The 268,695-nt window shown below is 39.0% G+C and overlaps 6 protein-coding genes across 6 annotated transcripts; all 6 read left to right on the top strand.

The window, feature by feature from the left end:
- The first annotated feature begins 37,906 nt into the window (after nt 1–37,906).
- On the top strand, nt 37,907–92,483 carry LOC137291267 (tyrosine-protein kinase receptor Tie-1-like). The gene is made up of 5 exons (XM_067822570.1): nt 37,907–37,949; nt 86,455–86,667; nt 87,713–87,940; nt 89,439–89,588; nt 92,308–92,483. The coding sequence occupies exons 2-5, from the start codon at nt 86,493–86,495 to the stop codon at nt 92,481–92,483; spliced, it is 729 nt and encodes a 242-aa protein (XP_067678671.1). The 5' UTR covers nt 37,907–37,949; nt 86,455–86,492.
- Nucleotides 92,484–93,050: 567 nt separating this feature from the next.
- Nucleotides 93,051–239,873, top strand: LOC137290333 (receptor-type tyrosine-protein phosphatase alpha-like). The gene is made up of 25 exons (XM_067821177.1): nt 93,051–93,197; nt 93,766–93,915; nt 95,388–95,537; nt 96,404–96,553; nt 98,640–98,786; nt 225,909–226,055; nt 226,763–226,900; nt 227,706–227,817; nt 229,380–229,462; nt 229,917–230,191; nt 230,323–230,410; nt 230,519–230,595; nt 230,798–230,834; nt 231,369–231,466; nt 231,546–231,671; nt 231,992–232,137; nt 232,901–233,036; nt 233,293–233,439; nt 234,017–234,041; nt 234,702–234,766; nt 235,007–235,126; nt 236,012–236,131; nt 236,561–236,697; nt 236,786–236,924; nt 237,717–239,873. Exons 1-25 carry the CDS (start codon nt 93,110–93,112, stop codon nt 237,795–237,797), a joined length of 2,982 nt encoding a protein of 993 aa, XP_067677278.1. The 5' UTR covers nt 93,051–93,109; the 3' UTR covers nt 237,798–239,873.
- LOC137291069 (receptor-type tyrosine-protein phosphatase epsilon-like) lies at nt 109,641–121,195 on the top strand. Its single transcript, XM_067822345.1, has 18 exons — nt 109,641–109,769; nt 110,716–110,909; nt 111,642–111,724; nt 112,340–112,614; nt 112,806–112,893; nt 113,002–113,078; nt 113,280–113,316; nt 113,845–113,942; nt 114,024–114,149; nt 114,478–114,623; nt 115,338–115,473; nt 115,713–115,884; nt 117,367–117,431; nt 117,695–117,814; nt 118,726–118,845; nt 119,289–119,425; nt 119,515–119,653; nt 120,454–121,195. The coding sequence occupies exons 1-18, from the start codon at nt 109,641–109,643 to the stop codon at nt 120,532–120,534; spliced, it is 2,223 nt and encodes a 740-aa protein (XP_067678446.1). The 3' UTR covers nt 120,535–121,195.
- LOC137291065 (tyrosine-protein kinase receptor Tie-1-like) lies at nt 200,802–221,597 on the top strand. Its single transcript, XM_067822342.1, has 5 exons — nt 200,802–201,011; nt 202,029–202,256; nt 210,508–210,657; nt 211,713–211,853; nt 221,449–221,597. Exons 1-5 carry the CDS (start codon nt 200,834–200,836, stop codon nt 221,595–221,597), a joined length of 846 nt encoding a protein of 281 aa, XP_067678443.1. The 5' UTR covers nt 200,802–200,833.
- A 6,344-nt stretch (nt 239,874–246,217) lies between the features above and the next one.
- Nucleotides 246,218–252,073, top strand: LOC137291266 (receptor-type tyrosine-protein phosphatase T-like). The gene is made up of 9 exons (XM_067822568.1): nt 246,218–246,346; nt 248,864–249,199; nt 249,397–249,484; nt 249,594–249,670; nt 249,812–249,848; nt 250,383–250,480; nt 250,562–250,687; nt 251,009–251,154; nt 251,929–252,073. The coding sequence occupies exons 1-9, from the start codon at nt 246,218–246,220 to the stop codon at nt 252,071–252,073; spliced, it is 1,182 nt and encodes a 393-aa protein (XP_067678669.1).
- Nucleotides 252,074–254,005: 1,932 nt separating this feature from the next.
- On the top strand, nt 254,006–258,062 carry LOC137291265 (uncharacterized). Its single transcript, XM_067822567.1, has 7 exons — nt 254,006–254,030; nt 254,691–254,755; nt 255,019–255,138; nt 256,209–256,328; nt 256,772–256,908; nt 256,998–257,136; nt 257,937–258,062. The coding sequence occupies exons 1-7, from the start codon at nt 254,006–254,008 to the stop codon at nt 258,015–258,017; spliced, it is 687 nt and encodes a 228-aa protein (XP_067678668.1). The 3' UTR covers nt 258,018–258,062.
- Nucleotides 258,063–268,695: the final 10,633 nt, after the last annotated feature.

Raw genomic sequence — 268,695 nt, 5'->3', positions numbered from 1 at the left:
GTCCCAAAACTTTTCTCAGTTTAATTTTTGCTCACCCGATTTTAAACGTAGTGTATTTTGTTCTTTTAAAATCTTGGCTATACATTCGTACAATTGCCATCGGCTGAAGGGATGATGTAAATCCAGCTAGAGTCCATGCAGGTAGCAAAAGTACTGTAAGTCCCCATGGAGCCTGGTATGGTGATCTACCTTCAGTTGATGGCGATCTATAGCCCGTTTTTATATTGTATCGTCCTCTCGAGTTAAACGGTTTTAGATTTAATTACTAGTTTTACATATCTGTCTGTGATAGTCTAGTTTTACTGTCCTTCGTTGACAGGTTTTTAGCATTCTCTATGATGTATATTATTAATTGTTCTCGTCACGATATGGCTGCAATATTGCCGATGTGACGTTAAATATTAACTCACTCACTCCCAGACAATAGATCGTTTGGTCTGTCATTCGATCAGGTGACAGATCGTTTCATGTTACATTAAATGATCTTCTGGCATTTTTAGGTTAACAATGTTAAGTTGTGTAAACTGGATCCTCAAGCTCGGTGATCTTCTTCAACTATTTCTGTAATCATATTGTGAGTGAGCTAACACTTGCCTCCCACCTGACATTACACGAAGACCGGCAGATGTATGGAGATCCTTCTTATCCATCTTAAACTGGAATCTGTAATGCCACACTAGTATGCACTGCCACTGTAATACCTTGGTAGTGATTTATCAGAGAGCTGAGTGTGTTGGTTTCCCAAATGCCCAAATATAGCAATGGTTACATTTCAAATGCAGTCTCAGTTACAACTGCGTAAATGTGTTACATCCGTAAAGAAGGAACAAAGTCTGTGGGTTAGATGGTATCACTTGACTTTCCAAATTTTCAAAGGGACTGTTTAAATCACTAATGACGACACATTGCACCAAATGTATACTGATTCATATGTTCAACTCCAATATACACGAGCTGGAGGCCTCTTGTACATTAAACATCTTTTGACTTGTACTTGACTTTCCTGATGTTTAACCAGTAGACTGTTATTTCAACTGTACGTGAAAACTTATTGAAAGATAACAACCATACTACTCACATATACATCTGCTCATTTTGCTGCGCAGTAGCTTGTGCCACGGTCATTGGATCCAGAACAATCTCTTTTAGAATACCTGATTATACATCTATTTTTACAGCTGAAGCAAACGCAATACTAACGGCTCTTAAATATATTCAAAGATACCCTGCACATAAACAGTATATAATCTTTTCTGACTCTCTTTCTTGTCTTTAGGCTATTAAAAATCTATCTTGTAAACATCCACTTTTAATACAAATTATTGAGTTATATAATGATCTTGCTACTGACCAATATGACATCGTCTTTTGTTGGTTACCCAGTCACGTGTGCATTTCTGGGAACACAATGGCCGATCTTGCTGCTAAGGCAGCACTAAATAAATCTGTGACACCACTCCTTATTCCATACTCAGATTACAAAGCAACCATTAGAACTTACATCCGTGATCTGATGCAAAAGAAGTGGGACACCCAGGTGGGTATCAATAAATTGCATGAAATGAAACCGTATATTGGTTATACCTACTTAGGCTGTCAGTCCAGAGTTGAGGAGGTCGTTATGCGACAATGTCGTATTGGCCATACGCGGTATACACACGAATATTTACTTAAAGGTGAGGATCCTCCGTTTTGTATACCTTGTGATGAAGCAACCACGGTCAAGCATATCTTGCTTGACTGTATTGATTTTGCCATCACAAGGGAGAAATATTTTGCTGTCAAAACAATGAAGGATCTTTTTAATGTTAATTATTATTTAATCATTGAATTTTTAAAGGAAATAGAATTATTAGATAAATTTTGAATAATGTGTTTTGTAAATAGAAAGTTGATATCTTAAACATGGTAGTGTGAATTGTCAACTGCTATTGTTAGTGGCCGTTCCCTAAAAAGGGGGTTAAAGCAGCGTAAAATTATTGTCCCCCTGAAAGGGTGCGTAAGTCCACAAACTTTCAAAGTGAAATTTACACTTATCAGTATTTTAAACGTAGTATTTTTGTCATTTTAAATTTCGGCTTCATTTTCCTACAATCATCAGCAGCTGAGGGGATGGTGTAAATCCAGCTAGGGGCCATGCATTTTGCCAAAGTAACGTAAGTCCCCTTGGTTCCTAGTATGGTGATCTACCTTCAGTTGTTGGTGATCTATAGCCTACTTTTATATTATGTATTGTCCAAGTTGTGCTGTAGTTTTAACTTCATATGCTAGTTTTAGACTCGAATTGTGATACTCTACTTATTTTACCGTACTTTGATGACGGGTTTTATAATATCTACATGTTCTGTAAAATCATGTTTATTCTCGTCACGATATGGCTGAAATATTGCCGATGTGACGTTAAATTATAACACACTCACTCACTCATTTTGCCAGTGGAGAATGGTGACAGATGTTTCACCATCTGACAGCATGTCTCTTCTGTTTCGTCCATGTAAAAAACACCTTTAGTTATAACTTGTAATTTGGAACGCTGTGGTTGAAATCTTTGGTATGTGACTTAAAACGTGTACTCTCTCACTCACGCACATTTACTCCATCCGTCCCAGCTATTTGGGTATTAAGTATTCATTAAGTTAAGTACTCATTCAAACATACCAGTAAGAGTTCACTGGGAAGTTCGAGAAAACGGGTAAGACTGTAAAGCCAATGTGGCAACAGCAAAGAGAAGGTCGTGTGTGACTAGAACTAACAGAATGTATGTCTTGGTTTAACGTCGTTAACTGCAGCATTCGTTTAGTATAAGCAATGACTTCATGAGCATCGACCTGTACAATCATGTCAGCCCGTCGATTTTTATTACGTGTATGGGTTACTAAATACTACCAATAATAAAATATTTAATTATTTACAATTCAGATGACAAATGTAATTCTTTCAAAACGGCAATAATTAGTAAAATGATCCTCCATAGTTCGTGATTTGAAATATTTATCCCTTGTGATGGAATATTGAACACAGTCAAGGAAAACATGCTTGTTGCCTCTCAATAATATGCATATTCTTACTATGACAAGAAATGTTAAAATCAGCAACAAAAAGTGATCCGTCAATCGAATCATTTAAAACTTTGGATAATCTGTTGATTTTAATGCTAAATAAAGTGACAGGCAAAATGCTGCCATGTGGTACACCCTGATCCTGATTATAATGATCAGACAGGGTAGAACCCTCTCGGACTTGAAATTGCCTGTCACCTAAGAAGTTGGATATAAATTGAGGCAATCCGCCTCGCAAGACAAGGTCATGTAAATCTCTTAAAATGCCATATATCCATTGAGTGCCATATGCTTTTTGTAAATAAAAAAAGATAGACACTGCATGTTGTTTATTAATTATAGCGTATTTGACAAAAGATTCGAAATGCACTACGTGATCAATGCTACTCCTGTTTTTACGAAAGCCATACCACCACTATAAAGTGTTTCAACTGTGATAGTGAGTGAGTGAGTTAATATTTAACGTCACATCGGCAATATCGCAGCCATATCGTGACGAGAACATATATGACAAAAAATAATACATATGGATATTATGAAGAACCTGTCTACGAAGGACAGTAAAACCACTAGATTATCACAGTTAGTATTAAAACTAGCGTGGAAACTTAAAAAATGATAGTATCACTATTTGAACAGTACAATATAAAAACAGGCTATAGATCGCCAACAACAAAGGGTAGATCACCATACCAGGGACCATGGGGACTTACAGTACCTCTGCTACCTGCATGATCCCTGGCTGGATTTACACCATCCCCTCAGCTGTTGGCGACTGTATGCAAGATTAGCCACAAATTAAAATGACACATATTCTACGATTAAAAAAAGTGGAAGATTCAATGTGACTTAAACCGTTTGGGGACTTACGTATCCTCTCAGGAGGACAATAATTTTACGGTACTTCAACCCCCTTCGAGGATACAGCCACTAACAATCTTAGCTGCTAATTGAACTTCCAATCATAAAATACTTATTTATTTACATGTCAGTCAATATATTCAATTCTTTTAAAAATGCAATAATTATATGAGAACGTACGTTACTAAAAAGGTCCTTCATAGTTCTTGATTTAAAATAATTGTCCCTTGTGATGGAATATTCAACACAGTCAAGTAAAACATGCTTGACCGTGATGATTTCATCACAAGGGATGCAGAACGGAGGAGCCTCACCTTTCAAAAGATATTCATGCGTATACCTAGTGTGGCCAATACGACATCGTCGTAGTATGACCTCTTCAAATCTGGACCGACAACCCAAGTAGGTGTAACCAATATATGGTTTTATTGCATGTAATTTATTGATACCTACTTGGGTGTCCCACTTCTTCTGCATCAGATCACGGATGTAAGATCTAATTTTAGATTTATAATCAGTATAGGGCATATGAAGTGGTGTCACAGATTTCTTGAGCGCTGCCTTAGCAGCAAGGTCAGCCAAAGTGTTACCAGAGATTCCAACGTGGCTGGGTAACCAACAGAAGACGATGTCGTATTGGCCAGTCGCAAGATAGTTATAAAGTTCAATAATTTCTATTAAAAGTGGATGTTTACATGCTAGATGTTTAATAGCCTGAAGGCATAAAGAGAGTCTGAATAGATTATGTACTGTTTATGTTTAGGATGTCTTTGAATATATTTAAGAGCTGTTAATATGGCGTTAGCTTCTGCTGTAAAAATAGAACTATTATCTGGTAATCTAGAAGATATTGTTCTGGATCCAATGACAGTGGCACAAGCCACTGCGCCACCGTCCTTGGACCCATCTGTAAATAAGGATTTATAATTGCTATATTTATGTTTCAATTGATGATATTCTTGTTTGTATTGTAATTCATTAGTTTCTGATTTTTTAAATGTAGTTAATGTTAGGTCGACTTGTGGCCTAACCATCTGCCAAGGAGGAGAAGAAAGAAGACGGGAAGGAGCTATGTTTTCCAGCTCAATGCCAGCCGATGAAAGAAAGGGTTTAATTCTGTGCCCGAGAGGTGGAACAAGAGAAGACTTTTTGTTGTACAAGTCCTCGTAGAGATGATTGAAAACACAGTTATATGCAGGGTTTGATTCGTTAGAGTATAGCTTTGTTATATATTGTAAAGATAATTTTATACGGCGTTGTGTAAGAGATGGTTCATCGGCTTCAACATACAGACTGTCAACAGGAGAGGTTCTAAAGGACCCAAGACAAAGTCTTAGACCTTGATGATGAACAGAATCTAATAATTTTAAGTTGCTGTTGCAGGCTCCACCATATACGATGGAGCCATAATCAAGTTTAGAACGGACAAGTGATCGATATAGATGGAGGAGGGTAGCTTGATCACCTCCCCATTTAGAATTTGATACCACTTTCAACAAATCAAGTGCTTTCAGGCATTTAGTTTTCAGAGATTTAATATGAGGCAGAAACGTTAGGTGTGAGTCAAAAATTAATCCCAAGAACTTGGCCTCCTTGACAACTTTAATGGGAGTGCCATCTAGAAATAGTTCAGGGTCTTTATGTGGTTTATATTTTCGACAAAAATGTATGCAATTAGTTTTCGATTTGGAAAATTTAAAGCCGTTTTCAAGACACCATTTATCCACTTTGTTTAAGAACAACTGCAACTGCCGCTCTATGGTATTCATATTTTTACCACGACAAGAAATATTAAAATCATCCACAAATAACGATCCATCAATAGAATCATTTAAAACTTTCGATAAACTATTTATCTTTATACTAAAAAGTGTGACAGATAAAATACTGCCTTGTGGAACACCCTGATCCCGATTGTAATGATCAGACAGGGTAGAACCCACTCGGACCTGAAATTGTCTATCATTTAAAAAGTTGGCTATGAATTGCGGCAAACGACCTCGCAAACCGAAGTCATGTAACTCTCTTAAAATACCATGTTTCCAAGTTGTGTCATATGCTTTTTCTAAATCAAAAAAGATAGACACGGCGTGTTGTTTTTTAATTAGTGCGTTTTTAACAAATGACTCCAAACGCACTAGGTGATCGACAGTACTTCTATTTTTACGGAAACCACATTGTATATCAGTGATAAGGTTATTAGTTTCCAAGTACCAAACAAGTCGATTATTTATCATGCGTTCCATGGTCTTGCAAACACAGCTAGTCAGTGAAATAGGTCGATAATTAGACGGATCAGTATGATCACGTCCAGGTTTAGGTATTGGTACTACTATAGCGTCACGCCATGAAGACGGAAATTTACCTGAAGTCCAAATATCGTCAAAAATAGATAAGAGTGCCTCCAAACAGGACTCTGGTAAGTGCTTCAGGAGCTGATAATGGATGTTATCAGCTCCAGTAGCAGTGTCATGAGCTTGATCAAGAGCAGAATGGAGTTCATGAATAGAAAATGTTTCATTATAATCTTCCCCATTATCTGAGTTGAAATTAATACTTCTTTTTTCTTGTTGTCTTTGATACGTTTCGAATTTAGGTACATAATTAGAAGAGGAAGAGTGTTTAGCGAGGGTTTCACCCAGTTTATTAGCAATATCTGATTTATCAGTAAGCAATTGGTTTCCATGTCTAAGATGATGGACACTAGATTTAGTACCTTTACCCTTAATTTTCTGGACCATGTTCCATACCTTGGACATGGGTGTCCGAGAATTTATTTTGGATACATAATTTTGCCAAGATTGGCGTTTGTTCTGTTTAAAAGTACGCCGTGCTTTAGCATTTAAAATTTTAAATTTATTTAAATTATGAACCATAGGATGGCGACGGAAATAATGTTCTGCTTTTTTCCTTGCCTTCCTAGCTTGTTTGCATTCATCACTGAACCATGGTTTTCTTATGTGTGGAACTGCAGAGGAATTTGGTATACATTCATCAGCTATGGAGTTCAGTTCATCAGAAAAGCATTTAATAGCATCTGGAACGTCAATAAAAAGTTCAGGTTTAAGTTTTTCAGCACACAGTGTTTCATATAAAGCCCAGTTAGCCTTTCTAAAATTCCGCCTTGATGATGGAGGAACATCAGATGGAGTTACAGATTTTAATATAGTAGGAAAATGGTCACTTCCACAGAGGTCATCGTGCACTGACCATTCGAATTCATTTAGTAGTTCTGAATTTGTGACTGACAAGTCGAGAGCAGAATAAGTTCCTGTACCAGGATGTAAATATGTATTGGAGCCATCATTATAAATACATAAATCATTATCTGAACAAAATTCCTCCAGTACTTTACCTTTACCATTAATTGTTGCACTACCCCAGAGTGGGTTGTGTCCATTTAAATCTCCCATAATAATGCAGGGTTTTGGGAGTTGATCATATAGAGCTTGAAGATCGAGTTTGTGAAACGTTGAAGACGGAGAAACATACAGAGAACATAATGTAAACGCAACGTGCAAAGTTAATCGCACTGCAACAGCCTGAAGATTAGTAGTAAGTGTAACTGGGCTATGGATGACGTTCTTTTTAACTAGAATGGAAGACCCTCCAGTGGCCCTGTCACCCTTAGGCGAAAAACAATGGTATGCACTGAACGAACGTAGGTTAAGAACATCTGTCTCTTTCAAATATGTCTCCTGCAGACAAAACGCTGAGGGTGCTAAATCTTGGATTAAAAGTTGTAATTCATGGAAATTATTCCTTAGTCCCCTACAGTTCCATTGTATAATAGGATTATGATAATCTATCGTTTGGGAGGATTTATTGGGGATCTTCCCCGTACCTTTTTGGCGGGCGACAAGCTGTGTGCCCTGGAGCGGACGTTTTCAGTCACGTCCATGTCCTCAAGGGATCCATATTTGTTGTATAAATTGATTTTATTGTCTGACCCTTTGGGTGCTCTACCACTAAGTTTTTTCAAAGAATCTGGCTTTGTACCTTTGCCTTTAGAGAGTTGTTTAGACTTTGTAGGCTGAGATGATGCGTTAAGATCAGAGGATGTTTCACATTGGCTTTGAGATGTACTAGGAACTGATTCTGTTGTTTGGGTCGATATTGCAGGTGAGAATATCAGAGGAGATTCCGTTTTAACCCAGGTCAGGTTTGTCTGACAGCATACAGATGACGTTGTTGTTTTAGCGGTTACTGTTTCTGACGATGTTCTGGTGATAGAAGCATAGCTTTCCTTATGCTCTGAGCTTTGAACTAGCTTTTTAGCTTCCGCAAAACTAACGTTTTGAGTGAATTTTATCCTATTTATCTCCATTTGATGTTTCCAAACAGGACAACTTTTAGAGTAGGAGGAGTGGTCACCCGCACAGTTTGTACATTTTTTAACATTACTGTCACAATCTTCTGTTGTATGTGTCTTTTCGCCACAGTGAGCACATACAACAGACAATGTGCAAGTATTGACGCCATGACCGAACTTTTGACATTTAAAACACCGCAAAGGGTTTGGAATGTACATGTCCACATTGATGTTACAATAACCTGCTTTAAGAGATTTTGGAGCAGTTGGTGAGGAAAAGGAGAACAGGTAAGTATTGGTGTTAGTTACAACATCATTCTTCCGGATTGTGAAACGTTTTACATTGAGTACACCCTGATCTTTCATCTCAGAGATGATGTCAAGCTCTGTCATATCCGCAAACAATCGGTCACGATCTCTGATGATTCCCTTGCTCGTATTGAGTGTTTTATGAGCCGTAACCGTGACTGGAACGCCGACAAACAATTCTGTGTTCATAAGGTTTGTGGCTTGTTGCCTTTTCCCACATTCAACCAACAAAGCACCGGAACGCAAACGTCTAATATTCTTGACATCACCTGCAAGGCCCTGTATACCCTTGGATATGGCAAAAGGGTTCAACTGTAATGGAGTCTTGTCAACAGTTTCAATTACAAGAAATCGTGGCCAGTATTCAATTGACGTGGGCAGTCTTTGATCAGTTTCAATTGGATCAGTGTCTAGTTGTCGTTTGGTTTTTTTAGGAGGGTTTTCATAAGCCATGGTTAATTTCCAATAGTTCGTCATCCGAGCTCCCCACCCACCACGGAGTATCACAAGGACAATGCTAAAAACAAGTGGGTCTCCAACTTGCAGCACCAAGGATACTCGGATGATATACTCCAGCAGAAGAGTTATTAATAACACATCTACCAGATTGGCCCATGAGCCACCGCCTTCTGGCATAAGACTCTAGGCAAAGTGCAAAACATAATACATCAAAATCATAAACATGTTTAGAGACCAATTCTGCCAAGACCAAAAGTAACACATTTTCCAAAAAGATTAGTGTATTGACAAAAACTTAAGTCCATACACAGGGCTTGGCGTGACCAGCCGATTGATAGAATCGGGCCGATTCTACCACCCGTCTAGGTGAAGTAAGGGCCAAAGTGGTGTGTTGGGCAAATGGAACGCAGTTTAAAGCCCATCTGCCCTCAACCACCAGGATCCCGTCCTCCACCGACACGGGACGCAACCCACGGCAAACAGGTTGCCCAATTTAGTCGCCTCTTACGACAAGCAATGGGGTGCTGTGGACACATTCTGTCCCGGGTCCACACGGGAAACTGTGATAGTAGCTGTTTGTGGATGCATTACAGGAAAATAAAACACTAGTGTCATGTGAGTCGCATCCTGTCCTGAAATCTGATATGAACGACAGTCTCTTTTGTCTTTTGAATAAGTTTCCAATCTAGATCCTATCCCCTATGTATGCATTACTCACTCACTCATGATGTTACTTCACTGGTTTCGCTTCGTATGTTTATATGAACGTTCAATTTGGATGGGCAGGGTGAGCGTTAACAAACCTTTTACACACAGACATCTTAAAACCACCCCTAAGTACAACGCATGCAATGCACTCGCACAACTCAGTAGAGCCATCTGTATAGGATGTAATTCTTGATTTTCAAGTTTTTTAAGCATAAGTAACAGGTCATTGAAATTTAAATCATTTTGCATCACACAGTTGTTAGTGTTTTCGTTTTGAACCCTGTTTTCATGTGTGTATGTGTGTGTGTGTGTATCTATCTATCTGTCTGTCTATCTATCTATCTATCTATCTATCTGTCTGTCTATATATACATATATATGTATGTGTGTGTGTGAGAGAGAGAGAGAGAGAGAGATTAGTATTACAATTAGATTAACACAAACTAATTAATACTAATCAGAGTTCTGTGTTAAGTGCTTAATCATTTCAAACAATACAATACAGAACCGGGCTCTAGATCGCCTCTAACTGAAAGTAGATTTTCATGCTAGGTAGAGTTCTGTTCCTTTTGCTCTTTGAATGAATCCTAACTGGATGTATATCATCTCCTCAAATGTTGGCGAGGTTTGCCCAATTTAACCATATATGTTAAATTTACTGATTGTCAACGACTAGAGCTCTAGCAATCATCAAATACACTGAATAATATGACTACTGAATAATATGTCCTCTTTAGAGGACAGTTATGTTACTCTTCTACAGCTTTGTCTAAGGATACAGTTACTGTTGATCACAGTATTTGATTTATTCGAACAAATTTCAAAAAAGAACCTTAATTACAGGAGATAATGTAACATTTAGAATAAAAAAGCATTGTCACTAAGGAGGCATTTTCAACACACTTTGACCTTGAGATGAATGTTTTATTGTATGAGTGAGTGAGTGAGTTAATATTTAACGTCACATCGGCAATGTAGCGGCCATATCGTGACGAGAACATACGTGACATAAAGAAATATATATGTACATATTATGGAGAACCTGTCGACGAAGGACAGTAAAACCACTAGACTATCACAGTCAACATTACAACTAACGTATCATTATTTGGACAATACAATAAAAACAACAGGCCATAGATCGCCAACAACAGAGGGTAGATCACCATACTAGGGACAATGGGGACTTACAATACCTCTGCTACCTGTATGGTCCCTAGCTGGATTTACACCATCCCCTCAGCTGCTGGCGACTGTATGCAAGATTAGCCACAAATTAAAATGACACATATTCTACGGCTGAAAACGTGAAAGAATAAACCTGACAGTTTGGGGACTTACGTACCCTCTCGGGAGGACAACAATTTTACGGTGCTTCTACCCTCTTCCAGGATACAGCCACTAACAATCTTAGTTGCTAATTCAACTTCCAATCATGGAATATCTATCTATTTACAAGTCATGTAATAAATCTAATTCTTTTAAAACCACAATGATTAAATGATAACTAAGATTATTAAAAAGATCCTTCATAGTTCCTGATTTAAAATAGTTATCCCTTGTGATGGAATATTCAACACAGTCAAGCAAAACATGCTTTGATCACAAGGGATACAAAAGGGAGGATCTTCAGCTTTCAATAAATATTCGTGAGTATACCTCGTATGACCAATGCCACATCGTCACATAATGACCTCCTCAAAATCTGGACTGACAACCTAAGAATGTATAACCGATGTAGGGCTTCATTTCATGTAATTTGTTTATACCTACCTGAGTGTCCCATCTCTTCTGCATCAGATCACAGATGTAAGATCTAATGCTGGCTTTATAATCAGTGTATGGAATAAGAAGTGGTGTCACAGATTTACTGAGTGCTGCTTTAGCAGCAAGGTCAGCCAGTGTGATACCTGAAATCCCAACGTGACTGAGTAACCAACAAAAGACGGTGTCGCATTGCTTGTAGCAAGATCATTATACAATTCACTAATGTTTATTAAAAGTGGATGTTTTAATTACTTGAAGTCAAGACAGAGATTGTGAATAGATTATGTATGTATTTTGTTCAGGGTCTTTTAATATATTTAAGAGCCGTCAATATGGCGTTAGCGTCCGCAGTAAAAATAGAGCTGTTATCTTGTAATCTAGAAGATATTGTTCTGGATTCAATGACAGTAGCACAAGCCACTGCGCCACCGTCCTTGGACCCATATGTAAACAAGGATTTGTAATTGCTATACCTATTTTTAATTGATTATATTCTTGTTTATATTGTAGTTCATTTGTTTCTGATTTCTTAAAAGTAGTTAAAGTTAAATCGACTTGTGGCCTAACCAGTTGCCAGGAGGGAGAAGAAAGAAGGCGGGAAGGAGCTATGTTTTCCAGCTCAATGATATATTTTCCAAATGAATGCCTTCAACAATAATAAATGGCTTAATCCTGAGCTCAAGAGGAGGAAAAAGAGAAGATTTCTTATTGCACAAATCCTCATCGAGTGAATTGAAGACACAGTCATATGCAGGGTTTGACTCATTGGAACAGAGTTTTGTGGTATACTGTAAAGATAATTTTATACGACGTTGGTCAAGAGATGGCTCATCAGCCTCGACATAAAGGCCGTCAACAGGTGAAGCTCTGAAAGACCCAAGACAAAGTTTTAAGTTGCTTTTGCAGGCTCCACCATATACGATGGAGCCATAATCAAGTTTAAACCGTACCAATGGTCTGTTTAAGTGAAAGAGGGTAGCCTGATCCCCTCCCCACTTTGAATTTGAAACAACCTTCAACAAATCCAGTGCTTTGAGGCATTTAGCTCTAAGAAATTTAATATGAGGCAAGAAGGTTAAGTGAGAATCAAATACTGTACGCAGGAATTTTGCCTCCTTTACGACTTTGATAGGAGTGCCATTTAAATAGAGTTCAGGGTCATTATGCGATTTTTTTTATTTCCTACAAAAGTGTATGCAATTAGTTTTCGACATTGAGAATATAGAACCATTCTCAAGAAAGCATTTATTTATTTTATTTAAACAAAACTGTAGTTGCCGTTCAATAGTATTCATATTTTTACCACGACAGGAAATATCTTAAAAACTCATCCACAAAAAGTGATCCATGAATTGAATCATTTAAAACCTTGGATAAACTGTTGATTTTAATACTAGATAAATTGACGGACAAAATACTGCCTTGAGGGACACCTTGATCCTGATTGTAATGATCAGACAGGGTAGAATCCACTCGGACTTGAAATTGTGTGTCTTTTAAAAACTGTGATATGAAAAGAGGCAAACGGCCTCTCAAACCAAACTCATGTAAATCCTTTAAAATGCTATGCTTCCAGGTCGTATCATAAGCTTTCTTAAGGTCAAAGAAAATAGATACAGCATGGTGTTTATTGATTAGATCATTTTTAACAAAGGATTCCAAACGTACCAAATGATCAATGGTACCGCGATGTTTCCTGAAACCACACTGAATATTTTTTTTTTTTTGTTATTAGGTTTTTGCTTTCAAGATACCAAACTAATCTACTATTCACCATACGTTCAATGGTTTTACAGACACAGCTAGTAAGCGATATTGGTCTGTAATTTGATGGATCTGTATGACCCTTACCAGGTTTTAGTATTGGCACTACAATGGCATTACACCATGAAGGAGGAAATTCCCCAGACGTCCATATTTGATAAATATATCTAAAAGTGTCAATAGACATGGTTCCGGTAAGTGTCGTAAGTGTAAGTGCTGCAGTGTCATGAGCTTGTTCAAGAGCTGTATGCAACTCATGTAAGGAAAACACTCCATTGTAATCTTCACCATTATTTGATTCAACATTAAATATATTTTTTCGTTTCCTGTAACTTCTGATATCTCTGAAAGTCCGGAACATAATTTTCTGATGAAGAATTTTTGGCAAGCGTTTCGCCAAGTTTATTGGCAGTTTGAGATGTGTCAGTAATTAAATTATCACCATCTTTAAGATGGTGAACAGCAGATTTCGAACTTTTGCCTTCTATTCTTTGAATCATGTGCCATACCTTGGACACTGGTGTGCGTCAATTAATCCTGGAGACATAGTTCCTCCAAGACTGCTGTTTGTTTTGTTTGAACGCACGACGTGCCTTTGCATTTAGTACTTTAAACTTACTTAAGTTATGGACAGTTGGATGATGTCGAAAATATTTCTCTGCTCTTTTCCTCGCTTTTCTAGCCTGTTTACATTCTGTATTAAACCACGGCTTCCGTACATGTGGATCTGTAGAGGATTGTGGTATACACTCTGCAGCTATCTCATTTAAAACGTCAGAAAAAGGCTGAATTTTATCACGTATTTGACTGAAACGTGCAGATTGGGGTTTACATGAGCACAGTGTTTCAAATAAGGACCAATCAGCCTTAGAAACATTTCATCTTGTGTAAGATGGAGCCTCAGAGGGGGGAATTTCTGATAAAATAGTTGGAAAGTGGTCACTTCCACAAAGGTCATTGTGGACTGTCCAAACAAATTTATGAAATAGATCAGAGTCTGCAAGAGACAAATCCAGAGAAGAGTAGGTGCCGTTTGCAGGATGCAGATTTGTACTTGAGTCATCATTGTATATACAGAGTTCATTATTGGATATAAAATCTTCCAGTATTTTACCTTTACTGTTAGTATCTGTACCATCCCAGAGTGGGTTGTGGCCATTCAGATCACCCATTATAAGACACGGTTTCGGAAGTTGATCATGGATAGTTGGAGTGCTGAAGAAGGCGAAATATACAGAGAGCATAATGTAAGGGCAACGTGAAGAGTAGGTCTCACTACAACGGCTTGGAGATTAGTTGTAAGAGTTACAGGACAATGAATACCGTCTTGGTTAACAAGGATTGAAGATGCCCCAGTGGCTCTGTCACCCGGAGGTGAAAAAGAATGATATGCATCATATTGACGTAAATTAAAGAGATCTGTCTGTTTCAAATGCGTTTCCAGCAGACAGATTGCTCGTGGTGCAAAAGCTTGGAACAATAACTGCAATTAGTCCTTACCCCTCTACAATTCCACTGTACTATATTGTGTGGATGATTCATTACCTTGGTGTATGTATTGGTGATCTACCCCGCCTTGATCTAGAAGGCGATAAGCTCCCTGTCCGGTGATGGATAAGTTCATGTCTTCGAGGGACCCAAACTTGTTAAAAAGCTGAATTTCATTTTTTGAAAACTTAGCGACTCTATCGCTTTGGTTGATTCTAGTAAGTTTTTGGCTTCCTTTCACAGTTTGTGCAACTTGTTTTCCATGTACAGTTTTTGATTGACACGATTCTGATTTGGATTTGGAATGTACATTTAGACCAGAGGACTTTCTGTTATCTAGTTGAGTCTTTGGTCATTATCAAGCTGACGTTTTTTTTTCTCAGGGGGGTTTCAGGTTCCATGTTAATGTATATAAAATTCATCATCCCAGCTCCCCACCCACCACCGAGTATCATAAAGACAATGCTATCTACAAGTGCATCTCCGACTTGCAGCACCAAAGATACTGGGATGATATACTCCAGCAGAAGGATTAAACAAGTAATCAGTCTACCCACAGGCAAACTGTAGCGCAAGTGGGTTGCGCAGCGTAGAGAATATGGCCAGTCTTCATATATGCGAGCTAAGCGAGCAAAGGTTGGCAACACACTTCCCTCACTTCGGTTCAAAAAGTATTATTTCGTGTCAAAATAAAATATCGCCATCATCAAAGGTACACTCCAAATTCCTGACTAGGTTGTGATCTCAGATTTCCAACGATATATCTAACAACTACTCACGTGTAATATGTTTTATTCAACATTTTAAGCACCACTCGTGATACATCAGACCGTTCTTCGCCTCCTTTACCCCTGCCAGCTTCCGGTTCAAAGTAGTGAAGGAACAAGATATTATTCCGTATGGAATACATAAAGAGTTACTTCCCATGCTTCTTACGCCTACTACGCCAGAAGTGTGTTTATTGTAGGATAAATGTTACAAAAGATCTAACAACAACGCCGACACTCAAGACAAATACATTCCAACAGAATCGTGATAAAATTAGGCAATATGGTATATATTTATAATTTCTGCTTATTCTTGTTCCTTCACTCCGTTGAGCCGGAAGCTGGCAGGGATAATGGAGGCGAAGAACAAACTGAATACCACGAGTGGCGCTTAAAATGTTGAATAAAACATATTTCACGTGAGTAATTATTAAATATGGGGTTGGAAATCGGAGAGCACAACCTACAGTGAGGAAATGGGAGTGTACCTCTGATGATGGCGATATTTTATTTTGACACGAAAAATAATTTTTGAACCGAAGCGAGGGGCGTGTGTTGCCAACCTCTGCTCGCTTCGCTCGCATATATGAAGACTGGTCATTTTCTCAACGCTGCGCAAGTCCATTTGCGCTACAGTTTGCCTGTGGTCTACCAGATTGGCCCATGAGCCATTGCCTTCTGGCACCAGCATCTAGGCAAATTTTATCAAAGGACAAGGTAAAATAAGGGCGGTTTTGGGCCAACTGACAGAATTGGCTGAAAACATGTTATTTGTTAGACACAAGTTAGCTTTGCACAAACAATGTTACCTTTTATATGTTCTGAGGTGTAATTTTACTGCAGGGGGGCCAAAAATGGGTTTTATCAGTTCCATTGAAAAATAACAAGAAGTCTGAAATATCAGTGTGCTATAATGGCTTATTTAGAACTGTCATTTTATTTACATACAAATTACAGCAGTTTTACGACAAGTACTCATGCTGAAAAACATGTCAATGTCAATCATAATGTTTTAACCTCAAGGGGCCTAATTAGGGTTGGAAAAAAATGTTAATTCAATTACTTGCTAATTGTGTCCCCAAAACTCAGTCATTATTCACAGCATTCGTTGCAAATGTAATCCATGTAAACATGTTAGCATGATATCAATCATGGCGTACTAAGAATCACAGGGGCCTGTTTTGGGTAAAGCTACATTTTGGGCACAGCTTCATTCTAACTAGTAAGTGTTACAAGTCAGCATTTACAACCAGTTTTACCGAATATACAGTTATCATCTCAATCATCATATGTTATTACAATAGCCAACCATGTTGCACTAAAAATCACAGGTCTTGACCTCAAAGGGGCCCATTTCGGGTGAAATGTCATTGTCAGCGCAGGTTCATATTAACACCATGCACATGTTAAAGTCAGTATTCAAAATACTTCACAGTATAATTATTCACAACCTATCCACTTTAAAGATATGAAAATCCACTTTTTCTCTTCATTCACACGGTACCCGTGGCGAGCCACCTCCTCGTGGTGGGTGCTGGGTAATGCTAAGAGCTCGCCGACACCCCCGTTGTGGACCCGGGGGGATATTTGGTCCACCAACCCGTTTGCCGTGGGTTGCGGCCCTGTGTCGGTGGAGGAAGGGAATTGGCCCGATTCTATCAATCGGCTGGTCACGCCAAGCCCTGCGCATGGTGAATATACTTACAGAATACATTATCAGTGGGTCTTGTTTTTCTGATCTAGAATGTATTAATTTTTGATCACATGAACTTGCCTAGAGTCCTATGCCAGAAGGCGGTGGCTCATGGGCCAATCTGGTGATATTAGGCCTCTGAAATCTGTGATTCTTGGGAATGATGTCATGGGCCGAACCAGCCTGGCATTTATTCTTTTAGTTTTTCATAACATTTCAAGTCTTTATCTCTGGAGTATAGCACCTCTGTATCCCTGGTGTCGGCATCTCGGAGATCCGGTGCTATTTGACACCGTCCTTGTTGAGACTCCATGGTGGGTGGGGAGCAGAGGTGCTGAATCATTTACTTTCGCCATGGCACTAACACATGCTGGTTCAACTCGTTCAGACAAGAAAAGACGTTTTGAGGATTTGCATCCCTCAGCTGGACAAAATTCTGACAGTGATTCCTGGCCACGATTTCTAGTCATTGAGGCTACTAATTTCCTTCCAATAAAATTAAATCCGTTTGCCATTTCAAAGGTCAACGTCATCCGTCTCCGCAGTGGCTCACTTCTTGTGGAGTGTGCACGGAGACAGCAATCTCTCAATTTGCTATCAATAAAAACATTTGCTAATATTGAGGTTGCTGTGTCTGTGCACAGAACACTAAACTCTTGTCGAGGCATTGTTCGTGACAGGGCTCGTTGCTTGTCCGACATGTCTGAAGAAGAAATTGCTACAGAGTTAAAGGATCAGATGGTAACATCAGGGAAACGTTTCACGATAAGGAAAGATGGTTCAGTTATCAATACAAATACATATCTGATGACATTTGCTTGTTCATCACTTCCGGATTCGATAAAGGCAGGCTATTTCAACATCGGGGTGGACGTGTATGTCCCCACTCCACTTCGATGTTACAAATGTCAAAAGTTTGGGCATGGCTCCAACTCTTCTCGCAACTCTGCAATATGTCATCGTTGTGGTGACAAACATGATGGCACTAACTGTCAGGAGGATTTCAGATGTTGCAACTGTGATGGTAAACATGCTGCATCATCAAAGTCTTGTCCGGTGTGGCAAATGGAATCCCAAATTATGAAAATAAAGTGTCAGAACAATATTTCTTACTTGGAGGCAAAGAAATTGTTAAAAATTCAGGCGACCCCACATCTGACTAAAAGCTACTCTGCTACATTATCTCGATCTGTGATAACTTCATCCGTTTCTTGTCAGACAGACTTGACATGGGTCAAGTCTGAAAAAACTGTTTTGTCATCAATTTCTCCATCCCCAAAACTTACTGCCCCAGTTACTATGTCGACGTCTGGATCTCAGACAGACATTCCAACTGAGCCATCAGAAACGACTTCTTCACAACGTACCATTTCACAGTCATCCAGCGATCTATCCAAAAAGAACAAAGGCAAAAAATTAAATAGAAACTACCATCTACTGTGTCTTCTCCTTCAGAAGTTCCTCTTCAAAATTCATTTGGACCTCTCGATATGGAAATCACTCTGTCCCCGCAGGACAGGCGAAAGTCTAGCTACTCCTCCCATTCACGAGAACGTTCACCCATTGAGGCACCATGACTCAACTGACCAATATAATCCAATGGAATTGCAGTGGATTGAAGAAAAACTTTAATGAGATCCACTTGTTGATACAGGATTTTAAACCGTCAGCATTATGTCTTCAAGAGACATGTATGAAAAATACAGATACGTTCCATCTACAATATAGTGATTATCACTCTTTTTCTCCTCCAGGAGATAAAGCAACTGGAGGTGCTTCTATTTTGGTACGAGAAGGTATAATTCATAGCCCTGTCCCACTTCATACCAATCTTCAAACCGTAGCTGTTCGACTGACCCTACATATTGCATTGACTCTGTGCAGGTTATATATACCTCCATCTTCTGATATCTGTCTCACGGATCTACAGAATCTGTATGACCAGCTACCAAAGCCATGTATCATCATGGGCGATCTGAATGGACACAATCCGCTTTGGGGAAGTATTCATTCTGACAATAGAGGTAAATTCCTCGAGGAATTTACATCAGATAATAATCTCTGCATTTTCAGTGATCATTCAAACACCTATTTACATCCAGCTACGTGAACATATTCTTCCCTGGATTTATCACTCTGTGATTCAACCATATATAATGAATGGCCAGTTCATGGAATCAGAAGTGGATGGTTCATGATGGCCTGTGTGGGAGTGATCACTTCCCCACTATTTTGAAATTAATCAGCCCTGGTGATGATCCACCTGTATCAAGAAGGAACTTCGCCAAGGCTGATTGGTCATTATATAAGACTCTATGTACTGATCACTTAAAACATGATGTTTTAGCGAACAGCGAAGATCCTGTACAGTTATTTTCAGATATACTGAACACCATTGCTGACCAAACTATACCAAAGTCCTCTGCAATTCCACATATTCGTAAGCCATGGTTTAATAATGAATGTAAACAGGCCAGAAAGTGTAGGAAGAAAGCAGAAAAATATTTCCGCAAACATCCTACTGCTCATAATTTAGATAAAGTTAAAATATGAAATGCCAAGGCTCGACGCGCCTTTAACAGAATAAGCGTCAGTCTTGGAGGAATTATATTTCCAAAATAAACTCACGCACACCTATGTCCAAAGTGTGGAACATGGTCCAAAGAATTAAGGGCAAAGGATCAACATCTACTGTTCATCATCTGAAGGATGGTGATAATCTTTTAACTGATAAAACTGACATTACAAATAAACTTGGTGAAACTTTAGCCAAACACTCATCTTCATCATATTATGTTCCTGAGTTTCAAAAGTATCAGAAACAACAGGAAAAGAAAAAAATCAATTTTACCTCAGACAATGGTGAAGATTATAATGAAATATTTTCACTCCATGAGCTCAATACGGTCCTTTAGCAGGCTCATGATACAGCAACAGGAGCTGATGATATCCACTATCAGCTCTTGAAGCATTTGCCCGAGTCGTGTTTGGAAACACTGTTAAGTATATTTGATACCATATGGATTTCGGGGAATTTCCCAACGTCTTGGCGTAATGCCATTGTAGTTCCCATTCCAAAACCTGGCCGGGATCATTCTGATCCGTCTAATTACAGACCAATCTCTTTAACGAGTTGTGTCTGTAAAACCATGGAACGTATGGTGAATAACAGATTAACTTGGTATCTTGAAACCAATAACCTTATATCAAATCTTCAATGTGGTTTCAGGAAAAATCGTAGCATCATTGATCATTTCGTACGTCTAGAATCCTTTGTTAAAAATGCTATAGTCAATAAACAACATGCTGTATCAATTTTCTTTGATCTTGAGAAAGCTTATGATACGACCTGGAAACATGGCATTTTGAAGGATCTCCATGATTCAGGTTTGCGAGGCCGTTTGCCTCTTTTTATATCACAGTTTTTACATGACCGGCAATTTCAAGTCCGAGTGGGTACAACCCTGTCTGACCATTACAATCAGGATCACTGTGTCCCTCAAGGCAGTATTTTGTCTGTCACTTTATTTAGCATTAAACTCAACAGTTTATCCAAGGTTTTAAATGATTCAATTGATGGATCACTTTTTGTGGATGATTTTAATATTTCTTGTCGTGGTAAAAATATGCGTAGTATTGAACGGCAACTACAGTTGTGTTTAAATAAAATAAATAAATGGTGTCTTGAAAACGGGTTCAAAACTAATTGCATACACATTTGTACAAAATATAAGCCGCATTAGGACCCCGAACTATCTTTAAATGGCACACCCATCAAAGTTATAAAGGAGGCCAAGTTCTTGGGTTTAATTTTCGATTCTCATTTAACCTTCTTACCACACATTCAACCCTTAAAGCTAAATGCCTGAAGGCACTAGATTTGTTGAAAGTTGTTTCCAATTCAAAGTGGGGAGGGGATCAAAATACCCTCTTACATCTATATCGATCACTTGTCCGTTCGAAATTTGATTATGGCTCCATCGTATATGGTGGAGCCTGTAAAAGCAACCTTAAAATTCTTGATTCTATCCACCACCAGTCTAAGACTGTGTCCTGGGTCGTTCAGAACCTCACCTGTTGACAGTCTCTATGTTGAGGCCGACGAACCATCTCTTACACAACGCCGTATAAAATTGTCCTTACAATATATTTCCAAATTATACGCTAACAAATTAAACCCTGCCTATAATTGTGTGTTCAATTCCCTTCAGGAGGATTTATACAACAAGAAATCTTCTGTTGTTCCGCCTCTAGGGCATACAATTAAACCCTTTCTTTCTTCGGCCGGCATTGAGCTGGAAAACATAGCTCCTTCCCGTCTTCTTTCTTCTCCCCCTTGGCAGTTGGTTAGGCCACAAGTTGACCTAACATTAACCACATTTAAAAAAATCAGAAACTAATGAACTACAATATAAACAAGAATACAATCAATTAAAAATTAAATATAGCAATTACAAACCCTTATTTACTGATGGGTCAAAGGACGGTTGCGCATTGGCTTGTTCCACTGTCATTGGATCTAGTACAATATCTACTAGAATACCAGATAGCAGCTCAATTTTTACAGCAGAATCTAACGCCATATTAACAGCTCTAAATATATCCAAAAACATCCTAAACATAAACAGTACATAATCTATTCCGACTCTCTTTCTTGCCTTCAGGCTATTAAAAACCTTTCATGTAAACATCCACTTTTAATAGAAATTATCGAGTTATATACGCACCACCTGTAAATTTTGAAATAAGGCAATAGAATCTTTTGGAAATGGAAAATTAATGGTGGGAATTTTGATAATAACACACTAGATCGTAAATAAAGCTCTACAGTAAAAAACGGATCGTTCGAACACATCATCGAACACATCACATGAAAACAACAAAATTCATGCACATCACACACGAAGGGCACAAATTGCATGCAGAAAGCATGCTGTTCAGGGGTATAAATGACCTTCGGCACAAAACCGTTCTCATTTTCGCAGTACTTTTGTAAGTAAAGTTTTTTCGCCATGCCAAGATTGTCACCAGAGGAACGAGAACAGGCCGTGGGTATGTTGCAGGTCGGCGCTTCAAGCAGAAACATTGCACGACGATTTGGGTGTCATCATTCGACCATTCTGAGGCTTGCTAACAGATACCAACAAACAGGAACCAGCAGGGACCGGCAACGCCCAGGTCAGGCACGTGTTACCACCCCTCGTCAAGATCGAGACATTGTATCGAGCATTATGGTGTGGGGAGGGATAAGTTATCACCACAGAACCGCTCTGATTGTTTGTCGTGGCAGAGTGAATGCCGTTTACTACCGTGACAACATTCTTCAGAACAACGTCGTTCCCTTCTTTCACCAGCATCAAGATCTGCACACATTTCAACATAACAATGCACGAGCCCACACTGCACGTGTTTCGATACAGTATCTGGCTAACAACAACATTCCTCTACTTCATTGGCCTGCATTGGCACCAGATTTGTCACCCATCGAACACTTGTGGGATTACATCGGCCAACGCCTCGCACGTCGTCCGCAGATCAACAACCTTGGGGAACTCGACAATGCCTTGCAGCAAGAGTGGAATGCAGTGCCTCAGGACTTTATTCAGAGACTTATCCGTTCAATGAGGAGACGTTGCACAGCTTGTGTTGCTGCTAACGGGGGTCATACACGCTACTGACTTTCCATTTTGACCCCATCTTTATTCCATTGTCAGCTGCATTAAATCTTCACTGTTTTGCTTGATTGTTTTTTGCTTCTTTTCTTTATCAAACATTGGTCTACACAAATATGTAAAATTTACATAGATTGCTCACTTCTGCTCTTAGAAATCCACAATTTTAGGGGTGGTGCGTTTTCAATGATGTTCAGTATATAATGATCTTACGACATCGTCTTTTGTTGTTTACCCAGCCACGTAGGCATTTCCGCTAACGCAATGGCCGATCTTGCTGCCAAGGCAGCACTCAACAAATCTGTGACACCACTTCTTATTCCATACTCTGATTATAAAGCTAGCATTAGAACTTACATCCGTGATCTGATGCAGAAGAAGTGGGACACCCAAGTAGGTATAAATAAATTAAATAAAACCGTATATTGGTTACACCTACTTGGGTTGTCAGTCCAGATTTGAAGAGGTTATTTTAAGACGATGTCGTATTGGCCATACTAGATATACTCATGTGCACCTGTTAAAAGGTGAGAATCCTCCGTTTTGTATCCCTTGTGATGAGAGAGTCACGGTCAAGCATATTTTGCTTGACTGTGTTGAATTCTCCATCACAAGGGATAAGTATTTTACAGTAAAAACAATGAAGGATCTTTTTACCAGCGTTAATTAATATTTAATTATTGTTTTATTTAATTTTTGATGGAATTTTGAATGTTATGTTGTGTAAATGGATGTATTTTAATAATTGGTAGTTTGGATTGGTAACTTGAATTGTTGGTGGCTGTACCCTCAAAGGGGGTTGAAGTATTGTAAAATTATTTTCCTCCTGAGAGGGTACGCAAGTCCACAAACATTTACAGTAAATTTAAATCTACCAGGATTTTAATCGTAGTATTCATGTGATTTTAACTTCGGCTAACTTTTCGTACAATCGCCAGCAGCTGAAGGGATGGTGTAAATCCAACTAAGGTCCATGTAGGTAGCAAAGGTACTGTAAGTCCCCATGGTTCCTAGTGTGGTGATCTACCTTCTGTTGTTGGCGATCTATAGTCTGTTTTTATATTGTATTGTCTAAATAGTGCTATTAGTTTTAACTTTCCATGCTAGTTTTAATTGTAATTGTGATATTCTAGTTGTTTTACTGTCCTTCGTCGACAGGTTTTTAAGATGTACAGTATGGTTCAAAATTATTGAGAATAGCTAAAGCATTTCATATTATTAAACGAGAACAAATCAGATAAAATTGAATGTATTGTAAAAGTGAACTGACCTTTTCATGTTGTGTAGGTAACAATTTAATATTTTATCAAGTCTCCTTGAGCTTCTCGGCACAGTCTAAGACGGGTAGGCATACTTCCTATCAGAGAGGTTAGTGTCTCGTGAGTTATGCTGTCCCAGTATCGGACCACTTCTCTCTTCACGTCTTCAATTTTTGTCAACCCCTTTTGATTCACACATTCCTTCATCATCCCCCAAATGTTCTCAATGGGATTTAAGTCAGGACTATATGCAGGAAATGGTAATGCAGTCACATTTTTCTCCTGAAACCACTGCTTGGCATGTTTTGCGGTGTGTTTAGGATCATTATCTTGCTGCAAAATCCAGCCATTTCCATAAAACACATGTGCACTTGAAAGGGGAAAATTATCTAATATGTTAGTGTAGCATTGACTTGTCAGATTTCCCTCAAACACACACAGCGGGGTCGTTCCTAATAAGGATATCCTTCCCCATACACGAAACTTTGGGCTGTATTTAGGTCGTCGATACAACGGTGCTGACGCAGACTTTGTCAATATTTTCACATTATTGGGATATACCCATATTGAGCTTTCATCAGTAAAAATCACATTTTCCCAGAGTTTTCATGTGCCAAACACCACTCAACACGCCTGTCTTTATGTTCTTGTTTCATGAGAGGAGAAAGAATTCCAGTCTTTTTCTCCCATCCAAGATCAATCAAATTTCTTCTAACTGTAGATTTTGATACAACTGTTGATCCCCTTTCTATCATTTCATACCTGATGTTGGAGATGCTTGCCCTTTGCTTTTTAGACGCTAAAATTCCCAGCCGGACGCGATCTGAGAAGTCCAATTTTCTGGGTCTCCCTGCTCCTTTCTGGTGCCCAAAATCCTTTCCCTCTTTAAAATGCTTCCTAATCCTATACACAGTAGAAAGAGGAGTTCCTGTTCTCTCTGCCAATGTATTTACATCATCAATTCCTTGATTACACAACTCAAAAATTAACCTTCTTTTATCTTCAGCAGACATTGTTGACAGTGCTGAGGAAAGTAACGTCTGCTACAAATTCAGGGGAGGTAACTCTAATTGTACTATACTCAGTAGGCCAAGATGAGTTACCTCCCTTATATCATTACTTAGTTTTAAGTATCAGTGAATCAGTTGAGGTGTTAGGATAGCTCAAAGTAAGAAGAAAAATTCTCAATAATTATGAACCAGACTATATATACACTCTTTTTCATTGTTGAATGTTCTCGTCACGATATGGCTGAGATATTGCCGATTCACACAGTCATCAATCTCAGTATCTGATTCACTCTCAAGAACTACAGTATTCAAAAGTGTATAAACCTAGAGTAGATCAAAATATATAAAATATGAATTTAAAATATTGGGAACAAAGGCAACTAGACCGACCTGAAAAGGTGAATGGTCAGTGTCTCATGAAAAGATTTACATGATGTTAATCAAAGTTTGTTTCACTAGTGTTGTAAGATTGATTACCAAACTTAAGAAAAAAATTACAATATTTGGATTTGATGTGAAACAGTTTACGTAAACATTGTAGACTTGAAACAGACACTTTGAAAAAAAGAAAGTTACATGGATTTGAACCTGCATGTCTGATAACAAAAGAAACCGATAGTCCACCATTACAACTATTAGGCTATATACTCCTTTGCCTCCCAGTGTGAATTTAAGCTTATATATTACACTTTACAACTATGTATGACTTGATGTCTGCTTGTGTTCATCATCTGCTAGACCTTGATACAATGCTCTTAATCTAGCTAAAAAAATCCTTTTCATACAGTTAAGTGTAACCATTTTGGTTAAATGAAATTTAATATGTCATTGGAAACATCAAGGTACATAAGTTCTTGGAAAATGCATATGTTTATACATGGCAATCCTGTTGAATGACAGTGTTACTTTGACAGTGACAGGTGACTCAAAGGTGTTTGATACACAGATGATAGAAAAACTATGATCAAATTCTGACATAATAACAAAGATTTTCACCTTTACAGTACTGCTTGATGATATTTTGAAAATCTTCAGACATCTTCTTAGCAGAAACCAACAACCAACAACCAATGTTTACCTCACATAAATCAGCCTTGTGAGTGCCTTATGATATTGAAATTTTTAATAAAGATATTTGATATATATATATATATATATATTTTAGATCACAAAATCATTCAAAATATAATGTACCATGGCACAGATGTGTACATATGATGGATTGTTTTTAAGTTACTTTTAAATTTATGTTACTTTATGTCAATGATTATAAATTTAGAATTTTTATGGGGCAATTTTATAAACCGAAAAAATGTACTTTTTTAAAGATTTTGATGTGAGCAACAGCGTGACCCACCACAATTTTTTAGGTGTGCATTCTAATTTAGTCTCTTCATGTGTGGTGGAAAAATTGGGATGGGTCACGCTTTTGCAACACTTTTCTATCACTGTGAAAATCAGAAAATGTAGGTTTCTAGAAGAAATTGTGAAATATGTTAACTTTGAGGTCTTCAAAGAGGAAAACTAACAACACTAAAAACATAAAAATGCAATTGGAGGTAACTTCAACAATTAATTTAGCCCCTTTTATGCCAGAATTATCGTGTTGTAAAATTTTGATAATCATGACATGTTGTGGGCACACACACACAAAACCAATTATGACAATATTGTGTCCAGTAAAGCCAAGCCAAAGACTTACTGAGCAATGAAATTTAGTGCTCAGGGCTCGGCATGGCCAGCCTATTGGTTGAACCGGGCCCATTCAACCACCCATCTACGTGAAGTAAGGGTCGAAGGGGTGTGTTGAGCAAAGGAAACACGGTTACAGGCTCCCAGTGCCGTCAAGCCCCAGACTCCCGTCCTCCACCGACACAAGGCCGCAACCCACGGCAAACAGGTTGGTGGACCAAATATGCCATCGGATCCACACGGGGGTGTTGGCAAGCTCTTAACGTTATCCAGCACCCACCACGAGGAGGTGGCTCGCTACGGGTGCCATTATTGTATAAAATATGGAAAAAGTAGTAATAAAGAAATTGCTTATTTAGAAACATTCGAGGGAACTCTTGAAAGTCTACGAAGAAAATCCAGTGATCCGTTCTTGAGATAGCTTACTGACAGTTTAATTAGGTGAAATCTTCAAAGTGTCACCGTGACCTTGAAAAGTATGTGAAGATCACCAAAATTGACTTGACCTTGCACCTTCTCCAGATGAAGCTTGGTGTTGCATATGAAGAAAATCCAGTGAACCGGTAAATCCAGTTAACATGCAGCTTAACTGTCTATAACCTCAAAGTGTCGGTGTGACGTTGGAACGTATGTGAAGGTCACCAAAATCGATGGTTTCTGCGTCATCCCTAGATAAACCTTGATCTTGGATATGAAGAAAATCCAGAGAACGATTCTTGAGATGTCATGCTGAGAAGCACGCAGTTTAACATTCCGAAATCTTCAAAGCTTCGCCATGACCTTGAAAATAATCAATTCCACGCACCTGCTATCGATAGAAGTTGGTGTTGAATATAAAGAAATCCAGTGAACGGTTCTTGAGATATCTCGCTGACAAGAGTAAAACCTTAAAGTCCCCTTGTGACCTTGAAATGAAGCTCAAGTCCACCACACCTCCACACCTTACACTTTCTTGTAGTATGATACACTTAGGTGCCAAATATGAAAAGAATCTAGTCAACGGGTCTTCAGATACTGCAATTCGTGCGTTAGGACGGATCTCTATACTAATTCGCGTTTGGCACAAAGCAAAAAGTAATTAATTTCCTTTAGAAACACAGGATTAAATAAGGACGTGAATTAAAAAAGATCCTTTAAAGATGAATCTGTAAAACATTGATCTGTTTCAATGAAAAATCAATATAGTCAAGCAAGACATGCCTCACCATGATTCTTTCTCCACAAAGGATATATGTATGCAGAGAGGCAGTCGGATACTGTGTGAGTGAGTTAATATTTAATATCAGATCCGCAACATTGCAACAATATCATAACGAGAAGAATTTAATATATATTAAAATCGAAATAATTAAATTTAGAACGCACAAATCTGTCATCGAAGGACAGTAAACATCCTGGACTATCAAAGCTCTTAATTTAAAATTAGTACGCTGTGACAAAAATAAATTACTTTAGACAACGGTACAATTATAATATAAAAAACGGACTCTAGATCACCAACAACTGATCATCTTGCTAGAGACAATGGGGACCTCCAGTACTTATGCTACCTATATGGACCCTAGCTAGATTTATACCAACTCGTCCTGGCTGGCCAGTGTAGTCAAGGTTTGGCAAACTTATTTTACAAAGAGTGAGTGAGTGACTTAAAATTTAACGTAAAATCGGCAATATTTCAGCCATATCGTGACGGGAACGTAACATTAAATTGGAATATATGAGTATTATAAAAACCTGTCGACGAAGGACAGTAAAACAACTATGACATCACAGAAAAGAATGTAAAACTAGTAGCTATGCCTAAAACAATGTATCTATAGAGGACAATACAATATAAAACTGGGCTATAGATTGCTAACAACTATTTTACAGAGACATACTAGCATGGTCATATCACCTGCCGATACTCAAGACTATCGTGACATTCACAGGGTTGGTTACCTTGAATTGTCCTGGTAGATTTACATTACCTGAAGTATGTAAATAACTTCAGCCATGAAATCTCTTCCTGCTGTTAGTATCAGGGTGACAGTGTGAAACGTATGAGAGGAGCTGTATTCCGCCTCCTCTGGGAGTTTAACATAAATCAGTGACAGTGTATATCTAATCATCGCAAAGTACAATCGCCAGTGGCTGAAGGGATGGTGTAAATGCAACTAGGGTCCAAGCAGGTGAACAAAAGTAATGTAAGTCCCGATGGTCCCTAGTACGGTGATCTACTTTTAGTTGTTGACGACCTATTGTTATGTTATGTTTTGCCCAAATTCATCTGTTAGTTTTAACTTCACATGCTGGTTTCATGTTCAAACTGTGATAATCTAGTTGTTTTATTGTCCTTTGACAACAGGTTTACAAATACATATTCTTTGTAATCTTCAAATTTGTTCTCGTCACGACATGGCTGAAATACGGCCTACGTTGACGTTAAAAATAAACTCACTGAAAATACTAAGCACATGCACATGCAACCAAAAAATCAAACATAATTAAAACACATTTATCACTTATTCATGACATATAATATACATTGCTACTTTTAAAGCAATCGCGTACAATCGCAATTCAAAAGTGCAATATGTTGTACTTGGGCTTATTTCCCCCGAAACGAAGCCCTCGGGAGACCGAACCCAGTCGTAGCGGGTGGATCTGCACTCAAGTGTAACGACGGCTTCCGATGGGCTGTTTCATTTGCTTATATGCTGAGGGTTCATTGTGTGTACAGAAAGATGATCTGCTTGAGGGGCATTTTAGAAATATGGCGAGTCACAAGAAAGTAAGATTCTTTATGGATAACAACTTCTTTTTGTGTACTTGATGCGTCATTTCAGTATGGGTTCATATACTGTTGTCAAACAAAAAAAATCATATACACTAAAAGAAGTTGTTATCCATGAAGAATGTATATAGAGATGTTAGGTTTTGAAAATACATGTTCTCTGAATTTGCACTCGATCCCATCAAAAATTATCTCAGTAGAGATGGTAAACTACTGCGTGGCTGGAATCTATCATTCGTCCAAGTACAGAGCAGGACTTGAAACAGGAAAAGAGTTTGCACTCATCCGGAAAAATATGAATGTAGTTTGTTTGCAACCCACAGACATAGTGAGTGAGTGAGTGAGTTAATATTTATCGTCACATCGGCAATCTTGCAGCCATATCGTGACGAGAACAAGTAATACTGACATTGTAGAATGAATGAATATAAGAAAATAAAACCCTGTTGACAACGAACAGTAAAAACACTAGTATATATCACAGATATACATTTAAGACTAGTGACTAGATCTAAAACAGTTTAACTATAGTGAACAAGACAATATAAAAATGGGCTATGGATTGCTAACAACTGAAGGTAGATCACCATACAAGGGACCATGGGGACTTACATTACTTTTGCTACCTGCATGGACCCCAGCTGGATTTACACCATCCCCTCAGTCGCTAGCAATTTAGGCACATATAACCATAGATTTAAAAGAACACATATACTACGATTAAAAGAGCGGAGTGTTTGAATTTACTTTGAACGTTTGTGGACTTACGTACCCTCTCAGGAGGACAATAATTTTACAGTACTTTAACCCCCCTCGAGGATACAGCCACGAACAATCTTAGTTACTAATTCAAAATTCCAATCATAAAATATTTATATATTTACAATTCTTTTAACAAATCTAATTCTTTTAAAAATGCAATAATTAAATGACCACTGTTATTGTTAAAAAGATCCTTCATAGTTCGGGATTTAAAATAGTTATCCCTTGTGATGGAATATTCAACACAGTCAAGCAAAACATGCTTGACCGTGATTATTTCATCACAAGGGATGCAGAACGGAGGATCCTCACCTTTCAATAAGTATTCATGAGTATATCTCGTATGGCCAATACGACATCGTCGCAAGATGACCTCTTCAAACCTGGACTGACAACCCAAGTAGGTATAACCAATATAGGGTTTTATTGCATGTAATTTATTGATACCCACTTGGGTGTCCCACTTCCACTGCATCAGATCACGGATATACGCTCTAATTGCAGCTTTATAATCAGAGTATGGAATATGGAGTGGTATCACAGATTTGTTGAGTGCTGCCTTGGCAGCAAGATCGGCCATTGTGTTGCCAGAAATGCCCACGTGGCTGGGTAACCAACAAAAGACGATGTCGTATTGGCCAGTAGCAAGATCATTATACAATTCAATAATTTCAATTAAAAGTGGATGTTTACAAGAAATAGTTTTAATCGCCTGAAGACAAGAAAGGGAGTCTGAGTAGATTATATATTGTTTATGTTTCGGGTGTCTTCGAATATATTTAAGAGCTGTTAATATGGCGTTAGCTTCAGCTGTAAAAATAGAACTGTTATCTGGTAATCTAGAAGACATTGTTCTGGATCCAATGACAGTGGCACAAGCTACTGCGCCACCGTCCTTGGACCCATCTGTAAATAAGGATGTATAATTGCTATATTTATGCTTCATTTGATTATATTCCTGTTTATATTGTAAGTCATTAGTTTCTGATTTTTTAAATGTAGTTAATGTTAGGTCAACTTGTGGCCTAACCAACTGCCAAGGAGGAGAAGAAAGAAGACGGGAGGGGGCTATGTTTTCCAGCTGAATGCCAGCTGAAGAAAGAAAGGGTTTCACTCTATGCCCTAGAGGTGGAACCAGAGAAGATTTCTTGTTGTATAAATCTTCATAAAGGGGATTGAAGACACAATTAAATGCAGGGTTAGATTCATTAGAGTATAATTTGGTAATGTACTGTAAAGTTAATTTTATACGGCGCTGCTCAAGAGATGGTTCATCAGCCTCAGCGTAGAGACTGTCGATAGGCGATGTTCTAAAAGACCCAAGACAAAGTCTTAGACCCTGGTGATGGACAGAATTAAGAAGTTTAAGGTTGCTTTTGCAAGCTCCACCATATACGATGGAGCCATAATCGAGTTTTGAACGGACAAGTGATCTGTATAAATGTAGGAGAGTTGCTTGATCCCCTCCCCACTTTGAGTTGGATACCACTTTTAATACATCGAGTGCCTTCAAGCATTTTGTTTTTAGTGATTTGATATGCGGCAAAAAGGTTAAGTGGGAATCGAAAATTAGACCCAAGAACTTGGCCTCCTTTACAACTTTGATGGGAGAACCATTTAAAAATAGTTCTGGGTCCTTATGAGGCTTATATTCTCTACAAAAGTGTATACAATTAGTTTTTGATTTAGAAAATTTAAAGCCATTTTCTAGACACCATTTATTTATTTTGTTTAAACACAATTGCAATTGCCGTTCGATAGTATGCATATTTTTACCACGACAAGAAATATTAAAATCATCCACAAATAATGATCCATCAATTGAATCATTTAAAACCTTGGATAAACTGTTTATCTTGATGCTAAAAAGTGTTACAGACAAAATGCTGCCTTGTGGAACACCCTGATCCTGATTATAATGGTCAGACAGGGTTGATCCCACTCGGACTTGAAACTGCCTGTCTTTTAAAAATTGTGAGATAAAAAGAGGCAAACGACCCCTTAAACCGAAGTCATGTAAATCCTTTAAAATGGCATGCTTCCAAGTGGTATCGTATGCTTTCTCCAAATCAAAGAATATCGATACTGCATGTTGTTTATTGACTAAAGCGTTTTTGACAAAGGATTCAAGACGTACCAAATGGTCAATGGTACTACGATTTTTCCTGAAACCACATTGAATATTTGTTATAAAATTATTGGTTTCAAGATACCAAGTCAATCTATTGTTTACCATTCGTTCCATGGTTTTACAGACACAACTCGTTAAAGAGATTGGCCTGTAATTCGAAGGATCAGTATGATCCCGGCCAGGTTTTGGTATGGGAACTACAATGGCATTACACCATGAATCTGGGAAGGTCCCTGTTGTCCATATCGTGTCAAATATATTTAGCAGTGTTTCCAGGCATGATTCAGGTAAATGTTTCAGACGTTGATAATGAATACCATCAGAACCTGTTGCTGTATCATGAGCTTGCTCAAGGGCTGTATATAGTTCATGTAATGAAAATAGTTCATTATAGTCTTCACCATTGTCTGAGTTAAAATTGATCTTTTTCTTCTCCTGCTGTTTCTGGTATTTCTGAAACTCAGGGACGTAATTTGATGAAGACGAATGTTTGGCGAGAGTTACACCAATCTTATTGGCAATATCACCCCTGTCTGTCAATACATCGTCACCATCCTTCAGATGGTGGACAGTTGATTTGCAACCTTTACCCTTTATTCGTTGAATCATATTCCACACTTTTGAAATTGGTGTGCGGGAATTTATCTTGGAAACATAATTTCGCCAAGATTGACGCTTATTCTGCTTGAAGGCGCGTCGAGCCTTAGCATTTAGAATTTTAACTTTGTCTAAATTATGGACTGTAGGATGTCGCCGAAAATACTTCTCGGCCTTCTTCCTGTTCTTTCTGGCCTGTTTACATTCATCATTAAACCATGGTTTACGAACGTGTGGGGTTGCAGAGGACTTAGGTATAGTTTCATTAGCTATATTCTTCAGTTTATCAGAGAATACCTGAATCGGATCCAGACTATTGACAAAAACATCATTATTCAAGTTTTCAGTGCAGCGTGTCCGAAATAATGGCCAGTTGGCCTTACTAAAATTCCACCTAGTTGCAGGTGGGTTATCAGTAGGATTTATAGCTGTGAGAATTGTTGGAAAATGGTCACTTCCACAAAGGTCATCATTGACTGACCATTCAAACTCATTGTATATATCGGGATCTGAGAGTGACAAATCAAGTGCAGAATACGTTCCTGTACCAGGATGTAAATAAGTAGCTGATCCATCATTAAATATGCATACGTTGTTATTAGATATGAAGTCTTCAAGTATTTTCCCTTTATTGTTAGTATTAGTACTTCCCCATAAAGGGTTATGTCCATTAACATCACCCATGATAATACAGGGTTTGGGAAGTTGGTCGTATAGCTCCTGAAGATCAGACGGCTGAACAGTTGAAGATGGTGAAATGTACAGGGAACAAAGCGTGAACGTTATTTGTAAAGAAAGCCGTATAGCAACAGCCTGAAGATTGCTTTTAAGTGGAACAGGGCTATGAAGAACATCTTGCCTCACCAAAATAGAAGCACCACCAGTGGCTTTATCACCTGGAGGTGAAAATGAATGAAATGAGTTATACTGGCGCAAGTCAAATCTATCTGTACTTTTCAGGTACGTCTCTTGTAAACTAAAAGCTGATGGTTTCAAATCTTGTGATAATAGTTGAAGATCATTAAAATTGTTTCTAAGGCCTCTGCAATTCCACTGGATAACATTATGAGAGCAACTCATGGGGGCTCAATAGGAGAGCGTGAACGAGACGAAGTCCCTTTATGCTGGGATGACTGTGAAGGGCTTGTCTCCATATCTAGTGGTTCATAGGTGTTATGAACCTCTACAGGCACTTGTAATGGTAAAGGCACCTCAATATGTTTAAGGGCCCTGGCTTCCTTTCGTCTTAGTTGTTTCTGTTCTTTTCTGGACATTGTTGTTTTCCTTTCAGGTTCATGGTGATTTTTTGGTTCAGGCATCATGTCTGTCTGGGTGGATGTTCCTGTATCCTCATCAGAAATTGCATACAGAATGTTCTGTTTTTCTGAGACCCAGGAAATGGAGGTCTGGCACTCGTGATCAACTTTTGGACGGGAGGTAGATACAACAGCAGAGTAAGTTTTTTGTGAGGAGATTCTATCAGTGACTGGTAACAGTTTCTTTGCCTCAGCAAAAGATATATTATTGGTATGTTTAAGTTTGAGAATTTGAGCTTGTTGTTCAATATATTATTGGTATGTTTAAGTTTGAGAATTTGAGCTTGTTGTTCAAAGACTGGACAGGATCGTGATGAGGACATGTGATCTCCATGACAGTTTGCACATTTGATGGCATTTGTGCAGTCGGCATTCTCATGTTTCTCACCACAACGAGAACATTTTGGGGAGTTTTTGCACGTGTTAGCACCGTGTCCGAACAACTGACATTTAAAGCACCGGAGTGGATTAGGGATGTAGACTTCTACCTCAATATTAAAGTACCCAGCTTTAATTGATTTTGGTACTGTAGCAAGACAAAACGTCAACAGATACGTGTTTGTTTTGACAGTGTTATCGCCATCTTTTCTTGTAAATCTTTTCACAGAGGTGACACCTTGAGACTTAAGTTCTGCTGCGATATCAACTTCCGACATGTCACAGAGACATTTTGCCCGATCACGAACAATGCCTCTACACGAATTCAACGTTCTGTGTGGTGACACAGCAATCCTTGTATTTGCAAACTGACGAGCTTTAAGCAAATTAACAGCCTGTTGTTTTCTGGCACATTCCACCAGCAAGGAACCTGTTCTAAGCCGAGTAACGTTTTTCACTTCGCCGCATATTCCTGCAATTGCTTTTGATATTGCAAAAGGGTTCAGTTTTAATGGTTGTCCTTCAATTCCCTGGACAACCAGGAAACGGGGCCAAGAATCTAAATTTGTTGTTTCTGATTCATCATCAGAAGACGAGACAGTTTCTAGGTCTACATGTTTTCTCTTGGATTTAGATCGAGAACCAGAGAGTTGTTGGGAAGCCATAATGAATGGACGTAGATTCGACATCCCTGCTCCCCACCCACCATGGAGTGTCAACAAGGACGGCGTTAAAGTGGAAACCAACGATGAAACACCAGGGTTACAGGGATGTTATACTCAAGCAATACAGACACAGGTAGCCAATACTGTCAAAAAGAATAAATGTCAGGTTGGTTCCATCCATGACAATTTCTAAAGACAATTAGAACCTGGAGGTCAGTAATGCCAGATTGGCCCATGAGCCACTGCCTTCTGGCATAGTGCTCTAGGCAAAACAATATCATGAATAATTTGAATTTAGAATAGCCAAGACCAGAAAAATAGATGTGTGCAATAATACTAACTATGCACAGGGCCTGGCGTGACCAGCCGACTGATTGAACCGGGCCCATCCAACCACCCGTCCAGGTGAAGTCAGGGTCAAAGTGGTGCGTCGAGCAACAGGAACACGGCCGCAGGCCCCCACCGCCCTCAACCACCAGGATCCCCCCCCCCCCACCGACACAGGGCCGCAACCCACGGCCAACAGGTTGGTGGACCAAATATGCCCCCGGGTCCACAACGGGGGGCCGGCGAGCACTTAGCGCTACCCAGCACCCACCACGAGGAGGTGGCTCGCCACGGGTGCCACCCACAGACATAAGAATAGGTCATGTGTATCACACCTGCCTAATTACATAATATGGCAGAGACGGGACTCGGGTGCACGAGTCATAAATCAATTCATTTTGTTCATGTCGTATAGTCTGATGGGTGTTAAGTTCAAATTGCGCGTGGTCAATGATTGAAGCTGTGTACTGCATGTTGTCTTTAGCAGACAGGCAGACAGACATATAGGTGTAGATAAACCAGACACTGAGCTTTCTCTGAGACAGAGACTGCTTACCACAATCAACAAGTTTTTTTCAAGTAACGAGTAGATTATTTACTTGTTTGTGTACACAACCAAGATTAGACTACTGCTCACAACCTATGTGCATGCATACTGTTTCAAGCTCCGCGAACCTATTCACTGCGCATGCGTTATGGACGCAGCGCAGCACAACTGTTGAAACCAGTTTGCCCCCAGCGCTGGGGGAAATTTAGTGAAACGTTTGAACTCCGATTTCGCGGGCTTGTTTTTCATCGCGTTTTTTTCAACTTTGTAGGTTGAATTTGGGCATTTTTTTATGATTTGTTTCGGTAAGTGCATACCGGAAGGTAAGGTACAAGAATCTGCAAAGTTGTGTTTTACGTTGCATGTGACCTTTAAATATGGACCACGATACAGAAATCGTCCGGCCACGCATGTAATTATCCAAATAATCCACCTTGACCTCCCGATCAGTCGCCACAATTGATCAGAACTTGAATCCCCACTATGATATTTATACATGAACTGTTGGATATAACTTGTCGACTGAGAGGCATTTGTGTAACAGATGTTACCACATTCATCTTCTTTGTAGACAATGTAGCATTGTTGCTTGTCATCGATTTAGTGTTGTGCATTTGTTACAACGAAACAGCATACACTGGCCTTGATAATACGTTCGCGTTTGAAATACACGGATATGATTGAATAGGCCAAAGTGAGTTGATCTTGCTAACTCGAACTACTTGAAACCATCTATGCGTATCATGAACGTTCGACTAATCCGACTCTACTTTAATACCTGTCCTAGCGATGTGAAATCAATCGCTCCACATCGTGCACGCTATGCAAATAGGATACTTTATGCATATTTGGTATATTCATATGAACCGTTCAGTTCGACTTGTCAAGACGACTTAAACATACTTCCAGCTCTTAACTACCGGACATTCAACACATCTGCTTTAACACATTCAGGTTACTGAGAGATACTGACCAGTAGAAGTTTTTTCTTTGGGTTCAATACTGTCTAATAAGATCGATCTTATTAGAGCAAACGAGTTAACCTGTTAAGTCAATGTGGTCATATAAACGAAAGTCGAGTTTGAATAAAACGAACACTATGTACATGTTTGTTGACAATCAAGTGATTGACCTCTTGAGCATCGACCTATACAATCATGTCATCGTGTTGTATGACATGTAGAGGTCACTGAAGATCAGTTCCTCACTGCTCACCGTGCATAAGCACCTTTGGACAAGGAATGTAGGTTGTGTTCTCGTCTGTAGCTACCTGGGTCATGACATGTTCGATGTGCACATTATGACGGATCCTTGCAACGTCTATCCTGGTTTGATATAATTTCCTATGCTTTGCATGCTTGGGTTCACCTTGACACAGGTGTATGAATAGGTTTGTTAACGATAACAGTTGCTACTCGTCATAGCGTTCATTGTTAGAGGCAAATAAAAGACCAATACAGAACGTCAGCATTGTGTGAGAAGCATGTTGTTGTGAACTTTGACCTTGAAAAACCGTCCCGTTGAACAGGTTCGTAATCCAGATCAACTTCCTGGTTTGTGCGTCAGTGTTTGGCAATGGCTGTGAGTGACGGCTTTGTGATTTTACTTGCGAGTTTCAGCCTCGTTTCAGGTATGTATTTTCGTAGTATACATGTTTCTGCGCCAACACAGGGTTTCATGGATCTGTTAGTATTTCTAAACTGTTCAGAACCCTGGCGTGATTTAAGAGTACCTACACAGAACGGAACAGACAACATTGGTGTTGATCAGTCGATACCTGACTGTTACTGCACATCATGTCGGAAGATCATAGCACTAAACTGACCCTTCCACGATTCAGAATTAGAAGACTTCTCACATTTGTCATTGCACAAGTCGTGTCTGTCGTAAGTCATTTGTCACCTGTCGATCATTGTTTAGGCTTGACGCGTGTTACCGGTCGATATTACTTCCCGTCTGAAGTAATCACCAACCTTGTTATTGTGTCGATGGCAGGCATATTAGAACTCCTGGGTATTAGAGAAAGCAAACGGCGATGAAGAGCTGGAAGCATTGCCATGATGTCACTTTGATTTGTCTGCACAATGTGTCCCCATAATGTTGGTTCATAAACCCGAGTGTGGCGGCTACGCTGGTTCATAACTTGGTGGCAAATGTATGCTAATACAAGAAAATATTATACATACATTGTGACGGAAGCACTCAAGACAGCTGGCTTGATGTTTTCTCAGTATCAGGTAATAACTTTGGAGTTATTATTATTCCTGGGAAACAAATCTGGTCACTCTGTCATCACACTATCTCTCTCACATAACGTTAGCAGAGAAGGAGGTAAAGGATAATGGAAATTCAATGCCTTGCTGTTATACCATAATGAATTTGTGTCTCATGTTCAGGGGATCTTATGCGAAACAAAAATTGAACGCGCAGATGATGAACAAATCAACGACAATGTTGGTCCAATGATTTGGACCTTAAAGATCTCTAACGGTTTATTCTTATAGACATTACTTCTGAAAATACAAGGATTTTCATCATTGATAGGAAATGGATAAATGTGACAAAATGTAACAAAATATGAATGAACAAATACTTTGAGACAACTCAAGACTTATACGAGAGTCTGAAAATATGAAAAAGGAAAGTAGGGGACACTTTTTTTTATAGGAACATGACTTATGTGGTATGAAGGAATACAACCATAAAATTAATTTTGCAACTCGAAGAACAGAGATTATACACATAAAATAATCAATAAAGTGATAAATAGTAATAACTCTGGACGGAATACAAAAAAGAAATGAGCTAAACATTTTTTTATCAGACATTAAATGCAAAGCAAACTGAAACTGACCACCAAGTGTCTCAAAACCTACTAGACACTGTTGATTTCTAAATGAAAAATATATATCATTTACATTAACAACATTAACTAACAAAACTTAACAATGACTCGTTTCTAAAGACAGTTAAGAAATTAGTGAAAATTGAAAAAAAAATCATTGCAAATATGAATGTGACAGCCAACATTTCCAGTAAGAAATGACAACCTTTGATAAATATGAATATACCATCTTCCATTAACTGAACTAATGACACATATTCAAAATATTTTCTTCACTAGTATCATTATTACCACTACTACTCAGCGTGTTATTTACCACACTGTGATTTCTGTACAATGTGTTGTGTAAAAGTATTACTTCATGATCTTTCATAAACATTAGTACACTTTCTTCTCTTGCATCAGTTTGTTCATCAGTATAGCTACCTTGTATGAACTGCATGAACTTGTACGTTCTTGTACGAACATGTAACCATATACAGTCCCCGGTATGGTGATATACCTTCAGTTGTTGGTGATCTATGTTGTCGGTGGTTTATATTGTATTGTCTTCTTTAATTCCTTTTTTTTAGTTTTATCTGCTAGTTTTATGTTCATATCCAGTGCTTTTATTGTCCTTCGATGGGACGTTAAATATTAACTCAGTGTAACCATATTTAACATATCGCTGTATCTGTTACTGTAACCCTGGGGTTCTGAAATAAAAAATGAAAAGGCATGGGTCATCGGAGAAATGAAAGGGAAATACGAGAAACTTTCACAGTTAGACATGGCCGATAAACCTCGGAGTTTGCCACGTACTTCATTGAACGGTACAAAATTAGTTTAAAAGTTAGTTTACTACACACTTATGGTGAACTTCAAACCAAACTTGCTTATCTAAATCAATTCACCTAGATTTAGATATGTAAACTAAATGTGCTTACATCGCCAGCCTTGTTATTGTGTGGATGTCATTCATGACAGAAAACGTTGTCTGTGTTAAGAAATGCATACAGAGTTAATGAAAATGAGAGTAACGTCATAAGACCACTTCACTGAAAGGGTGATTGAGTTGCGTTTCATTTATAAATGTGGCAGGTTAAGAAAAAAATCTATGTGTGCAAATATTGACTCACTCACGGTCCCCAAAACCTATGCATACTGGCTGCGACACTTTATCTCAACAACGTATGTTTATAAACCCGTCTGTGAAGGTTGTGACAGTGTGTCCCATAGGGATGGATGATAAACCCGGTTGCGATGCACATGATAATGTGGCCCTATTACATTTAAATAACATGATATTTGACTTATGGGTAGCCTACACAAGCATGGTTCAGCCATAAGTGTTTCCCAAACTGGAAACTGGTTCTCCAATAATTCCTTGTTCAAGTGAAAAGGATAATGATGTGTATCACATAATAGATCTCATCCTATCGAATATGACCTGTCAAGGTCCGGGGTAGAATAGGCCTTCAGCAACCCATCCTTTCCAGAAACGACGACTATGCTTGTCATAAGAAGCGACTAACGGGACCATTTAGTCGGGCTCGCTGATCGATGCTCATGCTGTTCATTACTGGATTGTTTCGTCCAGACTATTTACAGACCACCTCCACATAGCTGGAACATTGCCTCAATGCGGTGTAAAAGTAAACTCACTCACTCACTCCTATCAAATATAATACACGGAGAAAATGTAAGATCAATTTTAGTTTTAATTACCTTATTTGTTAAACGAGTACATTCATAAATACTGGTGATGAGATTTTAGCATGATAACACCCAGCATGCAAGCTTGACAGGAAAATGCACTAATGTCACATAAGAGTAATTAAAATCTCTGTCAACATATTTATGCTTTACATATATCATATGATTACCAGGTTTATAACTTCAGTACATCATCGGCACTTCTGCGTGACTTAAATTGAGCAAAAATAAACATATACCTGGTACAGACCCTTAACTGTCTTACCTGTAGGGAACGATGCTATCAACAACAAGCAGTCACAGCCTAACTTTGATATGTCCGTTTATTGTTTCGTGAATGTTTATCTCCCACTGAGTGAGTGAGTGAGTTAATATTTAACGTCACATCGGCAATATCTCAGCCATATCGTGACGAGAACGTTAAATACTGAAATGAAATATATGGATACTATAAAAACCTGTCAACGACGGACAGTAAAACAACTAGAATATCACAAATGGGATTAAAAGTAGTGTGGAATGTTAAAACTAATATCACTATTCCGACAATACAACATAAAATCAGGCTATCAATCGCCATCAACTGAAGGTAGATCACCATACCAGGGGCCATGGGGACTTACAGTACCTTTGCTGCCTGCATGGACCCTAGTTGGATTTACATCATCCCCTCAGCTGTCAGCAATTTAGTCACATCTAGCCAAAAATTAAAAATACACATATACTACGATTAAGAACAGTGGAAAGTTTAAATTTACTGTGAATGCTTTTGGACTTACGTACCCTCTCAGGAGGAAAATAATTTTACAATACTTCAACCCCCTTCGAGGGTACAACCACCAACAATTCAAGTTACTAATCCAAACTTCCAGTAATTAAAATACATCTATTTACACAACATAACATTCAAAATTCAACCAAAAAATCAATCTCTTTTAAAAAACCAATAATTAAATATGAATTAACGCTAGTAAAAAGATCCTTCATTGTTTTAACTGTAAAATACTTATCCCTTGTGATGGAGAATTCAACACAGTCAAGCAGGATATGCTTGACCGTGGTTCTCTCATCACAAGGGATGCAAAACGGAGGATCCTCACCTTTCAAGAGGTATGAATGGGTATATCTAGTGTGGCCAATACGACATCGTCGTATAATGACCTCTTCAAATCTGGATTGACAACCCAAGTATGTGTAACCAACAAATGGTTTTATTGCATGTAATTTATTGACACCTACTTGGGTGTCCCACTGCTTCTGCATCAGATCACGGATGTAAGATCTAATGGTAGCTTTATAATCAGTATAGGGAATATGAAGTGGTGTCACAGATTTGTTTAGCGCTGCCTTAGCAGCAAGGTCAGCCAAAGTATTACCAGAGATTCCAACATGGCTGGGTAACCAACAGAAGACAATGTCATATTGGCCAGTCGCAAGATAGTTATAAAGTTCAATAATTTCTATTAAAAGTGGATGTTTACATGCTAGGTGGTTAATAGCCTGAAGGCACGAAAGAGAGTCTAAATAGATTATGTACTGTTTGTGTTTAGGATGTCTTTGAATATATTTAAGAGCAGTTAATATGGCGTTTGCTTCTGCAGTAAAAATAGAGCTGTTATCTGGAATTCTAGAAGATATTGTTCTGGATCCAATGACAGTGGCACAAGCTACTGCGCCACCGTTCTTGGAACCATCTGTAAATAATGATTTGTAATTGCTATATTTAGTTTTTAATTGATTATATTCTTGTTTATATTGTAATTCATTAGTTTCTGATTTTTTAAATGAAGTTAATGTTTGGTCAACTAGTGGCCTAACCAACTGCCAAGGAGGAGAAGCAAGAAGACGGGAGGGAGCTATGTTTTCCAGCTCAATGCCGGCCGAAGAAAGAAAGGGTTTAATTCTGTGTCCTAGAGGTGGAACAAGAGAAGACCTCTTGTCGTACAAATTCTCATAAAGCGGACTGAACACACAGTTATAGGCAGGGTTAGATTTATTATAATATAACTTAGTGATGTATTGTAAAGACAGTTTTATACGGCGTTGTGTAAGAGATGGTTCATCAGCCTCAACATAGAGACTGGCAACAGGTGAGGTTCTAAAAGATCCAAGACAAAGTCTTAGACCTTGGTGGTGGACAGAATCTAATAGTTTAAGGTTGCTTTTACAGGCTCCACCATATACAATGGAGCCATAGTCAAGTTTAGATCGTACCAATGATCTGTATAAGTGAAGGAGGGTAACATGATCCCCTCCCCACTTGGAATTTGAAACAACCTTTAACAAATCGAGTGCCTTCAGACATTTAGCTTTAAGGGATTTAATGTGTGGCAAGAAGGTTAAATGAGAATCGAAAATTAAACCCAGGAACTTGGCCTCCTTTACAACCTTGATGGGAGAGCCATTTAAAGATAGTTCAGGGTCCTTATGCGGCTTTTATTTCCTACAAAAATGTATGCAATTAGTTTTGGATTTAGAAAATTTAAAGCCGTTTTCAAGGCACCATTTATTTATTTTATTTAAACAAAGTTGTAGCTGCCGTTCAATAGTACGCACATTTTTACCACGACAAGAAATGTTAAAATCATCCACAAAAAGTGATCCATCAATTGAATCATTTAAAACCTTGGATAAACTGTTGATTTTAATACTAAATAAAGTGACGGACAAAATACTGCCTTGAGGGACACCCTGATCCTGATTGTAATGATCAGACAGGGTTGAACCCACTCGTACTTGAAATTGCCTGTCTTTTAAAAACTCTGATATAAAAAGAGGCAAACGGCCTCTGAACCCAAAATCATGTAAATCCTTCAAAATGCCATGCTTCCAGGTCGTATCATAAGCTTTCTCGAGATCAAAGAAAATCGATACAGCGTGTTGTTTATTTACTATAGCATTTTTAACGAAGGATTCTAAACGTACCAAATGATCAATGGTACTACGATTTTTCCTGAAACCACACTGAATATTTGTGATCAGGTTATTGGTTTCAAGATACCAAGTTAATCTATTATTTACCATACGTTCCATGGTTTTACAGACACAACTGGTTAGAGATATCGGTCTGTAATTCGACGGATCTGTATGATCCCTGCCAGGTTTTGGTATTGGGACTACAATGGCATTACGCCATGAAGGGGGAAATTCCCCCGACGTCCATATTTGATCAAATATATCTAAAAGTGCCATTAGACATGGCTCAGGTAAGTGTTTCAGTAGCTGATAATGTATATTATCATCACCAGTTGCCGTGTCATGAGCTTGCTCAAGTGCAATATGTAGCTCATGTAAAGAAAACACTTCATTGTAGTCTTCACCATTATTTGAAGCGAAATTAAGTTTTGTCTTTTCCTGTTGTTTCTGGTATCTCTGAAACTCAGGAACATAATTTGTCGATGATGAATTTTTGGCAAGTGTTTCTCCAAGTTTATTTGCAATTTTAGGTGTGTCAGTAATTAAATTGTCATCATCTTTAAGATGGTGAACAGCAACTTTTGAACCTTTGCCTTTAATTCTTTGAACCATGTTCCATACCTTAGACATTGGCGTACGTGAGTTAATTTTGGAGACATAGTTCCTCCAAGATTGCCGTTTATTTTGTTTGAAAGTACGACGCGCCTTCGCATTGAGTATCTTAAATTTGTTTAAATTATGGACAGTTGGGTGACGACGGAAAAAATTTTCTGCCTTTTTCCTCGCTTTCCTGGCTTGTCTACAATGTGTATTAAACCATGGTTTCCGTACATGTGGAGTTGTAGAGGACTTTGGTATACGTTCATCAGCAATTTTATTTAAAACGTCAGAAAATAATTGAATAGGATCGGTTATATGACTGAAACATTCGGGTCTTAATTTAGATGCACATATAGTTTGAAATAACGACCAGTCTGCCTTGGCAAAATTCCATCTGGTATATGATGGAGAGTCAGATGGAGTATTTTCTGATAATATAGTTGGAAAGTGGTCACTTCCACAGAGGTCATTGTGGACTGACCAATCAAATTCATTAAGTAGAGTAGAGTCTGCAAGAGACAAATCTAGACAAGAGTAGGTGCCAGTTGCAGGATGCAGATAAGTGCTTGAATCATCATTGTATATACACAAGTCATTATTGGCTATAAAATCTTCCAGTAGTTTACCTTTAGTGTTAGTGTTTGTACCACCCCAAATTGGGTTATGGCCATTGAGATCACCCATTATGATGCAAGGTTTAGGAAGTTGGTCATAGAGACCTTGTAGATCAGACTGCTGGAGTGCTGAAGAAGGCGGAATATACAGAGAGCATAGTGTAAAGGTAACATGAAGAGTTAGTCTCACTGCAACAGCTTGGAGATTTGTTGTGAGTGCTACAGGACTATGGATAACATCCTGCTTTACAAGGATTGAAGACCCTCCTGTGGCCCTGTCACCCGGAGGTGACAAATAATTATATGAAACGAACTGACGTACATCAAAAGCATCTGTCTGCTTCAAATAGGTTTCCTGCAGACAGAAGGCCGATGGTGCAAAATCCTGGATTAGTAGCTGTAACTCATTGAAATTGGTCCTTAACCCTCTACAATTCCACTGTACTACAGTTTTGGAACGGACTATCTTTTAGGGGCATTGATTGGGGATCTGCCCCGCACTTTTTTGGTGGGCGACAAGCTATGTGCCCTTTGATGGGTGTGTTCGGACACTTCCATGTCCTCAAGCGAACCATATTTATTATAAAGTTGAACACGATTTTCTGATCCTTTGGAGACTCTGCCACTCTGAAGTTTTTTAGAAAGATCTGGCCTTGGTTTGGGTTTACTTTTAACAACCTGTTTGACATTTGCACTGGACTGAGATGGTGCTATCTCCTGTGGTGTAGATGTGTCATGATTACTCAAAGACTCAGATTGGATTTGGGCTGAAACTGATGTTTGGGTGGATTGTTCCGGTGAAAACCTCTCGGGAGTATTAGTTTTCACCCATGTCAAGTCTGTTTGACAGGTTATTGATGTAGTTTTGACTTTGGATTGTTTTAGGGTTGAATCTGATAGTGGTCTAGTTACTGATGCATACGTTTCAGTTAGTTCTGGAGATTGTACAAGTTTTTTAGCTTCTGCAAAACTGATGTTTCTAGTAAATTTAATTTTGTTAATCTCCATCTGCTTTTTCCACATCGGGCACTCCTTGGAGGACGACGAGTGTGCTCCAAAGCAGTTGGCACACTTTCTAAAACTGCCCTCACAATCTTCCGTCACATGCGTCTTCTCACTGCAGTGACCGCACGTGACAGACAACGTACAGGTGTTCACACCGTGGCCAAACTTCTGACATTTGAAACACCTGAGAGGGTTGGGAATGTATGTTTCAACCCTGATATTGCAGTAGCCAGCCTTTATGGATTGAGGAGCAGTTGGAGAAGAAAACGAAAAGAGATACGTATTTGTTTGATGGATTTCTGAGTTTTTACGGGTGGTAAATCGTTTGACAAACATGACGCCTTGGTCTTTCATTTCGGTGGCTATATCCAGTTCAGTCATGTCAGAGAACAATCGATCCCGATCTCTTACAATACCTTTACTTGTGTTTAGAGTTCGGTGTGCAGAAACGGACACAGGTGTACCAACAAATGATTCAATGGAAAGGAGGTTGGATGCTTGCTGTCGTTTGCTACATTCAATTAACAAAGCACCTGAACGCAAGCGTCTAATGTTTTTCACGTCTCCTGCAATGCCTTGAATGCCTTTAGAAACCGCAAACGGATTTAATTTCAACGGTGTTTTATCAATAGTTTCAATCACTAGAAACCGTGGCCAGTAATCAATAGATTGTGAAGGTCGCTGTTCATCATCGTTGTCAAGTGGACGTTTAGTTTTTTTTGAGGGAGTTTCGTAAGCCATGGTGAATAAGTCATTTTTCATCATCCGAGCTCCCCACCCACCACGGAGTATCACAAGGACAATGCTAAAAACAAGCGGATCTCCAGCTTGAAGCACCAAGGATACCCGGATGATATACTCCAGCAGAAAAATTAAAGAATTATTCCACCAGATTGGCCCATGAGCCACCGCCTTCTGGGTATAAGCATTAGACTCTAGGCAAAGTTCATAACATCAGTTTTCAAATCTAAAATGTTTTGTTAGTGAAAAGCCAAGACCAAAATTGAAACAAACACAAAATCAAATTTGTGCAATTACATGAATAATCCCCGCACAGGGCTTGGCATGACCAGCCGATTGGTCGAACCGGGCCCATTCGACCACCCGTCTAGGCGAAGTCAGGGCCAAAGTGGTGTATTGAGCAACAGGAACACGATTGCAGGTCCCTATTGCCCTCAACCACCAGGATCCCCTCCTCCGCCGACACAGGGCCGCAACCCACGGCAAACGGGTTGGTGGACAAAATATCCCCCCGGGTCCACTACGGGGGTGTCGGCGAGCTCTTCGCGTTACCCAGCACACCCCACGAGGAGGTGGCTCGCCACGGGTGCCATCTCCCACTGAGAGTTGTTATAAGCATGTTAACCCTTTATCGGTATACACATTGTTGAGTGTATGTGCATCACAGACAACTTCCTGCATGCAGAAAGGCATTTACAACCTCTTAGCCCCTATTTCATTAAGACATACTAGACGTGTTCATATCACCTAACAATACTCAAGACTCAGGTCGTCGTGACATTCACACGGTTGGTTACATTGAAGGGTGCACTGAGATATTATGTGTAAATACCTTACGCCAGTAATACCATTGTGAAATGTTTGAAAAGAGCTGTGGCCTGTCACACCATACTTCTGCTGGGCTCTCCTTTGAGTTTGACATAATTCATTCACATTATATATCTAAACATCACATAGAGTTTATCATGGTCAGCCTGTTTAGATCGTTTTACATGACCATATGACTGAGTGAGTTACTTCAGATTAACATTTCAGCCATATCGTGACGAGAACATGCTTTTGTTCTTTCAAAGGCATTTAGAAGTTGGAGAAATCAAACTAAAAGTGCTTTATGTTCAACTTTTTTATTATGTAAGGTCACAGCGTTTCGAGACAGATTCTAGTCTCTTTTTCAGGTGAAGTGAGGGTAAACTAAAGGGTTGTTGTATATATACACATAACAGTAGACTGGTAACAATCTTTCCAGATGATAATTGACAAATTGAAGTACCTGAAAAATAAAACCAACGAAGTACTCATCAAAGTTGTCAAACATACATTAAATATTACTATTTCCATCTTTTTGAGCGACTGGGTAACATTTCGGCTTCCGTCGCCTCGAACATCGCGCACGGACACGATGTTTCAGGCTAAAATATATGCATGAAGCATTATTGTCATTGGTCACAACCTACATCGATATGTCCACTTAATTCCATGATATACGTACAGGTGGAGTTTTTTTGCGTATCACATTTAGGATAGTGTGATCTCACGCAAGACATTCGCCTAAATCTAAAAGTGTTCGTTTAGGTCGGTATCCGTTGCAGCAATATGGTTGGCTGTCTTAGGTCACGTGTACTATCTTGATAGCAGAATGTGGCAGAAAAGCGTCATTAGAAACCAGTCTTTATCCAATAAAATCGCTTCTTACAACTCTGAACCTACTCTTGGCAAGGGTACAGCGATCATGTAGAAGCCCAGAGCTTTTGAACGATACCCGTCATCAAATACATTGCCTCACATGGCACTCGTAAAAAAATTCCAAATCAGCGGTGTTTCCCGTTATTGCATAACGTTACACAGCCAAAAGCCATTGACATCGGCGACCATGCATATTATTTTTAAATCTTTTTATTATAATCTTCCGATTACGTTAAAATGAAAATATCAGTGGATGAAGGTAAGGGGATACTATGACATGTTACAAACGGAAAAAAAAACGCTGCCTGTTTTGCTCCCTTCGTGGTTTATCTGGCCATTATAAATATGTAAGCTTGACTTTTCATTAAATATTAACATATTTACGTCGTATTATTTGAATAATATAATAAAAATACATTCCATATTCATAAACAGTATGATTATACCTTTCTAATTATGTGTGATATGTAGTAGTAATAATGATTTATGAACTCCTACGGAAACAGTGGAAGAATCTATACCGAAACGTCGGAATATCGTAATAGAGAAGTTGTTTTCCATTAAGTTTGTCAATCTTGTACTCCCAACTTATAAAATGCCACTCAAAGAAGACATCCATCAAAGTTTTAAAGGAGGCCAAGTTCTTGAGTCTTATTTTTGATTCCCATTTGACATTTCTGCCACATATTCCCTGAAGGCGCTCGATTTGTTAAAGGTTGTCTCCAAGTCAAAGTAGGGAGTGGATCGAACTACTACTCCTTCACTTATATAGGTAACTGGTGCGATCTAAAGTTGACTATGGATCGATCGTATACAGCGGAGCTTGCAAAAGCAACCCGAAACTACGTGATTCTGTCCACCACCATTAGGTCTCTCAGAACTTCACCTGTTGACAGTCTTTACGTTGAGGCCACTGAACAATCTCATATAAAACGCGATACAAAATTGTCTTTACAATACATAACCAAATTATGCGCTAATGAATCTAACCGTGTCTATAATTGTGTTTTCAATCCACTTACTGAGGATTTATACAACAGGAAATCGCCTCAAGGGCACGGAATTAAACCATATCTTTCTTCGGCCTGCATTGAACTGGAACATATAGCTCCTTTCCGCCTTCTGTCTTCTCACTTGGTAATTGGTTAGGCCACAGGGTGACCTACTATTAACTACATTTAAAAAATCAGAAACAAATGACTTACAATTTAGACAAGAATATCATCAACTAAAACCCAAATATACCAATTACAAACCCTTATTTACAGACGGATGCAGGGACGTTGACGCCGTAGGTTGTACCACTGTCATTGGATCATTTATATGCAAGATTAGATTCGTTAGAGTATAGTTTTGTGATAGATTGTAAAGATAATTTTATACAACGTTGTGAAAGAGATGGTTCATCTGCATCGATGTCGAGAGGTTATAAAAGACAAAGTCTTAGACCTTGATGGTGGACAGAATCTAATCAAGATTAGAACGGACCAATGATCGATATAGATGGAGGAGGGTAGCTTGATCATCTTCCCATTTAGAGTTTTAAATCGCTTTCAGCAATTCAAGTGCCTTCAGGCATTGAGTTTTAAGGGAGTTAATATGAGGCAGAAACGTTAAATGTGAGTGAAAAAGTAATACCAAGAACTTGGCCTCCTTGACTACTTTGATGTAAGAGCCATCTGCAGACAGCTCAGGGTCTTTATGTGCTTTGTATTTACAAAAAAATACGTACGCAATTAGTTTTCGATTTAGAAAATCTAACGCCGTTTTCAAGAAACCACTTATTAATCTTGTTTAAATACAAGTGCAGTTCAATAGTATGCCATATTTGTATCGCGACAGGAAATATTAAAACCATCCTCAAATAAGAATCCATTAACTGAATCATGTAAAACTTTTGGATAAACCGTCTTTATACTTAAAAGTGGGACAGACAAAATACTGCCTTGTGGAACACCCAGATCCTGATTGTAATGATCAAACGGACTTGATATTGTCTGTCTTCTGAAAAGTTGGTTGTAAATTCAGGCAAAGAGCCTTGCAGTCTGAAGTCATGTAAATTTCTTAAAATGCCATATTTCCACGTAGTGTCATATGCCTTTTCAAGATCCAAAAAGATTGACAAGATTGCAAACAAGCTAGGAAGATTGTTGTTTTTGGTATTGTTAGAAATTAGGCACAGAGCTAGAAGAGGAAGCAATATTCGCAATATCTGATTGATCAGTAAGCACTTAATCTCCATGTTTCAAATGATGGACACTAGATTTAGCACCTTTACCTTTGATTTTCTGTACCATGTTCCACACTTGAGACATTGGCGTTTGAGAATGTATTTTGCAGACATATTTTTTTCCGAGAGTAGCGTTTATTCAGTTTTAAGGTTCGCCGCCCTTTGGCATGTAGAATGTTAAGATTGTTTAAATTGGCGCCAAAAATAATGTTCTGCTTTTTCCCTTGCCTTCCTAGTTTGTTTGCTTTCGTTGTTGAACCATGGTTTTCCAATGTGTGGAACAGCAGAGGACATTGGGATACACTCATCAGTAATGTTATGTAGTCCATCAGAAAAGCACTTGATATCACCAGGAACATCAATAAATTGTTCAGGTTTAAGTTTGTCAGCACACTGCATGGCATATAAAGGCCATTTAGCCTTTTAAAATTCTATCTGGATGATGGAAAGGTTGTCACATCGGGTTTTATTTATCTCCATTAGTTGTTTCCATAATGGACAGTCTTTAGAAAAAGATGAATAAGTGCCAGAGCAGTTTGTGTCGATTCTAAAGTTACTATCACAATTTTCAGTTACATGATGTTTTTCACCGCAGTGAGTGCATGTCACGGAATTTGTGCAGCTATTGACACCATTTCCATACTTTGGACACTGGAATCCATCGATTGAATAATTTAAAGCCATGGATCTTGATCTTCATGCTAAATGTGTGACAGATGAAATTCTGTCTTGTGGGACATCCTGATCTTGATTATAGTGATCAGACAAGGCTGAACCCACTCGGACTTGAAACTGTCTGTCCTTTAACAACTGGGATATATAAAGAGGTAAAAGGCATCTCAGACCAGAATCATGTAAATCCTTTAAATACCATGCTTCCATGTGGTATCCTATGCTTTCACAAGATCAAACAATATTGATACGACATGTTATTATAGGATTTTTCTTATTCTAAAAGTAACAAATGATCGATGGTACTACAATTTTTCCTGAAGCCTCATTGATTATTTGTAATACGGTTATTGGTTTCAAGACACCATGTTAATCTATTATTTACCATTAGTTCCATGGTTTTTCAGACACAATAGGTTATATATATTTCAAGGGGTTGCAAAACATGATGGCACCCGTGGCGAGCCACCTCCTCGTGCTGGGTGCTGGGTAACGCCAAGAGACCCGGGGGTATATTTGGTCCACCAACCCGTTAGCCTTGGGTTGCGGCCCTGTGTCGGTGGAGGAGGGGATCCTGGTGGTTGAGGGCAATAGGGGCCTGGAACCGTGTTCCTATTGCTCAACACACCACTTTGGCCCTGACTTCGCCTAGACGGGTGGTCGAATGGGCCCGGTTCTACCAATCGGCTGGTCACGCCAAGCCCTGTGCATGGTGATTATATTTGCACAGTGAATTATCATTTGGGTCTTGGACATTTTTTATTTGCAATGTTTAAATTATTGACAACTTTACGTTTTTGTGTTCTACCCTGTAATATAATTACATTGCCTAGAGTCCCGTGCCAGAAGGCGGTGGTTCATGGACCAATCTGGTGATGTTGACCTCCAGATTCAACATGTGTCCAATTTCTTGTCATGGGCAGAACCACCCTGGCATTTAATATGGTATACAAATGTTGCTATTTGTGTCATACTCACTAGAGTATAACATCCTTGTATCCCTGGTGTTGGCATCTAGGATATCCGATGCTATTTGACACCGTCCTTGTTGACACTTCTTTTCATCATGTCACAACAATAAGCTGGTTCATCTCGTCATGAAAAGAAAAGATGTCTTGACGAAATAGATCCCCCACAGAGCAAATTGAGAAAAATATAGATTCATGGGCTCGGTTTCTTGTGATAGAAGCTGTGGATTTTCTTCCTCTCAAACTCAACCCTTTTGCCGTTTCAAAGGCTATATCTGGTACTTGTGGAGAGGTGAAAAATGTTACTCGTCTCCGTAGTGGCTCACTTTTGGTGGAATGTTTACGGAAACAACAGTCTCTGAATTTGTTATCCATCAAAACATTTGCAAATGTTGAGGTTCGTGTTTCTATACATAAAACATTAAACTCTTGCCGTGGCATTAGCCGTGACAGGGCACGTTGCCTTGCTGATATGTCTGAAGAGGATATTGCTTTAGAGTTACAGGATCAGGGAGTTTCAGCAGTGAAACGGTTCACCTTTAAGAAAGACGGCATTGTTACAAAAAACAACACCTATCTCTAGGACATTTTCCCGCTCTTCACTTCCAACATCTATCAAAGCAGGTTTTTTCAATATCGGGGTGGATGTGTATATTCCAAATCCACTCCGATGTTACAAATGTCAGCATTTTGGACATGGCTCACATTCTTGCCGGAACTCTGTCTTATGTTATCGTTGTGGCGATAGTCATGATGGGTCTGACTGCAAGAAAGATTACAAGTGTGCAAACTGTAATGGTGCACATCCTGCTTCTTCAAAACCCTGCCCTGAAACTTAAATGCGAGAAAAATGTCTCATACATGGATGCCAAAAAATGCTAAATCAAACCTCTACTCCTTCAAACTTTACCTACGCTACGGCTGTGAGCTGCTCTGTGGTAGTGTCCTCTACTGCATCTCAGACTGACTAGTCTTGGGTCAAGACAGCAACACCTATCTCTTCAATTTCAGCCACTATACCTACTGCCGATGTTATTCATTCTACATCTGGTTCTCAGACTGATGAAACTGAATCCAAGTCATCTTCTCAAAAGACTGTTTTGCAACCAGCCATCGATAAATCTAAAAAGAAGAAAGGAAAACGATTAATAGGGATAAACTACCTGTTGTCCTCTCAGTTCTAGAGGTTCCCTTGAAAACTCATTAGCTATGGAGGTAACTCCATCCTCACAGGATAGGCGGAGAAGCTTATCCTCCTCACATTCACGAGAGAGATCCCCAATTGAGGCACGATGACTCAGTTGTCTACATGAATGCAATGGAATTGCAGAGGACTACAAAATAATTTCAGTGAGGTACAATTGCTGATACAAGATTTACAGCGGTCTGCCATATGTCTCCAAGAGACATATTTAAAATCTACAGATAACTTCACTTTAAGACAACACAGTGAGTACCATTCCTTTTCTCCCCCAGGAGATAGAGCAACTGGAGGTGCTTCTATCTTAGTACGACAGGGTATAATACTCAGCCCTGTTCCACTTACTACCAATCTTCAGGCTGTAGCTGTTCGACTGACCCTGCATATTGCATTGACTCTGTGCAACTTGTATATCCCTCCGTCTTCTAATATCAGACAGTCGGGTCTTCAAAATCTGTATGATCAACTTCCAAAGCCATTTATCATCATGGAAGTGCCGACACTAATACTAAGGTAAAATCCTTGAGGAATTTATTTCCGATAATAATTTGTGCATTTTCAACAACGATTCCGCCACTTATCTACATCCAGCTACGGGAACATATTCTTCCCTGGATCTGTCACTTACCGATTCAAACTTAAATACTGAATTTGAATGGATGGTCCATGATGACCTATGTGGCAGTGATCACTTCCCCACCCTTCTGAGAACAAGCAATCCTAGTGATGATCCACCTGTATCTAAAGGGAACTTCGCCAGGGTTGACTGGTCATTATATGAAACACTGTGTGTTGAACACTTGAAGCATGATCTTTTCAGGAACAGTCAAGATCCCATACTGTCGTTTTCAGATCTTCTAAATAACATAGCTGACAGAGCGATTCCACAGTCCTCTGCAACTCCACACATTCGCAAACCATGGTTTAATAACGAGTGTAAACAAGCCAGAAAGAGTAGGAAGAAAGCTGAAAAATATTTTCGCAAACATCCGACAGTCCATAATTTAAACAAAGTTAAAATCTTCAATGCCAAGGCTAGACGTGCGTTTAAACTGAATAAGCATCAGTCTTGGCGGAACTATATTTCCCAAATAAATTCTCGCACACCAATTTCAAAGGTGTGGAACATGATCCAAAGGATAGTGAGTGAGTGAGTGAGTTAATATTTAACGTCATATCGGCAATATTGCAGCCATATCGTGACGAGAACATACATGACAAAAAAGAATATATATGCATATTATGAACACCCTGTCTACGAAGGACAGTAAAAACCACTAGACTATCACAGTTAATATTAAAACTAGTGTGGAAACTTATAAAAATATAACAGTAGCATTATTTGGACAATACAATATAAAAACAGGCCATAGATCGCCAACAACAGAGGGTAGATCACCATACCAGGGACCATGGGGACTTACAGTACCTCTGCTGCCTGCATGGTCCCTGGTTGGATTTACACCATCCCCTCAGCTGTTGGCGACTGTATGCTAGATTAGCCACAAATTAAAATGACACATATTCTACGATTAAAAAAAGTGAAAGATTGAATCTGACTTAAATCGTTTTGGGACTTACGTACCCTCTCCGGAGGACAATAATTTTACGGTACTTCAACCCCCTTCGAGGATACAGCCACTAACAATCTCAGTTGCTAATTCAACTTCCAATCATAACATACTTATTTATTTACATGTCAGTCAATAAATTCAATTCTTTTAAAAATCATAACATACTTATTTATTTACATGTCAGTCAATAAATTCAATTCTTTTAAAAATGCAATAATTAAATGTATTACATTACTAAAAAGGTCCTTCATAGTTCTTGATTTAAAATAATTGTCCCTTGTGATGGAATATTCAACACAGTCAAGCAAGACATGCTTGACCGTGATTATTTCATCACAAGGGACGCAGAACGGAGGATCCTCACCTTTCAAAAGATATTCATGCGTATACCTAGTGTGGCCAATACGACATCGTCGTATAATGACCTCTTCAAATCTGGACCGACATCCCAAGTAGGTGTAACCAACAAATGGTTTTATTGCATGTAATGTATTGATACCTACTTGGGTGTCCCACTTCTTCTGCATGAGATCACGAATGTAAGATCTAATGGTGGCTTTATAATCACTGTAAGGAATAAGAAGTGGTGATACAGATTTGTTGAGCGCTGCTTTAGCAGCAAGGTCAGCCAATGTGTTACCAGAGATTCCAACATGGCTGGGTAACCAACAGAAGACGATGTCGTATTGGCCAGTAGCAAGAGTATTATACAATTCAATAATTTCAATTAAAAGTGGATGTTTACAAGAAAGATTTTTAATCGCCTGAAGGCAAGAAAGAGAGTCTGAATAGATTATATATTGTTTATGTTTAGGATGTCTTTGAATATATTTAAGGGCTGTTAATATGGCGTTAGCTTCAGCTGTAAAAATAGAACTATTGTCTGGTAATCTAGAAGATATTGTTCTGGATCCAATGACAGTAGCACAAGCCACTGCGCCACCGTCCTTAGACCCATCTGTAAATAAGGATTTATAACTGCAATATTTATGTTTCAACTGATTATATTCTTGTTTGTATTGTAGTTCATTAGTTTCTGATGTTTTAAATGTACTTAATGTTAGGTCAACTTGTGGCCTAACCAATTGCCAAGGAGGAGAAGAAAGAAGACGGGAAGGAGCTATGTTTACCAGCTCAATGCCGGCCGAAGAAAGAAAGGGTTTAATTCTGTGTCCGAGAGGTGGAACAAGAGAACACTTTTTGTTGTATAAATCCTCGTAGAGAGGATTGAAAACACAGTTATATGCCGAGTTAGATTTGTTAGAGTATAGTTTTGTAGCATATTGTAAAGATAATTTTATACGTCGCTGAGTGAGAGATGGCTCATCTGCCTCGACATAGAGACTGTCAACGGGAGAAGTTCGAAAAGATCCAAGACATAATCTTAGACCTTGATGATGGATAGAATCTAACATTTTGAGACTGCTTTTACAGGCTCCACCATATACAATGGAACCATAGTCACGTTTGGAGCGAATGAGTGATCTGTATAAGTGAAGTAGGGTGGCTTGATCGCCTCCCCATTTTGAATTGGAAACAACTTTTAACAAGTCGAGTGCCTTCAAACATTTAACTTTAAGGGATTTAATATGTGGCAAGAACGTCAAGTGGGAGTCAAATATAAGACCCAGAAACTTGGCCTCTTTAACAACTTTAATAGGTGTCCCGTTTAGATACAGTTCTGGGTCCTTATGTGGTTTGTATTTACGGCAGAAATGTATACAGTTAGTTTTAGAGTGAGAAAATTTAAAGCCGTTTTCCAAAGACCATTTATTTATCTTGTTTAGACACAACTGCATTTGCCGTTCAATAGTATGCATGTTTTTACCTCGACATGAAATGTTAAAATCATCCACAAAAAGTGATCCATCAATTGAATCGTTTAAAACCTTTGATAAACTGTTTATCTTGATGCTAAAAAGTGTAACAGACAAAATACTGCCTTGTGGTACACCCTGATCCTGACTGTAATGATCAGACAGGGTAGAACCCACACGGACTTGAAATTGTCTATCATTTAAAAAGTTGGCTATAAATTGAGGCAATCGGCCTCGCAATCCAAAGTCATGTAAATCTTTTAAAATCCCATGTTTCCAAGTGGTGTCATATGCTTTTTCTGGATCAAAAAAGATCGACACTGCATGCTGTTTATTAATTATGGCATTCTTAACAAAAGATTCTAAACGCACTAAGTGATCGACTGTACTTCTGTTTTTGCGGAAACCACACTGAATATCTGTTATTAGGTTATTTGTTTCCAAGTACCAGACAAGTCGATTATTTATCATGCGTTCCATGGTCTTGCAAACACAGCTAGTAAGTGAAATTGGCCTATAATTGGAAGGATCCGTATGATCACGTCCAGGTTTAGGTAGGGGAACAACGATAGCATCACGCCACGACGAAGGAAATTGTCCAGATGTCCAAATATTATCAAAAATATGTAACAGCGTCTCTAAGCATGTAGCTGGCAAGTGCTTCAGGAGTTGATAATGTATGTTATCAGCTCCTGAAGCAGTATCATGAGCCTGATCAAGAGCAGTGTGAAGCTCATGTAACGAAAAAGTATCATTATAGTCTTCCCCATTATCTGAATTAAAGTTAATAGTTTTCTTTTCTTGCTGTTTTTGATGTGTTTGGAACTTAGGTTCATAATTTGACGAGGAAGAATGTTTTGCCAAAGTTTCACCAAGTTTATTAGCAATATCGGTTTCATTAGTTAATAACTGGTTTCCATCTTTAAGGTGGTGAATACTAGATTTGGAGCCCTTACCTTTGATTTTTTGGATCATATTCCAGACTTTAGATATTGGTGTACGTGAATTAATGTTTGATACATATCGTTGCCAAGATTGGCGTTTGCTTTGTTTAAAAGTACGCCGTGCTTTAGCATTTACAATCTTAAATTTATTCAAATTATGCACCATGGGGTGTTGACGGAAATAGTGTTCTGCCTTTTTCCATTCCTTTCTAGCTTGTTTACATTGATCATTGAACCATGGTTTGCGAATATGTGGAACTGCAGAGGACTTTGGTATACACTCATGAGCAATAACATTCATTTCATCACAAAAACGTTGAATAGCATCAGGAACATTATCAAAAAGTTCAGGTTTAAGCCTGTCAACACACAGAGTTTCATATAAACGCCAGTTAGCCTTTTTGAAGTTCCATCTTGATGATGGAGGAACATCAGATGGATTCACAGGTTTTAGTAATGTTGGGAAATGGTCACTCCCACAGAGGTCATCATGAACTGACCATTCAAATTCATTTAGAAGGCTTGAATCACAAACTGATAAATCAAGGGCAGAATATGTTCCTGTGCCAGGATGTAGATATGTGTTCGACCCATCATTGAAAATACATAAATCATTTTCGGAACAGAACTCCTCTAGTATTTTACCTTTAGCATTTGTAGTTGTACCACCCAAGAGTGGGTTGTGGCCATTTACGTCTCCCATAATAACACAGGGTTTCGGGAGTTGGTTATACAAATTTTGAAGTTCGGTCTTCAGAAGTGTTGAAGACGGTGAGATATATAAAGAGCATAGTGTGAGTGCAACGTGTAAAGTGAGTCTCACGGCAACAGCTTGGAGACCAGTATTAAGAATAATAGGGCTCTGAATAATATTCTGGTTTATAAGGATAGAAGCTCCTCCAGTGGCCCTCTCGCCCGGGGGTGAAAAAGAATGGTAAGCATTGAAATGGCGTAGGTCAAAAGTATCCGTCTGCTTTAAATATGTCTCCTGCAGACAGACTGCTGATGGAATAAAGTCCTGGATCAATAGCTGTAAATCATTGAAATTATTTTTTAGCCCTCTGCAGTTCCACTGTATGATGTTATAAGAAGAAACTATCTTTTGGGGGGATTTATTGGGGATCTACCCCGCACCTTTTTGGAGGGCGACAGGCTATGTGCCCTGGGATGGAAGTTTTCTGACACTTCCATGGCCTCAAGCGATCCGTATTTATTAAATAATTTTACAGGATTTTCTGAACCCTTCTGGGGTCTGCCACTCTTTTTTGAAGATTCTGTTCTTGAGTCAGTTTTACTTTGAACAATATTCTTCGAGCTTGTTTTTGATCGTGATTTGTGAGTTGGCTGAGACAAAGATTGTTCTCCAGATACAGATGAAGTCTGACTACAGGACTGTGACCCGGCTTTAGATACCACCTGAATGTTGACAGAAGATGTCAAGGTTTGAGTAGACTGTTCGGGTGCAACGAACTGAGCATTATTTGTTTTAACCCACGTCAAATCTGTCTGGCAATGTATCGACGAGGTAGTTACTTTTGAGGTATATTCAGGAGTTCTTACAACTGATGCAAATGATTCAGTATGTGCTGCAGATTCCACAAGTTTCTTTGCGTCAGAAAAGCTGACGTTCTGGGTGAATTTAATTTTATTGATTTCCATTTGTTTTTTCCAGACTGGACACTCTTTGGCGAAAGACGAATGATTTCCCGAACAATTTGTACACTTTTTATGGTCACTGTTACAGTCTTCTGTGACATGAGTATTCTCACTACAGTGGGCGCATGTAATGGGCTTGGTACAAGTGTTAACACCGTGCCCATGCCTTTGACATCTAAACCATCTCAAAGGATTTGGGATGTACATGTCAACTGAAAGACTACAATAACCTGCTTTAACAGACTTCGGAGGATTTGGCGATGAGAAGGAGAACAAATAAGTATTTGTTTGGACTGTTTCATTGTTTCTGCGGATCGTGAATCTTTTAACATAAATCACTCCCTGATCTTTCATCTCAGAAGCAATATCTAACTCTGACATATCAGCAAACAATCCATCTCTGTCTCTGATTATGCCTTTACTGGTATTCAGAGTCCTGTGGGCAGTGATAGAGACGGGAATTCCAACAAATACTTCTGTTGACATGAGGTTCTTTGCTTGCTGTTTTCTGTTGCATTCAACCAGCAGAGAGCCTGAACGCAAGCGTCTAACGTTTTTAACCTCACCTGCAATGCCATGTATACCCTTGGAAATGGCGAAAGGGTTAAGTTTCAGTGGCGTCTTGTATACAGTTTCTAGAACTAAAACTCGTGGCCAATAGTCGATTGAGTTGGAAGGTCGTTGGTCGTCATCATCGTTGTCAAGTTGACGTTTATTGCGTTTTTGGGGGGTTTGGTATTCCATAGGTAGTATATATGTTTCATCATCCGAGCTCCCCACCCACCACGGAGTATCACAAAGGACAATGCTAAACACAAGCGGGTCTCCAACTTGCAGCACCAAGGATACTCAGATGGTATACTCCAGCAGAAAAACCAAAAGATTAATTCTTCCACCAGATTGGCCCATGAGCCACCGCCTTCTGGGCATAAGACTCTAGGCAGAATTCATGTAAACAAAATTCAAGTCAAATAATATTCTGAACAAAGGGTGCCAAGACTAAAGTTTAAACAATTCCAAATCAAATTTTGTGCAATTACATATTATCTATGCACAGGGCTTGGCATGACCAGCCGATTGGTTGAACCGGGCCCATTCAACCACCCGTCTAGGTGAAGTCAGGGCCAAAGTGGTGTATTGGGCATTAGGAACACTGGTCCTGCTCCCATGCCCTCAACCACCAGGATCCCCTCCTCCACCGACACAGGGCCGCAACCCACGGCAAACGGGTTGGTGGACCAAATATCCCCCTGGGTCCACTACGGGGGTGTTGGCGAGCTCTTGGCGTTACCCAGCACCCACCACGAGGAGGTGGCTCGCCACGGGTGCCTGATCCAAAGGATAAAAGGTAAAGGATATAAATCGACTGTTCAACATCTAAAGGATGGTGACAATGTATTAACTAATAAAGATGACATAGCCAATAAAATTGGCGAAACACTTGCCAAACATTCTTCATCATCTAATTATGCTCCTGAGTTTCAAAAGTATCAGAAAGAACAAGAACAGAAAAGATTTTAACTCAGACAATGGTGAAGATTATAACGAATTATCTTCATTACATGAGCTCCATACTGCCCTTCAGCAAGCTCATGATACGGCAACAGGGGCTGATAACATACATTATCAGCTCCTGAAGCAATTGCCTGAATCGTGTTTAGAAATCCTTTCAGAAATTTTTGATCGAATATGGACTTCAGGTAATTTCCCACCTTCCTGGCGTAATGCAATTGTAGTGCCTATTCCGAAGCCTGGCCTTGATCATACTGATCCGTCTAACTACAGACCAATCTCCTTAACAAGTTGTGTCTGTAAAACCATGGAACGAATGGTAAACAATAGATTAACATAGTACCTTGAAACCAATAATCTTATAACGAATACTCAGTGTGGTTTCAGGAAAAATCGTAGTACCATTGATCATCTGGTACGTTTAGAATCCTTTGTCAAAACTGCTCTGGTAAATAAACAACATGCAGTATCGACCTTCTTTGATCTCAAGAAAGCATGCGATACAACCTGGAAGCATGGCATTTTAATGGACTTACATGACTTCGGTTTAAGGGAGTAGTATAGAGGCCTTTAAAGACCCACATTTGACCTAGCTTTTTTAGAGTCAAAATCTATTTATAGAACAGTCCCCTGGCAACGGGTTATATTGAGATCTATTATATCAACAACTGGTGTGTTTATTTTTAGAAAATGCGTCACTCCTCTCTATTGTATATGGAAATCTATTATGTGAACACCTGGTGTGTGTATTTTTAGAAAACGAGTCACTCCTCTCTATTGTATATGGAGATCTATTATATTAACACCCGGTGTGTTTATTTTTAGACCTTCAGTCATTGTCTCAGGTCTGCATTGCGATCTTTAGTGCCATCGCTTGGTGTGCCTGTATTTAGAACATGATATACCTCCACACATCGGTGCAAACAACATCTAAGGAAGAACAACTTACCTCGTGACATCTATAAGAAATTCCTCAACACAGATATGTCCATGTACAGATCCACACATATATGCATTGTTTCCAGCAGCACAGTTTCACTTAGAATAGTTCCATGAAATATCCAGGTATGTCCATGAATGGATAGATCCAATATTGAGAATATATCCAGCATGTCTAGAAGTTTGGAGGGGTTGGGACAAGTAACCCATTCATGTGAAGAAACAGATTAGGTATGACTGTATTCCAACAATGAATGAATCATTTACCCACCCGTAAGTCCGATCGACAGCCATGTAAAGCTATGTTTACGATCCCCTCTCCTGCCCAAGCATGAAGATTAAGAAAACATGAAAACATTAACTTGTAAATAACTTCACATACATGTTCCCGAGTGTCCGTGTTAATCCTGGTATCTTTCTTTTAATGTGCGACAGCCTCTGCGTGAGGTGCATTCGCCCATAACATTGAATTTCAAGTACCTATGCTCAATGAACCGTGAAGCATAACGGCCCTCGTGCCCAACGTGAAACCAGGTCATAGATCGCGTCCCCCTGCCGCCATGTTGAAACCCAATGACACTTTTCATATTATAAAAATGAAAATTTTGAAAATCATAGTTATTATCGTTATGAATGCAGAATACTGTTTATTAGAATCCCTGTAGAATCGCTATGCATACAGAATATTAGAATCCCTGTAGAATGAGCCACATGTGTTATATCAATCCAACACAATGATGTGAATAAACTTCGGTGTGTCATACAAATGTACATGATATACACTGTTCATGCGAAAATTATGCTCTTTACTAATACTTTTACAATCGTTCTGTGTACTATGTTCAACGTTTGCATTCAAAACAATGACAACAACATGCTTACAATATCTGGATGAATGTATATCACTATTGTGTCCCAGGCTGTCATATTGAAGGTTAAGACTTACACAATAAAATGTTAGTATTTTTTAACACGAATTCGAGCTCAGTACATTGGGAATACTCAATATTTAACTTTACACACACTACCTGTGCAATCTGTCAAAAACAACCTAAACTCAGTACACTGGGAATACACAATAACTTTACACAAACTACCTGTACAATCTGTCACCAAAAAAATCATACACTCACTAATAAACACTAGGCATAGACAAAATACTCATACATACATACAGATGTACATGATATACACTATTCATGCAAAAATGATTCTCTAACTAATACTTTTACAGACGTCCTTGGTGCAATGTAAAAACGTCATTAAAGGCATGCAGACCATGAAAATAACGTGCTTGTAATACTGTTAGACAATGCATAGATCGACTTACCAGTCCATAGTTAAAAAATCCACAATACACCCATCACATTTGTACATTATAATCCATGAAGCCGCACAACCCACGCCTCTGCCCTCTCACTCTCAGGGTAAGTAGACAAAGAACAGTCAAACAAAGACATTTTCGCGCGGTTTTAGGTACACACGTGCCTCAGCCTAAAAACCGGTTCTGTGTCAAAACGGTTCTGTCAAACCTGTGCGCATACGTCCCTTTCAAAACGGACACATAACCAAAACAGCTACCTATCCCAAACAGTTGCCCACATGTCTAAATGATGCGATATTTTAAGTGAATGAATATAATACTTACAGATCACTACAGAGCAAAAATGAACTGAAACAGTAATGACGTTAAGTTTTAACTTTTATGACTGATTATAGTATGAGGTTGTATGAGGAGGTTGAGAACATAGGGTTCACATTGGTATTAAGAAGTGAGTGATTTGTATGCTGCAGTTTTTGTCTGAAGCAGACAATCCAACAGTATGAGCATCGAACTGGAAACTGTCAGCCAAGCCAATAATCCCATGAATCGCCTCTTGTGACAAGCATGCATGGATTCATTCATTCTAACCTTCAAATATAATATTGTATTAGAGCAATACGTTAGGAAACACACAAGATATATAGATTTCATGGTTTATTAGCTCCGTTTTCAAATGAGTAAAACTATGGGATAGGAGCACGCCCAATAGTCTCTCTGTCTCAGATAGGGTGTCTGTATCATCATCATCATCATCATCAGTCAACCCTTCCACCCAAGCCTTGTATTTGTACAATTTGGAAAACACATCATCATACGTATTATTGCTATCTTTTACTTCTGTTAATATTCCTTGTGTCTTTGGACCCCACTGCATATGATACATATAAGTAATAAAGCGAGCATACGTCTCCTTAAACGCGATCCAGGTTATTTTTTTCAGTCTGGTTTGGATCGCGTCCTCACTAAAACCTCTCTTCATGTACAGCTGATGTTTCTCATCCAGTACATCTCTATTCAGCTCACGCGTACGTGAATACATTTGCCGGATACCTTGCTCTTCGAGATCAGCCATCTTACTTTTCCTGTTGTTGACATTGCTTAATGATTCATCATCATCATAATCATCCTGTTCCATTTCAGGACATTGCTTGTCGTGTAAATGTCATTGTAAGTTATGGTTACTGCTAAACACTTGACCACAATAGTCACATTCTGACAGAGGACGTGGTCTCTTCACATCATCGTCCCATTTCCTCTTAAGTTGGGGTATTCCAGGAGGGCCGACTTGGGACTTTTCGGGACACCAGTTTCGCCTGTGTTTTTGCAAATCAGAAGGATCTTGAAACATGAGTCCGCAGTCATCACAAGATGGCATGACTGAGAGCTGTTCTTCACACGTCTGCTCACGATGAACGTCGAAGTCTGACTGAATCGTCCTAGCTTGCAGGTTTCCTTTTAAACTGAACGCATGAAATTGGCGGTGACGGTGGTGGTGGTGGTGGTGGTGGTGGTGGTGGTGGCGATGGATTTTCAAAATCATTAATGTGCTTATGTTTCCTGTGTCTCAGCATAGCATCTTTCCTTGAAAACCGTCTCTGACAATCTGAACATGTTACCTCCATGGTGGTCCGAGTCTAAATGGGTGGCAACCTTCTCTAGCAGCTACTTTCATCTAAAAATCTATTTTCATTTTCTTTCTGGACACTGCCTCCGTGGTAGTTTCCCCTGGCTGGATAGTTATTTCTATCATTTTTTCTTAGGAAACGACGTCTTTCATATCGAGTCATGGGTAATTTTCTTTTTAATAACCTATTGATAATACCATTGACGGCAAGAATCTGTTCTCTGTTCATGTCTAAGATGTCGTGTCGAATTTCCTCAACGTCTTGAAATATTAACATGTCCCTTAAAAATGCGTAATGTTTCAACACGTACCTGGGCATCATTCTTGTCTGATCTCAATGAGTAAACCTCTATGTATACACAGACAATAAATATACTCTCAAATTCATTTATTCTCAGACAGTATTTTATACTGCAAATCGACATGACTACCCCAACGGACCATCTCTGTCCGAGGGACTCCCACCAGGGTCAAATAGGGACAGTCTGGAGACCACTTTTCATGTTCGACCCAGGGATCACCATCGACTTCCCAGTTCTTGAGAATAACACCACACTGAACACACTTGCAAGCGTCTCCTATGAGCAAGTACACAAATCCTGCCTGGGCCATGTGACTAGGACGCTGTTTCATCTGCACTGGCCAAGACTGAAAAGAATTCAGCCGTTCTTGGAACTGAGGTTTGAGAGGGATACTGTCCATACATAGGTACCCATCATCATATTCGGTCTTGTCTGTCTCAAGTCTCAGCAATGTTAGGGCCTGTATCTCCCCGCATTCCTCTAGGGCTTTGCAAAACAGGGTGTATGCTTGAGGCCCTCGTCTAGGTAACATGTTGAGTAACTCTCTGGCACGGTCAAAGGAGGTACGTGGTTTCTCAATAATCTCCGCTTTCATGAGACAGGTAAGGACGTTAAACTGCACGAGTTTGTCGACCACCTCTTCTACATGCTGTATGGCCTGCACGAGGCCAGAATAATTCTTCCTTAGGATCTCCCGGTGAACCGTTTCCATTTTCTGTCTTCAAAGTGAACAGCTACCAGAATCAGTAGAGTCAAGAACAAAGACTGGAGAGGTTACGTTCTCTTTGGCAAGTAAAGTCGGAATGGTCTGGAGGGCTGTTTGGGGGACCTTATATTACCCAGCTGAATCTAAAAATAAGTTTTAGGGAAATCCCCATGCAAAACATGGTCTAAAGATAGGAGTGACTTGTTTTCTGAAAATAGACACACCAGGTGTTGATATAATAGATCTCAATATAACCCGTTGCCAGGGGACTGTTCTAAAAATAGATTTTGACTCTAAAAAAACTAGGTCAAATGTGGGTCTTTAAAGGCCTCTATACTACTTAAGGGGTCGTTTGCCCCTTTTTATATCACAATTTTTACAAGACAGGCAGTTTCAAGTTCGAGTGGGTTCAACCCTGTCTGATCATTACAATCAGGATCAGGGTGTTCCTCAAGGCAGCATTTTGTCTGTAACACGTTTTAGTATCAAGATAAACAGTTTATCCAAGGTTTTAAATGATTCAATTGATGGATCACTTTTTGTGGATGATTTTAACATTTCATGTCGAGGTAAAAACATGCATACTATTGAACGGCAATGCAGCTGTGTCTAAACAAGATAAATAAATGGTCTTTGGAAAACGGCTTTAAATTTTCTCACTCTAAAACTAACTGCATACATTTCTACCGTAAATTCAAACCACATAAGGACCCTGAACTGTATCTAAACGGCTCACCTATTAAAGTTGTAAAGGAGGCCAAGTTTCTGGGTCTTATATTTGACTCCCACTTGACGTTCTTGCTGCATATTAAATCCCTCAAGGTTAAATGTTTGAAGGCACTCGACTTGTTAGAAGTTGTTTCCAATTCAAAATGGGGAGGCGATGAAGCCACCCTACTTCACTTATACAGATCACTCATTCGCTCCAAACTTGACTACGGTTCCATTGTATATGGTGGAGCCTGTAAAAGCAGACTGAAAATGTTAGATTCTATCCATCATCAAGGTCTAAGATTATGTCTTGGATCTTGGTGGGGAGCTCAGATGGTGAACTTTCTATTATTAACCATGGCAGAACCAAAAAAACATAAACGAGCACTAGATGAGTGTTTGTTCTCTGATGAGGAAAATATCACAAACATATAACCAGATACATGGAGTAGATTTTTGGTTGTATCTTCGACTGATGGTGAACCAATAAAGCTACGTCCGTTTGCCTCATCAAAATGGATTTATGGACTTGTTGGTGATGTCCAAGCTGTTAGAAAAATTAGATCAGGGTTTCTCTTCATAGAGTGTAAAACAGCAAAACAATCAGCTACCCTCATAGCCACAAAACAGCTTGCAAATACTGAAGTTTCAGTTTCTCCTCACAAGTCTTTGAACAGTAGCAAAGGCATCTTGAGGGTCAGAGACCGCTGGATTGCCCACATGAGTGAAAAGGAAATAGTTGCTGAACTGCAAAACCAAGGAGTCACTCATGTTAAAAGATTCACGTTTACGAAAAAATTGGGAAACTTTAAATACAAACACATTATTTCTTTTTCTCAACCGACACACCCAAAGTACATTAAGGCTGGATATTGCAACATCGAAGTGGAACAGTGTATTTCAAACCCACTTCGTTGTTACAGTGTCAAACGTTTGGTCACGGTACCCAATCCTGCAGAAATCCTGCAACATGCTATATATGTGGTAAAGATGATTATGATGGTTCTGACTGTTTCAAAATGTGTCAATTGTCTTGGAAACGTGAAATTGTCAAAATCGAAATCCAAAAGAATGTCACATATCATGAGGCAAAACGTTTAGTTAATGTAACCTCCCCTCATTCATTATGTGTACCATATTCAGCATTTCTTGCTCGCCCCAATACTAAGTCTGTTCTGTCAACTGCATGTCAGACACATATCACCTGGGTTAAAGCTGACAAACACACTTTAATTGCATCAGATTCTACTGTTGTTAAACACCAAGCAACATCAGCTTGTCAGGCTGAATCACAAACAATATCTCCTGTTGTGAAAAATCCTTGTCAAAAAATTAGATTACAGACAAAAATCTGATCGAGTTCAGAAAGGGATTACGTGATCCTGTACAAATCTATAACAAGTTTCAACTTTTAGAAGACATGGACGTCTCTCCTCATCCACGTGCGCGAAATAGAAGCAGTTCGCCTCGGAAAGGGAAAAGTCGGTCCCCAGTACTACCACCTGCTATAAATTGAACAATAACTCCTTAATCCAATGGAATTGCAGAGGACTAATGTTAATGAAGTACAATTACTACTACAGGATTTTATACCATCAGGATTTAGTTTTGAAGAAACGTACTTGAAACATACTGATAAGTTCGAACTGCGTAAATACCATTCTTATCATTCTTTTTCACCCCCTGGTGACAAAGCCACTGGTGGATCTTCCATACTGGTGAGACATAGTATTATTCATAGCCCTGTTCCTCTTAAAACCAATCATCAGGTTGTTGCTGTTCGTCTTACCTTACATATAACCCTTACTCTTTGTTCCTTGTATATTCCCCCTTCTTCCATTCTCCATCAGACTGATCTTCAAGATTTGTATGACCACTTACCAAAACCCTGTATCATCATGGGTGATCTCAATGGACATAACCCATTATGGGGAAGTCCTGATACCAACAGTAAAGGGAAAGTTCTTGAAGAGTTATTTATAATCAATGATGGCTCTGACACATATTTACATCCTGCAACGGGAACATATTCTTCCTTAGACCTGTCACTCACTGATTCAAACGTTTATAATGAATTTGGATGGGTAGTCAATAGTGATCTTTGTGGTAGTGACCATTTTCCAACAGTATTTACAGCAATTAACCCTTCCGATGATCCGCCTGTAACAAGATGGAATTTTTCAAAGGCCAATTGGCCATTATTTCAGACCATCTGCCTTAAGGAACTTAAACCAGACCTTTTCATGGATGTACCTGATCCCATTAAAATGTTCTCGGACAAACTAAAACATATAGCTGATGAAACAATTCGTAAGTCCTCTGTAAATCCGCACATCCGCAAATCATGGTTTAATGGTGAATACAAACAGGCTAGGAAAAAGAAAAAGAAAGCAGAGAAATATTTTCGCCTTCATCCCACTGTTCATAACTGAAAAAAATTACTTTTCCAAAATAAATTCCCGTACTCCTGTGTCAAGGGTATGGAATATGATCCAAAACATTAAAGGCAAGGGTTCCAAATCCAGTTGTATTCAACATCTCAAAAATGATAATAACATACTAACTGAAAAATCTGATATTGCAAACAAGTTGGGTGAAACTTTGGCTAACCATTCGTCCTCCTCAAATTAGCATCCCAAATTCCAGACTTGTCAAACACGCCAAGAGAAGAAACCAGTGAATTTTAAATCTGATAATGGTGAAGATTATAATGAGGTATTTTCATTACATGAACTTCATACTGCGCTATAACGGGCTCACAATACTGCAACAGGACCTGATGATATCCACTACCAACTCTCATACAGATCCATCAAATTAGCGACCTAGTTCCTTAACTAGCTGCGTTTGCAAAACCATGGAGTGAATGGAAAAAATCGCTTAGTTCGGTTTTTGGAAACCAACAATCTGATTATTTATATACAATGTGGTTTTCGTAAAACCCGAAGCACAATTGACCACTTGGTTCGTTTGGAATGATTTGTTAAAAATTCTTTCATTAAAAAACAACATGCAGTATCAATCTTTTTTGATGTCGAAAAAGCATATGATACTACTTGAAAGCATGGTATTTTAAAAGATTTACATGCTTTTGGGTTCAGAGGTCGCTTGCCTCAGTTTATGTCTAATTTTTAAATGACAGTTTCAAGTACGTGTGGGATCAACCCTCTCAGACTACTTTCATCAAGATCAGGGTGTTCCACAAGGAAGTTTTTTGTCTGACTTTATTTAGTATTAAAATCAATAGCCTTTCTAAGGTTTTAAGAGATTCAGTAGATGGATCACTATTTGTGGATGATTTTAATGTTTCTTGTAGAGGTACAATAGAAAGGCAATAACAAATTTGTCTCAGTAAAATTGGAAACTGGTCACTTGAAAACGGGTTTTAATTTTCTATAACAAAAACAAACTGCTTGCATTTCTGCAGAACGTATAAACCGCATAAAGATCCGGAATTATCTTTAAATGTTACCCCCATCAAAGTAGTAAAGGAGGCCAAGTTCTTAGGTCTTATTTCATTTTGTTAACTCGAACAATTGGGAAGCTGACAAATAGTATATAATAAACGTTCGACTCATCCGACTCGACCTCAGTACTTGTTATTGTCACCTGAAGGCTTTCTCTCCATTTCATGTCCGTTATGCAAATGCCAACGAGCGCATACGACGACTGGAGAATTAGTTCGGTATTAGATGAGGAGTATGTTGACAAGATGAAGATGAAGGAACCTGTTTAAACTTAGATCACGGAAGATCAGTTCTTCACGCCTCACAAGCACAAGCATCTTCTAACAACGAATTCAGACTATGTTCTCGCTCTGCAACCACTTGGGTCATGACATGCGCTACTTACACATTATCGAGGCTTCTTCCAACATCTATCCTGGTTAGGTATAACTAACCCGTGTTTCTGGCGATGCCTTACCTGTAAATGAAAACATTGATGTGCGTGCTTGGGTTCACCCTAACGTAAGAGTATAAATGAATTCGCTAACGATAATAGCTTCTGCTCGTGGTAACATTCATTACTGTAGGCAAACAAAAGACCAAAACTGAACGTCTGTGTTGTGTTGACATGAAATCTCACACGACCGATATTCCCTTTTGACCCATCCACTGTATGTTTGTTTACACAGTTGAACTGGTTCGTAATCCATATCCCCTTCCTGGTCTGTGCGTCACTGTGTCGCAATGGCTGTGCGCGACGGTGTTGTGATTTTTGCTTGCCAGTTTCACCCTCGCTACAGGTACATATTTTCTTAGTTTGTGTTTCAGCGCCAACTCAGGGTAACATAGACTTGGTATTTCTAAACTGTGTGGAGACGTTATTTACGAGTACCTACACAGAACGGCACAGACAACGTAACCGTTGATGAATATTGGTACCTTATTATACTAGTATCTTTGTATCATGCTATCTACTAAATGATGTCATATTGAATCATGCCACCTGTGTAATGCAGAATAGTACCATTATCTCAATTATAGCTCCCAGTGTAACTATTAAGAATGTGGCATGAACGATAACTGACAAGACGATTAACGAAAACTGACAAGACGAGTATCCACTTAATCAATCATTGCCAGTGACGTCCTGAAAGTAACACTAGTAACCGTATCCGCCATGGAGTGAATAGATCAGGGTGTCCAAGGTACAGGTGTTTACAAACATTTATCACTCGAGTCGTGTTTGTACTCACTCGTCAAAAGTCGGGTTACTTTGTTGACCACCCACTATTACTTCCTGTTTAACAACATTGCCAGTCTTTATCGTGTGTGGATGCATGATGGAATACTTCCTAAATAATCATTTTGTTTTGTATAACGTTATTTTGGATATATCACAACAGTGAATGTGGCAGGCTACGTTATTCTGACCATTTATATTTGTGGAGTATGGAGTGTTATCATTATCTCTACAATCATACACCTTGCCCTAACTGGATGAGTGCCGGTTTAGACAGCTTCCATTGTATGTATACACACATGTTGTGCAGAGAGGCAGTCGGATACTGTGAGAACCTACTTTATTACATTCGGATGTATTATACACATATACAGGCAGATATGTTTATATAGCCGGACAATCCCCCAGGGGCAGGTCACCATGACATTCCATACAGCTGATTCGTTTGAGTGAACCTGATATATATATATATATATATATATATATATATATATATATATATATATATATATATATATATATATATATATATATATATATATATATATATATATATATATATATATGAATGGCATAGGAATGGCTCAAGTAATACTCCCCCTTGTGTAGGGTATCTGGGCAGGGTAGTGAAATAGTTCAAGGGAGCTATGCTTTTGTCACGAAATACTGTGTTTGTCTCTCCCGAGTATTTGACGTTATGTATTTTCTGTGTATATTGCAACACCGTAAATAAATGAAGTGTGCGTTAATATGTGACCAACTAGTGAAGTTACATACGCACATACTGCGTATTTAATTGTATTTACCTGCTTGGAATAGAATGACACATTGCATCGCGTCTACCTATTGAATACCGCATGAATACTAAACAAGTATGCGCATATAATATGAATTTTAAATCCTTTCAAATGAAAGAAATAATTTGTTTATCCATATCTAACCCATGAGTAAAAACCATAATGCTGTTACGGTTTCATTAAGCATGACGTTATGTGAATCTTGGTCGCTGTATTAAAAATGTCACAAGCAAACCAAAACATAAATTACAAGGATTATATGTAAAATACTGAAATGACAGAAGGAATCATAAATTTGTTGGTATAAGCACAAGACCATTGTCAGTCACAGAAACGGTGATAGGTGCCAGTGTGTAAGCCAGAAGGTCATTGTAAATGCAAGCATAACACGGCATTTGCAAGGACATGCCCTACGTAAAATACCTGTGATTTCACAACTGTCACAGCTGACTACATAAAACAGAATGTAACAATGAAACCAGTATCGTCCAAGCCAAGGCAGTTCATGCATCTTCCAGTGTGGTCACTTAAACCTCAATAGAACTGACCATGACAGATTACAAAACACCGTGTTGATTTCAAATTTGACGCAAAAATCTAACCTGTAACATGAACGTAGAAACAACTGAAATCTGTTCGTGATAGCGTGACACTAACAAGCAGCATGGAAATGTGATACAGCTAATTGTTGCAGTTAGAGACAAGTTTTCAAATCGTACCAATCGGTAGAAGGGAATACCAACAGCGGTGCATAGTGGCGAGGCAGAATACATTCACTGACAGTATACAATATAAACTGTTGACTATAACGTCAGTGATGATTATCTTTAAGCCGCTGTGATAGTTTTTCTTCTATTTTTAAAAAATAAAATAGACCTGGGGTGAGAATATAGCGTAATAGGAAATCTAATTTCAGATAACCGAGGCAAGAGTAAGGCGCCATTTACGTACAGAACAAACTGATCTTTATCTACATTTTAACTCACTCACTAGTGAGTCCGAGTGCACATTACTGTAGTTTACTGTAAAATTCACGGATCACATTCCGGACAGATATGAAGTGACGTTTACATCAAAACATAAACAATGGTTTTCCATAGATCACAGTAACAGTTAATTGCTGAGAAACGCTGCCACTTTGGTGGGTTAACTTATAAATATAATGTGGTAGATATAATGTGGTAGAGCACAATCAATCAATCAATCAATCAATCAATCAATCAATCAATCAATCAATCAATCAATCAATCAATCAATCAATCAATCAATCAATCAATCAATCAATCAATCAAATCAATCGGAAGCACAAGTGTAAATAATATCACTGAAAACTGCTGGTATGTATTTTGGACACACGGTTTGGCGATTTGGACAACATACGGCAGTGTGCTATAATCGTATAACGTAAATCCTTAATGGATGTTTGTTTGCTGAGGTAAGTTAACACTTCACTGAAATACACAAGTGAACATCCGGTTAAGAATATGTCATTTACAGACCACTACCATATGGCTGGAATGAAGCCGTGTGTGGCGCTAAACAATAAACATTCACTTCATTGAAATAGCATAAATCTGACTTTAGACGGTTACTGTATCTTATTGCTTGCCTTAGATATAGTCTCACATTTGTCTAAACTACACGGCACGGCATTTGATATACATCGAAATGATGTCGTAAATCATAAGAGCGTTGATCATGTTCGAACTACTGGTAACTACTGGAAACCAGATAAATAACTTATACTGAATGTTCGAAAATTCGACTTGACCTTATTACTGTCCTCACCTTACATCAGGAACGTTATAAAACAATATAGTTTACCCACAGTTTACATTTATATGCACCGATCCGCGAGTTTCAGTTTGTTAAGCACATTTTCAACTCCTGACTACCGAACACTGAACAAAAGCTTTCGACACACTCGGGTTAAAAACTGATATTAGTAAGAGTTTTCTCTGAGTTTGACACTGTCCGTCAGTCGGTATTTCTAAGCTCGAGGAAACGGTTTAGAATGTAATGTCAGTATGGACACAAGAACGAAAGACAATCAAGCGACTGACGTCATGAGCATCGACCTGTACAATCATGTCAGCCCGTCGGCTTTTATGACAAGTATGGGTTTCTGAAGATTCTTCATGGCTCACCGTGCATAAGTATTTGGTCTTTTTTGCGAAAACATGTCCCGTAGCCGCCTGGCTCATGACATATGCATTACCACGACTCCATGCAAAATCTTGTTGAATTACATGTAACTGTCACGTGTTCTAAGCTATGCTTCACCTGTACATTCAAACACTATTGTGAATGGTTGTCCTCAATGGACAAACGCCTATAAACGGTTTCAGCGATAACAGTCATTGGTAGGGTTCAGTATTATAGGCAAATATAAGGCCAACTTCAATGTTGAAAGGAAATGTTGTCATGTGAGTATTAGTTGTGTAGTGAGTTTATGGACTTGAACGACAGTCCCTTTTGAAATTCAGCGTGTCATTGTGAACAAAGTTGAATGTGTGTTAAGCTTGCTCTACCTTCCTGGTCTGTGCCTCAGTATACCGAAATGGCCATGAGAAACGGTGTTTCAGCTTCGTTACAGTTAATTATTTTCTGAGAATAGGTGCTTTAGGGCCAGACGATGGCATCATTAAAGTGGTAGTATTTCTAAACTGTATGGGAACATTACGCTATTTACGAGTACGTATACAGAATAGGTACAGACAACATTGCCCTTGACTAAGCGATACCTGCCATAATCCTAGCGACAGCTTTCAGTATGTAAAGTAGGTAGATCACTCAGCCATATTCCAGCAATGCCATGACTCTCAGTAGTTTGAGTTGAAATATTTGATTTGGGAATGGCATATCATATCTAGCTGACAACAATGCCGATGTCATAATTGTGTCTTCGACTTTTCAGTTAGAATAATATAAATATGCATGTTTGCGTCCGTGCGTGCCTGAGATCGAGATTTTTGTCACTTTGGACATAACACGGGTCGTGCTGGTATGTACTCGTCAAAAGGCGCTTATCTGCGTTGTCCTAAAGCGTCCCACCCATGCTACTTCCTATCATTTCGCTGAATAGGAGGACCTGTTTTTGTTTCGTGTGTTTACATTAAACTGTCAATCTGAACAGCAATTATGAGTGAGTGAGTGATATATATCTCAGCCATATCGTGACGAGAACGTTGAATACTGAAATGAAATATATGGATGCTATAAAAACCTGTCAACGACGGACAGTAAAACAACTAGAATGTCACAACTGGGATTAAAACTAGTGTTGAAAGTTAAAACTAATATCACTATTCGGACAATACAACATAAAATCAGCCTATATATTGCCAACAACTAAAGGTAGATCACCATACTAGGGGCCATGGGGACTTACAGTACCTTTGCTACCTACATGGACCCTAGTTGGATTTACATCATCCCCTCAGCTGTCAGCAATTTAGTCACATCTAGCCAAAAATTAAAAATACACATATACTACAATTAAGAACAGTGGAAAGTTTAAATTTGCTTTTGGACTTACGTACCCTCTCAGGAGGACAATAATTTTACAATACTTCAACCCCCTTTGAGGGTACAGCCACCGACAATTCAAGTTACTAATCCAAACTTCCAATAATTAAAATACATCTATTTACACAGTAAGTTTTCAAAATTCAGCCAAAAAATCAATGTCTTTTAAAAAACCAATAATTAAATGAGACCTAATGCTGGTAAAAAGATCCGTGATTGTTTTGACTGTGTAATATTTATCCCTTGTGATGGAGAATTCAACACAGTCAAGCAGAATATGCTTGACCGTGACTCTCTCATCACAAGGGAAACACAATGGAGGATCCTCACCTTTTAAAAGATATGAATGAGTATATCTAGTATGGCCAATACGACACCGTCTTAAAATAGCCTCTTCAAATCTGGACTGACAACCCAAGTAAGTATAACCAATATACGGTTTTATTTCGTGTAATTTATTTATACCTACTTGGGTGTCCCACTTTTTCTGCATCAGATCACGGATGTAGGTTCTAATGCTAGCTTTGTAATCAGAGTATGGGATAAGAAGTGGTGTCACAGATTTGTTGAGTGCTGCCTTGGCAACAAGATCAGCCAGTGTGTTACCAGAAATGCCTACGTGGCTTGGTAACCAACAGAAGACGATGTCGTATTGGCCAGTAGCCAGATTATTATACAATTCAATACTATCAATTAAAAGTGGATGTTTACATGATAAATTTTTAATCGCCTGAAAGCAAGAAAGAGAGTCGGAATAGATTATATATTGTTTATGTTTAGTGTGTCTTTGAATATATTTAAGAGCTGTTAATATGGCGTTAGCTTCAGCTGTGAAAATAGAACTATTATCTGGTAATCTAGAAGATATTGTTCTGGATCCAATGACAGTGGCACAAGCTACTGCGCCACCATCCTTGGACCCATCTGTAAATAAGGATTTATAATTGCTATATTTATGTTTTAATTGATTAAATACTTGCTTATATTGTAATTCATTAGTTGGCCAGTAGCAAGATCATTATACAATTCAATAAAATCAATTAAAAGTGGATGCTTATAAGAATATTTTTAATATCCTTAAGACAAGAAAGAGAGTCGGAATAGATTATATACTATTTATGTTTAGGGTGTCTTTGAATATATTTAAGAGCTGTTAATATGTAAATAGCTTCAACTGTGAAAATAGAACTGTTGTCTGCTAATCTAGAAGATGTTGTTCTGGATCCAATGACAGTGGCACAAGCCACTGCGCCACCGTCCTTGGACCCATCTGTAAATAAAGATTTATAATTGCTATATTTATGTTTTAATTGATTATATTCTTGTTTATATTGTAGTTCTTTCGTGTCTGATTTTTTAAATGTGGTCAATGTCAGGTCTACTTGGGGCCTGACCAACTGCCAAGGAGGAGAAGAAATAACACGGGAGGGAGCTATGTTTTTCAGCTGAATGCCGGCAGCAGAAAGAAAGGGTTTAATTCTGTGTCCTAGAGGCGGGACAAGAGAAGATTTTTTGTTGTATAAATCCTCATGAAGGTAATTGAAAACACAGTTATATGCAGGGTTAGAATCGTTAGAGTATAATTTAGTAATGTACTGTAAAGCTAACTTTATACGGCGCTGCTCAAGAGATGGTTCATCAGCCTCAACATAGAGACTGTCAATAGGTGAAGTTCTAAAAAATCCAAGACAAAGTCGTAGACCTTGATGATGGACAGAATGAAGAAGTTTAAGATTGCTTTTGCAGGCTCCACCGTAGACGATGGAGCCATAATCGAGTTTGGAACGAACGAGTGATCAATAGAGATGGAGAAGGGTAGCTTGATCCCCTCCCCATTTTGAATTTGAAACCACTTTCAACAAGTCAAGTGCTTTCAGGCATTTAGATGTAAGTGATTTAATATGTGGTAAAAACGTTAAATGTGAATCAAAGATAAGACCCAAGAACTTGGCTTCCTTCACAACTTTAATGGACGTCCCATCTAGAGACAGTTCAGGGTCTTTATGTGGTTTGTGTTTACGACAAAAATGTATGCAGTTAGTTTTTGATTTAGAAAATTTAAAGCCGTTTTCAAGACACCATTTATTTATCTTGTTTAAACACAACTGCAATTCCCGTTCAATGGTATGCATATTTTTACCACGACAAGAAATATTAAAATCATCCACAAATAACGATTCATCAATTGAATCATTTAAAACCTTAGATAAACTGTTGATCTTGATGCTAAAAAGAGTACCAGACAAAATACTGCCTTGTGCAACACCCTGATCTTGATTGTAATGATCAGAAAGGGTAGAACCGACACGGACCTGGAATTGTCTGTTATTTAAAAATTTGGCTATAAATTCAGGCAAACGACCTCGCAAGCCGACGTCTCTTAAAATACCATATTTCCAGGTTGTGTCATATGCTTTTTCGAGATCAAAAAAGATAGACACAGCATGTTGTTTATTAATTAGTGCATTTTTAACAAATGATTCTAAACGCACTAAGTGATCGACAGTACTTCTGTTTTTCCGGAAACCACATTGTATATCAGTTATAAGGTTATTTGTTTCCAAGTACCAAACAAGTGGATTATTTCACATGCGTTCCATGGTCTTGCAAACACAGCTAGTTAACGAAATTGGACGATAATTGGACGGATCCGTATGATCACGTCCAGGTTTAGGTATTGGTACTACTATAGCGTCATGCCACGAAGAAGGAAATTTACCTGAAGTCCAAATATCATCAAAAATGCATAAGAGCGTCTCTAAACAGGATTCTGGTAAGTGCTTCAGGAGTTGATAATGTATGTTATCAGCTCCAGTAGCAGTGTCATGAGCTTGATCAAGAACAGTATGGAGTTCATGAATAGAAAAAGTTTCATTGTAATCTTCCCCATTATCAGAATTGAAATTAATAGTTTTCCTTTCTTGTTGATTTTGATACTGCTGGAATTTAGGTAAATAATTAGAAGAGGAAGAGTGTTTAGCGAGAGTTTCACCCAGTTTATTTGCAATATCTGATTTATCTGTAAGTAACTGATGTCCATGTTTAAGATGATGGACAGCAGATTTAGTACCCTTACCTTTAATTTTCTGGACCATGTTCCATACCTTGGAAATGGGTGTCCGAGAATTTATTTTAGATACATAATTTTGCAAAGATTGGAGTTTGTTCTGTTTAAAAGTACGCCTTGCTTTAGCATTTAAAATTTTAAATTTATTCAAATTATGCACCACAGGATGGCGACGGAAACAATGTTCAGCTTTTTTCCTTGCCTTCCTAGCTTGTTTGCAGTCATCGTTGAACCATGGTTTTCAAATATGTGGAACTGCAGAGAACGTTGGTATACACTCATCAGCTATGGAATTCAGTTCGTCAGAAAAAAACACTTAATAGCATCAGGAACGTCAAGTTTTTCAGCACACAATGTTTCATATAAAGTCCAGTTAGCCTTTTTAAAATTCCTCCTTGATGATGGAGGGACATCAGATGGAGTTACAGCTTTTAATACAGTAGGAAAATGATCACTTCCACAGTGGTCATCGTGGACTGACCATTCGAATTCATTTAGTAGTCCTGAATTTGTAGGTGACAAATCGAGAGCAGAATAGGTCCCTGTACCAGGGTGTAAATATGTGTTGGAACCATCATTATAAATGCATAAATCATTGTCAGAACAAAAGTCCTCCAACAATTTACCTTTAGTGTTTGTAGTTACATTACCCCAGAGTGGGTTGTGTCCATTTAAATCTCCCATTATAATACAGGGCTTCGGGAGCTGGTCATATAGAGCTTGAAGATCAGTTTTGGCAAACGTTGAAGACGGTGAAATATAGAGAGAGCATAGCGTAAACGCTACATGTAAAGTAATTCTCACGGCAACAGCCTGCATATTAGTATTAAGTGGAACAGGGCTTTGAATAACGTTTTGTCTGACTAGAACGGATGACCCGCCAGTGGCTCTATCACCCGGAGGTGCAAAACAATGATATGCATTAAAATGACGAAGGTCAAATGTATCTGTTTGTTTTAAATATGTCTCTTGGAGACATATCGCTGAAGGTGTAAAATCTTGGACTGATAGCTGTAATTCGTGTAAATTAGTCCTCAATCCTCTGCAGTTCCACTGTACAATATTATTGGAATAAACTATCTTTTAGGGGGATTTATTGGGGATCTGCCCCGCACTCTTTTGGAGGGCGACAAGCTATGTGCCCTAGAATGGACGTTTTCAGAAATGTCCATGTCTTCAAGAGACCCATCTTTATTAAAGAACTGAATTTTGTTCTGTGACCCTTTAGCAGCTCTGCCACTTTGTTGTTTTGAAGCATCAGGCTTTGGCTTCGGTTTACTTTTCACCATTTGTTGACCATCAGCTGTAGATTGAGACTTTGAGTGTGACTGAGATGCTGATTTGTGATCAGAAGAAGATTTTGAGGTATTAGGAAGTGATTCCTCAGTCTGTGATGATGTAGCAGTGCACAACTTCTGTGGAGAGTCGCAATTTACCCAAGTCAAGGTAGTTTGACAGCCTGTGGTTGGTGTTGTTTTAGAACTATACCCCAATGATGTTTTTGCTACTGTAGCGTAACTTTCTGAAAATTCAGATCTCTTTACCAGTTTTTTGGCCGCGAGAAAAGGAGCTATTTTGTGTAAATGTTATTTTATTGATCTCCATTTGCTCTTTCCAAATTGGACACTGTTTAGAAAATGAAGAATGGTCGCCTGAGCAATTGGTGCATTTTTTATAATCACTGTCACAATCTTCTGTTATGTGTGTCTTCTCACCACAGTGAGCACACACAACAGACAATGTGCAAGTATTTACACCGTGTCCATATTTCTGACATTTAAAACACCTGAGCGGGTTGGGGATGTAAGTATCAACTGGAATGTTAGAGCAGCCTGCCTTTACTGATTTGGGAGCATTAGGACATGAAAAAGTAAACAGATACGTGTTCGTTTTGATGGTTTCATTGTGTCTCCGCGTTGAAAAGCGCTTGACATAGAGTACACCTTGATACTTCATTTCAGATCCTATATCAGGTTCCGACATATCTTCAAACAATCGGTCTCGATCTCTAACGATACCTTTGCTTGAGTTCAAAGTTTTGTGTGCAGAGACCGTGACCGGAATGCCCACGAAAGATTTGATGTTCAGCAAATTAGTTGCTTGTTGCTTCTTCCCGCACTCTATTAGCAGGGCACCTGAACGTAAGCGTCTTATGTTCTTCACATCCCCTGCAATACCTTCAATACCCTTGGATACAGCAAAGGGGTTCAACTTCAAGTGTGTCTTGTCAGGAGTCTCAATTACAATGAAACGTGGCCAATATTCAATCGATGCAGACGGTCGATGGTCAGTATGAACAGGGTCAGTATCAAGTGGACGTTTTGTCTTTTTTGTTGGGTTTTCATAAGCCATGGTTAGTTTATTTTGGTTCATCATCCGAGCTCCCCACCCACCACGGAGTATCACAGGGACAATGCTAAAGTAAGCGGGCCTCCAACTTACAGCACCAAGGATACCCGGATGATATACTCCAGCAGAAGAATTAAAAGATTAATAATTCTACCAGATTGGCCCATGAGCCACCGCCTTCTGGCATAGGACTCTAGGCAACTTCCAGAACAACATATTTCAAAATCAAAAATGTTTTAGATAATAAATCCAAGTCCAAAGGTACAACAATTCCAAATGACATGTGTGCATTGATAAATATAGAAAATACTCCATGCACAGGGCTTGGCATGACCAGCCGATTGGTCTAACCGGGCCCATTCGACCACCCGTCTAGGAGAAGTCAGGGCCGAAGTGGTGTGTTGAGCAACAGGAACACGGTTGCAGGCTCCCATTGCCCTCAACCACCAGGATCCCCTCCTCCGCCGACACGGGCCGCAACCCACGGTAAACGGGTTGGTGGACCAAATATCCCCCCGGGTCCACTACGGGGGTGTCGGCGAGCTCTTGGCGTTACCCAGCACCCACCACGAGGAGGTGGCTCGCCACGGGTGCCACAGGAATTATGAGTGTTAACAAACTTTTAACAAACTTTTAAAACACAAACATTTTATGAAAGCACCACCATTTGTCTATATAACCCCTAGAGACAACGCAGTAACTCCATGCACGTGCATGGGGTGTAATTCTTAATTTTGATGGTTTCAAAGACGATAAATCACTATTCATCATTAATTTTTACAAAGTGTTTGCTTCTAGCCGTGATTTATTTACATAAAAAAATAAATCATTAGTACATTTATTGAACAAAACGAAGAACAGTATATTGTGTGATAGTTAGATTGTCACAATTTAATTTGTACTAATTTGACTTCAATGTAAAATGCTTAATCATTTCCAAACAATATAATATATAACCGGGCTATAGAGATCGCCAGTTACCTTTACTGCATGCATGGAACCTAACTAGATCTACATCGTCTCTTCAGCTGTTGGCGAAATGTAAGCAATTTAAGTTATTATGAATTAAATTTACATCTGCGTTACTTTACGCTACTTCAGTCGCCTCTAATGGGTACAGCTATGAACAGTCTTGCCGGCGTTGTTATTGACGCATTCGATCGCATTTGAAAAAGAACTTATTAATATAGGACATGATAATAATTTAAGAACCAAATCAATTTCTTTTAAAAACAAAAAAATAAGGACGTGAAATAAAAGATCCTTTAAAGATGAAACTGTGAAATCTCGACCTCTTGGTGTTTAAATATTAATACAGTCAAGCAAGACAAACCTGACTGATTCTATCACAACAAGGGATATATGTATGCAGATAGGCGATCAGACACTATCGGAAAGGACTTCATTTGTGAATGAAGGAGTGTGTGTGTGTACATACATACATACATACATACATACATACATACATACATACATACATACATACATACATACATGTACGGAAACAGATACATGCATACATACATACATACATACATACATACATACATACATGCATACATACATGTACAGAAACAGATACATGCATACATGCATGCATGCATGCATGCGTACATACATACATACATACATACATACATACATACATACATACATACATACATACATACATACATACATACATACATACATACATACATACATACATACATACATACATACATACATACATACATACATACATACATAGGCCTGTCATCGAAGGGCTACTACATTATCAAAGCGCTTTGTTTAAGACTAGTATGATCAAATTAGATTACTTTAGACAACAGTTGAATACGTAAAGCGGGCTATAGATCTCCAGTAACTGAAGGTTGAACACAATAACAGAGACCATAGTTATTTACAGTAATTTTATAATATGCATGGGCCCCAGCTGGATTAATATCAACTCTTCAGCAGCTGGGGATTGTAGCTAAATTTAGCCAAACCTACTTCATTAAGACATGCCAGACCTGTTCCTATCACCTGACAATATTCAAAGAAGCGAGTCATGGTAAAATTCACAAGGTCGGTTCCCTTTAATGGTCCTCGGAGATAAAAATTACCTCAGGAACGTAAATACTCTACTTGTAATGGTGTTGGGTATCAGGGTGGAATTGAGAAATGGTTCAGAAGAGCTGTGCCTTGACACCAGAAACTTGTACACATGTGCTCGCCTCTCCTGGGAGACTGACATAAATCATTGACAATGTATATCTAGTCATTGCAAAGGACTTAACTGGGAGTTTTTCATGACCATCCAGCTCAGCTGGTTTCACATGCTACGATTGGGAATACGTTCTATATTGGCTTACCGACACATTCAGTTACTTCCAAAACACTAAGCTCTTCCACCTCTCTGAATCGTAGATGTTTGTTGTTTTGTAGTGGCTAAATATCAGTGCAATAGCCTATAGCTAAATCCAGTCCATGCAGGTAGCAAGAGTACTGTAAGTCCCCATGGTCTCTAGTGTAGTATCTACCTTCAGTTGTTGGCGATCTATAGCCTATTTTTATGCTATGTTTTGTTCAAATTCTGCTTTTCACATGATAGTTCTAATTAAGTTCGAACTGTGTTCGATCTAGTTGTTTCACTGTCCTTTGACGAGATGCTTTATAATAAATATGTAATCTTCGTAATCGTTAAATTTGCTATCGTCACGATACGGCTGAAATATTGCCGATGTGACGTTAAATATAAATTCATTCGATGTGCTAACCAGTCCCCATTGTACAGTACAGTACTGTACTATAACCTTATGACGTGAATACCTTATGCATGTCTATTTGCTGAGATAAGTTACCCTTCCTTGAAATAGTGAGTGAGTGATTTTAGTTGTATGCCACACAGTAATGTTCTAGTTATGTGTCGGCGGTCTGTAAATAATCGACTCTGAACCATACAATCCAGTGATCAACAGCATGAGCATTGATCTGCGCAATTTGGGAACCGATGACATGTGTGAACCACGCCAGTCTGACTACTTGGTCCCAATTGTCGCCACTTACGACATGCATAGTTTTCTTTTATGGCAAGCATGGGTTGCTGAAGGACTATTCTACCCGGGACCTTCACGGGTCCCTTCACTGAAATAATCAAGTGAAGATCCTGCTTAGAATAAATGGTGTACACACCACCGTCATATGGCTGAAATGTGTGACACTAAACAACACACAATGAATTCATTCAATCCGCATAAATCTGGTTTCAGACTACTACTGTATCATATTGTTTGTCATTGGTTTAGTGTAGTCTCACATTTCACAACCTTACAACATGAAGTGGTCTTGATAATCCTTTCACGAGTTTGGAATACACGGACATGATAGAATATGCCATAAAAACGTTGATCCTGTTTACTCGAACTACTGGGAACCAGATAAATATTTATACTGAACGTTCGACTAATCCGATTCAACCTTAATACTTGTTTTAGCCATCTGAAAGCATTCGCTCTAGATCGTATATGTTGTGCAAATAAGGTATGTTATACATATTTTGTATATTCACGTGAACCGTTGAGTTCGTCTTGTCCAGACGACGTAAGCATACTTCCAACTCTTGACAACCGAATATTCAACACATCTGTTTTAACACATTCAGGTAGCTGATACATACTGACCAGTGAGAGTTCCCATGAGTTCGGCACCATTCAAGATTCGATCTTTCCAAGTGCGTGCAAACGAAAGTCATGTGTGAATAAAACGAACAAAATCAAGAGATTGACCCTATGCATCGACGTGTACAATCATGTTAGCGTCTTTTATGACATGGTTGGGTTATTGAAGATCAAATCTTTACTGCTCACCGTGTATAAACGTCTTATATGCCACATTCTCGCTCTGCAGCCACCTGGGTCATGACATGTGTGATAGTAGAGCTCCTTGTAACATTTATCCTGGTTAGGTATAACTAACCCGTGTGTCTGGCGATGCCTTACCCGTAAATGAAAACATTTGGGTTCACCCTGACATAAGAGTATAATGAATTCGTTAACGATAATAGTTGCTACTCCTGGTAACGTTCATTACTGTAGGAAAACAAAACGCCAGCAGTGAACGTCAGTGTTGTGTTCACTTGAAATCTCACTCGATATTCCCTTTAGTCCCATTCACTCTATGGTTGTTTACACAGATGAACAGGTTTGTAATCTAGATCCCCTTGCTGGTCTCTGCGACACTGTGTCGCAATGGCTGTGCGCGACGGTGTTGTAATTTTGCTTGCCAGTTTCACCCTTGTTACAGATAAGTATTTTCTTTGTGTTTCAGCGCCAACTAAGGGCAGCATAGACCTGTTGGTATTTCTAAACTGTGTGGGAACATGACGTTACTTACGAGTGCCTATACACGGTACAGACAACGGTACAGACAACAATATTGGTACCTTAATATTTCGTTGTATCATGCCGTCTACTAAATGATGTCATACTGAATCATGCCACCTGTGTAATGCAGAATAGTAACATTAACTCAGCAATAGCTCTCAATTTGACGATTTGAAAGGTTTCCTGAAAAGGTGGCCTGAAAGATAAATGACAACAACACACGTACATTTCGTCGTGTGATTTATGTGTGCATGTATGCACTATATATGTACGGACGGACGGATGCATGCATGCGTGCATGCACGTATTCAGTATGGGTAGATACTATGGACATGGCGAAACACAATACACACAGTTATGTTTATGACGAGTATCCATTTTATGTCCCCACAAGACAATCAAGTATTGCCAGTGATGTCCTGAAAGTAACACTAGTAACCGTATCCACCATGGAGTGAATAGATCAGGGTATCAAAGATACAGGTGTTTATACACATCTATTACTCGAGTCGTGTTTGTACTCACTCGTCAAAAGTCGGGTTAGTTTGTTGACTTTAAACGTGTTACCACCCGATATTACTTCCTGTTTAACAACATCGTCAGCCCTTCTCTTGCGTGAATGTATCCATGATGGAATACTTCCTAAATAATAATTTTGTTTTGTATAATGTTATTTGGATATATCACAACAGTGCCTGTGGCAGGCTACATTATTTTGACTATGTATATTTGTGAATGTATAGAGTATCTGGAAAACGTTATACACTGGAAACTGACAAACCAGTATCTCTGCAATCCTGGAAGATGTCAATACCGGCATAAAATCTCAGTCCCGTCTGTGGCTTGTACATTTATCATCACCTCTACCATCATATACGTTCTCCTAACTGGATCATTTCTTCAGTTCCGATGAGTGTTCCGACATGGGGCCGTGAGTGTAAATAATATCATTAAAAACTGGTGATAAGTTTTGGACACATAGTTACGAATGCGAGCTATTCATGATGAACGCATCACAAGCTGTTCTTACTGCATGTGTGGAATTCTATTCTTACTTGCTAGGTACTAGAACAAATGTTGCTGAGGGGAAACAAGCATGGATGAGTTCACAGTATGGCAGTCATCCTGCCAGCAGAGCTGTAGACGGAGAAACAAGTGCAAACACGGATGGAAACATAGTCCACACTGATATAGGTCATTCTAGCGCCTGGTGGAAGGTGGACCTGCAGACGCTTGTACAGTCAGCTCAGGTTATCCTGTACTTCAGAACAGACTGTACGTATAGACTAATAACTTATGATTTCATATGAATCAGAATCACAATATGAAATGCAAACTGGAGATCATATACTGACTTTTTACTGCATCCAATCATGCATTGAAATCCATCTTGATGTCGGACGGTGTGCTAAAGTCAAATGGTGGTTGATTTCCAGTTACAATTCATGCCAATAGCCATACGCATACGATTATGATGTTTACTTTTCCCAAATGCTGATTTTCTTTTGCGGTATATGTATTTCTTAAAAAAACATGACGAGTTTACAACCAAACCTTTCATTCAAGATAATGGAAATATATATCAGCAGACATGCATTCTAAGTTTACAATGACTTTCAAGTTTTGCTATTATTTTGTTCATGGTCTAGTATACGGTAAGTATTAACTCACTCATGCTATAGCCATTAAAATATGTCTGTACCTTAATTAAGTTTGGAGACGGTGGCCAGTGTTCCCAGTCGTCAAAATCAAGGTCACGACATGTCAGATATAGATATCTATATCTATGTATCTATATATATCATTGTTGGCACGCTTCATTATGATCTGGGTGTGGGGAGTAGCCTAATGGTGAAAGCGTTCGCTCCTCCTTGGAAAACAGGTTAATTCCTCACATGGGTACAATGACTGAAGCCCATCTCTGGTGTCTTAAAACACGAAGCCAGTTAATTTCGTTGAGCGTATTACTTTTGTCAAGTGTCATTTAACATCTTCATCAGTGAAAAATATATATCTGGATAAAATGTCTCACAGAACAGATAGAAGTGGCATAAAAACATTTCAAAGGATGTTCGTCAAACAACTCCCTACCCAATGACATACGCCTCTGCAAAACAGTAAAGACATATACTAAAATACTCGGGTAACCGACTGTTAGGAATAGTCAAGGGTACATTAGAGCCAGATGTGTACAATGTGGCATAACGGCACGTCGTAATTACACAATGATTCGTCTATGTCACTGAAAGCTGGTATAAGTGATTATATTTCTTTTATTAGACGCCCTTCGTTAAGTTCTTTGTATCTCTGCATGTTTCAGACAAGTACAGACGTAATGGCGTGCAGCTCTACACATCTGAGACAAGTTCATCTGAGCCAAAAGAAGGGAATCTATGCCACACTGTAACAGGGCGTCCTAACGGAACAGACATCAACGATGTACTGAATGTAACTTGTCCTGGGCCCTGGCGCTACCTGACTGTCTACACAGATACTGACAATGATAGAGCTGGTCCTATATTGGACTTTGCGGAAGTGCAGGTGTGGGGTAAGTATTCTCTTGTACGTGAAGTGATAACTATTTTGACGAAATTTCCCTGCACACCATTTTAGAATATTGTGACATTTCAAAAAAGGGACTTTTAATACATGTTTATATTCTGGAACTATATGGCGTTCTGTTATATACAAACTGTATCACACGGATTGTTTGAACAACATAAGCTAACTCTCCATGAACGTATATAGAAAACAGCCACATTCGTTTGCAATACGAGTTATATAGTATTCAACGTAGTCACCGAGAGTTGTGATGTGGTTATTTCCAATCTCGTCAATATTTTGCTCATAATATTTGAAGTAGACATGAGCAAATTTTAGCACGATGCCTCCCGATCGCCTAGATAAAATTACATTTACTCTTATGAAATACCATGGGCTGGACTTTCAATTTAGGTATCAAAGTGTCTATATCAATGCAAGATATACTGATACTGGCTGAAAGTGGTCCGACGGTTCATCTGTAGTCCACATCTGCGGTAGCGTTTTGTATGCAGCACAACGTGATGATTGAGACACGGGAACAGAAACATCAGAGGATCGAGCTAACTCTAAAATGCATTTGTGCTCTTGTTTCGTATCAGAGGAAATGTCCATCTAAGAAATATTCATAAAGTGTAACGTCTGCCACTCGATTCATCATACAAAATACACAAGCTATTGTTACGGTTAAGAATTTACCGTGACAAACGATGTAAGAAATCCCCCTGTGAACCAGCAAAACAGAACACAGACAAGTCATAAACGTTCAAATTGTATTATTATGCAACGACAACAAGGTATACAAAGTCACAAGTCAATAGTCACAATGCTGATTATAAATTCAATACAAATGAGACAAAATCTAAGTCAATGTGTCACATAATATAATATATCAAACTCACCAAAGTCTCAGTACGAGTTAATCAGCTATGCAGAATGTAAACACAGCGATGGTCTGACAGTGGATAATGTAGGTCAGGCGTTGATGATCAAGCGTGGCAGATCGATTTGACTCAAATAATCATCTGATAAAAAGTAAGATTTCTTGTCTACGAATGCCTTTACAACGCATTCGGTTGTACAGTTGTCAGTATCAGTAGTTAGTACTGCTTTCAAACTGTGGCAAACTGAGATTTACTAGATATAATGTGAGAAAGATGTGTCGAAAGGTGTGTAACGCTTTGAAAAAAATGTGCTTGTGGACTACTTGTCGGAAACCCGAGTGTTATTTTGAAATATATTGTTGTATACAGGCTTGGAATGAGCCAAACCTGCATAACAAATATGGCTTTTGAAAATATTTTCCTCATGATCAAAAGGTAATACGAGAAAGGGTGTTTACTCATGTCATTAACGTAAGACATGATATTTAGCATGTTTTACAAGTGATAAAATTCTGTGCATTGTATTGTATGTACATCATGCATTACCACGGCCTCACTTCTATATGTGTTATCTCCTTTTACACTTGTTATTGCATTACTGTTATCCGATATGTTATTCAGTCTGCACGGTGGGAATGTACGGTCCAGATTGTACCAGAAACTGCAGCTCCAGACATTGCAAGGTATTATCTTCTACGTGTGATCATATCACTGGGACCTGTCCTGCTGATGGATGTCAGGATGGATGGATGGGCGTGGACTGCACCACAGGTAGTGTTGTGTCCTTTCACAGTGCATTATTCAGTAGTCAACAGAGAGTCGACTTGCCTTCAAGCAATGTCGATATATCATAGCAGGTACAGTCCACCAAGAAATGGTGTTGTGGGAATTTTCTGGGTCGATGAGCAGCCTTGTATTTCAATGTCAGGTTCAGTCAACGAGAGAGTCATTTCCGGATGTTACTTTATTGTGCCATGTTGATAGATAGCTAAAACAATTAGTAACAGCAGATGCATACAACTTCATAAAACGCAAACTGGAATTGTGCTTGTGTAGCGATCATAATGACAATGTAAGAAAACATCTGGTAAATATGAATGTACTTGCAAGATGCGAGAGACATGCTTTATGGAATGATTTCGTAAAAAAAGCAGAACAAAGCATACTTACGTGGACCTTTACTGGAGATACAGATACAGGATGGATCCGGTCCCAGCAATCTTTCATAGTTTTTCTTCAAACTTCACCAAATAGTTTTGTAACAAATAGTTGGCACGGCCGCTGTTGTAACCAGGGCGACCTGAGGGTACAGTGTTGTTATTTCACACCTCAGTGTCGATTTTATAGATGCACGCATTTTGAATACGAACACGAGTACATCTGTCAACAATTTCCGCAGTGTCTGGATTGACACATACGTTCAGCTGTCGCGATGTTTCAAAACCAGCTGCTATGTTGTGTCCTGTGTCAGCATACCATTACAATACTTCCAATATCTGATTCGTGCATCCAAAAAGTATGGCGATGTCCACACACACACACACACACACACACACACACACACACACACACACACACACACACACACACACACACACACACACACACACACACACACACACACACACACACACACACACACACACACACACACACACACACACACACACACACACACACACACACACACACACACACACACACACACACACACACACACACACACACACACACACACACACACACACACACACACACACACACACACATACATACATACATACATACATCCCGTGAAGGTTCCGGGGTAGAATAGGCCTTCAGCAACCCGTGCTTGCTATTAAAGGCGACTCAGCTTGTCGTAAGAGGCGACTAACGGGATCGGGTGACACATGTCATCGGTTCCCATGTACGCAGATCGATGCTCATGTTGTTGATCACTGGATTGTCTGGTCCAGACTCGATTATTAAAAGACCGCCGCCATATAGCTGGAATAGTGCTGAGTGCGGCGTAAAACTAAAACTGACTCACTCACATACATACATACATACATGCATACATACATACATACATACATACATACGTACGTACGTACATACATACATACATACATACATACATACATACATACATGTCTGTCTTCCCGTCCGTTTTTCTATCCGTTTATTTATCTTTCTATCTAGCTTTATATTCTGGAACATCCTTGTAGACACCCTGTGGTGGGTGGGGAGTACGAGTGCTGAATACCTTTCCTTTCACCATGTCACACCAACTATTTGGTTCATCTAGAAATGAAAAGAGGCGTTATGAAACAGTTGACGAATCTTCAAAAACTATTACTGCAAATGATGACGCCTGGCCTCGTTTCCTAATAGTTGAGGCTGTTGACTTTCTCCCGATAAAATTAAACCCTTTCGCCATTTCTCAGGCAGTATCCGGGATCTGTGGTGAAGTTAAGAATGTCACCCGTCTCCGCAGTGGTTCACTTCTAGTTGAATGTGCTCGGAAACAGCAATCTATCAATTTGTTATCTGTCAAAACATTTGCCAATAATGAGTTGACTGTGTCCGCGCACAGAACATTGAATTCTTGTCGAGGCATCATCCGTGACAGGTCGTGTTGTCTGTCGGACATTGCAGCAGAGCTCGTAGATCAGGGTGTGACAGGTGTAAAACGTTTCACCGTCAAGGAAGAAGGCATCATCCTAAATACTAACACATATCTCTATTTCGTGTTTGAAGACACCCGGTTCTAAAATTTTCGATCACATATTTTCTAGCCATATTTCTATGGGGAAAATTGAATTCCACCACACGGTAGGTTGCTCCAATCAGAGAAACATCTTCTCCGATCGGCCATCTTTTTTTGAGTAAGGCTAGCATCCGGTTACTAGTGAGTGAGTGAGTTGAGTTTTACGCCGCACTCAGCAATATTCCAGCTATATGGCGGCGGTCTGTAAATAATCGAGTCTGGACCAGACAATCCAGTGATCAACAACATGAGCATCGATCTGCGCAAGTTGGGAACCGATGACATGTGTCAACCAAGTCAGCGAGCCTGACCAACCGATCCCGTTAGTCGCCTCTTACGACAAGCTGAGTCGCCTTCTATGGCAAGCATGGGTTGCTGAAGGCCTATTCTACCCCGGGACCTTCACGGGTCATCCGGTTACTAAGGTTACGTTCGATTATGATGGGTCCGGCTGAAATGGCGCAGTGACGCCAACACATTGTGACATAATGCAAAAAAGTAGACACTATCGTCTCATAAAGTATTGTCGGCGCCTTTGATCTCTCACCGAAGCATCTTAGAAATTTGCTAGAAACAGATGCTGGTAATTCCTTGTGACAATTCCTATATCATTTGATACTGATTTTATGCATATGAACAGGGATGATAATAGACTTTGACCAAGGTTTATTGTTGTAACCTTTATCAGTATATAAACTTTCCCGTAGTGTTATGGCCTTTTTTCCATATCGTATTCAGCATGTGGCTCTGGAACATACGGTGCCAACTGTGCCGGAAACTGCCGTTCCCGCCACTGTAAGATGTCTTCCACCGCATGTAACCACATCAGTGGAGCCTGTTCAGGGGATGGATGTCAGGCCGGATATTTGGGGACAGACTGTACTACAGTTAGTGTGAGGGACATTTATGACTAGTATCAAATAATTGTTACAGTCTACATGGGGATATAAAGTGTTAATTCCAAAACTTCTCGGACTTTTATGGTAATTGCATGTTTTTTGCTGAACAGTTGAATTCAATTCCCAAAAGGTGTTACTTCTTCCCTTGTCATCCTACATTTAACATGGACAAAACCAATTACCGAGCATAATTTCATGAACATGTGACTTAGATATCAGTTTAAGTATTGTATATGCATACATGTGTCTACATGTGTGTGTGTGAGTGTGTGTGTGTGTGTGTGTGTGTGTGTGTGTGTGTGTGTGTGTTAAAAGACAAGTGTTATCATTTCAGGAACTACTTGTTGTCTATCTGTCTGTCTGTCTTTATATTCTTGAACTTAGCAGCATAAATTTGATAATTTCCTAGAAACAGTTGCTGGTAATTCCTTGTGACAACTCCTATGTCGTTTTATATAAATTTTATGATCAGGTATGATATTTCACCTTGACCAAGGTTTATTCTTATAGCCTTTAGTAGTATATAGACATTCATAGAGTGTTATGGTTTGCTGTGTTTTTTTTCCATATCGTACTCAGCATGTGGCTCTGGAACATACGGTGCCAACTGTGCCGGAAACTGCGGTTCCCGCCATTGTAAGATGTCTTCCACCGCATGTAACCACATCAGTGGAGCCTGTTCAGGGGATGGATGTCAGGCCGGATACATGGGGACAGACTGTGCTACAGGTAATGTAAAGGACATTTATGACTTGTATCAAATAATTGTTACAGTCTACATGGGGATATAAAGTGTTAATTCCAAAACTTCTCGGACCTTTATGGCAATTGCATGTTTTTTGCTGAATAGTTGAATTCAATTCCCAAAAGGTGTTACTTCTTCCCCTGTCATTCTACATTTAACATGGACAAAACCTATTACCGAGCATAATTTCATGAATATGTGACTTGGATATCAGTTTAAGTATTGTATATGTATACATGTGTCTATATGTGTGTGTGTGTGTGTGTGTGTGTGTGTGTGTGTGTGTGTGTTACACGACAAGTGTTATCATTTCAGAACCTACTTGTTGTCTATCTGTCTGTCTTTATATTCTTGAACTTAGCAGCACAAATGTGATAATTTCCCTGAAACAGTTGCTAGTTGCTGTTCCTTGTGATAATTCTTATATCGTTTTATATAAATTTTATGATCAGGTATGATAATTGACTTTGACCAAGGTTTATTCTTATAGCCTTTAGTATATAGACATTCATAGAGTGTTATGTTTTGCTGTTTTTTTCCATACGTACTCAGCATGTGGCTCTGGAACATACGGTGCTAAATGTGCCAAGAACTGCAGTTCACGACAGTGTATGACGTCTTCTTCAACATGTGACCGATTCATCGGAGCCTGCCCTGCTCATAGGTGTAAGGATGGATGGACGGGGGTGGACTGTACTGCAGGTAATGTGAGGGACATTTATGACTGGTAGCACATACTTGTTATGGGGATATAAGTGTTAATTCCAGTATTGCTCGGGCCTTTATGGTAATTGCATTTTTATCGTTGAACAGTCGAATGCAATTCCCAAAAGGAGTTACTTCTTCCCTAGTCATTCTACATTCAACATGGACAAAACTTATTACAGTGTCTAGGCTTCGCCCAGCTGTCCTAATGTTTCAACAACAGCTGCTGCCATGGTTTGTCCTTTGTCAGCATGCCAACGTCAGACCCCACACGAACGCAGTTGCACAGAACGTTCCCAATAGACACAGTGTCATGGATTATCATGCCCGACAGCAAACACAGCCTCCATCCATCTTAGAATATCTGGTCCGGGCAGCCGACGTAGTCCAAGTGACGTCATCATACGCCTTAAATTGTTCTGTGCCTTAGAAATTACATTTCTGGACAACAATCCCACTCAACATCTCAGTGCCAACTTAGGAAATATCTTTATAAGTTCGGATTTTGGAACACCAAAGCTACTGGTAATGTGAGACATGTTCTTTGTGATAGATCAGATAATGGGCGAATGAGAAACAGTTATTTACGTACCATGTGTCAAACATGCAAAGAAGGGTTTGAACCTGTCTATCTTGATAAGACTTGGGAGAATACAAGCCATATTGCAGAAACACAATGGGTTAATGACAATGAAGAGACATGTTCCAGAGGACCCGCCTTTAGAGGAAAGGGGTCCGATTCATTGTGTATTTTGTAAATCTGTGTGATTTTTACCTGGATGATCTGTTGTGTTCAAGGCTTTGCTACCAAAGAACTTAATTGTCATAGACAATGATCCGTATCATACTGTCATAAAAGTGACCAGCATCTGAAGTCATGATGTCTCACGTTTGCCTCCTTATCACTGCGATGTGAACACGATTTAAGCAAACTGGGGCATCGTCATGACATTGCCCGGAATAACGCAACGTTTGAATTGACATACGTTTAAAATCTAGTCCACGAATCCATGGCTACGAATTCACAAGATACATGGCAAAAATCAGTTAAAATAATGTAGAGCATCAGTACTGACTTTGAAGTGGTTTACAACAGGCGGCTATCAGTGCTGCCATCATACGAGTGCACTCTGAAGTGAATCAATGTCCGATTCAGAATCAAAATGTGTTTTCATACCATCCCCTACTGAAATGAACAGTGCACGTGCCTCTCGCTTACCTGGGTGTCACATCCTATCGCCACAATTATGTCACAAATCGTCATATAGCTTCTGTAAACAAGTATACTTTAATAAAGTTTTTTGTGCATTTTGGTATGTTTTTCCTATTTACTTTGGCGTTGGTTTGACTCATTTATGATTATTAGTTTTTGCGTTTTTGAATTTTCAATCAAACGGATTGTAACAGGGATGGTAATAGACTTTAATCACTTATTAAATTCTTCTTGTAATAAACTGTATCTTCCCCAGTGTGTGCCTCTGGAACATACGGTGCCAACTGTGCCGAAAACTGCAGTTCTCGACACTGTAAGACGTCTTCCACCGCATGTGACCACATCCGTGGAGCCTGTTCAGATTATGGATGTGTGGACGGATGGATGGGAATAGATTGTACTACAGGTAATGTGTCGACATTTATGACTAGTATTGCAATTGTATTGTCTACATGGGAATATATAATGTTTGTTCGAGTATTTCTCGGATCTTTATGGTAATTACACTTTTTTGCTGAGAAGTCAAATACGATTCCTAAAAGCGATTACTTTTTCCCTTGTCATTCGACCGTTCACGATTTCACTGGTTACACCATCAACGAAATTACCACCGAGGGTAACAGGTATTACACTTTGAGAAACGCAACTGTAATTAATAACTCATTTGGACAGATTTTGGAAACATTACGTTTTACAGAATGGCAGCGAAAAATAACGCCTCTGTTCAACTGATACATTGGCGTTTTAATTAATGGCTGCAATCTCAAGAAATACAGTTTAGTTTTTTGTCTTCCTTCAAATTAAAATAAATGGGTATTTGTATTCTTGGTCTGAGGACATTCTTCATCAAATGACCTAATGGTCATGTCTATATGTGCACACTAATGCTGTCATAAATCATACGAGTGCTCTCCACAGTGAGTCCATGCCCGATTTCAGAATCACAGTGTGATGAGTTTTCATATCATCTCCTACTGACGAAATGAACATTGCACGTGTCTCTCGCTTACCTGGCTGTTACATGACTTATCATAACAACTGTGTCACAAATCGTCATATAGTTTCTGAAAAGAACGATGGTTTGTTAAATATGTTTTTCTCTTTCTTTTAAGAAAAAAAAAAGCTTATGAAGAGTTGGTATGTTTTTTCCTAGTTACTTTGGCGTTGGTTTGAGTCCTGCTCAAATGAACTACTTCAGGGATAATAATAACTACTCCAGACATAAGTTATCCGTGTGCTGATTTCTTTTGGAATGAACTGTGTCCTCTCCAGTGTGTGCCTCTGGAACATACGGTGCCAACTGTACCGGAAACTGCAGTTCTCGACACTGTAAGATGCCGTCCACCTCATGTGACCACATCAGAGGAGCCTGTCCAAATGGTGGATGTGAGGCCGGATGGATGGGGACAGACTGTACAACAGGTAATGTGGTCTGTATTGGATAACATACGTCATTTCCATATTTCTCGCGTCGTTGAACAGTCAGAGGATATGTCTCTTCAAAACTTTATGGATAACAAGTTCTTTATTACGATGGTGCGACGTTTCGGTGCAGATTCTTGCTCCGTTGTCAAGCAGGAATGTAACATACAGTGTTGGCAAAGCATGTGTAATGAGACTTCCAAGACAACAAGTTAACAAGGTAATTAACACAATAGAATGGGGACTGAGGTGATGAAACCAGTGGGTAGACATTGGGGGAGGAAGTAGAAGTCACCGATGTACAAATGTAAGGAATAGTTTAACAAGGCACAGATGTTTATACAGCTGGTTGGGCTGGAGTGCATCATAAGCTGATGGAATGTAATATCCTTCATCTCGGTTGATGGTAGAGTTTTGACGTTTGATATGAATGGCTTTGGCGAGCTTCCATTTTGTAATGTCCTTTTGGTTGTTGGCCAGTCCAGCTAATGAGGTGAATGGGTTAGACTGGATGTGACTGATGTCTGGTGTTCTTTCACACGGGTGTTGGTCATTCGGGATACATAGCTCTGTCCACTACACTACACTACACTACACTACACTACACTACACTACACTACACTACACTACACTACACTACACTACACTACACTACACAACACTACACTACACTACACTACACTACACAACACTACACTACACTACACTACACTACACTGTGGACAGAGCTATATAGGCGAAATGTCCCGACCGATCAACACCCGTGTGAAAGAACATCGGTCACAAAGTCCGACAGCAAATCAGCCATCGCTGATCACATCCAGTTTTGATATCTTTCTTCTCTTGTCATTGTGTCATTCAGGTTCTCACTAGTTATACCATCGACAAAAGTATGCCCAAAGATAAGTCAACAACAATTTCAACAGAGTTTAGAAAATGAAAATGTGACTGGAATTAATAGCACATTGGAACAGATTGGAACAGAGTTCGGAAATATAACACCTCTGCCCAATGGATACATTGCTGGCTCAATTTCAAGAATACAGTTTGTCTTACTTATCGTGGCGACATTGGACTAAATGGGGAAATATTTGCCCTCTAGGTCTATAGACATTCCTTATCAAATGATCCTTGTTGGTTGTGTCTCTATCTGTGCCCTAACTTCATCATAAAATCCGAGGAATGCAACGAGACGTATGTTATGTCACTTAAGGTGTTCACACAATCACAAAACATGTATTTCAAACCTCGCAGATTAATTATTTTGCGAACAAATGGTATTCATTTTATCAAAGACGTATATATTCCTCTTTGATTTTATTATCATACCATGAATACTTGTCGGTATCTGAGTGTTCAGACTCAATGCACAATAACGGTGTATCTGAATAACTCAAATTTCATTGGTATATGATCTGATTCGGACTTTATCACAGCTGCAAAATCGATAACATTATTTTCGATAGAAGAAAGTGATAATTTTCGGACACATACGACCCTGTACATTGAGAGGCACTTACCAAGTATACTTTTCCATTGCATACACCCACAAACATTGGCAGTGCTGTTAGTATTAGATGTTACACATTTTACTGACTTAGAGTCTCTCCATGCAGTGTATCCTTACAATGATCAGGTGATTTTATCAGTCATGACTCACCCATATTCATACATTAAAACTTCGAAACAAGACCGTCAGGATGGCAACAGTTCGTTTTCATGACTTCTGTCCTAAGTTCGGAATCATCCCACTTATACTTACAGCCGATATTAAATATTCCACTTGTACAGCGTATCAATTACCTTGGGATTTCTGTTCTTGACAATCACACAAAACATGTCTAAAACAATTGAAATGATTAAAGTTGTAAAAGGACATTTTTATATACTAGAATGTGCCTCCGGGTATCATGGAGCTAACTGTATCTGCATGGAGACCTCAATCTGTGATAGGATACAAGGGCTGTGTGAAGGCGAATGTGGAGCTGTGTATAACGGAACAGATTGTACTAGTGCTATTTTTGTCACATAAACGAATGTCACGAATGTCTTTTCACACCTTCACCAGCTTCCACTTCCACTTCAGTCTGTTCCGGTATGATGTACGGACCTAACTGTGTCAGATCCTGCAGTGACCGACATTGTAAAACAAAGTCATCTACGTGTGACGGAGTGTCTGGAGAATGTCCTGGTGGCTGTGAATTTGGGTGGACAGAAATAGACTGTTCCAGTAGTAAGTTACCATTGCTTTGTTTTTCCTGATGATTATGTATCTTATTGGTTAAACTGAATTTTAAATTATTCAGAGGACCTACACTGCACTCACCTTTTCAAAATGCAGTGATTGTTGATTGCTGCATGTTAATTTGCAAACATCCCTAAAAGTGTCATAATTATGTCATCTTGGACAGTCTACCTTTACCACTAACATGGTTTGGTGATCAACAATAAATAGCAATGTTTGAGGGGTATATTTTGGAAGCATGCGGGAGGAGGGGGCAGAAGGGAAGGGGGAGGGAGGGATCTGGGACTAGATTTTCGAAGCTCACTTAGCGCTAACATAGTCGTAAGGTAATGTATGAATGTATGGGACTTACGACTGTCTTACTGCTAAGTTTGCTTCGAAAATCCAGCCCGTGTGTGTATGTTGTTGATATAATTGAGACGAATATAATGGTGATTGTGAGGGTTGCACATTTCAGTGTATCTTTGGACATAGAGAAATAATGTTTGAATCTGTAATATATATCACTGGTGCTTTACTGCACCAGCCAGCAATCTGATACTTTGATAGGATTCGTGTTAATGTGTTGAAACTGAACTAATTCTAAACATTGTCATTACAACAGAGTGCCCCAGTGGGACGTATGGCGTCAGTTGTAACAAAACCTGTGGCCAGTGTGCTCAGAAAGAAACTTGTCATCATATTTCGGGGGAATGTCCTGGTGGATGTGAAGCAGGGTGGCAGCACGACCTGTGTCAGGAACGTGAGTAGAACCAGCAGAACCTGCATGAACTATTCCTTCATGTTGGAAGTAACTACTTTAGTCAAAAGCCATGGTATCCAAGATGTGGTACCTCGATACAGTTAATATGGCCTGTCATGGAAGTTGCCTCTGAAGATGTGTTGAGGCATACTCACATTCTTCCTGCTCAATGCAGCGTTTTACGTTACACGTGTAGTCCGTTTGGTTCAAAAGCGGACAGATGAATTGCAGTCGAGCTAGCTCAAAACTTAATAAACGTAATATACTCAATGAAACGCTGGTCATAATCAGAACTTCCTACTCTATAGAATATTTTTCCATGAAATAAAAAAGTTGTTTAACATTAAATCATTAAAATCATTAAAATATTGACACAGTTCACTATTTGTCACGAGGGAGGAGTGCAGAGGAAGGGACAACCAGGTGTGCGAGAAAGCATGAAGACAGAACAACACAGGTTAATTCGTAACTTTCTCGTCACTTCTGCACGTACTTCTCGAATACCTGGCTGTGCCTTTTTCTGCACTCCTCTCTCGAAATAGACAGTGAACTGTGTCAATATTTTAATGATAGTTTGTTAAACAACTTTTTAAATTTAGGACAAAAATTCTGCAAAAACCTAACAGAGTTGTTATGATGTTTTGTTTATGATCAGCGTTTTACTAAGTATGTTATGCTTATTAGTTTTGAGACCCATTGCAATTCATTTGCCTGCGTTAGAGCCAAACGGACTATACTTTATTTCATACCGCTCATAGGAAATGACTTCATGCTTACAGATCACCTGCAGTGTAAGAAATAGAACATACGTCTGAAATACTACAATGACATTATGGCGACTTTGTACCACGTAGGACTATTGCAAGCTTGGGCTTGGAGTATGTAATATGCGTGCACGTGTGACGTGATTTCATTCATCACCAATCTGAATAATGACTAATCATTATAACAGTCAATCTCTGTGACAACCAAGTATGCGTGTTCGTCTGGACTACCCCTGACTAAACTGAAATCTGATAAACGATATTATCCAGCCTTATGTAAGAATTTCGAGTTTTGATTGGTTCACATGACTCTGATAAAATATCATGTACATCCGTCACGATCCGCGAGCAGCGAGTACAAAAGTCTAATCACCCACGTCAGAAAAGCGCGCATAGCCAAGCGTTTAGTAACGTGCTTCATTGAGGCCCGTCGATCAGTTAGTGTCTACATGGCAGCAAAGAAACGTTTTGCCACAACAACTCGATTCGATGCGTATTGTTTTCTTTTCATTCAGTAAAAGTCATTCGGCTAGATAAATTCGTTATCACATCGCGTCCGGGGAAATACGGGATTTTATCAGTCCCGAGCGAGTATGGTTGTATTTCAACATTACGAGGGGCTGATAAAACCTCGTATTTTCCTCGACACGATGGTGATAACTTATAGTTTTAAGAGGTACAAGAAAAATTTTTTTTTATAAATATAATGTGAAAAGTATGTATCATACCAAACAATATTCATATGACTCACCTTCCGGCACCCGTGAACGGCCACCTCCTCGTGGTGGGTGATGGGTAACGCAAAAAGCCGTTCGAACCCCCGTGTGGACCCGGGTCAACTAGGTTCATAGCACCCCATTGCTGGTCGCAAGGGGTGACCAGATTGGGCAACCAGATTTCGCAACCAGATTGGGCAACCTGTTTGACGTGGGTTGCGTCCCGTGTCGGTGGAGGACGTTAGTCTTGTGGTTGATGGCAGTAGGAGCCTGAACTGTGTTCCTGTTGCCCAACACACCACTTCGGCCCTTACTTCACCTAGACGGGTGGTAGAATCGGCCCGATTCTATCAATCGGCTGGTCACGCCGTGCCCTGTGCATGGATATTATTCAAGATAACTGGAAAAGGGTTAGAACAATTTTGACCATTTGGACTTTGTATGTTCTAACGTGTCATAGAATTACATTGCCTAGAGTCCTATGCCAGAAGGCGGTGGCTCATGGACCAATCTAGTAGGATATGTCTTTTTTAGATATGTTTCTACCTGAGTATATCCACCTGGTATCCTTGGTGCCATCTGTTGGAGATCCACAGATGTAAGGCATCGTCCTTTTTGACACTCCGTGGTGGGTGGGGAGTCAGATGGATGAAACATAACTACTATTAACATGGCACCCCCTTACAAAAAACGTACTCATGAACCAGAAGATTCACTCTCTTCCGAAGATGACGATCCTTCAACACAAACAATGAACTCTGATCACTGGTCTAGATTTCTAGTCACGTCTTTCACTGATGGAAATCCTCTAAAGCTGAATCCATTTGCCATTGCAAAGAGTATCGAAGGTTTAGCTGGAGAAGTTAAAGAAGTTAAAATGTTACGTTCTGGCTGTCTTTTGATTGAGTGCAGGAAATACATTCAGTCACAGATTCTCCTTTCCACCAAATCTTTAGCGAATGTTCCTGTGCAAGTTTCTCCTCACAGGACTCTGAACAGCAGCAAGGGGATTGTTCGGGATGCAATACGGTGTCACTCGGACATGACCGAAGCTGAAATTGTCTCAGAACTAAAATCACAAAATGTTATTGACGTAAAACGTTTTACAATGAAGAAAGACAATGAAACGGTCAAGACAAACACATACTTGTTTACATTTGGTCTTCCGGCTCGTCCTGAATCACTTAAGGCTGGATACTGTAACTTAAGGGTAGATGCTTTCATTCCGAATCCCTGAGATGTTACAGCTGTCAGAAGTTTGGCCACGGATCTACGTCATGTCGTAATCCAGCCGCTTGTCATCGATGTGGTGGAACATGCGAGGATGGCAAGTCATAAACAAATCCTCCTTCTTGTGTCAACTGCTCAGGTAGCCATCCGTCCTCGTCAAAGGAATATCCTACATGGAAACTTCAATAACAAATCTCTCGAATAAAGCATGACCGTAATGTAAGTTTTCTGGAAGCACGGAAGATTGCTCTAGCTCAAGAACAGCCAGGATCTATGTATGCCACCACTGTGTCTACACGACTTTCAGACCCAAAGACAAACCATGCATCTCTTCAAACAATTGCTTCCCAGACTGATTACACATGGACAAAGACGTCTGCACCTACTTTGATATCTACAGCAGTTCAAGTGAGGCCTTCTCAACAAAGCTCTTGTTCACAAACCATTCCTTCAAGTCAAACAATCATTCAGTCTCAGGCGTCTTATGATAAGGATTCACCTTTACCTCAGGTACAGTCATTATCACACTCAACTCAATTGTCCAAATCTGCCACAAATGTGAAACAAATTACAAAACTAAATCGAAATCTAAAACTGAATCTGCAAAACAGGACCCTAGTGGAAGAGCCCCAAAAGGGTCAAATAGTCAGGTCCAGCTGTTCAATAAGTTTGGATCACTCGAGGGCATGGATGTGTCTGAAAGCAGCCATTTTCGGACACATAGCTTGTCACCCTCGAGAAGAGATAACTTCGTCACCCGTAGTACAGTGGAACTGCAGAGGACTCAGGACAAATTTGAATGATTTACATCTTTTAGTTCAAGATTTTACACCGTCAGCATTCTGCTTATAAGAGACATATCTAAAGCAGACAGATCACTTTGAAGTGCGTCAATATAGTGCATATCATTGTTTTTCTCCTCCGGGTGATAAAGCCATTGGAGGATCTTCAATCCTCTTTCGGAATGATGTAATTCACAGCCCTGCACTACTTAAAACAAATCTCCAGGCTGTTGCAGTAAGGCTTACTTTGCATGTTGCAGTTACCCTTTGCTCTTTGTACATTTCCCCTTCATCATCTGTTCAGCAAGCTGATCTTCAGGCTCTGTATGATGAACTTACTAAACCCTGTATAATCATGGGTGATTTAAATGGGCACAATCCTCTCTGGGGCAGTAGTAATACCAAAACTAAAGGTAAATTACTTGAGGATTTCATTTCAAATAATGATCTATGCAATTATAATGATGGTTCAAAAACGCATTTACACCCTGGCACAGGAACATATTCATCTCTTGATTTATCTATTACTGATTCCAACCTACTGAGAGAATTTAAATGATCAGTCCATGATGACATTATGGAGAATTCAACACAGTCAAGCAGGATATGCTTGACCGTGGTTCTCTCATCACAAGGGATACCAAACGGAGGATCATCGCCTTTTAGTAAATAACTGTGGGTGTAACGCGTATGGCCAATGCGACATCGTCGCATAATGATCTCTTCAAATCTGGACTGACAGCCCAAGTGAGTGTAACTAATATAAGGTTTTATGGCATGCCATTTATTTATTCCCACTTGGGTGTCCCACTTCTTTTGCATCAGATCACGAATGTAAGTTCTAATGCTAGATTTATAGTCACTGTATGGAATAAGAAGTGGTGTCACAGATTTGTTGAGTGCAGCCTTAGCAGCAAGATCGGCCATTGCATTCCCAGATTTACCTACATGGCTGGGTAACCAACAAAAGACGATGTCGCACTGGCCAGTTGCAAGATCATTATACAATTCAATTATGTCAATTAAAAGTGGATGTTTACAAGACAAATTTTTAATAGCCTGAAGGCAAGAAAGAGAGTCAGAAAAAATTATATACTGTACATGATTAGGATGTCTTTGAATATATTGAAGAGCCGTTAATATTGCGTTTGCTTCTGCAGTGAAAATGGAGCTGTTATCAGGTAATCGAGAAGATATTGTTCTGGATCCAATGACAGTGGCACAAGCAACTGTGCCACCATCTTTGGACCCATCTGTAAATAAGGATTTGTATGTACTATAGTTATTTTTTAATTGCATAAACTCTTGTTTATATTGCAATTCGTTTGTGTCTGATTTTTTTAACTTTGTTAATGTGAGGTCAACTTGTGGCCTCACTAATTGCCAAGGAAGAGAAGAAAGAAGACGAGAAGGCGCTATACTTTTCAGCTCAATGCCGGCAGCAGAAATGAATGGTTTAATTCTGTGCCCAAGAGGCGGAACAAGAGAAGGCTTTTTTGTTGTATAAATGCTCATAAAGAGGATCGAAAACACAGTTAAAAGCAGGGTTGGATTCGTTAGAGTATAGTTTTGTAATATATTGTAAATCTAATTTGATCGGCGCTGTGTAAGAGATGGTTCATCGGCTTCGACATAGAGACTGTTAATAGGAGAAGTTCGGAACGACCCAAGACAAAGTCTCAGACCTTGGTGGTGGATAGAATCAAGGAGTCTTAGATTGCTTTTACAGGCTCCACCATAAATGATGGAGCCATAATCAAGCTTCGAACGGACACGTGAACGGTATAGGTGCAGGAGAGTAGCTTGATTCCCTCCCCATTTTGAGTTTGACACAACTTTCAATAGATCAAGTGCCTTCAGGCATTTGGTTTTCAAGGATTTGATATGCGGAAGAAAAGTTAAATGAGAGTCGAAAATCAAACCTAAGAACTTGGCCTCCTGAACGACTTTGATAGGAGTGCCATTTAAAAATAATTCTGGGTCCTTATGTGGTTTATACTTACGGCAGAAATGGATGCAGTTAGTTTTTGTCTTAGAAAATTTAAAACCATTCTCAAGACCATTTATTTATTTTGTTTAAACATAATTGCATTTGCCGTTCAATAGTATGCATATTCTTACCGCGACAGGAAATATTAAAATCATCCACGAAAAGTGATCCATATATTGAATCGTTTAAAACCTTGGATAAACTGTTGATCTTGATACTAAATAAGGTCACAGACAAAATGCTGCCTTGCGGAACACCCTGATCCTGATTGTAATGATCAGACAGGGTAGAACCTACTCGGACTTGAAATTGCCTGCTGCCTTGTAAAAACTGCGATATAAAAAGAGGTAAACGACTCCTTAAACCGAAACCATGTAAATCCTTTAAAATGCCATGCTTCCAGGTGGTGTCGTATGCTTTCTCGAGATAAAAAAAGATCGATACAGCATGTTGCTTATTGATAAATGCATTTTGTACAAAGGATTCTAAACGTACCAAATGATCAATGGTACTACGATTCTTCCTGAGACCACACTGAATATTTGTGATAAGGTTGTTAGTTTCAAGAAACCATGTTAATCGATTGTTTACCATACGCTCCATGGTTTTACAGACACAACTCGTTAAAGAAATTGGTCTGTAATTCGACGGATCAGTATGATCCCGGCCAGGTTTTGGAATAGGAACTACAATAGCATTACGCCAAGAAGACGGGAAATTTCCCGAAGTCCATATTGAATCAAAAATATTTAGCATTGTTTCCAAACATGATTTGGGCAAATGTTTCAGGAGCTGATAGTGAATACCATCAGCTCCTGACGCTGTATCATGAGCTTGCTCAAGGGCAGTGTGTAGCTCATGTAATGAAAATAATTCATTATAGTCTTCGCCATTGTCTGAGGTAAAATTTATTCTCTTCTTCTCCTGCTGTTTCTGGTAGTGTTGAAATTCAGGTACGTAATTGGACGAAGAAGAATGTTTGGCGAGAGTTTCACCAAGCTCGTTGGCAATATCAGATTTATCAGTTAACAACCGGTCACCATCCTTCAGATGATGAACAGTAGATCAGGAACCTTTGCCCTTAATTCTTTGTATTATATTCCACACCTTAGACATAGGTGTACGGGAATTAATTTTGGAAACATAGTTCCTCCAAGACAGACGCTTACTCTGTTTAAAAGTGCGTCGAGCCTTGGCATTTAAAATTATTACTCTATCTAAATTATGTACTGTAGGGTGGCGGCGAAAATACTTTTCCGCTTTTCTCCTACTCTTTCTGGCCTGTTTACAGTCATTAGTAAACCATGGTTTGCGAATGTGTGCAATTGCAGAGGACTTGGGGATAGTTTGGTCAGCAATGTTATTGATTATATCTGAAAACAGCTGTATAGGATCTTCGCTGTTTACAAAAACATCAGGTTTTAAATGATCAATACAAAGTGTTTTATATAAGGACCAGTCAGCCTTCTTGAACTTCCGTCTGGATAAGGGTGGATCATCCCCAGGGATAATGCCTTTAAGAATAGTTGGGAAGTGATCACTCCCACATAGGTCATCATGCACCTCCCATTCGAATTCATTACATAAATATTGAGTCGGCAAATGATATATCCAGGGAAAAATACGTTCCCGTAGCTGGATGTAGGTAAGTAGCTGAATCGTCATTGAAAATGCATAAATTATTATCGGAAATGAATTCCTCAAGGATTTTACCTTTAGTATTTGTGGTGACACTACCCCAAAGTGGGTTGTGCCCGTTAAGATCGCCCATGATAAGACATGGTTTCGGAAGCTGATCATATAAATTTTGAAAATCTGAATGTTGAATATTTGACGAGGGAGGTATATACAAGCTGCACAATGTCAGTGCCATGTGCAAAGTAAGACGAACAGCAACAGTTTGTAAATGTGTATTCAGAGCGACAGGGCTATGGATGACGCTCTGATGAACCAAAATAGAAGTGCCTCCAGTAGCTTTATCTCCTGCAGGAGAAAAAGAGTGATAATCACTATACTGTCTCAGATTAAAGTTATCTGTATTTTTATGACATGCCTCTTGAAGACATAATGCTGACGGTTTAAGATCTTGTATGAGTAAGTGGATTTCATTTAAGTTATTCTTCAATCCTCTGCACTTCCACTGAATCAAAGGCTGAGAAGTATTCATCTCTTGAGCGGGTTAACAGGAGATCTTGTTCGCCCATTACGTTTCGGCGATAAACTTGTTGTTCTCTGAGGGATGCTCTCTGAGACATCCAACACTTCAAGTGATCCAAACTTATTATAAAGTTTGATGGGATCATCAGAACCTTTTGATACTCTACCCGTTTCATTGTTACGAGAAGAGTCAGGTTTATACCTAGATAACGAATTTTTCCCCTTCCTAGACTGTGAACTGGCTGAATCATTCTGTGCTCCCGTCGGCTGAACTGAAGTTACAGCTGATAATGTAACAGGAACTTGTTTAGCTGAAGAAGGCTCAACAGGCGTTTGTGTACTGGAATCTGGGATTGATAGAATGTGTCCATGTCAGATCTGTTTGACAGCCAATTGAAGATGTTACTACAGCTACTTTTCTAGTTACAGAAGCATATGAACCATTTGGATCACTGGATGGTACGAGTTTCCTAGCCTCATTATAACTAATGCTCTGAGCAGCTTTGATTTTACTAATCTGCATCTCACTTTTCCATATAGGACAATCTTTAGATGAAGATGAATGTTGACCAGAACAGTTAACGCATTTCTTAATGTTGCTGTCGCAATCTTCCGTAACATGTGTTTTCTCTGCACAGTGAGCACAAGTAATAACATTTTTGCATGAATTTACCCCATGACCAAACTTTTGGCATTTAAAACACCTCAGTGGGTTGTGTATATATTGCTCAACTGCAAGGCTGCAATAACCTGCTTTGATACTTCTTGGTGGAGACGGAGACACGAAAGAAAACAAGTAAGTATTGGTTGGAATTACTTCCGAGTTTTTACGCCGAGTAAAGCGTTTCACATTTGTCACGCCTTGATCCTTTAATTCACAAACAATATCAAGCTCAGACATGTCATCTAGGAGGTGATCTCGGTCCTTTACAATGCCTTTGCTTGAATTAAGTGACCTGTGAACTGACACTGAAACAGGGAGTCCCGCCAATGTATCAAGAGAGAGTAAGTTGGTAGCTTGCTGTCGCTTAGCACATTCAACTAGAAGTGATCATACGACTGATGTTCTTTACATCTCCTGCTATACCATATACAGCTTTTGAAATCGCAAATGGATTTAACTTTATAGGTTGCTTGTCCGGAGATTCTATGACAAGAAATCTCGGCCAGTACTCAATTTGTTTAGGAGTTTGACAACCAGCATTGTCATCATGATCATTATCAAGATGACGCTTCTTTTTCAAGGGGGGTTTCAAGAGCCATGTTGAAGTTGTAAAAGTTCATCACCCCCAGCTCCCCACCCACCACGTAGTATCATAAAGACAATGCTATATAGAAGTGGGTCTCCGACTTGCAGCACCAAGGATACTGAGGTGATATACTCCATCAGAAGGATTAAACAAGTAATCAGTCTACCAGATTGGCCCATGAGCCATCGCCTTCTGGGCACAAGACTCTAGGCAAATGAAAGAAGACATATTTCAAAATTGAATGACATTGTACAACCAAAAACACGAGCCAAGACCTAAGTCAAAATATAATTCAGAAGATAAATTGTACAGATACAAGTAATACCACAGGGCTTGGCATGACCAGGTGATGTAAGGGGCGAAGTGGTGTGTTGGACAAAGGAACGCTATTCCTGGAACCAATGTCCCTAACCACCAGACTACCGTCCTCCACCGACACGGGACCCAACCCACGTCAAACAGGTTGCCCAATTCGATCACTCCTTGCGACCAGCAATGGGGTGCTATGGACCAAATTGACCCGGGTCCACACGGGGGTTGGCAAGCTCTTAGCGTTACCCAGCACCCACCACGAGGAGGTAGCTTGCCACGGGTGCCGAGCCATCTCTTGAACAACGCCGTATAAAAAGGATTTGTATAACAATAAGTCTTCCCTTGTTCCGCCTCTTGGACTAAGAGTGAAACCTTTCCTTTCTGCTGCTGGCATAGTGCTAGACAACATAGCTCCCTCCCGTTTGATTTCCTCTCCTCCTTGGCAGTTGGTGAGGCCAACAGTGGACCTTACACTGACTAAATTGAAAAAATCAGAAACTAATAAATTACAATATAGACAAGAATATAATCAACTCAAAAATAAATATTGCAATTACAAATGCTTATTTACAGATGGGCCCAAGTATGGTGCCGCAGTAGCTTGTGCCACTGTCACTGGATCCAAAACAATATCTTCTAGATTACCCGATAACAGTTCAATTTTCCCGGCTGAAGCAAATGCCATATTAACGGCTCCTAAATACATTCAGAGACACTCTAACCATCAACAATATATAATCTATTCCGACTCTCTTTCATGCCTTCAGGCTATTAAAAACGTATCATGTAAACATCCACTTTTAAAAGAAATTATTGAACAATATAATGATCTTGCTACTGGCCAGTACAACATCGTCTTTTGTTGGTTACCCAGCCATGTTGGTATTAGTGGGAACACAATGGCGGATCATGCTGCGAAGGAAGCACTCAACAAATCTGTGACACCACTTCTTATTCCCTACTCTGATTACAAAGCTGTTATCAGGTCATATATTCGTGATATAATGCAGAAGAAGTGGGACACTCAAGTAGGTATCAATAAATTACATGAAATAAAACCGTATATTGGTTACACCTACTTGGGTTGTCAGTCCAGATTTGAGGAGGTCATCATACGACGATGCCGTATTGGCCACACCAGGTATACACATCAGTATCTATTGAAAGGTGAAGATCCTCCGTTTTGTATCCCTTGTGATGAACGACTCACAGTCAAGCATATCTTGCTTGACTGTGTAGAATATTCCATCACAAGGGATAAATATTTTTCATCACGAGCTTTGAAGGATATTTTTTATTGATAATAGTTCTCTTTTAATTATTGCTTCTTTAAAAGAGTTAGATTTGTTATCTGAGCTGTAAATAGATAAATATTTTACGAATGGAAGTTTGAATTACTAACTGAGATCGTTGATGGCAGTATCCTCAATGGGGGGAGCGGTTAAAGTACTGTAAAATTATTGTCCTCCCGAGAGGGTACGTAAGTCCCATAACATTCGAAGTACTTTAAAGCTTTCCACTCTTTTACTTGTAGCATACGTGTAATTTTAATGTATGGCTAGATATGACGAAATTGTTAACGGCTGAAGGGACGGTGTAAATCCAGCTGGGAACCATGCAGGAAGCAAATGTACTGTAAGTCCCCATGGTACCCAGTATGGTGATCTATCTTCAGTTGCTGGCAATCTATAGTCTGATTCTATTTTGTATTGTGCTCAGTAATTTAACTGTTTTAGATATCATAACTAGTTTTTAAATGAATTTATGTGATATACTAGTGGTTTTGCTGTTCTTCGTTAACGGGTTTTAGATTGTTTCAAACATTCCTCATATATATCATTTTTCATTGTTCTTGTCACGATATGGCTGTGATATTGCCGATGTGACGATAAATATTGACTCACTCACTCACTCACTCACCTTCCTTATGACTGCGTCTGCTGCCTGTTTTATGAATTGAATTGTTTGGACCAGGATATTACTTTGGTGAAGGGTAAGACATTATACTGCATGTTGTCACGGAATCTGACGAGATCAATAGTGCACACAACACGTGTTTCGGGTCTTCAAAATGAACCGGGCAAGTTTCAGGTAGCAGCTGCGGGGGGAACAGTCGCAGGTTTACTCATTGCAATACTCCTCATTGTTGCTGTTGTCCTCGTCAGAAGGTAACTGATAAACTCATACACACTAGCTGAACTCAACCTATATGTTACACCATTTTTGATACCATACACCGCTTATATGTGGGCTGTTAGATGATATATCAATAGAGGTTGGACACCAAAGTACACCAATAAACCTCATTAAATATAACCAAGAATCGGCTGTCGGTTCAGATTAAAAGACGTCATGTTTGAGACGATGCAGTAATGGTAACTGGAGATACTTTCATGAGTATGAATTAAAATGTGAATATATCCTCCATTGTGATTGAGATATCATTTTAAACCTTAGTCAGCATAGTTGTCCAGATTTTTTAACAGAATCATGACCATACGTTTAAACATAATCCCCACAATGGAATCCACAAATTACAGTATTGATTGTAACAGAAAACGTCGTGTACTGCAACGCACACAAATGTTCCACAGCAAGGCCACAGCCTGAAAAAAATTATTAAGAATAAGTACACTAACAGTTACATAATGTTGAACGTGTGCCTTATTTATTTTATACGAATGCCTTCCTCGGGATATTTTTCAATGAGGTAGACTATCAGGACTTGGAGGTTTAGGTGTATGTAGGAATCACATTTCAGATCTTTACATCCTTCTTTGGCGTTTCTGACCTTATTCCTACATCGGTATGGTGTCCGGCAATGTCAGATCGTGTGCGAAATAGCTCCTTGCGACTTTGGTTCTTCTGGCCATTTATTTTCTTTTACTTTTTGGATGCAGGAGGAGACGGCGGTTTCACGATAATGAAATAAATAAACAAGTTTCAGAGTTTCACCCTAAAGCACAAAGTAAACCACAACAAGGTATGACAAACATTTTCGTGCCAACATTTTTATCATCAGTTATTGTTTAAATAAAGCTCACTACAATGAAAGATTGTATTCTGTGTAGTGCAGGGCTAAATAGCACTACATGTGTAAATATTTCATAACATCTCTATGAGACAAGATGTGTTTGTGGCAGGGCAAGTAAAACATTATAGGTGACTACTAAAATGTACATATAGTCATATTTCAAGGTCTAATGATATGTTCTTAAGGTTAAGGGGACAGGGATGGGGGTAACACTATCAGAAACATAAGATTGTGGGATCGGATTCCGTTTGGGTGGCAGCGATTATGTTTCTGGGTTTTCTGCAACACTTTCGTGCTCTTGTCATTCATAGAAATTAAATTGTACAAGTACAAAATACAAATTCTGTAGAAGTCGGGATTTCCTCTGCCTTGAGGTCTCCTTGCTACCGTTTAAGTATTATTATTATTATTTTAACGGTGTAAAGCCCATCTCATTTTATTAAATAAGTCCAAAGGGATAGTAATAGTAATACTACATGGATTTTATGAAGGAATAATTTACATGCCCGAAATCCACTAGACTGAAGTCAAGTGATGATAACGGTTCATTTTTCACTTCTGTAGAGAACGGCATTTATGAAAACGTCGCTCTAGAGAGCGCGGCAATTAATCAGAAGCCAGCTATAAAGCCCAAACCAGCCACACAGTCTACAGCAGGTAAGCAGCGGGATTCTAAAGATTATGAGGAGGAAGACGTTGAGGAAGGAGGTCAGTCTCCTGACAGTTGTTACTACAACACAGGAGCCGATGATGCCGTAAGAGACGTCCCTGTGTCAGAACTAGCTGCAACGGTGGCAACACTTAAGGAGAGAAAAGATGGATTTGAGAAAGAATACCACGTGAGCTTTGTCCACTTTACACAAGACATGAAAATTCTCGTTTGTCTTCAAATACTCTGTTAATTTTTGACAGTGAATTTCCATTATTTGTTTTTGGTTTTGTTTTGTTTATTGTTTATTTTGGGGTGGTTTTTTTTGTTGTTGTTTGTGTTTGTTTTTTTAAGTTTGTGTTTGTCATATTGTGCTAACAGAGACTCCCAACTGGGTTTACGTCGACGTATCAAGACTCCCAGAAACCCGAGAACAGCGGCAAGAACAAGTTTAGAGGCTACTACCCCTGTGAGTAAAAAGGACTGGATGAACGGTATTGAACAGCTTAAGATAAAGGTTAAACTTCAACAAACGAATTGATACCAACAGATAATGCAGCTTGAGTCCAATTTTCAGACGATCACAACAGAGTTCGCCTAAAGCCTCTCCCCGACGTCCCCGGGTCTGACTACATCAACGCAAGCTTCATGCACGTCAGTATTTTGCTCATATGTTCACAAAATTTAATAGGATGCTGTATTTTCTGCCGGTTACGGTAATATTTGGGGACACAATAAACATGTGAGATCATCAGGACAACTAGAGTTCTTCCTAGTTAAAAGTGTTGTGTGTAGATACACTGACATACGACAACACACAGTACATGACTTTCTTGTTCTTGTTTTTTGTTTCAGAGCTACAACCAAGGGAAGACATATATTGCATCTCAGGGTGGGTTGTTGGTGCACTTAAGCCGACCTTGTTTTGTTTTGGTTTCACAGTTAGTTTCGGAGAATATTTATGGCATAAGCTGGCACAGCCTATTGATCCCTGGAAATTATATCGTTAAGAATCACCCATTTGTGTAACCATTAAATGTTCATTACTGTAAAAGATCCGTGAAGGTCCGGGGCAGAATATTCTTTCAGCAACCCATGCTTGCCATATAAAGTGAATATGCTTGCCATTAGAGGTGACTAACGGAATCAGGTGGTCAGGCTCGCTGACTTGGTTGACACATCTTACCTGCGCAGGTAGATGCTCATGGAGTTGTCACTAGATTGTCTGCCCAGGACTCGTTTATTTACAGACTGCCGCCATATAGGTGGAATACTGCAGAGTGCGGAGTAAAACTAAAGTCACTCACTCACTCAGTCACTATTGTAATAGATTTTTAGATACTAGGTTTTAAAGTTTGCCATTACTAATATTTGTCAGCTTAACATGTCCGTTTTTGCTTTCATAATTTCATGTATGTAGCTCCCAACAAGAAGACCGTGGGAGACTTCTGGCGGATGATCTGGGAACATTCCTGCAGCCATGTGGTCATGCTGACTGGTCTTGTGGAGGAAAGTAGGGTAAGATTTCACACTTTCATCCAAATTTGGCCAAATCACACTAACAAGGCATAATATGCCAAGACTGAATTCTAATTTTAGGTGAAATGCGAACGATACTGGCCGACAGATGGCGTAATGGAAAGTGGTGTTTTGAAAATAGAGGTGGCGGAAACACAGACCCGTGCGAACTTTACAACAAGACATCTGAAAGTTACGTCTAACACAGTGAGTGCTGACATATCCTTTTGCAATACATGGGTTTGAGTATCCAGTTATAGCAAACAATATTCCTACAGTCGCAGCTTTTTCTTGTTTACAGTTACGTAGCAGAACCTCTTCTAATTTCAGACCTTTCTTGTGATTGACAAGAGGAGGACATTTGCAAATTTGACAGCACAGTGAAAGAAGTATGCCTGATTCAATTCTGATTTGCCCTGAGCCATATGTTTGCTTGTTATTAAGTAGAATGTTTGAGATGCCAAGGATTCCTTTTGGTTTAATCTTTCATCAGTATTAATTTTTTAAAGTGAATCATAACAATGTTCTGTTACAGACTGGAGAGTGTCGATCTGTGATCCAGTTCCACTTCACATCCTGGCCCGACCACGGTGTACCGGACACACTCGCCCTCGTCAACTACATCTGGTTGGTCCGGCGGACAGCTGCGGAAACAGACAGACCGCTGCTTGTCCACTGCAGGTGTGGTCATCTTAAGTGGCACAAGCACTTGGATTACTGTCCGATGACCATTGTGAAGACAGCTAGTCTTCACACTGACGTATGAAGCAACTATGCTCCCTTTGTGTTATTCCTGTGATAGAACCTGAATTCCTCTATACCCTAGAGTGTTCATTCGACGATGATCTCATGTCATTCCAATTGATAGGTTAAACGGCTGCTGTTGTGTCATGGTGAAATAATTATTTGTGGAAAGTACACCTTTTTGCATTTAAATTGCGAAATACGTTATTGTCACCTTCATTACTTCGCATCTTGAAGTTCGCTATTGACAATGATCGCCTTTCTATCAACTGTCATCTGTATTTCTGATTTTACAGGCGCCTCCCGTGCCTCTGTAATTTTCTGATGTGTGTAAAGGGTCAGTGGCCTCATCAAATAACGTCATTCATTCAATCATACTGAAGTATCCATCTTGCCCGTTCGTTAGACATGTGAAAATGAGTGGACAGTATCACTTAACCTGTGCACGTACCTACATGGACTTCAAATGTTTGGATCATGTTAACATTCTACCTTTTTGGACAATACGAGAGACGATTATGGGTAGATTACAGTAGAAACGTCCAGTTCCAGCTGCAATAATTCAGCATATAACAACGGTGATGCTACACACAATCACGGATTCTGAGAAAGTGGTCAGTAATGCCATTGTTTCCCCATGAACACTTTCAGCGCCGGTATTGGACGTACAGGCACATACATCGCCGTTGACTCCCTGATAGACCAGGCCCAAGGGGAAGGGGTGGTGGATGTCCTGACTTATGTGTCAGCCATGAGGGAACAGAGGAAGAACATGATACAGACACCGGTAGGTGCACGTAATTTGTCAAATATTTTCAGAAAGTTATATTTGTGAATGTAGTGAACTCGCACTTAAACCGTATGTCCTTGAACATTCTGCATTTTGTCTTCTGATGGAAAGGCGCGTTAAGAGAACAATACCTGTTGAAACAAAGTTAGACGTTCTCCATCATCATATAAATATGGAGTGGTGATACGATATACCCGGCTATTTTATGAGAGGAATTTGGTCCATCTCAATGACAGGCACAGTATGAGTGTGTCTTCTTGTGCCTACTGGAGATGACGACATATGGCAATACCAGCATGGACGTCTCTAACTACACGAAAAGCTACAGCAGCAGCGGTATGGACACCACCGTGGATGGCAAGACTTTCAGTCAGTTATCAGAGGTCAGTGTTGTGAAAAATCACCGGGGTGGGGTGGGGTGAGTATGTATGCTTTTAAGCAAGGCAGCAGATCCTAGATATTAGCTTCCGACATTGTACCCATGCGGGGAATCGAACACGGATCTTCGGTCAGACTTGCGAACACTTAATACACAAGGCTACCCCACCGCCCCCCTGAAAATATTCAAAGGATATATTTGCAACCTTTACATATCAAAACTACATTAGGAATTACCCTCTCACAAATTCAGTTTGAGAAAAACTTGCAAACAGTGCAATGTTGATACACTCGTGTAAGTTTGTCTTACTAGTCATTATACGAATTTGCAAATAACTTCAGTTAGAAACAAACGACTTATGAGGACAAAAAGAGTTGCTTAAGTACACGTATAGCAACGAATGGAATGGAAATTTCTTACCAATACCCACTGTCAATTATCAGAGGTCAGTGTTCAGAAAATTCCCCGGGGATTGGGGTGGGGGAGTAAGTATGCTTAGTATGTAAGTAAGGTAGCCCATTCCAGATATGGGCTTCCGACACTGTACCCAGGTCGAACACGGATCTTTGGACTGACGTGCGAATACATAATACACAAGACTACCCCACCGCCCCCTGGGCAGTAGAAATTTCTCACCGACACCCACTGTATACGACAAGAGTTTTCCGCAGATTTGTATAATGCGGAAATGTTGTATTTTATATACCTTTCTTGTTCTATTCGTTATGAACTGAACAACCATTATATCCAACTAAATGTTATTCTATCGCATGTGTAGTGTACATATCTGTGTTCACAGATGCTATTGACAGAGGTGCAAGGAGGTGAGTTCATACATTCTGTAACTCAACATTGAAACTAAAGAAAATCATTGGAATCCATCGCCATGCATTTCGAAAGCTCACCTAAGGTTAAGTTCACACGTCACGTTTATATCATCTATTCGATATCCGTGACGGTCCGGGGTAGAACAGGCCTTCAGCAACCGATGATTGCCATAAAAGGCAGCTACGCCTGTCGTAAGAGGCGACTAGCGGGATCAGATGATCAGGCTCGCTGACTTGGTTGAAACATGTCATCGCTTCCCAACTGGGCAGATTCATGCTCATACTGTTGATCTCAGGATTGTGCGGTCTAGACTCGATTATTTACAGACCGCCGCCATGTAACTGGAATATTGCTGAATGTGGCGTAAAACGAAACCCATCTATTGTAAGACTGGCATACCATCTGGTCTACTTTATATTTTGTTTGGAGTCCAAACCCACAGATTCGAAACCATAAACGTGAGCAGTGTGTATTGCAAATGAGAATAATGCCTTCTGTTGAATCAGACCTGATATCTGTATGTTAGTCTATTGACAGCTTCTACAACACAATCTTCTTCTCTCTAAAGAAATACAGGCTATGATTGTAAAATTAGTGAAATGTAGAGTCAGCGTTTTCTCTTAACGGGGAACTGTAGAATATGATAACCCAACTGGTATTATTACAATTTTGATATTTTACAGATCCCCCCGACCGACACAGAATGTGGGTGGATGGTAATCAAGACTTCATTGTCCGTGTAGGACCGGTAGGTGCACAATAAGCGACAGCAATATCTGATGATCTTGGAAATCTTATTTCCAACACGTTTCAAGACACATTTGTAAGACAGAAAATAATGTAAGATTCCGATTCTTGAACCTTATCACACCGTCTTGAAGTTGACACATGCCGACACACAAAGATACACTTCCTTTGTATATGAATGAACAAGAGCGTTTAGGATGTTGGGGTTAAAACGGACATATTTGTGTAGGGATTTCTCCCATCAACATGTATTCGTCGTTTTAGTCCCTGACTTGTCTAAAGGGGTACCTGCAAGCCACTGCACCTTCCCCGGGTTTGGTGAAACTGTTGTGGAAACTGGTAGAAGAGAACAACGTCCAAACCATCGTCGTCGTCACGCCAAATGTATGTAAATTGACGAACATGAAATATGTAAAGAAGGGTGGTCTTCTAACTTTTGTATTACGTTCTACATTGGATGAGTGAGTGAGTGAGTGATTTAATATTTATCGTCACATCGGAAATATCGCAGCCATATCGTGACGAGCACAATGAAAATTACATGATATATATGAAGAATATTTGAAACAATCTAAAGACGAAGAACCGCAAAACCACTAGTATATCACAGACATTCATTTAAAAACTAGTAATGATATCTAAAACAGTTTAATTACTGAGGACAATACTAAATACAAACGAGCTATAGATTTCCAACAGCTGTTGGATGATCAGAATTTCACAGCAAAAACATGTCATTCATTATGATGGTATATTTAAGTGATAACTTAATGACCGCCATGAACGACCTTGCTATATCGTATTATAAGTAAGGTTGTATATCTGTAATATAAATGCAGCATAACATATGTAGACATCAGTTCTATTATCATACACTATAGCCCGTTTGCAGTGAAAACGTACCGATAAATTCACTTTCAACAAAAATGTAAATCAAATAAAGTGAAATTACGACTGCGAATCCTTATAATTTTACTTTGCCAATTGAACACTTAAACATGAGCGTTAACTTAGACCAACTGTACATTTTTGGGTGTTTCATTTAATGTGCATGTGTTTTGTAGTACAATCCAGTGATTTTAATCTATCATCGTTTGTTAAACATTTTGCGTATGTTAAATAAAATTCTGACATTTTAATGTTTTGTTGGTAAGGTAAAATTATGAGGATTCGCAATCTTAATTTCACTTCATTCGATTTACAGTTTTGTTTAAAGTGAAATTCATCGATACAGTTTCACTGCGAACACACTGTAGTCGTCCTATTTCAGGAATTTTAAATATTGTCTATTTAAGGTGGGTTTAGTCCCAGCAGAAGGAAGATCAAAGACGTATGGTGAGATTACGGTGACAACAACGAGTGAATCCAGCCTGTCAACAGACCTCACCATGAACAACTTGCGACTAGCCACAAAAGTAATGAGCCATAATCCTTCATTATTAGTTCTCCTAAAAGACGGCGTCGGTTGTTTCTACTCCGTATTCCACTGTTTTTGTATTCTCATATAAATGATTGCCTAACCGTCCTTAATATTTCACAGAGACCTAGACTACCTTCAATCAAGATTAAATTGTCCACCATAAAATGTAGCCAATTGACCGAGCAGAGAGAAATAATTGTAACCAATCAAGAAGAGCGTAACACATCGCTTGTTCTACTTGATGTCAACTTCTCGTTGCCAGTCGTTTACATGTTGCCGAGTTTAAAATATTCTTTTTATTTGTGTTACTATAATAATGGCAACAAGTATTTTATGGACTCTGATATTAACCTAGATCAGAGACTGGAGTCATTAAACACTATACTGCCTTCGTGAATGGGCAATAAAGAATGCATATTTATTACATCTGTTACACAGACAGACAGGCCTCGTCAGGTGAAGATGATCAGAGTTGATGCCCCCTTGACAACAGAAGTCATGACATCATATTTGCTGAACCACGCCCAACTGCAGGAAATATCAACTCAGCCTCACCCAGTGGTCGTCCTTCATAAGTAAGACTAACCCTAAAGTAATTTTTGACATGAAGGAAATTTATACAATAGAGCCACCAATTTTAGGAAATTTATTGCATATATTCCAGCGACAATGACAGAAAGCTTGCCGTCTCTTTCTGCATTATGGGGAACATCCTTTCCGGTATTCGTGAGGACACTTCCGTTGACGTTATCGGCCATGTAAGAACATTTCTCAGATGTTGTCCTGACCTTCAGTTCAACAAGGTAGGACACCGGTTTTAAATACCCAAGATTAATAATATGATCTAATTCACATTTTACATATTTCAAACTGAGTGTCCAAAGCCATTATTCCTTAACAATTGTGGTTATGAACCTTTTATTCCTTATGACTGTTATGTAGCTGCGATGAAAACATGTAAGAACCAATGGCTCTGGTGTTGACGTAATAACAGTAATATTTGTCAAATACGCTGTACTATCGACTAACCCAGCTTGCATAATTCAAACCATTTTGAAACTAACAAACAGAGTTAGTGAGGTTTTAGTTTTACACCGCTTTTAGAAAAAAACCCAAACAATCAGCAATATACAGAAGGGCATACACGAAATGGGCGTCAGGTCTTGTACCCATGTAGGGAATCGAACCCGGGTTTTCGGGTTGACAAGCAATCATTTTAACCACTAGGCTATCCTAGCACCCGACCAACGTAAAGCAAAGAATGCATGCCGAAAATGACAACATTTTGGGTGCAGTTGACACATCTGTCCATCAAACTTTCATATTCGATTTTCTGTGACCCAGACTGTTCTAAATGTTTAGACAATGATTCGTGTATCCTTGCCATAATTCATGTTGATGTTTTGTGCGGCACTGTGGGTTTCTTCATGAATGTATGGCGTAATGTGATATAGCCTTTGGCATTGTCTCTAGTCGTGCTGAAATGTGATGTTGTCTATTGTTATGAAAACCATCTATGATCTATTATAAAACTTTTCCATCAAAGCTGTCTTTGAGATGAGAACTCTTTCACTGTCTTGGTTTTGTTTTGCTTTGTTTTCAGAATGATGTTCAGATGTTCCATGACTTTGCCCTGCAGTGTATTCTGAGAACAGACCCTTCAAACACCTACGCTAACATCTAAAGTCAGCGCCATACAGTCCCGACGGACTACATTACATCTACAAAAAGAACGACCATATTACCACACTATTCAGTTCGGTATTTTCTACATTACTTGAAATGCCCATAAGCAGTTGTGGGTATGTTAAAATTAATAATTTTGATACCATAACGTTGTTAATATGGACCAAAGTGTAATATTTCTAGTTTATGTTGTCTCACTACACAATATACCACCAATCACCCAGTAAAGTTGACACCATTTACCCTAGAGTTAAGTCAGAACGGATCTCCTTATATTTTCATCGATGAACTTTACGGTCCTTCGGCTACCACGTTTAATGGTTTCAAATGATTATTCTGAAACTTACAGTGGTAGAAATGTATAGGACATTTACATATTGAACGAAATAAATAATGTCTGCTGTGAGGTAAACTAGATTGATTCTCATTTTCTGTTTGTGCCAGATATCAAATCTAAATTTGCTCTACGTCCTCAGAATTTCACATAGTTTCGCATTGGTTCCATAATATTCCACATGGATTCGCCACTAGTTCAACAAAATTTTACATCGATTTGCACTAGATCCACAGATTTTGACAATGATTTGAACCAGATCCATACAATTTTACATCGATTCGTACTAGATCCAAAGAATAGTATACTATTTTGTACTAGTTCCTTAGAATTTGACATTGATTTGTTCTAGAAGTTCGCATTGGTGCGTAGTAGTTCCACAGAATATCGGACTAATTTGCACAAGGTTCACATAATTTCACCTTCATTTGCATTACCTCCACAAAATTTCACGTCGCTTTGCACTAATTCCACAGAATGAACATTGATTTGTACTGGTTGCACAGAATTTCAAATTGATTCGTATTACTTCCACAGAATTTCCCATCGATTCATATTACCTCCACAGAATTTCACCGATATATGTACCACTTTAACCAGATTGCACTAAATTAGTACTGGCCTAACAGAATTTCACATAGACGCGTACTTCATCTGCTGAATGTCACATAGATTTGCACTACTTCACCAAAATTGCAAATTAGTGAGCAGAATTTTACATGGATTTGCATTACTTCCACACAATGTACTAGTTCCACAGAATGTCACATTGATTTGCACTAGATCCACAGGATTTCATATTATTCTGCACTAGTTACACAGAATTTCACATTGATTCGTATTAGTTCCAGAGAATTTCACCCAGACTTGTACCACATTAACAGGATTGCACATATACTAGAACTGGTCGAACAGAATTTAACATAGGTGCGTACTTCATGAGCAGAATGTTATATTGATTCGTACCACTTCACAAATTTTACACTGATTCGCACTAGTGCCACAGATTTTGCATAGCATTGAAGTCGCACCCAGCGCCCCTTGTTTCTTGTTCCTGCACCTCTTCAGCGTAAGGTCATAATATATATGCTTTCAAAGTTAACCAAAAGACCATCCATTGAAGACAGAACTTTACACAGCAGTTTGGTATGGACATTAGCTATAACTGTTAACATATATCCAACGTCTGTAATGTACACTTCATCAACATGAAGTCATCAAATATTTAAAGTTAACCCAACATCAAAATGTGTTTATGGTCATATGTCAGTTAGTATGTTATAAATGTTACTGATAACTGATGCAAGTTGTTAATACATACACTGAACGGTGACAGTGCTGTGTCATTTGTTACAGGAGAATCTCTGCATATGTACACATGTATCTTACGTCTATGGAATGCCAGGTGGCGGGTATGGACATCGTATTTGTACGCGATGCATGTTCAGCCATATTTGTTAAACATGTAAATCTGGGTTATGTATCAACTGGGTGTGAGCATCTCTCCCAATTTTCCTGTCAGATGATATAGTCATTAGTTGATGATGTGTAAAGGTACGCATGTCTGCTTAAACATTTTTGTTACTATCTGTTAACTTGAATAAAATCCTATTTTTGTTTGCATTCTGTCTTTTGTTTGACTAGAAAGTAACGTTTATTTGTCACAATAAAACAAACATAACATCCTTTAAGATTGCCTGTTTTATATTTCAAGATGGCTTTGAAGTCAATTGTATATATATACAAACACAGATTTTCCAAAATTGTATCCATAACTTTTGTCCGTTTGGATAGTGTTTCCTATAAAAGGCAATTATGTTTTTGTCTGAGTATTTCATATTTGAATTGACTGCCAGTAATTACTTATAACACCTCAAAATGCTACTTGTATTCAAAATCGGATTTATGGCCCCAAATTGCACTGTGACAGTAATACTAAAGAAGTTTTTACTTCAAGTAATAAAATATAGTCCAATGTTTCCGTGCCCGTTAAGAGAACCACTATCACATAAGAATGGCAATTTAACAGTTCACACTACAGCACTGACAGTTAACACATTCATAGCAATGTGATGAGCGAACATATCGTCACCCATGTGAGAGTTGAAAGCAAGTGATCGAAATCAAACCCATGTATTCGGTGTGACGAGCAAATGCTTTATCCATCATTCTACCCCATATATTATACAGAGACATGAAAACATAAAGTTAATAAGAAGGGTATACAATTAGAATCACTGTCCTATCGCTGAGTGAGCATGAGATTGCTTCAACATGACTGGGTCTCACGTACATGTTTATGTTTATATGTATAGTCATCACTTTATTGCACACCTACATGCATGGTCTACAATGTAAACACAGGTACACTCCAGCAGCTAGGATAAGTGTCATCGCCACTCCGACAAGCCCACCAACCAATACACCAACACCGGTTATATTTGTAAACGAATGGGCCATTTTGTCAGGAAGTATCTTTTGTGATTCTGAAAATATACAATAGAATAGCTCTGCCAAATGATCCAAACATAATGTTGTTAGTAATACAACATTCAAATGATACTGTCGTTAACAACTATCTGTTTATGTCTCAAAGCATGAGAGAGTGGGTGAATTAAAGTTTATAGTCATATAGGCATTTCAGCCATGTCATAACTGAAACGAGGTAAAAACACATGAAAACTGCAGTTAAATTGTGCCACACAGTTCAACCCGTACTTCCCGTTTGGGAAGGTTAGATATGAAACAATGTTTCACTGACGTTTTGAATATTTTGGAACAACTAAACTGAATGCCAACATTTGTTTCACTCGGTTTTACAAGTTATAGGGGGAGTCGAATATAGTTTCAGAATGTTGCTCTGAAAATGGCTTTCAACCTTCAAAAAGAACTGTTGCCATGAATACAGAAAGAAATTACATTTAGAAAACCCTCAAACATGTTCATGAGATGGAGACGTAGTATATCCAGTTTGGTGAAGATTGATCTGTATGGTTTTAAGGTTATGTTCCAGAAACAAAGGGAACGTCAACACGGACAGAAAGTAAACCAAAACAATATGCCTCAAGACGCTTCAGGGGACAGACATGATTTAAACTGCCAGTTACAGAACATGTATCTGTTTACGCAACGTTTATCAAAATTGTCTGACAAACACCTTTTTTTAAGAATAGAATCATAAGATGTGAATCAACAACAAATATATCCTTCAATTACAGCTTGAACTTAAAACACCTATCCCTTGTGATGGCTCGCCATGACTTACGTGTTACAATGTTAAACATAGTATATTGTACCTATAACGCGGAGACAGCGAGGACCTCCGTATCCATGCGTGCATCCCTGGAGACATCTCCCGTCCACAATGTTACAGCTCCCGTTACAGTGGCCGCATTTTGCCTCACACTTCAATCCGTACTTCCCACTAGGACAGGCTAGACATGAAACGGTTTGAATAAATTGGAACAACTAGACTGCATGGCAACATTTGTTTCACTTCCATGTGCTCATTCTGCAATTTTTGCATGGAATACAATTAAGAGTCGGGTTTTTAGTGCTAAAACGGCTTTTGTTGACACAACCAGAAAAACCGTAGAGAATATTACAATGTCAAATGTGACTATCGTCGAGTGTAGTCTACCACTGACGCCGTAGCAAGGTTCGCTTTACCCATTTTTGTATTCTTGAACACATATCCCCTCACCCATGTTTTAGATTCCGTGACAGTGACCACAGTCAACTACACAATTCAATTCGTATTTCCAGTTTAGACAAGCTGACTATGGAACTCATCTTTATCATTTAAAGCAAAAGTGTGAGTTGTGCATCATGGTAACCCACCTTCATTGCACAGATCCAGTTGCCATCCTGCCTCGCATCCATCTGGACAAATTCCGCTCTCATGGTGACACAAACTGTTGTTACCACATCTACCACAGGCGTTGCTGCAATCGATACCATTGGCGCCACACTGAATAAGTATTTAGTGAGTGAGTGAGTGAGTTAATATTTATCGTCACATCGGCAATATCGCAGCCATATCGTGACGAGAACAATACAAAAAATCCATGATATATATCAATAATACTTGAAACAATCTAAAGACAGTTGATAAAGAACAGCAAAATCACTAGTATATCACAGACATTCATTTAAAACTAGTAATTATATCTAAAACAGTTTCATTACTGAGGACAATACAATATAAAAACAGGCTATAGATTGCCAACAACTGAAGGTAGATCACCAGACTAGGGACCATGGGGACTTACAGTTCTTTCGCTACCTGCATGGACCCTAGCTGGATTTACATCATCCCTTCAGCCGTTAGCAATTTCGTCACATCTAACCATACATTAAAACTACACGTATGCTACGATTAAAACAGTGGAAAGCTTTAATTTACCTAGAATGTTACGGGACTTACGTACCCTCTCGGGAGGACAATAATTTTACGGTACTTTAACCCCCCTTGAGGATACTGCCACTAACAATCTCAGTTGCTAATTGAAACTTCCATTCTTAAAATATTTGTCTATTTACAACTCAGACAACAAATCTAAATCTTTTAAAAAAGCAATAATTAAATTAGAACTATTATTTAAAAAAAGATCCTTCAAAGTTCGTGCATTAAAATATTTATCCCTTGTGATGGAATATTCCACACAGTCAAGCAAGACATGCTTGACTGTGATTCGTTCATCACAAGGGATAAAAACGGAGGATCTTCACCTTTCAATAGATATTGATGTGTATACCTGGTGTGGCCAATACGGCATCGTCTTAAGATGACCTCCTCAAATCTGGACTGACAGCCCAAGTAGGTGTAACCAATATTGGGTGTTATGTCATGTAATTTATTGATACCTACTTGAGTGTCCCACCTCCTCTGCATGATATCCCGGATGTAAGATCTGATAACAGCTTTATAATCGGAATAGGGAATAAGAAGTGGTGTCACAGATTTGTTCAGAGCTGCCTTCGCAGCACGATCGGCCATTGTATTCCCAATAATACCAACGTGGCTGGGTAACCAACAAAAGACGATGTCGCATTTGCCAGTAACAAGATCATTATATAACTCAATAATTTGTATTAAAAGTGGATGTTTACATGATATGTTTTTAATCGTCTGAAGGCAAGAAAGAGAGTCTGAATATATTATATATTGTTGATGCTTAGGGTGTTTTTGAATATATTTTAGAGCCGTTAGTATTGCGTTTCCTTCTGCAGTAGAAATAGAGCTATTGTCGGGTAATCGGGAAGATAGTATTCTGGATCCAATGATGGTGGCACAAGCCACGGCGCCACCATCCTTGGACCCATCTGTAAATAAGGATTTGTAACTGGAGTATTTACTTTTTAATTGATTATATTCTTGTTTATATTGTAAATCATTTGTTTCTGATTTTTTAAATGCTGCCAGTGTTAGGTCAACATCTGGTCTCACTAACTGCCAAGGAGGAGACGAAATCAGACGGGAGGGAGATATATTTTCCAGCTCAATTCCAGCAGCAGAGAGGAAAGGTTTCACTCTTATACCAAGAGGCGGAACAAGAGAAGACTTTTTATTGTATAGAGCCTCATAAAGAGGATTGAAAACACAGATAAATGCAGGGTTGGACTTATTGGAATATAGTTTAGTGAGATACTGTAAAGATAATTTGATACGTCGTTGGTAAAGAGATGGCTCATCGGCCTCGACGTAGAGACTGTCAACTGGGGAAGTTCTGAAAGCTCCAAGACAAAGTCTTAGATCTTGGTGGTGGACAACATCTAATAGTTTCAGATTGCTGTTACATGCTCCACCATATACAATGGAGCCATAATCAAGTTTCGAGCGGACGACAGATCTGTATAAGTGCAAGAGGGTAGTTTGGTCTCCTCCCCACTTAGAATTCGAAACTACTTTCAGTAAGTCAAGTGCCTTCAGGCATTTGTTTTTTAAGTACTTAATGTGTGGTAGGAAAGTCAGATGAGAATCAAAAATAAGTCCCAAGAACTTGGCTTCCTTTACAACTTTAATGGGTGTGCCATTTAAACATAATTCTGGGTCTCTATGCGGTTTATATTTTCTACAGAAATGTATACAGTTTGTTTTGGACTTAGAAAATTTAAAACCGTTTTCAAGACACCATTTATGGATTTTATTTAGGCATAATTGTAACTGCCTCTCTATGGCATGCATATTTTTACCACGACAAGAAACATTAAAATCATCCACAAAAAGTGATCCATTAACTGCATCATTTAAAACTTTAGAAAGACTATTTATTTTAATACTAAATAAAGTAACAGACAAAATACTCCCTTGTGGGACACCCTGATCCTGATCGTAATGGTCAGACAGAGTTGAACCCACTCGGACTTGAAATTGCCTGTCTTTTAAAAATTGTGAGATAAAATGAGGTAAACGACCTCTCAAACCAAAATCATGTAAATCCTTCAAAATGCCATACTTCCAAGTAGTATCATATGCTTTCTCCAGATCGAAGAAAATTGATACAACGTGTTGTTTATTTACAATAGCATTCTTAACATAGGATTCTAATCGTACCAAATGATCAATAGTACTTCGGTTTTTCCGGAAACCACATTGAATATCTGTGATAAGATTATTCGTTTCCAAATACCAGACTAATCTATTGTTTACCATTCGTTCCATGGTTTTACAAACGCAACTGGTTAACGATATAGGGCGGTAATTTGATGGATCTGTATGATCCCGGCCAGGCTTTGGTATGGGGATTACAATGGCATTGTGCCACGACTGAGGAAAGCTTCCTGAAATCCAAATATGGTCAAATATTTCCAAAAGTGTCAAAAGACATGTCTCAGGTAAATGTTTCAGTAATTGGTAATGAATGTTGTCATCACCAGCGGCAGTGTCATGAGCTTGCTCGAGAGCAGTATGTAGCTCATGAAATGAAAATACTTCATTATAATCTTCACCGTTATTAGAGTCAAAATTAATTCTTTGTTTTTCTTGTCGATTTTTATGTTTCTGAAATTCAGGTATATAATTTGATGATGATGAATTTCTGGAAAGAGTTTCACCGATTTTATTAGCAATATCGCCCTTACCAGTTATCAGTGTATCACCTTCTTTAAGATGTTTAACAGAGGATTTGGAACCTTTGCCTTTTATTCTTTGGACCATATTCCATACCTTAGACATGGGTGTGCGCGAATTGATGTTGGAAACGTATTTCCTCCAAGACTGGCGCTTGTTTTGTTTATAAGTTCGTCGTGCCTTAGCACACGTAATTTTGACACTATTTAAGTTATGAACTGTAGGATGTCTGCGGAAGTATTTTTCTGCTTTCTTCCTACACTTTCTTGCTTGTTTACATTCATTGTTGAACCATGGTTTACGAAGGTGAGGAATTGCAGAGGACTTAGGAATTGATTCGTCAGCGATTTCATTCAAAACAGCTGAAAACAACTCTATCGGATCTGATACATTCATAAAGTTTTCCGGTATTATTTTTTCCATACACAGCATTTCATATAAAGACCAATTGGCCTTATTAAAATTCCACCGTGACAAAGGTGAATCATCATCAGGTTTGATAGCTTTTAGGACAGTTGGGAAGTGGTCACTTCCACAAAGGTCGTCATGAACAGACCAGTCAAATTCGTTGTAAATATTCGAATCAGCAAGAGACAGATCAAGTATAGAATAGGTTCCAGTTCCAGGATGTAAATAGGTGTATGATTCGTCATTAAAAACACACAAGCTATTATCAGATATAAAATCCTCAATAATCTGGCCTTTATGGTTTGTACTTGTACTTCCCCATAGAGGGTTGTGCCCGTTCAAATCGCCCATGATGATACAGGGCTTTGGTAATTGATCATAGAGATTTTGGAGATCAGTTTGTCGGAGAACAGATGAAGGTGGAATGTACAAAGAGCACAGAGTAAACGCAATGTGCAGGCTGAGGCGAATAGCTACGGCTTGGAGATTGGTATTTAAATGAATATCGCTGTGAATGATGTTACGTCTAACTAATATAGTTGAACCTCCAGTCGCTTTATCCCCTGGAGGAGAAAAAGAGTGATAACAAGTGTACTGCCGTAAATCGAATGTATCAGTATACTTGAGATAAGTCTCTTGGAGACATAGTGCTGACGGTTTAAAGTCTTGAACTAACAACTGTAGTTCATTAAAGTTATTCTTGAGGCCTCTGCAGTTCCATTGTACTATATTAGGTGAATGACTCATAGTGTTTTAATTATCTAAGGAGCGGTAACAGGAGAGACTGCTCTACCTTTCTTTTTTGGAGAGTGACCACTTGTATGGCCACCAGTGCTCACACGGAGGGATACTTCTGTATCCATGTCTTCAAGCAATCCATATTCATTATGGAACTGCACTGTATTTTTTAATGCTTGTGGCAAACTGTCAGGCTGAATTTGTTTCTTCTTTATATCCACTTTGGTAGCTTTTGACAAATTGATTTGATGTGACTCTGTTTGTGTAGATGTTCCTCTTTGTTTTACTGGTAACTGATCTGGATCTGTGGCCGATTTGGAACTTTCTGTATTTAGTGCAGTTTCTGAAAGGGATTTTGGATGTTCAGATTTTACCCAAGTAAGGTCTGTCTGACAAAGAATAGATGTAGTTACCTTTTCGACCGTTGATGCATATGATGAACGTGCTGAATCAGGTGTAAGAAGTCTGGCTTGTTTCCTGGCATCGGAGTAACTGAGACGTTTCTCACTTTTTAGTTTCTGTACCGTGGCCTCATATTTCCACACAGGACAGTTTATAGAAGATGCCATGTGGTCACCTTTGCAATGTAAACACTTGATGGTGTTTGTACATATTTTCCCATCGTGATCAGGTTCTCCACATCGGAAGCAAGCTAACTTGTTCCTACAGGAATTTTGCCCGTGGCCAAACTTCTGACAGTTAAAACAACGAGTCGGGCGTGGGATAAAGAGATCAACTGTCATGGAAAAACATCCAACCTTAATAGAATGAGGTAAAACCGGGGTGTCAAAAGTCAACAGATATGTGTTTGATGGGAACACACGGTCATCTTTACGATATGTAAATCGTTTGGCCTCAATGACACCTTGACTGCGAAGCTGAGATACAATGTCTTCAACAGATTCATCTGCGAGACTTCGGTCTCTGTCACGGATTAGTCCTTTGGAAAAGTTAAGGGTCTTGTGTGCTGAACATGTAACTGGAATATCAGCTAATTTGGTTGACGTCATAAGGTTAATGGCTTGGGACTTCCTGAAACATTCAACCAAAAGACCACCAGACCGTAACTTGGTAACATTTTTTAACTCACCAGCTTTGCCCTGCAATCCCTTTTCTAACAAAAATGGTGAGTAAGAAGAAAGGGCTCTTTCACCCTTTGCTTCCAGAACAAGAAAGCGTGGCCAAGTATCCCGTTCAGAATATAACAATTTAGTGACAATCTCATCTTCATCAGAGTCAAGCTCAGAATCAGATTCTGAAAGTTGCCGTTTTGGTTTTTTTGGATTTTGCTTACCCATAGTGAATTGTAGATTGGTTCATCAAACCTGTTCCCTGCCCACCACGGAGCGCCAACAAGGGCGATGTCATATGTAAGCGGTATTCCAGCAAACTGACACCTAAGGGTTACAGAAATGATATACTCCAGTTAATCCGGACGATAGACCAGATTGGCCCATGAGCCACCGCCTTCTGGGCATAAGACTCTAGGCAAATTACAAAATTGAAGTCACTCATTCAAAATTCAAATATATAATGATTAGGCCAAGACATCTGATAAACTTCAAAAAGTTTCGGAAATTTATGAAGGAGAATATAGATACTCAGGGCTTGGCATGACCAGCCGATTGGTTGAACCGGGCCCATTCAACCTCCCGTCTAGGCGAAGTCAGGGCCAAAGTGGTGTATTGAGCAACAGGAACACGGTTACAGGCCCCTATTGCTCTCAACCACCAGGATCCCTTTCTCCGCCGACACAGGGCCGCAACCCACGGCAAACGGGTTGGTGGACCAAATATCACCCCGGGTCCACTACGGGGGTGTCGGCGAGCTCTTGGCGTTACCCAGCAGAATAAGTATTTAAGGTCGGGCGGGACAACTTAGGAATGACCAGCGAGTCCTAACTTGACACACAGAACGGAGCAAGCTACAAAGACATTTTTTATATCATTGGAAAGATTTCGAGGAGATGAACACAAAAAGTTTATGTGCCAGTGTGTTCAGGTGTTAATAGGCTCACAAATTGGCTCTGAAAATACATATCTGCAGACATTTCTGGCAGAATTTTTTTTCTACAGAAATTTCTGGCAGAATTTTTTATTTACAGAAATCCTGGCAGAATTTATTTTCTGTCAACGAAAGACTAAGGACTATGGGCATTCGCTTTCTGCATGGACCCTAGCTGGATTTACGTATACATCACCCCCTCAGCCGTCAGCAATTTTGGAAATCTAGCCATACAATAAAACTACACTTAGTTACGAATTGAAAATTCCAATAATAAGACATTTACCTATTTACAATTCAGTTACTAAATCTCATTCTTTCAAAAAATGCAATGATCAAATACGAATTTGTGTTATTAAAAACAGATCCTTCATGGTTCGGGAACTGAAAAGTTTCAATTCGTAACTGAGCATATTTGTGGATGTATCCTCAAAGGGGGTTGAAGTACTCAGTCTGTAAAACTATTGTTATCCTGAGAAGGTAGGTAAGTCCACAAACATTCAAAGCAAATTCACATTTTCCACGTTTGTAATCGTAGAATAAGTTTAGTTGTAAGTGCAATATACATTAACTCACTCACTCGTAACTCAACGTTTGAAACTTCATGGCGACTGTTTGTTGCCTTATAGGCATGACCATGTTTCAGGCATAAATTGTAAACCATGTTCATAGAACTGCAGCCACCAACCTATAACTTAAGTCTCCTGTGAAAACATCTTGCATTAAAGACTTGGCTTTTTCAAATGGCCCAGAATCGAGCACTCACAGACATATAGCTGCCATATAGCTGACATACTACTGTTGTGTAACAACAAACCAGCCAACCAATCTGACTTTTCAACTAGTCAACAGCTACTTTTGGATTTCTCGAAACAACCTTAAATCAAACCTGAACATAAATACGGTTCAAATAACTGTTAATGCTTTCCCCCTAATATAAGAATATCCAGGTCCTTTTTCGATGGTCCAGTGTCCTAAGATCTCTGGTGTCTGAAAATCTGACGTTGTTGACTTTTTCGTACTGGCGTCACCTGAAATGGCTTCACCAGCTGATCAGATAAGCATGATTACACGATGTCATTCAGAAAGTGATCAAATGCAACATCAGAGGGTACACAAAGTACGCAGTCTAGATTACAAAAGTTCTCCGACGTTCATTTTTGTAGAAGTCGCGGTGGCTGAACGGGTTAGGCGGCTGACTTTTTGTGCTGGTGATAAGTTGCCTGACTCTGAGGGTGCCGGATGGGACTGAACCAAAATAGTACTAGAATTTGTACTTTACTGAGAAAGTGAAATCCCAAATATGACATATGTTGGATCAGATAAGTATTATGGTAGCAATATATACTGATTTTGGATGGTGTCATTGAAATAATTCTCTTGTTATTGCATGTAAAATATGCTTTTTCGTCTGAACCTTTCTGTCTAATACCTTAAAGCTTCATCAGTGAGTTCCATGGAAGGAGAGAAAGGCTATCTGAACATACTTACCTGAGACTGCAAACAAGATGTCAAGGGTAGAATATGATCAATATTACACATGGCAATAACGTAGATTGTTTTTTCATCTATTTCTACTGAATAGGTTTGAAGAAAAGCGATTTTCCTCATCCATAAGAAACTTCGACTGAACAACATCATTTGTATCTGTTTAAAAATCACTATCAAAGAGTAATGATAGCAGGTGTTCACAAAAGAACAGCCTGTAATAGACGCCCTACTGGTTGCACCTTACTTAAGCCTCTCAATGCTGCTGTCGACCCATTGGACAGGAGTCAGGATAATGACATCTCCAACTAAAACTTGCAATAAGTATTCAACGAGTCGGATTTACGTGTCATATGAATTATGTATGGAATACTCTAGTTTTCAGCTTTATAAATATATAATCTTCAACATGTACATATCCCTTAAAATGAAATGCCTGCGAATTAAAAATGTGATCGCCAAATGTCTCCGCACGCAGTCAAAAATACCGGCCATTGTTGACTTTCAAGCACACCATGTCGAATGGTACCCAGTTTAATATTTTCTTCATAATGAAATATTTTTATAGTTTAATTGATATTTGTGTTCTTTGACGAAGAGAAACCTCATGAGTTTCCCATTTTCTATAAGCAAACCAGTCTCAATGTTGCATCATCGATTGGACGAACAGGAACGATCATGACAACTGCGGTAAACAAACAACCACATGCATCGCGATGCCGACGAAATGTGCCATCCTTTTGATACATCCAACTAGTTTACCTCGAATTAATTACATGGTGTGAATAGTAAATGTTATTGTCGCTGCACACAAATTATCATATTTATCGAGTTTATTTTGATTTTGTTTGATAATCCTTCCAACAATCACAATGTTGAAAACCGTAGGTGACCCGAAAGGAAGTGGCCAACCTTCGAGAGAAGACACGAAGGATGTTAGAAAATAAGCGTTCATAAGCAGAGTGAGTGAGTGAGTGACTTAATATTTAACGTCACATCGGCAATATCTCAGCCATATCGTGACGAGAACATTCAACAATGAAAAAGAGCATATAAACATTGTGAAAACCCGTCAACGAAGGACAGTAAAACAACTAGAATATCACAAATTCAATTAAAACTAGCACTATTTTATACAATACAATATAAAAACAGACTATAGATCGCCAACAACAGAAGGTAGATCACCACACTAGGAACCATGGGGACTTACAGTACCTTTAGCTACCTGCACGGGCCCCAGATGGATATACACCATCCCCTTAGCCATTGGCGATTATACTGAAAGTTAGCCCTTATTAAAAACAACAAATATACTACAAGTAAAAGTTTGGTCGTACTAAATTTACATAGAATGTTTTGGACTTACGTACCCTCTCAGGAGGACAATAATTTTACAATACTTCAACCCCCCTCAAGGGCACAGCCACCAACAATCTCAGTTATTAATCTAGACAACCAATAATAAAATATTTAACTATTTACAATTCTGATAACAAATGTAATTCTTTTAAAAATACAATAATTAAATGAGAGATGGTATTAGTAAAAAGATCCTTCATAGTTCGTGAATTAAAATACTGATCCCTTGTGATGGAATACTCAACACAGTCAAGCAGGATATGCTTGACTGTGATTCTTTCATCACAAGGGATGCAGAACGGAGAATCCCCACCTTTCAAAAGGTATTCATGAGTATACCGTGTATGGCCAATACGACATCGCCGCAAAATGACCTCTTGAAATCTGGACTGAGAACCCAAGTGCGTATACCCCATATATGGTTTCATTGCATGTAATTTATTTACACCCACTTGGGTGTCCCACTTCTTCTGCATCAGATCACGGACATAAGATCTAATGGTAGCTTTATAATCAGTGAAGGCAATAAGAAGTGGTGTCACAGATTTGTTGAGTGATGCCTTGGCAGCAAGATCGGCCATTGCGTTACCAGAAATGCCTACATGGTTGGGTAACCAACAGCAGACGATGTCGTATTGGCCAGTAGCAAGACTATTATACAATTCAATAATTTCAATTAAAAGTGGATGTTTACAAGAAAAAATTTTAATAGTCTGAAGGCAAGAAAGAGAGTCCGAATAGATTATATACTGTTTATGTTTGTGTCTTTGAATATATTTAAGAGCCGTTCGTATGGCGTTAGCTTCTACTGTAAAAATAGAACTGTTGTCTGGTAATCTAGAAGATATTGTTCTGGATCCAATGACAGTGGCACAAGCCACTGCTCCACCGTCCATGGACCCATCTGGAAATAAGGCTTTATAATTGCTATATTTATTTTTCAATTAATGATATTCTTTTCTGATTTTTCAAATGAAGGTAATGTTAGGTCGACTTGTGGTCTAACCATCTACCAAGTAGGAGAAGAAAGAAGACGGGAGGGAGCTATGTTTTCTAGCTCAATGCCAGCTGAAGAAAGAAATGGTTTAATTCTGTGCCCTAGATGTGGAACAAGAGACGACTTCTTGTCATACAAATCCTCATAAAGTGGATTGAACACACAGTTATATGAAGGGTTAGATTCAATAGAATGTAATCTAGTAATGTATTGTAAGGATAATTTAATACGACGTTGTGTAAGATATGGTTCACCAGCCTCAACGTAGAGACTGTCAATAGGTGAAGTTCTGAAGGAACCAAGACAAAGTCTTAGACCTTGGTGATGGACAGAATCCAACAGCTTCAGATTGCTTTTGGAGGCTCCACCATATACGATGGAGCCATAATCACGTTTTGAGCGGACGAGTGATCTATATAAGTGAAGGAGGGTAGTCTGATCCCCTCCCCACTTTGAATTAGAAACAAACTTTAATAAATCTAGTGCCCTGAAGCATTTGGCTTTTAGGGATTTAATATGGGGAAAAAAGGTCAAATGTGAATCAAAAATAAGTCCTAAGAACTTAGCCTCCTTGACCACTTTGATAGGGGTGCCACTTAGAAATAGTTCTGGGTCTTTATGAGGTCTATATTTACGGCAGAAGCGTATGCAATTGGTTTTTGATTTAGAAAATTTGAAGCCATTTTCAAGACACCATTTATCCATTTTATGTTACGAGTGTGTATTTTCTGTATATTTTTTGTTATTAAGTAAGTAATAATTATCTTTGGCTCACAACATTTAGTGTTTTGAACATTAAACATGATGAGTCACACTTCGTTTTAATAGCTGGTCAACAATTTTAGCATTCTGGTTTTCCAGAATATATCTGCTCCTAGTTTTCGATGTGTCTACTTCCGGGAGACTTATTCTAGGGCATTGTACGGTGTTGACGATGTTCGTTTGTGCCCGAACTTTCGGGAAATGACTTAGTAAATATATATAAAACGGCTGGTTGCCGTGTGGACGGCGACACTCACTCTCACATTCATTCATATTTGCCAGAGTTAGTGCCAACACTTGATATCCCGTCAACACCTGAACCTACATTATCTGCTGTCGCACTGATCGCTGTGTTGACATTTTGCCGTAGCTGTTCTCTCTCACGCCAAAACTTTGGTGAGTTTGCTATATTGTATTTTGTAACCTATAGACTTAGATTTTGTCTCTCTTGAATTGTACCTGAAATCTGCATTGTATATATATATTGACTTGTGACTTTGTATACCATGCTCTCGTTGAATAATAATATATGAATATTTGAAACTTGCCTTTGTTCTGTTTTTTCTGGTTCACAAGGGGAAATCTTACACCGTTGTCTCGGTAAATTCTTAACCATAACATTTGTTTAAACACAGCTGCAGTTGCCTTTCAATAGTATCCATCTTTTTACGACGACAAGAAATATTAAAATCATCCACAATAACGATCCATCAATTGAATAGTTTCAAACTTTTGATAAACTATTTATCTTTATACTAAAAAAAAGGGTGAAAGACAAAATACTGCCTTGTGGAACACCCTGATCCTGATTGTAATAATCAGACAGGGTAGAACCCACGCGGACTTGAAATTGGGTGTTATTTAAGAATTTGGCTATGAATTCAGGCAAACGACCTCGCAAACCGAAATCATATAAATCTCTCAAAATACCATATTTCCAAGTTGTGTTATATGCCTTCTCCAGATCTAAAAAATATAGACACAGCATGTTGTTTATTAATCAGCGCGTTTTTCACAAACACACTAAGTGGTCAACAGTACTTCTGGTTTTACGGAAACCACATTGTATATCTGTTATGAGGTTATTTGTTTCCAAGTACCAAACAAGTCGATTATTTATCATGCGTTCCAGGGTCTTGCAAACACAGTTAGTTAATGACATCGGACGATAATTGGATGGATCCGTATGATCACGGCCGGGTTTAGGTATTGGTACTACTATAGCATCACGCCATGAAGAAGGAAATTACCCGAAAGTCCAAACATCGTCAAAAATTGATAAGATCGTCTCTATACAGGATTCTGGTAAGTGCTTCTGGAGTTGATAATGTATGTTATCAGCTCCTGTAGCCGTATCATGAGCTTCATCAAGAGCAGTATGGAGTTCATGAATTGAAAACGTTTCATTATAATCTTCCCCATTATCAGAATTGAAATTAATAATTTTCTTTTCTTGTTTTTGATATTTCTGAAATTTATGTATATAATTAACTCATTAAGCCCTGGAGCCGCTCCACTGCCCAACACCTGGCACCCCTCGCTGACTGCCTGATTGCTGCGACGAGGCTAATTAATGCTAATCATGCCTGATTTCCCTGGCAGGTCTCGGATATGACAGGAAACTGTCTAGTCTCACAAACAAGTACTGATTATTTAATTGTGTCGTAAAGATGGAAAAGAGGCCGATGTGAATACATATATTACAGCATTTCATGTAATTTATTACATGTGTCCCTTATACCCCTTTGCCAGTGTGTGCTGTATTTTTATCAACACCTACGCGGTCTTTGTACGTACGAGATGAACAAATATACAAACTCCTCCTGTCTCTCTCGTCGTATTCACTGAATTATAATATATTATTTATAATAGAGTTTAAAAAGAGGGGGAACTTGCATTATAATCGTCTACATTTTTTGCCTATACATTGCTCGTGCTTACTGACTATTTCAAGGAAAGTATCAATAGGTATGTAAGTAACGTGGAGCATATAGAAATTTATAGTTTGTCACTTTGTTCATCTTAACTTAACGCTGGAAACATACATCACCATTCATACACATACATACTGCATGATACATTTATCATTACTCGATGCTAAACAAAGCTTCCTGTCATGTGATGGGATAAAATATCACGAATGTAACGCATTATATCTCACTTACTCATTATATTGGCTGATACTTTGACCAATCGTATCGTGAGAACCTGTCACATAGGAAGGGCAAGGTGATGGGGCGTGGCCTAAATTTCTGAAGGGCACGTTTGGTCACTCAGATTGGATACATTGATTTTTTATTGTATTGTTGACCAGTGGATATGTTTTGTTTTGGTTGTATATTCTAACTATCATGTAACAATTTGTGTATTGTCTGATATCGTATCGCTATCAAGGTTCACCAGACTGCACCCATGTGTGCATATACAGTACAGAGAATGAAGCGTACGTAGCACCATCAAGTGGGTTGTCCGACAAAATAACAACACATGTTTTTTTTACGCTTGTCCCGGGACAGTCCGTTCAATAAGGGAGTAGGGGCGTGGCTACGTATAAATTTTACCGGAGACTGTTGTTTCAAGACCAATAGTAGCGCTAAATAATCTTATTACTGTAGTCTGAATGATGATACGCAAGGGTATCAATACCATGCCTAATATGCCATCCTGCTTTTACTGATGATGGATCAACGAAATTAGTTGCTACATGTGATAATTACAGAGAAGTGTCGAGAAACTTTCAATAGCACATAAAGTAAGGATTATGTAAGTGTGTCTTTCTTCACACATGTTTGGAATCTTTGTATGTAAGACATACTTAAACCAAATGATGTCCCACTCATATCATTGTGTGAGATTAAATTGTTCAAAACATCTATGTCAATGGCAGTAAAGACGAATTTACGCACATGCCTAATAATCTATGAAAGAAGCGTTTTCGCTGATACATCGCTAGTGTTTACTGAATATTTTAAGGAAAGTACTAATAAGCTAGTCTATGATTTACATATAAAAGATTCACAGTTTGTCGCTTTGGTTCATCTAGATTTAACGCAGAAAATATACGTTATCGCACGAACATACATGTATGCATATTGTATAATGCTATTCCTTGCACATACATAAGACAAAGGGTCATGGGTTGGGCGTCATCACAGTTCCCTGATAGGTCGTTTTGTATCCTAACAGTTCAATATACTCCCTGATTTGTTATCTATGACCAATCGTATCATGAGATACCTGTCACATTGGAAATGACAGGTGATGGGGCGTGGGCTAAATTTCTGAAGAGTACGTTCGGTCACTAGACAGCTTGGATACAGGTTGACTATTGGTTAGATCATTAACCAATCGATATGCTAGATTTCGGTTTTATCAACTCTAGCTATCATGAAAACGTTTGTGTATCGTGAACAGATATAATCGTAAGGATGCCTGAAATGTGCACGTAGAACTAACAAGCACTTTGACGAGTTTATTTTTCTTTGAAGCGCTCAAAACGCTACAATCCGATTATTTTTACCCCGGATAACCCAATCCAACTATTGAGTAGAGATGGTATATATTTGCATATACTTTTTGCGTACACTACTTGTACATCAAACATAATGGTTCGCTGAACATTTCAATTTAATCTGCACATTGTTACGAATAGATACTTTAATTCAAGTACATGTATTATAGAATTTAAAAAAGAAACACGATACTGATTTATTGTGATGTGTACACTTGAAGGTGAATCTCCCCAAATATTTATGAAGATGGACATACTTATATTTGTTTTGAAAGCAAACGATGTTCAGAAGATTGACAATGGGCGTGACTCCACAAAACAGGTTGTCCAATGGTGTAACAACGCATTAGTTTGTTTTACACTTGTCATGGTACAAAAGTTTAACTGGACATGCCAGAGGGTGTTATTGTGAGATTGAAAGAGGTGTTCACATATCTCATTTAGTGTTGTCTGATTGAATGATTATACGCATCAATTCCGTAACTGATATATTATCTATCCTCCTTTTATTGACGATGGATCTGATACATGTGATCATTACACAGGATAAGATAATTACAGAGATCAAATACAAACGTTTCTTACACAATGCTTATGTAAATTGCATTGCATTTCAAACAAACATGAAACAGCTTGAACAAAATACCCCAGTTACCTTTGTATGGTTTATGTGTACTATATATGTATATTATGAGTAGATGCAAGAGTTCTCACTTCATATTCGATTATGTATTATTGTCAACTTTAAAAATCAATAGTCGCAAATGAGTTTGGCCTAAATTAGTAACTTGGTTTATTTCAAATCTACACGAACATGAGTGTAACACAGTATTGCTATTTATGTCTACGATTCATTATATGGACCATTACAACGAATGAATGAATAATTTAATTTAGAAGAAGGTTTTGTAACCTTGTCACCGTTAATGCAATCAGTGTGCAAACATAGTATCTTAGTATTCACTCCCAATGACGAGGAACAAACACGTACCTCCTGTAACAACATCTCATAATCCCTTTTCTCGCAGACATGTGTTCATTTGCCTGTATAAGCCCCCGACATTGCATTGCAAGCAATTGTTATCAAAACACATTAATAGCTCTTCTGATTAAGACAGAAAGTAACCTCTCTCGTAAGAAAAGCTAATCTTTGATCATTACTGCTAAATTGATTGAAATTATAGGCACAGTACGAATTTAAAATGTAAAACCCCCAATACGCGGCTCTCGCTGAATGAGAGGTGCTTTTCATAACCCCCAATATGCGGCTCTCGCTGAATAAGAGGTGCTTTTTATTACCCCCAATAAGCGACTCTCGCTGTGAGAAGCTAATTAATTTGCCGCATATATGCGGCTCTCGGCCTTAATGAGTTAATCTAGCTAAAAAAATCCTTTTCATACAGTTAAGTGTAACCATTTTGGTTAAAGGAAATTTAATATGTCATTGGAAACATCAAGGTACATAAGTTCTTGGAAAATGCATATGTTTATACATGGCAATCCTGTTGAATGACAGTGTTATGTTGACAGTGACATTGACTCAAAGGTGTTTGATACACAGATGACAGAAAAACTATGATCAAATTCTGACATAATAACAAAGATTCTCACCTTTACAGTACTGCTTGATCTTCAGACATCTTCTTACTTTTCTAGCAGAAACCAACAACCAACAACCAATGTTTACCTCTCATAAATCAGCCTTGAGTGCCATATGACATTTAAATTTTTAATAAAGATATTTGATATATATATTTTTTAGAGCACAAAACCATTCAAAATATAATGTACCATGGCACAGATGTGTACTTATGATGGATTGTTTTTAAGTTACTTTTAAGTTTATGTGACTTTATGTCAATGATTATAAATTTAGATGTTTTATGTGGCAATTTCATAAACCGAAAAAATGTACTTTTGTAAAGATTTTGATGTGAGCAACAGCGTGACCCACCACAATGTTTTAGGTGTGCATTCTATTTTATTCTCTTCATGTGTGGTGGAAAAATTGGGATGGGTCACGCTTTTGCTCACACTTTTCTATTACTCTGAAAATCAGAAAATGTAGCTTTCTAAAAGAAATTGTGAAATATGTTAACTTTGAGGTCTTCAAGGAGGAAAACTAACAACACTAAAGACATAAAAATGCAATTGGGGGTAACTTCAACAATTAATTTAGCCCCTTTTATGCCAAAATTATCGTGTTGTAAAATTTTGATAATCATGACATGTTGTGGGCCAATAAGGGCCTCTATCATACCTTGTCCTTTGAAAATTCATATATGATACAACACACACTCAAAACCAATTAATATGACAATATTGTGTCCAGTAAAGCCAAACCAAAGAGTTACTGAGCAATGAAATTTAGTGCTCAGGGCTCGGCATGGCCAGCCGATTGGTTGAACCGGGCCCATTCAACCACCCATCTACGTGAAGTAAGGGTCGAAGGGGTGTGTTGAGCAAAGGAAACGCGGTTACAGGCTCCCAGTGCCGTCAACCCCCAGACTCCCGTCCTCCACCGACACAGGGCCGCAACCCACGGCAAACAGGTTGGTGGACCAAATTATGCCCCCGGATCCAAACGGGGGTGTTGGCAAGCTCTTAGCGTTACCCAGCACCCACCACGAGGAGGTGGCTCGCCACGGGTGCCTTTATTGTATACAATATGGAAAAAGTAGTAATAAAGAAATTGCTTATTGAGAAACATTCGAGGGAACTCTTGAAAGTCTACGAAGAAAATCCAGTGATCCGTTCTTGAGATAGCTTACTGACAGTTTAATTAGGTGAAATCTTCAAAGTGTCACCGTGACCTTGAAAAGTATGTGAAGATCACCAAAATTGACTTGACCTTGCACCTTCCCCAGATGAAGCTTGGTGTTGCATATGAAGAAAATCCAGTGAACCGGTAAATCCAGTTAACATGCAGCTTAACCGTCTAAAACCTCAAAGTGTCGGTGTGACGTTGGAACATATGTGAAGGTCACCAAAATCGATGGTTTCTGCGTCATCCCTAGATAAACCTTGATCTAGGATATGAAGAAAATCCAGAGAACGATTCTTGAGATGTCATGCTGAGAAGCACGCAGTTTAACATTCCGAAATCTTCAAAGTTTCGCCATGACCTTGAAAATAATCAATTCCACGCACCTGCAATCGATGGAACTCGGTGTTGAATATGAAGAAATCCAGTGAACGGTTCTTGAAATATCTCGCTGACAAGAGTAAAACCTTAAAGTCCCTTTGTGACCTTGAAATGAAGCTCAAGTCCGCCACACCTCCACACCTCACACTTTCTGGTAGTATGATACACTTAGGTGCCAAATATGAAAAGAATCTAGTCAACGGGTCTTCAGATATTGCAATTCGTGCGTTTGGACGGATCCCTATACTAATTCGCGTTTGGCACAAAGCAAAAAGTAATTAATTTCCTTTAGAAACACAGGATTAAATAAGGACGTGAATTAAAAAAGATCCTTTAAAGATGAATCTGTAAAATATTGATCTCTTTCAATGAAAAATCAATATAGTCAAGCAAGACATGCCTCACCATGATTCTTTCTCCACAAAGGATATATGTATGCAGAGAGGCAGTCCGATACTGTGTGAGTTAATATTTAATACCAGATCCGCAACATTGCAACAATATCATAACGAGAAGAATTTAATATATATTAAAATCGAAATAATTAAATTTAGAACGCACAAATCTGTCATCGAAGGACAGTAAACATCCTGGACTATCAAAGCTCTTAATTTAAAATTAGTACGCTGTGACAAAAATAAATTACTTTAGACAACGGTACAATTATAATATCCAAAACGGACTCTAGATAACCAACAACTGATCATCTTACTAGAGACAATGGGGACCTCCAGTACTTATGCTAGCTATATGGACCCTAGCTAGATTTATACCAACTCGTCCTGGCTGGCAAGTGTAGTCAAGGTTAGGCAAACTTATTTTACAAAGAGTGAGTGAGTGAGTTAAAATTTAACGTCACATGGGCAATATTTCAGCCATATCGTGACGGGAAAGTAACATTAAATTGGAATATATGAGTATTATAAAAACCTGTCGACGAAGGACAGTAAAACAACTAGGAGTGAGTGAGTGAGTTAATATTTAACGTCACATCGGCAATATCTCAGCCATATCGTGACGAGAACGTGTAATACTGAAGTGAAATATATGGATACTATAAAAACCTGTCAACGAAGGACAGAAAAACAACTAGAATATCACAAATATGATTAAAACTAGTGTAGAAAGTTAAAAACAATATCACTATTCGGACAATACAACATAAAAGCAGGCTACAGATTGCCAGCAACTGAAGGTAGATCACCATACTAGGGGCCATGGGGACTTACAGTGCCTTTGCTACCTGCATGGACCCTAGTTGGATTTACATCATCCCCTCAGCTGTTAGCAATTTAGTCTCTTCAAGCCAAAAATTAAAAATACACATATCCTACGATTAAAAACATTAGAAGTCTAAACGTACAGGAATGTTTTGGGACTTACGTACCCTCTCAGGAGGACAATAATTTTACGGTACTTCAACCCCCTTTGAGGGTACGGCCACTAACAATTCAAGTTACTAATCTAAACAACCATGAATTAAAATGCAGCTATCAACAGAACATAATAATCAAAATTCACAGATGAAATCAATTTCTTTTAAAAATCCAAGAATTAAATGAGAACTTACGGTATTAAAAAGATCCTTAATTGTTTTTACATTGAAATATTTGTCCCTCCTGATGGAGAATTCAACACAGTCAAGCAAGATATGCTTGACCGTGGTTCTCTCATCACAAGGGATGCAAAACGGAGGATCCTCACCTTTCAATAGGTATGAATGAGTATATCTAGTATGGCCAATACGACATCGCCGCATGACTACCTCTTCAAATCTGGACTGACAACCCAAGTAGGAATAACCGATATAGGCTTTTATTTCATGTAATATATTTATACCTACTTGGGTGTCCCACTTCTTCTGCAGAAGATCACGGATGTAAGTTCTAATGCTAGCTTTACAATCACTGTATGGAATAAAAAGTGGTGTCTCAGATTTGTTGAGTGCTGCCTTGGCAGCAAGATCGGCCATTGCGTTACCGGAAATGCCTACGTAGCTGGGTAACCAACAAAAGACGATGTCGTATTGGCCAGTGGCAAGATTATTATACAATTCAATAATTTCTATTAAAAGTGGATGTTTAATTAAATATTTTTAACAGCCTGAAGGCAAGAAAGAGAGTCTGAATAGATTCTATATTGTTTACGTTTAGGGTGTCTTTGAATATATTTAAGAGCTGTTAGTATGGCGTTAGCTTCTGCTGTAAAAATAGAACTGTTATACGGTAATCTAGACGATATTGTTCTGGATCCAATAACAGTGGCACAAGCAACTGCGCCACCGTCCTTGGACCCATCTGTAAATAAGGATTTATAATTGCCGTATTTATGTTTCAGTTGATTATATTCTTGTTTATACTGTAACTCATTCGTTGCTGATTTTTTAAAAGTCGTTAATGTTAGGTCAACTTGTGGCCTAACCAACTGCCAAGGAGGAGAAGAAAGAAGACGGGAAGGAGCTATGTTTTCCAGCTCAATACTTGCAGCAGAAATAAGTGGTTTTATTCTTAAACCAAGAGGTGGAACAAGAGAAGATTTCTTATTGTATAAATCCTCATACAGGGGATTAAAAACACAGTTATATGCAGGGTTTGACTCATTTGAATATAGTTTTGTTACATACTGTAAAGCTAATTTTATACGTCGCTGCTCAAGAGATGGTTCATCAGCCTCGACATACAGGCTGTCAACAGGTGAAGTTCTGAAGGAGCCAAGACAGAGTCTTAGACCTTGATGATGGACTGAATCTAATAGTTTCAGGCTGCTTTTGCAGGCTCCACCATAGACAATGGAGCCATAATCAAGTTTAGAACGCACGAGAGATCGATATAGATGGAGAAGGGTAGATTGATCCCCTCCCCATTTTGAATTTGAAACCACATTCAACAAGTCAAGTGCTTTCAGGCATTTAGTTTTAAGTGACTTAATATGCAGTAAAAACGTTAAGTGTGAGTCAAAAATGAGACCTAGGAACTTAGCTTCCTTCACAACTTTAATACAGTTAGTTTTCGATTTAGAAAATTTGAAGCCGTTTTCAAGACACCATTTATTAATCTTGTTTAAACACAACTGTAGTTGCCGTTCAATGGTATGCATATTTTTACCACGACAAGAAATATTAAAATCATCCACAAATAACGATCCATCAATTGAATCATTTAAAACTTTTGATAAACTGTTTATCTTTATACTAAAAAGTGTGACTGACAAAATACTGCCTTGTGGAACACCCTGATCCTGATTATAATGATCAAACAGGGTAGAACCCACGCGGACTTGAAATTGTCTGTTATTTAAAAAATTGCCTATGAATTCAGGCAAACGACCTCGCAAACCGAAATCATGTAAATCTCTCAGAATGCCATATTTCCAGGTAGTGTCATATGCCTTCTCAAGGTCAAAAAAGATAGAGACAGCGTGTTGGTTATTACTCAGCGCGTTTTTCTCAAACGATTCTAAACGCACTAAGTGATCAACTGTACTTCTGTTTTTACGGAAACCACATTGTATATATGTTATGAGATTATTTGTTTCCAGTACCAAACAAGTCGATTATTTATCATGCGTTCCATGGTCTTACATACACAGCTAGTTAATGAAATCGGACGATAATTGGATGGATCCGTATGATCACGTCCAGGTTTAGGTATTGGTACTACTATGGCGTCACGCCATGAAGGAGGAAAGGTACCCGATGTCCAAATATCATCAAAAATATTTAGGAGACTTTGCAGACAGGATTCTGGTAAATGTTTCAGGAGTTGATAATGTATGTTATCATCTCCAGTAGCAGTGTCATGAGCTTCATGAAGAGCAGTATGGAGTTCATGAATAGAAAACGTTTCATTATAATCTTCCTCATTATCAGAATTGAAATTAAAAGTTATCTTTTCTTGTTGTTTTTGATATTGCTGAAATTTTGGTACATAATTTGAAGAGGAAGAGTGTTTAGCAAGGGTTTCACCCAGTTTATTAGGATTATCTGATTTATCAGTAAGCAACTGATCTCCATGTTTAAGATGATGGACAGTAGATTTAGTACCTTTACCTTTAATTTTCTGGACCATGTTCCATACCTTGGACATGGGTGTCCGAGAATTTATTTTAGATACATAATTTTGCCAAGATTGGCGTTTGCTCTGTTTAAAAGTACGCCGTGCTTTAGCATTTAAAATCTTAAATTTATTGAAATTATGCACCATAGGATGGCGACGTAAATAATGTTTTGCTTTTTTCCTTGCCTTCCTAGCTTGTTTGCACTAATCGTTGAACCATGGTTTTCCTATGTGTGGAACTGCAGAGGACTTTGGTATACACTCATCAGCTATGGAATTTAGTTCCTCAGAAAAACATGTAATAGCATCAGGAACGTCAATAAAACGTTCAGGTTTAAGTTTCTCAGCACACAGTGTTTCATATAAATCCCTGTTAGCCTTTTTAAAATTCCGCCTTGATGATGGAGAAACATCAGATGGAGTTACAGATTTCAGAATAGTAGGAAAATGGTCACTTCCACAGAGGTCATCGTGGACTGACCATTCGAATTCATTTAGTAGTTCTGAATTTGTCAATGACAAGTCAAGAGCAGAATATTCCCTGTCCCAGGGTGTAAATATGTGTTGGAACCATCATTATAAATACATAAACCATAGTCAGAACAAAAGTCCTCCAACAATTTACCTTTAGTGTTTGTATTTACACTACCCGAGAGTGGGTTGTGTCCATTTAAATCTCCCATTATAATACAGGGCTTTGGGAGCTGATCATATAGAGCTTGAAAATCGGTTTTGGCAAAAGCCGAAGATGGTGAAATATAAAGAGAGCATAGCGTAAACGCTACATGTAAAGTAATTCTCACTACAACAGCCTGCATATTAGTATTAAGTGAAACAGGGCTTTGAATAACGTTTTGTTTGACTAGAATGGATGATCCGCCAGTGGCCCTATCACCCGGAGGTGAAAAACAATGATATGCATTAAAATGACGAAGGTCAAATGTATCTGTTTGTTTTAAATGTGTCTCCTGGAGACATAACGCTGAAGGCGTGAAATCTTGGACTAATAGCTGTAATTCATGTAAATTAGTCCTCAATCCTCTGCAGTTCCACTGTACAATAATATTGGAATAAACTATCTTTTGGGGGGATTGATTGGGGATCTACCCCGCACTCTTTTGGAGGGGGACAAGCTATGTGCCCTAGAATGGACGTTTTCAGAAACGTCCATATCTTCAAGAGACCCATATTTATTAAACAGTTGAATTTTATTTTGTGACCCCTTAGGAGCTCTGCCACTTTGTTGTTTTCAAGCATCAGACTTAGGTTTGGGTTTAGTTTTAACAATTTGTTGTCTATCAGCTGTTGAATGAGACTCAGAGCGTGACTGTGAAGATGACTTATGATCAGAGGACTTTGATGTAGTAGGAAGTGATTCCTCAGTCTGGGATGATATAGCAGGGTATAAAACCTGTGGGGAGTCGGAACTGACCCAAGTCAAGGTAGTTTGGCATCCTGTGGATGATTCTGTTATGTTAGAGCTGGATTCAGATGATGATTTTGCTACTGTAGCATAACTTTCTAGAAGGTCAGATCTCTTCACCAGTTTCTTTGCCTCAGAAAAAGAGATATTTTGGGTGAACTTTATTTTATTAATCGCCATTTGCTCTTTCCATATTGGACACTGTTTTGACGAAGATGAATGGTCGCCTGAGCAGTTAGTGCATTTTTTAAAGTCACTGTCACAATCTTCTGTTGTGTGTGTCTTCTCACCACAGTGAGCACACACAACAGACAATGTGCAGGTAGATACACCGTGTCCATATTTCTGGCATTTAAAACACCTGAGCGGGTTGGGGATGTAGGTTTCAACTTGGATATTGCAGTAACCCGCCTTTACTGATTTGGGAGCATTCGGAGATGAAAACGAAAACAGATAGGTATTCGTTTGGAATGTTTCATTGTTTTTTCGGGTGGAAAAGCGCTTCACATACAGCACGCATTGATCCTTCATTTCGCATGCTATATCAAATTTGGACATATCAGCAAACAACCGATCACGATCGCTGACGATACCTTTACTTGTGTTCAAGGTCTTGTGAGCAGAGATCGTGACCGGAATGCCCACAAAAGATTCAATGCTCATCAGATTGGTTGCTTGCTGTTTCTTGCCACACTCAATTAGCAGTGCGTAAGCGAACGCAAGCGTCTAATGTTCTTAACATCCCCAGCAATACCTTGAATGCCCTTAGATACTGCGAAAGGGTTCAGCTTCAGTGGTGTCTTGGCAGTAGTCTAAATAACGAGGAAACGTGGCCAATACTCAGTCGATAGAGACGGTCTATGAGAAGTATCAACGGGATCAATTTCAAGTGGACGTTTGGTTTTTTTTTTTGTATTTCATAAGCCATGTTTGGTGTCATATGGTTCATCATCCGAGCTCCCTACCCACCACGGAGTATCACAAGGACAATGCTAAAGCAAGCGGGTCTCCAGCTTGCAGCACCAAGGATACTCGGATGATATACTCCAGTAGAAGAATTATAAATAATTAAACTACCAGATTAGCCCATGAGCCATCGCCTTCTGGCATAAGACTCTAGGCAAAGTTCATATTAGAATTCACAATCAAACACTTAAAGATCACAAGTAGTGCCAAAGCCAAAACTCAAAACAATTTCAAATCAAATTTGTACAATGATATACAGTCCATGCACAGGGCTTGGCATGACCAGCCGATTGGTTGAATCGGGCCCATTCAACCACCCGTCTAGGTGAAGTAAGGGCCAAAGTGGTGTGTTGGGCAATGGAACGCAGTTAAAAGTCCAAATGCCCTCAACCACCAGGATCCCGTCCTCCACCGACACGGGACGCAACCCACGGAAAACAGGTTGCCCAATTTAGTCGCCTCTTACGACAAGCAATAGGGTGCTGTGGACACATTCTGCCCCGGATCCACACGGGATTAGAGCACTTAGCGTTACCCAGCACCCACAACGAGGAGGTGGTTCTTCACGGGTGCAAAAACAACTAGGACATCACAGAAAAGAATGTAAAACCAGTAGCTATGCCTAAAACAATTTATCTATAGAGGACAATACAATATAAAACTGGGCTATAGATGGCTAACAACTATTTTACAGAGACATACTAGACATGGTCATATCACCTGCCGATACTCAAGAGTATCGTGACATTCACAGGGTTGGTTACCTTGAATTGTCCTGGTAGATTTACATTACCTGAAGTATGTAAATAACTTCAACCATGAAATCTCTTCCTGCTGTTAGTGTCATGGTGACAGTGTGAAACGTATGAGAAGAGCTGTATTCCGCCTCCTCTGGGAGTTTAACATAAATCAGTGACAGTGTATATCTAATCATCGCAAAGTACAATCGCCAGTGGCTGAAGGGATGGTGTAAATGCAACTAGGGTCCAAGCAGGTGAACAAAAGTAATGTAAGTCCCGATGGTCCCTAGTACGGTGATCTACTTTTAGTTGTTGACGACCTATTGTTATGTTATGTTTTGCCCAAATTCATCTGTTAGTTTTAACTTCACATGCTGGTTTCATGTTCAAACTGTGATAATCTAGTTGTTTTATTGTCCTTTGACAACAGGTTTACAAATACATATTCTTTGTAATCTTCAAATTTGTTCTCGTCACGACATGGCTGAAATACGGCCTACGTTGACGTTAAAAATAAACTCACTGAAAATACTAAGCACATGCACATGCAACCAAAAAATCAAACATAATTAAAACACATTTATCACTTATTCATGACATATAATATACATTGCTACTTTTAAAGCAATCGCGTACAATCGCAATTCAAAAGTGCAATATGTTGTACTTGGGCTTATTTCCCCCGAAACGAAGCCCTCGGGAGACCGAACCCAGTCGTAGCGGCGGCTTCCGATGGGCTGTTTCATTTGCTTATATGCTGAGGGTTCATTGTGTGTACAGAAAGATGATCTGCTTGAGGGGCATTTTAGAAATATGGCGAGTCACAAGAAAGTAAGATTCTTTATGGATAACAACTTCTTTTTGTGTACTTGATGCGTCATTTCAGTATGGGTTCATATACTGTTGTCAAACAAAAAAAATCATATACACTAAAAGAAGTTGTTATCCATGAAGAATGTATATAGAGATGTTAGGTTTTGAAAATACATGTTCTCTGAATTTGCGCTCGATCCCATCAAAAATTATCTCAGTAGAGATGGTAAACTACTGCGTGGCTGGAATCTATCATTCGTCCAAGTACAGAGCAGGACTTGAAACAGGAAAAGAGTTTGCACTCATCCGGAAAAATATTAATGTAGTTTGTTTGCAACCCACAGACATAAGAATAGGTCATGTGTATCACACCTGCCTAATTACATAATATGGCAGAGACGGGACTCGGGTGCACGAGTCATAAATCAATTCATTTTGTTCATGTCGTATAGTCTGATGGGTGTTAAGTTCAAATTGCGCGTGGTCAATGATTGAAGCTGTGTACTGCATGTTGTCTTTAGCAGACAGGCAGACAGACATATAGGTGTAGATAAACCAGACACTGAGCTTCTCTGAGACAGAGACTGCTTACCACAATCAACAAGTTTTTTTCAAGTAACGAGTAGATTATTTACTTGTTTGTGTACACAACCAAGATTAGACTACTGCTCACAACCTATGTGCATGCATACCGTTTCAAGCTCCGCGAACCTATTCACTGCGCATGCGTTATGGACGCAGCGCAGCACAACTGTTGAAACCAGTTTGCCTCCAGGGCTGGGGGAAATTTAGTGAAACGTTTGAACTCCGATTTCGCGGGCTTGTTTTTCATCGCGTTTTTTTCAACTTTGTAGGTTGAATTTGGGCATTTTTTTAATGATTTGTTTCGGTAAGTGCATACCGGAAGGTAAGGTACAAGAATCTGCAAAGTTGTGTTTTACGTTGCATGTGACCTTTAAGTATGGACCACGATACAGAAATCGTCCGGCCACGCATGTAATTATCCAAATAATCCACCTTGACCTCCCGATCAGTCGCCACAATTGATCAGAACTTGAATCCCCACTATGATATTTATACATGAACTGTTGGATATAACTTGTCGACTGAGAGGCATTTGTGTAACAGATGTTACCACATTCATCTTCTTTGTAGACAATGTAGCATTGTTGCTTGTCATCGATTTAGTGTTGTGCATTTGTTACAACGAAACAGCATACACTGGCCTTGATAATACGTTCGCGTTTGAAATACACGGATATGATTGAATAGGCCAAAGTGAGTTAATCTTGCTAACTCGAACTACTTGAAACCATCTATGCGTATCATGAACGTTCGACTAATCCGACTCTACTTTAATACCTGTCCTAGCGATGTGAAATCAATCGCTCCACATCGTGCACGCTATGCAAATAGGATACTTTATGCATATTTGGTATATTCATATGAACCGTTCAGTTCGACTTGTCAAGACGACTTAAACATACTTCCAGCTCTTAACTACCGGACATTCAACACATCTGCTTTAACACATTCATGTTACTGAGAGATACTGACCAGTAGAAGTTTTTTCTTTGGGTTCAATACTGTCTAATAAGATCGATCTTATTAGAGCAAACGAGTTAACCTGTTAAGTCAATGTGGTCATATAAACGAAAGTCGAGTTTGAATAAAACGAACACTATGTACATGTTTGTTGACAATCAAGTGATTGACCTCTTGAGCATCGACCTATACAATCATGTCATCGTGTTGTATGACATGTAGAGGTCACTGAAGATCAGTTCCTCACTGCTCACCGTGCATAAGCACCTTTGGACAAGGAATGTAGGTTGTGTTCTCGTCTGTAGCTACCTGGGTCATGACATGTTCGATGTGCACATTATGACGGCTCCTTGCAACGTCTATCCTGGTTTGATATAATTTCCTATGCTTTGCATGCTTGGGTTCACCTTGACACAGGTGTATGAATAGGTTTGTTAACGATAACAGTTGCTACTCGTCATAGCGTTCATTGTTAGAGGCAAATAAAAGACCAATACAGAACGTCAGCATTGTGTGAGAAGCATGCTGTTGTGAACTTTGACCTTGAAAAACCGTCCCGTTGAACAGGTTCGTAATCCAGATCAACTTCCTGGTTTGTGCGTCAGTGTTTGGCAATGGCTGTGAGTGACGGCTTTGTGATTTTACTTGCGAGTTTCAGCCTCGTTTCAGGTATGTATTTTCGTAGTATACATGTTTCTGCGCCAACACAGGGTTTCATGGATCTGTTAGTATTTCTAAACTGTTCAGAACCCTGGCGTGATTTAAGAGTACCTACACAGAACGGAACAGACAACATTGGTGTTGATCAGTCGATACCTGACTGTTACTGCACATCATGTCGGAAGATTATAGCACTAAACTGACCCTTCCACGATTCAGAATTAGAAGACTTCTCACATTTGTCATTGCACAAGTCGTGTCTGTCGTAAGTCATTTGTCACCTGTCGATCATTGTTTAGGCTTGACGCGTGTTACCGGTCGATATTACTTCCCGTCTGAAGTAATCACTAACCTTGTTATCGTGTCGACGGCAGGCATAATAGAACTCCTGGGTATTAGAGAAAGCAAACGGCGATGAAGAGCTGGAAGCATTGCCATGAAGTCACTTTGATTTGTCTGCACAATGTGTCCCCATAATGTTGGTTCATAAACCCGAGTGTGGCGGCTACGCTGGTTCATAACTTGGTGGCAAATGTATGCTAATACAAGAAAATATTATACATTGTGACGGAAGCACTCAAGACAGCAGGCTCGTCTTGAGTTTTTCTTAGTAGCAGGTAATAACTTTGGAGTTATTATTATTCCTGGGGAACAAATCTGATCACTCTGTCATCGCACTATCTCTCACATAACGTTAACAGAGAAAGAGGTAAAGGATAATGGAAATTCAATGCCTTGCTGTTATATCATAATGAATTTGTGTCTCATGTTCAGGGGATCTCGAAACAAAAATTGAACACGAAGATGATGAACAAATCAACGACAATGTTGGTCCAATGACTTGGACCTTAAAGATCTCTAACGGTTTATTCTTATAGACATTACTTCTGAAGATAGAAGGATGTTCATCATTGGTAGGAAATGGATAAATGTGACAAAATGTAACAAAATATGAATGAACAGATACTTGGAGACAACTCAAGACTTATAAGAGAGTTTGAAAGAGGAAAATAGGGGACACATTTTTATAGGAACATGACTTATTTGGTCTGAAGGAGTACAACCAAAAAATTAATTTTGCAACTTGGAGAACAGAGATTATACACATAAACTAATCAATAAAGTGATAAATAGTAATAACTCTGGACGGAATACAAATAGGAAACCAACTAAACATTTTTTTTATCAGACATTAAATGCAGAGCCAACTGAAACTGACCACCAAGTGTCTCAAAACCTAGTAGACACTGTTGATACTGTGGAAGGGGATTAGTTTGATAAACTCGAAGAATCAATTACACTCAAGGAAACGGCAGCAGCCTTAAAAAGCATGAATAAAATAACTGTCCATGAACCGATAGAGTTCAAGTTGTGTTTTTAATGTTTTTGGAAAGATATAGGAAAATGGATTTTAAGCTTTGTTTCGAAAGCTTTTGTTTTGCCTACCCAAAGCTAATGCAGATAGAAAATACTTTAAAAATTTGGCAGCCCATCTCCCTATTAAACACCCTTTACAAGATCTAAAGTACGTATATCACTAACACATTGAAAATGAAAACACCAAAAAAAACCCACTCAATGTATTACTGATAATATTCGAAACCTGCATGACTTATTGTATGGGTTGAAAAAAGATGATATGCTGGGTCTGGTGATTCTACCAGATATTTAGAAAAACATTTGATACAGTTTTCGAAATTTGGTTTTGGGCCCAAAATTATTAAATGGATTAGAATTCTCACTGACAACGCTTACTCTCGTGTGTAATTCAAGAGGACAATCTGTCCCCGTTTTTTTTCTCAAAACGGACGGGGATGTCGTCAGGGCGATTCTGTGCCCCATATCTCTATCGTTTTGTGTCCGAGGTACATGGAATTATAATCAGAAATAATGTACACAAAAAGGGAACAGAAATACATAATGAATACTACAAATTAGATCAATACACTGATGATGCAAAACATTTCCTCAATGGGCCTGAAAATAGCTTGAAGAGTGCTCTAGATACACTGCACACTATTCACAAAAATTCTGTACTTGAGGTGAATAATGTGAAGATCAAAGCAATATGGCTAGGATGCGAGGCCGATTCTAATGTAACATTATGTGAAGATAAGGATATAAACTGGATACACACTTACTTCGAAGCATTGGAAATTACTTTAAATTCACAGTTGGACAATCTCTGAGTCATAAATATCAGGAAAAGACTAGAAACAATACATAAAGTAGTGGCAAACTGGAGGAGAAGGAAACTGACCTTACTGGGTAAAAGTAAACCATTGATGCTATCCACATTAATTTATATATTTCCAGCTTTACCAAATCCACCAAAATAACTTGTAAACGGTCTTAACAGGATCCTGTTCAACTTTATCTGGGTTGGTAAGAAAATCAAGAGAACATAAAGAGAACTACTTTAATAAGAGACCATAAGGATGGAGGATTAAGGATAGTAGGCATTAATATTTTTTTATCGGCACTAATAATATCATTTTTCGTGATGATGTATATGAAAGAGACAAGACGTCTTATCTTTTCGTTCTCAAATTTATTCTTAGTAGTCCGAATATACAGACAGATTTCTTAACCGTCAATACTTTATGGAAAGATGCTTTTTCAGCTTAAAAACACTATTACTTGCAAAATCAAAGTATTCCATACGATATCCAGAATATCCTCAATGTACCTCTGTTGCGTACCATCAGATAAACCCCAAAATTTTCGATAAAGAGCTGGCTTAGGCAAGGTGTCACAGCTGTAAAGGATGTATGTGGTAATGAAGACTTTTTGTTCATTTGATACCATTAAGAAGACCTACAACTATTACTAGCGTTTCTTAACTTTGAAAGCTTAATCAATAATAATACTGCAGGATGGAGAGAGAAAATAAAAAATAACAACAGACCACTCTATTACCTTAGCCTACCTAAACCTGTAAAGGATTTATTCTCTGACCTTAAAGGGTGCACAATATACAAGGGAGACCTTCAGGAAAACGTCGAGCCACCCCATTCTTGTCTAAAATGGAATAATGAGTTTAGTACTGTTGTTAATTGAAAACTTATATATATTGAAACAGGAACCAGTACCAAAGTAAACAGTGTGATTTTCAATATTTGCTTTTCAAAGCTTTACAAAGATCAGTATATACAAGAAAAGAACCCACAAAAATGAAATTAATAGACAAAAATATATGGTGTTTTTGTGAAGTAGTAAGTGAAGAGAGTCATCATGTTTTTACGAAGTCACACATATGTTAATAGTTTCTGGAAGCGGCTAGCAGAATTCATGAACAGAAGATGCACTTGCAAATGTGGACTATCTAAGGAAGGTCTACCCATACGCAATGTATTGCCAAATCACTTGTTTCTGATTGAAAAAAAAATAGCATTTACATTAACAACATTAGCTAACAAAACTTTCCGATGACTCGTTTCTAAATACAGTTAAGAAATTAGTGAAAATTGAGAAACTTCATTGCGAATATGAATGTGAAAGCCAACACTTCCAGTAAGAAATGGCAACCTTTTATAAATATGGATATACCACCTTCCATTAACTGAACTAATGACACATATTCAAAATGTTTTCTTCACTAATATCATTATTATCACTACTACTCAACGTGTTATTTACCATACTGTGATTTATGTACAATGTGTTGTGTAAAAGTGTTATTTCATTATCTTTCATAAACATTAGTACACTTTCTTCACTTGTATCAGTTTGTTGATGAAAGCTAGCTAATGGTAACTATGTCAACACAAACTCCAACGCGTATATACTGCAGGCCAAATAACTGTTATATGCGGATTTTTGTTTGTGGAGACATATGTGTCGGTGTCTTGAATATTTTGAAAGCCCATCCGATCCCTAAATAGTAGCCGTTGTCTGATTGGTTAAATCAATTTAACCGTCTCGCGTTTGGTTTACTTAGACTGGATATAGATTAAATCGTTCTCGTCACGATATGGCTGGAATATTGACGTTAAATATTAACTCAATGTACCCATATTTGACATATCGCTATATCTATTACTGTAACGATGGGGTACTGTAATAAAACATAAAAAGACATCGGTCGTCGGAGAATGAAAGGGAAATACGAGAAACTTTCACAGTTACGCATGGCAGATAAACCTCACAGTTTGCTCCGTACGTACTTCATTGAACGGTACAAAATTAGTTTAAAAGTTAGTTTGCCATATACATATAGAGACCTTCAAACCAAAGTTGCTTATCTAAATCAATTCACCTAGATTTAGATAGGTAAACTAACTGTGCTCATATTGCCTGCCTTGTTATTGTGTGGATGTTATTCATGACAGAAAACGTTGTCTGTGTTAGGAAATGCATACAGAGTTAACGAAAATGAGAGCAAAGTTATAAGACTACTTCACCGAAAGGGTGATTGGGTTGCGTCTCATATATAAATGTGGCAGGTTAAGAAAAAAAATCTATGTTTGCAAATACTGACTCACTCACGCTCCCCAAAATCTATGCATACTGCCTGCGACTCTTTATCTCCACAACGTATGTTTATAAACCCATCTGTAGAGGTTGTCACCGTGTGTCCCATAGCGGTTGATGATTAACCCGGGTGCGATGCATATGATGATGTGGCCCTGTCAAATTTAAATAACATGATATTTGACTTATGGGTAGCCCACACAAACATGGTTCAGCCACAAGTGTTTCCCAAACTGGAAACTGGTTCTCCAATAATTCCTTGTTCAAGTGAAAGGGATAATGATGTGTATCACATGATAGATCGCATCTTATCGAATATGACCTGTCAAGGTTCGGGTTAGAATAGGCCTTCAGCAACCCATGCTTGCCACAAACGACGACTATGCATAAAAGTCGACTAACGGGACTATTTAGTCGGGCTCGCTGATTGATGCTCATGCTGTTGATTACTGGATTGTTTCGTCCAGACGCGATTATTTACAGACCACCTCCACATAGCTGTAACATGGCTTCAATCCGGCGTAAAGGTAAACTCACTCACTCACTCCTATCGAATGTATAATACACAGGGAAAATTTAAGGGGAATTTTAGTGTTATTTGCCTTATTTATTAAACAAGTACATTAATAAATACTGATGATGAGATTTTAGTATGATAACACACAGCATGCAAGCTTGACGGGAAACTGCAGGAATACCATATACCATATAATCTCCGTCAACATATTTACGCTCTACATATGTGATTACCCGGTTTATAACTTCAGTACATCATCAGCACTTCTGCTTGGCTTACATTGAGCAAAAATAAACATATCTCTGTACAGACCCTTTAACTATCTTACCTGTAGGGAACGATGCTATCAACAACACGCAGTCACAGCTTAAATTTGATCTGCCCGTATATTCTGTTTCATGAATGCTTATCTCCCACTGAGAGTCGTTATAAGCACCTTAACCTTTTATCTGTATAAACATTGTTGAGTGTATGTGCATCACAGACAACTTCCTGCATGCAGAAAGGCATTTAGAACCTTTCAGCCCCTACTTCACATTGCATTAAGACATACTAGACGTGTTCATATCACCTGACGATACTCAAGACTCAGGTCGTCGTGACATTCACACGGTTGTTTACATTGAATGGTACATTGAGATATTATGTGTAAATACCTTAAGCCAGTAATACCATTATGAAATAGATGTGGCCTGTCACACCATACTTCCTCTGGGCTCTCCTTTAAGTTTGGCATAATTCATTCACAGTATATATCTAAACATTGCATAGAACTGAAGTTTTTCATGATCAGCTTGTTTAGTTTGTTTTACATGACCATATGACTGAGTGACTTAAAATTAATATTTCAGCCATACCGTGACGAAAACATGCTTGTTATTGAAATGAAATATGTTACAGTGTATATTATAAAAAACTGTCGTCAAAGGGCAGTAAAACAGGTAAACTATCACAGTTACAATTAAAACTAGTGTGGAAAGTTAAAACTAGTAGCGCTATCATCTCTTCAGCAGCTGACGAGCGTAGTCACATTTAGGCAAACCTATTTCATTAAGACACACTAGACATGTTCATGTCACCTGATGCTACTCAAGACGTAGTTCGTCGTAATATTCATGCGGTTGGTTACCGTGAATGGCCCTCGGAGATATACATCACCAGGGGCACGTAAATAATTTAATCCAGTAATACTCTTCCTGACGTTAGTATCAAGGAGACATTGTGAACAGTTTGAGAAGAGATGTGCCTTGTTTCAAGATACTTGTGCTGGACTCTCCTGGGAGTTCGACATAATTCCTCGACAGTATATATCTAATCACTGCCTGAAACCTAAGTGAGAGTTTTCTCAAGATCAGCGTGTTGGTTCACATGGTTCACATTGTTTATCGACAACCACCTCTTTTGATTAATCCTTTGACAAATTCCCACGAGGGTGTTTACACATCCTCGGGGGGAATGGATTGGTAATAACTTATAGACTCAGAGGTATTTATGAAACCGATGATGTCCCATTGATCTTGTTTGCAGACGACGTAGTATTAGGTAACGACACTGTAACCTGGAGACATTGAGGCCAAAACTACTATTTTAGTTAGAATTTCAAGTTCAAACGGGTTGGTGGAACAAATATCACCCCGGGTCCACAACGGGGGTGTCGGCGCGCTCTTCGCATTACCCAGCACCCACGACGAGGAGGTGGCTCGCCACGGGTGCCCGAATTTCAAGTGTACCTGCTGGGTATTTCAATCTTTTTGCGTATCAAAGTTCCAGTCCTAAGTTGACTATCGGTCCGTCTGACGTTTACATAATTGTTAAAATCCGATTATTTTTGAATCACATACATCGTGTGCATATGAACTACGTATATGGTAGCAACATAATCCATGACATTTGTGATGATGATATCTAACAGTCATATCTAACGAGGGTTTGGCTCGAGGCTCAGGGTGATATTCTTCTTCATCAGAATTTGTGTAGTTGATTCCGAGATTTCATGCTTTTAATTCCACAAAAAATATAAAAGAATATTCCAAAATACTAAAGCAAACACAGTTTTGGATCCTTTGTTAACCCTTCCAACACCGTAGGCCGGTAAACCGACCAAGACGTCATGAGTCCCCTGACATCGTAGGCCGTATTCCGTCGAGGCAGTAGTAGCATCAAAATGATGTATAACTAACATGATGCTTTTATCAACTCTATCACTTTTCACAATGTCTGAAAAAAATATCAAATTTCAAATGACCATATATTATCGACAGGATTAGAATTATAAACTAATATTTTTTTCTTACACTGTGTTCTTATAAAATCACAATTCTCAGACGCATGGTCCGGCAACGGGTCCACTTCAAAGTTGTCAAAGAGTAAAATAACAATGTTTCCAGATGATAATTGACAAATTGAAGAACCTAAAGAATAAAACGAATGAAGTACTCATAAAAGTTATCAAACATACATTATAACTTACTATTTCCATCTTTTTGGAGCGACTGTGTAATGTAATTCAAGTGACATTTCGGCTTCCGTCTCCTCGAACATCGCGCACGGACACGATGTTTCATGCTAAAATATATGCATGAAGCATTTTTGTCATTGGTCACAACCTAGATCGATATTTCCACTTTGTTCCATGATATATGTACAGGTGGTGTTTTTTGCATATCATGTTCACAATAGTGTGATCTCACCCAAGACATTCGCCTAAATCTAAAGGCATTCGTTTAGGTCGGTATCCGTTGCAGGAATATGATTGGCTGTCTTAGGTTACGTGTACGATCTTTATAGCAGAATGTGGCAGAAAAGCGTCATTAGAAACCAATCTTTATCTAATAAAATCGCTTCTTACAACTGTGAACCTACTCTTGGCAAGGGTACAGTGATCATGTACAAGCTCAGCGCTTTCGAACGATACCCGTCATCAAATACATTGCTTCACATGGCACTCGTGCGAACTTTCCAAATCAGATTTGTTTTCCGTTTTTGCATAACGTTACAGAGCCAAAAGCCACTGACATCGGCGACCATACATATTATGTTTAAATCTTTATATTATAATGTCCCAAGTACGTGAAAATGAAAATATGAATAGGAAAAGGTAAGGGGATACTATGACATGTTACAAATGGAAAAAGAAATCGCTGCATGTTTTGCTTCCTTCATGGTTTATCTGGTCATTATAAATATGTAAGCTTGACTTTTCATTAAATATTAATATATTTACGTTGTACTATTTGAATATAAAATAATAAAAATACATTCCACATTCATAAACAGTATGATTATACATGTCTAAAGGTGTGTGATATTTAGTAGTATTAATGATTTATGAACTGAAACGGAAACGGTGGCGGAATCTGTATCGAAACGTCGCACTATCGTAATAAAGAAGTTGTTATCCATTCCTGCTTGACATCGGGGCAAGAATCTGTACCGAAACGTCGCACTATCGTAATAAAGAAGTTGTTATCCATTCCTGCTTGACAACGGGGCAAGAATCTGTACCGAAACGTCGCACTATCGTAATAAAGAAGTTGTTATCCATTCCTGCTTGACATCGGGGCAGGAATCTGTACCGAAACGTCACACTATCGTAATAAAGAAGTTGTTATCCATTAAGTTTGTAAATCTCGTACGCCCCAGCTTCTAAAATGCGACTCAAAGAAGGCATCCATCAAAGTTTACAGGAGGCCAAGTTCTGGATCCTAATTTTTGTTTCTCATTTAACATTTTTGCCACATATTAAATCTCTCGATTTGTTGGAGGTTGTCGATTTATTGGAGGTTGTCTCCAATTCAAAGTGGGGAGCGGATCAAACTGCTACTCCTTCACTTATATAGATAACTGGTGCGATCTAAAGTTGATTATGGATCGATCGTATATAGCGGAGCTTGCAAAAGCAACCCGAAACTACGTGATTCTGTCCACCACCATTGGGTCTCTCAGAAGTTCACCTGTTGGCAGTCTTTACGTTGAGGCCAGTGAACCATCTCATATACAACACGGTACAAAATACATAACCAGATTATATTCTAATGAACCTAACAATGTCTTTAACTGTGTGTTCAATCCACTTTCTGAGGATTTATACAAAAAGAAATCGCCTCTGGGGCACAGAATTAAACCGTATCTTTCTTCGGCCTGCATTGAACTGGAACATTAGCTCCTTTCCGCCGTCTCTCTTCTCACTTGGTAATTGGTTAGGCCACAAGGTGACCTACCATTAACTACATTTAAAAATCAGAAACAAATGACTTACAATATAGACAAGAATATCATCATCTAAAACCCAAATATAACAATCACAAACCCTTATTTACAGACAGGTGCAGGGACGTTGACGCAGTAGCTTGTACCATTGTCATTGGATCATTTATATGCAGGATTAGATTCGTTAGAGTATAGTTTTGTGATAGATTGTAAAGATAATTTTATACATCGTTGTGAAAGAGATGGTTCATCTTCATCGATGTAGAGACTGTCAACAGGAGAGGTTCTAAAAGAACCAATGCAAAGCCTTAGACCTTGATGGTGGACAGAATCTAATCAAGATTAGAACGGACCAATGATCGATATAGATGGAGGAGGGTAGCTTGATCATCTTCCCATTTAGAGCTTGAAATCACTTTCATCAAGTCAAGTGCCTTCAGGCATTTAGTTTTAAGGGAATTAATATGAGGCAGAAACGTTATATGTGAGTCAAAAAGTAATCCCTCCTTGACTACTTTGATGTGAAAGCCATCTAGAGGTAGTTCAGGGTCTTTATGTGTTTTGTGTTTACCACAAATACGTATGCAATTAGTTTTCGATTTAGAAAATGTAAAGCCGTTTTCAAGAAACCACTTATTAATCTTGTTTAAATACAACTGCAGTTCAATAGTATGCATATTTGTATCGTGACAGGAAATATTAAAATCATCCACAAATAAGGATCCATCAATTGAATCTTGTAAAACTTTTGGATAAACTATCTATCTTTATACTTGGGACAGACAACATACTGCCTTGTGGAACACCCTGATCCTGATTGTAATGATCAGACGGATTTGATAGTGTCTGTCTTCTAAAACGTTGGTTGTAAATCCAGGCAAAGAGCCTTGCCGTCTGAAGCCATATAAATCTCTTAAAATGCCATATTTCCATATGCCTTTTCAAGATCAAAAAAGATTGACAAGATTGTAAACAAGCTAGGGAGATTGTTGTTTTGGGTATTGTTAGAAATTAGGCACATAGCTAGAAAAGGAAGCAATATTCGCAATATCTGAATGATCAGTAAGCACTTAATCTCCATGTTTCAGATGATGGACACTAGATTTAGCACCTTTACCTTTGATTTTCTGCACCATGTTCCACACTTGAGACATTGACGTTTGGGAGTGTATTTTGGAGACATATTTTTCCGAGATTGGCGTTTAAGCAGTTTAAGGTTCGCCGCCTTTTGGTATTTAGAATGTTAACATTGTTTAAATTTGCGCCCAAAATAATGTTCTGCTTTTTCCCTTGCCTTCCTAGTTTGTTTGCATTCGTTGTTGAACAATGGTTTTTCAATGTGTGGAATTGCAGAGGACATTGGGATACACTCATCAGTAATGTTATTTAGTTCATCAGAAAAGCACTTGATATCACCAGGAACATCAATAAATTGCTCAGGCCAGGTTTAAGTTTGTCAGCACACTGCATGGTATATAAAGGCCACTTAGCCTTTTAACATTCTATCTTGATGATGAAAAGGGTATCACATCGGGTCACACGTTTAAGGTAGGAAAATAGTCTCTTCCACAAGGGTCATCATGGACTAGCCATATTCGAATTCATTGAGTTAGCTGGAGTTAGTTAATGAGAAGTCAAGGGCTGAATATGTTCTTGTTCCAAGATGTAAATATGTATCTGCATCATCACTATACATACATACAGTTTTCTTTGAAATAGAATCTTAGAGAGATTGAAGATCAGTCAGAATAAGAGTTGATGATGGCGGAATGTACAATAAATATAGAGGAAGTATAATGTTCAACATAAATCGCACTGCAACTGCCTGTGGGTTTGGTTTAGGTTCACATGGTTGTGGATAACGCAATTTCTGACAAGAATGGATGACCCTCCAGTGGCCCTATTACCAGCAGGAGACTAATACTGATCTACCCTGAACGTTTAAACTGTCTGTCTGCCTGAGATGCGTTCCTTGTAAGCAGATTGCTGGGGGTTGAAAATCTTGGTCCAGTAGATATAGCTCATGCAAACTAGTTTTAAGGCCTCTTCAGTTTCACTGTATAATGTTCGAAGAAACTATTTCTCTTGGGGGTTTCTTGGCGATCTACCCCTTGATGTTCGTTACGGTGACATACTATGTGCCCTCTGTGAGATGTTTTCAGACACATCCATGGCTTCAAGAGATCCAAAGTTATTGTATACCTGGACCTTGTCGTCTGCCACTATGATATTTCTCAGAAGAATCATTGTTTGTTTCCACTTTGGCTTTTGAGAGTTTTGGGGTAGACTGTGAGGATGATTTGTCTCTTGACGATGACTGAGATTAATCTTCAACTGTGACTGGTGTTTTTGATTGTGATTCAACGGCTTGCATTGACTTGTGTGGTGAGCATACCTCTGGTGTATCCATGTCAGCCCATGTCAAATAAATCTGGCATGATGTGGAAAAAGTGGACATAGGTACAGTTTCTTTTTGATTCGTTCCAGTGTATGCTCGAGTAACTGAGGCATATCACTCCCTTGGTTCTGGAGGTTTTTTTGCATCGGCAAAACTAATATTTCTTGTGATGTGAATTTTATTTATCTCCATTAGTTGTTTCCATAATGGACAGTTTTTCGAAAAAGATGAATGAGTGCCAGAGCAGTTTGTACAGTTTCAAAAGTTACTATCACAATTTTCAGTCACATGAACTTTTTTCACCGCAGTGAGCGCATGTTACGGAATTTGTGCTGCAATTGACATCATGTCTATACTTTGGACATTGGAATCCATCGATTGAATAATTTAGAACCATGGATCTTGATCTTCATGCTAAATGTTTGACAGATGAAATTCTCTCTTGTGGGACATCTTGATCGTGATTATAGTGATCAGACAAGGCTGAACCCACTCGGACTTGGAAACTGTCTGTCCTTTAACAACTAGGATATGAAAAGAGGTAAACGGCATCTCAGACCAAAATCATGTAAATCCTTTAAAATACCATGCTTCCATGTGGTATCCTATGCTTTGTCAAGATCAAATAATATTGATACGACATGTTGTTATTATAGGATTTTTCTTATTTCAAACGTAACGAATAATCGATGGTACTACAATTTTTCCTGAAGCCGCATTAATTATTTGTAATAATAAGGTTACTGGTTTCAAGACACCATGTTGATCTATTACTTACCATTAGTTCCATGGCTTTTCAGACACAATAGGTTATATATTATATTTAAAGGTGTTTCCAAACATGATTCAGGTAAATACTTCAGTAGCTGACAGTGTATATTATCATGCCCCGTTGCTGTATCATGAGCCTCCTGATGGGCAGTTCGTAGTTCATGTAGTGAAAATAATTAACTGTAGCCTTCTTTACTGTCTGATTTAAAATTAATTTGTTACTTTTCCTCTTGTTTCTGATGCTTCTGAAACTCAGGGAAATAGCTGGATGAAGAGCGAGTTTTACCAAAATTATTGGCAATGTCAGCCTTATCTGCTCATAATTTTACATCATCCTTCAAATGTCGAGGCACCCGTGGCGAGCCACCTCCTCGTGGTGGGTGCTAGGTAACGCCAAGAGCTCGCCAACACCCCAGTAGTGGACCCCGGGGGATATTTGGTCCACCAATCCGTTTGCCGTGGGTTGCGGTCCTGTGTCAGCGGAGGAAGGGATCCTGGTGGTTGAGGGCAATAGGGGCCTCCAACCATGTTCCTGTTGCTCAATAGCCCACTTTGGCCATGACTTCGCCTTGACGGGTGGTCGAATGGGTCCGGTTCGACCAATCGGCTGGTCATGCCAAGCCCTGTGCGTGGATTATGTAAATGCACAAATTTGATTATGTATTGTTTCAATTTTGGTATTGGCTTTTCACTCATATAACACTTGTAGATTTGAAAACTGATGTTATTAACTTTGCCTAGAGTCTTATGCCCAGAAGGTGGTGGCTCATGGGCCAATCTGGTAGATCGATTAATTTTCTATTAATCTTCTGCTGGAGTATACCATTTCAGTATCCTTGGTGCTACCAGTCGGAGACCCATTGGTGTATAGCATTGTCCATGTGATACTCGGTAAAAGGTGGGGAACTGAGATGGTGAACTTTCTGTTATTAACCATGGCCCAACCCAAAAAGACATAAACGAGAACTAGATGAGTGTTTGTCCCCTGATGAGGAAAATATCAAAAACAGATTTCCAGATACATGGAGTAGATTAGTGGTGAACCACTAAAGCTAAATCCCTTTGCCACATCAAAAGCAATTTGAGGACTTGTTGGTTTCTCCTCATAGAGTGTAAAACAGCAAAACAATCAGCTACCCTCATAGTCACAAAACAGCTGGCAAATACTGAAGTTTCAGTTTCTCCTCAGAAGTCTTTGAACAGTAGCAAAGGCATCTTGAGGGACAGAGACCGCTGGTTTGCCCACATGAGTGAAAAGGAAATCGGTACTGAACTGCAAAACGAAGGAGTCACTCATGTTAAAAGATTCACGTGTAAGAAAAATGGTGAAACTTTAAATACAAACACATACTTAGTTTCTTCTTCTCAACCCCAACACCCAAAGTAGACAAAAGCTGGATATTGTAACATCGAAGTGGAACAGTATATTCCAAACCCACTTCGCTGTTACAAGTGTCAAAAGTTTGGTCACGGTGCCCAATCCTGCAGAAATAGTGCAACATGCTATAGATGTGGTAAAGATGATCATGATGGTTCTGACTGTTTGTCTTCTCCAAAATGTGTCAATTGTCTTGGAGATCATATGTCTTCGTCAAAGTCATGCCATGTCTGGAAACGTGAATATGAAATTGTCAAAAATCAAAATCCAAAAGAATGTTACATATCATGAAGCAAAACGTTTAGTTAATGTAGCCTCCCCTCAGTCATCAGGTGTACCATGTTCAGCATTTCTTGCTCGCCCCAATACTAAGTCTGTTCTGTCAGCTGCATGTCAGACAGATATCACCTGGGTTAAAGCTGACTAACACACTTTAATACAGATTACTGCATCAGATTCCACTGTTGATAAACACCATGCAAGATCAGCTTGCCAGACTGAATCACAAACAATATCTCCTGTTGTGAAAAATCCTTGTCAAAAAGTAGATTACAGACAAAAATCTGATAGAGTTCAAAAGTGATCACGTGATCCTGTACAAATCTATAAAGAGTTTCAACTTTTAGAAGACATGGACGTCTCTCCTCATCCTCGTGCGCGAAATAGAAGCAGTTCGCCTCGGCAGGGGAAAAGTCGGTCCCCAGTACTACCACCTGCTATGAAATGTTGCTATTCGTCTTACCTATAACCCTTACTCTTTGTTCCTTGTATATCCGCCCTTCTTCCATTCTCCATCAGAATGATCTTCAAGATTTGTATGACCAATTACCAAAACCCTGTATCATAATGGGTGATTTCGATGGACATTATGGGGAAGTCCTGACACCAACAGTAAAGGGAAAGTTCTTGAAGAGTTTATATCTGATAATAATTTATGTATATTCAATGATGGCTCTGACACATATTTACATCCTGCAACGGGAACATATTCTTCCTTAGGCCTGTCACTCAATGATATAATTGAATGGTCTTTGTGGTAGTGACCATTTTCCAACAGTACTTACGGCAATTAACCCTTCCGATGATCCGCCTGTAACAAGATGAAATTTTTCAAAGGCCAATTGGCCATTATTTCAGGCCAGCTGCCTTAAGGAACTTAAACCAAACCTTTTCATGGATGTCCCTGATCCCATTAAAATGTTCTCAGACAATCTAAAACATATAGCTGATGAAACTATTCCTAAGTCCTCTGTAAATCCGCACATCAACCATGGTTTAATGATGAATGCAAACAGGCCAAGAAAAAGAAGAAGAAAGCAGAGAAATATTTTCGTCTTCATCCCACTGTTCACTACTTAAATAATGTAAAAATCAGTTACGCTAAAGCTCGACGAACGTTTAAGCACATTAAACGTCATACTTGAAAAAAATTACGTTTCCAAAATAAATTCCCGTACTCCTATGTCAAGAGTATGGAATATGATCCAAAAAATTAAAGGCAAGGGTTCCAAATCCAGTAGTATTCAGCATCTCAAAAATGATAACGTACTAACTGAAAAATCTGATATTGCAAACAAGGTGGGTGAAACTTTGGCTAAACATTCGTCCTCCTCAAATTATCATCCAAAATTCCAGACTTATCAAACACACCAAGAGAAGAAACCAGTGAATTTTAAAACTGATAATGGTGAAGATTATAATGAGTTTTTTTCATTACATGAATTTCAAACTGCGCTATCACAGGCTCACGATACTGCAACAGGACCTGATGATATCCACTACCAACTCTTAAAACATTTGCCTGAATCATGTCTCGAGACGTTACTTGGCATTTTTGACCACATTTGGACAACACAACATTTTCCCCCTTCATGGCGAAAAGCCATACTTGTTCCTATTCCAAAGCCTGGGAGGGACCATACAGATCCATCAAATTACCGACCTCTTTCCTTAACTAGGTGCGTTTGCAAAACCATGGAGTGAATGGAAAAACAACCGCTTAGTTTGGTTTTTGGAAATAAACACTCTGATTACTGATATACAATGTGGATTTCGTAAAAACCGAAGCACAATTGACCACTTGGCTCGTTTGGAATCATTTGTTAAATATTCTTTCATTAAAAAGCAAAATGCAGTATCAATCTTTTATTTTGTCTCTTTTGGGTTGAGAGGTCGCTTGCCTCAGTTTATATCTAATTTTTTAAATGACAGACAGTTTCAAGTACGTGCGGGATCAACCCTCTCAGGCTACTTTCATCAAGATCAGGGTGTTCCACAAGGCAGTATTTTGTCTGTGACTTTATTTGGAATTGAATTCAATAGTCTTTCTAAGGTTTTAAGTGATTCAGTAGATGGATCACTATTTGTGGATGATTTTTATGTTTCTTGTAGAGGTATAAATATGCATACAATAGAAAGGCAATTACAAATGTCTCTGAATAATATTGAAAAATGGTCACTTGAAAAAAAACGGGTTTAAATTTTCTATAACAAAAACAAATTGCTTCCATTTCTGCCGAAAGTATAAAGCGCATAAAGTTCCAGAATTATTTTTAAATGGCACCCCATCAAAGTAGTAAAGGAGGCCAAGTTCTCAGGTCTTATTTTATTTTGTTAACTCGAACTACTGGGAAGCAGATAAATAGCATATAATGAACGTTCAACTGATCCGACTCGACCTCAATACTTGTTCTTGTCACCTGAAGGCTTTCTCTCCATTTCATGGCCGTTATGAAAATGTCAACGAGCGTATATGACAACTGGAGAATTAGTTCGGTATGAGATGAGGAGTACGTGGACAAGGTGAAGATGAAGGAATCTGTTTAAACTTCTTTAGTTGGGTCCACAAAACATGACAAACAAGTATGCATGAATGAGGTGAGCGGACTTCCAGCTCAACTCCAGGGCCTTTCTTGCTCGCAGTCGTCCCTTCACAGACAGACGGAATACCGGACTCCACACTCACTCACACAACTTAGTTCACAAAACAATGTACTTTGCGGTAGTGATAAAGATTAAGAATGAAGATTGAAAGATATTTTTTTATGTGGCCTTGTTACATAGTTTTTGGTGTTTAGATATATTTGGACTTGGCTGTCCTGATGTAGAGACTATAACACAAATAAGATATTTTACGCATGTTTATATATTCATGTGAACCGTTCAGTTCCACTTGTCCAGTCGACTTTAGCATGCTTCCAGCTCTTGACTACCGAGAATTCAACATATCTGTTATAACACATTGAGGTTACTGATACATACTGAATAGTGAATGTTCTCCTTTGAGTTCTGCACCGTGCAAGATTCGATCTTTCCAAATGCGTACATGACACAAAGTCATGTGTGAATAAAACGAACAGATTGTTCTATGTTTGCTTACAATAAAGTCATTTACCTCATGAGCATCGACCTGTACAGGTCACATGCACAAGCATCTTCTAACAACGAATGCTGACTATGTTCTCACTCTGCAACCACCTGGGTCATGACATGCGATTTACACATTATCGAGGTTTCTTCCAACATCTATCCTGGTTAGGTATAACTAACCCGTGTTTCTGGCGATGCCTTACCCGCAAATGAAAACATTGATGTGCATGCTTGGAACCCTAACGTAAGAGTATGAATGAATTCGTTAACTATAATAGCTGCTGCTCGTGGTAACAGTCATTACTGTAGGCAAACAAAAGAGCAAAACTGAACGTCTGTGTTGTGTTGACATGAAATCTCTCTCGACCGATATTCCCTTTTGACTCATCCACTATATGGTTGTGTACACAGTTCAACTGGTATGTAATCTATATCCCCTTCCTGGCCTGTGCTTGACTGTGTCGCAATGGCTGTGTGCGACGGAGTTGTGATTTTGCTGGCCAGTTTCACCCTCCTTACAGGTACATGTTTTCTTAGTTTGTGTTTCAACGCCAACTCAGGGTAACATAGACTTGGTATTTCTGAACTGTGTGGGGACATTACTTACGAGTGCCTACACAGAATGGCACAGACAACAAAACCGTTCATGAATATTGGTACCTTAATATTTCGTTGTATCATGCCATCTACTAAATGATGTCATACTGAATCATGCCACCTGTGTAATGGAGAATAGTACCATTATCTCAATTACAGGTCTCAGTTTGACTATTAAGAATGTAGCCTGAACGAAAACTGACAAGACGATTAACGAAAACTGACAAGACGATTATCCACTTAATCAATCATTGCCAGTGACGTCCTGAAAGTAACACTAGTAACCGTATCCGCCATGGAGTGAATAGATCAGGGAATGTTTTCTAAATAATTATTTTGTTTTGTATAATGTTATTTTGGATATATCACAACAGTGGCAGGATACATTATTCTGACCATTCATATTTGTGAAAGTATAGAGTGTCTGGAAAATGTTATCAAAAGCACTAGAATCATACACCTTGCCCTAATAGGATGAGTGCCGGTTTAGACAGCTTCCTTTGTATGTAGGCACCCATGAAGAGCCACCTCCTCGTGGTGGGTGCTGGGTAATGCTAAGTGCTCTTCTTCCGTGTGGACCCGGGGCAGAATGTGTCCACAGCACCCCACTGCTTGTCGTAAGAGGCGACTAAATTGGGCAACCTGTTTGCCGTGGGTTGCGTCCTGTGTCGGTGGATGACGGGATCCTGGTGGTTGAGGGCAGTTGGACTTTTAACTGCGTTCCATTGCCCAACACACCACTTTGGTCCTTACTTCACCTAGACGGGTGGTTGAATTGGCCCGATTCAACCAATCGGCTGGTCATGCCAAGCCCTGTGCATGGACTGTATATGTGTCATTGCACAAATTTGATTTGGAATTGCTTTGAATTTCGGCTTTTGCACTACTTGTGATCTTTAAGTTTTTGATTCTGAATTCTAATATGAACTTTGCCTAGAGTCTTATGCCAGAAGGCGATGGCTCATGGGCCAATCTGGTAGTATAATTATTTATAATTCTTCTACTGGAGTATATCACCCGGGTATCCTTGGTGCTGCACGCTGGAGGCCTGCTTGCTTTAGCATTGTCCTTGCGATACTCCGTGGTGGGTGGGGAGCTCGGATGATGAACCATATGACACCAATCATGGCTTATGAAATACCCCCCAAAAAAACCAAACGTCCACTTGCAATTGATCCCGTTGATACTTCTCATAGACCTATTCTATCGATAGAGTATTGGCCACGTTTCCTCGTTATTGAGACTACTAACAAAGACACAACTGAAGTTTAACCCTTTCGCAGTATCTAAGGGCGTTCAAGGTATTGCTGGGGATATTAAGAACATTAGACGCTTACGTTCGGGTGCACTGCTAATTGAGTGTGGCAAGAAACAGCAAGCAACCAATCTGATGAGCATTGAATCTTTTGTGGGCATTCCGGTCACGGTCTCTGCTCACAAGACCTTGAATACAAGCAAAGGTATCGTTAGAGATCATGATCGGCTGTTTGATGACATGACTGAACTTGATATAGCATGCGGAATGAAAGATCAAGGTGTGCTGTATGTGAAGCGCTTTTCCACCCGAAAAAACAATGAAACATTCCAAACGAATACCTATCTGTTTTCGTTTTCATCGCCGAATGCTCCCAAGTCAGTAAAGGCGGGTTACTGCAATATCCAAGTTGAAACCTACATCCCCAACCCACTCAGGTGTTTTAAATGCCAGAAATATGGACACGGTGTATCTACCTGCACACTGTCTGTTGTGTGTGCTCGCTGTGGTGAGAAGACACACACAACAGAAGATTGTGACAGTGACTTTAAAAAATGCACTAACTGCTAAGGCGACCATTCATCTTCGTCAAAACAGTGTCCAATATGGAAAGAGCAAATGGCGATTAACAAAATAAAGTTCACCCAAAACATCTCTTTTCCTGAGGCAAAGAAACTGATGAAGAGATCTGACCTTCTAGAAAAATATGCTACAGTAGCAAAATCATCATCTGAATCCAGCTGTAAAATAACAAAATCATCCACAGGATGCCAAACTACCTTGACTTGGGTCAGTTCCGACTCCCCACAGGTTTCATACCCTGCTATATCATCCCAGACTGAGGAATCACCTCCTACTACATCAAAGTCCTCTGATCATAAGTCATCTTCACAGTCACGCTCTGAGTCTCATTCAACAGCTGATAGACAACAAATTGTTAAAACTAAACCCAAACCTAAGTCTGATGCTTCAAAACAACAAAGTGGCAGAGCTCCTAAGGGGTCTCAAAATAAAATTCAACTGTTTAATAAATATGGGTCTCTTGAAGATATGGACGTTTCTTAAAACGTTCATTCTAGGGCACATAGCTTGCCGCCCTCCAAAAGAGTGCGGGGTAGATCCCCAATAAATCCCCCCAAAAGATAGTTTATTCCAATAATATTGTACAGTGGAACTGCAGAGGATTGAGGACTAATTTACATGAATTACAGCTATTAGTCCACGATTTCACACCTTCAGCGTTATGTCTCCAGGAGACATATTTAAAACAAACAGATACATTTGACCTTCGTCATTTTAATGCATATCATTCTTTTTCACTTCCGGGTGATAGGGCCACTGGAGGATGATCCATTCTAGTCAAACAAAACGTTATTCAAAGCCCTGTTTCACTTAATACTAATATGCAGGCTGTTGCCGTGAGAATTACTTTACATGTAGCGTTTACACTATGCTCTCTTTATATTTCACCATCTTCGGCTTTTGCCAAAACCGATCTTCAAGCTCTATATGATCAGCTCCCGAAAACCTGTATTATAATGGGAGATTTAAATGGACACAACCCACTCTGGGGCAGTGTAAATACAAACACTAAAGGTAAATTGTTGGAGGACTTTTGTTCTGACAATGCTTTATTTATTTATAATGATGGTTCCAACACATATTTACACCCTTGGACAGGGACCTATTCTGCTCTTGACTTGTCATTGAAAAATTCAGAACTAATAAATGAATTCGAATGGTCAGTCCACGATGACCTGTGTGGAAATGACCATTTTCCTACTGTATGAAAAGCTGTACCTCCATCTGATGTTCCTCCATCATCAAGACGAAATTTTAAAAAGCCTAACAGGGCTCTATATGAAACACTGTGTGCTGAAAAACTTAAACCTGAACGTTTTATTGACATTCCTGATGCTATTAAATGTTTGTCTGATGAACTGAATTCCAAAGCTGATGAGTGTACACCAAAATCCTCTGCAGTTCCACATATTCGAAAACCATGGTTCAGCGATGAGTGCAAACAAGCTAGAAAGGCAAGGAAAAAAGCAGAACATTATTTCCGTCGCCATCCTATGGTGCATAATTTGAATAAATTTAAAATTTTAAATGCTACTTTTCACCAGAACAAACGCCAACCTTGGCAACATTATGTATCCAAAATAAATTCTCGGGCACCTATGTCCAAGGTATGGAACATGGTCCAGAAAATCAAAGGTAAAGGTACTAAATCTACTGTCCATCATCTTAAACATGGAGGTCAATTACTTTCTGATAAGTCAGATATTGCGAATAAACTGGGCGAAACTCTCGCTAAACAGTCTTCCTCTTCGAATTATATACCTAAATTTCAGCAGTATCAAAAACAAGAATAAAAGAAAACTATTAATTTCAATTCTGATAATGGGGAAGATTATAATGAAACGTTTTCTATTCATGAACTCCATACTGCTCTTGATCAAGCTCATGACACTGCTACAGGATCTGATAACATACATTATCAACTCCTGAAACATTTACCAGAATCCTGTCTGGAAACTCTCCTAAGTATTTTTGATGATATTTGGACATCGGGTAACTTTCCACCTTCATGGCGTGATGCCATTGTGGTACCAATACCTAAACCTGGACGTGATCATGCAGATGCTTCCAATTATCGTCCGATTTCATTAACTAGCTGTGTTTGCAAGACCATGGAACGCATGATAAATAATCGACTTGTTTGGTACTTGGAAACAAATAATCTCATAACAGATATACAATGTGGTTTCCGTAAAAACAGAAGTACTGTCGACCACTTAGTGCGACTTGAAGCATTTGTTAAAAACGCACTAATTAATAAACAACATGCTGTGTCTATCTTTTTTGATCTTGAAAAAGCATATGACACAACCTGGAAATATGGCATTTTGAGAGATTTATATGACTTTGGCTTGCGAGGTCGTTTGCCTGAATTTATTGCCAACTTTTTAAATAACAGACAATTCCAGGTCCGTGTGGGTTCTACCCTGTCTGATCATTACAATCAGGTTCAGGGTGTTCCACAAGGCAGTATTCTGTCTGTCACTCTTTTTAGCATCAAGATCAACAGTTTATCAAAAGTTATAAACGATTCAATTGATGGATCGTTATTTGTGGATGATTTTAATATTTCTTGTCGTGGTAAAAATATGCATACCATTGAACGGCAATTGCAGTTGTGTTTAAACAAGATTAATAAATACTGTCTTGAAAACGGCTTTAAATTTTCTAAATCGAAAACTAACTGCATACATTTTTGTCGAAACCACATAAAGACCCTGAACTATCTCTAGATGGGACGGCCATTAAAGTTGTGAAGGAAGCCAAGTTCTTGGGTCTTATCTTTGATTCGCATTTAACCTTTTTACCACATATTAAATCACTTAAAACTAAATGCCTGAAAGCATTTGCCTTGTTGAAAGTGGTTTCAAATTCTAAATGGGGAGGGGATCAAGCTACCCTTCTCCATCTCTATCGATCACTAGTTCGTTCTAAACTTGATTATGACTCCATTGTCTATGGTGGAGCCTGCAAAAGCAATCTTAAACTTCTTGATCCTGTCCATCATCAAGGTCTGAGACTTTGTCTTGGGTCTTTTAGAACTTCACCTATTGACAGTCTCTATGTTGAGGCTGATGAACCTTCTCTTGAGCAGCGCCGTATAAAGTTAGCTTTACAGTAAATTACTAAATTATACTCTAACCATTCTAACCCTGCATATAACTGTGTTTTCAATCCCCTTTATGAGGATTTATACAGTAAAACATCTTCTCTTGTCCCGCCTCTAGGACATAGAATTAAACCCTTTCTTTCTGGTGCTGGCATTCAGTTGGAACACATAGCTCCCTCCCGTCTTCTTTCTTCTCCTCCTTGGCAGTTGGTCAAGCCTCAAGTAGACCTAACATTAACGACTTTTAAAAAATCAGAAACGAATGAATTACAGTATAAACAAGAATATAATCAACTGAAACATAAATATAGCAATTATAAATCCTTATTTACAGATGGGTCCAAGGACGGTGGCGCAGTGGCTTGTGCCACTGTCATTGGATCCAGAACAATATCTTCTCGATTACCAGATAACAGTTCTATTTTTACAGCTGAAGCTAACGCCATACTAACAGCTCTTAAATATATTCAAAGACACCCTAAACGTAAACAATATATAATCTATTCCGACTCTCTTTCTTGCCTTCAGGCTATTGAAAATATATCTTGTAAACATCCACTTTTAATAGAAATTATTGAATTGTATAATAATCTTGCCACTGGCCAATACGACATCGTCTTTTGTTGGTTACCCAGCCACGTAGGTATTTCCGGTAACGCAATGGCCGATCTTGCTGCCAAGGCAGCACTCAACAAATCTGTGACACCACTTCTTATTCCATACTCTGATTATAAAGCCAGCATTAGAACTTACATCCGTGATCTGATGCAGAAGAAGTGGGACACCCAAGTGGGCATAAATAAATTACATGCAATAAAACCGTATATTGGTTACACCTACTTGGTCAGTCCAGATTTGAGGAGGTTGTTATGCGACGATGTCGCATTGGCCATACTAGATACACTCACGAATATATACTTCAAGGTGAAGATCCCTTGTGATGAAGGAATCACGGTCAAGCATATCTTGCTTGACTATTGATTTTGCCATCACAAGGGATAAATATTTTAATGTCAAAACAATGAAGGATCTTTTTAATGTTAATTATCATTTAATCATTGAATTTCTAAAGGAAATATAATTATTCCATAAATTTTGAATAAAATGTTTTGTAAATAGAAAGCTGATATTTTAACCAGGGTGGTAAGAATTGTCAACTGCGATTGTTAGTGGATGTACCCTCAAAGGGGGTTAAAGTAGCCTAAAATTATTGTCCCCCTGAGAGGATACGTAAGTCCCAAAACTTTCAAAGTGAATTCAAAACTGACCAAATTTTTAATCGTAGTATTTTTGTCATTTTAAATTTCGGCTACATTTTCCTACAATCACCAACCGCTGAGGGGATGGTGTAAATCCAGCTAGGGTCCATGCAGGTAGCAAAAGCAATGTAAGTCCCCATGGTCCCTTGTCTGGTGATCTTTGTTCTGTTGTTGGCGATCTATAGTCTGTTTTTTTATATTGTATTGTCTAAATAGTGCTATTAGTTTTAACTTTCCATGCTAGTTTTAATTGAAATTGTGATATCCTAGTTGTTTTACTGTTCTTCGTTGACAGATTTTACCACATGCATATATTTCATGTAAATGTTCTCGTCACGATATGGCTGAGATAATGCCGATGTGACGTAAAATATTAACTCACTCACTCACTCTGCCTCGTTACAGGTAAATATTTTTTTAGCATTGTGTTTCATGACCAACTGTTGGTATTTCTAAACTGTGTGGAGAATTCACGTTACTTATGTGTATGTATACAGAACGATACAGACAACATTGCCGTTCTTTAACCGATGATGAATCGATACCTGACTGCTAGTGTGTGTCATGCTTCGATGGTCAAGACTGAAGTATGCCGTCCATGATAAAGGATGTGATCCAGAGTAGAACATTACAGCTCTCACCAGGTTAAGTCGAAAGGTATGGTTTGGGGAATGTCGCCTGATATGCATGGATGTATGTATGTATGTATGTGTGTGTGTATGTATGTATGTATGTATGTATGTATGTATGTATGTATGTATGTATGTATGTATGTATGTATGTATGTATGTATGTATGTATGTATGTATGTGTGTGTGTGTGTGTGTGTGTGTGTGTGTGTGTGTGTGTGTGTGTATGTATGTATGTGTGTGTATGTATGTATGTATGTATGTACGTATGTATGTGCGTGCATGCGTGCGTGCGTGCGTGCGTGCGTGCGTGCATGCATGTATGTATGTTGGTTTAGGTAGGTAGATAGGGACGGATGGATGCATTTCTGTGTGAGAGAGGCATGAGGAGACATAATCCCCTGCCGGAAACTATCCAATCAAACATAAAATGTAAGGAAAGTGAAAGTCGAAATTTAATATGAAGTTAAATGTTCACAAAACTTGACGAGTCAGCCTCTGCTGATATCTTGCTCTGCAGCTGTTCAACCATACAAATATTTTCAACACACTTTGAACTTGACATGAATGTCTTAGTGTATGAAATATGCAAGAGTAGTAATAAAGAAACTGATTATCGATAAACATTCAAAGGAAGTCTAGAAAGTCTGTGAAGGAAATCCTGTGAACCGTTCTTGGGATAGCTTGCTGACAGTTTTAACATAAAGTTTAATATGTGGAAATCTTCAAAGTGTCACCGTGACCTTGAAAAGTATGTGAAGATCATCAAAACTGGCTTGACCTTGCACCTTCAACAGATGAAACCAGGTGTTACGCATGAAGAAAATCTAGTGAACCGGAAAATCCAGTTAACATGCAGTTTAACATGCTGGAAACTATGTGAGGGTCACCAAAATCGACTGGTTTCTGCGTCTTCCCTAGATAAATCTTGGTGCTGAATATGAAGAAAATCCAGAGAAAGATTCTTGAGATATCTTGCTGAGAATCTTAACACGCAGCTTAACATTCTGAAATCTTCCAAGTGTCGCCATGACCTTGAAAATAATGTGAAGGTTAACAAAATAAACCTGAGGTGAAGTTAAATGTCCAGAAAACATGATCGGTTACCATCTCTGCTCTTGCTCTGCAGTTGTTCAAACTCACAATATTTTACGTGTCATAGATAAAAGTTGGTGTTGAATATAAAGAAATCCAGTGAACGGTTCTTGAGATATCTCTCTGACAAAGGTAAAAGGTTAAAGTCCCCTAGAGACCTTGAAATGAAGCTCAGTCCACCCCACCTGACACTTTCTTGTAGTGTGATAAAGTTAGGTACCAATTATGGAAAGAATCTAGTGAACGGTTCTTCAAATATTCCAATTCGTGCGTTCGGATGGAGCCCTATACTAATTCGCGTTTAGGATAGGATAATTAATTTCCTTTAGAAACACAGAATTAAATAAGGACGTGAATTAAAAGGATCCTTTACAGACAATTCTGTAAAATATAATTTTTAAGTGAAAAATGAATACAGTTAAGCAAGACATGCCTGACTGTGAGTCTTTCTCCACAAGGGATATATGTATGCTGAGAGGCAGTCGGATAGTGAGTGAGTGAGTTAATATTTAGTGTCATATCCGCAATATTGCAGCAATAGAATTTGATATATATTATATTGTCCTCACAAAGATGACATAAAGATCGGTGTGCATTTATACATCTTCATTCCTCTTGTTGACAATGTCATAATACATCACTATGAATAGCGGTGAAAGAACTATGCATATTCATAGCCCTACAAACCCGGGGTATGGTTAACATTGATCATGAACGTGGAGCATACGAACAAGAATTGAGGTAACTCTAAAATAACGTGGAATTAGTGAACTGAACATGAAGTGAATGAAGCGCTCGTAAAGGATAGCAATAAGACCATGAAGGGGAGCTAAAGCCACATCAGAATGGAGTGAGTGAGTGAGTGAGTTAATATTTAACGTCACATCGGCAATATCTCAGCCATATCGTGACGAGAACGTTAAATACTGAAATTAATTATATGGATACTATAAAAACCTGTCAACGACGGACAGTAAAACAACTAGAATATCACAACTGGGATTAAAACTAGTGTGGAATGTTAAAACTAATATCACTATTCCGACAATACAACATAAAATCAGGCTATAGATTGCCAACAACTGAAGGTAGATCACCATACTAGGGGCCATGGGGACTTGCAGTACCTTTGCTGCCTGCATGGACCCTAGTTGGATTTACATCACCCCCTCAGCTGTCAGCAATTTAGTCACATCTAGCCAAAAATTAAAAATACACATATACTACGATTAAGAACAGTGGAAAGTTTAAATTTACTGTGAATGCTTTTGGACTTACGTACCCTCTCAGGAGGACAATAATTTTACAATACTTCAACCCCCTTCGAGGGTACAGCCACCAACAATTCAAGTTACTAATCCAAACTTCCAGTAATTAAAATACATCTATTTACACAACATGACATTCAAAATTCAACCAAAAAATCAATCTCTTTTAAAAAAACAATAATTAAATATGAATTAACGCTAGTAAAAAGATCCTTCATTGTTTTAACTGTAAAATACTTATCCCTTGTGATGGAGAATTCAACACAGTCAAGCAGGATATGCTTGACCGTGGTTCTCTCATCACAAGGGATGCAAAACGGAGGATCCTCACCTTTCAACAGGTATGAATGGGTATATCTAATGTGGCCAATACGACATCGTCTTAAAATAACCTCTTCAAATCTGGACTGACAACCCAAGTGGGTATAACCAATGTAAGGTTTTATCTCATGTAATTTATTTATACCCAATTGGGTGTCCCACTTCTTCTGCATCAGATCACGGATATATAGTCTGGTTCATAATTATTGAGAATTTTTCTTCTTACTTTGAGCTATCCTAACACCTCAACTGATTCACTGATACTTAAAACTAAGTAATGGTATAAGGGAGGTAACTCATCTTGGCCTACTGAGTATAGTACAATTAGAGTTACCTCCCCTGAATTTGTAGCAGACGTCATTTTCCTCAGCACTGTCAACAATGTCTGCTGAAGATAAAAGAAGGTTGATTTTTGAGTTGTGTAATCAAGGAATTGATGATGTAAATACATTGGCAGAGAGAACAGGAACTCCTCTTTCTACTGTGTATAGGATTAGGAAGAATTTTAAAGAGGGAAAGGATTTTGGGCACCAGAAAGGAGAAGGGAGACCCAGAAAATTGGACTTCTCAGATCGCGTCCGGCTGGGAATTTTAGCGTCTAAAAAGCAAAGGGCAAGCATCTCCAACATCAGGTATGAAATGATAGAAAGGGGATCAACAGTTGTATCAAAATCTACAGTTAGAAGAAATTTGATTGATCTTGGATGGGAGAAAAAGGCTGGAATTCTTTCTCCTCTCATGAAACAAGAACATAAAGACAGGCGTGTTGAGTGGTGTTTGGCACATGAAAACTTTGACTGGGAAAATGTGATTTTTACTGATGAAAGCTCAATATGGGTATATCCCAATAATGTGAAAATATGGACAAAGTCTGCGTCAGCACCGTTGTATCGACGACCTAAATACAGCCCAAAGTTTCATGTATGGGGAGGGATATCCTTATTAGGAACGACCCCGCTGTGTGTGTTTGAGGGAAATCTGACAAGTCAACGCTACACTAACATATTAGATAATTTTCTCCTTCCAAGTGCACATGTGTTTTATGGAAATGACTGGATATTGCAGCAAGATAATGATCCTAAACACACCGCAAAACATGCCAAGCAGTGGTTTCAGGAGAAAAATGTGACTGCATTACCATTTCCTGCATAGAGTCCTGACTTAAATCCCATTGAGAACATTTGGGGGATGATGAAGGAATGTGTGAATCAAAAGGGGTTGACAAAAATTGAAGACATGAAGAGAGAAGTGGACCGATACTGGGACAGCATAACTCACGAGACACTAACCTCTCTGATAGGAAGTATGCCTACCCGTCTTAGACTGTGCCGTGAAGCTCAAGGAGACTTGATAAAATATTAAATTGTTACCTACACAACATGAAAAGGTCAGTTCACTTTCACAATACATTCAATTTTATCTGATTTGTGCTCGTTTAATAATATGAAATGCTTTAGCTATTCTCAATAATTTTGAACCATACTGTAAGATCTAACGTTAGCTTTATAATCAGTGTATGGAATAAGAAGTGGTGTCACAGATTTGTTGAGTGCCGCCTTGGCAGCAAGATCGGCCATTACGTTACCAGAAACGCCCACGTGGCTGGGTAACCAACAGAAGACGATGTCGTATTGGCCAGTAGCAAGAGTATTATACAATTCAATAATTTCAATTAAAAGTGGATGTTTACAAGAATTATTTTTAATAGCCTGAAGGCAAGAAAGAGAATCGGAATAGATTATATATTGTTTACGTTTAGGGTGTCTTTGAATATATTTAAGAGCTGTTAATATGGCGTTAGCTTCAGCTGTAAAAATAGAACTATTCTCTGGTAATCTAGAAGATATTGTTCTGGATCCAATGACAGTGGCACAAGCCACTGCGCCACCGTCCTTGGATCCATCTGTAAATAAGGGTTTGTAATTGCTATATTTATGTTTTAATTGATGATATTCTTGTTTATATTGTAAGTCATTAGTTTCTGATTTTTTAAATGTAGTTAATGTTAGGTCAACTTGTGGCCTAACCAATTGCCAAGGAGGAGAAGAAAGAAGACGGGAAGGTGATATACCTTCCAGCTCAATACCGGCAGAAAAAATAAATGGTTTAATTATGTGCCCAAGAGGTGGAACAAGAGAACATTTTTTGTTATACAAATCCTCATAAAGAGGATTGAACACACAGTTAAAGGCAGGGTTAGATTCATTAGAATATAATTTAGTAATATATTGTAAAGACAGTTTCATACGACGTTGAGTAAGAGATGGTTCATCGGCCTCAACGTAGAGACTGTCAATAGGTGACGTTCTGAAAGACCCAAGACAAAGTCTTAAGCCTTGATGGTGGACGGAGTCAAGAACTTCAGGCATTTAGTTTTAAGGGACTTAATATGAGGCAGAAATGTTAAGTGGGAGTCAAAGATTAGGCCCAAGAACTTGGCCTCTTTTACAACTTTGATGGGAGTGCCATCTAGAGATAGTTCTGGGTCTTTATGTGGCTTATATTTTCTGCAAAAATGTATACAATTAGTGTTGGATTTAGAAAATTTAAAGCCGTTTTCAAGACACCATTTATTTATTTTGTTTGAACACAACTGCAGTTGCCGTTCAATAGTATGCATGTTTTTCCCACGACAAGAAATATTGAAATCATCCACAAATAACGATCCATCTATTGAATCGTTTAAAACTTTTGATAAACTATTTATCTTTATGCTAAAAAGTGTGACAGACAGAATACTGCCTTGTGGAACACCCTGATCCTGAGTGTAATGATCAGACAGGGTAGAACCCACTCGAACTTGAAACTGTCTATCATTTAAAAAGTTGGCTATAAATTGAGGTAAACGACCTCGCAAGCCAAAGTCATGTAAATCTCTTAAAATACCATATTTCCAGGTTGTGTCATATGCTTTTTCTAGATCAAAAAAGATAGACACAGCATGTTGTTTATTAATTAGTGCATTTTTAACAAATGATTCTAAACGCACTAAGTGATCGACAGTACTTCTGTTTTTCCGGAAGCCACACTGTATATCAGTTATAAGGTTATTAGTTTCCAAGTACCAAACAAGTCGATTATTTATCAGGCGTTCCATGGTCTTGCAAACACAGCTTGTTAGTGAAATCGGACGATAATTGGATGGATCGGTATGATCACGTCCAGGTTTAGGTATGGGTACTACTATGGCGTCACGCCATGATGAAGGAAAGTTACCCGATGTCCAAATACCATCAAAAATATTTAGGAGAGTTTCCTGACAAGATTCTGGTAAATGTTTCAGGAGTTGATAATGTATGTTATCAGCTCCTGTAGCAGTATCATGAGCTTCATCAAGTGCAGTATGGAGTTCATGAATAGAAAACGTTTCATTATAATCTTCCCCATTATCGGAATTGAAAATAATAGTTTTCTTTTCTTGTTGTTTTTGATATTGCTGGAATTTTGGTACATAATTTGAAGAGGAAGAATGTTTAGCAAGGGTTTCACCCAGTTTATTAGCAATATCTGATTTATCAGTAAGCAATTGATCTCCATGTTTAAGATGATGGACTGTAGATTTAGTACCTTTACCTTTAATTTTCTGGACCATGTTCCACACCTTGGACATGGGTGTCCGAGAATTTATTTTAGATACATAATTTTGCCAAGATTGGCGTTTGTTCTGTTTAAAAGTACGCCGTGCTTTAGCATTTAAAATTTTAAATTTATTTAAATTATGCACCATAGGATGGCGACGGAAATAAAGTTCTGCCTTTTTCCTTGCCTTCCTAGCTTGTTTGCACTCATCGTTGAACCATGGTTTCCGAATATGGGGAACTGCAGAGGAATTTGGTATACACTCATTAGCTATAGAGTTCAGTTCATCAGAAAAGCATTTAATAGCATCAGGAACGTCAATAAAACGTTCGGGTTTATGTTTTTCAGCACACAGTGTTTCATATAAAGCCCAGTTAGCCAGTTATAGCTTTTAATATAGTAGGAAAATGGTCACTTCCACAGAGGTCATCGTGGACTGACCATTCGAATTCATTTAGTAGTTCAGAATTTGTCAATGACAAGTCGAGAGCAGATTAAGTCCCTGTACCAGGATGTAAATATGTGCTGGAACCATCATTATAAATACATAAATCATTGTCAGAACAAAAGTCATCCAACAATTTCCCTTTAGTGTTTATATTTACACTACCCCAGAGTGGGTTGTGCCCATTTAAATCTCCCATTATAATACAGGGTTTTGGGAGTTGGTCATAGAGAGCTTGCAGATCAGTTTTGGCAAACGTCGAAGACGGCGAAATATAGAGCGAGCATAGTGTAAACGCTACATATAAAGTAATTCTCACAGCAGCAGCCTGCATATTAGTATTTAGTGAAACAGGGCTTTGAATAACGTTTTGTCTGACTAGAACGGATGACCCACCAGTGGCTCTATCACCCGGAGGTGAAAAAGAATGATATGCATTAAAATGACGAAGGTCAAATGTATCTGTTTGTTTTAAATATGTCTCCTGGAGACATATGGCTGAAGGTGTGAAATCTTGGACTAATAGCTGTAATTCATGTAAATTAGTCCTCAGTCCTCTGCAGTTCCACTGTACAATATTATTAGAATAAACTATCTTTTGGGGGGATTTATTGGGGATCTACCCCGCACTCTTTTGGAGGGCGACAAGCTATGTGCCCTAGAATGGACGTTTTCAGAAACGTCCATGTCTTCAAGAGACCCATATTTGTTGAACAATTGAATTCTATTTTGTGACCCTTTAGGAGCTCTTTGAGGCATTAGACTTAGGCTTAGATTTACTTTTAACACTTTGCTGACTGTCAGCTGTCGATTTGGACTTCGAGAGTGACTGAGATGATGATGGTTTGTGATCAGAAGACGACTTTGAGGTACTAGGAAGTGATTCCTCAGTCTGAGATGATATAGCAGGGTACAAAAGCTGTGGAGAATCGCAATTCACCCATGTCAAGGTAGTTTGGCAGCCTGTGGATGATTTTGTTCTTTTTGAGCTTGACTCAGATGATGTTTTTGCTACTGTAGCATAACTTTCTGGAAGATCAGATCTCTTTACCAGTTTTTTTGCCTCGGAAAAGGAGATATTTTGAGTAAACTTTATTCTATTTATCTCCATTTGCTCTTTCCAAATTGGACACTGTTTAGAAAATGACGAATGATCGCCTGAGCAGTTGGTGCATTTTTTATTGTCACTGTCACAATCTTCTGTTGTGTGTGTTTTCTCACCACAGTGAGCACACACAACAGACAATGTACAAGTATTTACACCGTGTCCATATTTCTGACACTTAAAACACCTAAGCGGGTTGGGGATGTAAGTGTCAACACTGATATTACAATATCCTGCTCTTACTGATTTTGGAATACTTGGAGAAGAGAAGTGGAAGAGATATGTGTTAGTAGGTTTTGTTTCTGAGTTTATCCGGGTTGTAAATCTTTTAACAAAAGTCACCCCTTGATCTTTCATTTCTGATACGATGTCAAACTCAGTCATATCTGCAAACAATTGATCTCGGTCTCTAACAATGCCTTTGCTCGTGTTCAGAGTCTTGTGTGGAGTAACTGAAACCGGGACTCCAACAAAGAGCTCAGTTGACAACAGGTTGATTGATTGCTGTTTCCTGCTACATTCTACAAGTAGGGAACCTGAACGCAGTCGACTGATATTTCTTACCTCACCTGTTATGCCATGTATACCTTTAGATACCGCAAATGGGTTTAATTTGAAAGGTGATTTGTCAAGAGTCTCGATCACTAGAAATCGTGGCCAGTATTCAACGGACGGAATAGACGGTCGTAGTTCATCATCATCATTGTCCAGTTGACGCTTGTTTCTTTTAATGGGGGTTGTGTAAGCCATAGCTACTTTAATATGGTTCATCATCTGAGCTCCCCACCCACCACGGAGTATCACAAGGACAATGCTAAAAACAAGTGGGCCTCCGACTTGCAGCACCAAGGATACTCAGATGATATACTCCAGCAGAAGAATTATAAATAATTGATCTACCAGATTGGCCCATGAGCCACCGCCTTCGGGCATAAGACTCTAGGCAAAATTCATATTATCATATTTCACAATCCAAAACGTTAGAGATCAGTAGTAGTGCCAAGAAAATTCGAACAATTCAAAATAATATTTGTGCAATGACACATACACAGTCCATGCACAGGGCTTGGCATGACCAGCCGATTGGTCGAACCGGGCCCATTCGACCACCCGTCTAGGCGAAGTCAGGGCCAAAGTGATATATTGAGCAAGAGGAACACGGTTACAGGTCCCTATTGCCCTCAACCACCACGATCCCCTCCTCCGCCGACACAGGGCCGCAACCCACGGCAAACGGGTTGGTGGACCAAATATCCCCCCGGGTCCACAACGGGTGTCGGCGAGCTCTTGGCGTTACCCAGCACCCTCCACGAGGAGGTGACTCGCCACGGGTGCCCATCAGAATGGAAAGAGGATGTAATTAATGGAAACAAATAACTAAATGACCCTAAGTGGGTCATTGAAATAATTATATCTAAAACGCACAAACCTGTCATCGAAGAACAGTAAAAATTCTGAAATTTCTGGACTATCAAAGGCTTTAAAACTAGTACGCTATGCAAAAATATATTCCTTTAGACAACAGTACAACGGATAGATCACCACCACCATGAGGCAGAGAGGAAGTCGGATAGTGTGTGAGTGAGTGAGTGAGTTAATATTTAGTGCCATATCCGCAATATTGCAGCAATAGAATTTGATATGTATCATTATTGAAATAATTAAATTTAAACGCACAAACTTGTCATCGAAGGACAGTAAAAATTCTGAAATTTCTGGACTATCAAAGGTTTTGAAACTAGTACGCTATGTCAAAAATAAATTACTTTAGACAACAGTACAACGGATTGATCACCACCACCATACTAGGGACCATGGGGACCTTCAGTACTTTTGCTACCTTTATGGACTCTAGCTAGGTTGTCAAATTTAGCTAAACCTATTTCATTAAGACATAATAGACGTGTTCATATCACCTGACGATACTCAAGACTTAGGTCGACGTAACATTAACACGCTTGGTTACCTTGAATGGTCCTGGGAGACATACATTACCTGAGGTATGTAAATAACTTAAGTCAGTATTACCCTTCCTGCTGTCAGTATCAGAGTGACATTGTCAAACGTTTGAGAAGAACTGTACCTTGTTACAAGAAACTTGTATTCCGCCTCTCCCGAGAGTTTGACATAAATCAATGACAGTGTATATCTAATCACTGCAAAGAACTGAAGTGAGAGTTTTTGATGATCAGCCTGTTTAGCTGGTTTCACATGACCACATGCCACGATTGAGAATACGTTCTATATTGGGTTACCGACACACTCAGTTACATCCAAAATACTAAGATCTGCCACCTCTATGAATCGTTGAAAATTTGTTGCTTTTTAATGGCTATATATCAGAACAGTGGATAGTGGCTGGATGGATGGTGTAAATCCAGCTAGAATCCATGCAGGTGGCAAACGTAATATAAGTCCCTATGGTCCCCAGTATGGCGATCTATTTTCCTTTGTTGGCTATCTATACCCTATTGTTATGTGTTGTATTGCCCAAATTCAGATACGAGTTCACAAGCTAGTTTCAATTTCAAACTGTGATTATCTAGTTGTTTTATTGCCCTCTGACGACAGGTTTTATATTAAATGCATATCCTCTGTAGTCGTCAAATTTGTTCTCCTCATGACATGACTGAAATATTGTCTACGTTGAAAGTAAAAATAAACTCATTCGAAATACTAAGCAGTTCTATTGATTTATCAAGTGTGGGTCACGATACAGAAATCGTTCGGCCACGCATTTAATCATCCAAATAATCCACCTCGACCTCTCGATTCGTCGCCACATAATTTTCAGATCAGATAGTTTAAAACTAGAATTCCCACTATGACGTCATTACATGAACTGTTTTTTTATAACTTGTCGACCGAGAGGAATTTGTGTAACAGGCGATATCATACTGATCTTGTTTGCGGACAATGTAGCATTAGGTGACTTAGGTATCATGTTGCTTGTCACTGGTTTAGTGTTGTCTCACATTTGTCGCAACGAAACAACATGATCTGGTCTTGATAATCCTTTCGTGAGTTTGAAATACACGGACATGATTAAGCCACAAGAACTACTCGGGACCGGATAAATAGCGTATAATAAACGTTCGACTAATCCGACTCCACCTCAATACTTGTTCTTGTCATCCGAAGTAATTATCTCCAATTTATGGCCGTTATGCAAATAAAATATTTTATGCATATTTTGTATATTCATATGAACCGTTCACTTCCACTTGTCAAGACAACTTAACCGTACTTCCAACTCTTGACTACGGGAAATTCAACACATATGTTTTACACATTCAGGTTACTCTTACATACTGACCAGTAAGATTTAACTTTTTGTAACTAACCCGTGTTTCTGGCGATGCCTTACTTGTAAATGAAAACATTGATGTGCATGCTTGGGTTCACCCTGAAACAATAGTATCACTGCATTCGTTATCGATAATAGTTGCTACTCGTAGTAACATTGAGGTTCGTAATCTAGATCCCCTTCCTGGTCTGTGCGTCACTGTGTCGCACAATGGCTGTGTTGTGATTTTGCTTGCCAGTTTCACGTTCGTTACAGGTACGTATTTTCGTTGTGTTTCCACGCCAACTCAGGGTAGCATAGACTTGGTATTTCTAAACTGTGTGGGGACATGACGTTATTTACGAGTACCTACACAGAACGGTAGACAACCGTTATTTGGCCTATTGGCCATGATATTGGTCGTATGTATGTATGTATGTATGTATGTATGTATGTATGTATGTATGTATGTATGTATGTATGTATGTATGTATGTATGTATGTATGTATGTATGTATGTATGTATGTATGTGTGAGTGAGTAAGTGAGTTAACATTTAACGTCACATCGGCAGTACTGCAGCCATATCGTGACGAGAGCATTCTTTAAAAAGGAATCTATGTTTTTGATAAAAACCTGTCGACGACGGACAGTAAAACAACTAGAATATCACAATAAGAAATAAAACTAGCGTGAAAAGTTAAAACTAATATTCCTATTCAGACAATACAATATAAAAACAGGCTATATTAGATCACCAACAACTGAAGGTAGATCACCATACTAGGGGCCATGGGGACTTGCAGTACTTCTGCTACCTGCATGGTCCCTAGCTTGATTTACATCATCCCCTCAGTTGATGGTGATTGTAAGCAAGATTAGCCACAAATTAAAATGACACATATTCTACGGCTAAGACAAAATGGAAGATCAAATTTGACTTCAAATGTTTTGGGACTTACGTACCCTCTCAGGAGGACAATAATTTTACAGTGCTTTAACCCCCCTCGAGGATACAGCCACTAACACTCTAAGTTACTAATTCAAACTTCCAAGCATAAAATATTTATCTATTTACAATTCATTTAGCAAATCTAATTCTTTTAAAAATGCAATAATTAAATGAGAGCTAACAGAATTAAAAAGATCCTTCAAAGTTCGTGAATTAAAATATTTATCCCTTGTGATGGAGTATTCAACACAGTCAAGCAGGACATGCTTGACTGTGATTCTTTCATCACAAGGGATACAAAACGGAGGATCTTCACCTTTTAATAAATACTCGTGAGTATACCTCGTATGGCCAAGGCGACATCGTCGCATAATGACCTCCTCAAATCTGGACTGACAACCCAAGTAAGTATAACCGATATAAGGTTTTATTTCATGTAATTTATTTATACCCACTTGGGTGTCCCACTTCTTCTGCATCAGATCACGGATATAAGATCTTATTGCAGCTTTATAATCTGAGTATGGAATAAGAAGTGGTGTCACAGATTTGCTGAGTGCTGCTTTAGCAGCAAGATCGGCCATTGTGTTACCAGAAATGCCAACGTGACTAGATAACCAACAACGAACAATGTCGCACTGGCCAGTAGCAAGATTATTGTACAATTCAATAATTTCTATTAAAAGTGGATGTTTACAAGAAATATGTTCAATAGCCTGAAGGCAAGAGAGAGAGTCTGAATAGATTATATGCTGTTTATGTTTAGGGTGTCTTTGAATATATTGAAGGGCAGTTAATATGGCGTTTGCTTCTGCAGTAAAAATAGAGCTGTTATCGTGAAGTCTAGAAGATATTGTTCTCGATCCAATGACAGTGGCACAAGCTACTGCACCACCGTCCTTGGATCCATCTGTACATAAGTGTTTGTAATTGCTATATTTATGTTTTAATTGATTATATTCTTGTTTATATTGTAATTCATTAGTTTCTGATTTTTTAAATGAAGTTAATGTTAGGTCAACTTGTGGCCTAACCAACTGCCAAGGAGGAGAAGAAAGGAGACGGGAGGGAGCTATGTTTTCCAGCTCAATTCTGGCCGAAGAAAGAAAGGGTTTAATTCTGTGTTCTAGAGGTGGAACAAGAGAAGACCTCTTGTCATACAAATTTTCATAAAGCGGATTGAACACACAGTCATAGGCTGGGTTAGATTTATTAGAATATAGTTTAGTAATGTATTGTAAAGACAGTTTTATACGACGTTGTGAAAGAGATGATTCATCAGCCTCAACATAGAGACTGGCAACAGGTGAAGTTCTAAAAGATCCAAGACAAAGTCTTAGACCTTGGTGATGGATAGAATCTAATAGTTTGAGGTTGCTTTTACAGGCTCCACCGTACACAATGGAGCCATAATCAAGTTTAGATCGTACCAATGATCTGTATAAGTGAAGGAGGGTAACATGATCCCCTCCCCACTTTGAATTTGAAACAACCGTTAACAAATCTAGTGCCTTCAGACATTTAGCTTTAAGGGATTTAATGTGTGGCAAGAAGGTTAAATGAGAATCGAAAATTAAACCCAGGAACTTGGCCTCCTTTACAACCTTGATGGGAGTGCCATTTAAAGATAGTTCAGGGTCCTTATGCGGCTTATATTTTCTACAAAAATGTATGCAATTAGTTTTGGATTTAGAAAATTTGAAGCCATTTTCAAGACACCATTTATTTATTTTGTTCAAACATAACTGCAGTTGTCTTTCAATAGTGTGCATATTTTTACCACGGCAAGAAATATTGAAATCATCCACAAATAATGATCCATCAATTGAATCATTTAAAACCTTGGATAAACTGTTGATCTTAATACTAAACAAAGTGACAGACAAAATACTACCTTGAGGGACACCCTGATCCTGATTGTAATGATCAGACAGGGTAGAACCTACTCGGACTTGACATTGCCTGTCTTTTAAAAACTCTGATATAAAAAGAGGCAAACGACCTCTCAATCCAAATTCATGTAAATCCCTCAAAATACCATGCTTCCAGGTCGTATCATAAGCTTTCTCAAGATCAAAGAAAATTGATACAGCATGTTGTGTATTTACGATTGCATTTTTCACGAAGGATTCTAAGCGTACCAAATGATCAATGGTACTGCGATTTTTCCTGAAACCACACTGAATATTTGTAATGAGATTATTGGTTTCAAGATACCAAACTAATCTATTATTCACCATACGTTCCATGGTTTTACAGACACAGCTAGTGAGATATATCGGTCTGTAATTCGACGGATCTGTATGATCCCTGCCAGGTTTTGGTATTGGGACTACAATGGCATTACGCCACGAAGGAGGAAATGCTCCAGACGTCCAAATTTTGTCAAATATATCTAAAAGTGTGACCAGACATGGTTCAGGCAAATGTTTCAGTAGCTGATAATGAATATTGTCATCACCTGCTGCAGTGTCATGAGCTTGGTCAAGAGCTGTATATAACTCATGTAATGAGAAAACTTCATTATAATCTTCACCATTATTTGATTCGAAATTAAGTTTTTTCTTTTCCTGTTGTTTCTGATATCTCTGAAACTCAGGGACATAATTTGCCGATGAAGAATTTTTGGCAAGTGTTTAGCCAATTTTATTTGCAATATGAGACTTGTCAGTAATTAAATTATCACCATCTTTGAGATGGTGAACTGAAGATTTAGAACCTTTACCTTTAATTCTTTGAACCATGTTCCATACCTTGGATATTGGCGTGCGCGAATTAATCCTGGAAACGTAGTTCCTCCAAGATTGCCGTTTGTTTTGTTTGAAGGTACGACGGGCTTTCGCATTGAGGATTTTAAACTTATTCAAGTTGTGGACAGTTGGATGATAGCGGAAATAATTTTCGACCTTTTTCCTCGCTTTTCTGGCTTGCCTACAATCGGAATTGAACCATGGTTTCCGTACATGTGGAGCAGTAGAAGACCTTGGTATACACTCATCAGCTATTTCATTTAAAGTGTCAGAAAAAAGCCGAATAGGATCAGTTACTTCACTGAAACACTGAGGCCGTAGTTTAGATGTGCATAACGTTTTAAATAACGACCAGTCTGCCTTGGAAAAATTCCATCTTGTATAAGATGGAGAATCAGATGGATTAGTTGCTGTTAAGATAGTTGGAAAGTGGTCACTTCCACAGAGGTCATTGTGGACTGACCACTCAAATTCATTTAGTAGAGAAGGGTCTGCAAGAGACAGATCCAGAGAAGAGTAGGTGCCAGTTGCAGGGTGCAGATAAGTGCTTGAATCATCATTGTATATACACAAGTCATTATTGGCTATAAAATCTTCCAGTGATTTACCTTTAGAGTTTGTGTTTGTACCACCCCAAATCGGGTTATGTCCATTGAGATCACCCATTAAAATACAAGGTTTAGGAAGTTGGTCATAGAGAGCTTGAAGATCAGACTGCTGGAGTGCTGAAGAAGGTGAAATATATAAAGAGCACAGTGTAAAGGTAACGTGAAGAGTTAGTCTCACTGCAACAGCTTGGAGACTACTTGTGAGTGTTACAGGACTATGGATAACATCCTGTTTTACAAGAATTGAAGACCCTCCAGTGGCCCTATCACCTGGAGGTGAAAAACAATTATATGAAGTGAACTGACGTAGATCAAAAGCGTCTGTCTCCTTCAGATAGGTTTCCTGGTGACAGAAAGCAGATGGTGCAAAATCCTGGACAAGTAGCTGTAACTCGTTGAAATTGGTCCTTAGGCCTCTACAGTTCCACTGTACAATATTTTTGCAATGGATTATCGTTTGGGCGGGTTGATTGGGGATCTACCCCGTACTTTTTTTGAGGGCGACAAGCTGTGTGCCCTTGATTGGACGTTTTCGGACACGTCCATGTCCTCAAGTGATCCGTATTTATTATAAAGCTTAATTCTGTTTTCAGACCCTTTTGGGGCTCTGCCACTTTGCTTTTTTGAAGAATCAGGCATAGGTTTAGTTTTTCCTTTAGGAATTTGTTGGACATTTGACAAAGATTGAGACCTTGCAGGTGGCTGTGATGATGAATCCAAAGCTGGCCCTGATTGACTTTGCGACATGCGAGGAAGTAGCTCAGCGGTCTGAGTGGAAATAGCGGGTGAAAAAACCTCTGGGGAATCAGTGTGCACCCAAGTCAAGTTTGTTTGAGCAGCTGAAGAAGACGTAGAAGCCTTAGAGGATGGTTCAGATGATGGTTTTGTTTTAGAAGCATATGTTTCTTGTGGATCGCATCTTTGAACAAGTTGTTTCGCTTCGGCAAAGCTGATATTTTGAGTAAATTTTAGTTTGTTTATTTCCATCTGGTACTTCCAAATCGGACACTCTTTTGAGAAAGACGAATGGTCTCCTGAACAATTGGTGCATTTCTTGTAATTACTGTCACAATCTTCTGTTGTGTGGGTCTTCTCACCGCAGTGAGCACACACAACAGACAATGTGCAGGAATTTACACCGTGACCATACTTTTGACACTTGAAACATCTGAGTGGATCAGGAATAAACGTTTCCACTTTGATGTGACAGTAGCTGGCCTTTATTGATTTTGGAGCCGTTGGAGTGGAAAATGAAAATAAATAGGTGTTGGTTTGTTGGATCTGGTTGTTTCTTCGGGTTGTGAAACGTTTCACAAATAACACACCTTGGTCCTTCATCTCTGCAGCAATGTCAATTTCCAGCATATCAGTAAATAGTCTATCACGGTCTCTCACAATACCCTTACTAGTGTTAAGAGTACGGTGAGGAGAGACTGACACTGGAATGCCTACAAATGATTTTGTTGAAAGGAGATTGGTTGCCTGTTGCCTCCTATTACACTCAACAAGCAAAGAACCTGTTCGTAAACGTCTAACGTTTCTAACATCACCTGCAATGCCCTGTATGCCTTTTGATACCGCAAAAGGGTTCAGCTTTAACGGAGTGTTGTCAGTGGTCTCAATTACAATAAACCGTGGCCAGTAGTCAATGGATGTGGACAGTCCTTGGTCTTCAACATCAGGATCAGTAGTATCAAGAGGACGTTTTGTTTTTTTTAGGGGAGTTTCGTAAGCCATGGTAAGTTTATATTGTTTCATCATCCGAGCTCCCCACCCGCCACGGAGTATGACAAGGACAATGCTAAAAGCAGGCGGGTTTCCTGCCTGCAGCACCAAGGATACCCGGATGATATACTCAAGCAGAATAACACAAAAGTATTTATTCCACTTGATTGGCCCATGGGCCACTGCCTTCTGGACATAGGACTCTAGGCAAGTTACGAAATTTGAATTGTACAATCGAAATACAAATGAGTCATCATGAAGCCAAGACAAAAAATTACATATTTTCTCAAATTTGTGAACAACATTTACATGTACAGGGCTTAGCATGACCAGCCGATTGGTTGAACCGAGCCCATTCAACCACCCGTCTAGGTGAAGTCAGGGCCAAAGTGGTGTGTTGAGCAATAGGAGCAATAGTCCTGCTCCCATGCTCTCAACCACCAGGATCCCTTCCTCCACCGACACAGGGCCGCAACCCACGGCAAACGGGTTGGTGGACCAAATATCCCCCCGGGTCCACTACGGGGGTGTCGGCGAGCTCTTGGCGTTACCCAGCACCCACCACGAGGAGGTGGCTCGCCACGGGTGCCTCCATCACAAGGGATACCTATTTTAAATCACGTAGTATGAAGGACCTTTTTACTAATATCAGTTCTCATTTAATTATTGAATTTTTAAAAGAATTAGATTTATTAAATGAATTGTAAATAGATAATTTTTATTATCGGAAGTTTAAATTGGTAACTGTGCTTGTTGGTGGCCGTATCATCAAAGGGGGTTGAAGTACTGTAAAACTATTGTCCTCCTGAGAGGGTACGTAAGTCCACAAACATTCAAAGTAAATTCAAACTTTCCATGTTTTTAATCGTAGAATAAGTGTCTTTTTACTGAATGGCTAGATTTCCCGAATTGCTGACGGCTGAGGGGATGATGTAAATCCATCTAGGGTCCGTGCAGGTAGCCAAGGTACTGTAAGTCCCCATGGTCCCTAGTATGGTGATCTACCTTCAGTTGTTAGCAAATCTATATCCCATTTGTATCTTGTATTGTCCTCTACAGATAAATTGTTTTAGGTATAGTTACTAGTTTTATATTCTACTCTGTGATATTCTAGTTGTTTTACTGTCCTTCGTTGACAGGTTTTATAATAGGCATATATTTCATTTCAGAATTAAATGTTCTAGTCACGATATGGCTGAGATTCTGCCGATGTGACGTTAAATGTTAAATATATTCAAAGACACCCTAAACGTAAACAATATATAATGTATTCCGATTCTGTTTCTTGCCTTCAGGCTATTAAAAATATTGCTTGCAAACATCCACTTTTAATAGAAATTATTGAATTGTATAATAATCTTGCTACTGACCAATACGACATCGTCTTCTGTTGGTTACCAAGCCATGTAGGCATTTCTGGTAACACATTGGCTGATCTTGCTGCTAAAGCAGCACTCAACAAATCTGTGACACCATTTCTTATTCCTGATAGTGATTACAAAGCCACCATTAGATCTTATATCCGTGATCTGATGCAAAAGAAGTGGGACACCCAAGTGGGTATCAATAAATTACATGAGATAAAACCTTACATTGGTTATGCCCACTTGGGTTGTCAGTCCAGATTTGAAGAGGTTATTTTACGACGATGTCGTATTGGCCACACTAGATATACTCATGTGTACCTATTAAAAGGTGAGGATCCTCCATTTTGTATCCCTTGTGATGAGAGAGTCACGGTCAAGCATATTCCGCTTGACTGTGTTGAATTCTCCATCACAAGGGATAAGTATTTTACAGTTAAAACAATTAAGGATCTTTTTACCAGCGTTAATTATCATTTAATTATAGGTTAAAGAAATTTAAAGAAATTGATTTTTTGGTTGAATTTTGAATAATATGTTTCTGTAAATAGATGTATTTTAATGACTGGTAGTTTGAGTTACTAACTTGAATTGCTGGTGGTTGTACCCTCAAAGGGGGTTGAAGTATTGTAAAGTTATTGTGCTCCTGAGAGGGTAGTAAGTCTACAAACATTCAAAGTAAATTCTAAATTTCCAGGTTTTGAATCGTAGTATAAGTGTTTTTTATTGTATGGCTAGATTTTCCAAATTGCTGACTCCTGAGGGGATGATGTAAATCCAGCTAGGATCCATGCAGGTAGCAAAAGTACTGTAAGTCCCCATGGTCCCTAGTATGGTGATCTACCTTCAGTTGTTGGCAATCTATAGCCCATTTTTATATTGTATTGTCCTCTATAGATAAATTGTTTTAGGCATTGCTGCTAGTTTTACATTCTTTTCTGTGATGTTCTAGTTGTTTAACTATTCTTCGTCGACAGATTTTTATAATACTCACATATTCCATTTTAATGTTACGTTCCCGTCACGATATGGCTGAAATATTGCCGATGTGACGTTAAATTTTAACTCATTCACTCACTCCATTCTCCATCAGACTGATCTTCAAGATTTGTATGACCAATTACCAAAACCCTGTATCATCATGGGTGATCTCAGTGGACATAACCCATTATTGGGAAGTCCTGACACCAACAGTAAAGCGAAAGTTCTTGAACAGTTTATATCTGAAAATAATTTATGTATATTCAGTGATGGTTCTGACCCATATTTACATCTTGCAACGAGAACATATTCTTCCTTAGACCTGTCACTCACTGATACAACTGAATGGTCAGTCAATAATGATCTTTGTGGTAGTGACCATTTTCCAACAGTACTTACGGCAATTAACCCTTCCGATGATCCGCCTGTAACAAAGTAGAATTTTTCAAAGGCCAATTGGCCATTATTTCAGCCCACCTGCCTTAAGGAACTTAAACCAGACCTTTTCATGGATGTACCTGATCCAATTAAAATGTTCTCGGACAAACTAAAACATATAGATGATGAAACTATTCCTAAGCCCTCTGTAAATCCGCACATCCGTAAACCATGGTTTAATGATGAATGCAAACAAGCGAGGAAAAAGAAGACGAAAGCAGAGAAATATTTTCGTCTTCATCCCACTGTTCATAACTTAAATAATGTAAAAACCAGTTGCGCTAAAGCTCGACGAGCGTTTAAGCACATTAAACGTCACACTTGGAAAAATTACCTTTCCAACATAAATTCCAGTACTCCTATGTCAAGGGTATGGAATATGATCCAAAAAATTGAAGGCAAGGGTTCCAAATCCAGTAGTATTCAGCATCTCAAAAATGATAATATTATACTAACTGAAACATCTGATATTGCAAACAAGTTGGGTGAAACTGGCTAAACATTTGTCCTCCTCAAATTATCATCCAAAATTCCACACTTATCAAACATACCAAGAGAAGAAACCAGTGAATTTTAAATCTGATAATGGTGAAGATTATGATGAGGTATTTTCATTACATGAACTTCATACTGCGCTAGCACAGGCTCACGATACTGCAACAGGACCTGATGATATCCACTACCAACTCTTAGAACACTTGCCTGAATCATGTCTCGAAACGTTACTTGGTATTTTTTACCATATTTGGATAACACAACGTTTTCCCCCTTCATGGCGAAAAGTCGCAGCTGTTCCTATTCCAAAGCCTGGGAGAGATCATACAGATCCATCAAATTACCGACCTATTTCCTTAACTAGCTGCGTTTGCAAAACCATAGGGCGAATGGGAAAAAATCGCTTAGTTTGGTTTTTGGAAACCAACAATCTGATTACTGATATACAATGTGGTTTGTATATCACAAGCACAGTTGACCACTTGGTTCGTTTGGAATCATTTGTTAATAATTCTTTCCTTAAAAAACAACATGCAGTATCAATCTTTTTTTTTATCCCTTTTGGGTTGAGAGGTCGCTTGCCTCAGTTTATATCTAATTTTTAAATGACAGACAGTTTCAAGTACGTGTGGGATCAACCCTCTCAGACTACTTTCATCAAGATCAGGGTGTTCCTCAAGGCAGTATTTTGTCTGTGACTTTATTTAGTATTAAAATCAATAGTCTTTCTAAGGTTTCAGTAGATGGATCACTATTTGTGGATGATGTTAATGTTTCTTGTAGAGGTAGAAATATGCATACAATAGAAAGGCAATTACAACTTTGTCTCAATACAATTGAAAACGGGTTTAAATTTTCGATAACAAAAACAAATTGCTTGCATTTCAGCAGAAAGTATAAACCGCATAAAGATCCAGAATTATTTTTAAATGGCACCCACATCTAAGCAGTAAAGGAGGCCAAGCTCTTAGGTCTTATTGTATTTTGTTAACTCGAACTACTGGGAAGCAGATAGATAATATATAATATACGTTCGACTAATCCGACTCGACCTCATTACTTGTTCTTGTCACCTGAAGGCATTCTCTCCATTTCATGGCCGTTATGCAAATGTCAACGAGCGTATACGACGACTGGAGAATTAGTTCGGTATGAGATGAGGAGTACGTGTACAAGGTGAAGATGAAGGAATGTGTTTGAACTTCTTTCGTTGGGTCCACAAAACATGACAAACAAGTATGCATGGATGAGGTGAGCGGACTTGCAGCTCAACCCCAGGGCCTTTCCTGCTCGCAGTCGTCCCTTCACAGACAGACGGAATACCGGCCTCCACACTCACTGACACAACTTAGTTGACAAAACAATGTACTTTGCGGTAGTGATAAAGATTAAGAATGCAGACTGAAAGCTATTTTTCAAGTGGCCTTGTTACATAGTTTTTGGTGTTTAGATATATTTGGACTTGGCTGTCCTGAAGTAGAGACTATAACACAAATAAGATTTTTTTACGCATGTTTATATATTCATGTGAACCGTTCAGTTCGACTTGTCAAGGCGACTTAAGCATGCTTCTAACTCTTGACTACCGAGAATTCAACATATCTATTATAACACATTGAGGTTACTGATACATGCTGAGCTGTGAATGTTCTCTTTGAGTTCTGCACCGTACAAGATTCGATCTTTCCAAGTGCGTACAATCGAAAGTCATGTGTGAATAAAACGAACAGATTGTTCTATGTTTGCTGACAATCAAGTCATTTACCTCATGAGCATCGACCTGTACAATCATGTTAGCTTCTCTTCTGACATGTATAAGTCACATGCACAAGCATCTTCTAACAACGAATGCTGACTATGTTCTCGCTCTGCAACCACCAGGGTCACAAATATGCGATTTACACATTATCGAGGCTTCTTGCAACATCTATCCTGGTTAGGTATAACTAACCCGTTGTTCTGGCGATGCCTTGCCTGTAAATACAAACATTGATGTGCATGCTTGGGTTCACCCTAACGTAAGAGTATAAATGAATTCGTTGACGATAATAGTTGCTACTCGTGGTAACATTCATTACTGTAGGCAAACACAAGACCCATACTGAACGTCAGTGTTGTGTTGACATGAAATCTCAGTCGACCGACATTCCCTTTTGTCCCATCCACTATATGGTTGTGTACACAGTTCAACTGGTACGTAATCTATATCCCCTTCCTGGTCTGTGTGTCACTGTGTCGCAATGGCTGTGCGCGACGGTTTTGTGATTTTGCTTGCCAGTTTCACCCTCGCTACAGGTACATGTTTTCTTAGTTTGTGTTTCAGCGGCAACTCAGGGTAACATAGACTTGGTATTTTTAAACTGTGTGGGGACGTTATTTACGAGTACCTACACAGAACGGCACAGACAACATAACCGTTGACGAATAGTGGTACCTTATTTTACTGGTATCTTTGTATCATGCCATCTACTAAATGATGTCATATTGAATCATGTCACCTGTGTAATGCAGAATAGTAACATTATCTCAATTATCCCTCTCAGTTTGACTATTAAGAATGTGGCCTGAACGAAAACTGACAAGACGATTAACGAAAACTTACATGACGAGTATCATTACAATCATTACCAATGACGTCCTGAAAGTACCACTAGTAACCGTATCCGCCATGGAGGGAATAGATCAGGGTGTCCAAGGTACAAGTGTTTACAAACATTTATCACTCGAGTCGTGTTTGTACTCACTCGTCAAAAGTCGGGTTACTTTGTTGACTTTACTACCCGATATTACTTCCTGTTCAACAACATCGCCAGCCTTTCTCTTGCGTGAATGTATCCATGATGAAATACTTTCTAAATTATTATTTTGTTTTGTATAATGTTATTTTGGCTACATCACAACAGTGCATGTGGCAGGCTACATTATTCTGACTATGTATATTTGTGAATGTATAGAGTATCTGGAAAACGTTATACACTGGAATCTGTCAAACCAGTATCTCTGCAATGCTGGAAGTTGTCAATACCGGCATAAAATTCCAGTCCCGTCCGTGGCTTGTACATTTATCATCATCTCTACAATCATATACGTTCTCCTAACTGGATCATTTCTTCAGTTCCGATGAGTGTTGTTGACAAGGGTGAGTGAGGGAGTGTAAATAATTCATTGAAAACTGGTCATAAGTTTTGGACACATAGTTACGAATACCTGGTACTGATGATGTACTCATCACCAGCTGCTCTCACTGAATGCGTGGAATTCTATCCTTTTATTGCTAGGTACTAGGACTAATGTTGCTGAGAGGAAACCAGCATGGATGAGCTCAAACTTGTACGACCGTCATCCTGCCAGCAGAGCTGTAGACGGAGAAATAAGGGCAAACGAGGATAGATTCCTAGCCCACACTGCGATAGGTCAATCTAGTGCGTGGTGGAAGGTGGACCTGCAGACACTTGTACAGTCAGCTCAGGTTATCGTGTACTTCAGAACAAACTGTACGTATAGACAAATTTACGACTTCATATAAATCAGAATCACAATATGAAATGCAAACTGGAGACCACATACTGAACTTTTACTGGATCAATTCATTGAAATCCATCTTGCTAAAGTCAGTGTGTTAAAACCAAATACGAGGTTGATTTCTCGTTTCAATTCATGTCATACGCTATCAGAATACGATTATGATGTTTACTATTCTCAAATGCCGATTGTCTTTTGCGGTATATGTATTTCTCAGAAAAGCATAATGAGTTTACAACCAAACCTTACATTGAAGATAATGTAAATATATATCGACAGACATAAATTGTAAGTTAACAACGTAAACGCTTTGTTATTACTTTATTCATGGCCTAGCATTCAGTGAGAATTAAATCACTCATGCTGAAGCCATTAAAATATGTAAGTAAGGAGACCGTGCCTAGTGTTCGCTAGTCGTCACATCAAGGTCACGACATGTCAGATATCTATATCTATATCTATCTATATATATCATTGTTGGCACGCTTCATTATGATCTGGGTGTGTGGCGTAACATAATGGTGAAAGCATTTGCTCCTCCTTGGAAAACAGGTTCAATTCCTCACATGGGTACAATGACTGAAACCCATTTCTGGAGTCTTAAAACACGAAGCCAGTTAATCTCTTTGGGCATCTTACTTTTGTCAAGTGCCATTTAACATCTTCATCACCGAAAAGTATATATCTGGATAAAATGTCTCAAAGAACCGATAAAAGTGACATAAAACATTTTCAAAGGATGTTCACCAAACAACTCGCTACCAAATGGCATACGTCTCTGCAGAACAGAAAGATATTTACTAAATACTCGGTTAACCGACTGTTAGGAATAGTCAAGGGTACATAGGGGCCAGGTGTGTACAATGTGACATAACGGCATGTTGTAATTACGCAATGGTTTGTTTATGCCACTCAAACCTGGTATACGTGGTTATATTTATTTTGTTAGACGCAATTCATTAAGTTCTGGGTGTAACTGCTTGTTACAGACAAGAAAAGACGCAATGGCGTGCATCTATACACGTCCGGGACAAATTCGTCTAAACCAGAAGAAGGGAATCTATGCCACACCGAAACAGGGCTTCCTAACGGAACAGACATCCCTGATGTACTGAATGTGACCTGTCCTGGGACCTGGCGCTATCTGACTATCTACACAGATACTGATAATGATGGAGCTGGTCCTATGTTGGACTTTGCGGAAGTGCAGGTGTGGAGTAAGTATTCTCTTGCACGTGAAGCGATAAATAAATTGATAAAATGTATCTGCACACCATTTCACAATAATGTGAAAAAAAGAGACTTTCAATACATGTTTATACTCTTAAACTACTAGTATATGGCTTGCCTTATATACAAACAGTATCACACGGATCGCTTGAACAACATAAGCTAACTCTCCATGAACTTATATGGAAAACAATTACATTCGTTGGCAAAAGGAGTTACATAGTATTTTCACGAAGTCACTAAAAGTTGTGATGTGGTTCATTTCCAAACTCATCAATATTTTGCTGACAATATGTGAATAAGACATTAACGAATTTGTCAATATGTCTCCAGATCGCCTTGATAAAATTACAGTTACACTTGTGAAATGCCGTGGACTGGACTTTCAATTTAGGTATCAAAGTGTGCATATTACTGCAAGATATATTGATATTGGCGAAAGTGGCTCGATTGGTCATCTGTAGTCGACATTTGCGTTAGCGTTGTGTATGCAGCATAATACATATTATAGAAAATGTGATGAGTGAGACACGGGAATCGCATCATCAGAGGATCGAATTTCGAAAGGACCTAACTCTAAATGCAGCTATGCTGTTGTTTCATATCAGAGGAAATGTAGCTCTAAGAAATATTCACGAAGTGTAACGTCTGCCACTCGATTCATCATATAAAATACACAGGCTATTCAAACCAAACAGACAACAGTATTGGAGTGAGTGAGTGAGTTAACATTTACCGTCACATCGGCAGTATCTCAGCCATATCGTGACGAGAACATTTAATTCTGAAATCAACTATACGCCTATTATAAAACCTGTCAACGAATTTACTTTGAATGTTTGTGGACTTACGTACCCTCTCAGGAGGACAATAGTTTTACAATACTTTAACCCCCTTTGATGATACAGCCACCAACAAGCACAGTTACCAATTTAAACTTCCCATAATAAAAAGTTATCTATTTACAATTCTTTTAATAAATCTAATTCTTTTTAAAATCCAATAATTAAATGAGAACTGATATTAGTAAAAAGGTCCTTCATACTACGTGATTTAAAATAGGTATCCCTTGTGATGGAATATTCCACGCAGTCAAGCAAGACATGCTTGACCATGATTCTTTCATCACAAGGGATACAAAACGGAGGATCCTCACCTTTCAAAAGGTATTTATGCGTATATCTGGTGTGACCAATACGACATCGTCGCATAATGACCGCTTCAAATCTGGACTGACAGCTCAAGTAGGTGTAACCAATATACGGTTTTATTTCATGTAATTTATTTATACCTACTTGGGTGTCTCACTTCTTTTGCATCAGATCACGTATATAAGTTCTAATATTCGCTTTGTAATCTGAGTATGGAATAAGAAGTGGTGTCAAAGATTTGTTGAGTGCTGCCTTGGCAGCAAGATCGGCCATTCTGTTCCCTGAAATGCCTACATGGCTGGGTAACCAACAGAAGACGATGTCGCATTGGCCAGTAGCAAGATTATTATACAATTCAATAATGTCAATTAAAAGTGGATGTTTACATGATAAATTTTTAATCGCCTGAAGACAAGAAAGAGAGTCTGAATAGATTATATATTGTTTACGTTTAGGGTGCCTTTCAATATATTGAAGAGCTGTTAATATGGCGTTAGCTTCTGCTGTAAAAATAGAACTGTTATTTGGTAATCTAGAAGATATTATTCTGGATCCAGTGACAGTAGCACAAGCAACTGCGCCACCGTCCTTGGACCCATCTGTAAATAAGGATTTATAGTTTTTATATTTATGTTTCAATTGATTATATTCTTGTTTATACTGTAATTCATTCGTTTCTGATTTTTTAAATGTGGTTAATGTTAGGTCAACCTGTGGTCGAACCAATTGCCAAGGAGGAGAAGAAAGAAGACGGGAAGGAGCTATATATTCCAGCTCAATGCCGGCTGAAGAAAGAAATGGTTTAATTCTTAAACCAAGAGGCGGAACAAGAGAAGATTTCTTTTTGTATACATCCTCATACAGAGAACTGAAAACACAGTTATATGCACGGTTTGACTCACTAGAATATAATTTTGTTACATACTGTAAAGCTAGTTCTACACGTCGCTGCTCAAGAGATGGCTCATCAGCCTCAACGTACAGGCTGTCAACAGGTGAAGTTCGAAATGAGCCAAGACAAAGTCTTAGACCTTGGTGATGAACAGAATCTAAAAGTTTTAGGTTGCTGTCACAGGCTCCACCATACACAATGGAGCCATAATCAAGTTTTGACCGGATCAGTGATCGATAGAGCTGCAGGAGGGTAGCTTGATCCCCTCCCCACCTAGAATTTGAAACGACTTTCAACAAGTCAAGTGCCTTCAGGCATTTAGTTTTGAGGGATTTGATATGTGGTAGAAACGTTAAATGCGAGTCAAAAATTATTCCCAAGAACCTGGCTTCCTTTACAACTTTTATTAGAGATCCATTTAGAAACAGTTCAGGATCTTTATGCGGTTTATATTTTCGACAAACGTGTATACAACTAGTTTTGGATTTAGAAAATTTAAAGCCGTTTTCAAGACACCATTTATTTATTTTATTTAAGCACAGCTGCAGTTGCTGTTCAATAGTATGCATATTTTTACCACGACAAGAAATATTAAAATCATCCACAAATAACGATCCATCAATTGAATCGTTTAAAACTTTTGATAAACTATTTATCTTGATGCTAAAAAGTGTGACTGACAAAATAATACTGCCTTGTGGAACACCCTGATCCTGATTGTAATGATCAGACAGGGTAGAACCCACTCTAACTTGAAACTGTCTGTTATTTAAAAAGTTGGCAATAAATTGAGGCAAACGACCTCGCAAGCCGAAGTCATGTAAGTCTCTTAAAATACCATATTTCCAGGTTGTGTCATATGCCTTCTCAAGATAAAAAAAGATAGACACAGCATGTTGTTTATTAATCAGTGCATTTTTAACAAATGATTCCAGTCGCACTAAGTGATCGACAGTACTTCTGTTTTTACGGAAACCACACTGTATATCAGTTATAAGGTTATTTGTTTCCAAGTACCAAACAAGTCGATTATTTATCATGCGTTCCATGGTCTTGCAAACACAGCTAGGTAACGAAATCGGACGATAATTGGATGGATCGGTATGATCACGTCCAGGTTTAGGTATGGGTACTACTATGGCGTCACGCCATGATGAAGGAAAGTTACCCGATGTCCAAATATCATCAAAAATATTTAGGAGAGTTTCTAGGCAGGATTCTGGTAAGTGCCTCAGGAGTTGATAATGGATGTTATCAGCTCCTGTAGCAGTATCATGAGCTTTATCAAGAGCAGTATGGAGCTCATGAATAGAAAAAGTTTCATTATAATCTTCCCCATTATCAGAATTGAAATTAATAGTTTTCTTTTCTTGTTGTTTCTGATACTGCTGAAATTTAGGTACATAATTAGAAGAGGAAGAATGTTTAGCAAGAGTTTCGCCCAGTTTATTTGCGATATCTGATTTATCGGTAAGTACTTGACCTCCATGTTAAAGATGATTGACAGTAGATTTAGTACCCTTACCTTTAATTTTCTGGACCATATTCCATACCTTGGATATGGGTGTCCGAGAATTTATTTTGGATACATAATTTTGCCAAGATTGGCGTTTGTTCTGTTTAAAAGTACGCCGTGCTTTAGCATTTAAAATGTTAAATTTATTCAAATTATGCACCATAGGATGGCGACGGAAATAATGTTCTGCTTTTTTCCTTGCCTTCCTAGCTTGTTTGCAGTCATCGTTGAACCATGGTTTTCTTATGTGTGGAACTGCAGAGGACTTTGGTATACACTCATCAGCTATGGAGTTCAATTCATCAGAAAAACATTTAATAGCATCAGGAACGTCAATAAAACGTTCAGGTTTAAGCTTTTCAGCACACAGTGTTTCATATAAAGTCCAGTTAGCCTTTTTAAAATTCCGTCTTGATGATGGAGGAACATCAGATGGAGTTACAGCTTTTAATATAGTAGGAAAATGGTCACTTCCACAGAGGTCATCGTGGACTGACCATTCGAATTCATTAAGTAGTTCTGAATTTGTGAGTGACAGGTCAAGAGCAGAATAGGTCCCTGTCCCAGGGTGTAAATACGTATTGGAGCCATCATTATAAATACATAAATCGTTGTCAGAACAAAAGTCCTCCAACAACTTACCTTTAGTGTTTATATTTACACTACCCAGAGAGGGTTGTGCCCATTTAAATATCCCATTATAATACAGGGCTTCGGGAGTTGGTCATAGAGAGCTTGAAGATCTGTTTTGGCAAACATCGAAGACGGCGAAATATACAGCGAGCATAGCGTAAACGCTACATGTAAAGTAATTCTCACAGCAACAGCCTGCATATTAGTATTTAGTGAAACAGGGCTTTGAATAACGTTTTGTCTGACTAGAACGGATGACCCACCAGTGGCTCTATCACCCGGAGGTGAAAAAGAATGATATGCATTAAAATGACGAAGGTCAAATGTATCTGTTTGTTTTAAATATGTCTCCTGGAGACATATGGCTGAAGGTGTGAAATCTTGGACTAATAGCTGTAATTCATGTAAATTAGTCCTCAGTCCTCTGCAGTTCCACTGTACAATATTATTAGAATAAACTATCTTTTGGGGGGATTTATTGGGGATCTACCCCGCACTCTTTTGGAGGGCGACAAGCTATGTGCCCTAGAATGGACGTTTTCAGAAACGTCCATGTCTTCAAAAGACCCATATTTATTAAGCAATTGAATTTTATTTTGCGACCCTTTAGGAGCTCTGACACTTTGTTGTTTTGAAGCATCAGGCTTAGGCTTAGATTTACCTTTAGCAGTTTGTTGTCTATCGGCTGAAGATTGAGATTCAGTACGTGACTGCGAAGATGATTTATGATCAGAAGAAGACTTTGAAGTTCCAGGAAGTGATTCCTCAGTCTGGGATGACATAGCTGGGTATAGAAGTTGTGGAGAGTCGCTGTTGACCCAAGTCAAGGTAGTTTGGCAGCTTGTAGATGATTTTGTTATTTCAGGGCTACGCACAGATGCGTTTGCTACTGTAGCATAACTTTCTGTAAGGTCAGACCTCTTCACCAGTTTTTTTGCTTCAGAAAAAGAGATATTTTGTGTATACTTTATTCTGTTTATTTCCATTTGCTCTCTCCAGATTGGACACTGTTTCGATGAAGATGAATGGTCGCCTGAGCAGTTGGTGCACTTTTAAAAATCACTGTCACAATCTTCTGTTGTGTGTGTCTTCTCACCACAGTGAGCACACACAACAGACAATATACAGGTAGATACACCGTGTCCATATTTCTGGCATTTAAAACACCTTAGAGGGTTGGGGATGTATGTCTCAACTTGGATGTTACAGTAACCTGCCTTCACTGACTTGGGAGCATTTGGAGAAGATAAGGAAAACAGATAGGTATTTGTTTGGATTGTTTCATTACTTTTCCGTGTTGAAAAACGCTTTACATAAAGCACACCCTGATCTTTTATTTCGGATGCTATGTCAAATTCTGACATATCAGCAAGCAACCGATCACGATCTCTGACAATACCTTTACTTGTGTTCAGGGTCTTGTGAGCAGAGACCGTGACCGGAATGGTTGGTTGCTTGCTGCTTTTTCCCACACTCAACGAGCAGGGCACCCGAACGTAAGCGTCTAAGATTCTTCACATCTCCAGCAATACCTTGAATACCCTTAGATACTGCAAAAGGGTTCAATTTTAATGGTGTCTTGTCAGGAGTTTCAATTACAAGGAAACGTGGCCAGTACTCAATCGATAAAGACGGTCTATGGTCAGTATCAACAGGATCAATTTCAAGTTGACGTTTTGATTTCTTGGGGGGGATTTCATAAGCCATGGGTAATGTAAATTGGTTCATCATCCGAGCTCCCCACCCACCACGGAGTATCACAAAGGACAATGCTAAAGCAAGCGGGCCTCCAGCTTGCAACACCAAGGATACTCGGATGATATACTCAAGTAGAATAATCATAAAGTAATTACTCTACCAGATTGGCCCATGAGCCACCGCTTTCTGGGCATACGACTCTAGGCAAATTACAAAACAACAAAATTCAAAATCAAAGATGTTTCAGAAGCCAATAAATCCAAGACCAAAATTTCAATTTCAAATCATATTTGTGCAATGATATATTTATAGTCTATGCACAGGGCTTGGCATGACCAGCCGATTGGTTGAACCGGGCCCATTCAACCTCCCGTCTAGGTGAAGTAAGGGTCGAAGGGGTGTGTTGAGCAAAGGGAACGCAGTCACAGGTCCCCAGTGCCCTCAACCCCCAGACTCCCGTCCTCCACCGACACAGGGCCGCAACCCACGGCAAACGGGTTGGTGGACCAAATATCCCCCCGGGTCCACTACGGGGGTGTCGGCGAGCTCTTGGCGTTACCCAGCACCCACCACGAGGAGGTGGCTCGCCACGGGTGCCAACAGTATTGGAAGGCGTATTTGATCAATGATACTGAATTGGTGACCAATTACAAGCTGCTTAGTAGAGCTCTAGCTAGATGAAGTACCTTCTTTCTAGAATCACTGAATCAGAGAAATGTGGACAGAATATGTACACATGCTTAAAAGTCATGTCTTCTTCTGGTGTGCGAATGAAGGAAATTGTGTCCAAAAGTATCACGGCACATCGGTTAGCTTATTTTAAGTAACCTAACTAAAGGTGTGTCAATTAATATCATTACTGGTGTTTCAACATCTTCCCATCAATGTATCTAGTCATATGTGATCGTTTGATTTATCAGATGAGTATACACAATTATATTAACTAGTTATCCTCCATGTCATATATGATAAAGTATGTGAAGTGGTGGAAATACGTGTTCAATTACGTGATATGTGTTTAAATGCTTCGTGACGCAAGTATTATATACGGAATCACCATAGTACATTGAGGTAGGGTAGAAGCCACGATATTTCTTGAGTTTAAATTGACCAATCAGCTTTCGTGAGTGAAGGAGAGAATAGCTCTATCGAATACTACAGTGCCGGTGGTGAATGACGCTCACAAATTATTTTGACAGTGTTCTCAATTAAAATATTGATAAAATATTACAACATTAAATGCTTGCCTCTCGTGCATTCAAGTGGGCGATTAGGATTTGGTAAGTGCAGTCTGCCTTTGCAAAAGAATTCGCAGAAGTACTTCAGAAACTGTGTTAAAAGAAAAAGAGCCTGGGCTTATAATCATATATGAAGTTAACAGTGCAGATAGGTTATAAAAAAAATGGTGTTGGCTAAAAGGATTAGGCGGGTGTTTTTGTCTGCCCCACTGACAGCACCCACCATTTAGACGACTTTTGCAGTACGACATCACAAAGCATCACGACTGGCACATGACGGCAGTATGCAAACTATTCAGAATGACAAAAGATCATTAAACCAGAAAATAAAATTATTAAACTCTCTTAACCCAGCTTTTGAAAAACAACTACAGATCTAAAACGACCCAGAAACGTCTTGGAATGTTCTACCTTTCGATGTTGCAGGATTCGTTGTTATTCCACATGGTTTTACGTGTGTGACTTTGTTGTGTTTAGTAAGCACCATTTGCCAAAAACAAATGATTAAAATAAACATTTATAAACATATATTAAATGCCGTTTTTTCACTGCAATCGACTCCATTTTGGAGAAAGGTGGACTCATTGTGACGGTACAATCCAGACCGATTTGACTCAAATAATCCACTGATACAAATAAGATTTCTTGTCCACGAATGACGTTACAACACATTCGGCTGTACAGCAGTCAGTGTCAGTAGTTAGTACTGCTTTCAAACTGTGACAAACAGAAATTTAGTGAATTAATTGTGACAAAGATGTGTCGAAAGGCGTGTAACGGTTCGTAAAAATGTGCTTGTAGACTACTTGTACCAAACCCCAGCATTATTTAGAAGTATATCGTTATATACAGGCTTGGAGTAAGCATACTGTGGATAACAAACATGGCTTATTAAAATATTTTCCTCATGATCAAAAGGTTATACGAGAAAGGGTATCTACTCATGTCATGAACGTAAGGTATAAGCATAATGTGTAGCATGTTTAACAGCTTATACAATTCTGTACATTGTATTGTATGTACATCATACATTGCCACGGCCTCACTTCCATATGTGTTACCTCCTTTTACACTTATTATTGTATTATTGTTATCCGATATGTTATTCAGTCTGTACGGCGGGAATGTACGGTCCAGATTGTACCAGAAACTGCAGCTCCAGACATTGCAAGGTATTCTCTTCGACGTGTGATGATATCACTGGGACCTGTCCTGCTGGTGGATGTCAGAACGGATGGATAGGGGTGGACTGCTCCACAGGTAATGTAATGTCCTTTCACGGTGCATTATTTAGCAGTCAGCAGATAGTCGACTTGCCTTCAAGCAATGTCGATATATATCCTAGCAGGTACACTCCACCAAGAAATAGTGTTGTGGGAATTTTCTGGGTCGATGAGCAGCCTTGTATTTCAATGTCAGGTTCAGTCAACGAGAGAGTCGTTTCCGGATGTTACTTTATTGTGCCATGTTGATAGATAGCTAAAACAATTAGTAACAGCAGATGCACACAACTTGATAAAACGCAAACTGGAATTGTGCTTGTGTGGCGATCATAATGACAATGTAAGAAAACATCTGGTAAATATGAATGTATTTGCAAGATGCGAGAGACATGCTTTATGGAAAGATTTTGTAAAACAACAGAACAAAGCATGCTTACGTGGATCTTTACTGGAAATACAGATACAGGATGGGTCCGGTCCCAGCAATTTTTCATAGTTTTTCTTCAAACTTCACCAAATAGGTTATGTAACAAATAGTTGCCACGGCCGCTGTTGTAACCAGGGCGACCTGAGAGTACATGGTTTTTATTTCATACCGCAGTGTCGATTTTATAAATGTACGCATTTTGAATACAAACACGACTACCTTTGTCAACAATTTCCGCAGTGTCTAGATAGACCGATGTTTCAAAACCAGCTGCTATGTTGTGTTCTGTGTCAGCACACCATTGTAATACTTACAATATCTGATTCGTGCATCGAAGAAGTATGGCGAGGTAGCCCAAGCGACTTACCTACCTACCTACCTACCTACCTACCTACCTACCTACCTACCTACCTACCTACCTACCTACCTACCTACCTACCTACCTACCTACCTACCTACCTACCTACCTACATACCTACCTACCTACATACATACATGTACAGAAACAGATGCTGGTAGTTCCTTGTGACAATTCTTAGATAGTTTTATGAAGATTTTATGATCAGGTATGATAACTGACTTTGACCAAGGTTTATTCTTATAGCGTTTACGAGTACATAGACTTTGACAGAGTGTTATGTTGCTTTTTTCCATGTCGTACTCAGCATGTGGCTCTGGAAAATACGGAGCTAACTGTGCCAAGGACTGCAGTTCACGACAGTGTATGACGTTTTCGTCAACATGTGACCGATTCAGTGGAGCCTGTCCTGCTGATAGGTGTAAGGATGGATGGACGGGTGTGGACTGTACTACAGATAATGTGAGGGACATTAATGACTTAGTCTGGTATCACATAATATCTATCTACCTGGCGTAATGAATATGCGACTCACATATCACTCTATGTTTAAGAAATACGGCATCCGTGAACGGCCACCTCCTCGTGGTGGGTGCTGGGTCACGACAAGAGCCGTTCAAAGCCCCGTGTGGACCCGGGTCAACTAGGTCCATAGCACCCCATTGCTGGTTGCAAGGAGCAACCGAATTGGGCAACCTGTTTGCCGTGGGTTGCGTCCCGTGTCGGTGGAGGACGGTAGTCTGGTGGTTGAGGGCTGCAGGAGCCTGAACCGTGTTCCTGTTGCTCAACACACCACTTTGGCCCTTACTTCACCTAGACGGGTGGTAGAATCGGCCCGATTCTATCAATCGGCTGGTCACGCCAAGCCCTGTGTGTATGGACTATACTTATTTGTCATCACACAAATTGGATTTATTAATGTTAACCATTGGGTCTTGGTGAAATTGTTCATAAAAGATGTTTAAACTTTTGAACAATGATGTTTTGCACTTTGCCTAGAGTCCTAAGCCAGAAGGCGGTGGCTCATGGACCAATCTGGTGGATTTGTTGTTTGTAACACTTCTGCTGGAGTATATCATCCGAGTCTCGTTGGTGCTGCAAGCTGGAGATCCGCTTGCTCTAGCATTGTCCCTGTGATACTCCATGGTGAGTGGGGAGCTCGGATGATGAAATGAAAAAAACAATAACCATGGCGTATGAAACCCCTACAAAAAAACAAAGCGTCTCCTTGAAGAAGATCATACTGATACTGACCTTAGACTGTCCAATCCTACTGAATACTGGCCACGTTTTCTAGTTGTTGAGACTGAACATAGAACACCCTTGAAATTAAACCCTTTTGCTGTGTCGAAGGGTATCCAAGGCATTGCTTGGGACGTGAAAAACATCAGAAGATTACGTTCTGGTGCACTCTTGATTGAGTGTACCAAAAAGCAACAGTCAACAAACCTGTTAAACACTAAGACATTTGTCGGCATTCCCGTCACCATCACGGCACACAAAACGCTCAACACGAGTAAAGGAATTGTACGGGACCGCGATAGATTACTCGCTGACATGTCAGAATTAGATATTGCCTCTGAAATGAAAGATCAGGGTGTTCTTTATGTGAAACGATTCTCAACTCGTAAAAATAATGAAACTGTCACAACCAACACTTATCTGTTTTCCTTTTCCCTACCTTCTGCTCCAAGATCACTCAAGGCCGGCTATTGCAATCTAAATGTTGACACGTACATTCCGAATCCTGTCAGATGCTTCAAATGCCAAAAATTCGGACATGGTGTAAATTCTTGTACATTATCCGTTGTGTGTGCTTGCTGTAGTGAAAAGACACACACAACAGAGGATTGTGACAGTTCTGTTACAAAATGCACCAACTGCTCAGGGAATCACCCGTCTTATTCTAAAGAGTGTCCTTTGGAAACAGCAAATGGCAATAAATAAACTAAAGTTTACACAAAACATCAGCTTTGCTGATGCAAAGAAACAAGTGTTAAGCTTAGAACAAACAGAAAGCTATGCTTCCATTGCCGGAAGAGCGCCAGAAACAGCATCTAGAGTACCTACAGTATCCACTAGCTGTCAGACAAACTTGACTTGGGTCAAAACGGATTCCCCAAACCTTTTCTCACCCGCTACATCTACTCAAACACGAGAATCACTTACTGGTACGTCCCAAATACAATTAGAAACATCCCCTGATCTAGAAACATCTTCTCTGTCATCGACAAAGTCTCAGCAAAGTCTCAGTAAAATTAAAGGTAAACAGCAAGATTATTCAAAGAAACTGAGTGGGAGAGCCCCGAAAGGGTCACAAAATAAAATTCAGTTATTCAATAAATACGGATCGCTTGAGGATATGGACGTGTGTGAAAACGTCCATTCTAGGGCTCACACCTTGTCGCCCACCAAAAAAGTGCGGGGTAGATCCCCAATAAACCCCCCAAAAAGATAGATTATCAGAATAATCTTTTACAGTGGAATTGTAGAGGTCTAAGGACTAATTTTAATGAGTTGCAGCTCTTAGTCCAGGATTTAACACCATCAGCTTTCTGTCTGCAGGAGACCTATTTAAAACAGACAGATACTTTTGACCTGCGTCATTACAAGGCATATCATTGTTTTTCACCTCCGGGTGACAGGGCCACGGGAGGGTCTTCCATCCTAGTCAAACAGAACATTATCCATAGCCCTGTTTCACTTACTACTGATCTTCAGGCCGTTGCAGTGCGACTAACTTTGCATGTTGCGTTTACATTATGCTCTCTCTATATTTCTCCGTCATCAACGTTTCACAAAACCGATCTTCAAGTGCTGTATGATCAACTCCCGAAGCCCTGTATTATAATGGGAGATCTGAATGGATACAACCCTCTCTGGGGTAGTGTAACTACAAACACTAAAGGTAAATTACTAGAAGAGTTTTGTTCTGATAATGATTTATGTATTTATAATAATGGTTCCAACACATATTTACACCCTGCTACAGGGACGTATTCTTCTCTCGACCTGTCAATCACAAATTCAGAATTACTAAATGAATTTGAATGGTCAGTGCACGATGACCTCTGCGGAAGTGACCATTTTCCTACTATTCTAAAGCCTGTAACTCCATCAGATGTACCTCCATTATCAAGACGGAATTTTAAAAAGGCTAACTGGGCTTTGTTTGAAACACTGTGTGATGAAAAACTTAAACCCGAACGTTTTATTGACACTCCCGATGCTATTAAATGTTTTTCGGATGAACTAAATTCCATAGCTGATGAGTGTATACCAAATTCCTCTGCGGTTCCACACATTCGAAAACCATGGTTCAACGATGAATGCAAACAAGCTAGGAAGGCAAGGAAAAAAGCAGAACATTATTTCCGTCGCCATCCTATGGTGCATAATTTAAATAAATTTAAAATTTTAAATGCTAAAGCGCGGCGTACTTATAAGCAGAACAAACGCCAATCATGGCACAATTATGTATCCAAAATAAATTCTCGGACACCCATGTCCAAGGTATGGAACATGGTCCAGAAAATCAAAGGTAAGGGTACTAAATCTGTTGTCCATCATCTTAAACATGGAGATCAATTACTTACTGATAAATTAGATATTGTGAATAGACTGGGCGAAACTCTCGCTAAACACTCTTCCTCTTCGAATTATACACCTAAATTTCAGCAATATCAAAAACAACAAGAAAAGAAAACTATTAATTTCAATTCTGATAATGGGGAAGATTATAATGAAACTTTCTCTATTCATGAACTCCATACGCTCTTGATCAAGCTCATGACACTGCTACTGGAGCTGATAACATACATTATCAGCTCCTGAAGCACTTACCAGAATCCTGTTTAGAGACGCTCTTGTCAATTTTTGATGATATTTGGACTTCCGGGAAAATTCCTTCTTCATGGCGTGATGCTATAGTATTACCCATACCTATACCTGGACGTGATCATACGGATCCATCCAATTATCGTCCGATTTCATTAACTAGCTGTGTTTGCAAGACCATGGAACGCATGATAAATAATCGACTTGTTTGGTACTTGGAAACAAATAACCTTATCACAGATATACAATGTGGTTTCCGTAAAAACAGAAGTACTGTCGATCATTTAGTGCGTTTAGAATCATTTGTGAAAAAACGCGCTGATTAATAAACAATATGCTGTGTCTATCCTTTTTTATCTTGAGAAGGCATATGACACAACCTGGAAATATGGCATTCTGAGAGATTTACATGATTTCGGTTTGCGAGGTCGTTTGCCTGAATTCATAGGCAAATTTTTAAATAACAGACAATTTCAAGTCCGAGTGGGTTCTACCCTGTCTGATCATTACAATCAGGATCAGGGAGTTCCACAAGGCAGTATTTTGTCAGTCACACTTTTTAGCATTAAGATAAACAGTCTATCAAAAGTTTTAAACGATTCAATTGATGGATCGTTATTTGTGGATGATTTTAATATTTCTTGTCGTGGTAAAAATATGCATACCATTGAACGACAACTACAGTTGTGTTTAAACAAAATTAATAAATGGTGTCTTGAAAACGGCTTCAAATTTTCTAAATCGAAAACTAACTGTATACATTTTTGTCGTAAATATAAACCACATAAAGACCCTGAACTATCTCTAGATGGAACACCAATTAAAAGTGTGAAGGAAGCTAAGTTCTTGGGTCTCATTTTTGACTCACACTCAACGTTTTCACCGCATATTAAATCACTTAAGACTAAATGCCTGAAAGCACTTGACTTGTTGAAAGTGGTCTCAAATTCTAAATGGGGAGGGGATCAAGCTACCCTTCTCCATCTATATCGATCTCTCGTGCGTTCTAAACTTGATTATGGCTCTATTGTCTATGGTGGAGCCTGCAAAAGCAACTTAAAACTATTAGATTCAGTCCATCATCAAGGTTTTAGACTTTGTCTTGGCTCCTTTAGAACTTCACCTGTTGACAGCCTGTATGTCGAGGCTGGTGAACCATCTCTTGAGCAGCGATGTATAAAATTAGGTTTACAGTATGTAACAAAACTATATTCAAATGAGTCCAACCCTGCATATAACTGTGTTTTCAATCCCCTGTATGAGGATTTATACAATAAGAAGTCTTCTCTTGTTCCGCCTCTTGGTTTACGAATAAAACCACTTATTTCTGCTGCCAGCATTGAGCTGGAAAACATAGCTCCTTCCCGTCTTCTTTCTTCTCCTCCTTGGCAGATGGTTAGGCCACAAGTTGACCTAACATTAACGACATTTTAAAAATCAGAAACGAATGAATTACAGTATAAACAAGAATATAATCAACTGAAACATAAATATAGCAATTATAAATCTTATTTACAGATGGGTCCAAGGACGGTGGCGCTGTGGCTTGTGCCACTGTCATTGGATCCAGAACAATATCGTCTAGATTACCAGATAAGAGTTCTATTTTTACAGCAGAAGCTAACGCCATACTAACAGCTCTTAAATATATTCAAAGACACCCTAAACGTAAACAATATATAATATATTCCGACTCTCTTTCTTGTCTTCAGGCCATTAAAATATCTCTTGCAAACATCCACTTTTAATTGAAATTATTGAATTGTATAATAAGCTTGCCACTGGCCAATACGACATCGTCTTCTGTTGGTTACCCAGCCACGTAGGCATTTCTGGTAACGCAATGGCCGATCTTGCTGCCAAGGCAGCACTCAACAAATCTGTGACACCACTTCTTATTCCATACTCTGATTATAAAGCTAGCATTAGAACTTACATCCGTGATCTGATGCAGAAGAAGTGGGACACCCAAGTAGGTATCAATAAATTACATGAAATAAAACCGTATATTGGTTACACCTACTTGGGTTGTCAGTCCAGATTTGAAGAGGTTATTTTAAGACGATGTCGTATTGGCCATACTAGATATACCCATGTGCACCTGTTAAAAGGTGAGGATCCTCCGTTTTGTATCCCTTGTGATGGGAGAGTCACGGTCAAGCATATTCTGCTTGACTGTGTTGAATTCTCCATCACAAGGGATAAATATTTTACAGTTAAAACAATGAAGGATCTTTCTACTAGCGTTAATTCATTTTTAATTATAGGTTTTTTAAAAGAAATTGATTGTTTGATGGAATTTTGAATGTTATGCTGTGTAAATAGATGTATTTTAATGATTGGTAGATTGGATTAGTAACTTGAATTGTTGGTGGCTGTACCTCAAAGGGGGTTGAAGTATTGTAAAATTATTGTCCTCCTGAGAGGGTACGCACGTCCACAACACTCACAGTAAATTTAAGTCTACCACGATTTTAATCGTAGTATTCATGTGATTTTAATTTCGGCTAACTTTTCATACAATCGCCAGCAGCTGAAGGGATAGTGTAAATCCAACTAGGGACCATGTAGGTAGCAAAGGTACTGTAAGTCCCCATGGTTCCTAGTGTGGTGATCTACCTTCTGTTTATGGCGATCCATAGTCTGTTTTTATACTGTATTGTCTAAATAGTGCTATTAGTTTTAACTTTCCATGCTAGTTTTAATTGAAATTGTGATATTCTAGTTGTTTTACTGTCCTTCGTCGACAGGTTTTTATGATGTATATATGCTCTTTTTCATTGTTGAATGTTCTCGTCACGATATGGCTGAGATATTGCCGATGTGACGTTAAATATTAACTCACTCACTTAAGAAATACAGTTCGCTTTACCACCTATATAATAGTTCAGGGCGAAAGTGTGCTTTATTACAATATACTTGGTGGTAGAGCGAACTGTATTTCATTTCTAAGATGCCGTATCAAATACTTACCGACGATCAATACAATTCACAAAAGAAAAAATAAAAGAATGATGTTGTGGAAGGCATAAATGTACCGTGCATGGTCCTCGCTTACTTAGGCTTACTTACAGGCTGTTCTATTGATGTGTCAGACACCCCATGTTAAGACACACTCTTCCGTTGAAACAATCGAGAACACGTTTCAATATTGTTTACGTTCAGGTTAAATATCTTTTCTTTAATATTTCAAATGCATTTGTGATTTTCGTAAACCGAATGGTTGCAATTTTAGTTCTAACATATTTTTAATCAGTACATCTGGATCAAGATGACATGTCACGTGATATACCACGAATGTTGACATGTGACTGTGTCGAGTCAAGTTGAGGCGTACTTTCCGTCGAAAATGTTGATGGATATATTTCCACCGGATAGATTTCGCTGACTGGAGCAACTGTACACAATGAAATGAGTGCTAACCGAGTTAGTAGCACTGTATGAAACTGCAGTTTGCAGTGACAACTGACGCGAATGGTCTGGGGCGAGGTAACCTGACGTGAAGCGACGTGATCATATGAAGAACATGGCGGAGACAGTGCTTAAGCAGGCGTGTTGTTGGACTGTAGAATATTACTGAAAACCATTCGCTGAGCAACTGAGGGTGTTGTTATGTAACCTTTTTAACGACTGTTTGTTCCTGTGACCAGTAACTGACATGATTCCCAGTGCACCAACTTCGGCCTCGGGCAACGTGTAAGTGCTGTAGAGCGGGCACAGTAGTTTGTGTACATTTGTGATAAACACGCTGCTTTGGAGATTGTTGACATCATTGTTTTTAGAGTATTGTCTTCCATGGATTGCTGGGAATACCAACGATCGGCGTAGGCTTTGATAAGGACGCTGAAGGAAAGAAGTATTTGATAGATTTCATTTTTTTATCAAGGTACAGACAGAGGCTTTGTACGGGGCAGTTCGCATCCTTTGTCTCGTACATCCGTGGCTGTTTAGACTTTTTACGGCTGTCAATGCCATGATGAGTCTTGTCGGACTCATTGTATGTCGTGCGGAAATATTTAGCCCCAGTATCATCTTTAGCCAGCACAGAAGAATCCCGAAGACCTTCAACTCTACGACGGCCAAAATGAAGGGTTACTTCGAACCAGACTTTTTCTGACCAGACTAAAGGAGACATCTTAAATGTAAACACTATATCATCTTTTCAGACACTCTGTCTTGCCTTCAGGTTTTGAAAGCTCTTTCTGATAAACATCCACTTTTAATAGAAATTATTAAATTATATATTAACCTTTCTACTGGCCAATACGACATCGTCTTTTGTTGGTTACCCAGCCATGTCGGTATCTCTGGTAACACGATGGCCGATCTTGCTGCTAAGGCAGCACTCAACAAATCTGTGCCTGGACTTCTTCTCCCATACTCTGATTACAAAGCTAGCATTAGAACTTACATCCGTGATCTGATGCAGAAGAAGTGGGACACCCAAGTATTTATAAATAAATTACATGCAATAAAACCTTATATCGGTCACGTCTACTTAGGTTGCCAGTCCAGATTTGAAGAAGTCATCATGTGACGATGTCGTATTGGCCACACTAGATATACACATGAATACCTGTTGAAGGACGACGATCCTCCGTTCTACATCCCTTGTGATGCAAGAATCACCCTCAAGCATGTCTTGCTTAACTGTGTTGAATATTCAATCACAATTAATAACTATTTTAAATCACGAACCAGGAAAGGATCGTTTTAATAATGTTAGTTCTAGTTTAAGTATTGCATTCTCAAAAGATTTAGATTTGGTAAATGGATTGAAATAGATACATATTTTATGATTGGACGTTTGAATTAGTAACTTCGAGTGTTAGTGGCTGTATCCTCGAGGGGTTTAAAGCACTTTAAAATCATTGTCCTCCTGAGAGGGTACATCCAAAACATTCAAAGTACATCAAAACGTTCCACTGTTTTTAATCCTTCCTTTTTAATATATGGCTAGATATGACGAAATTGCTAACGGCTGAAGGGATGATGTAAATCCAGCTAGGGTCCATGCAGGAAGCAAATGTACTGTAAGTCCCAATGGTCCCTAGTATGGTGATCCACCTTCAGTTGTTGGTGATATATAGCTCGTATTTCATATTGTCTTGTCCAAATAGTGATATTAGTTTTAACTTTCCACACTAGTTTTAAATTTCAACTGTGATATTCTAGTTGTGTTACTGTTCTTTAACGACAGGCCTTTATGAAATAGATATATTCCATTATGAATATATATATTCTATGGCTGATATGGTACGATATGGCAGAAATATTGCCGATGTGACGTTAAATACTAACTCACTCACTGTCGGGGGACTGATTCGAGAGTGTGCCTAGCCGATGCGGAAACCCCATCTTTATTTTGAGTAAGGCTAGCATCCGGTTACTAAGGTTACGTTCGAATATGATGGGTCCGGCTGGAATGGCGCAGTGACGACAACACATTGTGACGTAATGCAAACAAGTGGACTCTATCGTCTGATAAAGTATTGTCGGCGCCTTTGATCTCTCACCGAAACATCTTAGAAATTTCCTAGAAACAGATGCTGGTAATTCCTTGTGACAATTCTTACATCGTTTGATACTGATTTTATGAACATGTATGATAATCGACTTTGACCAAGGTTTATTGTTGTAACCTTTATCAGTATATAGACTTTCACATAGTGTTATGGGCTTTTTTCCATATCGTATTCAGCATGTGGTTCTGGAATATACGGTGCCAACTGTGCCGGAAACTGCAGTTCTCGACACTGTAAGATGTCTTCCAATGATTTAAATGATGTCGTTTTCCCTGTTTAAAGCCTATTAGTACCAGTACCTCTATTGGGGTGCATTCTCTAATCCCAGTAAGCGTACATTGTTTTTGTATGCGACATGGGTTGAAGGGGAATAGAGACGAAACCGGACATATACTACATACATACAATAATAACAATGTAAGACGTGTGAGCCATAATTTGAATTCATCAACATGCCCGAAAAGACCAGCGTACCAGATGAGACGATAAACAATACCTATGTGACAATGCATCAGTGTTCAAAGTGACAATACCCGCGAAGATGTAATTGCCTCGTTGAAACAATGATATATGCCGAGGGTGACCACCTCTAGCAGCAATGCACACCCTTACTCGCTGTCTCAACAATGTCGTCAGGTGTCAAATGACATCATTTGGAATCCTGTTCCACTCGTTCCTCAGGGCGTCTGCGCGTTCTTGTCGGTTCGCTGGGGCTCGGGGTCATCTTCTCACCTAGCGATTCAGGTGATCCGACAAGTTCTCTATGGGATTTAAGTCGTGTGAGAGTGCTACGGAAGAGTTCCCTGTTGCTGCTGGCGATGAGATGGTAGTGCCACGTACAGAGAAATGCAATCTCTGTATCTCTGAGCGTTCACGTTTTCACGTATTACTGCCGTTGATTTCCACAAATTCCTCAACATACCATCACACCACCTCCTCCAAAATGATGCACTTATTGGACGCCGTTCGGAGCTAGTCTTTCACCCTTCCAAGAGGATATTTGCAGCCGACCATCATTATGGAGTGAATGACTTATAATTTAAATAAGGTGATGCTTGTGTCTCAGGACATTTCCCGAGTTTGACTTGACCAATCAGCTTTCATTTGCGAAAGAGAAAATAGCTGTATCGACTTTTACAGTGCCGGTTATGAATGGAGCTTACGTCACATCAAAAACATATTTTGACAATGTTCTCAATTAAGACATTAACAAAACATTAAACCAACTATTGATATTGTTTTACTTTCAATGCACTCAAGTAGGAGATTAGTATTTTTTAATTTTAATCTGTCCGTGCAAAAGAATACCCAGAAATACTTTAGAAACTGATTCCATGTGGTGTAAAGAAAACAGCAGGCCTTATAATATTATATGCAGTTACCACTACATATCGGTTACAAAAACAGGTGTTCGCCAAAAAGATTATAGGCGTTTTTGTTTTTTTTCTGCCCCACTGACAGCACCCACCATTTATATGACTTTGTAGAATGACATCACACAACACATGATGGGGACATGTAAATTATCCAGACTACCTAAAGATCACTGAAGGCGAAAATCAAACTGTTAAACTCTCCTTACCCTGCTTCCGACAAACAACCTTTCGCTGATGCACTTTTTATTGTCTCTATAATGTTAAATTGCATAGTTTCAACAACGTTTGACATGTGTGACTTTATTGTTTTCACTCAGTAGCATTCCCCACAGATAGATGACAGACATTTATAAGCATGCAATAAATGCCGTTTATTGACGTCATAATGATGCAGTCGTCGTTTATCGACTTCAGTTTGGAGAAACTAGGACTCACTGGGACTATGCATGCTAGCCCATTTTGACTCGAATAATTCAGTGGAAAAAATCAGATTTCCTACTTATAGAATGTCTTCGCAACACGATTATTTGTACACTTGTAAGTACAAGTACTGTTTTGAAACTGTGACAAACTTAGGTTTTGTAAACATAATGTGATAAGGGTATTCAAGAAGAATGGTGTTGTATCCAGAGTCGATCCAGTGTTAATCATACGGTTGATACTGTTCTATGTCCTGGACGTTTATGTTTTGGAAAATTATCTTCTCCATATCTAAGTACCAACTTTGGAAATTGCTGTATAATTGCAGAGTTTGGTACACCAAAGTAAGACTTGTTCTTGTGTGACAGATCAGATATTGTAGGAACGAGAAACACTTATTTACGCACCATATGTCAAACGTGCAGAGGAGTGTTTGAGTTTGTTATTCTTGATAAGACTTGGATGAATACAATAATATCACTGACGAGTCATGTTCCAGAAGACCGCCTTTAAGGAAAGGAAATCGATTCATTGTGCTTTCTGTAGGTTGTAAATTTTACCTGGGTGATCTGTTGTGTTAAAGGCTAAAGCCTAAGACAACAGAGATGATAATTGGTACCGGCTTTACCAACAAAGAACGTCATTGTCATGGACAATGCTCCGTATGATAATGTCATATAATATTGACTAGTATCTGATAATATTACGATCATGTAATATTGAGTGCGATTTGAACCCGATTGCACTGATCTGGGGTATCATAAAGACATTGCGTGGAATACCGCAACGTTAAAATGGCATATGTCATGTCCAATCTAGTCCACAAATCCATGGCTAAGAATTCACAAAACGCACAGCAAAAATAAGTTTAAAATGTTGTGGAGCATCAGTACTGACTCCGAAGTGGTTTACAGCAGACGGCTGTCAGTCCTGTCATTATACGACTGCATTCCGCAGTGAGTCCATGTCCGATTCAGAAGCACAGTGTGATTGGTTTTCATACCATCCCTCACTGACAAAATCAACATTGCACGTGCCTCTCGCTAACCTGGCTGTTACATGAGCTATCTCCACACCTATGTCACAAATCGTCATATACTTTCTGAAAACAACAATGGTTTGTTAAACATTTTTCTTTTTGTATTTTCGAGACAAAACTTATGAAAAGTTGGCATGTTTTTCCTCTTTAATTTGGCGTTGTTTGAGTCATTTACGATTATTGCTTTTGGGTTAGAGTGCAATTCACCGGGGTTTTTTTGCTCAAACGAACTGTTATAGGGATGATAATAGATTTCAGTCATGAGTTATCCGTGAGTTGACTTCTTTTGGATTATACTATATCCTCCCCAGTGTGTGCTTCTGGAACATACGGTGCCAACTGTACGGGAAACTGCAGTTCTCGACACTGTAAGATGTCTTCCAGCGCATGTGACCACATCAGTGGAGTCTGTCCCGATAGTGAATGTGAGGCCGGATGGATGGGGACAGACTGTACTACAGGTAATATGGTCTGTATTGGAGTACGTAAGTCATTCGGATATTTCCGTGAACAGTCGGAGTCGATTCTTAACAGGATATATTTCTTCTCTTTTCATTCTATCATTCAGGTTTTCACTACTTATACCTTCGACAAATTATGCCCAAAGACAATTCAATAACAGTTTCACAGTGTTAGACTGTGAGAAGTGCGACTGTAATTAATACTACATTGGAACAGATTTCGGAAATATAACACCTCTGGCCAATGGATACATTATTGTCTCAGTTTCAAGATTACAGTTTATTTGGACTAACTTGGTATATATTTGCCCTTTAGGTCTGTAGACATTCCTTATCAAATGATCCGTGTTGGTCGTGTTTATATCTGTGCACTAACTTCGTCATAACATCTGAGGAATGCAAGGAGACTATGTTATGTCACTTACGGTGTTCACACAATCACAAAATATATTTTTTTTACTCTCGCAGATCAAGTAATTTGTGAGCAAATGATATTCGGTAACTGAATGTTCAGACTCAATGCACAATAACGATGTACCTAAATAATTCAAGTGTCATTGGTATATGATCCGATTCGGACCTCACCACAACTGCAAAATCGATAACATTATTTTCGATAGAGGAAAATGGGAACTATGTAGACACAGACGGCCCTGTGCATAGTTTTAAAAGACATTGAAGGGCACTTTCCAAGTGTACTTTTCCATTACATACATCCACAAATATTGGTATTGCTGTTAGTATTAAATGTTACATATTTTACTGACTTGGAGTCTACATGCAGTGTTCCGTTACAATGATCAGATGATTATATCGGTCATGACTCACCCATATTCATACATTAAAACTTCAACGCAAGATCGTCAGGATATCAAGAGTTCGTTTACATGACTTATTTTTCTAAGTTCAGTCTTTTCGGGATCAACCCGCTAAAACTTATAGTAGATATTAAATATTCCACTTGTACAACGTATCTCTTACCTTAGGATCTGGGTTCACGACAACCACACAAAACAAGTCTAAAACAATGAAAATGATTGTAGTTGTGAAAATGGCTATTGCTGAAACATGCCTAATTTGATTTTCAATCCCATAAACTGTCCTGACATAACGTACGTCTGAATAGGACATTATTGTGTACTAGAATGCACCTCCGGGTATTATGGAGCTAACTGCGGAAAAAACTGCACACTTCGTAACTGCAAGGGGGACTCCAACTGTGATAGAATGCAAGGGCTGTGTGAAGGCGGGTGTGCGGCTGGGTATAACGGAACAGACTGTACTGAAGGTATTTGTTCTCACACAGGCAGCAACATTTGTTATTGTATACGTTTATGGCACCACGGGAGTGTGTCTGTTGCCTGAACACATCAAGTTGTGATAAATTTTTATTACAGAGTTTGAAGAATAGCATAAACTACAAATTCGTCACATGACCATGTGTTCTCTCTATGATTCTCGGTTTGTGACATGAAAACAATCCGAACATAGTTGATGTGTATCTTCCATAACGAGTGACCATTCTTTATAAAATGTATTGTAGGCAAAGTATGTTATAATGTCAATCATCTATGTTGAGAAATTGCGTTTTGTTTATATTTGCTTATTTGTTTTTCACCGTCGGGGCAGCTGTTTTCCAGCCATATGTTGGCGGTTTGTAATAATCGAGTTTGCATCACACAATCCGGTGATCAAGACTATGGGCTCTCGCAGTTAGGATGCGATTACATGCGCCACCCAAGTCTGACCACCCAATCGTGTTAGTCGCCTGAACTGGCATCGGTTGATCAATGGCCGGATCGTACACGTGACTTTTCACACTTAAACCAACTCCACTTTTTTCAGCGTGTCCAAGTCTGATGTACGGTCCTGACTGTGTCGGTTCCTGCAGTGCCCGACATTGTAAAACAAACCCATCCATATGTGACAGAACGTCAGGAGAATGTCCTGGTGGCTGCAAAGATGGTTGGACAGAAACAGACTGTTCCAGTAGTAAGTTGCACAGAACCAGTTGTTTATATTTCCAGTTGATTGCGCGACGTATTGGTAACCAAAATAGATAACTGAGCAAAAATTGAATTTGAACTTGTTCAAGGAAATTACATAGTATTTAACTATGCAAAGTGAAAATGCAATATAAACTTTCTTGCTTGTTGATTGATGCATGGTAACATTGCGCATGCTGTTCGGAGTTGTATATCATGATCATGTCATCTTAGTTAGATGTGTACATGTTTAGTGTAATGCTAGCTCTCATACTATTCACACTTGCTTATCACTTGCGTATATCACTGGTGATTAATTAACCAGACTGCAGCCGTATACTAAAGGTAGAGTAGTGTTGATGTGTGTGTGTGTGTGTGTGTGTGTGCGCGTTTGTTAATTTTAATAATGTTCTTGTCAACAGAGTGTCCCAGTGGCAGGTATGGCATCAACTGTAACAAAACCTGTGGCCACTGTACTACCAACGACACATGCCATCATGTAGCTGGGATCTGTGCTGGTGGCTGCGAAGCAGGGTGGCGAGGTGACCTGTGTGAAAAAAGTGAGTGAAACCACAGCGAAACGTATCTGAACTACACTACCGAACACAACTAAAGGAAACCGAAAAATGCCCAGCGAAAACTAATAGAAGGTAGATCAAGATCTCATAGCAGCATTAACAGCCATGCTATCCAAGGTGTTTATCTTCTCTTTAGGTTGCGACAAGGGTACATTCGGGTCAAAGTGTGAGAGCCGTTGTGGCAACTGTAACGGAACATGTAATGCTGTTGATGGAAGATGTCTCTGGGGTTGTACCGAGGGATACAATGGTTCTCAGTGCTTTACGAAGCTTTGTAAGTATACGTCATATAGCTCCTCAAACGTGACTTTAATCTCACAGATCAGCTGTTACTATGAGAAATTGTCTATATTCCCGAACCACTATGGTGCCACATTGGTTTTAGCGTTCCCGAATGTATGTTCACAAACATAATTGCAATCAAACATGAAAGTCAATCGGCGTTTCACCCTTTATTTTCGCCAAATGTTTTACTTCTCTGTGTTGCATAGGACTCTTGCACGTTTGAATATTGTGTTTGGAAGAAGTAATATACGTGGACGTGTATCGTGAGTTTAATCCTAAACTATGAGGGAAACGAATAATTATCACGAATGTATAAAAACCTATTGTACGTTTTCTTTGGACTGTTACGTTTGTAAATATTTGCGGTCAGTTATCGCGTGGCATTAAACCACAGAAAGGCACACATTGAAAACCTTATCCTTCTTTCCCTACTCAACTTACCTCAAGTCAGATAAACAAAAATGTTGTTAGTGACGAAAAGTTGAAAAGAAAAAATTCTTTACTGTGAAATATGTTTTCCCAAAGTGCGAACTTTTATAATATCCAAAGGATTCACCTTCCTTTGAATTGATTATGCTGCCGCTTGCATGAACCTTGAATTGAGGTCTTAAAACAAAGAGGGTCTTTTGTTTATTCAGGGGTTTGTTGTGGTCAAAGATGTTGAAAAATGTTCCCGTTGTTGCTTGAACCAGGGTAGGTCTCCGATGAAACAGAGTGAAACTACTGGAAGGCGTTGTATTACATACTGTAACTGAACTTGTTGAGATTTGTACTGAACAAGGTTCCTATTTCAGCTCTTCGAAATGGATCAGACCAGTCGGAGTTTCCCGTAGCAGCTGTAGCAGGAACAGTCGCAGGTGTACTTGTTGCGATAGTTGTCATTGCTGCTGTTGTCATTGTCAGAAGGTAACTGATAAACTCAGCCACACCATCAAAGCTCAACAGATATGTCACATCATATCTGATACCATACACCGATTACAAGCTGGTTATTAGATGTTACATCAGAGATCTAAAAGCAACAGACGTTGGACAACAAAGTAGGTACTAATAAACTATATGAAATGAAACCAAGAACCGGTTACACCTGTTTTGGCTTTGAGTCCAGATCTGAAAAGGTCATTTCTGAGACGATGCCGTATTGGCAACTGCAGATACTTTCAAGAGTATGTATTATAAGATAAATATGTCGTCCATTTGGGTGTTACGAATCTTGCTTGACTGAGTTGGAGTTTCAATCGGGAGGGATAAATATGTCTGTAAAAATTGTCAATTGTATATTTACTGAGGTTAACTTTCAGTTGAAAATTTAGTTTTCAAAATACACTGAATTGTTTCTAAAATTGTCATTATTATGGGTTGTAAAAGATAATGTGATTTTAGAATGGACAGGTTCATTTAGCAACAGTTGTAATAATGGCTGTATTGCCCAAGGCAGCTGTAAATGTATTGTTCTCCCGAAAGGTTGATACCTCCCAAAACGCTCGACGAACATTAAGACCTACGAGGTTGTCATTCTTAGAATATTTGTTTTTTGATATTTTATACTTATCCTGACCCATGAGGAAAGCCCTCCCAGCCGCCCCTCACCGGCACGCTCAATTCATATATTCTCGTGCTAGGCAATTTTTTAAGGATAGAGTGACAAGCTTGGTCGGTCATGTGACCGATTTGGCGCAAAATGCGAGGCTACTGGTGGGTGAGTGTATTTTACGTCCGCTTCTTTTAGAAGGGAACTTCACGGGACTTCAGATATTCTACTACCTTAGCCAGGGAGGAGGAGATAAGCAATTCAGCATGAGTCAGGATAAGTATAAAATGTCAGTTTTATTCGGAAAATTACATTTTCGGTAAATGGATCGTGACCACATGTCTTAAATTAATTCCCACAATAGAATGCACAAAACCTAGTATTGATTGTAACAGAAGACATGATGTTCTGCAACGTACAGGAGCGTTTCTAACTGGTCCCATATAAATAGGTCACAGCCTAAAAACAAAATAATTAAAGATAAACACATTGACGGTCACATAATGTTAAACGTCTACCTTATTTGTTTCATGCAAATGTTTTACACGGTATCTCTGCGACAAAGCAGTCCAGGATTTTGGAGGGTTAGGTATGCATGCATGTATGAGTTCACATTGCAAGACTTTATATTCTACTTTGGCGTTTCTGACCACATAACAAAATCGGTATCATGTCAGCCTATGTCACATCGTGACAAATATGGCTTTGCGACTTTTGTTCCTCTGGTATGTGGACAATACTGTCTGTTTGCTAATGCTAAGTGTTTCTACATGTGCCTGATATATTTATGTTGTTGTTTGGGGGGAGTATATGTGTCCGTTTCGGATGCTGCAGTAATGAAGTAGTCATGAAAACTTTGTTTGCTGTTATTCCTGAAAAATAAGTTTGTTTCATATTTGGTGTTATCGTTTACCGTGTTTTATTTCTTTTGATGCAGGAGGAGACGGCGGTTTCACGATAGTGAAATGAGTAAACAACTTGCAGAGTTTCACCCCAAAGCACACAGTAAACTACAACAAGGTATGACAAATATTTTCGTGCCAACGTTTTTATAATCAGTCATTGTTTAAATAAAGCTCATTAAAATCAAGGATTGTACGGAATGGACTTCAGGGTTAAACAGTGCTATTGTGGTTATCGGGAGTATGCATATATTAATACTTCAACACGCCTCTTTGAGACAAGATGTATATGAGGCAGGGCTCGTCAAAAACTAAAAGTGAATATTTTAAATGTACGTATGCACATATTTAAATACACTTCGTGTTTTATGATATGTTCTGAACGTTAAGGGGATAGAGGTTTGGGATAACACTATCGTAAGGTTGTAGGTTCGGGTTCCATTTGATTCCCAGCGATTATGTTTCTTGCTTTTCTGCATTACTCTTGTGCTCGTGTGATTCTAAGAAATTGAACTACAAGCCTGCAACACTCCGTCAACTGATGATGACAGTTCATTTTTTCATACCCACAGAGAGCGGCATTTATGAAAACGTCGCTCTAGAGAACGCGGCAATTAATCAGAAGCCAGCAATAAAGCCCAAACCATCAACACAGTCTACAGCAGGTAAGCTGCAGGATTCTAAAGATGAGGAGGAAGAAGACGCTGAGGGTGGGGTTCAGTCTCCTGACAGTTGTTACTACAACGCAGGAGCTGATGACGCTGTAAGAGACGTCGCTGTATCGGAACTAGCTGCAACGGTGGCAACACTTAAGGAGAGAAAAGATGGATTTGAAAATGAATATCACGTGAGCATTGTCCTTTTCACAGTACAAGGCATCACAATTTTCGTTTGTCTTCAAATACTAGGTAAAAAGTACTTTTCTGTCCACGCTATTTTCTTCTTTGCAAGTTAATGTTTGTCATACTTTGCTTAAAGAGACTTCCAACTGGGTTCACGGCGACGTATCAAGACTCCCAGAAACCCGAGAACAGCGGCAAGAACAAGTTCAGAGGCTACTATCCCTGTGAGTGAAAAGGAATGGATTAATGGTATTGAACAGTTTGAAATAAAGGTTAAACTTTGATAAATGATTTTATACCAACAGATAATGCAACTAGAGTCCAATTTTCAGACGACCACAACAGAGTACGCCTAACGCCCCTCCCCGACATCCCCGGGTCTGACTACATCAACGCAAGCTTCATGCTCGTCAGTATTTTGCTCATATGTTCACAAAATGAATAGGATGCTGTATTTTATGCCGGTTACGGTGATATTTGGGGACACAATAAACATGTGAGATCATCAGGACCATCGGAGTTTTTCTTGGCTAAGAGTGCTGTATGTAGATATACTGACATAAGACAACACGCAATACATGACTGCCCTGTTCTTGTTTTTTTTGTTTCAGAGCTACAACCAAGGGAAGACATATATTGCATCTCAGGGTGGGTTGTTGGTGCACATAAGTCGATGCTGTTTTGGTTTGGTATCACAGTTAGTTTCGGAGAATATTTATGGCATAAGCTGGTACAGCCTATTGATTAGCTGAAATTATATCGTTAAGAATCACCCATTTGTGTAACCATTAAATGTTCATTACTGTAAAAGACCCGTGAAAGTCCGGGGTAAAATATTCCTTCAGCAACCCATGCTTGCCATGTAAAGTGAATATGTTTGCCATTAGAGGCGACTAACGGAAACAGGTGGTCAACCTCGCTGACTTGGTTGACACATGTTATCGGTTCTCATCTGCGCAGGTAGATGCTCATGCACGTGATCACTAGATTGTCTGCCCAGGCGTCGTTTATTTACAGACCGCCGCCATATAGGTGGAATACTGCAGAGTGCGGAGTAAAACTAAAGTCACTCACTCATTCAGTCACTAATATATTTTTAGACACTAGGTTTTAAAGTTTGCCATTACTTATATTTGTCAGCTTAATGCGTCTGTTTTTGCTTTCATAATTTCGTGTATGTAGCTCCCAACAAGAAGACCGTGGGAGACTTCTGGCGGATGATCTGGGAACATTCCTGCAGCCATGTGGTCATGCTGACTGGTCTTGTGGAGGAAAGTAGGGTAAGATTTCACTTTCATCCAAATTTGGCCAAAGCACACTAACAAGGCATAAAATGTCAAGACTGAATTCTAATTTTAGGTGAAATGTGAACGATACTGGCCGACAGATGGCGTAATGGAAAGTGGTGTTTTGAAAATAGAGGTGGCGGAAACACAGACCCGTGCGAACTTTACAAGAAGACATCTGAAAGTCACGTCTAACACAGTGAGTGCTGACAAGTCCTTTTGCACTACATGCTATCCAGTAATAGCAAACAATATTCCTACAGCCGCAGCTGTTGATGTTTACAGTTGTGCAGCAGAACCTCTTCTGATTTCACATCTTTCTTGTGATAGACAAAAGGAGGACATTTCCAAATTTCACACCACAGTGAAAAAGGTATGCCTGCTTCAATTCTGGTTTGTCCTTGACCATATGTTTGCTTGTTATTCAGTAGAATGCTTGAGATGCCAAGGATTCCTTTTGGTTTAATCTTTCATCAGTATTAATTTTTTAAAGTGAATCATAACAGTGTTCTGTTTCAGACTGGAGAGTGTCGATCTGTGATCCAGTTCCACTTCACATCCTGGCCAGACCACGGTGTACCGGACACACTCGCCCTCGTCAACTACATCTGGTTGGTCCGGCGGGCAGCTTCGGAAACAGATGGACCGTTGCTTGTCCACTGCAGGTGTGGTCATATATAGTGGCACAGGCAACTAGTCTTCACATTGACGTTTGAAGCGATTATGCCCCCTTTGTTATTCCTGTGATAGAACCTGAATTCTTGTATACCCTAGAGTGTTCATACTACGATGATCTCAGAAATCATGTTATTCCAAATCATATCTGGGAATTTCCAACTCTCGACAGGTTTAAACGACTGCTGTTATGTCATAATGAAATAACAATTATTCTTGGAAAGTACACATTTTTTGCATTGAAATTGCGAAATACGTTCTTGCCACCTTCATGACTTCGCTTCGTGAAGTTCGCTATTACAGGCATCGCCTCTTCTGTTAACTGCCATCTGTATTTTTTCTTATTTAAAGGCGCTTTCCGTGTCTCTGCAATATTGTTGTACTCTGTGTAAAGGGGCCAGTGGCCTCATCAAATAAATTCATTTAGTCATGCTGAAGTCTCCATCTTGGCCATTCGTTAGACATGTAAAATGAGTGGACAGTGTTTCTTAACATATGCATGTGTACCTTACATGAGCTTCAGGGGTATAGATCATGTTAACGTTCTACCATTTTCGACAATACTTTCAGAGGGACGATTGTTGATAGATTTGAGTAGAAACTGTGTTTCCAAGATTATACAAGTTCCAGCTGCAATAATTCAGCATATAACGACATTTTATATTTTATTTATACAACATGATTCTACAAACAATCAAGGATTCTGAGAAAGTGTTCAGTAATTATTCTTTGTTTCCCGATAAACACTTTCAGCGCCGGTATTGGACGTACAGGCACATACATCGCCGTTGACTCCCTGATAGACCAGGCCCGAGGGGAGGGCATTGTGGATGTCCTGACTTATGTGTCAGCTATGAGGGGGCAGAGGAAGAACATGATACAGACGCCGGTAGGTGCACGTAATCTGTCAAATATTTTTAGAAAGTTATATTTGTGAATGTAGTGAACTCTCACATAAACTCTCGATTCTTGAAAATTCTGCATTTTTTCTGCTAATGGAAAGGCGCATTAAGAGAAAAGTACCTGTTGAAACGAAGTTAGACGTTCTCCATTATTAAATAAATATGGAGTGGTGATACAACAAAACTTGCTATTTTATGAGTCGAATATCCATCCATTGTTTATTTGGTCCATCGCAATGACAGGCACAGTATGAGTGTGTCTTCTTGTGCCTACTGGAGATGACGACATATGGCAATACCAGCACGGGCGTCTCCAGCTACACGAACAGCTACAGCAGCACCGGCATGGACACCACCGTGGACAGCAAGACTTTCCGTCAATTATCAGAGGTCAGTGTTGAGAAAATTCACATGGAGGGGACTGTGAGCAAGCATGCTGTTAAAGCACGGCAGCGGATCCCAGATATGGGCTTCCGACATTGTACCCAAGTGGGAAATCAAACCCGGATCTTTGGCCTGATATGCAAACACTTAAAACACAGGGCTACCGCCCCCTGAAAATATTCAAAGGATGTATTTGTCACCTTTACATATACGAAAAACTACTTTAGGAATTACCATCTTAGAAATTCATTTTGAGAAAAATTTGCAAACAGTGCAATGTTGATACACTCGTCTCTGTTTGATTTACAATACATAGTATCTATTTGCAAATACATTCAGTTAGAAACAAATGACAAGTAGGGACAAAAAGAGTTTCTGTTTCTTAAGTACATGTATAGCAAAGAAGGAAAGGGAAATCGCTTATCAACACCAACTTTATACGATATGAGTATGCCACACATTTGTATAATTCCAGAATGTTGTATTTTACACACCTTTCTTACTCTATTTGGTTCTGAAACATCATCATATCCAACTAAATTTTATTCTACCGCATGTGTAGTGTACATATCTGTATTCACAGATGCTGTTGACAGAGGCCCGAGGAGGTGAGTTCATACATTCAGTAATTCAACTTCCAAATTTAAGAAAGCAATTGTAATTCATCGCCATGCATTTCGAAAGCTCAGCTTACGTTAAATTCAAATGCTACGATTGTGTTATCTATTCCATATCCGTGAAGGTCCAGGGTAGAATAGGCTTTCAGCACCCCATGCTTACCTTAAGAGGCGACGAAGGGGATCGGGTGGTGAGACTCGCTGACTTGGTTGTCGTCTGTTCCCAGTTGGGCAGATCTATGCTCATACTACTGATCACAGGATTAGGTGGTCTAGACTTGATTATTTACAGACCGCCGCCATGTAGCTGGAATGCTGAGTGTGGCGTAAAACTAAACTCATCTATTGCAAGACAGGCAAACCATCTTGTCTTGTTTCATATTTTGTTTTGAGTCCAAAACCACGGATTCGAAACCATAAATGTCAGCAGTGTGTATTGCAAATGAGAATAATGCCTTCCACTGAACCAGACCTGATATCTGTATGTTAGTCTACTGACAGCTTCTACACCACGATCTACCCGGATATCCCTAAAGTAATACAGGATATGATTGTAAAATTAGTAAAATGTTGAGTCAGCGTTTTCTCTTAACAGGGAACTGTAGAATATGATAACCCAACTGGTATTATTACTATGTTGATATTTTACAGATCCCCCCGACCGACACAGAATGTGGGTGGATGGTAATCCCGACTTCATTGTCCGTGTAGGACCGGTAGGAGCAGGGATGATCTTGGAAATCTTATTTCCAACACGTTTCAAAACACATTTGTAAGACAGAAAATAATGTAAGATTCCGATTCTTGAACCTTATCACACCGTCTTGAACTTAACACATGCGAACACACAAAGGTACACTTCCCTTGTATCTGAATGAACAAGAGAGTTTAGGATGTTGGGGTTAAAACGGGCATATTTGTGTATTTCTCCCATTAACGTGTATTGATCTTTTCAGTCCCTCACTTGTCTAAAAGGGTACCTGCAAGCCACTGCACCATCCCCGGGTTTGGTGAAACTGTTGTGGAAACTGGTAGAAGAGAACAACGTCCAAACCATCGTCGTCGTCACGCCAAATGTATGTAAATTGACGAACACGAAATATGTAAAGAAGGGTAGTCTTCTAACGTTTGTATTATGTTCTACATTGGATGTGAGTGAGTGAGTGAGTGAGTGAATATTTATCGTCACATCGGAAATATCGCAGCCATATCGTGACGAGCACAATGAAAATTACATGATATATATATGAAGAATATTTGAAACAATTTAAAAACTGTTAAGGAAGAACCGCAAAACCACTAGTATATCACAGACATTCATTTAAAAACTAGTACTAATATCTAAAACAGTTTAATTACTGAAGACAATACAAAATAAAAACGGGCTATAGATTGCCAACAACTGTTGGATGATCAGAATTTCACAGCAATAACATGTCATTCATTATGATGGTATATTTAAGTGACAACTTAATGACTGCCATTAACGACCTTGCTGTATCGTATTATAAGTGAGGTTGTATATCTGTAATATAAATGCAGTTCTGTTATCATACACTGTAGCCTCTTTGCAATGAAAACGTACCGATAAATTCACTTTCAACAAAAAAGTAAAAAAAGAATAAAGTGAAATTACGACTGCGAATCCTTAAAATTTTACTTTGCCAATTATACAATTATACAATTTTTGGTGTTTCATTTAATGTGCATGTCTTTTGTAATACAATCCAGTAATAGCGATTTTAATCTATTATCGTTTGTTAAACAACATTTTGCGTGTGTTAAATAAAATTCTGAGATTTTAATGTTTAGTTGATAAGGTAAAATTATGAGGATTCACAGTCTTACTTTCACTTCATTCGATTTACAGTTTTGTTTAAAGTGAAATTCATCGATACGGTTTCACTGCGAACACACTGTAGTCGTCCTATTTCACGAATTGTAAATATTGTCTATTTAAGGTGGGTTTAGTCCCAGCAGAAGGAAGGTCAAAGACGCATGGTGAGATTACGGTGACAACAACAAGTGAATCCAGCCTGTCAACAGATCTCACCATGAACAACTTGCGGCTGACCACAAAAGTAATGAGCCATGGTCATTCATTATTAGTTCTCCAAAAGACGGCGTCGGTTGTTTCCACTTCGTATTCCATTGTAATTGTATTCTCATATAAATGATTACCTAACCGTCCTTAATATTTCACAGAGACCAACACTACCTTCAATCAAAGATTAAACTGTCCACCATAAAATGTAGCCAATTAACTGAGCAGAGAGCAATAATTGTAACCAATGAAGAAGCTTGTTCTACTTGATGTCAACTTCTCGTTGCCTGTCGTTTACATGTTGCCGAGTTTAAAATATTCTTTTTATTTGTGTTACTATAATAATGGCAACAAGTATTTTATGGACTTTGATATTAACCTAGATCAGAGACTGGGGTCATTAAACACGACACTGCCTTCGTGAATGGGCAATAATGAATGCATATATATTACATCTGTTACACAGACAGACAGGGCTCGCCAGGTGAAGATGATCAGAGTTGATGCCCCCTTGGCTACAGAAGTCATGACATCATATTTGCTGAACCACGCCCAACTGCAGGAAATATCAACTCAACCTCACCCAGTGGTCGTCCTTCACAAGTAAGACTAACCCTAAAGTAATTTTGACAGGAAGGAAATTTATACAATAGAGCCACCAATTTTATGAACTTGTTTGCATATATTCCAGCGACAATGACAGAAAGCTAGCCGTCTCTTTCTGCATTATGGGGAACATCCTTTCCGGTATTCGTGAGGACACTTCTGTTGATGTTATCGGCCATGTAAGAACATTTCTCAGGTGCTGTCCTGACCTTCAGTTCAACAAGGTAGGACACTGGTTTTAAATACCCAATATTAATAATATGATCTAATTCACATTTTACATATTTCAAACTGAGTGTCCAATGCCATTATTCCCTAACAATTGTGGTTATGAACCTTTCGTTCCTTATGGCTGTTATGTATCTGCGATGAAAACGTAAGAACCAGTGGCTGTGGTGTCGACGTAATAACAGTAATATTTGTCAAATACGCTGTACTATCGACTAAACCAGCTTGCATAATTCAAACCATTTTGAAACTGACAAACAGAATGAGTTTTACACCGCTTTTAGAAAAAAAGCAATCAGCAATATACAGAAGGGCATACACGAAATGGGCATCAGGTCTTGTACCCATGTGGGGAATCGAACCCGGGTTTTCGGGTTGACAAGCAATAATTTTAACCACTAGGCTATCTTAGCACCCGACAAACGTACAGAAAAGACTTCATGCCGAAAATGACAAGATTTTGGGCGCAGTTGACACATCTGTCGACATCTGTTGACACAACTTTCATATTCGATTTTCTGTGACCCAGACTGTTCTAAATGTTTGGACAATGATCCGTGTATCCTTGCCATAATTCATGTTGATCACTTGTGCGGCACTATGGGTTTCTTCATGAATGTATGGCGTAATGTGATATAGCCTTTGGCATTGTCTCTAGTCGTGCTGAAATGTGATGTTGTCTATGGTTATGAAAACCATCTATGATCTATTATGAAACTTTTCTATCAAAGCTGTCTTTGGGATCAGAATTCTTTCACTGTCTTGGTTTTGTTTTGATTTGTTTCCAGAATGATGTTCAGATGTTTCATGACTTTGCCCTGCAGTGTATTCTGAGAACAGACCCTTCAAACACCTACGCTAACATCTAAAGTCAGCGCCAGACAGTCCCGACGGACTACATTACATCTACAAAACGAACGACCATATTACCACACTATTCAGTTCGGTATTTTCTACATTACTTAAAATGCCCATAAGCAGTTGTGGGTATGTTAAAATTAATAATTTTGATACCATACCTTAACGTTGTTAATATGGACCAAAGTGTAATATTTCTAGTTTATGTTGTCTCACTACACAATATATTACCAATCACTGAGTGATGTTGATACCAGTTACCCTAGAGTCAAGTCAAAACGGATCTCCTTATATTTTCATCGATGAACTTTACGGTCCTTCGGCTACCACGTTTTATGGTTTCAAATGATTATTCTGAAACTTACAGTGGTAGAAATGTATAGGACATTTACATATTGGACGAAATAAATAATGTCTGCTGTGAGGTCAACTAGGTTGATTCTCATTTTCTGTTTGCGACAGATATCAAATCTAGATTTGCTCTACGTCCTCAGAATTTCACATAGTTTCGCATTGCTTCCGCAATATTCCACGTGGATTCGCCACTAGTTCAACAGAATTTCTCGTCGATTTGCACTAGATCCACAGATTTTGACAATGATTTGTGCCAGATCCATACAATTTTACATCGATTCGTACTAGATCCAAAGAATTGTATACTATTTTGTACTAGTTCCTTAGAATTTGACATGGATTTGTTCTAGAATTTCACATTGGTGTGTAGTAGCTCCACAGAATATCGGATTAATTTGCACAAGGTTCACAGAATTTCACCTTGATTTGCATTACCTCCACAAAATTTCACGTCGCTTTGCTCTAATTCCACAGAATTAACATTGATTTGTACTAGTTGCACAGAATTTCAAATTGATTCGTACTACTTCCACAGAATTCCCCATCGATTCATATTACCTCCACAGAATTTCACCGACATATGTACCACTTTAACCAGATTGCGCTAAATTAGTACTGGTCTAACAGAATTTCACATAGACGCGTAATTCATCTGTCACATAGATTTGCACTACTTCACCAAAATTGCAAATTGGTGAGCAGAATTTTACATGGATTTGCATTACTTCCACACAATTTCCCATCGATTTGCACTAGATCCACGGATTTTCATAGTATATTTTGTACTGATTCCACAGAATTTGACATTGATCTATACCAGTTCCGCAGAATTTCACATTGATTTTTGCTAGTTCCACAGAATGTCACATTGATTCGCACTAGATCCACAGGATTTCATATTATTCTGCACTAGTTACACAGAATTTCACATTGATTCGTATTAGTTCCAGAGAATTTCACCCAGACTTGTACCACATTAACAGGATTGCACATATATTAGAACTGTTCGAACAGAATTTCACATAGGTGCGTACTTCATGAGCAGAATGTTACATTGATTCGTACCACTTCACAAATTTTACACTGATTCGCACTTGTGCCACAGATTTGCATAGCTTTGAAGTCGCATCCAGTGCCCCTTGTTTCTTGTTCCTGCACCCCTTCAACGTGAGGTCATAATATATATGCTTTCAAAGTTAACCAAAAGACCATCCATTCAAGACAGAAATTTACACAGAAGTTTGTGTCGTACCTTTGGTATGGACATTAGCTATAACTGTTAACATATATCCAACGTCTGTGATGTACACGTCATCAACATGAAGTCATCAAACATTTAAAGTTAAACTAACGTCAAAATGTGTTTATGGTCATATGTCAGTCAATATGTTATAAATGTTACTGATAACTGATGCAAGTTGTTAATACATACACTGAACGCTGACAGTGCTGTTTCATTTGTTACAGAAGAATCTCTGCATATGTACAAATGTATCTTACGCCTATGGAATGCCAGGTGGCGGGTATGGACATCGTATTTCTACGCGATGCATGTTCAGCCATATTAGTTAAACATGTAAGTCTGGCTTATGTATCAACTGGGTGTGAGCATCTCTCCCAATTTTCCTGTCAGATGATATAGTCATTAGTTGATGATGTGTAAAGGTACGCATGGCTGCTTAAACATTTTTGTTACTATCTATTAACTTGAATAAAATTCTATTTTGTTTGACTAGAAAGCTACGTTTGTTTGTCACAATAAAACAAACATAACATCCTTTAAGATTGCCTCTTTTATATTTCAAGATGGCTTTGAAATCAATTGTATATTTATACAAACACAGATTTTTCAAAAATGTATCCATAACTTTTGTCCGTTTGGATAGTGTTTCCTATAAAAGATAATTATGTTTTTGTCTGAGTATTTGATATTTGAATTGACTACCAGTAATTACTTATAACACACCAAAATCCTACTTGTATTCACAATAGGATGTATGGCCCAAAATTGCACTGTGACAGTAATACTAAAGAAGTGTTTACATTATAGTCCAATGTTTCCGTGCCCGTTAAGAGAACTACTATCACATAAGAATGTCAATTTAACCGTTCACACTACAGCACTGACAGTTAGCACATTGATAGCAATGTGATGCGCGAACATATCGTCAGCCATGTGAGAGTTGAAAGCAAGTGATCGAAATCAAACCCGTGTATTCGGTGTGACGAGCAAATGCTTTGTCCATCATTCTACCCCATACATTACACAGAGACATGAAAACATAAAGTTAATAAGAACAGTATACAATTAGAATCACTGTCCAATCACTGAGTGAGCATGTGATTGCTTCAACATGACTAGGTCTCCCCATGCTATGGCATCAAAACTAGCACTGTGGTAAAAGAATAAATGACACTTAGTGGTTCCAGTCAGAACAAAAAATACAAAACAACCATTGTGTCTAAATGAAGCATTCACGCAAAACACCGATGATGCAATACCTTCTGATTATAGTGATATCAATCACAGGGCGAAGATATACATTTAAACTTCAAGGTAAAATGTATGAGTTGTCATTTTGAAACGTTTCGTCAGTTCCTGGAGGTTTACCCTTCTGTTTGCAGTTCTAGTGCCTGCCAGTCAGTTCGTCAGTGATGTTCTATACACAGGTCTCGATTCTAGTGTTTATGTTCAGCGAGTTCTGTGTGTCTTTAGTCTCCTCTTCCTTCACAGACCCATGATCATTGTGCATCCTGCGTGTTGAAAAGAGCAAACAAATGTCAATGCTACACTCAATGTATGTTAATTCGCACGTACATGTTTATGTTTATATGTATAGTCATCACTTTATTGCACACCAACATGCATGGTCTACAGTGTAAACACAGATACACTCCAGCAGCTAGGATAAGTGTCATCGCCACTCCGACAAGCCCACCAACCAGAACACCAACACCGGTTATATTTGTAAACGAATGGGCCATTTTGTCAGGAAGTATCTTCTGTGATTCTGAAAATATAAAATAGAATAGCTCTGCCAAATGATTCAAACATAATGTTGTTAGTGATACAACATTCAAATGATACTGCCGTTAACAACTGACTCTCTATGTCTCAAAGCATGAGAGAGTGGGTGAATTAAAGTTTATAGTCATAGCAGCAGCATTTCAGCCATATGATAACTGAAACGAGGTAAAAACACATGAAAACTGCAGTTAAATTGTGCCACACAGTTCAACCCGTACTTCCCGTTTGGGAAGGTTAGATATGAAACAATGTTTCACTGACGTTTTGAAAATTTTGGAACAACTAAACTGAATACCAACATGTGTTTCACTTTGTTTTACAAGTTATAGGGGGAGTCGCATATAGTTTCAGAATGTTGCTCTGAAAATGGCTTTCAACCTTCAAAAAGAACTGTTGCCATGAATACAGAAAGAAAATACATTTAGATGATGTTCATGAGATGGAGACGTAGTATACACAGTTTGGTGAAGATTGATCTAAATGGTTTTAAGGTTATGTTCCAGAAACAATGGGAACGTCAACACGGACAGAAAGTAAACCAAAACAATATGCCTCAAGACGCTTCGGGGACAGACGTGATTTCAACTGCCAGTTACAGAACATGTATCTGTTTACGCAACGTTTATCAAAATTGTCTGACAAACACCTATTTAAGAATAGAATCATAAAATGTCAATCAACAACAAATATATCCTTCAATTATAGCTTGAACTTAAAACACCTATCCCTTGTGATGGCTCGCCATGACTTACGTATTACAATGTTAAACATAGTATATTGTACCTATAACACGGAGACAGCGAGGACCTCCGTATCCATGCGTGCATCCCTGGAGACATCTCCCGTCCACAATGTTACAGCTCCCATTACAGTGACCGCATTTTGCCTCACAGTTCAGTCCGTACTTCCCGCTAGGACAGGCTAGACATGAAACGGTTTGAATAAATTGGAACAACTAGACTGCCTGGCAACATTTGTTTCACTTCCATGTGCTCATTCTTCTACAATTAAGAGTCGTTTTTTTAGTCCTAAAACGGCTATGGTTGACACAACCTGAAAAACCGTAGAGAATATTACAATGTCAAATGTGATTATCGTCGAGTGTAGTCTACCACTGACGCCGCGGCAAGGTTCGCTTTACCCATTTTTGTATTCTTGAACACATATCTCCTCACCCATATTTTAGATTCCATGACAGTGACCACAGTCAATTACACAATTCAATCCGTATTTCCAGTTTGGACAAGCTGACTATGGAACTCATCTTTGTCATTTAAAACAAAAGTATGATTTGTGCATCATCGTAACCCACCTTCATTGCACAGATCCAGTTGCCATCCTGCCTCGCATCCATCTGGACAAATTCCGGTCTCATGGTGACACAAACTGTTGTTACCACATCTACCACAGGCGTTGCTGCAATCGATACCATAGGCACCACCTGGGCAAACTGGGATGTCATGCAGTATGTGAATATGCTTAGCTTCCCAATGTAATCACAAAACTTCAACATCAGAAAACGTACAGATATGGTGAAAGTCACTTCAAGTAAGACAGATGAGTAAAAAATTGTTTTCTGACGCCAGAAGGTAAACCTGTTGGAAACAGGAAAACAAGTAACTACCTGCCCTCGTTATTATTGTAAGTGAGTATGGTTTTACACCACTTTTAGCAATAGTCCTGCAATATCACGACAAGGAACACCACTGTAGTCCTGTTTGGAATCGATCCCGGATCTTAGGCGTAACGAACGAAGGTTTTTACAACTAGGCTATTGGTATTGGTATGGTACATTACTTACTTAACATTACGGTTATAGTTAAAACGTTTTTACATGAAAAAAAACCTGGTATGTTCCATGTATTATTTTATATAGTTTCTGGTGTTCCGGAAACAATTTTATACTTACTTGTGAAATACACTTCATAATTTTCTAAATTTTCCATGAACCATAGCAAACAGTTTTCCTATTTGCAAAAAATCACGAAAGATGTAGTACTGTGAATGATACACATTTGTACCTCGCTGTGTTTCTTTTTCATATTACAAAATCATGTCACATTTTGCTTCACTTCATTGTATTCATTTTTTTGGAGATAGTAATCAAGTAGTTTTACCCTGCGTGCAGTCTGTTCCACGCCAACCAGGCTTGCATCCACCGTCACAAGCGCCTTCTGTTACATCACAAGTAGACATTACCTTGCAGTGACGTGCAGCGCATGACTTCCTACAGTTGGGTCCATACCACAGTCCTTCCGCACAGCCAGGGGTGACTGTCGTTAGCATTGGCTTTGGAACTAAGTACAGCAATAAACATAATTCGTGACTGAATCTCGTATTGTCCACACCAGATATACTCATCAATACATGTATCTATTGAAAGGTGAAGATCCTCTGTTCTGCACCCCTTGTGATGAAAGAATCACACTCAAGCATGTCCTGCTTGACTGTGTAAAACATTTAGTCACACTGAATAAGTATTTTAATTCCCGAAACATGAAGGATCTGTTTTCAATAACACATATTCGCACTTAGTCATTGCATTTTTAAAAGAATGAGATTTAGTAACTGAATTGTAAATAGATAAATATTATCTATTGTCTTATTATTGGAAGTTTAAATTCGTAACTCAGCTTGTTAGTGGCTGTATCCTCAAAGGGTGTTGAAGTATTCAGTCTATAAAACTATTGTTATCCTGAGAAGGTACATATGTCCACAAACATTCAAAGTAAATTCACACTTTCCACGTTTGTAATCGTAGAACAAGTGTATGTTTATTGCATGGCTAGATTTCCCAAATTGCTGACGGCCGAGGGGATGGTGTAAATCCAGCTAGGGTCCATGCAGGAAGCAAATCTCCATGGTCCTTAGTCTTTCGTTGACAGGATATTAGAGTGTGCCATTAATTCATGTGTGTTTTTTTATAATCAATCGTTCTCGTCACGATATGGATGTAATATTGCCGATGTGACGTTATATATTAACTCACTCACTCGTGACTGAACGTTTGAAACTTCATGGCGACTGTTTGCTGCCTCATGTTTCAGGCATAAATTGTAAATCTTGTTCAAAGAACTGCAGCCAGCAACCTATAACTTAAGTCTCCTGTGAAAACATCTTGAATAAAAGACTTGACTTTTTCAAATGGTCCAGATTCGAGCTCTCACAGACATATAGCTGCCATATAGCTGAAATACTAGTGTTGTGTAACAACAAACCAGCCAACCAATCTGGCTTTTCAACTACACAGTCAACAGCTAATTTCTGGAAACAACCTTAAATCAAACCTGAACATAAATACGGTTCAAATAACTGTTAATGCTTTGCCCCTAATATAATAATATCCAGGTCCTATTCTCGATGGCCCAATATCCTAAGATCTCTGGTGTCTGAAAATCTGACGTTGTTGACTTTTTCGTACTGGCGTGACTTGAAATGGCTTCACCAGCTGATAGGATAAGCATGATTACACGATGCCATTTAGAAAGTGGTCAAATGCAACATCAGAGGGTACACAAAGTCGCAGCGGCTGAACGGGCTTGGCGGCTGACTTTGTGTGCTGGCGATCAGGTGCCTGACTCTGAGGGTGCCGGATGGGACTCAGCCGAAAAAGTACTAAAATTTGTACTTTACTGAGAAAGTGAAATCCCAAATATGACATATGCTGGATCAGATAAGTATTATGGTAACAATATTTGCTGATTTTGGATGGTGTCATTGAAAACATTCTCTTGTTTCTGTGTCTGGGGATCCTAATATTAGGCAAACACATGCACATAAAGTATGCTTTTTCATCGTGCGAACCTTTCTGTTGAAGTGTCTAATACCTTAAAGCCTCATCAGTGGGCACCCGTGGCGAGCCACCTCCTCGTGGTGGGTGCTGGGTAACGTTAAGAGCTCGCCGACACCCCCGTAGTGGACCCGGGGGGATATGTGGTCCACCAACCCGTTTGCCGTGGGTTGCGGCCCTGTGTCGGCGGAGGAAGGGATCCTGGTGGTTGAGGGCAATAGGAGCTTGCAACCGTGTTCCTGTTGCTCAATACACCACTTTGGCCCTGACTTCGCCTAGACGGGTGGTCGAATGGGCCCGGTTCGACCAATCGGCTGGTCATGCCAAGCCCTGTGCATGGGGTATTATTATATTTATCAATGCACATAAATCATTTGGAATTGTTGTAAATTTGGTCTTGGCTTTATAATCTAAAACATTTTAGAATTTGAAATATGTTGTTCTGTAATTTGCCTAGAGTCCTATGCCAGAAAGCGGTGGCTCATGGGCCAATCTGGTAGAATTATTAATCTTTTAATTTTTCTGCTGGAGTATATCATCCGGGTATCCTTGGTGCTGCAAGCTGGAGGCCCGCTTGCTTTAGCATTGTCCTTGTGATACTCCGTGGTGCGTGGGGAGCTCGGATGATGAACCATATTACACTAACCATGGCGTACGAAATACCACTTAAAAAAACAAAACGTCCACTTGATATTGACCCTGTTGATCCTGACCAGAGACCATCTGCATCGATTGAATATTGGCCACGTTTCATTGTGATTGAGACACCTGACAAGACACCATTAAAACTGAACCCCTTTGCTGTGTCCAAGGGTGTTCAAGGTATTGCTGGGGAGGTGAAAAACATTAGACGCTTGCGTTCGGGTGCCCTGCTAGTTGAATGCGGGAAAAAACAACAAGCAACGAACCTCATGAACATAAAATCTTTCGTGGGCATTCTGGTCACGGTCTCTGCTCACAAGACCTTGAATACAAGTAAAGGTATTGTGAGAGATCGTGATCGATTGTTGGATAATATGTCGGAACTTGATGAAGCAAACGCCATATTAACGGCTCCTAAATACATTCAGAGACACTCTAACCATCAACAATATATAATCTATTCCGACTCTCTTTCATGCCTTCAGGCTATTAAAAACGTATCATGTAAACATCCACTTTTAAAAGAAATTATTGAATTGCATAATGAACTTGCTACTGGCCAATGCGACATCGTCTTTTGTTGGTTACCCAGCCATGTTGGTATTAGTGGGAACACAATGGCGGATCATGCTGCGAAGGAAGCACTCAACAAATCTGTGACACCACTTCTTATTCCCTACTCTGATTACAAAGCTGTTATCAGGTCATATATTCGTGATATAATGCAGAAGAAGTGGGACACTCAAGTAGGTATCAATAAATTACATGAAATAAAACCCTATATTGGTTACACCTACTTGGGTTGTCAGTCCAGATTTGAGGAGGTCATCATACGACGATGCCGTATTGGCCACACCAGGTATACACATCAGTATCTATGGAAAGGTGAAGATCCTCCGTTTTGTATCCCTTGTGATGAACGACTCACAGTCAAGCATATCTTGCTTGACTGTGTAGAATATTCCATCACAAGGGATAAATATTTTTCATCACGAGCTTTGAAGGATATTTTTATTGATAATAGTTCTCTTTTAATTATTGCTTCTTTAAAAGAGTTAGATTTGTTATCTGAGCTGTAAATAGATAAATATTTTACGAATGGAAGTTTGAATTACTAACTGAGATCGTTGATGGCAGTATCCTCAATGGGGGGAGGGGGGGCGGTTAAAGTACTGTAAAATTATTGTCCTCCCGAGAGGGTACGTAAGTCCCATAACATTCGAAGTACTTTAAAGCTTTCCACTGTTTTACTTGTAGCATACGTGTAATTTTAATGTATGGCTAGATATGACGAAATTGTGAACGGCTGAAGGGACGGTGTAAATCCAGCTGGGAACCATGCAGGAAGCAAATGTACTGTAAGTCCCCATGGTACCCAGTATGGTGATCTATCTTCAGTTGCTGGCAATCTATAGTCTGATTCTATTTTGTATTGTGCTCAGTAATTTAACTGTTTTAGATATCATAACTAGTTTTTAAATGAATTTATGTGATATACTAGTGGTTTTGCTGTTCTTCGTTAACGGGTTTTAGATTGTTTCAAACATTCCTCATATATATCATTTTTCATTGTTCTTGTCACGATATGGCTGTGATATTGCCGATGTGACGATAAATATTGACTTACTCACTCACTCACTCACTCACCTTCCTTATGACTGCGTCTGCTGCCTGTTTTATGAATTGAATTGTTTGGACCAGGATATTACTTTGGTGAAGGGTAAGACATTATACTGCATGTTGTCACGGAATCTGACGAGATCAATAGTGCACACAACACGTGTTTCAGGTCTTCAAAATGAACCGGGCAAGTTTCAGGTAGCAGCTGCGGGGGGAACAGTCGCAGGTTTACTCATTGCAATACTCCTCATTGTTGCTGTTGTCCTCGTCAGAAGGTAACTGATAAACTCATACACACTAGCTGAACTCAACCTATATGTTACACCATTTTTGATACCATACACCGCTTATATGTGGGCTGTTAGATGATATATCAATAGAAGTTGGACACCAAAGTACACCAATAAACCTCATTAAATATAACCAAGAATCGGCTGTCGGTTCAGATTAAAAGACGTCATGTTTGAGACGATGCAGTAATGGTAACTGGAGATACTTTCATGAGTATGAATTAAAATGTGAATATATCCTCCATTGTGATTGAGATATCATTTTAAACCTTAGTCAGCATAGTTGTCCAGATTTTTTAACAGAATCATGACCATACGTTTAAACATAATCCCCACAATGGAATCCACAAATTACAGTATTGATTGTAACAGAAAACGTCGTGTACTGCAACGCACACAAATGTTCCACAGCAAGGCCACAGCCTGAAACAAATTATTAAGAATAAGTACACTAACAGTTACATAATGTTGAACGTGGGCCTTATTTATTTTATACGAATGCCTTCCTCGGGATATTTTTCAATGAGGTAGACTATCAGGACTTGGAGGTTTAGGTGTATGTAGGAATCACATTTCAGATCTTTACATCCTTCTTTGGCGTTTCTGACCTTATTCCTACATCGGTATGGTGTCCGGCAATGTCAGATCGTGTGCGAAATAGCTCCTTGCGACTTTGGTTCTTCTGGCCATTTATTTTCTTTTACTTTTGGATGCAGGAGGAGACGGCGGTTTCACGATAATGAAATAAATAAACAAGTTTCAGAGTTTCACCCTAAAGCGCAAAGTAAACCACAACAAGGTATGACAAACATTTTCGTGCCAACATTTTTATCATCAGTTATTGTTTAAATAAAGCTCACTGCAATGAAAGATTGTATTCTGTGTAGTGCAGGGCTAAATAGCACTACATGTGTAAATATTTCATAACATCTCTATGAGACAAGATGTGTTTGTGGCAGGGCAAGTAAAACATTATAGGTGACTACTAAAATGTACATATAGTCATATTTCAAGGTCTAATGATATGTTCTTAAGGTTAAGGGGACAGGGATGGGGGTAACACTATCAGAAACATAAGATTGTGGGATCGGATTCCGTTTGGGTGGCAGCGATTATGTTTCTGGGTTTTCTGCAACACTTTCGTGCTCTTGTCATTCATAGAAATTAAATTGTACAAGTACAAAATACAAATTCTGTAGAAGTCGGGATTTCCTCTGCCTTGAGGTCTCCTTGCTACCGTTTAAGTATTATTATTATTATTTTAACGGTGTAAAGCCCATCTCATTTTATTAAATAAGTCCAAAGGGATAGTAATAGTAATACTACATGGATTTTATGAAGGAATAATTTACATGCCCGAAATCCACTAGACTGAAGTCAAGTGATGATGACGGTTCATTTTTCACTTCTGTAGAGAACGGCATTTATGAATACGTCGCTCTAGAGAGCGCGGCAATTAATCAGAAGTCAGCTATAAAGCCCAAACCAGCAACACAGTCTACAGCAGGTAAGCAGCGGGATTCTAAAGATGATGAGGAGGAAGACGTTGAGGAAGGAGGTCAGTCTCCTGACAGTTGTTACTACAACGCAGGAGCCGATGATGCCGTAAGAGACGTCCCTGTGTCAGAACTAGCTGCAACGGTGGCAACACTTAAGGAGAGAAAAGATGGATTTGAGAAAGAATACCACGTGAGCTTTGTCCACTTTACACAAGACATGAAAATTCTCGTTTGTCTTCAAATAATCTGTTAATTTTTGACAGTGAATTTCCATTATTTGTTTTTTGTTTTGTTTTGTTTATTGTTTATTTTTGGGTCTTTGTTGTTGTTGTTGTCTTTGTTTGTGTTTGTTTTTTTAAGTTTGTGTTTGTCATACTGTGCTAACAGAGACTCCCAACTGGGTTTACGTCGACGTATCAAGACTCCCAGAAACCCGAGAACAGCGGCAAGAACAAGTTCAGAGGCTACTACCCCTGTGAGTAAAGAGGAATGGATGAAACGGTATTGAACAGCTTAAGATAAAGGTTAAACTTTGACAAACGAATTGATACCAACAGATAATGCAGCTTGAGTCCAATTTTCAGACGACCACAACAGAGTTCGCCTAACTCCTCTCCCCGACGTGCCCGGGTCTGACTACATCAACGCAAGCTTCATGCACGTCAGTATTTTGATCATATGTTCACAAAATAATATGTTCAGGACCAATAGAGTTCTTGTTAGCTAAAAGTGCTGTGTGTAGATACACTGACATAAGACAACACACAGTACATGACTTCCCTGTCCTTGTTTTCTGTTTCAGAGCTACAACCAAGGGAAGACATATATTGCATCTCAGGGTGGGTTGTTGGTGCACATAAGTCGATGTTGTTTTGGTTTCACAGTTAGTTTCGGAAAATATTTATTGCATAAGATGGCACAGCCTATTGATCAGTGGAAATTATATCGTTAAGAATCACCCATTTGTGTAACCATTAATTGTTCATTACCGTAAAAGACCCGTGAATGTCCGGGATAGAATACGCCTTCAGCAACCCATGCTTGCCATATAAAGTGAATATGCTTGCCATTAGAGGCGACTAACGGAATCAGGTGGTCAGGCTCGCTGACTATGCTGACACATGTCATCGGTTCTCAACTGCGCGGACAAATGATCATGCTGTTGATCACTAGATTGTCTGCACATGACTTGATTATTTACAGGTCGCTGCCAGATAGGTGGAATACTGCAGAGTGCGGAGTAAAACTAAAGTCACTCACTCACTCAGTCACTATTGTAATAGGTGTTTAGAAACTAGGTTTTAAAGTGTGTCATTACTAATATTTGTGAGCGTAATATGTCCGTTTTTGCTTTGATAATTCCATGTATATAGCTCCCAACAAGAAGACCTTGGGAGACTTCTGGCGGATGATCTGGGAACATTCCTGCAGCCATGTGGTCATGCTGACTGGTCTCGTGGAGGAAAGTAGGGTAAGATTTTACACTGTCATCCAAATTTGGCCAAAGCACACTAACAAGGCATAATCTGTCAAGACTGAATTTTAATTTTAGGTGAAATGCGAACGATACTGGCCGACAGATGGCGTAATGGAAAGTGGTGTTTTGAAAATAGAGGTGGCGGAAACACAGACCCGTGCGAACTTTACAACAAGACATCTGAAAGTCACCTCTAACACAGTGAGTGCTGACAAGTCCTATTGCACTATGTGGGATCAAGTATCCAGTTATAGCAAACAATAATCCTACAGCTGCAACTGTTGGTGTTTAGAGTTGTGCAGCAGAGCCTCTTCTGATTTTAGACCTTTTTGTGATAGACAAGAGGAGGACATTTCCAAATTTGACAGCACAGTGAAAAACGTATAATTCAATTCTGATTTGCCTGGACCATATGTTTGCTTGTTATTCAGTAGAATGCTTGAGATGCCAAGGATTCCTCTTAGTTCATCTTTTCATCAGTATTAATTTTTCAAAGTGAATCATAACAATGTTCTGTTACAGACTGGAGAGGGTCGATCTGTGATCCAGTTCCACTTCACATCCTGGCCCGACCACGGTGTACCGGACACACTCGCCCTCGTCAACTACATCTGGTTGGTCCGGTGGACAGTTACGGAAACAGATGGACCGCTGCTTGTCCACTGCAGGTGTAGTCATCTTAAGTGGCACAAGCACTTGGATTACTGTCCGATGACTATTGTGAAGACAGCTAGTCTTCACACTGACGTATGAAGCAACTATGCTCCCTTTGTGTTATTCCTGTGATAGAACCTGAATTCCTGTATTCCTGAGTGCTCATACTACGATGATCTCTGTAATCATCTTATTCCAAATCATATCTGGGAATTTCCAACTCTCGATAGGTTTAAATGGCTGCTGTTATGTCATAATGAAATAACAGTTATTCCTGGAAAGTACACATTTTGTGCATTTAAAAAATTGCGAAATACGTTCTTGTCACTTTCATTACTTCGCATCTTGAAGTTCGCTATTTACAGGCATCGCCTCTTCTGTCAGGTGCCATCTGTATTTTACAGGCGCTTCCCGTGGTATATTCTAACATGTTGTACTCTTTGTAAAGGGGCTGGTGGCCTCAAACATTCAATACATTCATTTAATCATGTTGAAGTCTCTATCTTGGCCGTTCGTTAGACATGTAAAATGAGTGGACAGTGTTTCTTAACATGTGTACCTTACATGGGCTTCAGGGGTTTAGATCACGTTAACGTTGTACCATTTTCGACCATATTTTCAGAGGGACGATTATAGATAGATTTTAGTAGAAACTGTGTTTCCAAGATTATACAATAATTCAGCATATAACAACATTTAATATTTTATTTAAACAACATGATTCTACACACAATCAAGGATTCTGAGAAACTGTTCAATAATTCCTTTTTCCCCATGACCACTTTCAGCGCCGGTATTGGACGTACAGGCACATACATCGCCGTTGACTCCCTGATAGACCAGGCCCGAGGGGAGGGCATTGTGGATGTCCTGACTTATGTGTCAGCCATGAGGGGGCAGAGAAAGAACATGATACAGACTTGTCCGTTCTAAACTTGATTATGGCTCCATCGTATATGGTGGAGCCTGCAACAGCAACTTAAAAGTATTAGATTCTGTTCATCATCAAGGTCTAAGACTTTGTCTTGGGTCCTTTAGAACCTCTCCTGTTGACAGTCTATATGTTGAAGCCGATGAACCATCTCTTACACAACGTCGTATAAAATTATCTTTACAATATATCACGAAGCTATACTCTATCGAATCTAACCCTGCATATAACTGTGTTTTCAATCCTCTCTACGAGGACTTGTACAACAAAAAGTCTTCTCTTGTTCCACCTCTCGGGCACAGAATTAAACCCTTTCTTTCTTCGGCTGGCATTGAGCTGGAAAACATAGCTCCTTCCCGTCTTCTTTCTTCTCCTCCTTGGCAGTTGGTTAGGCCACAAGTTGACCTAACATTAAGTACTTTTAAAAAATCAGAAACGAATGAATTACAGTATAAACAAGAATATAATCAACTGAAACATCAATATAGCAATTACAAACCCTTATTTACAGATGGATCCAAGGACGGTGGCGCAGTGGCTTCTGCCACTGTCATTGGATCCAGAACAATATCTTTTAGATTACCAGATAATAGTTCTATTTTTACAGCAGAAGCTAACGCCATATTAACAGCTCTTAAATATATTCAAAGACACCCGAAACGTAAACAGTATATAATCTATTCAGACTCTCTTTCTTGCCTTCAGGCTATTAAAAATCTTTCTTGTAAACATCCACTTTTAATTGAAATTATTGAACTGTATAATAATCTTGCTACTGGCCAATACGACATCGTCTTTTGTTGGTTACCCAGCCATGTAGGCATTTCCGGTAACGCAATGACCGATCTTGCTGCCAAAGCAGCACTCAACAAATCTGTGACACCACTTCTTCTTCCCTACACTGATTATAAAGCTACCATTAGATCTTATATCCATGATCTGATGCAGAAGAAGTGGGACACCCAAGTTGGTATAAATAAATTACATGAGATAAAACCTTACATTGGTTATACCCACTTGGGTTGTCAGTCCAGATTTGAAGAGGTCATACTACGACGATGTCGTATTGGCCACACTAGATATACTCATGCATACCTGTTAAAAGGTGAGGATCCTCCATTTTGTATCCCTTGTGATGAGAGAGTCACGGTCAAGCATATTCTGCTTGACTGTGTCGAATTCTCCATCACAAGGGATATGTATTTTACAGTTAAAACGATGAAGGATCTTTTTACCAGCGTTAGTTTTCATTTAATTATTGGTTTTTTAAAAGAAATTGATTTTTTGATTGAATTGTGAGCAATATGTTTCTGTAAAAAGATATATTTTAATAATTGGTAGTTTGGATTCGTAACTAGAATTGTTAGTGGCTGTACCCTCAAAGGGGGTTGAAGTATTGTAAAAATATTGTCCTCCTGAGAGGGTACGTAAGTCCAAAAACATTCATAGTAAATTTAATTCTACCAGGCTTTTAATCGTAGTATTCCTGTTGTTTTAATTGTGGCTAGCATATTGTAAATTCGCCAGCGGCTGAAGGGATGGTGTAAACCCAACTAGGGTCCATGCAGGTAGCAAAGGTACTGTAAGTCCCCATGGTCCCTAGTATGGTGACCTACCTTCTGTTGTTGGCGATCTATAGTCTGTTTTTATATTGTATTGTCTGAATATTGATGTTAGTTTTAACTTTCCAAGCTAGTTTTAATTCAAATTGTGATACTGTAGTTGTTTTACTGTCCTTTGTCGACAGGTTTTATAACACACATATTCGTTTTCAGTGGTCTGTTCCCGTCACGATATGGCTGAAATATTGCCGATGTGACATTAAATATTAACTCACTCACTCACCTTTCTTACTCTATTTGGATCTGAAACATCATCATATCCAACTAAATTTTATTCTACCGCATGTATAGTGTACATATCTGTATTCCCAGATGCTGTTGACAGAGGTGCAAGAAGGTGAGTTCATACATTCTGTAATTCAACTTCCAAACTTATGAAAGCAATTGTAATTCATCGCAATGCATTTCGAAAGCTCAGCTTACGTTAAATTCAAATGCTACGCTTGTGTTATCTATTCCATATCCGTGAAGGTCCAGGGTAGAATAGGCTTTCAGCACCCCATGCTTACCATAAGATGCGACGAAGGGGATCGGGTGATCATGCTCGCTGACTTGGTTGTCGTCTGTTCCCAGTTGGGCAGTTCTATGCTCATACTACTGATCACAGGATTAGGTGGTCTAGACTTGATTATTTACAGACCGCCGCCATGTAGCTGGAATGCTGAGTGTGGCGTAAAACTAAACTCATCTATTGCAAGACAGGCAAACCATCTTGTCTTGTTTCATATTTTGTTTTGAGTCCAAAACCACGGATTCGAAACCATAAATGTCAGCAGTGTGTATTGCAAATGAGAATAATGCCTTCCACTGAACCAGACCTGATATCTGTATGTTAGTCTACTGTCAGCTTCTACACCACGATCTACCCGGATATCCCTAAAGTAATACAGGATATGATTGTAAAATTAGTAAAATGTTGAGTCAGCGTTTTCTCTTAACAGGGAACTGTAGATTATGATAACCCAACTGGTATTATTGCTACGTTGATATTTTACAGATCTCCCCGACCGACACAGAATGTGGGTGGATGGTAATCAAGACTTCATTGTCCGTGTAGGACCGGTAGGTGCACAATAAGCGACAGCAATATCAGATGATCTTAGAAATCTTATTTCCAACACGTTTCAAGACACATTTGTAAGACAGAAAATAATGTAAGATTCCGATTCTTGAACCTTATCACACCGTCTCGAACTTAACACATATTGACACACAAAGGTACACTTCCATTGTATCTGAAGGAACAAGAGAGTTTAGGATGTTGGGGGGTAAAACGGGCATATTTGTGTAGGATTTCTCCCATTAACATGTATTGATCTTTTCAGTCCCTGACTTCTCTAAAAGGGTACCTGCAAGCCACTGCACCATCCCCGGGTTTGGTGAAACTGTTGTGGAAGCTGGTAGAAGAGAACAACGTCCAAACCATCGTCGTCGTCACGCCAAATGTGTGTAAACTGACGAAAATGAAATATGTAAAGAAGGGTGGTCTTCTACCTTTGTATTATGTTCTACATTGGATGTGATTGAGTGAGTGAGTTAATACTTATCGTCACATCGGCAATATCGCAGCCATATCGTGACGAGCACAATGAAAATTACATGATATATATGAAGAATATTTGAAACAATCTAAAAACTGTTGACGAAGAACCGCAAAACCACTGGTATATCACAGTCATTCATTTAAAAACTAGTAATGATATCTAAAACAGTTTAATTACTGAGGACAATACAAAATACAAACGGGCTATAGATTGCCAACAACTGTTGGATGATCAGAATTTCACAGCAACAACATGTCATTCGTCCTTAGTATGGTGATCTACCTTCAGCTGTTTGCAACCTATAGCTCATTTTTATATTGTACTGTCCTCTGTAGATACATTGTTTTAGGTCTATTCACTAGTTTTACATTCTACCCTGTGATAACCTAGTTAGTTTTACTGTCCTTCGTGGACAGGGTTTTACAATGTATGTGCTATTAATTCATTTGTATTATCATAATAACTCGTTCTCGTCACGATATGGCTGTAATATTGCCGATGTGACGTTAAATATTAACTCACTCGCTCACATGTCTTTCATTATGACGGTATATTTAAGTGATAGCTTAATAACTGCCATTAACGACCTTATTACATCGTCTTATAAGTGAGGTTGTATATCTGTAATATAAATGCAGCATAACATATGTAAACATCAGTTCTGTTATCATACACTGTAGCCTGTTTGCAGTGAAAACGTACCGATAAATTCACTTTCAACAAAAAAGTAAATCAAATAAAGTGAAATTACGACTGCGAATCCATATAATTTTACTTTGCCAATTGAACACTTAAACATGAGCGTTAACTTAGACCAATTGTACATTGTTTGGTGTTTCATTTAATGTGCATGTCTTTTGTGATACAAAGTAATAAATATCCAGTAATAGCGATTTGAATCTGTTATCGTTTGTTAAATGAAATTCTGAGGTTTTAATGTAAGGTGGGTAAGATAAAATTGTCTATTTAAGGTGGGTTTAGTCCCAGCAGAAGGAAGGTCGAAGACGTATGGTGAGATTACGGTGACAACAACAAGTGAATCCAGCCTGTCAACAGATCTCACCATGAACACCTTGCGGCTGGCCACAAAAGTAATGAGCCATAATCCTTCATTATTAGTTCTCCTAAAAGACGGCGTCGGTTGTTTCTACTTCGTATTCCACTGTATTTGTATTCTCATATAAATGATTGCCTAACCGTCCTTAATATTTCACAGAGACCTAGACTACCTTCAATCAAGATTAAATTGTCCACCATAAAAAGTAGCCAATTGACTCAGCAGAGAGAAATAACTGTAACCAATCAAGAAGAGCGTAACACATCGCTTGTTCTACTTGATGTCAACTTCTCGTTGCCAGTCGTTTACATGTTCCTCAGTTTAAAATATTCTTTTTATTTGTGTTACTATAATAATGGCAACAAGTATTTTATGGACTCTGATATTAACCTAGATCAGAGACTGGAGTCATTAAACACTATACTGCCTTCGTGAATGGGCAATAAAGAATGCATATTTATTACATCTGTTACACAGACAGACAGGCCTCGTCAGGTGAAGATGATCAGAGTTGATGCCCCCTTGACAACAGAAGTCATGACATCATATTTGCTGAACCACGCCCAACTGCAGGAAATATCAACTCAGCCTCACCCAGTGGTCGTCCTTCATAAGTAAGACTAACCCTAAAGTAATTTTTGACATGAAGGAAATTTATACAATAGAGCCACCAATTTTATGAAATTTATTGCATATATTCCAGCGACAATGACAGAAAGCTTGCCGTCTCTTTCTGCATTATGGGGAACATCCTTTCCGGTATTCGTAAGGACACTTCCGTTGACGTTATCGGCCATGTAAGAACATTTCTCAGATGTTGTCCTGACCTTCAGTTCAACAAGGTAGGACACCGGTTTTAAATACCCAAGATTAATAATATGATCTAATTCACATTTTACATATTTCAAACTTAGTGTCCAAAGCCATTATTCCTTAACAATTGTGGTTATGAACCTTTTATTCCTTATGACTGTTATGTAGCTGCGATGAAAACATGTAAGAACCAATGGCTCTGGTGTTGACGTAATAACAGTAATATTTGTCAAATACGCTGTACTATCGACTAACCCAGCTTGCATAATTCAAACCATTTTGAAACTAACAAACAGAGTTAGTGAGGTTTTAGTTTTACACCGCTTTTAGAAAAAAACCCAAACAATCAGCAATATACAGAAGGGCATACACGAAATGGGCGTCAGGTCTTGTACCCATGTGGGGAATCGAACCCGGGTTTTCGGGTTGACAAGCAATCATTTTAACCACTAGGCTATCCTAGCACCCGACCAACGTAAAGCAAAGAATGCATGCCGAAAATGACAACATTTTGGGTGCAGTTGACACATCTGTCCATCAAACTTTCATATTCGATTTTCTGTGACCCAGACTGTTCTAAATGTTTGGACAATGATTCGTGTATCCTTGCCATAATTCATGTTGATGGTTTGTGCGGCACTGTGGGTTTCTTCATGAATGCATGGCGTAATGTGATATAGCCTTTGGCATTGTCTCTAGTCGTGCTGAAATGTGATGTTGTCTATTGTTATGAAAACCATCTATGATCTATTATAAAACTTTTCCATCAAAGCTGTCTTTGAGATGAGAACTCTTTCACTGTCTTGGTTTTGTTTTGCTTTGTTTTCAGAATGATGTTCAGATGTTCCATGACTTTGCCCTGCAGTGTATTCTGAGAACAGACCCTTCAAACACCTACGCTAACATCTAAAGTCAGCGCCATACAGTCCCGACGGACTACATTACATCTACAAAAAGAACGTCCATATTACCACACTATTCAGTTCGGTATTTTCTACATTACTTGAAATGCCCATAAGCGGTTGTGGGTATGTTAAAATTAATAATTTTGATACCATAACGTTGTTAATATGGACCAAAGTGTAATATTTCTAGTTTATGTTGTCTCACTACACAATATACCACCAATCACCCAGTAAAGTTGACACCATTTACCCTAGAGTTAAGTCAGAACGGATCTCCTTATATTTTCATCGATGAACTTTACGGTCCTTCGGCTACCACGTTTAATGGTTTCAAATGATTATTCTGAAACTTACCGTGGTAGAAATGTATAGGACATTTACATATTGAACGAAATAAATAATGTCTGCTGTGAGGTAAACTAGATTGATTCTCATTTTCTGTTTGTGCCAGATATCAAATCTAAATTTGCTCTACGTCCTCAGAATTTCACATAGTTTCGCATTGGTTCCATAATATTCCACATGGATTCGCCACTAGTTCAACAAAATTTTACATCGATTTGCACTAGATCCACAGATTTTGACAATGATTTGAACCAGATCCATACAATTTTACATCGATTCGTACTAGATCCAAAGAATAGTATACTATTTTGTACTAGTTCCTTAGAATTTGACATTGATTTGTTCTAGAAGTTCACATTGGTGCGTAGTAGTTCCACAGAATATCGGACTAATTTGCACAAGGTTCACATAATTTCACCTTCATTTGCATTACCTCCACAAAATTTCACGTCGCTTTGCACTAATTCCACAGAATGAACATTGATTTGTACTGGTTGCACAGAATTTCAAATTGATTCGTATTACTTCCACAGAATTTCCCATCGATTCATATTACCTCCACAGAATTTCACCGATATATGTACCACTTTAACCAGATTGCACTATATTAGTACTGGCCTAACAGAATTTCACATAGACGCGTACTTCATCTGCTGAATGTCACATAGATTTGCACTACTTCACCAAAATTGCAAATTGGTGAGCAGAATTTTACATGGATTTGCATTACTTCCACACAATGTACTAGTTCCACAGAATGTCACATTGATTCGCACTAGATCCACAGGATTTCATATTATTCTGCACTAGTTACACAGAATTTCACATTGATTCGTATTAGTTCCAGAGAATTTCACCCAGACTTGTACCACATTAACAGGATTGCACATATACTAGAACTGGTCGAACAGAATTTAACATAGGTGCGTACTTCATGAGCAGAATGTTATATTGATTCGTACCACTTCACAAATTTTACACTGATTCGCACTAGTGCCACAGATTTTGCATAGCATTGAAGTCGCACCCAGCGCCCCTTGTTTCTTGTTCCTGCACCTCTTCAGCGTAAGGTCATAATATATATGCTTTCAAAGTTAACCAAAAGACCATCCATTGAAGACAGAACTTTACACAGCAATTTGGTATGGACATTAGCTATAACTGTTAACATATATCCAACGTCTGTAATGTACACTTCATCAACATGAAGTCATCAAATATTTAAAGTTAACCCAACATCAAAATGTGTTTATGGTCATATGTCAGTTAGTATGTTATAAATGTTACTGATAACTGATACAAGTTGTTAATACATACACTGAACGCTGACAGTGCTGTGTCATTTGTTACAGGAGAATCTCTGCATATGTACACATGTATCTTACGTCTATGGAATGCCAGGTGGCGGGTATGGACATCGTATTTCTACGCGATGCATGTTCAGCCATATTTGTTAAACATGTAAATCTGGGTTATGTATCAACTGGGTGTGAGCATCTCTCCCAATTTTCCTGTCAGATGATATAGTCATTAGTTGATGATGTGTAAAGGTACGCATGGCTGCTTAAACATTTTTGTTACTATCTGTTAACTTGAATAAAATCCTATTTTTGTTTGCATTCTGTCTTTTGTTTGACTAGAAAGTAACGTTTATTTGTCACAATAAAACAAACATAACATCCTTTAAGATTGCCTGTTTTATATTTCAAGATGGCTTTGAAGTCAATTGTATATATATACAAACACAGATTTTCCAAAATTGTATCCATAACTTTTGTCCGTTTGGATAGTGTTTCCTATAAAAGGCAATTATGTTTTTGTCTGAGTATTTCATATTTGAATTGACTGCCAGTAATTACTTATAACACCTCAAAATGCTACTTGTATTCAAAATCGGATTTATGGCCCCAAATTGCACTGTGACAGTAATACTAAAGAAGTTTTTACTTCAAGTAATAAAATATAGTCCAATGTTTCCGTGCCCGTTAAGAGAACCACTATCACATAAGAATGGCAATTTAACAGTTCACACTACAGCACTGACAGTTAACACATTCATAGCAATGTGATGAGCGAACATATCGTCACCCATGTGAGAGTTGAAAGCAAGTGATCGAAATCAAACCCATGTATTCGGTGTGACGAGCAAATGCTTTATCCATCATTCTACCCCATATATTATACAGAGACATGAAAACATAAAGTTAATAAGAAGGGTATACAATTAGAATCACTGTCCTATCGCTGAGTGAGCATGAGATTGCTTCAACATGACTGGGTCTCCCCATGCTATGGCATCAAAACTTGCGCTGTGCAGCCACGTGGTAAAAGAATAAATGACACTTAGTGGTTCCAGTCAGAACAAAAAATACAAAACAACCATTGTGTCTAAATGAAGCATTCACAGACGCAAAACACCGATGATGCAATACCTTCTGATTATACTGAAATCAATCACAAGGCGAAGATATACATTTAAACTTCAAGGTAAAATGTATGGATTGTCATTTTGAAACCTTTCGTCAGTTCCTGCCAGTCAGTTCGTCAGTGATGTTCTATACACAGGTCTCGATTCTCGTGTTCAGTGAGTTCTGTGTGTCTTTAGTCTCCTCTTCCTTCACAGACCCATGATCGTTGTGCATCCTGCGTGTTGAAAAGAGCAAACAAATGTCAATGCTACACTCAATGTATGTTAACTCGCACGTACATGTTTATGTTTATATGTATAGTCATCACTTTATTGCACACCTACCTGCATGGTCTACAATGTAAACACAGATACACTCCAGCAGCTAAGATAAGTGTCATCGCCACTCCGACAAGCCCACCAACCAGAACACCAACACCGGTTATATTTGTAAACGAATGGGCCATTTTGTCAGGAAGTATCTTTTGTGATTCTGAAAATATGAAATGGAATAGCTCTGCCGAATGATTCAAACATAATGTTGTTAGTGATACAACATTCAAATGATACTGTCGTTAACAACTGCCTGTTTATGTCTCAAAGCATGAGAGAGTGGGTGAATTAAGGTTTATAGTCATAGCAGCAGCAATTCAGCCATATCATAACTGAAACGAGGTAAAAACACATGAAAGCTGCAGTGAAATTGTGCCACACCGTTCAACCCGTACTTCCCATTTGGAGACGTAGTATACCCAGTTTGGTGAAGATTGATCTAATGGTTTTAAGGTTATGTTCCAGAAACAATGGGAAAGTCAACACGGACAGAAACTAAACCAAAACAATATGCCTCAAGACGCTTCGGGGGACAGACATGATTTAAACTGCCAGTTACAAAACATGTATCTATTTACGCAACGTTTATCAAAATTGTCTGACAAACACCTTTTTTAAGAATAGAATCATTAAATGTCAATCAACAACAAAAAGATCCTTCAATTATGGTTTGAACTTAAAACACCTATCCCTTATGATGGCTCGCCATGACTTACGTGTTACAATGTTAAACATAGTATATTGTACCTATAACACGGAGACAACGAGGACCTTCGTATCCATGCGTGCATCCCTGGAGACATCTCCCGTCCACAATGTTACAGCTCCCGTTACAGTGACCGCATTTTGCCTCACACTTCAATCCGTACTTCCCGCTAGGACAGGCTAGACATGAAACGGTTTGAATAAATTGGAACAACTAGACTGCGTGGCAACACTTTGTTTCACTTCCATGTGCTCATTCTGCGATTTCTGCATGGAGTACAATTAACAGTCGGGTTTTTATTGCTAAAACGGCTATTGTTGACTCAACCAGAAAAACCGTAGAGAATATTACAATGTCAAATGTAATTATCGTCGAGTGTATTCTACCACTGACGCCGTGGCAAGGTTCGCTTTACCCATTTTTGCATTCTTGAACACATATCCCGTCGCCCATGTTTTAGATTCCGTGACAGTGACCACAGTCAACTATACAATTCAATCCGTATTTCCAGTTTGGACAAGCGGATTATGGAACTCATCTTTGTCACTTAAAACAAAAGTGTCAGTTGTGCGTCATCGTAACCCACCTTCATTGCACAGATCCAGTTGCCATCCTGCCTCGCATCCATCTGGACAAATTCCGGTCTCATGGTGACACAAACTGTTGTTACCACATCTACCACAGGCGTTGCTGCAATCGATACCATAGGCACCACCTGGGCAAACTGGGATGTCATGCAGTATGTGAATATGCTTAGCTTCCCAATGTAAACACAAAGCTTAAACATCAGAGAACGTACAGATATGGTGAAAGTCACTTCAAGTAATACAGATGAGTAAAAAATTGTTATCTGAAGCCAGAAGGTACCCCTGCTGCGAAAGGAAACATGTGGAAGTAACTACCTGCCCTCGTTATTATTGAGTATGGTTTTACACCACTTTTAGCAATAGTCCTGCAATATCACGACAGGGAACACCACTGTACTCCTGTTTGGAATCGATCCCGGATCTTCGGCGTGATGAACGAAGGTTTTTACAACTTGGCTATTATAGCACCTATAGCTATGGTACATTACCTACTTACCATTACGGTTATAGTTAAAAAGGTTTTTACATGAAAAAACCCGGTATGTTCCATGTGTTATTTTATATAGTTACTGGTGTTCCGGAAACAATTTTATACTTACTGGTGAAGTACACTTAATAATTTTCTAAATTTCCGATGGACCGTAGGAAACACTTTTCCTATTTGCAAAAAATCACCATAGATGGAGTAGTGTGAATGATATTTGTACATTTGTACCTCTCTGTGTTCATTGTATTCGACCCGTGAAGGTCCCGGGGTAGAATAGGCCTTCAGCAACCCATGCTTGCCATAAAAGGCGACTATGCTTGTCGTAAGAGGCGACTAACGGGATCGAGTGGTCAGGCTCGCTGACTTGGTTGACACATGTCATCGGTTCCCAATTGCGCAGATCGATGCTCATGATGTTGATCACTGGATTGTCTGGTCCAGACTCGATTATTTACAGACCGCCGCCATATAGCTGGAATATTGCTGAGTGCGGCGTAAAACTAAACTCACTCACTCACTCATTGTATTCATTTTTTTGGAGGAAGTAATCAAGTAGTTTTACCCTGCATGCAGTCTGTTCCACGCCAACCAGGCTTGCATCCACCGTCACAAGCGCCTTCTGTTTCATCACAAGTAGACATTACCTTGCAGTGACGTGCAGCGCATGACTTCCTACAGTTGGGTCCATACCACAGTCCTTCCGCACAGCCAGGGGTGACTGTCGTTAGCATTGGCTTTGGAACTAAGTACAGCAATAAACATACTTCGTAATTGAATCTCGTATTGTCCACAATAGATATATTCATCAATACATGTATCTATTGAAAGGTGAAGATCCTCCGTTCTGCATCCCTTGTGATGAAAGAATCACATTCAAGCATATCCTGCTTGACTGTGTAAAATATTCAGTCACACTGAATAAGTATTTCAATTCCCGAAACATGAAGGATCTGTTTTTAATAACACAAATTCGCATTTGCATTTTTAAAAGAATGAGATTTAGTAACTGAATTGTAAATAGGTAAATGTCTTATTATTGGAAGTTTAAATTCGTAACTCAGCTTGTTAGTGGCTGTATCCTCAAAGGGGTTGAAGTACTCAGTCTGTAAAACTATTGTTATCCTGAGAAGGTACGTAAGTCCACAAACATTCAAAGCAAATTCACACTTTCCACGTTTGTAATCATAGAATAAGTGTACTTTTATTGTATGGCTAGATTTCCCAAATTGCTGATGGCTGAGGGGATGATGTAAATCCAGCTAGGGTCCATGCAGGAAGCGAATGCCCATGGTCCTTAGTCTTTCGTTGACAGGATATTAGAGTGTGCCATTACTTCATGTGTGTGTGGGTTTTTTTTAATTAATCGTTCTCGTCACGATATGGATGCAATATTGCCGATGTGACGTTAAATATTAACTCACTCACTCGTAACTGAACGTTTGAAACTTCATGGCGACTGTTTGTTGCCTTATAGGCATGACCATGTTTCAGGCATAAATTGTAAACCATGTTCATAGAACTGCAACCACCTACCTATCACTTAAGTCTCCTGTGAAAACATCTTTCATTAAAGACTTTTCATTAAAGGCTTTTTCAAATGGTCCAGAATCGAGCACTCACAGACATATAGCTACCATATAGCTGACATACTACTGTTGTGTAACAACAAACCAGCCAACCAATCTGACTTTTCAACTAGTCAACAGCTACTTCTGGATTTCTGGAAACAACCTTAAATCAAACCTGAACATAAATACGGTTCAAATAACTGCTAATGCTTTCCCCCTATTATAATAATGTCCAGAGTCCACTTGCACAAAGCGATCTTAGCGCTACAGTGATTGTAACCCCCATTCTCCAACATAGGCTTAAGATAGTTGAAGCGCTAAAATCGCTTTGTGCAAGTGGGCTCAGGTCCTTTTCTCGATGGCCCAATATCCTAAGATCTCTGTTGTCTGAAAATCTGACAATGTTGACTTTTTCGTACTGGCGTCACCTGAAATGGCTTCACCAGCTGATCAGATAAGTATGATTACACGATGCCATTCAGAAAGTGGTCAAATGCAACATAAGAGGGTACACAAAGTACGCCGTCTAGACTGCCAGTTGTCAGACGTTCATTTTTGTGGAAGTCGAGGTGGATGAACGGGTTAGGCGGCTGACTTTGTGTGCTGGTGATAAGGTGCCTGACTCTGAGGGTGCCAGATGGGACTGAACCAAAAAAGTACTAGAATTTGTGCTTTACTGAGAAAGTGAAATCCCAAATATGACATATGTTGGATCAGATAAGTATTATGGTAACAATATTTACTGATTTTGGATGGTGTCATTGAAATAATTCTCTGGTGTCTGTGTTTTGGGGATACTAATATTAGGCAAACCCGTGCATATAAAATATGCTTTTTCGTTTGAACCTTTCAGTCTAATACCTTAAAGCTTCATCAGTGAGTTCTATGGAAGGTAAAGAAAAAGGCTATCTGAACATACTTACCCCACACTTCTACTTCTGCAAAGTCTAGTACAGCTCCGCCTCCATCGTTATCGGTTTCAGTATAGATAGTCAAGCAGCTCCAGACACCAGAACAGCTCACATACAGTATATCCGCTATGTCTCTACCATCGGGACGCCCCGTGACAGTGTAGCAAAGATTCCCTTCCCTAGGGTTAGAGGAATCCGTCCGTGACGTGTAGAACTGTACACCATTCCGCCGCCATGGGTCTACGAAATAGGTGCAGACTTTGCACTACAAAAACATGCTTTACAAGACTGATACTAAAAAACGTCTATATTGTTCCTCAATGAATCCGTTCTGTTTGATTCGTGATGAACTATTACTTACAGTCAAATCTGAAGAAGATCCTGATCACGGGAGAATGTACCACCATGTTGAGGTCGACCTTCCACCAAGCAGTGAGTTCGTCCTCCTTGGTGTGGATTGTCAGTGACTCGTCAGCAGCATCAGTCCGTCCGTCAACAGCTCGCACGGAATACTGGACTCTCCTGATACTGCTCATGGATGTTTGCTTATGCAGAGCAACGTTTTGTCCATTACCTGAGACTGCAAACAAGATGTCAAGGGTAGAATATGATCAATATTACACATGACACTAATATAAATTGTTTCTTTTTTCATCTATTTCTACTGAATAGGTTTGAAGAAAAGCGATTTTCCTCATCCATAAGACACTTCGACTGAACAACATCATTTGCATCTGTTTAAAAATCACTATCGAAGAGTAATGATAGCACGTGTTCACAAAAGAACAGCCTGTAATGGACGCCCAACTGGTTGCACCTTACTTAATCCTCTGAATGCTACTGTCGACCCATTGGACAGAAGTGCAGGATAATGACATCTCCAAATAAAACTCCAATAATTATTCAACGAGTCGGATTTACGTGTCATATGAATTATGTATGGAATACTCTAATTTTCAGCTTTATAAATATATAATGTTCAACATGTACATATTCTTTAAAACGAAATGCCTGCGAATTAAAAATGTGATCGCCAAATTTCTCGGCACGCAATCAAATATTACGACCATTGTTGACTTTCAAGCACACCATGTCGAATGGTACCCAGTTTAATATTTTCTTCATAATGAAACATTTTTTATCGTTTAATCAATATTTTTGTTCTTTGACGAAGAGAAACCTCATGCGTTTCCCATTTTCTAAAAAATGGTGACTTTCGGCTTAAATAATTATAAACAAAACCAATCTCAATGTTGCATCATCGATTGAACGAGGCACCCGTGGCGAGCCACCTCCTCGTGGTGGGTGCTGGATAACGCTAAGAGCTCGCCGACACCCCGTAGTGGACCCGGGGGTATATGTGGTTCACCAACCCGTTTGCCGTGGGTTGCGGCCCTGTGTCGGCGGAGGAAGGGATTCTGGTGGTTGAGGGCAATAGGAGCTTGCAGCCGTGTTCCTGTTGCTCAATAGACCACTTTGGCACTGACTTCGCCTAGACGGGTGGTCGAATGGGCCTGGTTCGACCAATCGGCTGGTCATGCCAAGCCCTGTGCATGGGGTATTATTATAATATTTATCAATGCACATAAATCATTTGGAATTGGTGTAAATTTGGTCTTGGCTTGAATTTGAAATATATTGTTCTGTAATTTGCCTAGAGTCCTATGCCAGAAGGTGGTGGCTCATGGGCCAATCTGGTAGAATTATTAATCTTTTAATTTTTCTGCTGGAGTATATCATCCGGGCATCCTTGGTGCTGCAAGCTGGAGGTCCGCTTGCTTTAGCATTGTCCTTGTGATACTCCGTGGTGGGTGGGGAGCTCGGATGATGAACCATATTACACCAACCATGGCTTACGAAATACCACTTAAAAAAACAAAACGTCCACTTGATATTGACCTTGTTGATCCTGACCAGAGACCATCTGCATCGATTGAATATTGGCCACGTTTCATTGTGAGTGAGACACCTGACTAGACACCATTAAAACTGAACCCCTTTGCTGTGTCCAAGGGTATTCAAGGTATTGCTGGGGAGGTGAAAAACATTAGACGCTTGCGTTTGAGTGCCCTGCTAGTTGAATGTGGGAAAAAGCAACAAGCAACGAACCTCATGAACATGAAATCTTTCGTGGGCATTCCGGTCACGGTGTCTGCTCACAAGACTTTGAATACAAGTAAAGGTATTGTGAGAGATCGTGATCGATTGTTGGATGATATGTCGGAACTTGATATAGGATCTGAAATGAAGGATCAATGTGTGCTCTATGTCAAGCGCTTTTCAACGCGGAGAAACAACGAAACCATCAAAACGAATACGTATCTGTTTACTTTTCATCTCCAAATGCACCCAAATCAGTGACGTCAGGCTACTGTAACATTCCAGTTGATAAGTACATCCCCAACCCGCTCAGGTGTTTCAAATGCCAGAAATATGGACACGGTGTAAATACTTGCACATTGTCTGTTGTGTGTGCTCACTGTGGTGAGAAGACACACACAGCAGAAGATTGTGACAGTGATTATAAAAAATGCACCAATTGCTCAGGCGACCATTCGTCCTCTTCTAAACAGTGTCCTATTTGGAAAGAGCAAATGGAGATCAATAAAATAAAATTTACACAAAAAATCTCCTCTTCTGAGGCCAAAAATCTGAACTTTCAGAAAGTTATGCTACAGTAGCAAAAACATCATTGGGGTCTAGTTCTAAAACAACGTCAACCACAGGCTGTCAAACTACCTTGACTTGGGTCAATTGCGACTCTCCACAGCATTTGTGCACTGCTATATCATCACAGACTGCGGCATCACTTCCTAATACATCAAAGACTTCTTCTGATCACAAATCAGCATCTCAGTCACTCTCAAAGTCTCAATCTACAGCTGATAGTCAACAAACGGTGAAAGGTAAACCGAAGCCAAAGCCTGATGCTTCAAAACAACAAAGTGGCAGAGCTACTAAAGAATCACAATATAAAATTCAATTGTACAATAAGTATGGGTCTCTTGAAGATATGGACGTCTCTGAAAACGTCCATTCTAGGGCACATAGCTTGTCGCCCTCCAAAAGAGTGCGGGGTAGATCCCCAATAAATCCCCCCAAAAGATAGTTTATTCCAGTAATATTGTACAGTGGAACTGCAGAGGATTGAGGACTAATTTACATGAATTACAGCTATTAGTCCAGGATTTTACACCTTCAGCGATATGTCTCCAAGAGACATATTTAAAACAAACAGATACGTTTGACCTTCGTCATTTTAATGCATATCATTGTTTTTCACCTCCGGGTGATAGAGCCACTGGCGGGTCATCCGTTCTAGTCAGACAAAATGTTATT

The sequence above is a fragment of the Haliotis asinina genome, chromosome 7, assembly GCF_037392515.1.
Source record: "Haliotis asinina isolate JCU_RB_2024 chromosome 7, JCU_Hal_asi_v2, whole genome shotgun sequence".
Taxonomy (NCBI): domain Eukaryota; kingdom Metazoa; phylum Mollusca; class Gastropoda; order Lepetellida; family Haliotidae; genus Haliotis; species Haliotis asinina.
The sequence above is the reverse complement of the archived record's forward strand: the minus strand, read 5'-3'. Positions and strand labels throughout refer to the sequence as shown.

Coding starts and splice junctions, on each gene's coding strand:
- LOC137291267 (XM_067822570.1), top strand. CDS start 86,493: ATGAGTTCACAGTATGGCAGTCATCCTGCCAGCAGAGCTGTAGACGGA. Junction 86,668..87,712: donor CCTGTACTTCAGAACAGACT/GTACGTATAGAC, acceptor TGCATGTTTCAG/ACAAGTACAGACGTAATGGC. Junction 87,941..89,438: donor TGCGGAAGTGCAGGTGTGGG/GTAAGTATTCTC, acceptor TATGTTATTCAG/TCTGCACGGTGGGAATGTAC.
- LOC137291265 (XM_067822567.1), top strand. CDS start 254,006: ATGCTGTTGACAGAGGTGCAAGAAG. Junction 255,139..256,208: donor TCGTCGTCGTCACGCCAAAT/GTGTGTAAACTG, acceptor TGTCTATTTAAG/GTGGGTTTAGTCCCAGCAGA. Junction 257,137..257,936: donor CTGACCTTCAGTTCAACAAG/GTAGGACACCGG, acceptor CTTTGTTTTCAG/AATGATGTTCAGATGTTCCA.
- LOC137290333 (XM_067821177.1), top strand. CDS start 93,110: ATGTCTTCCACCGCATGTAACCACATCAGTGGAGCCTGTTCAGGGGAT. Junction 230,835..231,368: donor GACATATATTGCATCTCAGG/GTGGGTTGTTGG, acceptor TCGTGTATGTAG/CTCCCAACAAGAAGACCGTG. Junction 231,672..231,991: donor TGAAAGTCACGTCTAACACA/GTGAGTGCTGAC, acceptor GTTCTGTTTCAG/ACTGGAGAGTGTCGATCTGT.
- LOC137291266 (XM_067822568.1), top strand. CDS start 246,218: ATGGCGGATCATGCTGCGAAGGAAGCACTCAACAAATCTGTGACACCA. Junction 249,849..250,382: donor GACATATATTGCATCTCAGG/GTGGGTTGTTGG, acceptor CCATGTATATAG/CTCCCAACAAGAAGACCTTG. Junction 250,481..250,561: donor GTCTCGTGGAGGAAAGTAGG/GTAAGATTTTAC, acceptor TTTTAATTTTAG/GTGAAATGCGAACGATACTG.
- LOC137291069 (XM_067822345.1), top strand. CDS start 109,641: ATGGCGGATCATGCTGCGAAGGAAGCACTCAACAAATCTGTGACACCA. Junction 114,624..115,337: donor CCGCTGCTTGTCCACTGCAG/GTGTGGTCATCT, acceptor GAACACTTTCAG/CGCCGGTATTGGACGTACAG. Junction 115,885..117,366: donor TGTTGTGAAAAATCACCGGG/GTGGGGTGGGGT, acceptor GATATTTTACAG/ATCCCCCCGACCGACACAGA.
- LOC137291065 (XM_067822342.1), top strand. CDS start 200,834: ATGAGCTCAAACTTGTACGACCGTCATCCTGCCAGCAGAGCTGTAGAC. Junction 201,012..202,028: donor CGTGTACTTCAGAACAAACT/GTACGTATAGAC, acceptor TGCTTGTTACAG/ACAAGAAAAGACGCAATGGC. Junction 202,257..210,507: donor TGCGGAAGTGCAGGTGTGGA/GTAAGTATTCTC, acceptor TATGTTATTCAG/TCTGTACGGCGGGAATGTAC.